Genomic DNA, 288,358 nt, shown 5'->3' with positions numbered 1-288,358 from the left:
CTCAGTTAATATTTGGATGGGAGCTTCGTTCTGCAGTTGGCTTCCTCTGGAATTAGATATGTCTCTGGAGTCAAGTTCCATCCAAGGTCAGTTTATCAGGGCTGTGGGAGAAAAAGGAGATAACATCATCAGCAACCGCACCTCCTCATGGTATTGCTTATCTTGGATGAACCTGGAAGGTGAACCTCAGATGCACATGTGGGACAAGTGGATGTAGCTTTAGCGGATTTAGCTCCATCCTCTTTATTGAGGTATAGAATGTCAAGGTGCTGCATAAAACATTCCTGAATAATCACTTTCTCTGTAAAATCTTTACAAAAGATGTCCCTGTTTAAGACATCAAAATACAAACCTTTAGCTTTCAAATAGTCAGTTCTACCTTTTTTTTTGGTAATTCCTTTTTTTTTACTACATTCAGCAAGAATGCGCTCATCATTGCAAATTACAAAATTAGTTTTCTAAATGCACAAACATTTGTCATTGTCTTTTCTACTATTGTGTCTTGAACCTGTTTTTGAGTAGTAATGCTTGTGGCAAAGCTGCTGCCATAGAAGAGATTTTCCTTTTTTATCTCTTCTTTTTTTCTCTGCAGTTTGGTCTCCTTGCAATTTATATAAACAGAACTTAATCTCTAAAAACACAGGTCTGCAAATGTTGGTATTCTGTTTTCAGTTTCTTCAATATCAGGCTATTTTTCTCCATATTATTTGTATTACATAGCGTAGCTTTGATGTAACATTTGATATATTTGTACTACAAACTATCTCCCTTTTTATACCTGGGTACTAATAGGATGCATACAGTTATCAAGGAAAAGCATGAAGGTCCTTAGCTCTTCATTTTTGTCAGATTCAATTTGTAGACAAGTCAGGGCTTTGGTCATGTATGTGTTAGCAAGCTGAACTTTGTTTCCATAAAATGTATAAAATTTCTTCCTTGCTTCTTGAACAGCAGTGCTGAAGATAAGCGTCTACAGGCATTGACAGTCTTGTGGTATGCCTCTTCTGAATTGCCTTTATGCCCTTAGGCCTTTCTGTCTAATAGTTTATGTTTCTTTCTAGCTGTCCAACTATAACCTGAGAGTATTCCATTGTCTGAATACCGAAACACAGCAGAGTATTGAGGTCATTCCATTAACTTTTTAGTTTATAGGGGTGATTAATAAAGTATCTATCTATCTATCTATCTATCTATCTATCTATCTATCTATCTATCTATCTATCTATCTAAAACAGAATCTTCTGTTATCTATGAGAATCCTGCATTCTAATCAAATTAAGTATAAATTTACTGTTAACATTAATTGAAAAGGTTTGACTCTTATAAAATGCTACCTTTGTCACAGGTCAATATGTGACATTCTGCTCTGCTAGAAATATAGGTTGGGGGGCTCCCCCTTGGTGATCAGAGCATGCAGTTAGGCCTATGAATCATCAAGGTGCAACCAGGGGGATTGGCAAGTTTTTCCTCTTAGTATTCAGAATACACAGTTAAGGTATTTCACCCCTTAACTTACCTAAAGAGTGCCCTACTCTACCGCCTATGACATATAATAGCTTCACCGAAGCCTGGTCTTCTTGTCTAATATCAGTACCTGACCTCATAAATGCAAATTCCTACATATACACTCCAACATTTTGTTGAAATCCTTCCCAGTAGAGTGGAGGCTGTTATAGCCGCAAAGGAGAAGCCAATTCTACTTGAATGCCCATAGTTTTGGAAAGGGATGTCTGTCATGCTTACATAGGTGTGATGGTCAGGTGTCTATAAATGTTTGGTCATATGGTGTATACTGAGTCCTTCATTATGCCATGCTACAGTATTAGTGTCCCAGAAGTTATTTCATTGCTATACATTTTAACTAACACTGTAGTTCTGAAAAATGTAAAAACTTTTAAACCTTGTTTCTATTAAAGCAAACATAAGATTTTGTACACTGACATATTTTATTGATACCTGCATATTTCTGTGACATCATAAGTGCAGTTCTACATGTACTCAGGACAAATTTACACCTATTTTGCTGCATTCATTTGTGGAAGGCATTTGACATTTAATAATAAGACTGAGAGCTGAAATATTTTACACACATACTGTACATTTTATTTAATCCTTTTTGTGATTGATATTCAAAGCACTATGTACCTCTTCAGCATGCTTAATATTGCAAATCTTTACATATGAAAGATATTCTGCTGTTGCATATATTTTTCCTACCACTTAATTTTGTTTTTTATTTTTGTTTTGGATTATGTTTATTTCAGGGCACCATGTTTTCAATATGACCAAATACCCTCGATAGCAAGGTAGCATACGCAAAAGAAGTGGTTAAATATGCATGAAAGCCAGTATGAAATATAATTAGATTTACATGAAATTAATACTCTCTACTGGCTCTAGAGGGCTATAAATCAGATTCGCCATTAAATGTTTAAAGGGCTTGATCATGGTGACTTTAAGGAAATTATATGGACACCACCACACATGTTTAATAAGACAAAAACATGTTCATAATATTTACAACCAGTTGACCGAGTCTCACACAGGACAACACCTTTCTATTCATGAGGTTGGATAGTAAGTTAGAAAAGCCCAAGCTGGTTGTGGGGACACTGACCACAATGGATGCCAGTAGGCCCTTAAACCTATTAGAAAGCATCTGGACCAGGGAAATCACATTATTGGGAAATGGTAAAAGTGTGGTAGCTTGTCATAGTACATATGTCTGTTGTGGAAAAGAAAATGATGGCAAAATTGGATACCATCCCTCCAGGAGGTGCTCTTTTAGGGCTCTATTCAATAAGGGCGCACACAAAAAGGCGAGCTTCAAAAGGGCGACCTCAATTGGGCGCGGCGAATAAAGGCGTTCTTAGATAATTTAGTTCAAATGGCTCTGGAATATGTGAAGAGCAACAATAATAATACATTTTCTGTAATAATTTTGTTGCGTTTGCTTTTATTCACTGCGCCCAATTGAGGTCGCCCTTTTGAAGCTCTCTTTTATTTACGCACCCTTCTCTTTTAGAGCACTTTCAACCACAGGCTCATACCAACATGGTGCTAAGAAGTGCCTCTATGGGTCTTTCCTACATTTCGAAATACCATTTTGAAATGTCTGACATTTAATTTATTTATTTACGTATCAATTGATTGATTGGCTGTATAATTTGTCTTTTAATTCTATATCCTTGTTTTTATATTTCTGGTGCTCTATGCATGTAAATGTCTCTTTAGGATTAATAAAGTGTATCTAATGTAATCTAATCTGATCTAATCTAAATATTTTCATTTTCTACCAAGATATGTCCTTCTCGGACTGCTGAATAATGCCTCAGATCAGACATTAGAACATTAGAAAGATTTCGACAGTGACGTATTATTCAGCCCAACAAGCTTGCCAGTCCTATCCTCTTAATTCCTCCAAGACAACATCAAGTTGAGTTTTGAAGATCCCTAAAGTCCTACTGTCTACCACACTACTGGATAACTTATTCCATATGTCTACGGTTCTCTGTGTTGAAGAAAACCTTTCTAATGTTTGTGTGAAATTTTCCCTTAACCAGCTTCCAACTGTGTCCCTGTGGTCTTATTGAAGTCATCTTAAAGTAAAAGTCTTGATCCACTGCACTAATTCCTTTAATACTTTTGGACACTTCAGTTGTGTCACCTATTAATTTAATTTTGCTTAAACTATAAAGGCTCAGTTGTTTTAATCTTTCCTCATAGTTCTTCCCCTGCAGTCCTGGAATCAGCCTAGTCACACTTCTCTGGGCTTATTTTCTAACACGGCTATGTCTTTTTTGTAGCCTTGAGAACAAAACTGTACACAGTACTCCAGGTGAGGTCTGACCAGTATGTTATAAAGCTTCAGCATAACCTCTTTGAACTTGCAATCTACACATTGTGCATTATAACTTCACATTCTTTTAGCCTTCTTAATGGCTTCTGAGCACTGTCAATTGATAGTGGCAAGTCCACCACGACCCCTAAATCCCTTTCATAAGGTGTACTTTAAATTTGCAGGCCTCCTATTATGCATTTAAATCTAACATTTTTACTTCCTACGTGTAATACTTTATATTTACTTACTTAAATTTTATCTTCCACAAATCTGCCAAAGCCTCTAGTCTGTCCAAGTTCTTCTGTAATGATTCTAGATCATCTGCCAAAACTCCTAGCTTGGTATCATCTGCAAACTTAACCAACTTGTTATTTATATTCAAATCATTTATACATATCAAAAAGAGTAGCGGCCGTAGCATTGATCCTTGAGGGACACCATTCTTAACATCACCCAATTGTGACAAGGTTCTTCACACCATCACACTCTACTTCTTGTGTTTTAGCCAATTCCTAAACCCTGATCTCCCACCTCTTTTAGTTTGACGCTCAGTCTCTCAACCTCTCTTTCTGAAATATAAAAAACATCATATGCACTGCTCTGTATTCTCTTGTTGCTTTCTCAGAGAATTTCAGCATGTTAGTAAAACATGGCCTTCCTGGTCTGAACCCATGCTGGCTGTTCAGTAAAATTCATGTTCTTGCCATATGTTGCTTAATCTTATCCTTAATAATTCCTTCCATTAATTTAGTTGTGATGCATGCTAAGCTTACCAGCCTATTATCACTTGGATCTGCCCTGTCACCATTTTAATGTAATGGGATAATATTTGCCATTTTCCATTACTTCTGAATTTCCCCAGTGCAAAGTGACTTCCTAAAAATATGCATCAATGGTTCATATATGTACTCACCAACTTCCAAATATTATCTTGTCTTGGTGATGTGTTTGGTTTCATCCTATTTAATCTGAGCAGTGCATCTTCCTCTACAATTTCCAAATCACTGAGTACCTCTTAGTAGTCGCTTGTGTCACTGGGAATTTATCTACTTTCTCACATGTACAATACAATACAATACAATACAATACAACTTATTTTTGTATAGCCCAAAATCACACAAGGAGTGCCACCCAGCCTTGTCTCTCTAAGAAGACAAGGAACAACTCCCAAAAAAACCCCAGTAGGGAAAAAATGGAAGAAGCCCTCAATGCAAGTTTACAGCATCTGCTACTTCACTGTATTTTTAATTCCCCTTTACTATTCCTGATGCCCCTTACTTCCTCTCTGACTACACTTTTTCTGCTAAGATATTGAAAGAATCTTTTTGGGTCATCTTATCTGCAGTATTCCTCTCTAACTGCATTTTAGCTTAACTAATATCCTAATATTATCTTCCCTAATATGCCTTCTTATATGTGCTACAATTCACATTAGAATTATTAAGCTTATATAGCTTATACAGTGTTTTTCTCCATTGCAGCATCTTTTTCAACTCTTTATTAACCCGGTGCAGAGTTCTCTTTTAATTTCCTATTAATTCCAAAATTTGGGATGTACCTGTCCCGCATTACATGTAAAACATTGTAAAACCTGTTCTATTGCTCCTCGACTGTCTCCACACTTAAAGGTTTGTCCCAGTTTATCTCTTTTTGACTTTGCTGAATCTCTTCCAAATGTGCCCTACCCAAGTTAATCTTAACAGTTTTAGTCTTTGTATCTGCACTCTTCCAAAACACTGGGAATTGTATTACATTATGGTCACTTGACCCTAGTGATTCAACAACCTCTACACTCTCGATTCTATCCTGATTATTACAAAATACTAAATGTAGACAGGCTTCTCTTGTATTTGTGCTTTAACATACTGTGTTTGTTATATATCAGTATAAGTGTGCATTTGTTATATATCAGTATAAGTGTGCATTTCAGTTCAGCTATTGATGTCTGATTGTGGGTTGACACCTAGTGATATGATTGGTAATGCCTTGCACATTTTGTTAGCTGTTGTTCAATAAAGACAAGAAAGAAAAAGGCATGCGCTGTCTGCTCGGCCGTTCTTATCAAAGTAAAAAAGGGCAACGATAGTGTACTACAGTACATTACTAATACATGACAGTGTTAAATAACAGTCACTGATTTCATCTATAAACTCCTGCTTTTGTACCCCACCCTTTTAAAAGTTAGCCCAGTTAACATTCGGGTATTAAAGTTCCCCATAACTATAATATCCCATTGTAAACTTGCCTTTTATATTATAAACAATGTGTATTTGAAATTACAGTCGGCAGTGGGGCTATATAGCACATTCCTAAAATAAGGCCACTTTCCTTAGTGCTTTCTTCAATCCAGGTGTCCTCACTAGGATGCATCTTATTTTTCAACTGAAGACTTCCACTCTGCTTTACATGAACAACAAACCCCCACTCCTTTTCTGTTCTGTCTGTACTTCCCAAAAAATGTGTACCCATCTATATTATACTCATCATCATCTTTGTTATTTAGCTACGTTATGTTATTGATATAATGTCGTAATTACTCTCAGCTACATAGAATTACTACTCACTGGTTTTATTTTTGACACTTCTAGTATTAAGGCATGGTGTTTTACTGTAATGTGTCACTTATTTTACTTTTGCATTTATAATTTGGGTTAGAATTTGCATTACTTTGCAGATCTGTTTTCACACCACTGATCATCTCCTCATGTACAGTTCTAAACCTGGATTGTCCTAAACTCCCTGCCACCACATTTCCTAGTTTAAAAAATTCTTGAATAACACCAAAACAGATGTAACCCGCTGCAGCACAACAAGACTAATCTGTTCCAAAAGGAGTCCCAATGCTCCATGAACCAGCGTTTCTCAACCTTTAAGTATTTGTTTTCATAACAGTTTTAATCGTGACCTCCCTAACATTTTTTTAAAATGTAGATGCATATTTTATTATACCTACTTAACTTTTATCGACATTTATCTTACTCTATATTTATTGTTCTAGTATCAGAATGTAGTTTAAGTTAATTTGTTCTGGTTTCAACAGATGTTTTTATCAAATTTTTGATTCTTGTTTTCTTTTTTTCACATTTTTGCATCCCCCTTTTTGTTACTTCACGCCCCCCTAGGGGGGCCCGCCCCACAGGTTGAGAATCACTGCCATAAACTTATACTCTTCTACCCGGCACCAAGATTAGAGCCGCACGTTAAGCCTTCTAATATCCTCAATCTTACCTGGACCTGTACACAGCACAGGGAGAACTTCAGAGAAGACTACCTTGTCAGTTCTGCTCCTCAGTCTGGCACTTAACTCTTTGATTTTGAATCTCAGAACTGACTGATTACCCTTATGTACAGTATGTCATTTCTTCCAACAAGAGGAAGCACTCTGTGCAAGACTCTGTCTCTGGAGCAAACCTGTGCTTCAATCCCCCCCAACTATCACTACCTCTGTATTTCTGGGAACTGGTTTTGAGGTGGCCCGTTTTGGACTCCTCATCCCTGTCTACCACCTCATAATCATCAGAGATAACATCCAGCTCTGCAAGGACCTGAAAACACTTTGACAATTCTGGGTTTGATGCCCACGGACAATGTGCACCCTTTGCCTTGTGTCTTGTGACTTTGACCGGCCTATCAATACCAGTCTTCTCCCACACAACCTTAAGTGCGCACACTATTTTTCTAAAGGATACCTGGGCCAAGTCCACCAATTCTCTACTACAATGCAGGCCAGCCAACTCATCTTCCAGTTCAGCAACCCTGAGCTCAAGGTCTCGGATCAGCTAGCATCTCCTGCAGATGTAGCCCTCAATGAAGACTAACTCCCCAAGCTATCTTCCAAAAAGTTCAACATCCAACAGAACTGGACATCTTTAAACTTTGGCTTTGGATTACTAAATTGCTCAACTCTTTTTAATAAATTTAAATGATTTAACTTAAATTGTTAAAATTAACAAAGTAATAGAATAAAGACCTAGTACTGTTATTTACACCTTATGGCCTCTTAAGCTCCTGTAATACTCTCTCCCTCGACTGCCTGCTGTATGTCTTTCTTTGAAGTTATTTAACTTTGTATCCAACTTATTATTTCCTTACTTTGACACTCTCTACTTACACTGTTTGTATTACTTCATATTAATGAACCCTGACACCACTAACCTTTTCATTTTGCTAGCTTTCCTTACCACTAAGAACCATTCTATCAAATTACATTTTTCACACCCTACATCCTTCTTACTGAGAAAACCCACTTACTGATATCAACCACTAGTTATTTCTTTATCCATTTGTCTGTTTCTGTTGTCATTTGTACCTGATCAACAGTCTCTCGCTATATACCTGTTAATGTACTGCAGAGCCCCTGTGTTAACTGCTTTGACGTCAGAAATCTACTTGTAGTAAAAATGTGTTCTTCCTTTGGAATGACCATGTGTGTCTTTGCTTTCCACTAGTGTGATACTTTTCAAGCACTAAATGGTACTCTGTCCAATTATTCTTTATGTCTAAACTTCTTCCCACCAAGGAATCACTGTTACTCTAAACCATTCTTCACTATGAAACAGGTTATTTACTAACAGACTTGATGGTTTCAGCTACTGCTTTCTGCCCTGACTCACCTTGAAAACACACATTTTGAATTCAAGTAACATTTCCACAAGCACTCAGCTACGTTTGCTCCTGTGCAGGTAAAGAAAAAGCAAAAAACCCCTTCTAAAGGGAAAAAAGCTTTAAAAATACCCGTATGGCTCCTTAGCAACCACCAAAAAACAATGTTTTTCGGAGCAAAATTTGCATTTTAATTAAATCTCACACAGCAGTAGCACAACACATTCCACAGTTTTTCCAGCTCATCTCATAGGGATGATGTCAGCAGGTCAGCGCACCCATCACACCATGAGCAGAAAGCTGACAGAGGGGGATTCTATTCATTCCAACTGCTGTTTGCCATCACTGAGTACTGAGTGGTGTAAGGTTCAAGCAGCCTGAAATATAATGGACTGATATTGAACCATATTCAGCAATGAATTCCTCTTCTGCTTTGGTTCTGATGATCAACTGATTTGCATATGAGGGCAGCTCACTCAATGGTGCAGTCCAGGCAACATTCTGAAAAGCTATACCATCTGAACATCATGAGTCATGGTGTGGGCCATCACCTTTATAGTATCCAATAGCTTTTGCTGCTTGTTAGGGGCTGTTGACCATGCAGAGACACATTAATATTTCTAACATTTAATTTAGAATAACTGATATGAACCTTGCAAACAGGAAGATGTCCAGTGGATTAGCAAAGGAGAAAGAAAGAATGATCAGGCAATAAGAGAGGCAGACAAAATTATAGTCTAAAGACAGACAAGGAGAAAAATTAAAAAAGAGGCAGAAAGGTCTGATCGTCAAAACAAAAAACTCTAAACCATAATCAAAGTCAATATATACTCAAAAAAGTTCCTAATAGTAACATATTTGCCCCTAACTAACACTGTAAAGATTTCTGTTTTTGTTGTTGTGAGAGTAGTGCAGTATCATCTTACATAGGCAGGCAAGATTATATAATCTGTCATGCTTGCCCCTTCATGGCACCCTTTAGTGAAGCCAAAGAGTACAAAATATCAAAATAGTGGTGTGTTTATTTTTGGATCAATTTCCAGAGTAATAGGATAAACACAATGAGAATTAATGACATTTTAAAAACCATAAACAAATAAATTCATTGTTACTCTTTGTCCTAGTTATTCCTGGGTTGAACCCTTTCTTTCCGACAGGCAGCAGGGTTAATTTCCCATCTTCCAAGTACTATAAAACACATTCTCTATTTTGACCTTGTTTCTCATTTCCACAAATATGGCCTCTCTCCTTCCCACAAGAAAGGCATTGCCCTCTTTTAGCATCTCAAGACTAATTGTACTGTAGCTGTTAGTTGATTTAACTTTTAACTTTTTCAAAATTACAATCAAGGTGAGCCTCTGAATCATTTTTAAGCTAAGGTGTAGCACACTTCGACTACAGGCACACTAGTTTACTCTTTCCAGGCAGCCCATGTCATATCTGTACCCCTACGCCCTGCATAGCTGAGTGTCCAAACCAACTCCCTAGATGACTACTTTAGAACACAAACTCAGTACCACTTCTCCTGATCTTGACATGTGTGCCACCTTTAGAATATGAGGAGAAATATACTAGACCTCTTTCAGTCCTTTGAGATGTTGCCACTAAATGGAAACATGGTTTCAGTTTTCTCCTAAGAACTGACCCAGTTTCAGTGGTTAAGAACTGAGTGCTGTCCCATAGTGGCCTGTCAGTCTCCTTTCCTCAAGCCCTTTCCATAATCTCTCTATCTCTTTCTTTCATACTAAATAAAGGGTCAGGCATACTTGTCATACCTTGGATTATCTGAATGCTAGGATCTCAAGGAAATTTCTCTTGAGTACTTCCACAGCTCTTTTCGTTTTAGTTCTCACATCCTTGGAGGTTTCAGTTTTAGGTTTCCAGATATGTCAGGAACTAAAGGATGGTTAATTTCTATCAGCGACAGGCACATGAGCTCTCTTTTTGCCAGTACAGGTTTTGTCCTTTGGAATTGTTGTCTCAGACCACAATCTGCCTTGTGCCACGCTAGTGGCACCAGAAGCCTGGCAAAGTCTTTTCAGCTAAGCAACTTTGCTTTACAAATCTGTCAGTAGATGTCTCAGATGTCAGCATTACAAAATTGCTTATGTACTTAAAGATAGCTGGAGAGTCAAATATTCTGGAAAATTTCATAATGTCCGTATAACACACCTTATTAATCAAATTCTGTTTGCTAAGAAATGAATTAATGACCAAGTTATTAAGCAAAAACATGTTCATCATTCCTCAATATCCTTTAAACTGTTCAACATATACTGTATATCTGGTCCATTGACAGAGATCAGTTTACTTTTATATGCAACCAATACACAGTCAATGAAATTTTAATAACTACAACATTACTACTACTTTTCTACAGAAAAGATTAACCTCTACAAATTAACTGAGCTTACAGACATCCCCACATTACAAGCTGAGCCCCAAGGAACCGGGTCATTTTTAAAATTGGTTTAATCTTCCCTCTTAACAACTTGCTCAATGCAGCTGTGCAAGCTTGTTTTGCAGTTAATTTATTCATCTTATTATAAACGTTCTTATTTCTTCATGCAGAAAATGGTCTCAGTGAGCTAAATTCCTCAAAATTTTATTAATAGGCATTTTAAAGATAGAGTGTACTTTGACATGCCTGTCACGGTTTTAGAATTTTTAGAAATTTAATTCAGATGCCATTATTCATTTTTAATTTAGAATTTGTTATTAGAGGTCTTACCTGTAAAAGTCAAATAATTCAGTCCTACCAAAATGCAAAAAAATATAGCGTTTTCTTTTGACATTTAAGTAATATTAGCATTTCTTATAGCTATTTCAGTTGGAATCTGATTACTAGTGCTTATAATCTCTGCAATTTTAATTGAGTTTCTACATTTTTTAATAATATGACATAGTAAAAATGTTTTTTAAGCCTGCAAATTGCAAAATGGAAGGCATTGGTTTAAAATCTGTGTGCTCGGTACAACTTCAAACGTGAATGCCACCACTTGCCTGAATTGAAGATTTAAATTAATGAATAGCATGAGAACAGAAAATGCTGTCCCATGTTTCATGTAGGAGACCTTTGTTAATTATCCATATTGTGCAACAGCATTCAGCTATTGTTATGACAAGTGACCAATAACAGGGTTAATCAGATCATCACCTGCCAAATCGGGAAGATTCAATTGTAATTTGTCAACTTGGCCCAAGGAAACTCAGTTCTTAATCATAGGCCACTGAACGACTTAGCTTGAATCCCCTATAAAATTAGACAACATCACTTGTTTCCCTTTTATGCACTTTGATCCATATGCCAATGATGATCTCAAAAGGGAGTGATTTGCTTTCATATGACATATTTTAAATTGATTTCATAGTACTGTCAAGTTCATCCCAATCATGTAACTTCTAACCTTTATACAGAAAATCAATTAAAGCAGAACTCAGGGAATAAAGGTGTCACAACTGAGTTAAGGTTACCACCAGCAGGCTGTGCCCATATCTGACCCGAACTATGCCTTCTTCTTAACCTTTTGGACATTCTCTTTAATGCAGTAATTGAACTGACGCTATTGCAATCCCTTTTTAAAGACTCCCATTGTAACAGTAACTGCCATTCAAGACCCAGAAACTCTACTAAGCACAGCAGAGGTCACCTCCTCACACACATGACAAAATAACCATAACAAGTTATTGATTTCATAGCCATCACATTCAATCTCATATAACTGTCAGGACAAGTTATTCCTTTACTGCTCATTCTATCCAATGAAAGTAGCATTTCTTCACCCTTGTGCAAGTCCATTAATAAGCTTTAGTTGTAGATGCAATAAACATTTGTCATTTTTGTAAAGAACTTCCTTTTATGTCCTCAAGGTGCTCCAGTTTTCCTGCCACTTGCCGCAGATGTTACTTCAATTGGTGATTCCGCTGTGTGTCACAACCAGCTGGCATGTAAACATAAAAATACAAGTGAACCTGCTTAATGTCACTTTTAAAGGTCTATTCAAACTGTGGAACATTAAATGGAGTTGACATTAGCAGGAGTTGCATTATGTGACTCTCGAAGAGGTAGCATGTGATTTTTATACGGTTCAATACACTATAAGTGCATCCACAGTAAACATAAAAATAACATTGAAATCCAAGCATCTGTAGTATAGATGTATATGAACAATTTTACAGAGTCAAACATAATGCCATGTATCTCCATTCACTACAAATGCATGTTGTAGACATATGCAGCAAAAGTCAAATAGCTGCTAGCAGGGAAGCCATTACACTTCCATCGAACAGACATATTTACTTAGCTGGCTTTCAGAACCTCTGCAGGCATCTATCTTCTTACAGGATTTTGTGCAATGAGGGTTCGTTTAATCCATTTTGACAACGCACATTTTTGCTAGTTCATGTGCCCTTGCAACCTCGGGTAACCTTGCAATTTGCTGCTGCCACTGACAACTGAAATTCCCTTTTTATTCTAGTATGCCTACTAAAAAATGTTTTGACACATTTGAAACGTCCTTATGGAAGGAATCTTCAAATCTTCCATTTTTATGTTTAAATCCAGAAATTTATGCTTACAGTTATTCATAATTTTAACATACCCTGCCTTCCCACCTAGCCAAGCTGTTCAGCAGCTGCTATCTGAATGGCAAATAACAAGCTGCGAGTGACACTATAACCTGACATCACAGACAGTTCTGTGTAAGGCAAACTATATGCAAAGTAATTGATGTTATCTCTGATAATGATATGATGTTATCAAAGATGACTCTGCATTTATTAGGTATATTTATAAGAGGGGTGAGACAGTATAGGAGTCAAGTGGAGAACTTTATTTCTTGGTGCAAAGAGAATCATCTTCATCTTAACATCAGTTTTATTCTTTATCCTCAAAAATGCTGAATCTTTTTGTGTTATGATTAATAAATTAATCCACTAATAACAATAACTTGTACTGTATTAATAAACATACACAGACTGTTTTGGGCTTCTTAATTTTGTTATGATGCTTTATAAAACACAGGCAGTGTAATAGTACAGCAGTAAACTCTTTGCCAGAGCCTAAGGAGGTCACTGGAATGTTATTCTCCATGACTTTGCTAAAGTCCACCCACAGAGGCCTTGGACTTGATACTGCTGTAGCTGACCTTTTGGTCAAATGATGCCATTAAGTCAGGTCTGGTTACCAAACTGCCAACATTGCACATGCTTTATTCAACTTAAAAAGTTTCTTCATCATTAGTATTCATTAATGTGTTCTAGGATCTAGGACATTAAAGAGAAACCAGTAAATAGTCTAAACAATCCTGACAGACCCTAATAATAGCTCTAGAGAATCAGCTAAAGTAAAGGCCTATTCTAAAGGTGGCAAATAGTTCCCTTAAGTAGTCCTAGGTGAGCTCCTGCCTACTTGGACTATCATCTAAAGAGCACAAAAATATATAACAGTACGGGATAAAAAATATATGGTTGAAAGGGCTAAAACAGTTTGCAAAATCAATTGAAAAAGAAGTTGTTATTAAATAGTTAAAAAGCAAACGTCACATTGGTAGAACTTTGCTTTTCAAAATACTGGATAAATTGACTTTTTAATTGCGCTTCTCGATCTCCCATTAGGGAAGAAAATATACAGTAGGCCTTAATATCATGCTAAATCACATGGACACACACATCATGTTGCACTGACATGTTCCTTGTGACATGACTGAAAGGTCACAGATACCAAAAAGATAACAACTACCAACTGCATAAAATTAAAGTCGAAAGAGCATTGGTTCTCATACTCAGTACTGGGGACCACCTGTGGCTGCAGCTGTTTGTTCCAACCAACTTCTGTTTTTAAAAGGGTTCCTAAGTGAACTGTTATTTCCCAGTTTCTGTGTTTGGGGGTAAATGTACAGTGGGTACGGAAAGTATTCAGACCCCCTTCAATTTTTCACTCTTTGTTATATTGCAGCCATTTGCTAAAATCATTTAAATTAACTTTTTTCCCTCATTAATGTACACACAGCACCCCATATTGACAGACAAAAAAAAAGAATTTTTGAAATTGATGCAGATTTATTGAAAAAGAAAAACTGAAATATCACATGGTCCTAAGTATTCAGACCCTTTGCTCAGTATTTAGTAGAAGCACCCTTTTGAGCTAATACAGCCATGAGTCTTCTTGGGAAAGATGCAACAAGTTTTTCACACTTGGATTTGGGGATCCTCTGCTATTCCGTCTTGCAGATCCTCTCCAGTTCTGTCAGGTTGGATGGTAAACGTTGGTGGACAGCCATTTTTAGGTCTCTCCAGAGATGCTCAATTGGGTTTAAGTCAGGGCTCTGGCTGGGCCATTCAAGAACAGTCACAGAGTTGTTGTGAAGCCACTCCTTTGTTATTTTAGCTGTGTGCTTAAGGTCGTTGTCTTGTTGGAAGGTAAACCATCGGCCCAGTCTGAGGTCCTTAGCACTCTGGAGAAGGTTTTTGTCCAGGATATCCCTGTACTTGGCCGCATTCATCTTTCCCTCAATTACAACCTGTCGTCCTGAAAAACACCCCAACAGCATGATGCTGCCACCGCCATGCTTCACTGTGGGGACTGTATTGGACAAGTGATGAGCAGTGCCTGGTTGTCTCCACACATACCGCTCTGAATTAAGGCCAAAAAGTTCTACCTTGGTCTCATCAGACCAGATAATCTTATTTCTCACAATCTCAGAGTCCTTCAGGTGTCTTTTAGCAAACTCCAAGATCATGCTGTGGGGGTGTTTTTCAGCTGCAGGGACAGGATGACTGGTTGCAATCGAGGGAAAGATGAATGCGGCCAAGTACAGGGATATCCTGGACAAAAACCTTCTCCAGAGTGCTAAGGACCTTAGACTGGGCCGAAGGTTTACCTTCCAACAAGACAATGACCCTAAGCACACAGCTAAAATAATGAAGGAGTGGCTTCACAACAACTCTGTGACTGTTCTTGAATGGCCCAGCCAGAGCCCTGACTTAAACCCAATTGAGCATCTCTGGAGAGACCTAAAAATGGCTGTCCACCAATGTTTACCATCCAACCTGACAGAACTGGAGAGGATCTGCAAGAAGGAATGGCAGAGGATCCCCAAATTCAAGTGTGAAAAACTTGTTGCATCTTTCCCAAGAAGACTCATGGCTGTATTAGCTTAAAAGGCTGCTTCTACTAAATACTGAGCAAAGGGTCTGAATACTTAGGACCATGTGATATTTCAGTTTTTCTTTTTTAATAAATCTGCAACAGTTTCAAAAATTCTTTTTTTTTGTCTGTCAATATAGGGTGCTGTGTGTACATTAATGAGGTAAAAAAGTTAATTTAAATGATTTTAGCAAATGGCTGCAATATAACAAAGAGTGAAAAATTGAAGGGGGTCTGAATACTTTCCGTACCGATATGACAAAACTAAGCAGTCATATGAGGATAATTTTTCTTATTTTTTTTTTTTTCTTTTTAACACTAGAATCCCTGAAGCCTATGAAAATATGTGTAATGCCGGGCCACCTTAAATTCCCTTGTACCTTGTCATCAGCGTCTTTCTGCAAATGTGTCAAGCAGCAGGCAGCCTGCTAAAGTCAAGCCAAATGCAAAATTATCAGAGCTTAAGTATCTTTATATGGGAGTAAGGTAGGATATCTGGAATTGTATTGTGTAAATAATATATTGTTATTTGTAATAAATACATTTCATGTGTGTTCCCTGTCTACAACGATCTGTGTAAATGTAGGATGACAGGAAATGCAAGGCAAGAAATGTTGAATACATTAACTAAAACAGAAACTTTTTTCATGTTATAATGTTATAATAATGACAAAATGCTGACATGAAGTATATAATGTGTGAAGACTGAAGTCTACATTTTGTCATTTATTACTAAAACATGAAAAACATTTTTGTTTTAACAATGCGTTTATATAGATTGTTGTAGAAATGGAATATATGTGTTACAAATAACGATATATTACTTCCCTATACAACTCTAAGTAGCTCACTCCCAGATAATTAAGGCTTGAGCTGGGGGAACTTTTTTGCCCTATTTGCGTTGGTGGGGGAATGGGATAGTAGGCTGTTTGCTGCTTGTGTTGATCGACACATTTACAAGACAAAAGACGGAGAGGTGTGAAGGGATTTAAGGTGGACCGGAATTACGTTTTTTTGTAGGCTTTGGTAATTCTAGTGTTAATCTGGTCTGTTGTATATGGTCCTCTTATGTCCTAAAATATTTGACAATGTCATCGAGATAGGTGGCACTATAGGTCAGGAAGAGACGAAGCACTCTATCCATCAAATGTTGGAATGTTACAGGTGCCCCATGTAAACCAAATCGGTGGACCCAATACTGCCAGTGACCATCCGGGGTACTGAATGTGGTTTTCTCCTTTGCAGATTCCATAAAAGGAATTTACCAATACCTTTCATCATGTCAAGATTGGTCAAATACTGTGTCTTTCCAAGTTGCTCGAGGAGTTGCTCCCACTTGTACCATCGGATATCAGCATATCAACTATAAATATAGGGTCACAGCCATACAAATAATCTCACAAAATGGCAGGAACAAAGAGAAAAGAAAATGGCATCACCAGAATAAAGAAAAAAAAAGAATAACAAAAACAAAATAATGCTGCAAAATCTCACATGAAAATCAGGAGCAATCAATAATATTTACAGGTGAGTTGAGCTCATCCTCAATGTTGTGATTTAAATTACACTTTCCTTGAAACTAGATCTCATCTTCATGTAGTTTTCAGGGTTTTAATATACAGTACTGCATTAAGATTTATCTCAAAATTTATGTTTCCCAGTTGAAGCCGACTGGTTATTGTCCATATTATTCTAAGAAGACTCCTCCTTCCCCAGTTTCAGTGGATGGTTCTGAAGAATACAAAATTCAGTCCATTTTGAATTCTCAGTGCATGGGTAGAAGGGTTGAGTATCTGGTACACTGGAAAGGATATGGCCCAGAGGATCGCTGTTGGGTCCATTCCAGCAAGATTCATGGGGCTCATTTACTTTTGATATTTCATAAACTGTTCCCAGACAAGCCTGATGGATGTATTTGGAGATCTGTTCTTTTTAAATTCTTCTTGTGCTTCTCTGAAGCTGGAAAACTTAACGTGGTGTCTGTGGGGTTTTTAACACTCAAGGAATCCAATTCTACTATTAGAATTTTGTTTAGAGCTTCAATTTAGAAGTTTAATATATATTTTTTTTTTTTACATATTTTCCAATGTCATTTTGTTTAAGCAATGGTGCTGCTATTTTGGGGGTTTTGTGTCATCCATTTCCATGGAGATTCTCCCATGATGCACCAGGGTTGTGCTGTGTGTGACATCATTGGCATAAACATAACCCTAAAACAGTAATGAGTATCCTAGATTGGACCAAACTTAGCATACTATTTTAGGTTTATAAATTTGGTTCTGGCACTTGTCTCTTTTTGACTGCCTTTTGACTCCTGATTCTCACTCTTTAATTTTTTTGGATTGATTGTCCTTTTTACAGTCAGACATTGAACTAATGCACCTACTACCTACTACTATTTTTCTCACTTTACTCAAGTGCCCAGAACATATGGCTTCAAGTCAAATGTAACAGCTACAAAGCTGTGAACTGACTTTGTCGGCTAAATTCTCTAGTACCGGATAGAGTTATTTGAAACCTTTCTGCTATGTTTTTTATGGGCAATTCACCGCTTGCCAGACATCTAGTGATACATTCTCATCTTTGATTCAAATCTTACAAATTATTAATGCCAACATGACTCTGCAGGTATTGCTGTCATTTTCTGCCAGAGAGTTTAAGTCTCTGATTAGAGCTTTAATTAGATTACCAATACCACTCACTGTTCAGAAGTAGTTGTTAGGAGCATACATGTACATTACTTTTTACTTTACCTGACATTCTGCCTCCTCTTTCAGTCGTCCCCTCTGTCCAGATCCTCAGTATAATTTGTGTATGTGTTATATCACAAATTATGTTATTTGCTAGGCTTTCTTTTAGTAATGAATTTTGTATTTTACTCTGGTTTATTGTATTCGGTCATCGCTGCTGTTGTGAAAAGAATGGACGTAAGCGGCATCAACTCAGGAAGAGAGAGGCAAGTTCGTTGTACCACATGAACGTGACTGACAGAATAAAACTGAATTAAAAAAAATGCTAACTTTTACAAGTAGCAAAAATTAACCATGAGAGTTACAGACTCAAATCAAATGTATGTTTTTATTATATTATAGTAATAATAAAGCAGCTCACTACTCAAAACAGGGAAAGTCCAGGCTCAAACCCATAACCTTTTGGTTATGAAGCAGCCAGGTCTTACCTCTACACCAGCCGGGTAGACATGTTGGCTTCCTGTCAATTGATATTTGAGCTTGGGTTTTTATCTCATTGACAACAACATGTAAATTGATTGCTTTTTCTTTGCTTGTATTCTTGAATAAAAACACACATATAATTTTTTGTGAAAGTATTTACTTAATATTTGGACTTCAGTCTTCACACATTATACACTTCACATCAGCATTTTGGCATTATTACTATAACATGAAAAACGTTTCTTTTTTAGTTAAGTATTCAACATTTCTTGCCTCGCATTTCGTGTCATCCTACATTTACCCAGATCGTTGTAGACACAGAACACAGATGAAATGTACATATTCCAATTAACGATATATTATTTACCCCATACAATTGCAGGCACCCCACAACCAGATAAACAGACTTGAGCTGGGAGAACGTCAGCTGTGTTGGTGGGAGATGTGATAGCAGGCTGCTTGTGTTGATCAACACATTTGCAAAACAAAAATGCTGATGAAAAAGTGCGAAGGAATTTAAAGTGGCCTAGCAATACAACTTTTTTCGTAGGCTTCAGTGATTCTAGTGTTAAATCCATCCATCCATCCATTATCCAACCCACTATATCCTAACTACAGGGTCACAGGGGTCTGCTGGAGCCAATCCCAGCCAACACAGGGCGCAAGGCAGGAAACAAACCCCTGGCAGGGCACCAGCCCACCACAGGGCAGTGTTAAATCTTTTGTCCAAATAAAGGACCCAAAGTAAAAACTCATACACAGATCTGAGAGGACAGTTTGCTTTAAAAATGTATTAATCTGAAGAAGATTGATTGAAGAAATACAAAGTCTGTCAACATTTTTAAACATAAATGCATTTCTCTCAGGCTTACAATTAGTGAATTTAAATTTCAGCAAGATAATTTCCTCACTTGTGTATGACATGCTGATAATTAATTTGTTGTGAATGTAGCCATATTTAACTATAGACGTGTGAAGTGCTTTTCTTTATTTTGTTCAGTTAAATGGGCATTTAATAAATTCATTCTCAACCAAATTCCGTTTTCATTTATTTGAGAATAACATATCATTTCTTTATCAAATTCTGGTTTAACCTCTATGGGAATGTTCCTGTATAATACATTCCCTAATGTTACTGAAAAATGTCTTGATCTCTTTTTGTTCTAACTGACTAATCTCTTTATGCCAGTTACTGTTCATCACCATCATCAGATACGTTTATGAAAGCTTAGCCTGACACACTTTGCTTTTCTTGATGTCTCAGCATGTGCTAGCATTGTTTGAGGACCTGCTTGATGGCTCAACACTAAAGAAAAAGAATTGAGATTTCAATTACAAATAAAAAAAATGATATAATAAATGATTCAAGACTTCATTTTTATGGATAGGCACAGTGGATTAGTGGATAAAAAATTGGGCTCCAACTTATAAATATGGGGGATAAATCTCATTAAATTAGTTTTTGTTTCAAATGTAAAACTTTGCATTTTTATGAAAATCCTGATATATAAAATGCTAATGTCTAACTGTGTGTCATGTGATTACCCTCAAACTAATAGGGCTGAAACCTTGATTTTGATCTTAATAAAAAGCTTATTACTTGATATGATCTAGGAATTAAAAAAATGTAGGCAACCTAGGCAATGTAGGGGCAACCTGGTGGACACTTTACTCATTTGCAGAAACATTTATTGTAACAGTAGTAATAATTATAATAATACATTTTTTCATGATCAAGGTGTGTCATAGAGTCTGTATGTGTAACATTGGATATAAATACTTTCCACATAGAAAACTAAAACAGGTAAATACAGAATATAAAAAGCATTAAATTAAAAAAAGACAATAAACCAGAGTAAAGTACTAAATTCAATACTAGAAGACAAGCCAGAACAAGTAACATAATGTGTGTGGTCCCAGTAAGCCCACCTATTGACAACCCCCAGGACAAACTACATACATGTTCAGATTTCATAAGCAAGTGTAAATTTCACTGTCTTTAGACAACTAGTAGAGAGTTTGTTGTTGTTTATATCCAACCTTCAGCAGAGTTTCATTATAAAGCTGTAATGGGACGCCTTGCAGGCTTGTGATTGCCAAGCGTAAAATAGCAAAGAACAGGGAGTATTTCATAAGAAAACACCTCTGCTGGACCATTTTGGAGCACAGGGCCCAACTGGGAGAAGTAAACACCAACAGACAATAGACAGTCAATTTATCAAAGCATGAAGGAGAAACATTGGATCCCAGGAAGGAAAACGAGAAGACTCCTCGTTGGATCCTATTGTTCAACCATAACAGCAGTTGTCACGATAACTCACTCTTCTACTCTGTGAGGAGGCCCAACTAGGAGGATTGTTAAGATGCCACAATAACTCCAGGCCAATAGAGGACAGTACAAAGTCCTGAAGTGAAGCCCTATGCTGGTGGGTCCCAAAGCTGATTTCATAACTTGGCTGAAATGACTCCAGAATGGAGCTGATAGCAGCTATGATCCAGTAGCTTACTGTGTCTAAAGCTAGAAAGAGAATGTGAGGCAAATGCAGGAGAAAGTTACCAGGATAGTGAGAGAGCGAGACATGAAAGATGGGGGTGGTGGTGCTTTACTGTGGCACTTTTGAAGTGGACAGCTGGGTGAGCTAATGTAAAGGATGGTCAGAGCAGCTTCCAATAATGGCAGGTCCAGTTATATTGGAGGATTTTGTTTGTTTGCACTCTTGTGGGAACTTCTCCTTTGTGTTTAAACACAAATAAAACACATTTTGATTAAATATTTTCGGATCATGAAGAAATTCCAGGATGACACTTTTAAGCTAACCAGTAAATGTGGGGAAAAAAAAAATCAATGTATATAGATCGTAAAGAGAAAATGTGTTTAACTTACAAAGTGTCATGCATAAATAAAATATTTAAAGATGTTTTCAACATTATATGAGTAAATTACCATACCCAAATCAACTATTAAAGGGTTTATACATATGAACTTTTTTACTGGCTTTATTATAACATATAGACCAATGTCCCATTTTCTAAAAAAAAACAGTACAATGCACAAAAGTTAAATTTGGAGAACATACAGAACTTCTTCTAAGTATATATTTCTTTATTTAAGCCATTAATACTGTAAACATAAGATTTGATTGGAATAACATTATACAGAATTTTATTTTTCAGGGTAAAATTTAATTATTGATGCTATAAACAGTTCAATTTTGTGCATAGAGAATAGCTGCACTGTTATAAGGATGAGAGTGGGTCCAATTGGCCTAACACTTGTCTCTGAGAAGCTTGTCACAATATCACATCCTGAAACAGATGCAAGTTCATGGGAGGATTACTGTAACTGGACAGCACAACTTCCTGGGGGAAAACTGCATGACCTCATTAATGACTAAATAAATACATTTGGTTAATTTGGTACCTGTAAGTCTAGACAAGCAGCTAAGGCTTTGGATTGTAAACTCATAGTGAAAGCCTGTATTAAGAAACTAAGTGACCCCATGAGCCTGTGTGGGTCTTAACAGAGAGTTGACCAAGTGGGGGATCACCCTTGGACATTTGAACATTAAGAGAAACTGTTGTTTCACTCAGAAATGGGGAAGTCCTGGGTTGGGGTCGGGGAGCGAGTAGGCCACCCTTGCTGTCATGGACCACAAACATCCAGAATATATTGATGGTAGATCTGACCTTGTCACTGTGCGACAAAAACATTTCAATAACTGCATGATAGACATACATACATTTACAAAGCACTTTAGCCAAGTGTCACATAATTAAAGGTATTATATAAAACTGAAGATGTGATTAGGGACCAAATTTAACTTGGAAGAAATAGTGCAATGAACAGGAATTTGACAACACATGACCATATATGTTCATATACTTTGCCATAAAATATCTTTAAGGCCCTATTTGTTTTTTCAGTAATTAAAGTGTGGAATTTTAAGTGCTAGTTTTGAATAGTGTTATCATGTATTTCTTTCAAGAGTTTTTAAAGTGCCATGATTTATAATTACTGACAGCTTTTATTTTTTCCCTCTTCTTTTCACCAGTTGCAGTTAGTAGGTTTTAGGCCTTTAAACTTTCTAGTTACTGTTATAAATGATAAATGGGTTCTTTCAAAAGCGAGAGTACCAGACCTGTCATCTGTCACAGTAAGGCCCCATCACTGCCTTTAGGTACTTTTATTGTTTTTTTATGGATTCTTTTCTGTTTAAAATTGATATTGTTTTCTAATAAATAATTATCTTGTATACTTAGAAGAGCAAAAAAAAAGGGTTAAATCAAAAAGTTTGTCTTAAAAGGCAATCCAACCCCAATACATTTTCAATAAACAGTAATCAAAAAACAGAAGCAAAAACCCAAACACTAGAAGAAAAACAATAAAAATGCAATACTCACAAACTCCAAAACAACTTCAATGTGATGCTGCTAAGTCTGATTCTCCTGACTACAAAAATACAAAGCCAGAAGGAGGACCCTGCAGAAGGGATGTCAGAGTGGCCCTGCTTCCTGGGGCTAAATCATAGACAAACATAGCATGAATTACTTAGAAACTTAACAATGAAACATAAAATGCAAAATAATTCAGACGTTCCATAACACTATTGTCTTAATCTTTTAAATGTTGCACCCAAGGGGGCAGGGCCCCAAAACTGTAGTTGTGGGACAACCTCAGCGCTATTTAAGTGCTTGGTCAGGTGCCATCTTTGGTGTTTGACTTTTGAAAGTGCATGTTTTCATTTTCTCGTTTAAAGTGTATGTTAAGTTTTGTTTTAATATGTTTTTAAATTCATGCTTGTATTTAGTTTTTTCTTGAAATTAATTTTTTGAAAATTATTGTTGAAATTTTTAAATAAAATTCTTGTCCTATTGTGTATATAAACACAGGGAACTCCAGTTTCTGTATTACGTCTTGCCTGAAGAAAGGGCCTGAGTTGCCTTGAAAGCTTACATATTGTAATCTTTTTAGTTTGCCAATAAAAGGTGCCATTTTGCTTGACTTTTCACTACATTCATAACGGCTAACACAGTACAACACCCTAGTATTACATTTAATAAAGTCATCAATTGTTAAGAACACTTTTTTTGTTCCTTAGAGCCAAGGGTTCTTATGGTTTTCCTCTCCCTTTTTGTAAAGATTTCTGTTGTGTATTGCGTTGCAATTATGTGCATTTTATGTTTTAATGTTGTTTTTTTTCTGTTGATTTCTTATGTGATGTTGTAATTATGTACTGTCACTTTAAATGTAGTTATGTTCCTTGTTCTTTGTGGATTTATTTCCAGGAGGTGGAGCCACTTTGACATCACTACTCCTGAACCCTCTTTCAGACTATTTATAATGAGTGAGGCAGCTCAGAAGTAGGGATCGTTTCTGCTGGTAAATGAATTGTGAGTATTATTGTTGTTTTTAAAACAACAAAACTCAAAGTAGGCATTAAAAAGAATACATATATAAAAATGCAAAATAAAGCTCGGCTGTGTTTCTCCTTCTGCAAGCTTCTCTAGTTAAGTTGCTTGTTTCAGACTGTACAGCAAACTAAAAGGCACCTGCACTTTTTAACTAAATACTGTACATGCCATGCAAACAAGAAACTTTTAACAACCACTGTGACTGATCGGCAACATTTTACAAAATTACATAATCAATATATATGCAATGCAATATACATGCCCATTGATCCATTATAAACATGCTACAGCATTTATAATAATCCAGCAACAACAACAATAATAAAAATTATAATCTTTAAAGTGGGGTAGAATAGGAGACACAGATTTAGCAAAGTAAAATCAAACAATAAATATGGCAACAGCATTGCAACTGTATACTTTGAATGCATTGTTGAAGATTGATTTAATTCAAAGAGTAAGCACCTATTAGATAGATAGATAGATAGATAGATAGATAGATAGATAGATAGATAGATAGATAGATAGATAGATAGATAGATAGATACTTTATTAATTCCAAGGGGAAATTCACAAAATGAATGCTTACTCATAATTGCTTACTCACAATTACTTTAATTCACATTAAAATTCTGTAAATGCCATTCCATGTCTTTCACCACCATCAATGACTTCCAATGTGAATCACAGAGTGTATGAGAACATGAGGGCAACCATTAAGAAGGATATTAGGAAGACTAAAAGACAGCTGGAGAGGAATTTGGGAGCTAAGGTGAAAGATGACCCAAAGAGATTCTGCCAGTATTTTAGTAGCAAAAGAACAGTCAAGGAGGAGGTGAAGTGCACCAGGAATAGTAAAGGGGAATCAAAAAATACAGACAGCGAAACAGCGGGTGTTCTAAACTCACATTTTTCTGAGGCCTTCACAAGTGAGGAAGTAGATAACCTCCTAGCGGTAAATGGGAATGCTATGGGGTTCTGATTGATTTGAAAATTGTAGAGAGAGAAGTACTGCTCAGATTAAACAGGCTGAAATCAAACAAGTCACCAGGACCAGATAATATTTACCCTCAAGTTCTTAATGAAATTAGCAAGTAAATATATAAATCTTTGACACATTTTTAGGAAGTAGCTGCACACTGGGGAAATTCCCAAGAACTGGAAATTGGCAAATATTATTCTGTTATATAAAAAAGAGTGACCGGGCAGATCCAAGCAACTATAGGCCAGTAAGCTTAATGTGCATTAAAGGAAAAATAATGGAAGGAATTATTAAGGGTAAGATTGATCAGCACATGGCAGGTACAGGAGTTTTTCTGAACCATGAGCATTGAGTCAGAAGAGGGAGGTCATGTTTACATCCTGCAACAAAAGGATATGATCAAAATGGAGCATATGATATGATTTATCTTGACTTTCAGAAAGCATTTGATAAGGTGCCACATGAAAGGTTGGGCATCAAACTAAAAGATGTGGGAGTTCAGAGGGATGTTTTTAAATGGTGCAAAATTGGCTCAGACACTGAAGCAGAGGGTGATGGTGCGAGGAACCTTATTACCTTAGTAACAAGCTGGTTAAATTTGCAGGTGATCCAAGGTAGGTGGATTAGCAGATAATATGGAATCCGTTAAATCATTACAGAAAGACTTGGACAGCATACATACATATGTAAAATTTCCCCTTGGGGATTAATAAAGTATCTATCTATCTATCTATCTATCTATCTATCTATCTATCTATCTATCTATCTATCTATCTATCTATCTATCTATCTATCTATCTATCTATCTATCTATCTATCTATCTACAGGCTTCAGCAAAATTGTGGTAGATAAAGTTTAATGCCAGCAAATGTAAAGTATTATACATCAGAAGTAAAAATGTTAGGTTTGAATACACAATGGGAGATCTGAAAATCAAGAGTTAATCTTATGAGAAGGACTTAGGAGTTGTAGTAGACTCAACACCATAAACTTCCAGACAGGGTTCAGATGCCATTAAGAAGGCTAACAGAATGTTAAGTTATATATAGTGCCCTGATGTATGGAGTACAAGTCCAAGGAGGTTATGCTCAAGCATTATAATGCACTGGTGAGGCCTCACCTTGAGTACTGTGTGCAGTTTTGGTCTGCAGACTACAAAAAGGACATGGCAGTGCTAGATAAAGTCCAGAGAATAGCGACAAGGCTGTTTCCAGGGCTACAGGGGATGAATTATGAAGAAAGAATTAAAGAGCTGAGCCTTTTTTGCTTAAGCAAAAAAAGATTAAGAGGTGACATGATTGAAGTGTTTAAAATTATGAAGGGAAATAAGTACAGTGGATTATAAATGTTATTTTAAAATGAGTTCATCAAAAACAAAGGAACACATTTGGAAATTTGTTAAGAGTACAGTAAATTTCATATAAACATTAGGAAGTTTTTTCGTTACACTGGGAACCACAGAATAATGAATAAGGTACCAAGGTAGACTGTAAGACTTTAAGGACTTTCAAAACTAGATTTGATGTCTTTTTAGAAGAATTAAGTGGATAGGACTGGTGAGCTTTGTTGGGCTAAATGGCCTTTTCTAGTCTAGACTGTTCTAATGTTCTAATGACTTGATGATTATACTGTTCACATTTAGTCCTGACATGCTAAAAAGTTCTCAATTTCTTGCTGTTATAGTTGCTGGTAGAATTATGCCATTATTGTTGGCATGGTCAATATCCCAGTTAATCACAGGGCACACTCACTCATAAGTGGGCCAATTTAGAGTGACCAGCTAGTCTCAGTTTCTGGGGAGATTCCATGGTGGATACATGCTGAATACACTTAGACAGGGACAGGGCTGGTGTGGCAGCAGCACTAACCACTGTGGCACTGAGCAGCCTTATCATTTTTAACCAAAACTATAAAGGCTTAGATGTACACCAAAAATATGATGCTGAAAAATGAAAAGTATAAAATAGAAAAAACTGTCCAAAATGCTTTGCAGAAGACTGTAGATAATAATGACTGTAATGAAGTGTGAAGAGCAATACTAGGCAGCAATCTTCTATTTCTCATTTAGTGGCTTTATCTGTAGGCCTTTGAAAATCACAGTGCTTTGTATTTTATTTTTTTAATCTGTCTTATACCATCAAGTGTCAAAGTATATTTGTCAAAGTAATATTTAAATGTCTTCCGAATAATATGGATGACTGCTGTAAGAATGCTCGACAGGCTCAGTGTCAGTGATTGATGGCAGGAAGGGTGGCACCAGTAGGGGTGCTTGGGTGCATTCACATATACATTAAAGCTTTTAGAAATCCTTTTACTAAATCAAAAATAAAATATACAGCACATAAAGGCAAGTCTGAAGTCTGTCAGCCAGAAATTAGCAGCAAAGAAAGTCACAATTTCTAAAGCCTTTGTGGATGGTCAAAAAATTGACAGAAAATTAAAATCTCATAGAAAAAGAAAAAAGCAAACTAAAAAAGAGGTCAACAGCCTACCTCATACTTTAACGACAATACAGGGTGGTCCAGATCTAATTATGCAGATCCGGATCATCTGGATGACTTTGATTTATGCGGGGACGATTCCAGTTCATGTCGTCAGTTCGCACATTTCTCGATGGTCCGGGATTTTTAGGGTAATTTTCTATGTAATAAATTTAATAAGTTATAGCATAATGAAAATTGCATAATTAGATTTGGACTGCCCTATACATAATGCAACACAGTTACAACTGAACAGGTATTTTCAGCTACTCACTTTTCTGGGGATTCATTTTTTGCATTATTAGTTTTGGTCTGACTATGGACAGGCATACTGCACGAGGCTGTTTCCTGCCTTGTGCTCAGTGCAGCCAGGAATGGCATCGTCACACCATAATCCTGAATTAAATTAAGTAGGTGAATGTTATGTTATGTTATTATATTACATTACTTTTCCTCCTGATTGTTAAAAACTTTAAACAACATCTAGAGTTACACTCAACATCTTGAAGATTCACAATGGCTTGTTTTAATATTATTTGCAGCTAATGTGTGCAAACCTTTAGAAAGGTCCATTCTTTGACGTAATCTAAGAATACTTGTTTGATATAAGCAGAAAGATGCTGAGAGTTAGTGCCATGAATACCACAGACAGGCTTAGGAGGAGCGAGGAGATCGAGTTCAGCAGCTTTCAGCTATCATATCTTGAAGTGAACCATTCAGAATTTTTCCATTTCCAAGTTTTTAAGTGAGGAACCAAAATTGTGCATGCTGTGAGCAGTCACTAGTAGAGTGGAGTCCTCTGAAAGGTTTAAGGTGTGTTGTCTTTGGGGCCAGGCACTGAAAGCCCATATCAGGATGGGTAAAGGTAAAGTCCAGTCATTTACAGTATAACTTTTTTTTTATACCATAAATGAGTGGGCATCCTAGGAGCAGTTGCAGTAAGGTATAGAACAAACATATACATTCATATACATTCATAGTGACAGAAAACTTATAATCTAAAAACATAAGAAACTTAAAAATGGTTTAGTCCATGGCTGTTGAACTTCGGGTCTGGAGGGCCACAGTGGTTGCAAGTTTTCATTCCCACCCTTTTCCTAATCAGTGACCAGTTTTAACTGCTAATTAACTCCTTTTCCCTTCATTTTTATAGCCCTGTTTTTAAGGATTCAGTCTTCTCAATTGATTCTTTTCTTCATTAAATGGCAACCAAACAGAAATGACACGTGAAAGAGCTAACAGATGCCAACTAAACTGAGGCTTCAAACCCAACCATTTCCTTAATGAGAAGCCAATTCTTGCTGTTAATTAAACCCGTTATTTAATTCCACGGCTTGCTGCTACTCTCTTTCTGCTACAGCAGACATTCCCAAAACTGTTGATTTTCTGTTTCTGATTATTGACTTGAGAGATCAATCTTACTGAGACCTTTCTTTATGTTCAGATAATGTGGTTAGCTGGTCACCTGTTTGCTCGTTTTGTGTCTCATTATTGTTTGGCTGCTAATTAAGGAAAAAGAAAGAACTAAGGGGTCCGAGTCGAGTTCATTAAAACAAAGGCAAAATAAGTTAATTAGCAGCAAAAACAAGTCACTAAATAAGAAGGTGGTTAAAATGAAACCCTGCAGCTAGTGTGGCCCTCCAGGACCGGAGTTCGACACCCCTGGTTTAGTCCATTAAGCTTGTACTTGATTAGCTATAGCTCAGTTGTCCCAGTATCTCATCCAGATACTTTTGAAGACAAATAAAACATGCTAGATCCACACTGACAATACCTTAACCTGAAAGCCAAGCAGGGTCTGCCGTATAAGTGCACAATGCTGCACAGTCCATCATTCATCAAAATGGTCAGGTACCCCTCACACAGGTTTTATCTACCCCACAATAAACAGAGAGCTTTAAACCACAGATAGCATTAGATGTAGTTTCTGAATTAATATATTACATCATTAGACAGAGTGGAGACAGGAAAGAGGATGACTGGAAATTATTGATATCTGCAATATAAGCACATTTGGAACTATCAAGGGCTGCACTTGTCACATATAAATTACAACATCTTCTTCTTAATACCACAAGTGGCCCTCAGCATCAGGATATGAGGAAATACATGTTCATATTGTACTTCTACTTTGTGCAGTATGCTGTATGTACACAAAGACAGAGAAAAAAGTGGCCATGCGGCCACCATAGTTAGCATAGCCTTTCTCTGCCCTGCACAAGAATGCTAGAAAATGGATGGATACAGAAATGGTTCCCAATCAATGCAGAGTTTACAGTATATATCTTATATGAAGTATGAGGGCTTCTCATCATGTGGCACTGCTGTAGTTGCAAACCTTCAGCACTTGTGTGTTACAGGTAATTGATTAAGGGCTTGTATCCTGATGCTTATCATTATCACTGATTTAACAGTCATTTTCCGGGTTAACACAGGTTAGCTGATTGCCCTAATATCCTTCTCCTCCACTTTTTTGGTCATGGGAAACCTTTAGGGTAAGACTCTTCATCCAGTCATCTTTTGCCTTTCATCCCACATGCTCAGACCACCTTATTCACACTAAAAGAATTCACACTAAAACATGGCATACAGTCAAAAAATTCAGATGCAGAAAACTGTGCGTAAGCCAACTTCCATGCACTTCTGCTAAATAAATCCTGGTCAACATGAAAAGTAACACTTGTGCATGCACCTGCCACACCATCCCAACTCCTCTCATTATTTCACATATTTTAATATTCAAATCAATATAAATAGCAATTTCTGTTCAGTGTTCAGTTAAAAGAAAATGAAACGTGAAAAAAAGAATTTCAGCAAATATGAAGTTAAGGCAAGGAAAAACTTACTATTTCTTGGTTTAAGCAGTGGTATAAACAACAAAAGAAAGTTGATCAAGTGACATAGAGTAGCAGAGAAACTTGAAAGTTCAAGTTCAGAATGTCGCACAATGCCGAAATAAAAAAGAAGTGGTCAGACATCAAAGCACTCCGTCTGAGTGTCATACGGAAGCGTATTAGGGTACAGAGAAAAGAAAAAAAACAGGGACACAGTGGACAAAAAGGTTGAAATCTCCACTTTAATCACATAGTTTATTTTGTCATTGAAGTAGAATGTCATAAACCTTATCTGAAAATCGTTTAATTTACTAGACTCTCAAATCCCATCGTAACTAAAGTAGCACGTTAAATGCTTTGTATTCTATGTGTTCTTCTATGTACTATATGTGTGTGAATCACTACGTTCTTCTTAAATGGGCTTTCTCTTCTGCCAACAGGACACAGAATACATTACATTCATGATATTACAGCTCTCTGAACAATTTAAATACTAATATGTATACAGTAATCCCTCGCTATATCGCGCTTCGACTTCCGCGGCTTCACTCTATCGCAGATTTTAAATGTAAGCATATCTAAATATATATCATGGATTTTTCGCTGGTTCGCGGATTTCTACGGACACTGTGTCTTTTAATTTATGGTACATGCTTCCTCAGTTTGTTTGCCCAGTTGATTTCATACAAGGGATACAATTGGCAGATGGCTTAGGAGCTACCCAATCAGAGCATGTATTACATATTAACTAAAACTCCTATATTCTTAATTATATTCTTAATTATTCTTTTGACTACTTGATTGTTTGCTTGTCTCTGCCTCTCTCTCACCCTCTGACATTCTCTGTGCCTGACGGAGGGGGTGTGAGCAGAGGTGCTGTTTGCACAGAGGCTGTTTGCTTAGAAGATACTGACGCTCCTCTGAAAAATGCTGCTTTATTGCGGTGCTTCGGCAAACTTAAAAGGACACGTATTTATTTTTTTAATGTTTGCTTTTCTTTGCGAGCGCTTGTGCTCTCTCTTAAATTCTCTTCTCCTGATGCAGACACTCCTTTGAAGAAAAGATATATTTGCATTCTTTTAATTGTGAGAAAGAACTGTCATCTCTGTCTTGTCATGGAGCACAGTTTAAACTTTTGACTAAAGGGTGTTATTTCATGTCTAGAGGGCTCTAATAATGTTAACAGTGTGGGAGAGTTTATAAGGGCTTAAAATATATTAAAATAACTAAACAAACATATGGTTTCTACTTCGCGGATTTTCATCTATTTGCGGGGGGTTCTGGAAGGAAGTAAAGCATGTATTAAACATGGGAGCAAGGTGGTGCAGTGGTAATGACGAGCTGGTGCCGGCTGGAGATTGTTCCTACCTCCTGCAAGATGCTTGCTGCACCGTACACGACCTTCGATTTAAATAATTTATTGCAGCAGTACTGTCTCTTTCATACGTACTAACCCCTAATTCCTGTGCTTCCTGTTCTTTCTCCAAGTAACCAATCGCAACACAATTAGCTCTGTAGTAGATATCAAGCCATCTGTAAGCTTAGAACGCCGATTCTTCAAAACTTTTAAGGAACACTGAAATATCTTTGTAGTACATGTTTAATTATTCTATCCATCCATCCATCTAGGGTTGCGCCAGTCCCATCAAGCATACAGCGTGAGGCCAAGAACAATCCCTGAATGGGACACCAGTTCATTGCTACCACTGCTTAATTATTAACAGTATACATTTTTTAAATGCAGTTAAAAATTTATCTGTACAATGTAATTGTGGTATAGCGGGTCCTCAGCTTAAAAAAAAAAGGGGTCAGTTTTAAATCCAAATAGCCGTGTCACTTTATGTGGGCGAGATTGCACAGCCAGGGGGAGTTAATGAGGTAGTTGGAGCGAGTCGCACCTGCAAGTGCGGGTGCGATCGTTCTCAATTGCTTCATTGGCTTCCTGCGGCATGTGATTAAGACAATGTGCCCACGGAGACGTAAGTGTATATATACGGGTCGGCACAAGGAAAGTGGGAGAAATCAAAGATGGGAAAATCAAAGAAAAGGAAAAAGGATCGAAAGTGAAGGCGGTTAAAAAACATGAAAGGCAGGCTTAGGAAGTACGATCTGGCCACCTGGAAGGAGGAGACGGCACAAGCTGGGGCCCCGTGAAGGAGCATTAGCTGTGGTGCTCTAGGGGCTAGTTTACACCACTGAAAATTCGGGTGGAGTGTGGCGAGCAAGGCAGGTGCCCTCCCTAGGCTTCCGAGGTACGACCACGTGAGTGCGAAGGAAGAAGGGAGCTCGTGGCTGCTGAGTCTCCACCGGCTATGCGAGCAATGGGTGAGCCGGGGATAAAGAAGGAGGTGGGCTGAGATCAGGAGGAGTTAGTCAGCATTTTAACCTCGGATTTTAATGGATTTATTTATTGATTTTGTTTTATCCCAACTTTTTACTGGATTTTTGTGGATTTATGTACTCTTTTTTTGAATGCTGCACTATTGACACTTGTTGATTTTATTTTTGTGTTGCCTGATTTTTAATAAAAGCACTTGAGCACTTTTTCCACCATCCTCTGGCATCATCAGTGAATTGTCCTCATTTATCATCTCATCTCGGTCATAACTGTCAACAGGGTTTGTTCCACAGACTCCCATGTTGGAAGGGGGAGTCTGTAGGGGACTGCATTTCTTCTTAAAAATGATATCAAGAAGATAGTGCCTTTAAATCTAAATCAACTTAGAAGCCAGTCGTCATCATCTATAAATAGTGTCTCAAGTTGCATTTGTGAAATGGAGCAGGTCTTGAGAGAATGCTTCAAGTAGTCTTTCCTGCGTTTTTTTTTTGGTCCACCTCGAGGTCAGGATCCTTCGCCAAGTTCACCATACAGGACCATCTAGGGAAGCCGAGACTTATCCAGGTGGAGGACACAGTTGAGCAGCATGGCCTCAATGTTAGTTAATGAGCAGCATTCCAGAATTTTAGTGTGTGAACTGTGTCCTCCCAACTGATGCCTAGGATCTTCTGCAGGCAGCGGATGTGGAATTCTTCTAGTGTGTGGATTTGTTTGCAGTAGGGAGTGTAGGACTCACATCCATGAAGAAGTGTTGATATACATAACACATGATATACCACAACCTTGGTTGCCAAGTGAAGATTTTGGTTACAGAAGACATGCTTGCCTAGGCGGCTGAATGCAGAGGAGGCTATTCAGAGATGGTTCGCAATTAACTAGATATTATGCGTCCAAGGCAGGGGAAGGATTGTGTGTTCCCCAGTATGTTCTTGCCGATTTTGATCTCCACTGGAGGATCTGTGTGCTGGAAGGCAATCTGAAGGTCAGTGTCTTGGAGGTGCTGATTTCCTGGCCCATTCTAGGACAAGCAGAGTGTAAAGACTCAACGGTCCTTTGAAGGCTTTTCGGGTGAAGAGCTATGCCAGCAACATTGTCAGCATACTGGAGCTCATAAATGATTGTCGAGGAGGTTTTCGAGTGGGCTGACAATCGAATCTGCACTCCATCAGTAACGTCCAATGCATTTCTGGAAAGAAGAATTACAGTGTCAAGGTAAATGTTGAAAAGCACCAAAGCCAGGAAACCTTGACACAAACAGTGATTTTGAAGGGAGCAGATGTTTCCCTGCCAACAAGGACCTTTGCCCTCACTCTGTCATGGAAGAGATGGAGTACAGTGAGAAATTTTGGGGGACACCCAAACTTACAGAGTATTTCCCAAAGCTTCTCATTCTATGACACTCCACACCTGATCATTCTCAGCTCTGTTCTTTTCATCTTTGCTTCATGCTCCACTTTAATTTGACCCAACTCACGCAAATAGAGGATACTCCTCCTCATGCAGCTTTTGTAAACCTTTCCCCTATAGTGCCAGTGATGCTCCTTTGAAGCCTCCCAGCTACATTTACTATCACTGATGTTCTCCCACCTCCATAACACATTTACAGAATGTGTTTACTGTAGTTGTTTAGTGAGGCTTAAAGAACGGTGTGTATAGTGCATCTGCTAAATGAAAAACGTCCACTTTTGAATGAAGAATTGATGTTAGATTTTACCAGCTTCTCAGTAAATCAAGAACTGAAACACTGCAGATGTTGCACTTGCATTGTTTCTATTGTATTATTACCAGCTACTGTATTCTAAGGAGACATACAAGTAAGAATTTCATTGTACTGTGTACACATTATATGGCATCATTTAATTTGGATTGGAATAAATTTAAAATTTTACATGAACATCACTGAGACCAAGGCAGGAACCAGTGCTGGATGCATTTCTTATGACTTATTATATTATTATTTTTTTAATTGAATTTGTTATGCACCTGTGTCAAAGCAACCCAAGGTTATATCTCTTTAAGATGTAAACCAGACTGTATATTGAATAGCAAGTTGTGCTGAGGATGTGTGGGCAGTCAATATATAGAGCAAGCTTAAATTCTGATTAAAATTTTGTTTACAGAGCAGTGTGGTGTTCAGTACTTTTGAGCAACATGTTCTGAATGTGAATATCGATAATTCATTCAAACATTTTTTTTATTTCTATACAATTTTCTTGTGAATAATAGCCAGTAAGTGAGATTTAACTTTACTCTTTCATTCCTAAAGCATATTATATTAATTAGACTCTGTCCACTCATGATAATTGTACATTTTACATAAAAGCTTAATTTTCATGTCATACCTTTAAAAATATTTTGACGATACCTCACTCTATAGAGTTTTGTAAAGCCAAATGTATCAGTAGAGAGATCCATCCATCCATCCATTATCCAACCTGCTGTATCCTAACTACAGGGTCACGAGAGCCTATCCTAGCCATCACAGGGTGCAAGGCAGGAAACAAACCCCAGGCAGGGCGCCAGCTCTCCCCAGGGACAATGTAGAATCTCCAATGCACCTAACCTGCATGTCTTTGGACTGTGGGAGGAGACCAGAGTACCCGGAGGAAACCCACGCAGAACATGCAAACTCCACTCAGGAAGAACCCGGGAAGTGAACCTGGGTCTCCTAACTGCGAGGCAGCAGCACTATCACTGCACCACTGTGCCGCCTCAGTAGAGAGATATTAAGTTTTATTATTTGATGCTCTAATAACTTTCTTGAAGTAAATGCAAAGAACATAAGAAATGGTCAATGACTTTAGAAGCCAACATATAGCAGCTTCCTCAATTCAAATATATGGAGAATTGCATGTGTAAGTCACAATCTACATGTATCTAGGAATCACATTTGAATCACATTTTATCATGATTTTGCCCAGACTATGGTTAAGAAATTTCCAATTTCATTCAATAAAGCGACTGATTTCCGTAACACTTTAGAAATGGGGCTTTAAAAGCGTGCAATTTGCTATCTATTATTCATATACTGCTTATGTAACACAAATAAAGCATTCGTTGGGGTCATGTTGAACAGCAGTGAGTGACTAATAAATGCACTACAGGCAGCCTCATTTGTAAAGGAGCAGTAGAGAGTTGTAACTTTTGTTAAGACCAAGAAAATCATTTGATAAGGTCTTCCTACATGACTAGAATATGACTAGTACAGTAGATGACCTTACTGCAGATAACTCCTATTCTAGGGTTATTATGACTGGAATTATTTATTTATTGATTGCTAAATTTTACAAATATTCCACATATGGTCAGTGTTTTTAAAAAATACAGTGCATCATTAATACTATTACTAAACTTCCCAAGAATAACTTAGATTTTGTGTCAGGAAAAGACTGCAAATACTTGTACAATAGAGCTTGGCAAATATATTTATTTTTAGATGACAGAGTTCAACCATTTCAACCATGTTACATGTAAAATATGGCAAAAATGTTAAACAAATATATATATATACTAGACATTAAGCCTGTTACAATAACGGGCGCTAGAACAGTAGTGCATAAACATTAGTAGGAACAGTCTATATTAAATGGCAAGGGACCTTGTATGTGGCTGTAATATGCGTCACTGTATTGCGTGCCTTTAATTTTCTCTCTCAGTAATACTGGTTTGTATTTCCGTAAAATGCCTGTAATTTTGTCGGACAGTAATACAGTGGAACCTTGGTGGAACCGAAATAATTTCCCCCATAGGATTGCATGTAAATACAATTAATCCATTCCAGACCGTATGAACTGTATGTAAATATATATTTTTTAAGATTTTTAAGCACAAATATAGTTAATTATACCATTGAATGCACAGTGTAATAGTAAACTAAATGTAAAAACATTGAATAACACTAAGAAAACCTTGAACAACAGAGAAAACTAACACTGCAAGAGTTCGCGCTATAGCCTTATGACCCACTTGCTAAAAACACTTTTTTAATGAGTTTTAAGCACAGGGAAAAAATGAACATTTGAAAAATCCGTAATTTAATAAACAACCAAGAAAAGTAACATTGCAACCATGCATGTGTGCGCCTATGTGTGTGTGTGTGTCTGTCTCTGGCCTGTGTGTGTGTGTGTGCGTGTCTGTCTCTGTGGCAGGCCTGCGTGCGTGTCTGTCTCGGTCACGGGCCTGCGTGCGTGTGTGTGCGTGCGTGTCTGTCCCCCATGCGGGCCTGCCTGTGTGTGTGTGTGTCTCTCGTGCGTGCGTGCCTGCCTCTTGCGCATGCGCGTGTGTGTGCGTCTGTCTCTCGTTCGTGCCTGACTGTCTCTCGTGTGGGTGTGTGTGCGTGCGTGCGTGCGCGTGCGTGCGTGTCTGTCTCTCGCGCGGGCCGGCCTGTCTGTCTGTCTGTCTGTCTGTCTGTCTGTCTGTCTGTCTGTCTCTCGGGCGGGCCTGCGTGTGTGTCTGTCTCTCACGCACGCACCTATGTGTGTGTGCCTCTCTCTCTCTCTGCACACACAGGGAATGTACAGGAAGAGACTGAACACGTGCCGTGTGTCCCCACGCATGTGCACTTCACTAGAAGACACACACACACAGACGCCTGGATGCACACAGGGGTTTTATTAAAGAGGATACTGTATACAGTATATATATATTTATATATATATATATATATATTGTCAGGGATGCCAGGGGCAACGACCCGGCTGGGACGCCGTGAGGGATCGGAAGAGGGTCAGAGCCCACCTTGGATCACGTGGGGGCCGCCTTCCTGGTTGTTCTGGGGGCCACGGGTACAGGGCATGGAAACTCCACCCTGTAGGGGCCCGTGGTCACCGCCAGGAGGCGCCCCAATGCCTGCTGTTTCCCCAGCACTTCCGCCACACCAGGAAGTGCTGGGGGGGAAGATTTAGGACACCACCCGGAGAGCTGCCGGGAGGACAGCCGAGAACACCTGGGGCTCATCCAGGGACTGTTTAAAAGGGGTCGTCTCCATTCATTCAGCGCTAGAGTCGGGTGGAAGGAGGACGAGGCAAGAGAGGAAAGTGGAGGCGGCCCGAAGAAAGGCATTTGAGTGGCCAGGACTGTGTTGGGGTTTGTGCACTTGTGGACTGTGGGTCTTAGTGACCATATACAGTATATTGTAAATATTATTGTAAATAAACTTGAGGTGGTTTGAAAACAACATGTCTGCCTGTCTGTGTCCGGGTCGGCTGCACAATATATATATATATATATATATATATATATATATATATATATATATATAAAACTATTTACATATAACTATAAATATATAGAACTATTGTAGAAGCAAAAGAGAACCACAGCTTTATGTGCAGGCCTTAGTGAAAATGTATAGATGCAACACCTTCAAGAAGGGAAAAAATACATTTTCAAAGAACCATAAGCTGCAGATCATATACAAATCAATCTACCCTCCAGGATGATTTCAACATACCAATCATTAACTACAGTGACTTCTCTTTTTCTGCCCCATCTACTAGCAGATGGCACTGTTCTAAAGAAATTGAAAACATTGTAAACTTGTCTCTCTAATCAAATGCTTTCAATTTTCCATAATATGCAATTATCAAGAAATATATTCTTTTTGGAACACAGCACATGAAATCATCTTTCTTCCAGGTGCCACTACCCTGTTTTCAGGTTAGCTTGCGCTGGCCCTTCGATGCTGCAGGATTCTCGACATACCTGTTTCATGTGTGCCCATGTGCAGCCTCTCTGCCTTGGGGCTTGAAGGTTACAACCCCCAAGCGTTCCATTGGTTGATTACTTTTGTGACACAATTAAAAGGCGCCAGAACTTGCACAATACAATTCTACATTATAATAAATCACATTGATTACTTATGTGCAATATGATTTAGCACATAACAAAAATTGGAATTTATGAATGCTCATTTGCATTTCTGATTTTGATGTTGAAATATATTTTAATGCTGTCATTTGCTGGTTGTACTGGATGACAAAATACTGTATTGATAGATCTTTAGTTTGTATGATTTTTATGGCATTGTGTGGCTGACATTTTACCATTATTGGGGTTGGCACCTTAATATGTTATGAAACTCAGCATCTGTACCTCACTCCCTCATGTAAAGTTTATTTTCTCGGCGTCTCCCCCAGTGGCGCTACCAGCACTTTGATCTTGCATTGCTCCTTCCATGCCTAACCATTGATGCTGCCATTTCTACCTCACACCACTCATTATGAGTTTCAACCCAACACCATTTGAACTCACTTTCCACAACTTCATTAGCAGATCCAAGCCAGGATCCTTTCTAATATCACTTATGGCCACATAACCAGGCCAATGGGTTTGAGCAGCGGAGGGGATCTCTGTGTGCTTTGTTGTTTCTCACTTTCTCTGTCTCTCAGTCACTCAGCTGGTGCACACACACACATGCACACACTTTCTACAAGGCCCCTTCTGACAGCATTTCTCTCCCACTTCTGTATTATCCCCCTTAATGTTTGTGACACTTTAGTGGAAATCATACACAAATAAATAAATGTGTTTATTTTATTAATGCAACAAATTAAATTCATAAGTTATGCACATAAATTGGTCTCACCCTCCCTTAAAACGTATTCTGACTTTTACTACAGCATACTTTAGTTAGAGCTGCTTCAAAGGTAGCTTGTGTTGTTTCTTAATAGTTGTAGCATTCATCTCTCCTATTTTTGTTTCCTTCAGCATTTATTGCTGGTGCCTCACAAATCCAGAGCCCTACATTCAAACCCTACTCACAGTATGGAGCCTGCCTGTTCTCCACCTCTCTGTATGATACTTCAGTTTTCCTCCCTCATTCCCAAAGCCGTTAGGTCAATTAGAGCTTCTAAATCACCCCATTGTGAGTGAGTGTAATGTGCAGAGTCATCCCATCTTTTAAATCTAGTGGTGCCAAAATCAGCAATGACCCACTGTAGCCCTGAACTGCATTAGGTGGGGCAGTGAATGTATTTATGTATTTGTTTGATACAATTATTATTAGAGTTAGTTGTCCTATCTGTGTACCGACATTAGGCATTGTGTTATATTTTATTCATACTGTACTTATAATTAGTGTAGGGTAGTGTTTCTCAACCTTTAAGTATTTGCGTCCCAAGGTTTCATAACAGTTTTAATCGCGCCCCCCTAACGTTTTTTTGAAAGGACCCCACTATACCAATTTGTTTTTTTCTAATTAATGATATATCATAGATGCATATTTTATTATACCTACTTAACTTTTATTGACATTTATCTAACTCTATATTTATTTTTCTAGTATCAGAATGTAGTTTAAGTTAATTTGATTTGGTTTCAATACATGTATTGTTCATATTTTTGATTCTTGTTTTCTTTTTTCACATCTTTGCGCCCCCCTTTTTGTTATTTCACGTCCCCCTAGGGGGGCCCGCCCCACAGTTTGAGAACCACTGGTGTAGGGTGTTCTGGGCTTATGAATGAGCAATTGAATCTAATCAAAATAAATTAGAAGTTTTGGTTTGCCTCAAACACCATAGTCCATAATGTATGCAGTTTGTGGTAACTATTTATTTGTTGCCAGTGTCATGTTCCTGAAATCTTGATTTTTTCCTACATTAATAATATGATGCTCTGACACATTGTGTTCCCTGTTTAAAGATGGTGCGAAGAATGTCTCTCTTGATGCAGCTGGGGAGAGAATAAAGACCTTTTTTATCATAAACTGTAGGAGAGAATGCTTAAAGCTGACAGTGAAGTCATAAAAAAGTAAATGTAGTATGTCAATGGCTTTCATCAATTTTAACTGCAATACTTAATTAGGTTAAAAAAAACTAAGTCTGTAAAAAAAAGATTTGAATGGACATCCAACAGAAGAATCAAAATCTCTATATTTCCTAATGCCCGTAAACCATACTTTAAATAAACCCATCTATCTTAAAAAGAAAGAGGTCCACAATGAATAAATTTGCAGGGGTATCAAGAAGCAGAGACCATCGTGTTAAACCCTCAAGAATTGTGACCCAGAGGGGAAAAAAGAAAGAGCTTGCAAAGGCCAGATCCATCCATTACAGATTAAAGTGGGTCACAAAGCTTTTTTTAATAACTAGCGATGCAGTTGGGTGAGAAACTTTGGTTGATATGTCTTAAACTCCAGGGAGATAAATGGCAAATGGTGCCTATGACATGCCACCAAAAGAATGAAAAATAAAAAATAACAGAACAAGAAAAAGCCATTTAGCCCAATGAGACTTGTCCGTTTCCTTTCTGCTTCAAGTCCCAAGGCTGTATCTATTTTAGCCTTAAATGATCCCAAAGTAGTAAATGATATCGCTTCAGCTGCTGGAGTATTTATTAACCTTGGCGTAAAAAGAGAGCATTTTGGCTTGTGTTCTATATTCAGTATCGCTCCATTTATCCTTGTACCCTTTAGTCCAGGGCTTTGTAATATATTCAGCATAGTACCCTTAGGTAATATTAACTACGCTGCTTTCAATTCTAGATGCCTATCTTAAGTTCCAACTTTTTTTTTTCTCAACATATGCTTATAGTAAAAAAAAAAAAACAGAAGGCTACACTGCATTATATTTGGGATCAAAAAGAAGAAGAATATAAAGATTTAAGTGTTCATTATTGCCGTTGTTATTTTCATTGTCTTTTATACTCATATTACAAGTTTACCATTTTAAATACAACATCAGTGACAGATTACATACACAATATTGTGGTGTATATTACTGTCACCTCACAGCACTTTGACCCAAGGCCAGACTAAGACCCCCACAGCCCCATGGGCAACTTAGCTCCTTAACAGAGAATTGATCACACATTTAAAAATACGTTCTGGGTGTGTCTCTGGTATTGCTCACTCCTACTTGATTGTTTTATCGAGCAGGGGGTACCCTTGGTCATTTTGGCACACAGAGACTCTATTTTTAAAACAAGGACACAGAGGTGCAGTGAAAAGACCCCATTGCCATCACAATCCCTGGGTGCACACCCAGAATGCCCTGATCCATCCCTGCTTGCACCAGAACAATCTGTTACTGTTATGTGCTGTGTGATAAGATGCACACCAGGTGTGGCGTAATGCCACTGTGCTATAAGAGATGGTGATGTGCTCAATGAGATATCTGAACTTTGACTAAACAAACAGAAAATTTCTGTTAGAGCAATGGTTCTTATGCTTTTTGATTTGAGCAACCGTTATGTTATAGGAACGTTCTGTCAACATTAGGATCCGTACCACATGGACCTGATTTACCGATCCCTGCTCCACTGACAGCCTTGATTTTGCAAAATCTCACTCAGAGGAGAAAGTTCTTCAGGTGACGATGAAGAATTTGTTCCTGCATGTTCAAGAAATGAGTCACAGCCATTCACTCGGGATGAAGATAATAATTTAGTACGAGATCTAGGCTTTCCCAAAGATACCGCTGAGCTCTTGAGGTTCTGATTAAAATATATAAACTTTTTGCAAGCAGGTACAACTTTCTCTTAGTACTGAAATAGAGGAGAGTTTGCTGCATATTTAAAGAATGACGTAAGTGGCCTAGTGTAGAAACTTGGCAGAAGGAGCAATTCAGAGGAATGGAGACTATTTATAGACTCATTTAAAAGAATACTGTTTTGCTTTGAAAATTTCAATCCCTTCAGCATTCTCTTCTAACCCAGATACTGCTCATCTTCCATTTGCCACTGTGAATTTCACTTTTCTGGTATGACTGATGTTGATGTGATGGTCTGGCAAGGTGATGTCAGAAGTTAAAACCGAACAGAACGAGTTATGTGCAATATCTAGAGAAGAACCCAATAATGAAAGGATGATACACTCCTCAATGACTCTTGGGAGTTATTAGCCATAAGGGGTTTGCCCAAATGTAAAGTAGTGTTAAGGACAATATTATAGGAAGTGGCATCTTTGGAGGAAGCCAAGCCAAGTAAGTATCTACGCTGGGGGTAGTACCCCACTAGAGAAGTTGTGGAAGGGTGGTGTGGAAGTGGAAGTGAAACAATTTCCCCCAAACTACTGGGTGATAACACAGGGGGGGTCCTGTGGGATTTTAGGAAAGACAAGGGTTGTGGAATGCAGGTGAACATGGGGCCACCAGGTGTAGCTGTTGGAAGACTATTGAACTCTCTAGGTGGCATTTCTGGCCCCAGAAATGGTACCAGGATTTTCCAAGGATCTCCCATTTTGAGGTATAAAAATGCCTCATAACCAGAAGGAGTTTAAGCTTGCAGTCAGAAGGCAAGTTAGTGGCAAGGGGTCAACCTGGTAGAGAGGGACTTTTGCCAGCAATAATAGGGTAGAGGAAAGATTTGGATGTGAGTGGGACGAGACTATCCTTGTACACTGTGTTTTGTTTTAAAAAAATAATGCATTTATTTTAGTTCTCCGGCTTACACTACTCCAAATCTTACCTTCCTTTAACAAATACTTTATTGTGAATATAGTTTATTGGTTTGGAGTCATTCTGTTCTGGTTAAGAATGGCATACAGACGTGACACAGTCAAAGTATATGGCCAACAATTTTCAAATAACATACTGTATCCATTAATACAATTAGTACATGAAAGAAAATGTTGTAGAAATACATTTTTTATTATACTTGGCATGTGAAGGTTTTGAAATAATGTGTTGATTCATTTGCATAAAGGTTATCCTTGATGCAGTGTTTCACTACTTAAAGGAAGAGATACAAGGCAATATAAAACACGGTGAAAAGATCACTTTAAAGAATCTATCATGCCATCCAAGATGTGCAATATGCCATTTGGCAGCCCTTCTATTCAGCATTTGTGTATATTAAATCACCAAGAGCTCCAGACAAGTGCAACAAGTAGAAGACCATGAGCATGGCTCACAAAGGAAACGCTGTAAGAAGAGGGAGAAAGGATCCCTTTACAAACATAATAGACCACAGCGTGTTTTTGGACCCTAGAGATGGAATCTTTGCACTCATACATACTTTTGAAAAGTAACTCACTCCACTCAAACCTCAACTTGTGCCCATGTCAAACTGAAACAAGAAAGTGGTCCCAAGAAATTTCCTCCGTTTGAAAGTCCTTTTCATTTTATAAAAAATCATATTGTCAGTTTAATAAAAATCACATTATATTACAACTTTGCACAAGTATATTTTGTTAAATGACTTGAGTTTAAAGGTGAACTGTTGACATTTCTGAATTCCATTTGCAGTCTGTTATATAAAATGATTATTTTTATTTTTTATACTAGGGGGCATCGCCACCTGCTCGCTTCGCTCGCCAACCCCCATTTTTGGTTTTCCGGATACACAATTTTAAGATTTTTTTTTTCTTTGAATTGTTGCTATTTCATTAGTTTCACTTTTATTTCAGATCTTCTGTAAAAACAATATTTGGAATTTTTCATGTCCCAATATGTTGAATCTTTTAATTGATGTCTGCAAGACTTGTGTTTAATGACTTTGTACCATAATTTAGGATATGTTTCTCTGTTTGGAATTTCAGCACAGACAAAACGATCCACATCATCAGCAGTTAATAATTTTTTTTGCAAAGTAACCAATAAGTGCATGTGAGTTAAACCCCATTTTTGAAATTCTCAGACTTAAACTAATTTCCATTTGTTTTGTGGTAATGCGATCTGTGCTATCTTTTTTTTTGATACTGTAGCGACTGATGTAATAAAGTGTCACAAAAGTTCTACTTTAACAATCGGCGACTGCGTAACCCCAAACACAACTTTCTAGCATCCTCTCCAACCCCTCTTCCCACGGGTCTCGCCTCCCCGTTACCGCATCAATCAGCACCCAGCTATCAGTCTTCCGTGCTGCACTCTGCCCTCCCTCGATCAGACCTAACAGTCACTTACAACAAAAAAGGCTTCAGCTTGGCTGGGATGCTACAATACTTTCGAATTTTACTGCTTTCGTATTCTGTACCTTTCTCTGCATGTGTATCGCGCCTTTTCTCCACGCTGCTCTTTCTTCTTTGCTGATAGCACAGGATCTGTGTGTGCTACGTAATTTTACATGACTGAATGTTTTACTGGCTGTCCAAGCTCTTATTTGATAAGAAGGGCGTGTCTTGCAAGAATCTTATGTTCCACATCCCCGCGAGACGGCCACGGGAAAATCTCTTGGCACCAAGTCTCATGTTTACGGTTTACGCGAGACACACCGTGCCCAGTCTTTTTTGTCTCATGGGTCTTTTAAATGTCTTCCGAGAACTTCAGAGAAGATCACGTATCGTCGCCTTGCTAATCCATTCCAGGATTTTTTTTTTATATATAGAGAGAGATGACTTCAATGGCAATTTCAGGATGCAGCTGATAGAGCTGCTGTGTCACTCTTCCAAAGTCCTGGGTTCAAAGCCAATATGAATGAATATGGGCGTATACTCTCTCATGAGCTGGCAATTAGCCTAAGCATTGATTTCTTAAATATTAACAAAAAATGCCATTTTGATCTCCATAGACACTAGTGCTTTCACATCATTTATGAAACATCTCTGTCAACGTTAAAATGACTTAAAACATATATAATATAGATGTTCACCTCCTACACTGGGCATGCACACGTCAATAGATGTTAACGGGATTTGCTGTAATCTGAAAACTGTAGCGACCAGTATATTATTTGGTTTTGCTCATGTTTACAGCGTACAAACTGATAGCATACAAAGAGATATTTACATGCATACAGGTAAGCAATACGACAAATGCCCTGGAGAGCAGCTCTTGATACTTTCTCATATACAAAATATAGGGAAAGTATTGTTCTCGTCCAAAGATTTGATGTTGAGATTTTGATGAATCTCGACGTTTTAGACCTCCCTGACTTTCTCGTATACGAAGTATGGGAAAAGCATTAGAATCCTTCAAAAATTCCATTTCAAGATTTTGATGAATCTCTATGTTTTTGACCTCACTGAGTCTGAAATTACCAATTTTGGAATTAAGTCTGTGTGTGTGTGTGTGTGTGTGTGTAAACATGATTACTTGAATACACTTTCACTTAGGTCAATCAAATTTTGCACACAATTATTAGGTACAAAACGTAGATTTCTAACAACTCTTAGGCTATTTCCATTAACCAGAAGTGGTACTTTACCTTTTATGCATGCAGATGCACAGTCAGATTTATTCAACTTTACTTTTATAATAATTGTTCAATATATTATTAATTTGATGTGATTCCTTTTTCATGGTTCTTTATTGTATATAATATAAAAATATATTCATTGTCTTGCGGTTTACTCCTCAGATATACATCCCCATATCTGAGTATACATGAAAGTCAAGAAGAGACCACTCTCAATTTTGTGAATATGATTTTCTTCTGTGAAGGGTGACCAATCAGAAAGTGAAACATTGTAATAAGCAGGATCCCGTCAGGGGAGGGCAACGTAATATGCATGAACAAATCAGAGTGCAATTAGTGTCTAAACTTTAACATTTTCACCTGTCCACATTACATCACTGAACCAGTGTTTTCAAAAGTTTCTATTTTATGAGTTAAAAACACCAGGGGAGTTTGGTTAAAAGGCAAAAAACGGAGACTAATGTGTGTGTTTTTAAATGGAAACATAGTTGTGTAATATCAGCTTTCTTTCACAACTTTAATTATTTCACAGTGACTTAAAGAGAACACAACAGCTACTGTAATTTCAAGTTGAGCTAATATTCCTCCTTGCCATTCCGACTGGAATGTTTTATTTTTTTTATTTCTTGTTTTTAATCTCATGTAATTTTCATTATAGTTGCTAATAATTTTCCTTCAAAGCATTCAATTTGATAAACATCATTAATGTGAGGTTGAAGGCTCATGTGCAAAAACCCAGGGGGAATTTGATGTGAAGAGCAACAGTTAGTCTTGTTGGTGAAAAGCCTGGCTGTTCAGCAAATACTGTACCATCATTTCTTATCGCCTTTATAATAGCTATATATTCTGGACCACATATATGTAAATATTTCCAAGCTTTTTATGTTTTTTCTTTTTTTTAAATATTCATTCATGATTTCCAGAAATAAAATTTGCAAATGAGTGAATAAGGCAACTACAGTCTTGGCGCCTCAGTACAGGTGGAACACTGTTGTATCCTTTTCATGCTCTTATATGCTGAAGTGATGTGTATTAAAATGGATAACTAATAAACTAATAAAATGCAAAACACACTGCTGCCAGTGTTTGGATGTTGTGCAGTCATTAGCTATCATTATCTGAACCTGGGTTCCACCAATTCCCACCAGGTATTTCTCAGTTTTATTCAAATATATGTAGATGGGATTTAAACTTGCATTAAGATGTTATCTTTGACTGCGGCAGCCAGCTGTTTAAGCCCATCTGTTGGATCGGAATTGGCTGACTTCTGCTGCAGATGTCTGATTGTTTATAGCCTTAATGGCAGGATCTAACGTTTTAGATTAGGAGCGAGCACAATTTTAGTAATTTGAAGCCTCAGTGTGAATGCACTTGTTTCCTAATAAGAATGCTCCAGGTGTTGCATTTTAAAATATGAAACTGGCAGACTTGCCTACTGTTAGGTTGCTACAAACCAATTACCGTATGAAGAATTATTGCTTATTACTGTGGGAGCAGGAGTCCCCTTCTTCTTTGCAGTAAGCAATTGTACCTCTCAATAATACGCTGTGATAAGAAATTTGTGCCACATGCTACTATCATATCTTATCATGTCTACAACTGACAAATCCACAATCTACTATTAAAAAAGAACATAGCATAGCTGGCCTATAATTTTATTTAATATCAGTAGTATGGTTGTCAGTGTTTTATATAAGACAACTGGAATAAAACTCAAAAGATAGCAACATTTGTCCTTTCATAAAATTACATAATGTATTTTGAAATAGTGTGAATCTAGCATTCTGAATTTGTTCTTCATAAAACTAACCCTGCATAATAATTTGTTATTTTATCTCCACAGTTTAATATTTCATTATTTAATACAATAACAGTCTCGGCTGGGTTTCTACTGTGTGGCATAACCTAAATGGCAGGTGCAATATGAATTACAGCTCCCAAGTGAGTGGCTCCAGATGAAATTTTGGTTCAGTATCGCTTTGATTGCTTAACTCACATTAGATTAGTTCTGGATAGGCTATATAAGTTTGAATATTAAATTTTTCAGTTGGTGGGGAAGTGAGTATGCATCCTGCATTTTCAAGGAAGAATACAGGTACATCATATATGCTATAAACTGTGCCTTGAAACATGTTTTTACTGCATGTGTTTTCTGCATTTGTTTTTATTATTTTGGGGGGTTTATACATTCAATGTGTGAGCATTAATAGCCTTACAGAAAAGAGTCAATAAAGAGTTACTTTTCAAGCTATGGATGGCTCAGTATGATTTGTATTGTAATAAAGGAAAGGCAGACATTAATGTGTTGGTTGTAGAGAAAACAGGAAAGGACAATTAGCAATTTTTTAAACTGTATTCTCTTTTAATGATTTATGCCAGTCCTACTCACCACATTAAAATAAAATTTGTGCCTTGGCTCACATATGGGTGCATTAACCTGCGATCTGCCCACCTCTATTTGTCTGTCGAACAAGCTATTTAAAAAGGATGGCAAGTTTCAGTCTCTTCCAAAAATCCATTATGACTTCAGCTATTGCCAAAGAAAAAATCCCTCTTCCATTTACTTTGTATGGCAAACATTAACAGTTTTTTTTATGAAATAAATATACTACTGAGAGAGGGTTTATCCAAATCAAATGCTTTCATGCTTCTGCCCATTAACAAATGATAATTGTCTGTAGCTTGGCTGTCTCTTGCTCATTAGATGTGCATTAGGGAGAAATAAATTTTTGCTTTGCCTTTAAGCACATTTAAACATTTTTAGAACTCATAAAAATATACATGAGGGACAGCTCTTAACTTGCGCTCCAGTCTGGAAGAATTATGTGCAAAAAAATGTGTGAGCCATACACTTCCAGTCTTTAGCAAGCAAGGCAATGAGCTGGAAGCCAATTATCTGTTATGAATAATTTAAGTGGAGCCTGGGATATTCTCTGGAGGGAGACTTCTGACTGCTTGCACACATCAGTCGTTTCCATAAAATCTTGGACTTTGATACTGTCATGGCCAAGACAGGTTGCAAGCACTACAGAGAAAACAAATTGTGGGCCCTGGTGTCAGCAATGCACAGTGAGAACTGAAGCCACAAGCAAGAACAGAAAAGAGTTTAATGTCAAGGAAATATGGACTCCCACCCAAGGGCAACAGCAGATGGCACTAAACCCCCATGCCCCATCAAACAACGATGATCTAGCAATTACTCACCCAAAATTTCTGGAGCAGAATTTACTAATGTGGCTTAAACTTGTGGTATAATTTTACTTTGGCACAGAACGTGGGATGCCAAGGGGGCAGCATTGCCCCCCAACTTGTACATACACTGAAACACCACATAGTCAATCAGCACTCTCAAAATCAGGAAGATGTACAAGAAATAGAACATCACACCAATTTTTCATTGAAATTGACAGCCGTGATGACACAGGAATCACAATATATAGGGCTATTCAAAATGAAAGAGCAGATTTCAAAAAATTATTTCAAACAAACTGTATAAGACAGAAACACATTCCGCACATCACTGGATGGAGGAAAGTTCAAAGTTTGGTCCTATGGTCCTTGAGGTTGAATGCACTCAACATGAGCACCATGTGTAGCAAGACAAACATCAAAATGGTAGACCATTTCTTGCTACATATGAGTCAACTGGTCCCTAGTTACTGAATTCACAGCTTCCTCAATTATATGTAGCAAATCTTGAAGATTAGCGGACATAGGTGGAACAATCTAAAAATCGCAACAAGATAAAAATCACAGGGGGTAAGGTCTGGATACCTGGGAGGACATAGATGATGAGCAAGATCTTGTTGTCCACCTCTTCCAATCCATCGTCCAGGAATAGTGTCGTTCAGGTAACGCCAGACCTCCAAGTAGAAATGAGGTGGGGCACCATCTTACATGAAAATGAAGTAATTCGAATCTTCTTGTAATTGAATTTTTCACTCTATCACTGGATAGAGGAAAGTTCAAAGTTTAAAAATTCAATTACAAGAAGATTCGAATTACTTCATTTTCATGTAAGATGGTGCCCCACCTCATTTCTACTTGGAGGTCTGGCGTTACCTGAACGACACCATTCCTGGTGCTTGACTGAAAAAGCCTAAATATGGAGAGAGAACTAAAAACAAAGAGGACACGAGTACATGTCATGGAGACAGAGAGCACTGATGTTGAATTATTTATTTTTGTTTGTGCTGATAGCTAATTGTTTAGCTAATGGAAAGTAAAATAAAAGTTTAGTTAGTTTTGTTTACTTCAGAATGCGGGTTACAGTTTAACTTTAGCTCTGCATTTGCTTCCCATCTAACTAGGAGGGTGGCACATTGGCACAGTGGTTAGTGCTGCCCAGAGGAGACTGGATTTGAATGTCAGCTGAATGTATGCTTATTCTCCACCATCTTCTCATGTCTGCATGGATCTTTGTTTAGCTCCTCTCATTTTCATTCATTCATCCTAAGAAGTTGGATCAGTGACTATAAATTGGCCAACTAACAGTGTGGTTGGTTCGGGTCTTGTGTGTGGTGCTACTGTGGCTGTCTCTGGTTTCCCTGTGATGCTGAGTTGGATTAAGAGGGTTAAAAAAGGATGCATCATTCTAACGTTGCTGTAAAACAGAACATACTGTAGACAATCCATTTCTATTCAGCCAGTGTTTCTGAGTTAGTATAAAATCTGGACTGAAAAGATTTCGTACTGTACACTTTAAAGCACATCATTAGGGAGCCATTTCAATATATTAGCACTTGCTAAAAAAAAAAAAAACGCTTTCAAATATTTAATTTTGCTAAATGTCCTGCTCATAGCTTCCAAATCCTTCTCTGTAAATCTTTACAAGGATTTTATTTTAAAGCAATATATCAGCTTCATTCACAAGGCTTGCATTTTTGTTCATTTCACGTCGTCTTTTGCTTTCTGTTTGCACCTAGAGATTTAACATCTTCAATATCATATCCCTTGACAATTCATGCTTTGCAGTTTCTCTCTGGATAGTTTTTCAATGTATAATGTAACGCACGTGATAAGACAGTATTGCAGGCATTGTTCAGAGTGTGCATAACAAAGGGAATACATAAAATAAAGTAAGGGCGTCAAAACCTCCAGAAGAAAAGAACGCCTGCAACCTCAGAAACAGAAGAGTGGCAGAGACAACATACTGGTGACATTTCTATTCACAAGATAAAGGTCAAGTCAGTCAGGCTGTCCCTGTAACTTCCACGGCAAAGCAAAAGAGCCAGGAAGCATGTATTCATTTAAATAAGATGAAATGCAATCGACACTACTTCCAAACACAACACCATGGCAAGTTTTTCTGCATAGCTGCCTCCTGGCTATTTATTTTGCGGCACTCAGTGGCCCACATATTGCTACTTTGCTAAATGGCCTGTCAATCTGAAGAGTATCATGATTTTAGTTTAATCCTCTATGATTTGTTTTTGCACATTTTTTCATAAATTATTTCTGTTCATTTAATTATCACAATGGTAATGTCACTCTGACACATTTTGGAGTGATTTGTTTCTCACAAGCGCTTTGCCCCATTTTGCACTTATTCTCCTTGATCATAGCCATATTTTTATTTTTACAATTGCACCTGCTGCTATCTACATCACATAAGACGGATTATTTAAAATGGAGGCAAGGTAAGATTGGTTTTCAAGCTTTGGGTAAACTCTTAAAACCTTTGTGACTGCTAGTTTGGTTTGGCCTATTCTTTGTTATTTCTTTATACTACTGATTCTGGACTTGACTTTATTTATTTTTGATGCTAAATCCTTCTGACGTCCATGTCCAATTACTCTGGTTGATCGTAAAAACGCTATTTCATCTCCCGGGTATTATTTTTCTAAACTCCACTGAATACTTTTCTCATTAAAGTGTTCTTAAATGGCAAGTCACTCTCCTCTTTTGAGACTGAACAGACTCATTCCTTCAGAGCTTGATCTCAGTAAATTGTAAAAAGTGCAACAAAAGGATGCTGACCTAATGCGTCATTTAGTTGTTATAGAGGAATTATGTTCTTGATAGCTTTTTCTGTCACACCCCACATATAGGTAGATAGACAAATGCTATTGTATTTGTCCAAAGGAGAAATGTACCATAGTTCTTTACAGAAACTCAAGAAATAATGAAATACTAACTGTGCTACTCATTTAAGTTGGGTTGAATTCTAAATAATGAATGTAGATCTCATGTTTTTATTTGATACATGGGTTGCCCATTTGGTCCAATATAATAATGCGCACCCCAACCCTTTTCCCTCACAGTGGCATTTTCCTATTTGGATAGAGCCACCCATCTGGCTGCTTCCTCTTGGCATCGCTCATTAGACGGACCACTCTTGTAGTCAAAGTGTTTTGCAGGGAAAATGTGGCAGTGGTTGTTACTGCATTGGCCAAGATTAGTGACTCTAGGCTAATTGTACTGGGGCCTTGGTTTCCCAACATTCATGTGACCTGAGCAGGTGCAAAAAAGTTGCTACCATGCTAAAGATGCTGGTGTATAATGCTGGTAAGACTGACTTTTTTAATTTTTAGACCCTTATTTAGTATTTTTACTGTCATTTTTATTTTTTGTACCCTTTTTTACACCCTTTCATTTTATTATAACAACAAAAACAACCTCCCAAAGACAAAAAATAATTTAAAAAAGAAGAAAAAAAACGTATTAACGATAAGATACCAGTCACAGAAATGCATTCTAAAGGTGTATTTGTGGGGGTATGAAGGAGCCCAAGTGGGGTTTCTTGACACACTTCTACTGAATAATTTGTTGGCTAAAAGTACCTAATGATTGAGAGGCAAAGGGGATAAGAAGCAGTTTAATTTTCATTCTTTACAGTAATTTGGGGAGAGTCCATCCAATAACAGAGCCTGTCTTCTTAATCAGCTTGCTGATTCGATGGAGAACAGGAATGAGATTTACCATATATACTCACGTATAAGTCGGGTCTTGAAACCTGAAAAATTGATCATAAAATCAGACCCTGACTTACACGCCCATTCAAAAATGCGACACTTAATATTTTTTTTTACATCTTCTTGCCTCCTCCAATCTCACATCAGTTTCTCGGACGAATCAAATTTTGTTGCAGCAGCACAGTTACCAATATCTTTCGCTACTTCAATGACATTTAATTTAAAACCAGCTTCATATTTTCTTCTGATCGAACGCTCCATCATAGATAAGGTGTGCTGTTACGATAAAGGTATATGAGGGCGTGAGATACAAAAAACACAAATCAGTGCAAACGTTGCTTCAGAATAGTTTGAGTATGACCGTGTGGTCATGTAGGCTCAATAGAGTGAGAGAGAGTGAGAGAGAGTGAGAGAGAGTGAGAGAGAGGGGTTAGGAGCACACGTTGATACAGCGCATTGCCACACCCACATAGTAAGAAAGGCAGTGTGCTCCGTGGTTACTCTCTTAGGTGGGTGTTAACATATCATAATCCTTTGTACCAATAGCATTAGTTTTCCGCATTCGATTTATACGACCAACATTATAAAATACCAGAAATTATACGCTAAAATCAAGTCCCGACTTTTCCGTGGGAGAACTTTCATTCTAAGATTTTCCCATCTATGTGAGGCAGACTATTGTATATCCTTTTGAATAAAACTGTTCACAAATGGGTACACAACTCTAGTAAATGAAATGCAGCTGATTGTAAATGGTGAACAGTGCCATTCAAATATTGAGGTATTCATACAAAGGGATGCATTATTAGCCATGAAAGCAGAGCCCAAGCCATTACACTTACAGTACACTACCACATCCTGCATTGTTAACACGCAGTGGGATGGATCCATTGACTCTTGGAGTATTCACCATATCCTGGTCCTTCCATTAGTAGCATTCAATAATCCAGGGTATTGTCTTTGCATTTCATAGCTCATTACACAGGCAACTTCACATTTTGTGCTAATGGGAATTTTTTGGGCTGTTGGCTGCCATATATAAAGCTGTTCTCACCTGTTAGCTGACTGCCAATCTGTTATTCTATAAAAGTTGTGTCACTCTCAATTAGCCATTTATGCACTGTGGAGTTCTTGTGGTTATAAACTGCCTGTTAATTAAAAAGCCAGTGTTAAACTACCATGCCCCGTTCAATGCAATACAATGTTGTGCCTTGTGTATTCCTCCTCTGAATTACAAACAGACACACACACAAATACGACATATCCCTGTGACGCCTGTTTACTTGTTTTAAATAGCATTGTCTGCACTACAGTGTGATTCACGTAAATGCAAAGGGCCGGTGTACCTGATAAAATGGCATTTGAGACAGCGACTACACGTGAATTGTGTAGACCAGATTGCTGTTCTGGTTTTTCACTGGCTTTGTCAGCATTTTTTATTATTTTCTTGAGATGTGTTTTTACTGACTGTAAGCATAGTTACCAGACATGCCATATTTGGGTGACCAAATTTATGTCTTAAAAACTCTCATTGGTCCCGTATTTTAAACATGACTCATTTCTAAGTTCATCGACAGATTCAAGTGAATCTAGAAAGAGCACTTTGGAAGGCACAACCTTAAATGCATTAAAAATGAGAAATCATTTCAAGTTCAAAACAGGCAATATCAGACCAGTCAGATATTCTGTATGGAGTGAAACTCTTAAACTGGGAACTGCGATATCAAGGTTCTTAGTTCTGACATAAGTTGCTTTAGCCAGGTGTTTAATACATCAATATGACAGCAATCTTTTAATGAAGAACTTTACAGAGAATTTATATTTCTGAGGAAAGATGTGCTTGAGAACGACAAGTAGATAGGCCAAACACGTGTTCAATTTCCTGTGAAAGACACAAATACTGTATACAGTATTATTCATCATATCAATACCAAAAAACATAGACACCAAAACGCGTGCTATGTAAGCCAGGACTTGAAGCATACAGAGTTTATGCAAGTGTAGGGGTTTTTTTTGCTGTACATTCAGCAGCATAAATAAAATACAATCTGAGTGGCTGTAGAGGGGTTTTGTAATTCAATGGAGTTATCGTGTATGCAAGTGGTGTGAAAGTGACTGTAGATAGCACTGTAACACAGCAATACTGCCCCAGCAAGTGCATAGTGTGTTGTTTAACACACACAGATAATGAAGTACCTGACTATATGACTGGCTTTCTATCTCTTTGGTTTTACTGTTTAGAGTTGTTGTGTGTATGAGCAGTGCAAAAGTGTTTGTGAACGGCCATGTAAAGCCGTCATACCACCAGTCCTCACTCACCAATAACCCCCACCGCTTCTCCAGAGGGGCCATCCCATATTATTTCTAGAAGGATCTGGTCACCCAATGCACCACTCAGTCGAACTGTATTAACCCCAAATGATTGCTTATGCTTAGAGAACCATAGTGAGACAAATTCCCAGCATTGCTTTTACATTTCAGACACATTAAGTCTTTGCCCATCATTTGTTTAAAAAAGAGAAAAAGGCTTGTACATCACTTCTCTACATAAGTTTAAGAAAAATATAAAGAACAGGGTGGCTATTTAATTATACCATTTACAATCTTGTATGCGTGGAGGGTCTTGTATGTTGTACAACTGTAGTTAGTGAAGGCAAAGGATAAGAATGCAAGTACATTTTTTTAACATTTAATTAATTGTAAGGGAACGTTCAAATAAATTTTTTAGCCCCATCAATTAAATTTCCAACCAATTATCAAAATTCTGCTACAAAACGCAATATTTTCCAAGCCTCACTTAACAAATCTGAAGTAAAAAGTACATATGTGTATAAACATTTCAGATGGGTACAGACAGCCTTTCCTTGTAGTTAATTTAGTTCACGTGTGCTAATAATTTGATCCTTGTACATTCATGATAAGCAGCACAGATGAAAAATGAAAACATCTGAAACGTGTTTTGGTCAGGTCTTTAGCATCGGAAAATTGCTTTACCTGGCAGACTTTCTCCATTTCCACCTGGTGTACATAAAGGTGTTTACTTGTTTGTTGGATTCTCATAGGTTTTTAATCTTGATATTTAAAGAAAATTCTAAACTTCAAAACTCACCTCTTTAACAGAGCTATTTTATGAGTGTTTATAAATGACAAGCCGAGGAAGCAGAGTTTCATTTTAATAATGTGATTAGTGGCTGGCAGTGCTAATGCAGTCTCCAAGGTCATCTGACAGCATGGGTCTGAAGCGGCCTCCACTTTTAATATGGCAAAGGAAAACATCCAAAAGTAAAGCTTTGAAACATTTAGAGGGTGAAAGACATTCTGATACAAAAACGGATTAGAGTTTAAAGAAATGCTAGTAAGAATTAAAATCGTCAGGAAGGCAGTTAAAATGTGAAGAATCATCAAATGAGTCAGTAAAATAATCTGTATTCATAGGTCTCCCAGGCTGACCAACCACATGTGTTACCTGGTAGGTAATCATCCATATAATCAGATTGCGATTCCGACCTATGAATGTAATACTCCGATCTTCACCCTGTCAACTAAGTGAACCAGCCGCTTTGGTTCAATGTCAGAGGCTTCGCCTCAGGCGCTAATGTCCGAGTTTCGATCCCTGTAAGGGGAAGCAAAGGTGTTTACACCTGATGAGCCCCAATTAAAGAGAAACTCATGTTGTGTACTCTTTGCATTATTTGTCAGGTACTCTATGGTCCCAATATCACCCTATACCCCTATGACCACATCTGCCATAGTTGCTATCTCGACCATAAGACAATAGGCTACAGCCTATTTCACATCCCGCAATTATGGACCTAGGGGTTCCCTTTGGGTTTTTTGTCCCCTCTGTGCACTACAGTTTGCACACCACTGTCACCTACAGGCTCAAAGCAAGTAAAACATCTGAACAGCCAAACAACGTACCCAGAGCTTAACATTCCTTACCCGGTCAATGCTGTGTACAGCTGTGCTTTTCAAGTGTAGTGTTGGGTCAGCTGTCCACCATAAACTAAGAGGATGAGTCAGACATGGCAGAGTTCATGGTTAGGTGCCCCCCTCCACTTCATACTGCACCACGTACCTGCCCACCACTTGGCATGGGTGATCGCTGAGCTGCAAAATCAGATGAAATGTCGGTCTTAGATATAGCCGCTCAAATTTCTAATGAAGAAGCCACAGAAATTGTGTCAAAATGATTGAATTTACTGCTCCATGCTTCTTGCTCTTCACATTAAAACATTGGTTTAACACATAGGATATCATCTCTTACTGTATGTATATCCACTTCAAGTACTGCTTTTCATATGCAGAGGCCCTCCCATCATAGGGCTAATGGGTTATACTGTACTGTGCATAAAGACATTACAGGATATGCATTTGGCAAGGCAAGGTGCATTATTTATTGTACTGTTAAATTAAATTATAATATCAAAGGCAATAATCGACAGTTATAAACTTTGTCATAATTGCACACCACTATTAAAACATTCAATTCAGTACACGCGCCAAGTAAATGTAAAGTCTGTAAAAGTTAATGCTGTATTTAATAACTTAAAGTAAACCACAATTCAGTGCTTTTGATCTAAATCTTCCAAAAGTTTGTAGCAGTACAACATTACAGATGAGACCATTACATTCAAATTGGATTGAAGCTACCACTTTAACAGGATCTACTATAGGGTAGAATTAATTTTCTACTATTCCTACTAATTTCCTCTTTCAATTTAAAACAATACAGTTTCCTGAAAAATTGCGCTTTGCAATGACAATAAACAAAAGCCAAGGTCTATCATTAGGAAAAGTAGGAACTGGTCTGCGGTAGGAATTTTTCACTCATAGTAAATTGTATCTAGCATATTCCAGTGAACTAATAATATTAGTCCCTGGTAATTAATAAATATATGCAGAAACAGGTTTATTGTCTTTGGAAATTTCCCAGGCAACACAGCTTGTGTTATTATATAGTATATAATAACATCTAGAATATTAAAAATAAACACATTCAGTTCTTTGCTTGTCAAATCTTAGTCCCCTAATTGATCTGGATACTTATTCAAACTAAGCTTTAATTCACCTACTCTTGGATTCTTATTCCCTTTTAACACAGCTGAATTAAAATCACTGTACTTTGATTGGATGTGTAAAGTCACTGTGGGGCTCATTGGTGAGAAAAAGACAAAAGGGTCAAGTGTGAAAGGAGATTCCGAAAAATCTTACTCCATCTTGTATTTTAGAATGTCTTTATCCCAGAATTTCTAAGATCCTCTAATGCTGATTTCCTTGTTGTTCATCATCAAAAGAACTGAAAAGGCTGCATTTCCCTCTTACACACAAAAATCAGTAATGATTAATGAATAGAGGTGCACTGGGCTAATAGTGTAGAAGATTTAAAAAATTTGTAAAAAACCATTTCTTTCTTTTGACCTTCGTATAATTCCTATTTTGCACTAGTTGTGATCAGTACTGTAGTATCATATACTTAAAAGCTTTGCACTAGTCACTAATCGCTAGTTATCTCTGTTTTCAATGCCTGGTTTTCTTCTCCCTGATCAAAGCAGCCACCTTAGCTTTTCTGATGAAATTTGCTACTTCATATCTGCTAGAGCACCATAACAGTAACAAGTAACTTTATCACATTTATGTCTTGATAAATGCCTACAAGCAGATGGACAGATTCTTGGCATAAACGTTCATTTTCTCTAGCATCCTGCCTGCTAGAGTTTTTGCTTTCCTCTTCTCTGAGCATAGCATTAAACTCTGATGTTTACTATTATTATAACTATCACAGACTTAAAAACTGTGCATACTGCAGTTAAGAGTAATTAAGTTATGTCTATAAGAGACTCTTGCATTCTTATTTGTTCTTTATTTATATTGTCATTAATTCACTCATTCATCAATTTTCCTTGCAATTGTAATTCTTTGTTTTTCCTTTTTTATAACACTTTAGGCTACAATTTTATTATGAAAATGTAGTATTTAAATAAATGTTGTTCCTGTTCTAATTACTTGGTTCTACTTGAAAGGTACGTGGACAAGCCATCCCAAACAATTCCAGAAAGTTGATTCTGTTCATCTGGAGATAGTTTTTTCCCGATACGTTTCATCACTCATCCAAGTGACTTCCTCAGTTTTAGTTGACTGCAGGTTTCTCCAACCTTATAAACAGTACCTTGGCCTAATGCCCGAACTAGCACCATTGACTAACAATGGGCTGTGTGATCAATGATATACAAATTGTATATTGATCAAATGCCATGAGTACCATTCACGGAAAGTTGGGGAATGGCTGCAATCACCGCATTGTAAGATGGTGAAAGATGTATCCTTAGGCCCCCTCCTTGGTTCAGAGATGGTCATCCCTGTTTCACGTAAATGGCCTCTTTAACTCCCCACTCAAACCAGTGTTCCTCCCTGTCCAGGATGTGCACATCTTCATCACTAAACGAGTGACCACTGTCCTGTAGATGTAAATGGACTGCGGAGTCCTGGCCTGATGAGGTAGCTCTTCTGTGTTGTGCCATCTGCTTCACCAGTGGTTGTTTGGTTTCCCTGATGTATGATTCACAGCAATCCTTTTGGCACTTAACTGCGTAAAATATATTACTTTGTCTGTGCCAGGGCACGCAATCCTTGGGGTGAACCAATTTATGCCGTATCGTGTTTTGAAGTTTGAAAGCCACCGAGACCTGGTGTTTTGAAAAAATGCGTCTCAGCTGTTCCGATACTTCTGACACATAAGGTATCACCAAAGGTTTTCGCTTAGGCAGCGGTTGTACTTCCTCTCTCCTGGATTGCTTAAAGCATTCTTTAGGTGTCTTCCCCGCTTTGACAAAAGTCCAGCTGGGATAACCACATTTACTCAGGGCCTTTTTGATATGATGTTCTTCTGCTTCCCTGGCCGCTGTGTCTGTGGGTATGGTGTTTGCTCTGTGTTGTAGGGTCCTGATGAAAACTATTTTGTGCCCCAGCAGATGGTGAGAGTCAAACCTTAAATACTGATCCGTATGCATTGGTTTACGGTACACATCAACTTTCAAATGTCCCCCATTGCTGATGGAAATTTCATGGCATTTGATCAATGGACAATTTGCATATCATTGATCACACGGCCCATTGTTAGTCAATGGTGCTAGTTTGGCCATTAGACCAAGGTACTGTTTATAAGGTTGGAGAAACCTGCAGTCAACTGAGACTGAGGAAGTCTCTTGGATGAGTGATGAAACGTATCGGGAAAAAACTATGTCCAGATGAACAGAATTAAGTTTCTAGAATTTCCTGATCTGGATTATTGAGCATACATCGACACATCCCAAACAATACAGCAGCTGAAAAATCTGTACTTGTAGTTTGTGCAGTTGAGGCAACTAGACTTTTTCTTTGTAGTTCATGTGCTTGTACTTTTACTATTAGACACTATTAATTTTCAGTTGAATTGTTAAACTAAGCATACATGCAACTTTTATGCTGTGGCTTTTGTTGAACAATTACAGGGTGGAGATGTGAAATTTGTATTTTTTACCTATAAAGAAATAAACTAAGTATATTTTCGGAAGCCACATGTCCTTTTTTGATTTTTCCCACATTACTCTTAATATTTCAGCTTTAACTTTAAATATGTTAAACAGAACTACCTAAAAAGTCAGCAAAGCAGCAACTCTTTCAAGTATGTGCTGTTGAGTAGCCGTATTGCCTGTGGATACAAAATGTCCTGAATCTAATTATTCCATAGACCAGAGACGTGAGAAAAGTGAGTGTGCAGGAGGGATGAGCTCTTTGTTCTAAAAATCAGTTTGTTTTCTGTGATGCCTGGGTTGCCCGCAGCCTTGGCATCTCCTTAGAACTGGGTTACCAATAGTTATGACTGGGATGAACAAGTGCAACAAGGACAAAACCCAACAAGATTGGTATATCAAAATGTGCAGTTTATTCAAACCAAAAATGTCCAATAAATAAGTGCAGTGCAAGAACTCTTCAATAAATAAAAATAAGTTCTTAGAATGGGAATTTGGCTGTTTTGTGTATAACTATTTGTAATCCTTGTGTTAAGAATTTTGTTTTTTTTCCCAAAGAGTTCTGGTTTTAGATGTCCTAGTAGCCCCCATAGAACAAAAGTAAAACATTTTAAGGAACCGTTGCCAAGTGAGGTTTTCTCAGATAATGAATTTAGTTTTACTGCTGTACAAATGGCAGACATTGGACAGTGAAAGTGATTTTATCAGGGTCAATATTAGTTTAAGAGGTTCAGAAAACGGTGTTATTTTAATGATGATACATGATATCAGTGATGTGTTCTTAGTTTTGCTGTAGTTCATGAACCTACAGGTGAGTTATTTCCGAGAAATCTTTTATTAAGATTTAAATAAAGTCCAAAGTAGTATCCCAGTTTTCCAGTAACTGACAATCATGAATGTTAATTATATTTGTTATATTATTATATATGTTATTAAATATATTTTAAGTTCAGCCTCTATAAAATCCTGACCTGAGTATGATGTTAACTTGCATTCAGCCCTGCAAGCAGGTCCTCCAACTTGCTAGGGAAAATTCAGATGTTGTTAGCAGGACTGACAATCTAGCCGCCGTAAAAAATGCCACAATGTTCCACTTCATTCGAACTAGTATGGTGCTGAGGTGTCACCCGCTGCACTTGGGTCCTAATTTGGGGTCCTGAGGTGGCTTGTCATGTGATGGCTGCAGCAACGCACTGTATCAGGGCCTACTCCTAACCTGTCTCTTTAAAATCAAACATTTTTGCATACTTGCATGAAAATGACTGTAATGAATGCTGCCAGAAAAAAAATCAAGGCTTATAACAAGTCTTAGAAGAGCCTATCTTAATTAGTGTTCCAATACTCTTAAGAATAATTATTTCACCTATAAAAAATTAAACTCTCTTAATGTTTACAAGCTGCAAATATGCATTGGGACCATATACTACACGCTAAAACTTTCCCCAAAGTAATTACAGTTGTATGCCAACACCTGAGTAATAAAATAATTAGAAAACGAATCTCTCTGCGAAAATTAATAGTGTCTCATTACTGCAATAGAAATAAAAGATCCCAAAGAAATCTTACATATATTCAGAAATTAAACAAATATGGATGTTTAACTATATCTAATGTTTCAAAAGTGCTGTTTTTATGGTACAATCGCAGTTAAGGTTTCCATGAATTTGCCACCATTTTGCTTATTGTTTATAGTGTTGACAGCAACAACACCCCATGCTATCAATATGAGCCAATGTTGATTTCCTGCATGATGTTAGCACCCTGCACAGTGACAAACAGTGGCAAAAAACAAACTCATGTCTGAACTATGGATCCTTAAGCAATGACACCTAAAAGTTAACACTTGAACAGTCAAAAAAAAAATGAATTATCATTACTGTATCTTACTTATTTTACAATTTCAAACCCTGGTCCCCATCACGAATGAGTTTCAATGGTTAACCACACCTCTAGGCAATAGGCAATCCATTTGTTGTAGAGTGAATGCAGCCCCGGACCCTTAAAGGCATCACTGACCTGTTATTACTCAATCTCACATTTCATTGGTGCACCTTAGACATCTGTGCTTGTTGTGATTGTTGCGAGGAAAACACAGGTGTCACAAAATGGGTTACACTTTCATAATAGTTCATAAGTGAATCCTTGGGAAGGGAATCTGCAGATAGTGAGCATTTACTGTATATTCAATAAAAGGAAGCCATGCATACATTATATGTTCATTCTTCCTAATTAATATAACGTTTGTTACAATATAAAATTAGATTAAGGAAACAATGTCTTCCCCATGACTTTTGTGTAGATAAAAAAAATGATATGAGAGACACAAAATGTGCCACTGGTTTGCTAGGGTTTTAGCAGGGCAAAGACAATAAACCCGCACATGCAAGATCTAAGCAGAGTCTTTAATGAAGAAGCTGCAATGAAGATCATTTTGCTCATCTGACCTCACAAAAGCTTAAGTAAGAGTCCGCCAGTTTCAACTAGCTCTTAACAAGCACAAATAACAATTATTACAAGTGAAAATTTAACTGTACTGTAATAGTAACACTACTACTACTGTTACTACTGCTATTTCATACTTCTCAGTTTTTCTTTCAGGGATGGCAAAATATTCTTGGCTCATCAGACTGAATAATTGTTAGTGTGCAGTGCTAGCTGATGGAGATGGAGGAATTGTGTGGCTATTAACTGTTAATTAGAATAGTGGCATGGGAACGTCATATACTGTAAGACTGTATTTATACACTCTATCTGCATGAAAAAGACAGCTCTAAAACTTGAATGAATATTTATGCATTGCACTCTTAAACCTAGACCTTAATTCTTGGGTATCTAGTAGCTCATATACCACCATGAAAACCAGGAGTAAGTGAGACACACAGACATTTTTAGAGAGGTAAAACAAATTACCCATTGTTCACTTTAAAAAGAAAATACGTTTTTTAAAAATACCTTTCTCCAAAAAAGACTAACCAATGAGCATGGCATAAGCAGGGCAAGAGTGCGAAATGAGAAAGCCATTAAAAGGGACGGCTCCCTGGTTATAGTGGGTATACCAACAAGCCCAGAGTCAAAGAGTTAACTACGTTTTGCTGTCATATTACTTGTTACATTTTTGGAAGCTTGCCCGTGCACAGGCCTATTTTTTCACATTTTCAGGTCATGTTGTAAACTCTTTGTGTCTTTTGTTTGAATGCCAGAATAGCTGGAGGCTGTAAGAAGTTTACCTAAGCAGGCCCATTTCAATAGTTTGGTCACAATGGCAAATTTTTGTGTTAGACTAGTGATGCATTTTCTTGCAGTTATTGTTAAGTTTGTATTATCTTAGTATTAAAAGTTAAGGCATTTTTAAATAAGTTTAAATGAATCACCAGCAAAACCAAGGAGCTGGTGGTGGATTTCAGGAGGACCAGGCCCCTCATGGACCCCATGATCATCAGAGGTGACTGTGTGCAGAGGGTGCAGACCAATAAATATCTGGGAGTGCAGCTGGATGATAAATTGGACTGGACTGCCAATACTGATACTCTGTGCAAGAGAGGACAGAGCATACTATACTTCCTTACAAGGCTGGCGTCCTTCAACAACTGAAATAATATGCTGCAGATGTTCTATCAGACGGTTGTGTTGAGCGCCCTTTCCTACGCAGTGGTGTGCTGGGGAGGCAGCATAAAGAAGAGGGATGCCTCACACCTGGTCAAACTGTTGAGGAAGGCAGACTCTATTGCAGGCACGGAGGTGGACAGTTTGACATCTGTGGCAGAGCGACGGGCGCTGAGCAGACTCCTGTCAATTATGGAGAATCCTCTGCATCCACTAAACTGTGTCATCTCCAGACAGAGGAGCAGCTTCAGTGACAGATCCCCACCCCTCCCCCACACTATGCGACTCTTCAATTCCACCCGGGGGGTTAATCGTTAACATTACACAAAATTATTGTCTGTTATACCTGCATTTTTATCACTCTTTAATTTAATATTGTTTATTATCAGTATTCTGCTGCTGGAGTATGTGAATTTCCCCTTAGGATTAATAAAGTATCTATCTATCTATCTATCTACTGTGCGGTCAGGTCATACCCTGCCACAGAGATGGAATTATAGTAGCAGGAGGAAAGGATTAAAGTAGTAGCCTTAGGACTGACTGATGTGGAGCCGTCCCACTCAGGAGGCACGCTAACAGGTGCAAGATGAGAGCTGTGATGCTGTAGGCTGTACTTCAGAGGAACAGGGTAGAGCAGGAGTGCCCACACTTTTTCGGCTTGCAAGCTACTTTTAAAATGACCAGGTCGAAATGATCTACCTACATTAAAAATTATATACTGTATGTATATATATATATATATATTGTGGTCCCTGGCCGGGACGCCCAGGAGGACGAGAGGAGGGCTTGTGCCTCCTCCAGACCGCGAGGGGGCGTCCGTCCTGGTTCTGTTGGGGGCCAAGGGTGGAGGGCTTGGAAGCCCAGCACTGTAGGGACCCGTGGTCACCACCAGGCGGCGCTCCGATGCCGGTTTATTCCATATGGTCCTCGGCTGGGGCTGGAGCCCGGCCGGGACGCCCTGGAGGATCAGAGGAGGGCGAGTGCCTCCTCCAGACAGAGTGGGGCGTCCGTCCTGGTTAGGCAGGGGGCCTCGGGTACAGAGCATGGAAGCCCAGCCCTGTAGGGACCCGTGGCCACCGCCAGGCGGCGCCCCAGTGCCTAATTATCCCGGGAGCCCGGCACTTCCGCCACACCAGGAAGTGCCGGGGGGAAGACTTTACGTGGCGCCCGCAGAGCTGCCAGGAAGACAGCCGACACTTCCGCCACGCTGGGGCGTGGCTAAAGAGGGAATGCCGAGAACACCTGGGGCTCATCCGGGAGCCTTATTTAAGGGGCCGCCTCCCTCCAGTCATTGGTGGAAGTCGGGAGGAAGCGGACTGAGCTTGAGGAAGGACTGGAGACGGCCAGGAGTAAAGAGGCACAGGACTGTGTGGCCTGGACTTGGGGAAATCGGTGCAAGAAGGCACTGGGGGTGCACGTGAGCAAACTGTAAATAGTGTATATAATAAAGAGTGTGTTGGGTGCAGAAATGTTGTCCGTCTGTCTGTGCCGGGGCCAGCGTTCACAGTGGCGTAGTCGGCAGGATGCTCCGCCTGGTGCAAGGCGGGGACCTGCATTATCAGAACAAATGTCTGTGAACGGCCCGGCGCAGAAGCGGACCCCACACACTGGCCGCAGGAGCGGCCCGTGCACAGCCCCGTGGGAGCGTTTTACCCCGGAAACCGCCGCCAGACCGCAGAGAGGCCATCCCCGGGTGCGGAGGAGGAACAGACCTCGCTGGAGCGCAGCGGGCTCCGAAAGCCGCGCTGTTGAGACGGACAGCCAGGCCGGCGTTGCTTCACTGAAGGCCACACCGAGGCAGGGGCCTCGGCACGACGGGATTCGGGAGGTGAGTGCCCTGCCCTGCGTTAATCGGCCCTTCGGGGTCGGACGTACCTTGTTCTCCACAGGGAGGGACGAACCGGATCCGCGTCCGTGGCAAGAGCACGCCGGGCCACGGGCTGTCGGCAGCGCGGCGATGGCCGCGGAGGAGGCCGCGAAATCGAAGCCGCTGTGGCTCAAAGGAGCACCGCAGCTGCGGAGCGACGAAGAGGCACGTCTCCGCACCCAGAGCAGGGGAGACAAGATGGCCGCGGGCCTGAGGTCCCGCCCGCTGACAGGCACGGGATTGGTTGGTGTGTCTGGTGTGCCCGCCGAGGATTGGATGAAGGCGGGACCTAGGAACGCCAGTCTCGTGCCAAAACGAGACCCGATTGGGCCAGAGGGAGTGGGTCAGAGGAGGCAGGCGTCGCGTGGAGCTGATGGACAGGTAAGCTCACCGACGTCTGTCTCTCTCTCCACCAGCGGCTCGGCGTGTCGGAGGAATCCCTTCGGCCCGCCAAGCCGTCCTTGGAAGAGTTGCTGAGTGTTCTCGCCGCTCAGTGTGAGCAGCTGACGGGGAAGGCAGTCGCGTCGGGAGAGACGCCGCGTGAGACGGAGGATCGGCGCGGCGCTGGAACCGGAGGCCGGCAGAACACAGCGGGAGTGGTGAGTGTTGCCGTTCCCGTAAAGCAAGTGGGGGTTAGCGAACATGGCCGTGACCGTTTACGGGACGACCGGCTCCAAGTAGGCAACTTCCCAACAGCGGACGCGGCGGTGCAGACGGCTAGCGAGGCTGGGAGATCAAACACGCAGGAGCTGGTAGGATCGGGCTGCTGAGTGCCCTGGGTCCAAGCGCCCTGCGCTTCAAGCCCGCAGCTGTCTCCTGTCGCTCTGCCTGGACGCAGACGGGCTGGATTTGAGCTTTGCTGTGCTCAGACCCAGACCGCCGGGCGCCCAGAGAAGAAGGAGGAACCGAAGGGTGAGTGCCGGTTCCTCCGATAGAGAGGACGCGACGCTGGGTGCGCGCGTACGGAGAAGGGCCGTCCTCTGTGCGGGCAGAGGAAATCCCCTGGGCGGCTGGGCGAGCTGCCTGCGAGAGCGGTGCCGCGGACAAGGAGCGGAAGGGCATGGAACCTGCGACGGAGGACTTCAGCAGGCAAGTCAGGGGCTGTCGGAAGGGGGCGGAAGCACTGCGGGTACGGAGACCGGCAGGGCGCTCGGGGTGAGTGTACTGGCAGTGCTTCTGGCCCTCTTTTTCCTTTTCCACAGGCCGAAGCCCGACGAGCGCTGAGGACGACGTCGCCAGGGACCTGCCCTCCTGAAACGGGCGCCCGCTGGAGAGCTCCACGCCGGGAGGCCAATAGTGTCCCAGCTGGAGGGGACAACGGGGGCGAGAGCGGTGCGGACCAGAGGGACACGTTTGCGTCGGTGGGGGTGCCGAAGAAAGATGTCCCAGGGTGCCGTGATGGACCCTGGGGACATAGTAGGACCCTCTCCGGGGATATGCTGCCCTTTCGGTTTGTGCCGTTCGGACCCACGTGTCCTCGCTAGCGGTGGGGCACTGTGGTCCCCGGCCGGGACGCCCAGGAGGACGAGAGGAGGGCTTGTGCCACCTCCAGACCGCGAGGGGGTGTCCGTCCTGGTTCTGTTGGGGACCACGGGTGGAGGGCTTGGAAGCCCAGCCCTGTAGGGGCCCGTGGTCACCGCCAGGCGGCGCCGATGCCGGTTTATTCTGTATGGTCCTCGGCTGGGGCTGGAGCCCGGCCGGGACGCCCTGGAGGATCAGAGGAGGGCGAGTGCCTCCTCCAGACAGAGTGGGGGCGTCCGTCCTGGTTAGTACAGGGCATGGAAGCCCAGCCCTGTAGGGACCCGTGGCCACCGCCAGGCGGCGCCCCAGTGCCTAATTATCCCGGGAGCCTGGCACTTCCGCCACACCAGGAAGTGCCGGGGGGAAGACTTTACGTGGCGCCCGCAGAGCTGCCAGGAAGACAGCCGACACTTCCGCCACGCTGGGGCGTGGCTAAAGAGGGAATGCCGAGAACACCTGGGGCTCATCCGGGAGCCTTATTTAAGGGGCCGCCTCCCTCCAGTCATTGGTGGAAGTCGGGAAGAAGCGGACTGAGCTTGAGGAAGGACTGGAGGCACAGGACTGTGTGGTCTGGACTTGGGGAAATCGGTGCAAGAAGGCACTGGGGGTGCACGTGAGCAAACTGTAAATAGTGTATATAATAAAGAGTGTGTTGGGTGCAGAAATGTTGTCCGTCTGTCTGTGCCGGGGCCAGCATTCACATATATATATATATATATATATATATATATATATATATATATATACTGTATATACTGTATGTATATATATATATATATATATATATATATACTAGCCATGTGCGCCCAACCACGCTATGCGCGTGTTAAAGTTGTCTGTGAAGGGCTCCCTGTTTAAACGCGGCTGCCAGTCATGAACTGGGCCCTTCGTCACACAGCTATATGATTTTTTATAAGGGAAACAAAATTACAAAAGAAAACCCTTGGCTATTGATTCGGTAGAAACAGCCTACTCGGAATCACTGTCTGAATAGTAATTATGTGGTGGTGTAGGAGCATTTCTGCTTCTGTCCATTCACATTCTGTCTTGTTTTCACGACGCTGTCATTTCCTCTCACGTTCTCTTCTCAACCTTTCTCCAATCTCGCAGGTTGCTTTGTGGCAATCCAAAGAGTAAGGCAAAATACACGGAGCAATGGTTATAAAAGGGGGACACATAGGTATCCAGGCTCTTTAAAGCATACATAGGGATCACTTCACTGACTTGTGAGCAACTGTGAGACGTGCAGCACTCGCCGGCTACAATGTAACAATAATAATGTCCAGAACGTGCTGTTACCAGAGGGGACTGGGTGGTCTCTTGGTCTGGAATCCCTACAGATTTTATTTTTTTCTCCAGCCTCTGGAGTTTTATTTTGTTTTTTTCTGTCCACCCTGGCCATCGGACCTTACTTATTCTATGTTAATTAATGTTGACTTATTTTTATTTTTTATTGTGTCTTCTATTTTTCTATTCTTCATTTTGTAAAGCACTTTGAGCTACATTTTTTTTGTATGAAAATGTGCTATATAAATAAATGTTGTTGTTACGTTGTCATTCATTTTACCCACTGTCTTTCTTTCATCCATATGTTACGTAGGCACGTACCTTTTATCTTTGGCAATCTCATTCTCTAACCAGGCCTCAGGAGCTAACCAGCATAACACTGTCCACCACCCCATTAGTTATTCCGGCACATTGTTGACATCCGTGAGTAACAACAACGTACTAAACTGGAAGGTGGTCTACGCATGCGTGGAATTCGCAGACAAACAAAGATCAAGATCTAAATGAAGATCTCTTTAGTTAATTTAAAGCACAACAATTTATTTAGTTTGAATGTCTGTGTTTTGAGGTGTGACTGGCGTACTACAGTCTTCAGTAGTATAAGCATGGAGGAGATTCTTAATGCAATGCCTATGTTTTAGCTGTCTCGCTACTGCCATCTAGTGCTTCTTCTTCTAATTCATTCGCGGACAAACAAAGATCAAGATCCAAATGAAGATTATATATATATATATATATATATATATATATATATATATTAAGGGTGCAACGATACATGTATCGATATTGAACCGTTCGATACAGTGCTTTCGGTTCGGTACGCATATGTATTGAACGATACAAAATTATATACAGTAATCCCTCCTCGATCGCGGGGTTTGCGTTCCAGAACCCCCCGCGATAGGTGAAAATCCGCGAAGTAGAAACCATATGTTTGTATGATTATTTTTATATATTTTAAGCCCTTAGAAACTCTCCCACACTGTTTATAAATATTCTCCGCACAGTTATACAGTAAACCCTTGTTTATCGCGGTTAATCCGCTCCAGACAGATAAATGAATTTCCACAAAGTAGGATTCTTTATTTATAAATCTAATATTTTCGCAGTTAGAGCATAGAAAACCTGTTTACGACCTTCTAAATACGTTTTTAACATTATTAGAGCCCTCTAGACATGAAATAACACCCTTTAGTCAAAAGTTTAAACTGTGCTCCATGACAAGACAGAGATGACAGTTCTTTCTCACAATTAAAAGAATGCAAACATATCTTCTCTTCAAGGGAGCGCGTAAGGAGCGGAGAATGTCAGAGAGAGAGTAAAGTAAACAATGAAAAATCAATAGGGCTGTTGCGCTTTTAAGTATGCAAGCACCGCGATAAAGCAGCGGCAATGAAGGGATCAATGCGAAGGTAGCCTTTCAGCATTTTTACAGGAGCGTCCCTATCTTCTAAGCAAACAGCCTCTGTGCAAACAGCCCCTCTGCTCACATCTCCTCCAAGCAGAGAACGTCAGAGAGAGAGAGAGAGAGAGAGAGAGCGCGAGATTAAAGCAAACAATCAAAAAATCAATAAGTGAGCTTTTGGACGCACCTCGATAAAGCGGCATTTCTTAGAGGAGCGTCCGTATCCACTAGGCAAAAAGCTTCTGTGCAAACAACACCTCAGCACACACCCTCTCCGTCAGGCGCAGAGAATGTCAGAGAGGGTGAGATAGAGGCAGAGACAAGCAAACAATCGAGCACCGTGCAGGAGGCATATCTTATAGCATTGAGGAGTTTTAGTTAATATGTAATACGTGCTCTGATTGGGTAGCTTCTAAGCCATCCGCCAATAGCGTCCCTTGTATGAAATCAACTGGGCAAACAAACTGAGGAAGCATGTACCTTTGGGTGTGTTTGTTTTATATTCTACCAAGTATAGAAAATACAGTCAGGGATCCCCAAATAATGCAGAACTGTATGTGGTTGATACCTTAATTTTAGAACATTTCAAATGTTTCAAAATATATTTAGGAAGGCATTTCTGTGCAATACATATTTTTATTTTTGTTGTATATGCAGCTAAGTGCTAGCACTCCAGAAGATGAGTGTGAGGGGAGGTCCATCAGAGAGTGGTTCATTTTATGGGGACATGATATGTTCAATATGCTCCTGAGAATATACCCCAGAAGAAGGGTATAGCATAGCTTTTATTTTGAAAGGGACCTTTCTCTGTAATAAACTCGTTTCCAAACTCTTTTATTTTTTTATTATTTTGTTTTTTCAGCAACATTTAATTTAAAAACTGTATTTTTGAGTTAAAAGAAATATATATAATTTTAATAAATTACAAATTAAAAAAGGCATGAAAATTTTTTTGTATCGAAAAAATATCGAACCGTGACACCAAAGTACCGAACCGAACCGAACCGTAAATTTTGTGTATCGTTGCACCCCTAATATATATATATATATATATATATATATATATATATATATATATATATATATATATATATATACTAGCAAAATACCAGCAGCGGAGAAGTAGTGTGTTAAAGAAGCAATGAAAAGAAAAGGAAACATTTTGAAAATAACGTAACCTGATTGTCAATGTAATTGTTTTGTCACTGTTGTGAGTGATGAGTGTTGTTGTCATATATATATATATTTACACACACATAAACATATATATATATACTGTACATATCTATACATATACACATATATACATACATATATATCTACATATATACACACATATACATACATACACACACATATATACACACAAATACATATATATATATACATACATACACACACATATATAAACATATATATACATATACATACATATCTACATATATACACACACAGCTATTTCAGATCAGTGCAATACGCTGTTTGTTAAAACGGTTGACTCCGCCTTATGTGCAATAACAAATCAAATCATTCAGTTGTCTTTGCTCATATGTCATTTTAGAGCTGGACGCCTGGCATCTTTTTTTGGCCACAAGTTCGTTTCTGTTTGGTGTGAGGTTCTGTGTTGTGGAGATTCTCAGGATGGATTGCAGGTGCTCATCAGTGAGGCGACTCCTGTGTGCTGTTTTGTTAGTCTTTATCACTGAGAAGAGCTTCTCACACAGATATGTGCTACCAAACATGCACAAGGTTCGAGCCGCATGTAGACGGACTTTTTTTGTTCTTCAAAGTCACCAAAGCGCCGTGCAAACTCAGTGCGCAATAACTCTAGTAAGCTGTAAGTGTTCAGCAAGGCAGCTGAAGCGCTGCATTATGGGATCTGTAGTTTATTGTGTTACCAGCGCTTCATATACCCGGGCTTTAATAACAATAATACAGTATATAAAATGATCTCGCGGGCTGGATATAATTACACGCTGGCCAGATGTGGCCCGGCCCTTGAGTTTGACACATATGGACTAAATAGAACTTGAAAAGATATATTTTTTCAAATGTGATCGCAATTCAGATAGAGTTGACGCACTACAGCCTGCATGCCTCAATAAGTCATCCTCCCTCGCTCTTACTTTTTTACCGTTCATCTAATGAATACACTGAGTATGGCTTTACCAAAACAATCATTGATGGCGAATAAAGTATCCATTATTCGAGTATGTAGAGCGGGATATATATATATATACATATATATATATATATACCCGCGTATCGCAGCGGAGAAGTAGTGTGTTAAAAAAGGTAGAAAAAGAAAAGGGAACATTTTAAAAATAACGTAACATGACTTTCAATATACAGTATTTTTTTGTGAGTGTTACTGAGTGTTGCTGTCATCAAGGATTTGATTATCATTATTTCTTTCAATCAGGTTCGTATTTGTAGGATGTGTTGTGTTCAAGTTACATTCCGTGTTTGTCAATCGTTGTAAAGATGACAGGTTTCATTCATCGATTCGTTTCTTACTGCATCAATAAACAGCTCGTCTTCTTCTTTATCTGAGACCTGACACACTGGATGCACGGGTTTTTTACACTGTCTTCCTTTAGCGGGACATTGACTTTTTCCACCGTGTGCTTTGTTTCCACAGTAGCTGCATTTATGAATATGCTTATCAGACGCTTCATATTTTTTGCTGCCTTTTCAATTGTGTAATTCGGTTTTTGTTCAGCGCTCTTTGGAACTGTTGCCTTTTATCTGTGCACTGCGCCAGTTCACGTGAGCCACTCGGTGTACTTGCATCGAAGGTTCCCAGCTGTGCTGGTGCCATCTCGTGCTATGTCCATAGCTTTATTTAATGTTACCTTAGTCCTGGCACTTAAAACTTTCTCTCGCGTTTCGCTGAGTTTGTGCCAAACACCACGCTGACCATCTCATCTTCCTCTCCATAAGCACAGTCCTTCACCCGTGAATATTTAGTGGGAGTTTGCTATTGGATTGCCGCTGACGGACGGCCTTATATGGGCAGGCACTAAATTACAAACGCCAGTGGCAGCCTGTCTATAAATTTAATTTAAAGTGTAGGTTTACATCGTGCTTTGTTTCCGAAGTAGCAGAACTCATCAATATGGTTGTGTATGTCACTCGCTCGCTTCTTATTGTTTCGCTGCCTTCTCAATTATATGTTTTCTTCAGCGCTTTTTTGAGGTCTTCCTGATTTTCTATGTGCTGCGTGATTACGTGGGAGGCGTGATGATGTCACACGAAACTCCCCACGGCGTTGAAGCTCATCTCCATTACAGTAAATGGAGAAAACTGCTTCCAGTTATGACCATTACGCGTAGAATTTCGATATAAAACCTGCCCAACTTTTGTAAGGAAGCTGTAAGGAATGAACCTGCCAAATTTCAGCCTTCCACCCACACGGGAAGTTGGAGAATTAGTGATGAGTCAGTGAGTGAGTGAGTGAGTGAGTGAGTGAGTGAGGGCTTTGCCTTTTATTAGTATAGATATATATATATATATACATACAGAGTATACTTTATACATAAAATATATGTTGTCGTACCTTGATAACTGAATAACCTTTATGGCACAATAAAAATTCAATACATTTATGGTCACTACAGTATTTGGATTTAATAATCTTCATGTGGGAAAAGGCTGACTCGCATAAATAAGCAGAGCCGAATAATGCAGTCAAGGAGGTAGCTCTTGGAAGGACTTCTTATGCTTAATGATCGAGTGACTCACCCAGAACGATGCTTCGGTGTGTCTGGGTTTGCTTTTGAATTCAGCCGAGTGAAAAATGACAGGTGTCCGATTGACTGCGATTTCATTTCCCTATCCTTTCTCTTTCTCATATCGTTTTTCGGAAGAAAGTCAGTTTTGTAGTTTTTATGAACAGTTCAAAAGTGCCTTTTCACATTTTCCTTCTTTGGAATAGCATTGATAGATTGACAGATCAGACAAACGCACTTCGATTGTGACATTGTGAGAAAAAAAATCCTCTTCCAATTCCACATCCAGCCCATACCCTCCCCAAACAATTTTTTTTTAAATCTCTTCTTTAGTCGATATAAATTGGAAGGCTTACAAGATCACTTAGATATCTAGAGTTTTTCAGTAGCTTGCGCGTTTCATTGTGCGTGCAGGATGACCAGTGTGTTAGAAGAAAAGAGATCTCAGACTGGTCGCCCTGTATGTCAGTCAAGTGGTAAATGCCATAGGGAGGATATGTGATAGACTAACGTTTAAAAAAAATTTTTTTGAATGCAACGCGATCTACCTGCACTAACTTTGCGATCTACCGGGGTGGAGCAACAGAAATGTACCGAAGCTGGTAAGTGGCGTAGAGATGGTGCATCAAGAAAGGGGATTATGTTTTGGGGGAAGAGCACCCACTCCTTCCACAGATGCATAATACGTTATTATATTTACTATGAACTAGTTTGTTCAGAGAATGCTCAATAAAGTTCCTGAGCAGGATTTTAACAAACAAATTTTAGAAATTGGCCTGTACACACTTAACTTTGCCAGGCTCTGATTTTAATGAGTTCTAATTCAATAATATGTTTTTGCATAGTTAGCACTAAATTGCAGATAAACAAAAACAGAGTAAAGAACTGAAAAAAAAAATGGAAGTACATTGTAGTATTTGATTTGTGGATGAGGAAATGACGCCCTGTAATTGTACCGCACAGAACAGCAGACTGCTTTAGGTGCCAGTGCTGTCGAGCACCATCTAATAGTCAAATGTTGCTTCTGAGCAGCCCGCCTGTCAATACGATATCCTTTCTTTTATATTATCTTCCTCTTCAAGTGGCTTGTTTCCATAATTGAAGCTGACATGTTAGGTTTCTTTTGTGTCCCAATGAATTGCAAATCCAACATTTAAAGCTGAAGGGAATAAAATGAGCAAACAGCAAGAAACAATTGCAAGCTTTCTCTGAAAAAGAAATTCACCCGAGTGTAATGAGACAACTGCCGTGCAAATGCATACAGGAAGAGGAGAGAATTCAAGAAAAGCAAATAAGGGAAAAGTTCCATTTCTTTTGTGGGAATATGAAGCTAGCCAGACGTGACAGAATCTGGGGTTACTGTGGCTGAGGGTAGGAAATGAGAACTGTGCAAGGAGTAAATGGGGAATTATGGAGCTAATATTATACATATAAAGGGAAACAGAGCAGGCATGATTAATTGAATGTAAGGCGGTCTGAGCGGGAAGACCCCTAGAGAGATTCTGGTGGCATTTCTTCTTTTTTTGATAATGATGAGGTGGCAGAAGACTGTGACAAGATGTGTAAGTGTAGTACAAAGCAGCAGAAGATGTTGTTTTTTTACATTGCTTCTGTCAATTACAGTTTAAAAAGGATAAAGACCCAAAGCTTTCAAGTGTAATAGCTGGTATTTAATTTTTACTATATATAGTGCTGGAAACCACAGGGTGTGCCATTCAATGCTCACCTCTGGCTCATTGTCTGGCCCTGAGCAAGTCATTTTCTGTGTGCGGGCTCCGCTTTTATTAAGATGCATCTTGAGTGCTCAAAAGTGGTTTTTGATGGTACTCACCATGACATTTGATTCTTTGTAAAGAGTAAAACAGTTTTTTCTGTGCTCCCCTGTAATCTTCCAGGTTACTGATATTATTACCGCATATCTGACACCTTTATCAAGATATGGTGCAACTGCTTAAATAATTTTTTTTTACAACTGTAGGTAGCACTGGCAGGGTTAAGTGACTTGGTCAGGGTGAATTGGAGATGGAAACTGAACTCAAAGTCTTTTGTTTAAAATGCGGTCGTGCTTCCCAACACCACGCTGCCTGCCCGGTGAGCTAAACAGCTGCCTCATCTCTCTGCTTATGCTATGGCTTCTGCTAAGGATTTAATAAAAAATAAAAAAGACTCCCCTTTACAGAAATAAAACACTACTTTGTTTAAGGACAACATAATATGTCAAACATCAGACATAAAAAAAATCTCTTTTAAGAATGAGCTCCTTAGCTGCCAGAGCCACACAGCTGTGCATTCATTGCATGTGCCTTAGAAAACCAACACAAGAAAAGAGTTAAATAAGATTAAATATCACAAGGCAGCTTTTGCAATAAGGAAAGTCTTCATTAAAGTCAGCCATTGTTTAGCCCAGTGTGAGGAGTACTAATAGTGGTGCATTTTGGTAATGGCTTAATGTAAGATTTTTCAAGACCCCTGCTCTATAATTTACCACCTGTGGTTTACGAATGCACATATTTTTGCTTTGTCAACAATAATGAGACATGAAGGAAGGACACTCGCTGAGCCTGTTGAAAGTCCATCTTCTAAGTACACATAATTATCAGAAAATAGTGAACACGACAGAGGCATCATTCACATGATCCACTGTGGGCACTAATTACTTTCCACATTTAGGAGAGCTGGGGAAACAATCATAAATTTATAATATTTTGGCATTAAAGGGCAAAGAACAGTCATAAAACATTTAAACTGCATGGTTCTTTAGGGAGTCTCCCATTCCCATACCCGGGCCATTCAATTCTTCATGGTTAATGAAGTGGATGCAATTAGAATACTATGCATAGTGCAATAAAAGCAGACCTTATTCGAAAAAAGTATTTTAATATTCCCGACTCTTTAAAGATCTCTGACTCACACTAGGGACCTCTCCTGCTGTGAATAAAAGGAACCTGAAAGCGGCACAAGCACAGATGAGGTAACCGATTTGAACCACAATTTGATCTTATCGACACAAATGTGGCTGATGTTGTCTTTATAACCAGCACACGGTCCTTGTCCACTTAGGACAGTTTTTATTACGTTTTCTTTTTATTTCATTGAAATTCACTTGGTATGAATGTGCTCTCTTTGTCTGTTATTTTGCTTTTTTAAAATGGTATGGCGTTTTCTTCTGATACACTCTTAGGCCTTCTGCAGCCAGGATGGCATCCCCTCTGTGTGACCCTTAAATCTGAGTCTACAAATTCACAAGATGATGGATTGAATGGGATCTTACCTTGGTTGTCTTTCAGCCTTGAGCCCATTGCTACCAGGCTTTTGTTCTGATAAACTGATAAATCCACTGGCAGAACTGGAAACTGCAACAACACAACTACCAAATGGCCACCAAATTAGAGCTAACTTGTGCTCTAATTTAAAATCAAATTTAATCCACAATAGAGGAATTAACTATTGTTAAAAATAAAAAAAAACAAGTTTAAAGGATAAGTTCCAAATTTTTCATACCAAGTTATTTCTTCACAATCATGCTATATATTAATTTCCCACATAAAACTGTGGTCTAAAGTGAAGCATTTCTTACAAATTAAAAAAAAATACTTTGCTCTTGCAGCTTACCACTGGGATCTATGAAACCATCTCCATACCTGATAGAAAAACCTCAAAACTTACCAAATCCATTCACTTTTGAAGACAAAAATATTACCAAGTATTGATCCACATCTTGAGATTACACAAACATTGAAAAACAGCATATCCAAGGTAATTTTAAGATGAACAAAAGCAAAAATCCAACCCAATGTTGTGAGACCGACTGTGAGAATCATGTATTCACAGACTTCTTCTTTCATCGTGCTACCTGGTAATCTCTCCTCTCTATATAACAGAAAAAAAAATCACACTTATGGTCGCATATATTCCGTCACTAGAGAGAAGATACTGCCTGCTCTGGCTGGACTGATCACTGAGAGAGAATATTGAGCTCATGTATCATGGAGCAAACTGACAAGAACTGAACAGAAATGATATGCATTGTGATGTATGGCTGGCAGTGTATCCCGGCCAATACCCCCACGCCGCTAGGTGGAGTCCTCCCTGCAACATGGAGGGCATCATTGATATTGGAGTTTTCCTTCACAGCCCTGCTGGATACCATGGGGACCGCCAGGTGATGCTGCAGGGAGGCACAAGGATTTATATTTTAACTATAACCTGGAAGGGTGGCCCAGTGGTAGCGCTACTGCCTTGCAGTAAGGAGACCTGGGTTTGCTTCCCGGGTCCTCCCTGCGTGGAGTTTGCATGTTCTCCCCGTGTCTGCGTGGGTTTCTACTGGGCGCTCCGGTTTCCTCCCACAGTCCAAAGACATGCCGGTTAGGTGGATTGACGATTCTAAATTGGCCTTTGTGTGTGTCCTGCCCTTTGTTGGCTGGGATTGGCTCCAGCAGACCTCTGTGACCCTGTGTTTGGATTCAGCAGGTTGGAAAATGGATGGACTATAACCTGGAAGTACTACATCGTCACAAGGATGGAAGGAATAAAATACTTCCAGGCTGAAGAAAGAAGAGTTTTGATCTGACCTGGAAGTGCTAGGAAGGCACATGGACTGAGGGGCAGAGGCACATCCAGGTCAAGGACTTTAAAAAGGACTGTGAGAGATCCCAGCGTTGGGCCGAGGAGGAAGGGGTGACTGAGCTGCTGGGAGGTGTGGAGGATTATTGTATTGATTATTGTGTATTGTATTGCTGAGTATAGTGGAGGTGAAGGTGCTTTGTGCACTTATTTGTATTGATAAAATAATTATTGGGACTTTTATCTGGTGTCTGGCGTCTGGTCTGCGGGTTTAAGGGGGCGACAGCACCCCCTATCTGTCATAGCATACATCCAGAGTTCGAATGGGAGAAAGCAGGTATGGTGTTTCTGTGTGTACTGCCACAATTCAGGCCCTGCAGACATCCAAACACAAACCCATCTATCGTCCTAACATGCTTATCCAAGATTGTGATCCAGCTGAAGCCTATCCCAGCAAGCATAAGACACAAGGCAGACACAATCCCTGAAAAGGGTGCCCGTCTACAGCAGAGCAAACACACAAACGCTCATTCACACACACACTATAAGGCCAGTTTAGTTTAATGAGGATGACAATCAGTACAGATGTTTTCACATAGTCATTCCTGCCTCAAAGCACCAGGATCAGAATAGTGTACATTGTGGAAGACAGAAGGCGCTATAACATCTCAAGTAAACTTTTTTCACATTGTCATTATGGGGTGTTGTGTGTAGAATTCTGAGGAAAAAAATGAATTTAATCCATTTTGGAATAAGGCTGTAACATAACAAAATATGGAAAAAGTGATGCGCTGTGAATACTTTCTGGATGCACTGTATTTAGTAGGTTTAAGGTTTTTTATAACACAACCAGTATGGTCCCTCAGAATTACATTTGTAAGATGCTAGAACAGACAAAGTACTTTGAAAACTTATAAAAAATGCTTTTTGTGGCAAATTGATACATACGTATATACAATGATTCTGAAGAAATAACTTTGACTTACCCGACCTAACCTTTAACTGATGTTTGAGTGACTCTTTAATAACACCTACCTTTTTTTCAAAACAGCAGGGCTAAAGGTAAAATAAGAAACTCACTAAAAAGAGATTTTTGGTTAAAGAACACAAAGAATATTGCTCCCTTGTGCACACTTCTGTGCTTTTCTGTGTTTTTTTCCACAGCTGTGAGGTGCAGGTGCACACCAATAAAACCAATTCTATTTTGCCTCTCATTCACATCTTTGTGGAGATGCAGAGCATTTAAAAAAAAAAGTGACATGGTTCTTATTTTTCACACAATGAATATGCAACTAAATGATCCAAAATAACATCAAGTTGAAATCCGAAGGCCCCTAAAATCTCACTGTCCCCCACACTATTTGGTAATTTTTTCCAAGTGTCTAAGGCTCTCTGTGTGAAGAAAAACTTTCTAACCCATTTTGAGAAGGGTTAGATCATTGACATATTTCAGGATGGCATTTGTGTATTTGAGAAGTCGCAAAATGAAGTGGATGGACTGTGCAATGTGTATGACACCAGGGAGAAGCTAAAATAGACCGTTGTTCAGAGATCCTGAAGTATGCCAGACAAGAAGTATTGATGCTAACACTGAATAATGCTTACAAAATGCAAAGTAACCACCATACATATATCTCTATTCTCCACTAAACATTAGCCACTAATTGAATTCAGTCCCACAACCATTGTCCTTGAGTTGTCTCTCCCTGATGTCTAAGTGCACGCTGCAGCAACTTGTTTCGTGGTAAGAAAGACTGCACAACATTGGGGTGCCAATTCATCCTTGGTGATAAGTCCCATTTTTTTGGGTACAGAGTAATTGGTGATATTTGTTTTATAGATGGCTTTTGTTTTGTCATGGTAGAGTATGAGAGTGAACTCTTTACTACTTTAATGCATAAATCTCCTTTATTGTTTTATATGCTTATTCTTACCTCCCAAGTCATTTTCATAGTTGACGACTACAGTACCTAACACTCCCCCCATTCTTTTACATCTGTAACACCAGGCAATTAGATACATAGAACCAGAACATGTAAGAAAGAAAGTTTATGTATGCTGTATATTATAGATAATATGTCCAAAATAAGAATAGAGTACAAATTATGAGTGTTGGTAAGATAATATTAATACAATCTGAATAATAGGCTACCATATGGCTCTCTGGTCCAATATGGACTGGCGTAACCCTTGCATGGAAAGGCCTTCTGTATGAATACAGCAGCTGAGAGATGTTTTGCCTCTCTGTCATCTTTGACACACCTCTTGGACTAGTGGGTGTGTAGTTCCCAGTGATTCTGCACAGGCAGACTCCGCCCCCATTCCAGTTCAGCTGCCAGCCTGTTCAAGTCATTTCATCTCAGCCAACTGTACTCCTGCAGGCTGGATGGACAGTCAGTTCCTCCTTTCGAATTTCAGCTAGGGGCTATCTGTATGCGTAAGTCCTATCTAATAAATAGATTGGCTTAAATGTTATTAAAATTTTAAATAAAGGTAAAAAGACAATTTTACAAAAAGACAATCTAAAATATGTTTATCACTATATATACTAAATATTAAGTTAATTCCTCTCCACTATGGCATGGATAAAGGATTCTTTCAGAGAAACATGCATTGTCAAGAAATTGCATGGTAGTCATGATGACTCTACAGTATATCTGCAAAGTGCTGAACCCTGTTGTCCCTTTCATTATCATCAAATTGGGGCATTCCTGTCATGTTTCAGCCAAGGTCTCAACTCCGGCTTAAATTTAATTTTGTTTATTGTTTTCTTTTTGTTGTTAGTTAAATAATCATGCATATTATTTTTTGTCCTTTTTTAATATCATTTGTTTATTAATTATTTATTCATGTAATTTCAGTGTGCCCTGAGGTGGGCTGGCGCCCTGCCTGGGGTTTGTTTCCTGCCTTGCGCCCTATGTTGGCAGGGATTGGCTCCAGCAGACCCCTGTGACCCTGTAGTTAGGATGTAGTGGGTTGGGTAATGGATGGATGGATGTATTTTCAGTTATTTTATGAATGTACTTAGTTATTTGTCCTGTTCCCTTAAGGCAGAGCTGCACAATTAATTGTATATCAGTTGTGGTTACAATTACAAATGCCTTGATATACTTACATGGAGAGTGGCAATCACTGCATTCTATTTAGTACTTCTGATCTCTTTCCCAGTTATAAACTGCTTTAAACAGCAAATGACTGATGTAATCAAGCACAGATACATCCACTAAACATGAGTGCACTGATTAAATCAGAGGCACTTGCATCATAGGACTAACTACATGAGAAATGCTAGACACATTTTTAGGAGTCCAAACCAAAACAACATTTTTTAATAAGTGTACAGTTATTTTTTTTTTTCTGTTTGCTGAAACTTCTACAAAAATTAAGAAGTAATGTTGAACCCAGTTCATCTAATGTTTATGTACCAAAATCAAGAGAATCATCCTTCCTTTTGGATATTTTACTTCCCATTTAAAATTTAAACACATTCTTCAATGTGAAGTGTGCATAAATGCTAAGCAAGCAACACCAAATTCAAGTAACATTAGGTCTGTGACACAGATCACCATAACCTGTTTCTGCTATAACGCATGTCTTTATCCAGCAGACCACTGAAAGGCAGTTTGGATAAGCGTAGTCATTGCATTTTATTTATCAAAAGACAAGGTTAAGATTAAAACTGTGCGCAATGAAAGTTTTAATATGTGATCAACCCTCTTAAAATTATTCTTCTGAAGTTATGTTGCCTTTAATTTATTCCAAATATTGGACCGAAATCAAAACCGCTCTGAAACAAGTAGCACTTATATGACTGATTTGTTGTTGAATACAATTGTGGAAGCATGATTGATTCTATTGATGAGGAATAGACTCTGAAAAGCAGATATTTGTAATGCTGCTTCTTTTAAATGAGGGCATCTTTTGTTACAATACTTTCCTGAAGAAAGGGAGCACCGCTGCTCAAAGAGTGAGTCTTGCAGCAGCATGTAACATTGTGTTACTATCTAAATATTTCTGTGGTGTAGCCTGTTAGAGGTCCATAGCGGTGCAGGTTTTGGGTGTGGGTGCAAACAGTAGCATAGCCGTGCAGCCCTGGAGTGTATTAACACTAGAATCACTGAAGCCTATGAAAAAACTCGTAATCCCAGCCCACCTAAAATTCCTTCACACTTCTGCATCAGCGTCTTTTGTTTTGTAAATGTGTCAATCAGCACAAGCAGCAAGCAGCCTGCTGTCCCATCAACCCCCTTGACAGAGCTCAACTCAGGCAAAAAGTTCTCCTAGCTCAAGCCAAGGCCTCCTTATCTCTGTGTGAGGTGCCTGGAGTTGTATAGCGTAAATAATACAGCATATCGTTATTTGGAACACATGCATTTCCTGTGTGTTTCGTGTCTACAAAGATCTGGGTAAGTGTAGGATGAAAGGAAATGCGACAGCAACATGTAAATTGAATGATTTTTTATTTTTACTTTGGTTATATTCTTGAATAAAAGTGCATGTGTTTATTTGATATTTGGAATAAAGTCTTCACACATTATAAACTTCATGTCATTATTAGTATAACATGGAAAAAGTTTAGGTATGTGTTCAGCATTTCTTGCCTCGCATTTCCTTTCATCCAACACTTACCCAGATCTTTGTAGACACTGAACACACATGAAATGCATGTGTTCCAAGTAACGATATACTGTACAATATTATTTACCCTATACAACTCCAGGCACCTCACCTCACATGCAGATAAGGAGCCTTGGCTTGAGCTGGGAGAACTTTTTGCCCGAGTCGAACTCCATCAAGGGGACAGCAGGCTGCTTCCTGCTTGTGCTGACCGACACATTTACAAAACAAAAGGTGCTAATAGAGGGGTGCGAAGGGATTTAAAGTGGGAAGGGATTACAATTTTTTCGTAGGCTTCAGGGATTCTAGTGTTAATGAGGAAATTGGCTTATCGTGAGTACATGATTATTTCAGTTTGTTTCCTCATTGCCAGTCTGCCGGTCATAATAAAGACCCTTGCACCCACAAGAGTAATAACCGAGCCTGAGCAAGTTCAGAAAAGAAACAAATGAGAATAATCAAAGATAACCGTTTTGATTGAAAAGAGAAAGAGAGAGGACAATCGGGCAAGCAAGCTGGTGTAGTGGACAGGAGGCTTGGTGGTTGGATGTTGGCCCTGAAGAGAGCAAGAGGTATGGTGCTTATGGGGAAGAGTTGCTCCTGCAGAGATCATTCTACTGATGCCAGTATGAAGGTGATGGGACGATGGACCTGGTCTTGAGCATCTCAGCGGAGACTGTTTGAGGTGGCTAGGACGTGAGCCAGTTTAAACAGTTGACCACACTTGTCAGTAACTGCTCCCTCTGAGCAGACCTGGTGGGTAAGCGAGGGCAGAATTAAATCAGCGAGGCATGGAATCTTTGAGAATAGAGAGAGAGAAGCACCCGAATGTATTTGCCTGGTTTTAGTCTTTGGGATTATTGATTATGTATTGCAGACTGATTTTAACTCTCACTGAGAAGATGCACTTGTTCTTGTTGGATTATATATTTATACATTGTAAGAAGAAATTGCACTGCACTTTATTTATCTGGACACTGTTGTGATGTTTGGAAAAAAAATCATTAAGCAGCAGCCTCTGTTGTTACGTGTTCTCACTGGTCTAGCCATCACAAGTGGCATAAATATTGATGCCTGGCTGCAAGGAGGTGATTAGGCCAACTGCGGGCAACATGGCCATTACAACACCTTCAGTTTGAAATACAGTATATTCACAATGTTACTTCTGATGCGTTGACATACATGTACAATAGATCCATCAGGCTGTGTTTACATTTGTTTCTTATTCCTATGTTACTGTTATTTAAAATGTTATTATGTTTTGATTTTGCATATATTTTCCTGCATTTTTGAATGGAGAGTGGTAGTGACGCCTAGCTTTTCAGTAGTCACTTTTTTAATTAATCTAATTATTAAGAATTTATTTAATGATTTAATAACTGCAGCAGTTGAATTGTGCTTTGTGTACTATGCTAGAGGTTTCAGCCTATATTGTCAAGCATGGGCATCTCAGATTTGCCTTCCGGAGCCATTTGAGGTAAGTACTACCACTCTGGGACAGAAGCGGGTGTAGTCACTGATGGTAACATCTCCCCCTTTTCTCCCACAGACCTGAGAAACCTCTCATAGTGGGAAACGATTCTCAAACCCTGTAGTCCCTCCGTTATAAAAGTGAGATGCTCCTGGCGTAGTGTGGCGTATCTCTCTCAGGAGAGAGTAGAGTGACGACTGAAGATCCCACCTGAAATTGACGCACCCAAGAAAACACAGAAGGAGCCTATTGTTTCATTTTTAGTCAACCTGCTTTTTCATCTCATTTATTGGACATGCCATCAAGCGGCTGTTTGTGTTTAAGGACCATGTAAATGATAAATGGGGTGATCCATGACTAGTTTATTCACTTGGTCGACAATGTATTAATCGAAACATACTGTATTTTGTTATTTTTATTTTTACTTGAAGAGGAGATAAGAAGAGAAGTTGAAATGAATGCTTAACCTGCTTAACTTCTACTAGCATCCTATTTTGGTTAACAGAATTCACGCTGCAGACATGACAACACCCAAAGACTAAATTCCTCACCACATTTAAACCAATTTGTGTTTCATGTTAGCAGCCTTTGACTTTAGGTTTTCTATCAGAAGAAATATAGAAGTACACCAAATCCACTGTCTACTTGACATTTTTTTAATGCAGCATTGATCATGCCTTAAAGTGAGCTTGTAGAAATCAAGGACTGGCTGGAGAGACACAACTGTGAAGAAATATTACATTTGTCATTAGGATATCATGTCTATGATGATGCATCAAGATGTGGACCTCAATCAAATTAAAGCTGAAATGCAATATTTGTGCAATGATTTGGGTGCTTTATATATTATTTTATATCTGCGTTATACGAGAATTAAGTTGAATATATTCCAGTTCTACTCTAACATAAATATAAACTGAAGGATAGTCAGTCATTAGTCAGGTCACAACTAGTTTCTCAACATAAGTAATAATTGGATTCTAATGTAGTGATGACAGAACTGTTAATACCATAAAAAAGGTTACAGTTACAGTAAAAGGATGCTGATTTCCCCTATAAATGAACACCTTCATTAATTTTCTTCCAACACATTGTATAGGCAGAAGACTATGGTTCACCCAGAAGATGCTCATTTTGTCTTCTTGATTTTCCAAAGCTTTACTTCATTACTCTCTGCTGAATTTCATTCACAGTAAGAGACACTTCTTCAGTTCCAGCACTAAAACCCAGGCTGCAGATCCATTTGCTCTGTTAGTTTCTGTATCTGACATTGTTTCAAATATGATTCTGCTCATGCCTGAGCCTGGCAATCGTAAGTTTACTATATAGATAAAAATTGATTAAAATAAAAGAATAACATCATGAGTTCAGTTTAGCACTTCCTAGTAAGAATGTGGCTCGATGATTTCTATAATAACACTCCATCAACCTCAAGGCAGAATATGAATTGTAATGTGTAAGATTCAGTGGGCCATACCTGTGACATTCAAGTGTTCAGCTCCACAGCCATCCATTTCAATCTTTTTTGCCAATTCAAACAATGCTGGAGCCAAAGTGCTATTTCAGTTAATGTTCTTGAATGAATGTCTCTACAAAATCAGTACAGCACCAGAGCCCTTGTCTACTTGAGCAGTGATTTCATTTTTAATGTTTTCATTCATGTATATATTTTCATTTTTGTCTTTCAGGATGAATATGCAGTTGGGTTCATAAGTATTTGGACAGTGACACAATTTTCATAATTTTGTTTCTGTACACAAACACAATTGTTTTGAAATGAAGAAATAATTACAAGATTGAAGTGAAGGCTTTCAGCTTTAATTCAAAGGGTTTAAGAGAAGTACTGTATGATAAAATTTAGGAATGACAGCCATTTTTATACATGGTTCCCCCATTTTCAGGAGCTCACAAATATTTGGACAACTGACTGACAAGCTATTCCATAGCCAGATGTGAGCAGGTTGCTGTGAACTCTCAATATGAAGTGCAAAGAGCTGTCCATGCAAGTAAAAACAGGCCATCATTAGGCAGAGAAAACAAAATCATCCAAAAGATAACAGAAATACCAGGAGTGGTCAAATCAACCATCTGGTATATTCTTAAAGAGAAGGCATGCACTGGTGAGCTCAGTAACACCAGTGGGTCTGGACAACAATGGAAGACAACAATGGACAATTGCACAATTCTTTCCTTGATGAAGAAAACCCCCTTTATGACATTTAGCCAAACCAAGAACACTCTTCAGGAGGTAGGCCTATCATTGTTGAAGTCTACAATCATGAGAAGACTTCATAAAAGTAAATACAGAGGATTAACTAAAAGGTGCAAACCATTGGTATTCCTCTAGCATAGAAAGACAGATTAGACTTTGACAGAAAATATTATTAAAAAACAGTCCAGTTTTGGAACAGTTTTCTTTTGACAAATGAAATTAAGCTCGATCTATACCACAATAATAGGATAGAGAAGAGTATTGAGAAGAGAAGCAACTGCTTATGATCTGTATGTAGCATACCACGTTATCTGTGAAACAGTGTTATGGTGTTATGGCACGGGCATGTGTGACTACCAATGGGAGTGCGTCAGTGGAGTTTTTTAATGATATGTCTACTGAAAAAAGTTGAAGGATGACATCTGAAGTATAAATGGCTATACGGTCTGCTCAGATTCATCCAAATGCTGCCAAACTGATAGGACAACACTTCACAGTATGGATGGACAAGGAGCCAAAGCATACTGTGACAGCAAACCAAGTGCTTTTCAAGGCAAAGAAGTGGAATATTCTTCAATGGCCAAGTCAATCAACTGACTTCATCCAAACTGGATATGCATTTCACTTGCTGAAGACAAAACCGATGGCAGCAACTGAAGACAACTGCAGTAAAAGCCTGGCAAAGCATCAGTAGGGAGGAAACACACACTGGGAGAAGGTCATGGGTTCCAAACTTCATGCAGTCATTGACTGCAAAGGATTGTCAACCAAGTATTGAAAATAATCTTTATATCCATGATTAAGTTAATTTATCTAAATACTTTTGAGCCCTTGAAAATGGGAGGACTGTGTATAAAAATGGCTGTCTAAATGGCTCATACAATGTTTTTGTTAATCGCATCTTGATTGCTTCATTTCAAATCCATTGTGGTGGCGCTCAAAGCCAAAATTATGAAAACAGTGTCACTGTCCAAATACTTATGGACTTAGCTGAAAGACAATTATGCAGTGTGCTTCAAAAGCTTCAGAGCTGCTAGGAACTAAACTATTATGTTAAGTCCCAAATGTACAGTACATAAAAAATAAAACCAAAAATTATTAATTGGAAATTTTCAAATATTTATTGGGGATCACATCAATGTAAACCTAGATAATAAAATAAAAGATAAAAATCAGAGGAAAAATCAGAAGCAAACAATCTGTGGTGGGAACTCTGGGCGTTTCTCCTCAAGCTGATTTCAAGTTAAGCATTTTTGGCCTGCAAAAGTGCAGTGACTGACAAGAAAGTTAATCCAGCGACTCCCTGGAATGACAACTAGACACTGGCCTGCAGTGATCTGTGTATTAGCAGGAGAAAGCTTCTTGATTGCTTACTTGCTTTTTCTTATTTGAATCCTTCACGGTCTTATCAGCAGCACTAGAAATACTGCATTATACTGCAATTGATTGTGAAGGCTCTGTGGGGCCTTTTTGTTAGCTTCTGTCATGTTACTAATTCACCATTTCCTCAAAGTGATTTCTGCAATTTCCCAGATGATAAAATGAGAAAAAAGGCTGAGGGAAGTTTGTCAAGCCTCCACTTTCTAACTTTGGTAGTCCACTATAGACACTTTGATGAGACGTGCTTTAGCTGGCCAGAAAGCCAAACTGAGCTGCATTTTTAATAAAACCAAAATGCTCTGTCAGGTTATAAAGAGCAGTTAGACATCTGTGCTCCCAGATTCCCAATGCAGGATCACAGAACACTTTAAATTAAGAATGAAACATTTGTGTTGTCTAAAGTTTTTTTTTCCAACTTTTTAATGTTAATCACTGCGGTATTGTCTGGAGGCCTCCCGTTTTTTCCTTTAAAACTAAAATATGTACAGCGTTGATTAGGGAGCAAAATAACAATTGTTTGACATGATTAAAGGAACCACAGAACTAAACGCTGCATTAAAGTATCAACATGAGTTTGAAAAAATGTTAGTAATTAAGTCTGCATATTTATGACTTAAAATAATCTGTCAGTTATCCCTCATTATAGCATCTCAAAATGAAGAGCCATAAACCCAAAATGCCTTACAGCAGCGTACTTGCTTACTTAGATATTGTCCAAATTATAGTTCATGAACTATGAAATCTTGCTCAGGGTAGACTTTAGTCCACAAAAAAAGAAAAAACTCATTCTTTATTTTCTATAGCACCTTTCACAGAGAGAGCCATCATAAAGCACTGAAGTAACAGCTACTAATACGGCTTCATTAGGAAATTAGAAAAAAGGTTGACATTTTTGAAAAATTTGAGAAGAGGCCATTCAGCCCAACAAAACCTGTCAATCCTATCCACTTAATTTCTCCAAAATAACATTATGTCGAGCTCTGAATGTCTCTAAAGTCCTACTCTACACCATACTAACTTGGTCATTTATTCCATGTGAAGAAAAACTATCTATATTGTTTCTGTGAAATTTACCATTATCAGGTTTCCAAGCTCTTCTTGAAGTCATTTTAAAGTCATAACCTGGATCCACCATAGTTATTTGCTTTATAATTTTATACACGTAGATCAAGTCACCTCTTAAGTTCTTTTTCCTTAACACTAGAATTACCAGAGTCTATTAAAAAACTCATAGATCCATCCCACCTTAAATCGCTTTGCACCTCTCCATCAATGTCTTTTGTCCTGTAAATGTGTCGATAAGCAGCAAACAGCAAGCAGCCTGTTATCACATCCCCCCACCCCGCACAGTTTTCTCAGCTCAAGTCTGCGTGTCAGTTGCTTAGAGTTGTATAGAGTGAGAAGTCAAGCAAAATGACACCTTTTATAAATACTATATCGTTATTTGGAACACATGCATTTCATGTGTGTTCCGCGTCTACAACAATCTATGTAAACAAACTGTTAAAACAGAAACATTTTTCATGTTTTAGTAATAATTGACAAAATGTAGACATGAAGTGTATAATGTGTGAAGCCTGAAGTCCAAGTATCAAATAAACACTTTCACAAAAGATACAAATATAACAGAACAAGTGCGCTTCTATTCAAGAATGTAACTGCAAAAAAAGAACCCGCGTTAGGGTGTGACATTGACACGCATTTGTTACGATCACTTCGGTAGCACAATGATATCAGCTGTAGACTGCTAATCAAAACTTTACGGGTTTGACCCCGGACGTGTCTGTTTTGAGAAGTGAGTTGCTCTTATTCTTACTATTTTAGAATAAAAACATACATTTGATTCCAGTCTGTAACAGCCGGTGTAAATTTATGATACTTGTAAAGGTTAGCTTTGTTTTGTTTTTTATCCAGTTTTATTCTCTCAGTCGTGTTCACAATCCTTGCCAACCAACCCCTCCCCCACCACTGCTGTTTTCACGTAGACGCGCTATAACAGAGGTGAAATTAGATCATGACGATGGTTCTATAACGGAGCAAGAATGCACGCTGCACTTTTGCCATCGCTGTACTTTGTATATGTACATGGGAAGCTCTGCACTCTACTTGTGACTTTACGCTGTAGGAAGTAAATAAAGTAAATAAATAAAGGTAAATAACATTCGATCTGGCTTTTACATACAAAGTACAGTGACGGCAGCTTCTACCTGCAGCTATAAACTCTTCAGTACACGAGCGGCTCTCCACGCTAGTGTTTAGATCTGGACTTGCTCTGTTATATTTGTACCTTTTGTGAAACCATTTACTTGATATTTGGACTTCAGGCTTCACACATTATACAGTACATGTATACATTTTGTCAATTATAACTAAAATGTGAAAAACTTTTCTGTTTTAACTATGTGTTTACATAGATCGTTGTAGACATGGAACACACATGAAATGCATGTGTTCCAAATAACGATATAGTATTTATAAAAGGTGTCATTTTGCAATACTCAGGTAAACAGACTTGAGCTGAGAAAACTGTGCAGGGTGGGGGATGTGATAGCAAGCTGCTTGCTGCTTATCGACACATTTACAGGACAAAAGTTGCTGGCGGAGAGGTGCGAAGCTATTTAAAGTGGGACGGATCTACAAGTTTTTTCGTAGGCTCTGGTAATTCTAGTGTTAAACTGAAAAGGTTTGACTCCGTCAGTCCTTCCTCCTAGCTTATACCTGGAGCCAGCCTAGTTTTCTCTTCTCTGGACATTTTCTAGTGCTGCTATGTCATTTTTGTAGCCTTTTGTAATAATTCCCTTCATAATTTTAAACACTTTAATCATGTCAACTCAATCTTTTTTTGCTTAAGTTGAAAAGGCTCAGCTCTTTAATTCTTTCTTCATAATTCATCCCCTGTAGTCCTGGAATGAGCCTAGTCTCCCTTCTTTGGAACTTTTCTAGCACTGCTATGTCCTTTTTGTAGACTGCAGACTAAAGCTGCACACAGTACTCCAGATGAGGCCTCATCAGTACGTTATAAAGCTTGAGCAGAACCTCCTTGGACTTGTACTCCACACACAATGCTATATAACCTAACATTCTGTTAGTCCACTTAATGGCTTCTGAACACTGTCTGGCAGTTGATAGCATTGAGAACACTAAGACTTCTCTTCAGTACTATAAACAGAATTTTGGGCTCTTTCAATTACTCCAAAAGACACAAGTGGCGTCTAGTTTTGACCCCATCAACTGCAACAAATATCTTTTCATCTGCTGGCTGCCCACACTTCACTTCTTAACCAGATGTGTTCAGTAAGCTGTGTTTATTACTTTGCATTGGGTCTTTGTTAGTTATGTGCTGGTATAGTATAATGCAATTTGATAATGGTTACTAACATATGGTGCAAAATAAAATAAAGAAGGGCTTCACTCCAATCCATTAATGATCATCACATGAGACTTTCTGATTTTGTCTTATGACAGTTATGTGTACTTAGTGTCATGTAGTAAAGATGGTCTGAACTGGCATTGGAAGCCCCAATAAGAACTGAAATGGAGATTGGCTGACCATACCATAAAGGGTTAAAGAGCAGTAGCAAAAGAGAAAAAAAAACACCACAGACAAAATGGCGGAAGTCATTTGCATTTAGTTGAAAACTGCACTACCTACACAAAGCCATCAGATGAACCCAGGTTAATCTTTATAGAAGGAAGGAGATACTGAATAAACTGATAATCTCTTTTCTTTTGAATTTGAATGTGTGGAGGTCCTGGTGGTCTTGTGTAAAGTGACATTGTGTAATGATTTTCCCTAGACCTGATGTATGGCTCAGCAAAATTCTCACACTAAATAACATTAAGGATAAGAAAAATGTTTTGGCATTTGATAGACATTTACAGAACTTTTTTTTATACTGTTAAATAATTAGTATAATTGTTATTTGTGTTTTAGTGACTTATTTTTTGAGTGTCTTGTATTGTGATACATGTGACTGGGTTGTTGTAAATAGTTAATTATGTTGTGCCTATTTTCAATACGTATAATAACAAATCTTTATTCGATTCTTATGTTTGCTTTTGTTGGGATGCTTTGTACTTGCTGTTGCGGCTAGTAGGAAAGTAGTGTAGTCACTCGCATTCCAGGTCATTCACTCATTTTGTCTTTTTGCTGTCGCTCTGGGGATCGGTAGCTCATATTATAATCGTGACATCTCAGGGCAGGATAAATGGCCTGGAGGAGCAATACAGCCTTAAGCCATGGGACAGGCTCAGTGTGTGTAAGAGCTGAGAACCAATGTGCCAACTATAGGAATAAGTTCCCTGGGTGAAGAGACTGTTTCATATCTGACGCCTTATGTTTTAAGTACCATAACAGAATTTAAAAAAGAGAAAAAGGGTGGAGAGTGAAACTGAATGTGCTATACCTGGAAGGAATTTGTACAAAACTGGTGTGGTCAGATAGTATGCTGTTTGCTGTCAGAAAAAAAGGGGATGGTTTGAAACTTGAAACTGTGCTGGAAAGTCAGAAACTTATTAAATTTGCCATACTCTGCGATTTACAGTCATGTAACTTGAAATTCTCAGGCAACGAGATCAGAAACCGCAGTCATTAAGTTCGACATCCCCTCTGACTAGAAGTTGGTGTAATCAAGGACTTCATTAGTGAAGCACATAAAATGGAAGCTGTAAAGTGTTTGAGAAGGAAACATAACTGTGAATTCCAATAATATGAGTCCTGAATATAGTCCTGAAGAGAGTCGTGAGGGTCTGCTAGTGCCTATCCCAGCTAAGATTGGGCACAAGGCAGGACAAACCTTGGACAAGCTGCCAGTCCATCACAGGGCGAACACACCCACACACATACACAGCACAACCACACAGTAGGGGCAATTTAGGAAATGCTCATTCACCTAACCTGCATGTCTTTGGACTGTGGGAAGAAACCGGAGCACTCAGAGAAAACCCAAACACCATGCAGGGAAGACCCGGGATGTGAACCCCGGTCTCCATGCCACCCTTAACACTGCTTATTAATGTTCAAATTACAGTTTCAAACCTGTCTTTACATCTATATGGATAGTCACTGGGAGCTTTATCTTTACCTCAATCGGTATAAAGAAAAAATGCATGTGGAAAGAACTTCATCACAGTGGCTTTAAAAGAAATAAAATTCAACATAAAATAACAAAATTTAGAATATATTATAAGCTGAAGGACATCGACCCTACCAGAGATGAAAGAGATTAATATTAGGATGAAGCATCTTCCACAATTTTCTACTGTCTTCTGAAATATCGGCTCCAAAAAAGCCCCGTCAAATACCAAACGGGAGAAAAAAAAGGCAGTTGAATGTAATCCAGAAGTTAACTGTTACAGAGTTTTTAATCCAGCCCAATTGAACAGGCATCCTGCTGTGTGCCGACACTATGACAGATGGTGTGAGGTACTGCAGTCATTAAACCGGCAAACTGTGGAGAATAACCTATGAAGAATTTAGAAGCTATTGATCTCCCCCACAGTAGGAACAAGCTTACGACACATCTAAGCACTGCCTTTTTGTGATGTTCCCTGAATCCGAAAAAGTACCTCAGCCAGCATTCACTGTTAAAGTTTTACTCTTGAAAATTGTAAGGGCAGAGAAATATTAGTTCAGAACTTCAGAACAAAATGTGCATTAAGTTGTGATGCTTGTTACACCTCCAGTGACAGCTCACTCTTCTGCTGAAATACTGCATATGTTTTCAAGCAAACAATGAAAGAAAGGTGCATTTTTGAAAAGGGACAGATGCAAGTTTCCTAAGTGTTTCACACAACCATCTTAGGGCAGCTTAATTAAAGTCAGGATCACCACAATATATCCTGCTCATCTGGTGCATGGCAGGGAACATTCTGGAATGGGGTGCCAGTCCTTCACAGGGCCCACTAAAACACACTCCCAGACTCACACCGGGCAACTTTATAATTGCCAATCGCACTAACACACATGCCTTTAGAATATGGGATGACAACTAGAGTAATACAGTACAAGGAAAGCTGACGGAGATAGAGGGAGAACACACACACAAATTACAGTCTCAAACGTATCTTTACAAATATATGGAAAGTCACTGGGCGTTTTATGTGTACCTCAGTCTGCAAACAGACAAGAGCTGGGTGTGGGATTTAAGGTCCATGACGTCAATCACTCAGCCGTCAAGTGATGATAACATAATACCCATGCACACAAAAGCATGTAATCCATTTAAAGTAAATGTGTGCAATGAAAAAAATCTGACACCATAGGTAATCCTAAAGCAAGCAGTTTTTAACTGCATAACACTGAATATGAAATTGTGTGCCTTTGAGCATACAGTTCTATCCTCCTGACAATATCAGATCCAGCAGACCAGGCAACAGTCCACTGCTGTCCTACTCAACAGTCCTTCAAGTGTTTTTTCAAATTTATGTCAAATTTAATTTTTTTGTAATGAACACATAAATTGCAATTTCTCATCATGTGGGGAATTTGTAACATGCATATTCCAATTCTGAGCTCAATGTTTAGGAATAAATTTACTTTAGGGTTAATTGCTATTTTTTAACATCACTTTTTTGATGTCATTGCACTGTCATTTTGTTTGATGTTTTCAACTATGGTTGTGTGGAATGGAGGGTACACGGCTAAGCAGCAAGTGTCCTTTAGCCTAATAAACAGATAATTAAGTGGCCGTCTCGATCTCTGTGGGTGTGCAGGCCCACGTGAGTGAATGGAGTTGGTGGAGTGATTGAGATGGGGGCCGAGATGGTGTGGTCTGCCTTGAGTGCTTCATTGGAGGAGTGGATGCAAGCGGTTAGGTGCCCCAAGGCGGAACAATTAATGAATGTTCTTGGGGTGGATCGATTTCCCACTGAATAGATATGGGGTAGCAGGGAACGATTGAAAGTTTCCCTAGGGTTCTAGTAGGTGCCAATTTTGGTGTGAGGAATACAGGAGAAGCCAGTTACTAGAAACATAGCAGATGTGCTGGAAGAGGCAGTCACTCTGTGTGAGGAAGGGGCCGTGGTTGCCAACGTCTTTACCAACTGTAAGACCTGTAAAGGTGGGTCAGTGAGAGAAGAAAGGAAGATGTGCTGGGCTGAAGGAGAAAAGAAGAGAGAGGATGGAGGTAAATCAGGGCGAGAGAGGTGATGGGTAGAAGGATATTTGCTGCAGCGGCATAGCAGAGAGAGTGAGAGACGCTGCATGGATATCTCACATCTGAGGATTTTAAAAGGAGCAAATCCTGAATTTGTTTTACCTTTGGGTTTTTAACTTATTTATTACATTGTTTTTAAAATCAGAAGTCAAGAAAAATTACACCTTTTATTGGATAACTAAAAATATAGTTAGCCAATAAAAGGTATAATTTCGCTTGACTCCTCATTACATCCATAATGGTTAACACGGTACAACACCATTGTTTTTAAAACAAAGTGGAACACAGGAATTTAATTGTGGATTATTTATTATTGGGAAGATGCACTGCACTGTTTGACTGTATCGTTCATTGGATTTTTTTTTAAAGCACTTATGGAATAAAAACACTCGTTATGTTCATCCTCACTTGCCAGGGCTCATTACTCAGTTATAACTATTGACGTATGTGGGTTCAAGAGGCTCCCATTAAGGATATGGGAGATTGAAGGAGCCAACCCACTTCATCATAGGTTGCAATCATTTTGTGTATTTTCAAGCAGCCACTGCCTTTGTATTGGTTACAAACTGTAAGCCATTTGTAATGTGTGGTTATCAGAAGTCGTCACTGCACCACTGCCATTTAAGGTGATAGCTTGCTAACCACACGTTCCGGGTTTCTCGATTAAAAAAAACAAAATCAAACCTTCAAAGTGTGTTTCTCTTGTGTCTTGTCCAGTCCTGTAAGTGTATTCAAGTTCTTACTAAGGTTTTTGATGAGTGATATCCCGTACGTGCGAGTAGGAGATATCTTCAAGGCTCATGTCAGGTCAGCAATACAACCCTAAGTTGAGAGGGGGCGATGTTGCTAACTCAATCGCCTTTTTCATCCGAAATTCAGAGACAACAGCTGGAAATGAGTGACATCACTTTTTCACCAGTCTAGGAAGCCCCTATAAACCAGGATGACTACTGGAAGTGAGTGTTTATTTCGGACCTTCGACTGATAGCGACTCAGCTCCTAATCAGAAACATTATTTTCTTTAAAACCTTTTGTAGACACCATCATTTCGCAGAGGGCATTATTTTGCATCATTGTTGTGACTTTGCATTTTTTTAAAAGTCTTGCAAAAGTGGCACCCCAATATATATGCTGCGTAATTCTTATTATTATTAGTGATTTTTTTTCTTATTTACTGTGCTAAGTCCCCCTGTTCATTTTCACTAAGGATTTTGGGCTTTATTTGCCTATCCTTCCCTTGTTTTGCTCAGCTCTGCCATTTTATCCTAGGCAAAACATAAATAATAGTGATACAGTGGCTCCACTGCTCCCTCCCTTGTTATTTAGACCTTATTCTATAGAAGAGGCCATAACTATCATTAAACTAAAATGAGGCATGTGAAGCTGAAGTAAGTATTGTTTTGGAATTGACAGAGACATTGATCTTAGAAGTTTTGAAACTGCAGAGAGGATGAGATGCCGAGACGGGCTTTTAATACATTTGTCATTAAGAAACTTGATGAACAGAAACAGACAGCTACAGCAGTCCTGCAAGAATGGAGTCTGAGACCACCGTAATTTAAATTGTAGAGTAAATTCCCCTAAACTGGCCACCACTGGATTGTGTTCATTTAACCAAATAAATTAAAAACACTGGTGTTTCAAAAAGATTATAAAAATGATCTGCAATCCGTCCACATCAGCTGAACCTTGATCCTTTCTCGGAAAAAAAAAAAAAAAAATATTAGAACAAAAAAAGCATGGCTACAGATGTCTGCATTATCAAAGAAAAATCAAAACTAATCCTGAATGCCATCCAGCACGGTATTTCCAAAAGAGATTACATTAAAATGATTTCCCATCAGTGGAGTGCAATGAGTATGGATGGAATTAATCATTGGAATGAACAAACATGTCTCCTTTCATATTGTCTCTATCACTTAAGAAATGGCTTTTCCAGCTACAGAATTCTGTCAGCTTTTCTGTTCACAAGAAGACAATAAAAAAAAAAAAGCTATTATAGAAATCGGCAGATTGTTTGTCCTTGTTAAGCAAATTGAGAGATTAGTTTCATACTGCCTCTTACCCATCTGGTTTTAGTGTTTCTTTATTAATACAAATTAGGCTTTATGGAATTATCTTTAGAAACATTAAATGTAACTGGGGATCAAAATTTCATAAATGAACATACAAAGTCAGTTGTAAGAACTACGAAAGTCAGACTGAAAGTTAAAAACACCAAAATAACTGTAGCCCCTTTAATGCTATGTATTAGCAGAGTTAAATCTACAATACACTTCATGGAATTCTCATGAATGCTCCTGCTAATTGGTGCAATAATTTAATGGTGAAATCATGGTGGACCAGTTGTTAGTGCTTTTGCATCTCGGCTGGTCACAGTCTATGAGGGGTATGCATGTTCTCCCCAGGTCTGGGTGGGTCTTCTTCTAGATACCCCAGTGTTCCCCCTCACATCCCAAAGATGTAGGTATGGTTAATTGGTGACGCTCAGTTACCCCTCTGTATGTTGTGGATGGGCATCCCATCCAGGGCTGGCTGGTGCCTTGAACCTGATGCTCCAAATGGACTCTGACTCTCCTTGACCCTGTAATTTCGATTAACACTAGAATTACCAGAGCCTACGAAAAAACTCGTAATTCCGTCCCACCTTAAATCACTTCTTAAAATCGTTCACAGCTCTCCACCAGCGTCTTTTGTCATCTAAATGTGCTGATAATAATCAGGCTGCAAGCAGCTGGCTATTCCATCCCCCACCGACTTAGAACGTGCACGAACTTCTCTCAGCTCATGCCTTGATTGATTATCTGGGAGTGAAGTGGAGTTTTAGAGTGGAAATAATAGATCATTATTTGGAACAAACGCATTTCATGTGTGTTCCGTTTCTACAGTAATCTGTGTAAACACATTGTTAAAACAGAAACGTTTTTTATATTCTACTAGTAGATGACAAAATGTAAGCATAAACTATATAATGTATGAAGCCTGAAGTCCAAATATCAAACACTTCCACAAAAGGTACAAATATAACAGAACAAGAACAAGTTCAGTACAAAATAGTCATTCTATAATTATTCCACCACAAAAGCAAGATCAAAATAGACAAGAGGGCCAAATGTCACTGAAGTCATATTGTTTGTTATACTACTTTTGCTCAAGTATGAAGTTGAAGCCTGTATGCTCAAGATGAAAACGTTTGTATTTATATTTAAAAAAACTACCTGTGTAACAGAGGTTGAGTGAACTTTAAGTGTTTTTGAAAATGACTTTGCTGTTCTTTATTAATAGTATCTTTATTAATTTTTAGTTGGTTTAATAAAATTCTGTTTTTTTATTCATTGATTATTCATTCTTATGACTGGTTCCATCACCTTTTGAGATCAACATAGAGGGATTGTGTTCATATATTGTTGTGTAACTTTGGAGGTTGTTTCAATCTATAGGGTGGTCCAGATCTAATTATGCAATTTTCATTACGCTACAACTTATTAAGTTTATTACATAGAAAATTACCTGAAAAATCCCGAACCATCAAGAAGCGTGCAAACTGACGACATGAAGAATCGTCCTCGTGCCGAACTGGAATCGTCCCCGCATAAATCAGTCTTCCAGATGATCTGGATCTGCGTAATTAGATCTGGACCACCCTATATTACATTGCATTATGCTCCTCATGCTAATGTGGTCTTAAACAAGCTCCTAATTGAAATTAATTTATGTATTGGGCTAATGGGCACCCCAGAATCTATTAACTAGTTAGTGCTTTTTAAATAGTGAAGATGTCCATCATTTTAAATTGTAGACACCTTGCCTGAAAATCTTGTATTTCTGGTAGATTTTTTGTGAGTACCCCTTCCTGTGTATGTATTTATACAGTGTCTTGAGATGTGAAAATTATTTATTAAATATTATTAATTATTTATTAAATTATTTTAGTTTACAGCCCCAATGAAGGGTTAGAGTCCTGAAATGCATCGGCCTCATGGACTACGCTATGAATATTCAATGTTAGAAATTCAAATCCTGGATACTATGGCTTTGCTGACTCTCTGGACTGAGTCACTTATAATTAAAGGTTGTTTACCTGCCTTTTTATATTTTTATGAATAGGTTTAACATGTTGGAAGCCTTCTGCTCAAGAATAAAGTTAGAAGCCTGTGTGCTCAAGCTATAATATTAAAAACATTTGTATTTATAGTTAACAAAACTACTTGTGTAATAGAGATTGGGTGAACTATAAATGTTTTTAGCAAAATTCAGATTTTTTTGATTATATTGTTTATTATGCCACTATCCATCCCATCCATTATCCAACCCACTATACCCTAACACAGGGTCACTGGGGTCCGATGGAGTTAATCCCAGCCAACACAGGGTGCAAGGCAGGAAACAAACCCTGGACAGGGCGCCAGCCCACCATAGGGCACACACACCCACACACCAAGCACACACTAGCGACAATTTAGGATCGCCAATGCACCTAACCTGCATGTCTTTGGACTGTGGGAGGAAAACCACGCAGACACGGGGAGAACATGCAAACTCCACACAGGGAGGACCCGGGAAGCAAACCTGGGTCTCCTAACTGCAAGGCAGCAGCGCTACCCACTGTGCCACCGTGCTGCTCTAATATGTTATTAGGTTATGACAAATGTCTTCTGAGATTTTGCTGGTGAAGAAGACAACTGTTTCAAAGTAAAGAAGTTGTACTTGCTAATCAGGGCACAGGAGTGGTGACATGTTGCGTGTTGATCAGCATATGCAAGTAAAAATTCCACTGTACATGTAACAATAATAACTTTAGAAACTTCTAATTATGCTAGTGGTAAATAACATCTGAAAATTCACAAGTGCAGTTTTAATGGAAAAAAGGTATCATAAATAAACAAAATTGGCCACAGCATGGTGACAACGTTTTAGTGCTGCTGCATCAGAGACACAGAGTCTCGGTATCAAATCCTGGCCTGGTCACTGCCCATGTGGAGGATGCATGTTCTACTAATGTCCATATTTATTTCCCCTCTACCCCAAAGACTTTAATGGTAATATAGTAGCTTGTGCTGATGCTGCACAAGGCCATCATCTTGGGTTTGAACACTGTGCAAGGTTATTGTCCATATGAACTTTGCTTGTTCTAACTTGAATCTGCAACACTTTTCTTCCCAAGTAACCAATAGTGATGAACAAAAGAATTCAGAAACATTGCAGAAATGTTCAGGAACCTCTTTAAACTCAGTAAAATGCCTTGATGTCAATAGGGAAGGAGAAAATAGACAAGGTATGAGTAAATTACAATGGTGTGAAGGTCTTTTAAGTCTCCCTGAGGGGAAGTGAAAGCCTCTACAGGACCAATTATTGTGGCCAAAAATGTGACTTGAGCTTTGAGACAGCAGTGCTAAGCAACTGTGCTATTGAGCCTCACTGAAATAAAATTAATAGAACTATCCATCCATCCATTATCCAACCCGCTATATGCTAACGGGGGTCTGCTGGAGTCAATCCCAGCCAACACAGGGCGCAAGGCAGAAAACAAACCCTGGGCAGGGCGCCAGCCCACCGCAGAATTAATAGAACTAAACATCACAAAAGTAAAACTTTTTGTAGACTAAGGATTGCCCACAACAGATCTGACAGCAGTTATTCACCACTTCCAAAACTAAAAGGGCAGTTTATTGTTTTTTTTTTGTTTTCCTTGGTGCTTTTGGTTGTTTACTGCCACTGCTACCAAATTAGCACAACACCTAAGCACATGAATGCTTCACTCCTTTGAGTTTGCATAAAATTTCTGTATTATCTATATCTATTATTTATTATTTAATTATTATATTACATATCTATTGACTATATATATGTATCTAGATTGCAAATACCATACATTACATCAATGTTCATATTGCTAACTACACGTTAATACTGCTGCTACATCTTTGTCTTGTCTTTGCACAATGTCTTGTCTTGTTTGTGTTTTAATTTTAAATTTAAATTCTATTTTAAATTTATTATTTGCACATTATGTTGTTACACTGTGGAACCTGAGCTTCGCAATTTCGCCTATCTGTATACTTGTATATGGTTGAGATGACAATAAAGTTCACTTTGACTTTGACTTTGAAACTGCACAACACTTTGGGCAATACTATTAAACACACGTGTCACATACAAGTCCATATAAAAAGGTGTTACCTTTAAGAGATAAATATAATCATACATTTCCAGTTTCCTTCTCTGTGTAAGTTTTGCATTTAAATGTATTAGCAAGTTTTCTGCTCACTTGTAAGAATACCAGTGAAGCAGTTTTTATTAAATCCATACCACAAGAAGAATTTGATCTGGTACAGAGGTTGATCCAGCATACTGCCCATTAATATGATCAGTGTTATATACTTGAGGGGCTGTCCTATCCAGTATTGGCTGCTACCAGTCTATGAAGTTGATCTGGCCTTGCAAAGCATCATGGGGCACTGGGAAAAAAATTCTTCTAAGCAGGGTACACAGGAAATTTTTCCGGAAAATATTTGGTGAACAAGACAACTGGCAAATATGGCATATTCGCTGTGAAAAAATGCTTGGGAGAATTTAGCCGATCGATACTAGTCACTGATATTGTATCCTGTATATTAGGTTAAATGGCAGCTCCAAATTTGGATGGACTAGCCTGTCCACATCCGTGTCCTCTCTAGCGCCAAGTGCTGCTGGGGCAGGCTACAGCCCATGTGACACCCATGTGGGTTTGAGAATGTTGTGTTTGGTTACACGCAAAGCCATGCTCATTAGGCTAATTTGGGACTCCACCCAATGAGTGCGTATAGGCATGCATGGGAGCGGGCTCTGCAATTGAGTGGTGTTCATGACACAGGCAAGGCCATGCACCACTGCCATGAAGGGGTATAAATGGGTTTGAACAAAGAAGGAGTACGAGATCACTGGGCTTGAAAAACATAACTGTTTAAAACTCAGTATGCATTATGTCCACAACATCTCACGATCTAAGGTCTCAACAGAACCACTTCCTGCAGCTGGTACAAGCCGTGTTGTCACTAGTCCTGCCGAACCACTTTTAAATGGGTTTTTCTAATGTGGAGTATCTTTTTAATGTTTGTATGTGCTCATATGATGGTCTCACTGATTATGGTGAAGTGTGTAAAGTTCGTGATGCAGCAGACCAAACAGCTCTAAATCCTTAGCCGTAAAACCCAATTTTGCAAGGGTGCTGCTATTAAGTTATTTGGAGATGACATCACTCAGCTCAGGCTTCCATGTCTTTTATTTGTTGATATATGAAGCACTGAATCCTGGCCACATTCTTCAGTGACTTGGTATGAATTCCAAATATCAGAAAAACCTACTTTTCTAGTTATACCATTTAATTCTTTAATATGTAATTTGTTTTATCCTGTGTTCACCAGCCAATGATTTAGCATTTACTTTATTTACTGTACAGCATCTGAAACTGAGGATGAAAAAATTGAACTGAATTAAATTGTACTGAAGTGTCCGGCCAAAAATATTGTCAGACATGAGCAGTTGGGGGGCATCTTCAGGGTTCAAACAAGGTAAGCAATACCACTTCACACCATGTGTCATGATTGATAATGCATTCAACACCACAGCCTGAAAGCTGACTGACATCTCCCCTCTCTTCCCCATCTTGGGATGTCCCACCCCTTCCAGGGTACGCAGCATATAAACCAGCCAACAAAAGTAAGTGGTCATTCATTTACAGGACCCGCAACTGAAGGAGTGGGACCTCCTAATTAGAAAGCAACTTTAGCTGATCAGGATGGCATCTCAGTGTGGCTGTGGTCTCATTGCCTTTAGTTCTTTTATATACTTTAACATGTTTTGTTATTAACTGGGGTTTCACCTGGATGGTGCCCTAACATTTCATTTTGTCCTCTTTATCTTATTTATAATACTTCACTCCAGAACTGACATCACTTTTGTGCAACTACTGATAACTTATTCACATTGTTTTATCATATTCGTCCTGTAAATGGTGGAAAGTTGTAGTTTTACATTAGCCGTAATCATTTTGTTAATCATTTGACAGATGCTAAATTAATACTGTACGGCAGTTTCTATGAAAGCTCTGCTTTAATTTTAAAGACTAAATGCACATGGAAATTCAACTCTTCATTAATGTTTTGTAGTATTTTAGCTATCTTCAGCAAACACCATCATCATTACCAGTTTAATGGCCATTCTCCTGAGTTAGCTATTGGCCCTTCAAATTGTTTCAATCCACTCTCCATGGTCCTGAAGATTTTTCATTGTTGTCCTATAAACATACCAAAATAAAGCAAATATTAAGTTGAAATATCCTTTACATTGGGTGGCATGGTGGTTCAGTGGTAAACACCACTACTGACACTGGGTTGGAGTTCATATTGTATGGTTGTGGTCCAGTTGGTTGCTTGAATAATTTGTGAGGGGGTTAAGTGGTGATCCCTCCATGTTTGGGATGGGGAGTTGTTTTGTAACAATAAAAAAAACAACTAATAAAATCAGTTTAGTTAAGAAAAGTGCTGAGAGCCTTTGTGCAAGGTCTTCTTTGACTTACGACATCAGGTCTGTTATGGACGTGTACACCCTATAAACTCCATTTCTGCAGTACCATTGATTTTTCATGCCTACAAGGATGCACTATGTGGCGCATGTTTATGCTGTGTGCCTCATTCACATAGTTACTAATGAGAAAACAGTGTGAACGTCTTATTTGTCATCTTCGTCCAGCCATTGTCTTCCGGTGTAATTTTCCCTTCCCAAACATCTGTGTGCAAATGGTGACTTTCATTTGGCCCTGTGTGAGTGTGTGTGTGTGTGTGTGTGTGTGTGTGAGAGAGAGAGAGGGAGAGATGGAGCTGCAAGTCACAATCACTCCAGTGCCTCCTACAACCCTAAAATTAACAAAGCACGTTTGTTATGCTATTAGTTACTCTAAACATGAATTGTGTTAATGTAAGCTAAATGCCAAATTTGTCCTTATTTTTCATTGAATCGCCTTGCTGTGGAGTTTACTTTTAAATATAGTATATGACTCCTGGAAAACTATTTTACATTGGACTCAAAAGGATTTAAAATTAAGGGATTACCATTTACCAGCTACTGTACATAACAATAAATACAAAAAGGAAACCATTTTTCAAAATTAGCAAGAGGGGCAAATAACATGAAGCTTGACACATCAAGAATTCTGACATAGGCAAGTTGAAACCTGATTAACCACCAAAATCACCTGATAAATATTTCAAATGTTGACAGGTTGATCCTAGAACTACGAAACAGGTAACAGAATCAAGAAGCCCACATCTACGGAATCTCTAAGAATATTTTACAAGGCTGGGCTTTGGAAATCCAGAATGATTTAATTAAACTTTTACATGAAAGGACAACAAGCCAGAATACAATAACCTCAGGTTTTTATATTTTTATGTTGTCGCCACTGATCTTTGCTATGGTAACTAACCCTAAACCTAGCAGGGCTGAAGAGACCCTCCATTCATACAGTCAAGTCAGAGTTCAGTTTGCACAACAAGAGATTTGCACAGATCACTGATACCCACGTCTTCTTCTGACAAGCACATACAGAGAGCTTCTCACCAAATTGTTCCGTTTCATTGGAGCCACAAGTGTGTGAGAGGAACTGAAAGTGGTTACCCCTTGACAAAAATATGAAAAGAGGCTTAAAAACAGGAGTCACTGAAGTTGCTGAACAGAGGCGTACGGAATATTTTTTCATGAGCATGACCATGTAGTATATACCGGGTCACTGCCATCATTGCTGATCTTCTGATTTTCAAGGCAACCGAAGACAGACAGGATTGTGTGTGACATTCACATATAAAAGACTATGACATGAAGCATTAATAGCGACATACGTAATGTGCTTTTACTATCACACAAGCCATCACTCTGGTCTCCTTCAGGTACTCAGATGAGAGACAGAAGGCAGTAAATAGCAGAAGTGTCCAAGAGCCTGTGGGTCAGGACAAGATGTTTACACTGGATCCTTTACCAGTGAAGGAAGCCAATCAAGAGCAGAATGAAAGGAAATTGTTGGAGTCATAAAACACTGTTAGCAGAGTTCTAGATGAGTGTTAGAGGTCTGTTAGTGCATTCTGGGTTCTGAGGCCTGCAGCTGTTCAGCCAAAAAAGAACAAGAGCAGGACAGCTATGTGAACATGGAGTACAAAGAAACATAAGGACTGAATCATTTAAGAGAAGTCCTGAGTAAAGGATAAAGGAGAACAACAATGTTCCTGAGGATTGCCAGTGGAGAGATGGTGATGTTATGAAGAAGGTTTGAGATACAGAAGGTAGGCACAAGATGTCAGATTTGGAGGGATTGAACTTAAGATGAGTTTCATCTCTACACTGACATAAAATGTAGTTGGAAATAAGGGATGCCAACTGCTGATTGAAAAAAAATCTGTTTAAAAGGGGTAAAGGAATCCACAATATGATGTACACGTGAACAGAAAGGAAATGAAGCAAACTCAGTACCAGTGTTTTTAAGGACTGTAAGCTGTATGTTAAGCTACACACGGACAACTGAAAAAGAAGTCCAGCATTACAGAGGGAAGAGATAAGTGCCGAGCATTTAATCCGAAGGTGATGAAGGTCACAAAAGAAAAGGTCAGGAGGGGTGGATGACAACTTGTCAAGTCCCAGTAGCATCCAATACCTAAAGCTGAGCATTCTGAGAAGAAGGACTGCTATATAATGAAGCCATAAAGCCACCTTTCTGATGTTTTTAATAAAGGACTGTCTCTTTTTAGAAAATAAGAAATTTGACAAACGAGAGGAGACCATTCAGTACATCAAGACTGTCTCTTTAGCTAATAGCTAAGCTGCCCAAATATCTCATCCAGATTCTTCTTAAAGGTTGTCAAGGTTTCTGCCTTAACTTCCTGTTTCGGTAGTTTGTTCCAGAGTCCCACAACTCTTTGAGCATAGAAGTGTTTTCTGGCTTCAGTCCTCAATGCAGTTCCCCTTAATTTCCACTGATGTCCTTGAGTACGTGATTCACCCTTACGCTGAAAGAATGTTGCTGGATCTACTTTATTAATGCCCTTGAGGATTTTAAATGCCTGGATTAAGTCCCTACGCAGCAGGTTTAATTCTCTGAGTCTGTCATATTAGGACATGTCCTTTAGACCTGGGATGCAGTTGGTTTTTCTCCTCTGCACAGCATCAAGTGCTGCTATGCCTTTCTCCACATGCAGTTTCACTAGTAAATAATATAGTCTGAGCATAATGTCCTTTGACATATGTTCAACAGCTTTTATGATATAACCTAACATTTAACTTGCCTTTTTAATTGCTTCTGTACATTTCTTAGTTGAGGATTGTCAACATATACCCCTAATGCAGGTGGCCTCCTGCCTATCTGTGTCTCTCACTCACTCCAGTTTATCCTCAGTGAGGCTACTTGATGCCCCATGGTGGGACTGTTACAAGGTATGCGAAGGATGCAGGGCATTATAGAAAAGCATATCAAAGAGCACCATATGTGGACTAAGACATTCTCATTGTGTCCAGTCAAAAGATTGTCATAAATAGACCCGTTTGTAAATAAAAGTATTCTATTAATTCTGACCAAAATGATAGAATTTTTAAAAAGCATTGACATATTTAACAAATGAGCCCAGGCTTCAAAAATGCCTCCTTTATTTACTTTCCTATTCAATCTTAACATAGAAGACTTTAATTGTCAAACTTTATTTACCTATAAGTACTGTTCTACACCTGATGTTTATTTCACAAATATAAAATTGTCATTTTCCTTCCCTGTGATGCAGTTATTGGGCTAATGGGTGCAAAGGTGACAATTTAATCATTAACACGTACTGTAAAACCTCAATTATCCATCAGGTGTTGGGACCAAGGTGGTGATGGATAAGAGAAAAGAGGGATGACAGAACAGCTACTTTAAAAATGCTATACAGTAGATTAGTGAATAGTCATATTTATTTACAAAACAAAACTATATTAATTAATTCATTCATATAATATTGCAACAACCAGAGTAATACACAAACACAATTCAGAGGCACTGGAGTTTTCTATGTTTGTGTCTTAACAAACGGTTCCCTATCTTATACTCCATTATCTGGGTTACAGAACACACCTCCAAAACAATAAAAGATAGCTTTCCCTACCAATCACTTTATCTCCTGCCCCTCAAGTTCTGCCTTTCTCTATACCGCAAACACTCCTGCTTATTGTCTCCTGACTCCCAACTCAAAACTTCCTTCCACAGTAGCTTCCCTTTTCTCCCAACTTCTCCTGCCACTCATCTCCTAAAAGACATGTCTGCCCCTTCCAGAACAGGACCTCTTCACCCAGTCCCATCACTTACACAGCATTCCACCCTTTCTGCTCCCCAACAGCACATCACAAGCTCCCTGCACATCACAATATAGTAACACAATTTACAAAGACAATGACACTACAGAAGAACATTAACATTAATACAGAATAACATTACCGTTAGTGGTTTCCATTTTTGATACATTTTAAAAATTTTGTCAGCATCATGCTTAGTATCATTCACTTGTGTGTTTACTACTCCCTAAATTGAAGCAATACTTAAAGCACTTTTGCCATTGGGAGAGTTGTTCCAATGTGCATAGCTCACAGCGGACCACACGGCAGTAGTTGTACAGTAACAGGTAGGCGCTGGCATATGCAATTTTGTTTTCCTTTGGCACTGACAGTTAACAGAGACTGACAATGAATCGAGTGACAGAAAATCAAGATTTTCCTGTACCTGTAAAACTCAAGCACAAGTGCTGCAATTTGTGCATTTATTTGTCCACATCCTGCAAAAACTCAAGATCTGTTAGAACTAGAAATATCGAAAATAAAAGTACTATGAGGTCTCTGTCACTGCAACTTACAGTTTCTAAACACTTGTTGTAATTCCAAATGCATGGCCGTTATCATTTACTCAAATGAAATAACTTGGAAAGTTCAGATGAATCTGCGGTGGGATTTGTTCCTGCCTTGCTCCCTGTGTTGGCTGGGATTGGTTCCAGCAGACCCCCGTGACTCTTGTAGTTAGGATATAGCGGGTTGGACAATGGATGGATGAAGTTTAGATTAATATTAATGGAAATAATGAAGGAAAAAGGCACTTACTGTTTTAGAGCTCTACCAAGAGTACGTATCGCCTTCTGGTCAGTGCAGCGTGTCTCAAGTATTTGTGAGGGCTTCTGTGACACTCCTGTTCATGCGCCAGCATCATTGTGGCCGACCAGGGTAGACAGAAAAAGGTGCAGAACACTGAAGAAAAAGAGAGTTGGTGTCATTAACTATTTCAGTTAACATAAAAGTGATCCTGTAACTTTATGGGAGATATTTTCTGCAAAAAATGAAAACACAGTCTCTCTTTTGTAAATTCATTTTCAAAGTCTACACACAAGAATGCTGCAAACATTAAAAATTAAATAAAACCATTTGTAATTTCATGCTCAGCCTGAACAGTAATGAAGCTACAAAATTGAAAAGTAAAATGCACGTAAGCACTGGCGCCACCTGCTGCTCATTAAATTTTCATTTTCCACTTTGCATTTCCATTTTCGAGTTCTCAACATGCAAATATATTTGAGCAGCCGATTGGCTGCTGAGACAGGTAGGCAGGACAGGGGAACAAGACTGAGAATTGCGAGACATGCATGCTAAGGAAGAGGTGTTTAGAGAACCTTTGGGAAGACAAAAGAAGGTGGGCGGCAGGTTAAGTAGGGGCAGGCACAAGGCAGAATACGCGTTTCTTCTGAAGGAGTGAGGTGCAAAGGACAGCTAGACTGATGAAGGTGCTTATGAGGCATTTCCTGTAGCCAAAAACAACAGCAAGGTTTGAGTCCTATCTGAAGGGCTGTTTTTTTCATTTGAAATTAACCCCCAGTTCAAATTTCTTCAGGATGATGTGACTGTCGTTTCTGCCATCCTATGGGTCATTACAAAATTTTAATTAGCATGGGTCAAAGGGCAAGACGTTGCATCTTGACTTCCCACAATTCTTTTTCCTTCGGAGATGTAGCCACTCCATTCGATAGAATATTTCTCACTTTGACAGTGTTTAATTCATTTGATTTTGATCATTTCACACCCGTACTTCAAACTACACAGCAAAACCATCTCACAAAATCCAAAGACCATGCATAATTGTAGTTCTGAAGTAATTAATGTGCAATTTAATTACAATATTTAACATGACAAAAATTAGCCTTTATTACATCATAATTTACATTTTGTTTACACTGAAATGAAAACGGAACACTTCGGATTTTTGTTTTTTGCAGTATTATATAATGTATCTCTCTACAGCAGTGTTTTTTTTTTCTGGGGTGGCACATTTTCTGTAACTAAAAAACATCCCCAGGCACACCACTATTTTACTAACCATAAACTCATTATATCTCATACATGTGCTGTTTGATGGGACAGGACTACCGGAGAATCTGGTAAAAAAGCAGCTCCAAGATCATCATTTACAGACACAGCACTTAGTGTGTTTTGGTGGCATCTCCCAGTTGCTTTGTCACTTTGTCCACCCCACTCTGCTTCAAAGGCAACTCATATGCCTGCTATCACCAGTCCCATAAGACTCGCTGGCGATCACACACTCAGGCAGATGGATTCTAGCAGCCAGGAGACACATCCGAGTGTTCTAAGTGCTGTCTCCACAACATGGTGATTGTGGAGCTGCTTTTATGCCGGCTTCTCCAGGTAGTCCTGTCATCCTCAGACAGGAGCGTGACCCTCTCAGGTTCAGATCCAAGTGTGCTACACTATTATTTTCATGGCACACCTGGGTGGCTCTCATGGGGCACCACTGCTCCGTGGCTTACTGGTTGAAAACACTGATCTACAGTTTTCACCTCCTCCTCCTCCTCCATTCCAACCTCCTGTAGTTGATTCAACGACTCGATTGGACTCTTTATTGTTATAACTTTTTAAAATAAGGTGATGCAGTAGTGATCATTTTATTCACTATGAAGACCTTCCATATTCTGTAATCTTCTTTTTCTATCATTTATAAGATTTTTTTTAAATCCACTTAATTAAGAAATCTATGACTAACAAATATGAACTGTATTATCAGTCAATTAATTTCATTTTTATAGATGAAAAGAATGAAATTTAAACAAACTGCAATCAATTTTCTGACCATTCTAGAAGGTACTGAAATATCACTCCAAAATATGCTTGAATAGGTGCAAAAATATTTTTGAATTGCATTATTTTTATGTTATTCTATCAGATTACCTTTATATGTGTATGTGATCAGATAATTGTTTTGATGAAATTACCTTCATTGTGATTGGATCTTTAAACTTTAAACACATCCTCCACTCTCCATTCTTGTCTAACTCTCCTAAACAATGAAGGCACCAAAACAACAAACAATTTCATCAAGAAATATGACTTTAATGATTTAATCTTTTTGACACATAAAAGAAATTAAGTGACAGTAATCATATATACAAAGTAACACTTCTAAAACAATTCTGCTATAAAAATAATTGCATATACTTTGTACAGCTCTTACTATCTTAATAATAATATGAGGATTATTAACATGGATAAGTTATAGACATTAAAGGGGATTCCAGTCACGATGAAGGTAATTTCACATGAACAATTATCTGATCACATACACATAGAAAGATAATATGAAACAATGATATAAAGATAATGAAATTCAAAGTATAATTTGGAATAAAATTTTTGGAATGATATGTTAAAACGTAATTACAATAAGCTGCTACCCACATAACAGTGTCTACCAGGTTATTAAATAATTGCTGACATTAATGTTTATTTTTTACTAATCTATAATAAATAGGGAGAATAAACAACAGGAAAATGGTTGAGGCATTCATCTCTGACCTCACTTCAGCAATAGTTTGAAGAGAGAAAGCCACCATACCAGTGTAGTGCCTCCTGAGATGACAAGCTTGCCCTCTAGTGGTGAAAAGCTTTGCGGCTTTTATATACAGGTACAGTATATGAGACTACTAATCCTAGCAAACTACTGTATATACATTATTATTTAAGTTTCTGTGACCACACTTTAAGTGAGTGTCACAGAGGAATATATATATTTTTGGGATAGTTTTCCTTTTGGGTATCGGTTTGGGTTTGTTTTTTTATATATACACACACTTTATTTTTTTGTAAATCTTCTTCATTCTTGTTAATATTCACAACTTTCTGAACTGTGTGTAAAGGAGGAAGCCTACCTTTATTCTGAGTGTGTACTTTTTCATTATAGTTTATCTTTTGAGTGCATATCCACCATTTTCGTCTTTGTCCTTTTTTCCATTATTTTTGCTTGTGTGTCAGTACAGAAAGATTGGGTAACCAAGCCCACCTGACACCAGTTTGTTTTTGCGGTACCACACCCTTGTTTTGCCCAACATCATTGACAGTGTCTCATCTCTCTTTTGTTCCTGTTTGGTCCAATAAACTACAAGATATCCAAAGAGTAGTTCGACGTCATTTTCCACTGCACTTTATTGATAGACAACATTTTATAAACCAACTTAAATTTTCTGTTTTGGACTTTGTTCAGCCACCAGAAAGGAGGGTCACCGTTCTTCTACAAAAGGAAGCTAATTGGATAATTACATGAAAAAAAAATGCACAATAAGGGCTTAATGAACAGTATGTTTTGTCTTGTTATTTATAACTTGCACATTTCAGATGTGTTAATTACTACTTGGTTATTCATTCTTCAGAGAGTAGCTTGTTGTGACAATCTTTGCGTTATTCCTTTGGACTGTTACTCTTTTGTTTACTGATTTCACATTGGAATGATGCTTGGTAATTCTATCTTTTACTAATCTGACGTATTTACGTTACTATAATTTGATGGATAGCATGTTCATACAAAACTCCATTTATATTACTTCAAATATTATTCTGTGCATTACATTGAAAGTTACTTTGAGGTATGATCATAAATGTACATCTTCCTCTCTGTATTCATTTATTAACAATCCACTATAAAATGCTAAAGGCTCACATTAACAAATGTAATATCCAAGTTCAGTCTGAGAGACATGCGCCCGTTTCTCTTCAATTATAAATAATACTGCAGGAAATCCAAGAATCTTATTTTCAACCATTGACTGTCTTTTGCACCCAGTTCAGTTTGTGAAATGGGTGTTTAAGCCAACAGGGAATAAATGTGTGGTGTTCCTTTGAGATACAGTATCTAGTATAAACAGTAGCATACCACCAATGTTGAGCACAAACCTAGCTGAACCTCAGTGTAGTGAACAAAGTCAATCAAACTCCTTTACTATAGTCTAACTATGAAAGTCTAACTGATTGTAGAATATTTACTCCACATGTACAGTTTACAATACAATACAGTTTATTTTTGTATAGCCCAAAATCACACAGGAAGTGCCGCAATGGGCTTTAACAGGCCCTGCCTTTTGACAGCCCCCCAGCCTTGACTCTTTGAGAAGACAAGGAAAAACTCCCAATAAAAACCTTGTAGGGAAAAATGGAAGAAACCTCGGGAAAGGCAGTTCATAGAGAGACCCCTTTCCAGGTAGGTTGGGCGTGCAGTGGGTGTCAAAAGTAGGGGGTCAATACAATACAATACACAGAACAGAACAATTCCTTAAGACAGCATAATAATAAAAATTTTAGAAGTACGGTTTAACAGTAGATGATATGACATAATTAGGTTTGGATATTTTTAGAGTCCTGGAGACCTCATCCATCTAGCTGCCTCCCCATTTGGCCATGCCACGGCTGAAACGTTGCTCCGATGAAAGGACCCCTCTTTCCCATGATTCCTGTGATCCTCCATCAGGGATGACTTTACCATAGGCAGGCAAACAACTTGGCAGGTGGGCCGTGGCACCAATTGCCACATTTGGGTACCGAGAAAAGAAACAGAATAGGTGAGGGTTAGTATTCAAATATAATTATCATGTTATATATGTGTCGTTGATCCAGTCCCTACAGGCCTTATAAAAGGCGTCTTTGGTTCTCTTATTAATTGTTTAATGAGCACAGGCATTTTTCCTGATTCCAAGAAAACCTGCTGTGATTAAGCCACTACTTTAAGAAAAACAATCCCAACGTTCTGTCAGCAGACTTAAATGACCAGACAAAGGTGAAGTAAATAGTGTGAATTCTTGTGTCCACTCAGTGGGACATCATAACAATGTAGGAATGGAAAGATACATTTTAACTTGCCCTCCCAGAGACAGTCATAATAAGATTTAACTCAGCTAATAAATTATTGGTCTTACATTTGGCGATGCCGGTAATTGATTAAATAATTTAGAAAGGCTCCTGCTTTATATAGCTTACCTTTCTCAATTGTAAGAGGTGGATCTCTGAGTGGTAGACTTGTATCAAATCTGAAGGTCACTTGTTTTAAAAAACATAATAAAAAAATGTATTGATAAACACAAAGATGATAGAAATATGATAACTGCATATATACTGGCTCAATGTAATTGAGCTTGGCAAACTGGATCTCAGGTCTCCGATTCACAAAGACAAGTGTCAGCTTCAGGTCCTGAAGGAAGAGTGGCTCGTAGCTTTTCAATTTCAGAGAGAAGGCTTCAGACATCATTTTGGAGAGTGAGAGCAGAGCTCCCATGGCAGTTTACTTGAGAGAGCTACCTGAGAAAGCCAGATATTGACGTAGGAGAATCTTCAGGATGGTGCAGAGAGTATTAAGGGAATTAATAACTTCGACTGATTGGATTAAACAACAACAACAACAACAACATTTATTTATATAGCACATTTTCATACAAACAGTAGCTCAAAGTGCTTTACATATTAAAGAATAGAAAAATGAAAGACATAATTATAAAAAATAAATCAACATTAACATCGAATAAGAGTAAGGTTCAATGGCCAGGGGACAGAAAAAACAAAAAACTCCAGACGGCTGGAGAAAAAATAAAATCTGTAGGGATTCCAGACCATGAGACCGCCCAGTCCCCTCTGGGCATTCTACCTAACATAAATGAAACAGTCCTCTTTGGATTTAGGGTTCTCACGGAAGGGCTTGATGATGATGATGGTCACGTAGACTTCTTCCTTTTAATCCGTCCATCATTGTTGGAGCATCATGAAGCTTTGAGTAGGTGGAGGTGGCGCAGGCCACCACCACAAAGAAACCGGAAAAAGAAACAGAAAAGAGAGTAGGGGTCAGTACCGATTTTAGAGCCACCATGAATAGTTGTTATGATGAATTGAACATACAGAGTATCAGGATTAAGTTAAATTACGATTAAAATGAAGTTATAAAAAGGCCATGTTAAAGTAATGTGTTTTCAGCAGTGTTTTAAAGTGCTCTACTGTATCAGCCTGGCGAATTCCTATTGGCAGGCTATTCCAGATTTTAGGTGCATAACAGCAGAAGGCCGCCTCACCACTTCTTTTAAGTTTTGTTCTTGGAATTCTAAGGAGACACTCATTTGAGGATCTGAGGTTACGATTTGGAATATAAGGTGTCAGACATTCCGATATATAAGATGGGGCGAGATTATTTAAGGCTTTATAAACCATAAGCAGAATTTTAAAGTCAATTCTGAATGACACAGGTAACCAGTGTAGTGACATCAAAACTGGAGTAATGTGTTCTGATTTTCTTTTCCTAGTTAGGATTCTAGCAGCTGCATTCTGCACTAGTTGCAAACGATTTATATCTTTTTGGGTAGTCCTGAGAGGAGTGCGTTACAGTAATCTAGTCGACTGAAAACAAACGCGTGAACTAATTTCTCAGCATCTTTCAGTGATATAAGAGGTCTAACTTTACTTATGTTTCTTAAGTGAAAAATGCTGTCCTAATGATCTGATTAATATGTGATTTAAAATTCAGATTACAGTCAACAATCACCCCTAAGCTTTTTACCTCCGTCTTGACTTTTAATCCTAATGTATCCAGTTTATTTCTAATAGCCTCATTGTATCCATTATTGCTGATCACTAAAATTTCAGTTTTCTCTTTATTTAACTTGAGAAAATTACTATTCATCCATTCTGAGATACTAGTCAGACATTGTGTTAGTGAATCAATAGAATCGGGTCATCAGGTGCTATTGATAAGTACAGCTGTGTGTCATCAGCATAGCTGTGGTAGCTCACGTTGTGCCCTGAGATAATCTGACCTAACGGAAGCATGTAGATTGAGAATAACAGCGGACCCAGGATAGAGCCTTGTGGAACACCATATTGGATATCATGTGTCTTGAGTTGTAATTCCCACAACTAACAAAATATTTTCTCCCTGTCAGGTAGGATTCAAACCAATTTAAGACACTGCCAGAGAGGCCCACCCATTGACTAAGGCGATTTCTAAGAATGTTGTGATCAATGGTGTCAAATGCAGCAGATCTAAGAGGATGAGAACAGATAAATGGCCTCTGTCTGCATTTACCGCAAGTCATTTACTACTTTAACGAGTGCAGTTTCTGTGCTGTGATTTGTTCTAAAACCTGACTGAAATTTATCAAGAATAGCATGTTTATTTAGGTGGTCATTTAACTGCATAATGACTGCCTTCTCTAGAACTTTACTTAAGAAGGGCAGTTAGAGATGGGTCTAAAATTTTCAAGAGCGAGGGTCAAGATTATGTTTCTTAAGTAGGGGTTTAACTACAGCAGTCTTAAGACAGTCTGGGAAGACCCCAGTATCTAGTGACGAATTTACTATGTCAAGAACATTATCAATTAGCACGCCTGATACTTCTTTGAAAAACCTTGTTGGTATCGGGTCAAGGACGAGGTGGAGGGTTTTAATTGAGATATTATTTTTGTAAATCAGGTAAATCTATCCTAGTGAAAGAGTTTAATTTGTTTATAACAGGATGTTGGGGTTTAGGGGATCCTTAGTGTTGGGGAGATATACTATGTTATTTCTAATATCATTAATTTTTGATTGAAAATACAGCGACAGCCTCACAGGTTTCACTGGAAGCACTTAGGAGGCATTCCTTTGAGCTACCTGGGTTTAGTAGGTGATCAATTGTTGAAAATAAGACTCTAGGATTACTAGCATTGTTATTTATAATATTAGAGAAATAGCAGCGTCTCTCAAGACGGACAGTGTTATTGTATTCTGTTATTTTGACTTTTAATATTTCGTGGTGGATAGTAAGTTTACTCTTCCTCCATTGACGCTCAGCTCTACGGCATGTTCTCTTTAAATCAGACACTCTTTGGGTCTTCCATGGTATACCAATGCTAGAAGATTTTTTCACTGTCTTTTCAGGTGCAACTATGTCAACAGCAGCTCTCACTTTAGAATTAAATCTTTCCACCTTACTATTTACATTGTCCTCGCTATTATAGCTGGCACTATAAACGGACTGATTGCTTAAAATGTTTGTAAGTTTTAAAGCTGCTGCGAATCAAAGAAGCGTTTTTAACAATATGCTTCTCATGAGTGTTTTTATCATTATTTCTATATTAAAAGTAGAAGAAAATGGTCTGATAGACCAATATCAATGATCTGTTTTATATCAACTTTCAGTCCTTTAGTAATCACTAAGTCTAATGTATGACCTGCTTTATGTGTAGGCTGATTTATGAGTTGTCTCAAATCAAAAGAATCCAGGAGGTTCATAAATTCTTTTACTTTTAGATCACACTGATTATCTATATGAAAATTAAAGTCGCCAACTATTAGGAGTGTGTCATAATTAGTAATTAAAATTGACATTAAGTCAGAGAATTCCTCAAAAAACGACGCGTTATATTTAGGAGGTCTATACACGGATAGTATTAGAACTTGAGAATCTCCATGAATAACAACGGCGAGATACTCAAAGGACTTGAACTTACCAAAACTGACATCTTTACATTTTAATCGCTCGAGTAAATGTTAGCCAATCCGCCCCTTTTCCCTGGCGGTTTGAATGAGTAAAACTGTAATCCGGAGGCAGATTCGATTAAAACTGCGCGCATCTGAATTCAGCCATGTTTCATTTAGTGCAATAAGATCTATTTTTATCACTAATAAGATCGTTGATAAAAACGTTTTGTTAGTTAAAGCTCTGACATTTAATAGTGCCATATTTAATGTTTCGGAGGTGCAGAGATGAGTACTATGTGCGTTATTGTTATTTGGAATAGGAACTAAATTATTATTATTAGCGCCGCTCTGTGTATATTTTTTGTTTAATCTGCGATCTGTTTTATAGTTTTAATACATTGTTCCTCTAAAATAGTGATTTTAATTAGATTATTGGAGTTTATGCCGTATTTCCTAGGTTTTCTACGTGCATTGAGATTGCTTATTACAGTATTAATGGTGTGAACTTTAACGGAAGACTCTATTAAACATTCATCATGTCCTGGCACAGCAGTATTATTTCGGAAGGGGTTAAGAGCAGAGATAGATAGTCAAGAAAAACGAATTACCTTCGATATGTTTTCGGAGAGGACCCGGGCGCCGAAACTGTTCGGATGCAGGCCATCACGCTTGAAGAGACGCGGCCTTTCCAAAAAGAGATTCCAATTGTTGATGAAGCCGACATCCTTCTTCTTGCAGAAACCCTGTAGCCAGTTGTTCAACCCTAGCAGACGACTGTAGTACTCGTTGGATCGTCTGACGAGAGGTAGTGGACCCGAAACGAAGATCTTTGCCGATGGGGTCCTCTCCTTCGTGTCTCTAATCAGAGCTGCGAAGTCAGCCTTCAGGATTTCTGATTGTCGGTGCCTTATATCGTTTACGCCGGCATGCAAGACGATTGATCCAACTGCCCTCTCCTTGTGTTTCTCGTAGACTGCTGGTGCACGTTTCATTACATCTCGGTCACTTTCAGTAATAAAATTAGTGTCTCCTCATAGGTGAGTTCTTCTGTCCATTAGATTTGTCATTCACTGATTTATAGCTCTTTGCTCTTGTTTGAATCTATTTTGTGCCTTCTGGCTTAAGAAGACTCTGCAAATTTGTCAGTACTTGGATTTACACCTTTGTTATCAGATGAAATACAGGCTGATCGTGGTATGATGAGTTCAGCTACTTACTGTGGAATGCTGTATGACTGTTCAATCTGCTGCCTTAATGGGCCTGATGTGCTACTAAAGCCTAGCAGAATGGGCAATGCCCACTTTGCCCTACACAGGGCTCTTAAGTCATGATGTCAGGGTGGCCCCATTTCTGGGGTTCCATCCAAAAAAGCACAAGGAATGTAAGTAAAATTAAACAGACAGTATGCAATAAACCAATAATAAGCAGAATCAGCAAAAATACATAAAAAAAATGAAAAACAAAACAAGAAAATACGTAAACACATGTTAATCTATGACCATAGCACTGTCTAAAAAATGTGTAGCTTGTATTAAATAATCATTCCGTGTGAAATCTTAATAAGTGCTCCCAGGAAAACCCGAGTATAAATGCAGCTGGAGAGATTTGGGGGCACTCCATATTTCTTTTAGTGTTTTCCTCACAATTATCTTCTTCACGTGCCGTAAGAGGGTGCAGCAGTCTTAAGTGATTGTAGGGTTCTAAAATGTCAGGGTGTGATAATGCTTTTTATAATGTTAAGATATTTTATTGTCAGAAGACAATCTTAGTATTTAATTTGGAGCTTCACTACATTTTGCTAGATAGCTCTGGAAACAAAGGACTTTCTGAGCATTACAGTGATCCCTCGCTATATCGCGCTTCGACTTTCGCAGCTTGACTCTATCGCGGATTTTAAATGTAAGCATATCTAAATATATATCATAGATTTTTCGCTGGTTCGCGGATTTCTGCTGACAATGGGTCTTTTAATTTATGCTACATGCTTCCTCAGTTGTTTTGCCCAGTTGATTTCATACAAGGGACACTATTGCAAGATGGCTGAGAAGCTACTCAATCAGAGCACGTATTACATATTAACTAAAACTCCTCAATGATATACGATATGCTTCCCGTGCGGTGCTTCGCATACTTGAAAGCCCAAACAACACATATTGATTTTTGATTGTTTGCTTGTCTCTGTCTTTCTGTCTCTGACATTCTCTGCTTCTGACAGAGTGGATGTGACCAGAGGGGGTGTTCGCACACTGGCCTAGAGGATACGGATGCTCCTCTAAAAAATGTTGAAAGACTACCTTCACATTGCTACCTTCCTTGTAGCTGGTTTGTCCGGCGGTGCCTCGCATACTTAAAAGCCCAAACAGCCCAATTGATTTTTGAATGTTTGCTTTTCTCGCTCTCTCTCTCTCTCTCTCTCTGACATTCTCTGTTCCTGACGCGCACTCCTTTGAAGAGGAAGATATGTTTGCATTCTGTTAATTGTGAGACGGAACTGTCATCTCTGTCTCGTCATGGAGCACAGTTTAAACATTTGACTAAAGGGTGTTATTTCATGTCTAGAGGGATCTAATAATGTTAGAAAATGTATTTAGAAGGTCGTAAACAGGTTTTCTATGCTCTAACTGCGAAAATATTCAATTTATAAATAAAGAATCCTACTTCGCGGAAATTCATTTATCGCGGCAGAGTGTGGAACGGATTAACCGCGATAAACGAGGGTTGACTGTATTTCAGCAGAGCCACATTCTTACTGATATGGGAAAAACGCATAACAAAAAGGAAAAGCAAGCAATGTAACTATTAAGGGCAAATAAAATATATATTGTATTAGTAAAAGTAATATTTCATAAGCAGGTTATGTAGATGTGTGTAAAACTTACTAAATACACAAACCACAGCGTCATAATGAATAGTGCATGAGCCTCTTTGCCCCCACTACTACTGCATTTCCCTGAAGAAAAAAAAAAATCAATATACACTGTAATTGCTACTTGTATTTATTTATTGCTAAATAACTCCACAAATCAATTTACTGACCCCAAATGAAAGGCCATGGGTCACTGCAGCATCAGGTTAAAGGCAGAAAGCATCCCTGGATAGGGATGGGGTGCAAATCCATCTGATGCCATACTCACATGTAGGGGTCAATTTAGAGTCATTAAGTTACACATCTTTAGAGTGTGTGAGGAAAAGTATGGTGGGAATGAAGAGAACATATAAACATCACCTGGGAAATACCCAGGCAGGAATCTGAACACAGTCTCCCTGGAGCCCTAGTGCAGCAGTAAACATTTCTCCACAATGTCACCCCAAAAAAACTACAACCAAAGCTAAAGTATCTTCCATCAACAGAATGGAGCTTGAATTTCAAAATACAGTTGTACCGCTACCCCCGGAGAACAACTAAGCCCAGAGCAGCCACACGATCAGAACACCACTGATGGCTAACTACTAATAGCAGTAGTTGTTAATTTAATTTGTAGAAATCTTTTGGGGTTCCATGACCAACACTTATCCTATTTTACCCATTCACCACAAATCCCAAATCAGCATACAATGAAAGGTATTAAAGAAATGAAAAAAATATATATTTACATTTAACAGACAAGACAGTTGCCTTAAGCCCCCAAACGACAAGTACATAATAGGGATAAACACAAAAATTCACAAATTAGGATGTGATATGCTATCACTAAATATAACATGTTTTCCCCCCAAATTATCACAGTTTGGTTTACTGTCCTTAAAGTTCAAGAGGACAACGAAAAGTTGAAAACACAACAGTATGCAGATGACAAATAACATAAAAACGCTCTGTCCTACCAGTCCATAGGTTGATCGTTCCAGAGCAACTACAAAAAAGTTTTTCTTTGGAGAAAAGCCTCAGTTGTTGCCTTGGACAAAAGAAACCTTCTTCCAGCAAGTGGCTCCCATAGTGGATTTTCAGTCCTAACACCCTGTTGCTCCTTGTTTCACTGCTCGATGTCTCTCTCTCTCTCTCCCTTCCTTCCTTTCCGGCCAACCATCCTGTCTGTGCTGTGTCTTCTCCTTAAAGGTGCAGTTCCCCATTTTGGGTCAAACACTCAACAACCCATTTCTAGATGTATACATTATGGAGATCCAAACTAACAAGGGCCAATACTACATGTGGCACCTGCTACAGTATGTAATGCCTCAATGTCATCTTCATGAATGTGGATCTTTAATAAGACACTTGCTGATTAATAAAATTGAGGTTGAGGTGGGGAGTATGGGCTGATATGGTGTGTTGCCATACCCCCCCACATGACGAACCATCTGGATTGGGACCAAAGTGCAGCCGTGCAACGGCTGATACCTCAGCACCACACTGGAACTGTATGAGGTTTTTTTATGGTGGCTGTAGTGCCAATCATGCCTCCAACCCCTAAGTTTTCCCTGCAAGTTGGAGGACCTGCCTGCAGGGATTGATGCAGTTTAATGTCATACCCAGGACGAATTTGCAGGTTAAGGGCCTTGCTCAAGGGCCCAACAGAGTTTATTATCTTTAGTTGCTTATTGCAGCCAAAGTGGCATATAAAACCCTTGACAGGTGGCTGTGAACAGAAAAGAAATACTCACAGCAGCCAAATTAACTTGAAAAAAAGTTCACAATATGGAATTAGGCTTCAGTTACTGCTCTGGCTATGGGTCACAAATGGAAGTTTGCCACATTTTGGTACAAACCTCAGTTTACCACATCTTTATCCAAGGTGACCTAACACTTATGACACAATTGGTTATGTTTCATTTGGTTTTTCAGTTGGAGCACAAGCAGGTGAAGTGACTTGCTAATGGTCACACAGTGTCAGTGGCAGGATTTGATCCCACCACCACCTCAGAGTTTCAAAATCCAAAGCTTTAGCCACTACACTACACTACCTTCAAAAATAACTCTCTTCTTTACACACATTTCTTGAAAGAGCTGAAGAAGATCAAATATATGAACTCCATGAACGAGACTCCATGGCAAGAAAGTGGGTCAAAAGCAAAGCACCTACAGTATAATAAAGGAGTTTAAATCAAAAGAGAGTTTTAGCAGTGCAATAGAGTTGATGGTCTTACTCATAATCAGTCTCTCTCTTCCTCTCCATTTGCCCAGTTAGTATAAATACCACCCATTATGCCTGCATTCAGGAAAATTCTAGAAGCTTTTTTCTTAGAAACTGTAGTCTACTTGTTTGAAATAATTTCAGTGTTCCTGCCTTAATGTTATTTTAAAATCACCACCCTATGTAGTGCACATAAAGGTTACCATTAAACCTCATTTTTCAAGATTGAAGCCATTTGTGTTTTTGGAAACAGACTGGCAATGTAATAGATTTTAATCATTGTGCAATTAATTTGTATCTTTATTTACAAGAACTGGGACTTCAAATATGTCAACATGAAATCGAGTACAACAGGTAAGAAAGTCAAAAAGTAGTGAAGGTGTTTGATACCTTCTAAAACACATTCTGCCTGTAATAATAATCCTACTGTATTTGTGCTCCCATTTTCTTATAAACCAGACTTGTTTTTTTATCTAGTTTAAGACAACATGAAGTGTAATTTCCTCATTGTGTTATTTACATGAAGATTTTTCCAATTGAGCAGAATTTTGGCCTGAATTTTAGAAAACCGGAATATAAAATGATCCTCCCCTTTCCAGCAATAATTTTTGAAAAAAAAACATTGCAATGTCTTAAACAGCAATCGTGCCAATAGGCATGGTATTTGAAGAGGAAATAGGACAGGCAGTCAGTCAGTATTACAGCAGTGCAAACTCTTAACGGTCCGATTACCGTTAAGAAGGGGCCCACGTTGACTCGAAAGTTTGCATATTGTAATCTTTCTAGTTAGCCAAAAAAAGGTCCTAATTAGGCTTTAAAACTATATTACACTTCAATAAATATATTAATTTGAACATATTTAAATAAAGGCCAACCTGTATTGTTTTTTTTTTTTATCTTCAAAAGGTTGCATCAGTGGGTTCCTTCTCACTGCTGCCACTCCCATCCTTCTGTTCCAAAGGCCCTCCCAACAGAACATTGTCTACACAGACATTCAGGGTATTCGCGGTGTATCATTTCTTGAATCTGTGGAAGATAATCTCCATGCAAATTGCATCCCATGCCTGTAGAATCCATTCATAGTGCACACAAACAATGTAGGTGTCAGCACGATTGCCAGACAGCAGCCACGCTGTATCTCACTGCCTTTGAATGGCTTGTTGACTACTAAATCCAGTACTTGTAGTTGAAGTGTATTTCCTCGTGATATGATAGCCAGATCAGCATTCATATTAAGCCAGTGATTTTTCACAGATTCTGTTAAGTATCCACAGAACACATCTAAAACCAACATCTTCTTTTGGAATGCCCCTAACTGTCTTACCCACATGACCTGTAGCCTGTGTGCACTATACGCTCATCCTCCATTCTACCCGTTACCTCAGTATGCACAATTATCCCAACTGGCATTGTCTTCGTAGGTGCGCTTAAAGGTTTAAAAACGACACATCTACTAAAGATGCTAACCACCCTGTATAGATGCTTTCTGTGCTACATAGATAGAGCAGCTAATGATTCGTAATTCACAAGCATCTCTCCAAGCACAGTGGTATCAAACATTACCAGTGTTTTGAAATGACAATGTGAACTTTTAAAACATCACACGGCCCTAACATCCAAGTCAGAGCTTCTAATCTGAAGGTAGTTCACGTGAAATTTCTGGCTCAGAAACTTGTATTTCCTTATCTGTCCAATAGCATGAGAATGCAATATCAGTAAGAATACAGATTTTGCAAGGGTCACTACAAATATATTCTATTAAAAACACACCCAAGTTTAAAACAGCTCTCAGACTAGTGGGCTAGATACAGCCAGATAATAAAAGTATATCATGTCTAACAAAAATACACAGGATTAAGAGGACTAAGCACCTCAGTGTTAAATAAAACAAAGCACACCAATCCAATACAAGGGTAATCCAAATACTTCCAAAGTAATTTCTTTGTCAATGAACATTCGCTTTGTTCGAATAGTGGAATACAGTACACCGGGTCTAATGCTGACACAAGTGCAAAATGAAAATCCGTCCCAGGAAAACATTTACTATAGACCGCTCCTATGAAACACAGCATAGCTGGCTATTTGTTAATCCGTTAGTTATTTTTATTTATTTATTTTTTAACTTTTAGAGATACAATTATGCCAATCAAGTTTTGTTCTGTTCTATGCCTGATCTGTGTCCTTTACATTCAAAGAACCATGTGCCAAGGTAAACAATGCTTTGATAATTAAAATGTAATTCTTCACATTATGTCTAGAGACAATCTTCTGATGATAAATGTCAATAAAGTGCTAATAATGTATTTTTGATTGACGTGAATACATTTGGAAACAGTTACTTACTCTCTGAAAATGCTTTTATATATGCAACATCAATAACCACCCAATTTAAATTTAGTTTAACAAATAATGAAATATGCCACTGCTGTAATGTTACAAATTAACTTCAAGCACTGACTGTACTTTTATAACACGAATAAATATTCACATAAACTCTGTGTGTCACAGACACTCAACTTTTTTTTTTTTTGCGATATAAAATCTTTTTAAAGAGAGAAGTGACACAAACTCCAGTTTCACAGTTCAGAAGCAGAGACAACAATGAATACCTGAAGAAAATACCAAAATAGTCATCATTTAATTTTGTCTGCATTATGGACTCTGATAACACATGCACCAACACAACGATTTGTGTTTAAACAATTACAACTTACAAAATTAGAACTTAGCTATATTTTGTTACAGAAAAACATCAGTAACTGCATGTACACCGTTCTGCAGCAGTTGGTTATACATTTAGTTAATTGAACTGATGGCCATGTAATGAGATTTTCCTGGACTTTATATTTGCAGCAATACAATCAATTGCAATTAAACGCTAACATTAACTATGTAAAATAAAAATAGGTAACAAAAGTGACAAAAGCAGTTACAAAAAAACAATAGCTTTCTTTACAATTAAGTTGGCACTGAAAATGTGTGCAATCCGGTGTAAACAAACCCATTAGCTTCAGTGGAAGCATAATAAAACAAATTCAAGTTAAAAATTTTCTCAAACCAGAAAAAAAATTCACAAGCATGAATTAATACATAAACCCGTGTCACTCAGTAAATTGCGCATTTGCTATTTGTACATGCACAGTAACAACCCTCCACATAATTTTATTAAAGTAGAAGACTGCAAAATTGACAAAGCAATCACTCTGGAATGCAGACAATGCAAATTTACAAATGTAATTTTTTTTTAAAATGGAGAATGACAAATTAACTAGCTTGTAATGAATAGTAAAATCATTTTAAGGTTTAAATCATTCTACATTGTAAAAATAATCAAATATATGCCCACTGCCTGTTCGTTTGAGATATGCTTAAAAACACAGCAGAGAAGGTAAAAATAAAGCCAAACTAGTATTTTAGATAAAAGTGCCGATTTTAGCCATTAGTGTATAAATAAACATGTAAAGTGGATGCGTGCTTTCATTTTACGTTCTTTAGTTTTCTCTAGCTTTCAATAAAAAAATGTCCCAAAACTTCCTTTTCCGTTTAATTTAAAAAGGTTGCCCTGAATTGAAATAAACAGTTCCTCAGTTACCAAGTTGTCATTGATCTCTTTAATTCCAAGCTCCATTAAGGATTTTCTTTGTAACTGTTTCTTCTTAGCAGATGTGGAAATCAGTTCATTTTTAATAATGTTATTACTTTCGATAGGATCAGGCTCCATAAACTGTTCATTGTCAGTTACACAATTACCCAGTGCAGGAAGTTCACATGGGTCCTCCATATTGCTTGTTGCTTTTGCTTCACAGTCATCCTCCACATTTTTACCTAAAACAGAGTTTTCTTTGTAAACAATCAAATATTTTATATACAAAACATATTTCTTTCACTAAACTGATTATATTACATCTCTAATATTAAAACACTATATGGTCTGAAATACGGCAAATTAAAATACAATGCATTATATTTGAAACAGTACATTAAATATAAAACTATTTCTTAGCACTGTACACAGTAACAAGTTTAACTATTTAAGTCTCGTCAATTTAGAATTCAACTTAAAGAAAAAAAAAATCTCAATACAGTCAACTGAAAAGAATCACCTATATCATACTCTACCTTCAAGATCAATATTTTTGGGTTTCTTTATCTGAATAAGACTTGCAGGCTTAACTAATACAACACCATAACCTTCGTTGTTATGAATTACATTATTTTTCATGGTAATTCTGGCCATGCTGTACAATTCATCTGTGAAGTCCTGTAACAAATATAAATGCACATATCAAGAATAGTCAAACCATTATTACATACATAACAGGACTACAATGATGATGAGATATTATAGCTCTGAATATATTATAATCACTTTGTCTCACCATGCAAGATCTGAAAGGTTTCTTAGCTATTTAAGTGTAATTGCTTCATTGATTGTAAATGTATGAGATATTACAACTTTTTACTTGTGGCAGTCAACTTTTGTAACCTGTCCTATTATACTTGCTGAACAAACACACCCTAGCCTAATGTTACTCATTTTACCTCTTTTTTAAGTCACCTTAGATAAAAGCATCTACTAAGCAAATAAATGTAAAATGTAAATGTGAATGAATGGATATTTGAATTCTGTCAAATTTCTTGAATTGTTTGCATGCAAGGTTTAAAAAAACATTGAGCACAGTAGTTAGCTGTAAAGGATTGATATAAATACTTAAAACTGGAATTACTTAATACTAATTAATATTAATTACTTTCATTAATAAAAATTAATTATTACTTACTTTGATGACTATTCCATCTTTGCAATGATGTATTCCAGTCCCAATTAAACTACAAGTACTACCAGGATAAATTTCTACACCAGCACCCTTTGGATTAGAGGAAGAGGAGGGGAAAAAAAAGCAAAAAAAAAAAAACACAACACAAGTCAATTAATATTGTGTTCCAACAGGATAAATAAATCAGAGATACAGTAAATTTTAAGAATCCTGCAAGAATATAAGTCAAAGCTTAGACACTCAACATTAAATAATGTGGCAATCCATGGTTACCATTTTCTGCTTTTTTGTGCAGTACTCTTCCTTGAGATTTTTTTTTTCTTTTGAGCCACTTTATGCCGTGCAGATCACCCCTTTCTTCCAGTTTCTTCGTTATTTGCATATATGCTGTGCTTTAAGACTAAACTTTACAAGTGACATTGAGCACTGTCAATAAGTGCTGCTCTATGCCCAATTTATGCTATATTATTACATTTTGCAAGATGTTGCCAAAGAAAATTCAAATAGTTAAAGGGAACCTTTAAAATACATTATTATGCAGACAAAGCTTTATCTACAGTTTATAAAAAATACTGTATCAGTAACTGTTATGTCACACATTTTACATATTGAGATGCATCACAGCTAACTCCAAAAACCCTTGGAAAAATGGCAATTGAAATATAACAAGAAAGGATAGACTAATACCTTGTATAACCCAGGGCAATTCATGTACAGCTAAATTTTTCTATGTTCATGTTTATGTAAAAATATATTTTTGATTGCAGCGTATAAAATACTTTTGATTTTAATTTAAACTGCACTCGTTAAAGTAGTAAAGGACTTGCGGGTAAATGCAGATAGAGGCCATTTATCTGTTGCTATCCTCTTAGATCAGAATGCTGCATTTGATACCATTGATCACAATATTCTTATAAATTGCTTTAGTCAGTGGGTGGGCCTCTCTGGCAGTGTCTTAAATTGGTTTGAATCCTACCTGGCTGGTAGAAAATTCTTTGTTAGTTGTAGTAATTATACTTCGACGACACATGATATTCTATATTGTGTTCCACAAGGCTTTATCCAGGGTTCGCTGTTCTATTCGATTTACATGGTTCCGTTAGGTCAGATTATCTCAGGGCATAACGTGAGCTATCACAGCTATGCTGATGACACCTAGCTGTATTTATCAATAGCAACTGATGACCCCAACTCTGTTCATTCATTAACACAATGTCTTACTTGTGTTTCTGAATGGATAAGTAGTAATTTTCACAAACTAAATAAAGAGAAAACTGAAATTTCAGTGATTGGCAATAATGAATATAATGAGGTTATTAGAAATAAACTTGATGCATTAGGATTAAAAGTCAAGGTGAGGGTAAAGAATTTAAGGGTATCCGTTGACTGTGACCTGAATTTTAAATCGCATATTAATCAGATCACATTCTACTGTCCAGAATGGAAAACATGCTGGGTATCTCTGGCACTGCCCTCCAGTGATTCAAGTCCTATTTGACTGATAGGCAAGAGTTTGTTAGTCTTGGCAGCAACAGATCCAGCTCAGCGCCAGTCACACAAGGAGTTCCTCAGGGCTTTGTCCTCAGCCCTCTTCTCTTCTGTATTTATATGCTTCCGCCTTGGCCACATAATCTGTAGTATTGGAATTGGTTAACATTTCTATGCAGATGATACTCAACTCTATTTCAATGTTAAAAGTGGAACTTCATCAGAGCTTTCTCAGCTCACAATCTGCCTCAGTGAAAATAATACCTGGATGGTGCAGAACTCTTTAAATTGCAACAAATCTGAACTCCTGCAAATTGGGACTAAAGTGCAACTTAATAAAATGAGCTCCTTTCCAGTCCATCTTGGTGGTGATCTTATCAGACCTGCCACCACTGCAAATAATCTTGGTGTCATTTTTGATTCCTCCCTTTCTTATTCTACTCACATAAATCACATTAAGGAACTTTCTTACATTCACCTCCTTAACATATCCCGTGTTCACTCCATCCTCTCCTTTTTTAATGCTGAGAAACCTGTCCATGCTTTTATCACATCCCGCATCGATCATTGTAATTCCCTACTGGCAGGTGCCCCTTCTAATCTTATATCACTGCTCCAGCTTATTCAAAACTCAGCTGCAAGAGTCCTTACCCAAACCAGCAGCAGCAAGCACATCACACCCATCCTGCTCCACCTTCACTGGCTCCCCATGTCTTACAGAATCGAATATAAAATTCTGCTAATAACCTACAAAGCCTTAAATGACCTTGCGCCAAACTACATCAGTGACCTTCTCCATCAATATGTGCCTGTCTGCCCACTAAGGTCCTCTGATTCTGGCAATCTTGTTGTGCCCCACACTAATCTACACTCCATGGGTAACAGGGCCTTCAGCTGTATAGCGCCCAGACTCTGGAATGACCTACCGAAATTAATTAGATCATCTGAATCCATGAATTCTTTAAAAAAACAGCTCAAAACTTATCTGCTCAGGAAGGCTTCTAGCTCTACCTGGCTTTATTATCCCTCTCTCAGTCTACCTCTATGTCACGATGTTCATGTAACCTGTGTGTGTGTGTGTGTTGTAGACCATCAATTATGTTGTCTGCTAGTAAATTCAGAGAAAAGCCTTATCTTACTATACTTTATTTTCTGGTTTAGTATAATGCTATATACTGTTTAGCTTGCCGTTCTTTCTTAAACTCTGTAAAGTGCCTTAAGCATGGGAAAACGCGCTATATAAATAAAATGTATTATTTTTATTATTAGGACAGCACTTTTTCACTTAAGAAATATAGCAAAAGTTAGATCTCTTATATCATTGAAAGATGTTGAGAAATTAGTTCACGCTTTTGTTTCCAGTCAACTAGATTACTGTAACGCACTCCTCTCAGGACTACCCAAAAAAAGACATAAATAAGTTGCAATGAGTGCAGAATGCAGCTGCTAGAATCCTAACTAGGAAAAGAAAATCCGAGCACATCTCTCCAGTTTTGATGTCACTACATTGGTTAACTGTGCCATTTAGAACTGACTTTAAAATACTTCTTATGGCTTACAAAGCCTTAAATAATCTCACTCCATCTTATATTTCGGAATGTCTTACATTCCAAATCGTAACCTTAGATCTTCAAATGAGTGTCTGCTTAGTATTCCAAGAGGTAAAGTTAAAAGAAGTGGTGAGGCGGCCTTCTGCTGTTATGCACCTAAAATCTGGAATTGCATGCCAATAGGAATTCACCAGGCTAATATAGTGGAGCTCTTTAAAAATACTACTACAAACACATTACTTTAACATGGCTTTCTTATAACTTCATTTTAGTTTAATCCAGATGCTCTGTATATTCAATTAACTATCATTACTATCCTTACACAGCGTGGCTCCAAAATCCGTACTAACTCCACATTCTCTTCTGTTCTTTTTCCGGTTTTCTGTGGTGGCGCACCACCTAATCAAAGCACCGTGATGTCCCTGCATTGATGGATTAAAGGCCAGAAGTCCACGTGACTGTCATCACCAAGTCCTTCCATGAGAACCCTGAATACAATGAGGACTGATCATTTATGTTAGGTAGAATGCCTAGAGGGGGCTGGGCGGTCTCATGGCCTGGAACCTCTGCAGATTTTATTTTTTCTCCAGCCGTCTAGAGTTTTTTTTTTTGTTTTTTCTGTCCTCCCGGGCCATCTGACCTTACTTTTATTCTATGTTAATTAGTGTTCTCTTATTTTAATTCTTACTTTGTCTTTTTTTCTCTCTTTCTTCATGATGTAAAGCACTTTGAGCTACATTATTTGTATGAAAATGTGCTATATAAATAAATGTTGTATTTTACAGGAAGTAATTAATTTTTTCTCCAAAAATGATATTTATGAGCTAAATGCAGATTAAAGTAAACACTGGATCATTGTAGGGCTATGACTGTGGTGGGTTTGTTGCATATGCCCATTTCCACTCTCACATCGCGTTGTATAAAAGCTAAACTTGCCGTAAAGCCATGCACATTTTCATGCCAGCTCAATCCCTGGCGTATGCAAGTTCTCCGTACAGTTCTGCAAGCTGTTTGGGCCCATTGTCAAAGCAGTGCTATTGTTCCGGTGTGGTTTCCATTTATTTTTTTGATTCACATCCCTGATGCGGCTTTATCAAATACAATGAAATTCACCACATATCGTTTATTAGTTTAAGGCATCTGATTGTAATCAACCCATAACCAAATAATGGTGCACAGAATGGCCAAACTATTCCAGATACTATAGCTGCTTTAGCGTTGTCACTGTCAGTGCACCACTCAGATTATTTAACCCACTGTATCCGAGTGTGAAATCACAGCTGTAAAGCAGCTGATCAGATTAATCGGGATACAGCACCAAGCGCACACAGTCTCAGCAATGTGCACAGTCTATTTGAACATCTCCCATACAGTACAGCAAACGCTTCAGAGCCTTTCCTGTAGGGACTTCACGCTGCAAATGAACTGTAAAAAAAAAAAAAACTAATGCAACAATCTATTATGATATGTACAAGGTGCAACTGAAGTCATTGATGAAATTCAGTAAATCACTGAGCCAACTGCGCTTGAACTGGCAGCACGCAAACACACAGAGGTAAACGCTGATGATTGCAGGTTCGTCTAGTGCAGCGGCTGAATCCCAGAGAGTGTTGCTGCAGTTCTGCTGGGGCTGGCAGTGGTCATGAGCTGGCTGCTCAACAAATGTATGGCACTGACTGATCAGCCCTGGCGTGCTGGCCAATTGCTCTGTGAAGCGCCTATAGGCAGTTATGGCATTCAATGAATGTACATCACTGAATATACTTGGCCCCTGCATGCTGACAAATTGCTCTGAGACACAACTACAGCTGGTTGCAGCATTCAATGAACATACATTGCCAAATATACTCGGCTCCGGCGTGCTGGAAAATTGCACTGAGAAACAACTTTAGCCAGTTGTGGAGTTCAATTAATGTATGTCACCGCATATATTCAGCTTTGGCGTGCTTCCAAATTGTACTGGAAACCAACTCTAGCCGATTCCGCCGGTTTAAGTGAATATAATTTCAGTTATGTTTGCCAATGTGTTTGGAGCTATAGTAAACGAGTGAATAAGAGTAGCTGAGCCATCCTAGTTTTTTTTTTTCTTCTTTTATCGTACAATATTTGAGTTCATATGAATAGTAAACCATCTCTAACTAACGTTAGGCAACTTGTGTTTTGGAGTATATCAGTAATTAGCTTGTTACATATTTTAGTCCACTTTTTTATTTTGGCATAATATAGTACATGATGTGATAAACTACAACACTTTTCCTTTAAACTGTGATGATTAAAACATCTTTGTCTGCAAAATCATTGTTGTGTATTCCTGCTACCTCTACTCCATCCGAGTATCTCTTCTCAGCAGCTGGGAACATTGTCTCAAAAGAAGAGAGGCAACCTCACACCATAGCATGTTGAAATGCTCACGTTCCTACACTCCAATCAGGAATATATGAACTGAATCTTTTATAAACTGTACATTATTGTTTTATTTTATTTGAACTGAAGCTTTATTTAAACTTTTGGACTTTAAGACACACCAGTGACCATTTTTGGTTAAGTTAAATGCACTTTTTTTGTTTAAAGACTATGTGCACTTTAGTCTGTATTGTTTAATGTATTTCTTTTTTATTGTGATGGTCACGCTAATATAAAATATATTATTTTTTTCAAATTCATATGTTTCACTGGTTATTTTAATTTGATTATTATTAATTTTAATTGTGTTAATGCAGAGACATCAGGGTGACATTCACAAGTGAAAGTGAACAGACATGAGCAGATGAGGTAAGACATGCACTGGAGCCCAGAACAGGATATACAACCACAGGTCACAGGCATCAAAATAGTCACACATGAAATAATCATGACTAATCGACTAATTAAAAGAAAAAAAAAAAAAATGATAGATTAGTCAACTACCAAAATAATCATTAGTTGCAGCCCTAGTTAACACACACAGAATGTCACATAAAATCATTTAAGTTGGAGATGCATTTGTTAATCGTTTTCAATGGGAGCTGTTTCGCTGGTGTCAATTTTTTGGCAGCTATCCCTTCTAATGTTGCATTTATTTAGACTGGAATACATATTAGCCAACCAATCACTAATTTATCTTTGAAAAGAGTCTTGCTTCAGAAGCATCACACACTTTTTTTTTTTCTTTTATTTCTTCTAATATAACTCACATTTATATGGCTTAGTTGTAGCAGCCAAAGACTGGAATTAGCAGTTGCTTTTCTTTTTCAAAAACAATCAGTGGTCATCTTGTAAGTGACTAATATTTTACAGATTTTGTAAGACAATGAAGTACTCTTCCCATTGGTTGAGGAAACCACCATTTGGCGATCTGACAGCAGACTTTAGTAACACAACTTATCATTTTAAACCACTAATTAACAAGCACTCTACTTTCCTTTTGCTCATATTTTTTGTGGAAGCAGTGTTAAGCTGCAAAGAACAGTGAATATGAGAAAATAAAATCTGAGAGCAGTGTAACTTCCATGTATTTTAAATGTTTGGTGACTTAGATAAACAGAGTACTTGTCTAAATTCAGTAAATTGCTCCATGAGTTTAAATGAAACAGATGGCTCACTGATAGCCTTGAGTGGTGAATGTGGGGCTTGTAGTCAACTTTCATTTAAGCAGTTTGTTATTTTCATTTGATTGTGTATAGTACATTAGTAGATCACCATCAAATGTCACATGTATCAGACATATTCCATATTGGTCTCAGACAGTTTGTAACAGATATATTTCTTTAAAAAAATTGGTGGTTTTATTTTTCTGGTTTTCACATATCATTTGTTAGTATGCCTTTTTTAAAAAAATGAGAAGTTCCTAAAGTTTAATTTTGGCTAATTGTAAAAAGTGTGGACAGAGGTGATGTTCATTTCCAGAATGCCTGTACCTATAAGCATAGTAATGCCAATTAATTAATTTTATGAACCTATTTCATTCAGCACTGGCTGACAGCAAGCTAGAAAATGTTATGGAAGCAACATGCAAACGCAGGAACAAGTCAGACTATGCCCATAGGTTGTATTTGTAAAATAAAGAAAATTTACAGCAAGGAAATGTATAGCAACCTTAACAATGAGATCAGTAATATCAAATGCTTTTGCCATATGAGCTGTACAGCAAATTAATCACTGAAGAAAGGATGCATAATATAAAAAAAAAACACACAAATGTTTCACTAAGACTTGCATACCAACATTATTAAAAAGTCACTTTGGTTCAAGACATATTCATGTATTTTTTTTGTCAAAAGCAATACTGAACACTAGATTACAGCGCCTATGACTTCTTAAAGATAGATTTTTTATTTTCTTTGAAAGCATGCTTATTGGCTATAAAAAGGCAATAATAAGCCCCGCATTACAACACACATTATATGTAATAGGTTAGTTTCATTGTTATGGAGCAACCTTTCCAAGGGAGCGTCCTAAAACCCTTGAAGAGTGAAGCATGACCGTACATTTTAAAGTTGGCATTTTCAAACAGCAGGAGAGTACAGGAAAAGGCCATGTTTTGTAATGTGTTTTGTCTGCAACAGCAGTTGCATAAGCGAGTGACAGAGAAAGAAAATGCACTTTAATCCATTTGTGTAATGGGCAAAACAATTTACTTCTTTATGCAATTTGATGATTCTAATCATTTGCAACACATGTAACACTAATAACATTTTGGCCAAACTTCATAATTGATGTTATCTTGGACTTTATTTAATTTAATAAAAAAAAGGTTGTGTGTTAGTGATGCAGATTTAAAGTTACATATGGGAGGTAAGGGTGTAGTATCTACAGGGTGGGCCATTTATATGGATACACCTTAATAAAATGGGAATGGTTGGTGATATTAACTTACTGTTTGTGGCACATTAGTATATGTGAGGGGGGAAACTTTTCAAGATGGGTGGTGACCATGGTGGCCATTTGGAAGTCGGCCATTTTGGATCCAACTTTTGTTTTTTCAATAGGAAGAGGGTCATGTGACACATCAAACTTATTGGGAATTTCACAATAAAAACAATGGTGTGCTTGGTTTTAACGTAACTTTATTCTTTCATGAGTTATTTACAAGTTTCTCTTTGTTTACAGCCATTGACATGTCGCAGAGGTTAACACGTGAGGAGCGGATAGAAATTGTGTTGATGTCTGGTGAACGCAGTAACCGGGTCATTGCAGCAGATTTCAATGCAAGACACCCTACGAGACCACCCATCTCTCATGCTACAGTTAGCAAACTGCTTGCTAAGTTTCGTGAAACTGGTTCAGTGTTGGATTTGCCAAAATGTGGACGCATGAAAACTGTCACTAATGAAGAAACATCAGTGGCTGTCCTAGCTTCATTCAGCAAGAGCCCACAGCGTAGCACTCGCCGCATGTCACTGGAGAGTGGCATTAGTCGAACATCCCTTCGGCGGATTTTAGCTACTCACAAATGGCACCCTTACAAACTCCAGCTACTGCAGCATCTCAACGAGGATGACCCAGATCGGCGCACTGAATTTGCAGAATGGGCAAAACAAAAATTGGAACAGGACCCTCAGTTTACGCAGAAGATTTTGTTCAGTGATAAGGCAAACTTTTATGTGAATGGTGAAGTTAACAAACAAAACCACTGCTATTGGTCTGACACTAACCCACATTTGTTAGATCCCTCCAAGACTGTTGGAACAAAAAAATTGATGGTATGGTGTGGTATATGGGGTACAAAGATAGTGGGGCCATTCTTCATCAATGGAAACCTCAAGGATATGCGAAATTGCTACATGATGATGTGTTTCCCTTTTTATGCACTGAAGCTGGCATGTTCCCCGAGTTTTTCCAGCAAGATGGTGCACCACCACATTATGGGTGTCAGGTCCGAGCATTCCTAGATGAACAGTTTCCTGGAAAGTGGTTTGATCATCATGGTCCAGCTGAATGGCCCCCAAGGTCTCCCGATCTGACCCCCTTAGACTTTTATCTTTGGGGTCATCTGAAGGCAATTGTCTATGCTGTGAAGATAGGAGATGTGCAGCACCTGAAACTACGGATACTGGAAGCCTGTGCTAGCATTTCTCCTGCGGTGTTGCTATCAGTGTGTGAAGAGTGGGAGAAGAGGGTTGCATTGACAATCCAACACAATGGGCAGCACACTGAACACATTTTATAAGTGGTCAGAAACCTGTAAATAACTCATGAAAGAATAAAGTTACGTGAAAACCAAGCACACCATTGTTTTTCTTGTGAAATTCCTAATAAGTTTGATGTGTCACATGACCCTCTTCCTATTGAAAAAAAACAAAAGTTGGATCCAAAATGGCCAACTTCCAAATGGCCACCATGGTCACCACCCATCTTGAAAAGTTTCCCCCCTCACATATACTAATGTGCCACAAACAGGAAGTTAATATCACCAACCATTCCCATTTTATTAAGGTATATCCATATAAATGGCCCACCCTGTACTATAGCTGTTATGAATTTTTAATTATATGGTGATATAGTTTTTTTGCCACTCCAAGCTATCCATTGGCTGCGTGGGTGTTACTTATTATTGGGCTGTATTTCCCAACACAATGCATTTGTTTTCTAGGATGAAGTTTTGGAAGAGAAAAAATACTGAAAGCTTTATGAATTGGGCATACTAGGAGCACTAGGTTTGCACAGGATTGGTTACCTTGAAAAGAAAAAGCAAGCAACAATGGTAAAAGCAAACTCTACCTATGTGTTGATATGGGAAGCTATGGGTCAACAGGAGCAGTAATTATTTAAGATGGATAGGGTGTCACAGAAATTGGACACTAAGGGTAACAGAAGAGTTAAACTGGTCAGGCAAGAAGTTAAGATAGTTTTCATCCATGCCAAAAGGTAGCAGCAGATAAGGCATTTCTGGCATAGATGCAACGCTACTCAGGACAGCATTGGTTCAACTACACATTAATTATTGATTTCATAAGTTTTAATGTGGACAAGATGACAAACCACTTAAGTAGATAGCACGGAACACATTCAGGGGTGCAGAAATCCAACGCCCGACTCGTCCGACACGGGTAAATTGACCTACGGACAAGCATGTTTTTGTGGTTTCAGTTTCCCGCGGACAAGGGCAATTTTCAGAAGAAAAAAAAAAATTATATGTGCTGTGCAGGGCACATTTTTGCCTCTACTTTCAAATTTTAAACATTTGGGTACATACTTCGTGCGGAAACAGCCTACTTAGGTATGTTCTTCATGTCTCAAATTGGTTTTCAATATTGTTTACAAAATGACGACTGATTTTTCAAAGGGGAAGCACTCTTACGGTCTTACATAAGTATTTTACCCTACTATTTACGCGCTTGGAGATGCAGTCATTTTTTTTCATGCCGACATTACGATGTAATCTGATTTTTCATTATAATCGATAACTTTTATATATTATTGATAAAATTCATTGTTTCTATATAAAAATCTGGTCATTTTACTTAGAATGCAAATGTTTTCATCAAATAACAAAGCTTGTTAGGCACTTAATCTTTCCAGAAATTTGCGATTTTGCGTAGGTTGTGATATATTGAGGAGTTAAGAAATTTATTGCGTGACAACATCAATTCTGATGAGCTGTCTATAGATCGTTTTTGATTAGAGAATTTTTCATACAAAACAAGTTGGTTTTGCGCTGTCATTTTATTAAAAATAAAGAAGAAAACATTCTAACGTTTTCCAAATGTTATGAAATATCAATAAAAATCTTCACTTAGACGTGGTTATTGTTTCTCCGACAACATCGGTAATATTTACTTCAGTCAATCAGTCCAGGAACCATGCAGTTCAGCTCAAGCAGAAATGAACAGCATTCAGCCCATGCTGTCTGAGATAGTAAAGATTCTTGGGGGAAAAGATGTTGCAAGACAAAAGCTGAAGAACATAGCAGAAAATGAATCAGGACAGTGTTCTGTTATGTAACTAATATGTGAAACAGAACTAGTATAGCTATAATGAGGGCATTGTTTATTAGTGAGTTAAAATAATAAGGGAATCTTTTATATAATAATATTCTAGAGAAAGGTGGCAAAATACTACTCCCTGAAAGAACTTTTTTCAGTTTTAAAATGGAAGGCAGTTTTGGTATCAATATAAGAGATCAGAAAAAATAAACTATTTTTCACTTTTGTTATTTGTTTATGGGCAAGTGAATTTAACTGGCGGACAAGTGGACTTTCTAAGTTTACTTGTCCATGGACAAGTAGAATTAAATTAGATTTCCACACCCCTGACATTATATATTTAAAAGGTCTCATAGGAAATTATGTAATAGGATTTCTTTTGTGTCATCTTTATTGTGATAATTTTATTCACTTTATACTTATTTCACCATATGTGTTTCATTTAATAAAATGATTACATCAATTTATTTTTGGAGCGCTTCAGTTTTGTAATATGGGTGGAATCTATTGGTGCAATCCCTACACAAAATCTATAAACAGATCAAACTGACATTTAAATATGACATGTACTGTATACACTAGTATATTAGCTCACATTATAAAACTCAAATGTCAGCACCACTTTATATGCACATCATAAGAAAAGAACATACTAATTACTTTCAGATTCGTTGGAAATGGCCAAACTTACTTTCATAGAATCTTAAATTGCAATGACTTTCATATTGGAAAAAAAATCCTTACTTTTGCTCCATACAAGTCACAAATGTTCATAAAGAGCTCTGCTGAAGATCGTACGATAACTCCTGTAGTTTCGCACTGAAGAACGCAATTTTCCATGGTAGTCTTTCCCTGACGTATACCTTAAAAAATTAGGATACAGAAATATAAAGCTAAAGAAAAAACAAGCCATCAATTATAGTACAAGAACAGGGAAATTAGGAAAACACATTTATTAATTAATTAATGGTTAACATAAATGTAAGCTTTTTATTTGGATTCTGATATTTCCAAATTTCAAAGATACGTATGGTATTTTTTAAGTTGTTTCTTTACAATCATTTTATATATTAATTTAGAACACAACTTCATGTGGAAAAGTTAAGCATTTTTTATAAATTATTTAAAAAAATGGAGATGAAAGTTCAAGAGTGCAGAATATGAAAACAAAAGCCTTTAAATATTTCAAATACGTCCATTCTGAAGCAGTAAAGGTTAAGAAATTATGCCTTTAATGTTTCTGACTGACTGACTGTTTCTGAGGTAAGCTAGTGACAACAAAAGTAAACCAGTCTAGAAGTAATACATTCTTTTCACAGATTACTGGTACTATTTCCTTGTTGGAAAGGATACATTTCATTTTACTTGACTACTCACAGTTGTGGTCATAGGTGGAATTTTGACTGTTTCTGCTGGTGCAGCACCAATCTAAACTTGACCTACACCTCACAGTAGCATTAGGGTGCATATTTTGATCTTTATTTCTGTCCAGTTCTACTAAATCAACTATTAAATGTAGCAAGTGTCTGACATACACAGTCCAAACACTTTAGTACATTTTAAATTCCAGGACTCTGATTTTTCCATGACCAACCAACATAAGAAACCAGGACTACTTTAAACTCCAGGTATATATGAATATCAACAGGAACATTACATGAACCTAATAAGAACACATATGAATTCAAACACCTGGCCTACTCCATGTGACTAATGCATTCAGCTCACACCGCATTTCCCATACACTCCAGTGTTTTCTCAACCTCTAAAAGGTCCTGCGGCGCAGTTTTAACATATCAAGCTCATTGACGACCCACTATCAGCAAATGCAAACCACACAATTGGTCAAAACAAGCACAATCAGGGGTCCCTCTTGACGAAACAAGCTCACTTAGAAACAATTGTACAGCACTGCCGATTACTTACGTGGTCCAACCCATTCACGAATCAGTAATGGCCCACCTGCAGTAAATTGGTGAAAAACGTGTGTCGCAACCCAAAGGTTAAGGAACATTGGCTTACGCTAGCAATTCCACAGATATCTGTTTTTGTTCTTAAACATATTTCTCTATGCTTCAATATTCAATATTTCCCTTTCTTTTAAGAGTGTGTTCAGTGTTATTACATTTATTAACTTATTTTGGGACACTCCCGCTTTTACAGTAACAAGAAGAGCTGGCAAATTCAAAACCTGTTCCTTATATGTGATCTTTTTTTGGTAAATTCCCTCCCTCCATCTTTCACCCCTGTCTCTGACAACTTTTTCTTTTAAGCTTTTTGGCACTATGTGTGAAAGCTGTATGGTACATATCCAATACCACCTGAAAACATTTCTACAAACTTAATTATTTAATGTACTGTATATATTTTCTAGCAACAGTGCACTCACCTGGTAACATCTTAAAAATGTTCCTAAGTTTTAGTTTCACTTTCCTATTCTAATATTTTGTTGCTTTGTATTTTTTCTTCTTATACATTCATACACACACTTTCCAAGCATGTTGATTGAGTCATTATAATCAAAATATGACATTTTCAGACCATTTCATCTTTAGTTTTCAGCTAAGCTGATTAATCATTGCAATATTCACCTGAACAATCAACTATCAATATATTCATCTATTGCAGCGCTACTCATTATAAACACAATAGGTTTTAATACCATAGCCTAATTGTTGATTTCTGCCATTATATACAGTATGTTATGAGTGCTTAAAACATAGCTCGACAGTAACAGTCTGCAATTTTCTGACAAAATGACAGATACAATCTGATAGAACCTGATGAAGAGGAGAGCTTCAACTGAGCCCCCTCCCATCAACCAGAAAAAAAGCACATGAACTCTGGTAACTCTGCTTAGGCATACTTTCTAAGGGAAAACATGGAGGATTCCAAAACATAGTAAGATTGCCAACTGCAGGAGAGCAGAATTGCAGGACATGGAGGAAAACAGTTGCGTGTTGTAGGGCATTGCTCAACTGATGTTGAGCTGGGCACCACGGGCCGTCTTCGATGGTGGGAGAGATCCTCGTGTCCGAATTGGTTAACTATCACCCACATCAAGCTGGGCAGCCCCCAGCCAGTAAGGTGTTGGCCCGCCACGGTCTGTCTGCTTTAGTGGGTGCCTGGAGCTCAGAGTTTTGCTCAACAAGCAGATTGTTAACGATGCTGCAGGAAAATATCACTGGAAAAAGCTTACGTTTTTTGCATCTCAAGTTGAAACATGCGAACAATGTGCACTGCACTAATGACTTGAAAAGAATCGAGGATGCTCAAAAGACCACAGTATTTGATCGTGAGCTGCACAGACTGCATGTTGACATAGCAGCACTGTAGGAAACAAGGCTACCAGACAGTGGATCCCTGAAGGAAGAGCATAATACCTTCTTCTGGCAGCGGAAAGGTGTTGAGGAAGCCAATGAACAAGGAATTAGTTTTGTTGTCAGGAACACCCTGCTCCACATGAATCAATCTCCAACGGATGGCACAGAAATAGATCTCATCCTACTCCTCTTCACATCAGCAGGTATTGTATAGATGCACACAAGGTTTACGTCAACCCTAAAAGCCACTTACAAAGTCAAAGAATAGTTCAATGAACACTTAGATAGTGTCATTAACAGAATCAAAATGTCAGAGCACATTTACCACTTGAGAGATTTCAGGGTGGGTCTAGATCGAGAATCCTGGCCAAGCACGTTAGGTCATCACAGCACAGGAAAAATGAATGAGAATAGCCAGAGGTTACTTCAGTTCTGACTATTGGCTTTAACTATCAGGCACTATCAGTCCATGTGTCAAATACTTATTTTTAGAACAAGGCATGTTGTAAAGCTTCCTGGAGACATCCAAGGACAAAGCACTGGCACCAGCTGGACTTCGTCATCAGCATATTCAATACCAGAGTTTACCACAGTACAGACTGTAATACTGACCATTCTCTGACTGTCTCAAAGGTAAAGCTCCAACAAAAGAAATTCCATCTTTCAAAGAAGAAATGTCAACCAAGAATTAACATCAGTAAGACCACTCTCACAGACAAAAACAATGAGTTCATAGAGAGGTTTGAAAAGTCCCTGGATAGTGACCAACAGCAGTTTGCAGAAGCAAGATGTAATTCCCTCCTAAACACCATCTACAGTGTTGCCATCATGATTTGTTGCAAGAAAAAGCGACATAATGCAGACTGGTTTGAGGCTAACATATTGGTATTTGAGCCTGTCATTGACCAAAGCAAAATAAACTCTTCGTCACTGAGCAAATGACTATTGGCTTTAACTATCAGGCAATATTCAGCTGGCATCGGACACTAGCAACATTTGGAGCATGTATGAAGACATTAAACAAGCAACCGGCAAACAAATGAAGAAGTATGAACTTCTGAAGTCTAATACAGGAGAGGTAAATCACAGAAAAAAACAAACAAATGGGTCAAACGCTATCTAGACCTGTACTCCACAGAAAACTCTATGTTAGACATCATTGAAAACCAGCCTGTCCTTGCCAACCGCATTTATCCAGAATCACTGTGGATCTTTCAGCCATAAAGCCACAAGGTTGACATGATCTTCTCTATACATCAGCTCCAAAATAATTCCCGAGAACAAGGCAAACCATTATACTGTACATTATATTTGTCGATCTGACCAAGGCTTTTGACCTCGTGAGTAGGACAGGTATATTTCAGCTGCTAAAAAAAAATAAATAAATAAATTATATATAAATAATTATATACATATACCACTACCACTGTACCTACCCTATGGTAGTAGCTTAGTATTATAACCTCCTTTCACGACGATACACAGGGTGTGGTCACCTACGATGGGGACATTTTTGACCCCTTCCCGATTAATAGAGGCATTTTCTTCTCCATACTATTAAACTTTGCAATCAATGACTCTGTTGAAGGCATCAATGTACATACCAGGAGTGACAGGAAGCTGTTTAACTTAGCTCGCATAAGGGCAAAAGACCAAGATCCACATAATCCTCATTAGAGGATTGCCATTTGCTGATGATGTGGCCCTGACTTCACATACTGAAGTGGCCCTCCATCAGCTGATCAACCATTTTGTAAACGCCTGCAGGGAGTTTGGGCAAACTACACGTAAAATTCTGTTACAACGAAATTTTCATTACAACGATTGTTTTTATGGTCCAGACAGTTTCCCCATATGACGCAAGTCTATAAAAATCTTGTTACTACGAAGTACATTCAGCAGATACTTTCATTACAACTAAGTGCCCAAAAAACCTTGAAATGCCTGAATGAATCATCCATAGAGCAGTTAGTTCTGTGGCCGCAGCTCAGTTGTGCAAAACGATTCCCCAAACAGAAATATTGCAATTTACTTTTTCTTTCTTTGAACTTTCTTTGTACTGTTTATTTTATATTTTTTGCCTTTTTTGTTTCCTGTGGTTTTCAGTGATACCTTTTGCTTATTGCTCTTCAATATTTTAAAAACATCCATTAGAAATTAACTCATTGTCATCCTTCTATAGAAACGGCAGACATGAAAAAATTATAACAGTTCATAAAAAAAAAAAAACTTTACATTTTTGCAGCTCTCGATTGTGGCAAGAAGAAAAAAAGACATTGCCAGTGAATTCGGAATTTCGCCATCAACGCTGTCAACTTTCTTGAAAGCGAGCAAAAAAAAGAAAAATCTCGGGTTGCAAACGTATGCGAACTGCTACATTTGACAATGTTGAAAAAGCTGTTTTTTTTTGTGGTTCAGTGATTCTCGTTCAAGAAACATTCCTATTAATGTGGCACTCATTCAAGAAAATGTGAGGTTTGTAAACTTTCTTATGGAGCTTTTCCACTGCATAGTATGGCACAGCACGGTTCAGTACAGCTCACCTTGGTTCGGCTCAGTTAGCGTTTCGACTGCAGTTTAGTACCGCTTTAAAGTGGGCGGGATTATTCACGTGTCGTTATAGTTGCGCCGCCTCTACTGCCGTGACATCATCGTAAACGCTCCACAAACAAACACACAACAATGGAGCATATCGACGGAATGGTGCTCTTCATTCTCGGCATGTGGATGCTTTTAACAGCAAGACGAAGGAGTTTGTTTCAAAAGAGGCTGATGGCAGCCAAAGAAAACTTTTTCATTCCGCGTCGCCCCATCCAGCTCCCGCTGGATCCGCTCCTCGGCTACCAAGGAGAGGAACGTCTGTACTTCCTCAATAGACCACGAAACAGCCATTATTGGTTAAAACAAAATGGTGCATCTGAACCTGGCTGTGCTAAAAATCTAGTGGGTCTGTTGTGTCTCGTGTCGCAAGTTCAGTGACGCAGTAATGACGATTTTCTCCGGCCAACCAGTGACCAGCAGAGTTTACACGTCACGTTTTGGTAACGGTTCGGCGCGCTTGGAACCTCGGCTGAGGTGGTACTAAAAAAAAGGACCTGGTACCAGGTACTGTTCCCAGTGGAAAGCCCCCCAAAAGTGAGCTGAACTGAACCGTGTCGTGCCGTACTATGCAGTGGAAAAGACCTCCCACAACTGGACAACACGCTGAAGAGTGACGCAAAGTGCGATCTCCACGTCTATGGAAGACTGTTTTGGGGTGCAAGACAGGGACTTATAGCGCAACCCCAATCTTTTATGATTTGCTTCTGTGTCACTTTAATGCAGCGCTATGAGCCTGTTGTTGCCCTGCCCCAGCAATACACAAACAATCTTCCACACACTCTGCAATCACACTTCAGGATGCACTTTAGCGTGTCGTTCCCGTTGGGTGGGGGTGGTTCTCAAAGGAGTTCAGAAACCTCACAATATGAAAAAGAAAAGGATGATTCGGCTCCTGATTGATAACTGTGCTGCCCACAACATGCTTCCACATTTAGATAATGTTTGCATTTAAATTCCTCCTACCCAATTGTACAGCAGTGCTTCAGCCATTGGATTTGGGCATCATTCGTACCCTGAAAGTGTATTATCGCAAAGAAATGCTGAGAAAATTTCTCGTCAGCATAACTTGTAGGCAGGAGGAGATTAAAATTAACGTGAAAGAAGCAATTGAAATGACTGCAAACACATGGGCGCAAGTTAAAGAATGTACTATAGTGACAAATACAGAATCTCATTACAACAAAATTTTTGTTACAACGAAATCTCTTTTAGTCCCCTGGGAGTTCATTGTAATGGAATTTTACCTGTATTAGCATTAAGACCACCAATGTCACGGGCCAGGACATCCCTGCTCCACCTTCGATTAGCATTGACAGCACAGTGCTTGAAGTCACAGATCACTTTACATACCTGGGTTCTTTGTTAAAATCGATAGGCGGATTGCCAGAACTGCCAGCGTAATGGCTAAACTGTGCAAGAGAGTGTGGACTAACAATCAGCTGACCCTGAACACCAAATTGAAGGTATACCAGGCATGTGCCCTCAGCAACCTGCTGTATGGCAGTTAATCCTTGACTTCTTATGCAAGGCAGGAAAATCGCCTAGAGAGCTTCCAACTTCACTGCCTACAACACATACTTAGTATTACATGGCAAGACAAAGTTACAAACACCGCTGTACTGAAGCAAGCTGACTCACAGAGCATGCATCTTCTCCTTGTTCACAGGCAAAAGAAGTGGCTGGCACCGAGTTGTTCAAGAAGGCATTAAGTGAGGCAAAGAAAGACGCAATAAGCAGCTACAGGAGAAGGCAACGCAGGAGGCAGACACAACAAACTCAGGCTACAATTTCAAAATCCAACCTCATATGCAGTATATGTTGAAGGGACTTCCATGTAAGGATCAGATTGCTGAGCCACTCCAGATGTTATACTCAACAGCACTAAGATAGACTAACCACGGGCGCAACCGTCATCTTCCAGAGATGGACAGATGCCTACTACAACTACTACTATAAAAGGTGCAAGAGTCTTTTAAGTGTACCCAAAATCTAGGAAAACGTGTAACAATGTGCACCACTGTACCTTCCTAATATAAAATAGAATACCAGAACAGTAAAAAGGTCTTGAAGACAGGAAGCATGAATTCACTAAAGCTTGTGTCCCACAGGCTTGATAAGAGGTAATTATCTCTTTCAAACTAAATTTTCCTTTCTCCCTTCAGCCCTGACCCTTTCTTGTTCACAGCCATTGCTACCAAATAAGCTCATAGATGGATTTTTCACTCCTTCCTCTTTGCATCTATGCAATTTTAAGGGGTAGGCTTACATATTAAATGCAAGTCACATACAAATCCACACAAAAAGACATTACCGTTAAGACATTAAGACATGAATACACCAAAACATTCTGCATTTCCATTTCTATGCATGTGTGTGCTTTTTTTTTTTTTAAGATACTTTGTACAGCGGCCCTGAAGCAATTTTCAGGTTAAGAGCCTTACTGAAGAACCCAGAGCAATTAGGGACTGGCACAGATATTAGAGCAGACATCACTACTCAACAACAACATTTATTTATATAGCACATTTCCATATAAATAATGTAGCTCAAAGTGCTTTACATGATGAAGAAAAGAGAAATAAAAGAAAAAGTAATTATTAAAATAAGACAACATTCATTAACATAGAATAATAGTAAGGTCCAATGGCCAAGTTCAAGTTCTGATCCAAACACTAGACCAAACCCTGCCATAACTATTGTGGGAAGCCAACACCGTTTAGTTTCAATTGGCATCCTTATGGCCAAGAAAAAAAAAAATAAATTAAGTTATATTAAACACTATGTTTGACACTGAAACACAACTGCCCTAAAAAAGCTAATGCAAAAATATCAGCAAGTTTTTTGTCACTTTGCCACATTCATTGCATTGGCAAAGGACATATGACATACAAGGCTACATTTTGTGGGGTATGTCAGAAGTCATCAAGTTCAACTGAAAGAAAGATTCACAAGGCTGTGAATATTTCAGCAAAAGGTGGTCTGCTGCCAATAAAAATCAAAAGCTCAAATGCACTCAATATTCTCTCCAGAAGAGACTACAGTGTCTCTGAAAAACAGGAAGTGACAGACTTATTTTTTCAGGAAGTCACACATTCCTCCAGGTCACAATACATTGCAGTAGTAGCAAGTTAATAAAGATTGATTCAAGAAGCTTTGTATACCTGCCAGATGCATCATGACTGAATGGGTTTTACGCTACAACTGGGCTTCAAACTAGTCCAGAAACACGATTAGACATGTTGGTTTTTCTCCTTATTGGCTACCTTTAGTTTTTCTTAAAATTATTATTATGAAATTGTTTAAGAAATCACCTAGGTCTTATTTACTGTTAGAAATAAACATATCCCCATAATTAAAAACGTTCACTGAAAAGTTATGTGATAGGTTAAAAAGTACATTAATTTTATTCAAATACAAATTAAGAGAAATAGTTCATATGCACATCACTGTTAGTGATATCACCTCTGTCCCATACACAGTGTGGTGAAATTTGTTGTCTTGTTTGTTAAAATGTTTTTAAAAAGTCAGTATTGCCTCATATTGCGACTCTTTTCTGACAAACTATAGGCTGTGCATGAATACTGTATAGACATTTTAAAGCTCAAGAGGTTGGATTTTTACATATTACTGTATATAAACATTTTCAACAAAACAGAATAATTTAAAAAACTGAGCAGAAACATTAATACAAGCATGTACATGTATTTTTAAGGTATACAGTAAGCAGTAATGCCGATTTAGTGTTAAAAAAAAAAAAATTTAACATTAGTTTTACTTACATAAGATGCCTTCAACAGCATCATGCTGAAGGAATTTCAAGTTGGATATCTTTACATTGTCACCTGTGCAATCTAGAAAGGTTTCACCTTTGCCCTTCTTTTCAATTACAACATCATCAGTTAATCCATAACCTAATAAAAACAGAATGACATTACTGTACATCTTCACACTGTAGCTCAATCTGTACTCAACAGATGGAGACATCTGATAGCAGAGTGCTTTGTTAAGATGAGTCTTATATTTTTACAAGTACTGTTGCCATAATCAATAAATGACATATTAGTGTGTTATAATCAAAATATGCTTTCCATCAAATATTTTAACAAGAATCTTAGACTATTCCTTTATGCAGAAATTTTCCAGATCATTAAAGTTCATATGTCTTCATTAATGAACTGTCCACTTCAAACCACAGGTATTCAAACAAGTTAAAAGAATAAAAGTATATAAAAATAAAATAAGCATTAAGAGGTTACTAAAAAAAAAAAAAAGACAACCTGCCCTTTAAATAAAAAGGAAAGAAAATATAGTTTGCAGTTTCGATGCCAGGCACTCAGCTGACATTGTTCCATCCTCTGTGGTTATAATGCATGCATGGTGGACAAAAGCCAATAAGTATTGCAAACATATTCATGTACACCACCCAGATGATGTAACAAGCCATTCCCAACAACTTTGTATTTTAGTTTGGGTCGGCATTCTTTATGTTGCTCACAAAGAAGGATCTTCTTCTGGTTTCCCATAAACCTGCCACTAACAGGCATGCAATCTATTACAATATCAATATGTCTTATATCATGAACTTTACATGTGTACTTTTAATAAGTGCATGTATAACAATCTATTAATTAGTGATAAGCAAAACATTGCTCAAAAGAGAATTTCACTTTTCTTTGCAAAAAATTTGAGAGACCGATTGTGTATTGCCACAAGTGAAAGTAGTGCCATTAACACATATTTTCATCTCATGTTAGTTGCCATTTTTAAATTAACTGTAAAACAGCACTCGGACAATTTAAAATTGCCTCACAGTAAAGCAGTGTGGCATTTTGGCATGACAATTCTGGTGGGGCTATACCAGACTTTTCCTTTATGTATGCAGGCTTCTCTTGTGTAAACGTTAACTAAACAAACTTAAAAACAAACAACTAAATTATAAATATTGTTACCTCTTTTTTGAACACCTAGCAAAACATGCATGTTCATAAACTTTTTCACACTGTGTGAAATAAATAAATAAATAATAAACACTATACATCATTTCTTTTTTATGTAGTGAGGGCATCTACTTTGTGTTCTTTTTCTATTTCTTCTGCGGCCCTGTACACAACACAAGCTTGCTCACTGTCCACACTCACACAATGAATGTCTGTTTTAATAAAAGGAAAAAAAAATATATTAAATGCATATGGAATGTCAGCACCTGGTCCGTTTTGACTGGCATCAGATTACAGTCATATCTTCTGACACTGTCATCAACTGACAAAATAGTAATTTAAATTATTGCTGCTTTGGGAAAAATGTCGTCTATAAACTTCCCAAAAAGAGACATTAAAAGGCCACAAGAACTTTGAAGGAATATGCAGACTAGATGCACTGCATGACTCCAGCTGCACACCCGATAGTGGCTCTAACTTCCTTGCAGCCAAGTAATCGCTGGTCCCCACGAGGCCAGCGATCAACTAATATATACAATTTTCTAACATATCTGCTTTTTCTGCAACAGAATTGTGTGCTTTTGTGAAAGAGGAGAATCACACTTCTGACTTCTTCTCAATGAAGAAGAAGTAGGCTCCTTGATGGCATTTTCAAATTTAGCATGGTCCACCACAGTGGTAGGGTTTAAATGCAAGTTACAGCTTAAAGTCAAGAAAAGAACAATGCACTCCTAATATTGATCTCTTTCCTTTTCTTTTGTTTTGTTTTGTTTGAAATTATGGTGACTGCCTTTAAAGGAGAAAATGGTACTGAGTTTTTCTAACCTTTTCGCTGGTGTATGTTGCCTGGCCTTGAGCTGGAAGTGCAAACATGCAAGTTTATATTTAATATTATATTTATTTTATATTTATATAAAAAAAAAAATCTTTCAAGACCTATCACTAAACAGAATGTTTACTTTGCACATGCACACAGACACCAAAGTGTACATAGAGCACTGCAGAAAACAGGCATGAACACAATTTCACATACTACAAACATCAATATTTAAAAAAAAAAAAAATTACTTTGAGCATAATGACAGAAAATGAGAAAAATTGCTTAAGAAAAAAAAAAAAACATACTGGTTGTTATAAATAATGGAATAATAAATGGAATTACTGAGGGAGGCTTAATACCTACTTAGCCTAACATCTGGTTGCACTGTGTCCCACTGGACCTAAATGCAAAAACACCACTGTAGAGAAGTATCAGAAAAGTAAATTCTGGGTCGTACAAATGAATAAATTAGCTTTTCAAGATCGGGTGAATTAGGAAATATTAAATTTGCAATATTTAATGAAGAGAATTTAGAAATTGATCATCTGACAACTAAATGTTTTAGTATTAACAAAGATTAAAAATACATTTTAAAGTTATATCTTAAATTTGACAAGGATTACCTTGTTATTTAAAGAATTACCACTCACTAAAATATACTCCTGGACTACACAGTAGTACTTCAGGATTAAGTGCTAAATTACTGTTTCATGTTCTCCATGACTTTTCCCTCTTACAATCCAGGGAAGTGGTTAAATGGTTACTTAATGTTAGCCTAAAATGAGCAAGGCATGGGCATTTTGAGAGTGTTTCCTGTGATGGGTTAGCACCGAGCCTGGTTGTGTATGATTTTGCCAGGATTATAATCTGACCACTGATACCCTGAAATTAATCAAATTCACTTGAAAATGGACAGAAATTCAATTGAGAAAGGTAGTGGAATTTTTGTTTTGTTCTTACATTCATAGCACAAGATATTGTATTTCCGTCCTCTTAGTTTTACATGTTAATATGAAACTGCTGAGGCCTCAGAGTGTTTATATCTTTCAGATTTATTGTGCACTTGCTCATATTAGACCCATGGAGGAGTATGGTACAGTGGATGATGAAGAGTTTTCTTTGGATTGTTATCATCTGGCATTTCATGTCACTGAATCAATCTATAATAACTTGCATCATAGTTCTCGAGCAGTACACACATACACTAAAAAACTGTGGTCATGCCAAACCATTAAGCTTTAGAAAACAAAATTTTATATAACTGAAACTATGATGGCCTTTTAGGAAGCCATCCCTATGCAAAGCTGCAAAATTTAAACAACCTGGTTGGTCTATAACCTTCAAATATGAAAGTGTACTGACTTTTTTGATATATTAAAGTTTTAAGATGTTTCATGTAAAACAGCTATTCAAATATAGAACTGATATTAATAAATATGCAGTCAAATAGCAAAAAATGTTCAATCACATAAAAAAGTACATTAATTATATGGATGACTTAACAATAACATTATGACAACATACTTAAAAAATGAATCGGACACAAAAAAGCACTGCTATGTTGTGTATTACTGACATTGTGAAAATATCCTTTTTTTTTTTTTTAAAGAAAAAAGTTTTTACTACTTTATATTGCCATTATTAACAACTTGAGATTTAATTAACTCACATATTTAAAAAAAATGTAAACACAAATTATAAAACTACATTGATCTAATCAAATTAACATATATTAATTACAAATGTTAAGTTCATGAAGTATTTGCATTACCCTCAAAACAAAAAACAGATTTAGGGTATGTAAAAATAACCTTGAGATGCTCTGGATTAACTACATTTTGGCTGTAACTGTACTATTCAGTTATGACAATGCTGTATTACAGAGTAGTAAATTATCACTAAAAGGGAATGTTATATTACTGAATCTAAACTTTAAAACAAAGCATATTATTTAAAATAAACACCAAATGTTAGACATTCTGCATCTTACCTTCCAGCTCAACAGAATCAGGAATGCTGAAGGAACCATTCACAATGTAATGACCAGGGCATATGATAACAACATCCCCTTCATAACATGCATTTACTGCTGCAAGAGGATCACTGTGAAACTAAAGAAAAAATAAACAGAATGTCATAGTAGTTACAATGTTTTCTTCCACTTGTCACAGAATTATTGGTACATAGAAGAATAAAACAAAAAATCTTATTCAATCAAAATAGCTAGATGACAGTTGATACAGTAGTGCAGTGGTTAACAATAGTGCCTCATAGATTCAGAGTCTAGGGATTCTAGCCTAGTCATCATCTTGAAGGAGTTTACACATTCTGCACTTGTTTATGTGGAGTTTCTTCACTAATTTCAAAGACACGTACATTAGGTTAACAGATGACTTTTTATTGTGCCTACTTAATCAAATTATTGTGTGTGTGGGTGTGTGCGCGTGTGTATATGGGTGCACCCAGCAATGGACTAGAGCAGGGGTCGCCAAATCCGGTCCTGGAGGACCATCGTGGCTGCAGGTTTTCATTCTAACCCTTTTCTTAATGAGTGACCTGTTTTTGCTGCTAATTAACTTCTTTTGAACTAATTGTAATTGACTTGTTCTTGAAAACTCAGACCCCATTATTTTTGCTTAATTAACAGCCAAACAATGAGATGCAAATGTGCCAAAACAACTGCTGTCCATCATACAATATCGGAAAATAAAGAAAGGTGAAGGTCTCAGGATTGTCGATCTGCTCAAGTCCACAAAACATTTCAACAGTGCTGTTAGAAAGAGAAAATCAATTTCATAAATGTTTGCTAATGCACCATGAGAGCAGCAGCAAACTGCAGAATTAAAGAACAAGTTTAAACAACAACAAGAATCGGCTCCTAATTAAGCAGCTGCTTGGAGTGAAATTGGTTGGCGTTTGAGGCCCTGACTTAGTTGGTCTTCCGTTGCCTCCCTCACTACACATTTCATTTCTGTTTTGGTGTCATTTATGGAAAGGAATGAAGCAATTCAGGAGAGCAAATCTTAACAGAGAAGACAATTAAAATGAATTCATAAGAAGTTAATTAGCAACACAAACAGGGCATTCAATAAAAAAATAACTTTAGATATGTTTTTCCAGTACAATAAATTTAATTAAAAAAAGGTGCAATATTTTATTCATTCCATACTAGTATGATAATAAATTTGAAAAATGCAAAGAGTTTAACCTAATTAGAAGTATTAGATGCCTTTTAACCATATCAAAGCATAACACAAAGAGGACTCTAATAATTTAAGCTGTCTGTCAATTTATTTTTCATTAAAAAGGATGAGAAAAATAGTAGTCACCTATGTATGTAGTAGCAAAGGATGATTCCATCCACAACTACAATATATACAGTCAACAACATAAACAAGCTTCTTCTGACAGTTCAAGCTTTATCTTTTCTTGTAAATTCACCTAATAAAAACAATGGCTAAAAGACATTTACGACAATCCATCATTCATACCTGCAACTCAAACTCTTCTCCAGAAAAATCAGGGTACAATTTCTCCCTCATCAAGCACTGAAGCTGACAGACTGTCATTGACTTGGACACAATATGCACAACTTTATCCTTAGCTGGACGTGGTCCTTTTGACACTGTAGTCTGCAGACCAGAATTTACCTGATAACCTAAAACATATCTAGAAAAGAAGTACAGTAGAAGGATGTTTACAAACATAAAAACCAAATAAGATTGACTGCAACTTACACGACACTCGTTTCTCTGCAATACATGGTACTAAACACAAAAGCCTCTTTATAAAAAAAATATACCTTAACAAGGGATTCTCAATAATCTTCAGCTTCCTTTTCAAGCCTTCCATTGTTTCATACATTTTTAGTCCCTCTACCATTGAAATATTGTCCAATTCAGACTCAGAGTCACTGGTAGGCATACTGTTCCTCAAACTCATAAATTCTTCATATTTCTCTTTACATTGAGAAAGCAAAGTGTAATACTCTGCCACCAAGCCTGAAGGAACCCGATCTTCAAGAATATCATAGTACCTTAAAACATTAAAATATAATTTCATACCTTAGTAATACAACATTTATCACTTTGAAGATTATCACCTATCTATTATACACAAAGCTTTTAAAATCTCTATTCTTATTTCTTCTAGTTATTATAAACATTTTTACTTTAAAAGGGCACATTTAAGCTAAAAAGCTAACATTTTGGTAAACTGAAGAACGCTTCAGTGTGAAATTCTATTTTAAAAAACATCAAAAAATAGATTTACAATGTCAGCATACCACATGCACTTCAGAACAGTTAAACATTTCTGGGCTGGGCCAGTACATGGATGAGAGACTAACCAGGAAAAACTTTGGTTGCTACTGTAAAGGCCAGCTGGAAGCACTTACCCTGGGGTCTGCATATGAATCCCAATGCCCCAGTGCAGTAATGGGGACACAATGCTGTAAAAATGGCACATCTTCCAGATGAGACATAAAACTGAGATACCTGCACTCTGTGGTCATAAAAAAATCCCTGGGCGCCCTTTGTAAAGAGTACGGTGTATCAAAATTGTCTGGCTAAATTGCCCATCATGGCCTGTTAATTCTGACCCCCTAATCATCCCCATCTCTAATCTGCTAACTATCTGTCCTCCTTCACCACCTAACAGCGAATGTGTGGCAAATGTGCTGGCACAAGATGTCTACTGCTGCCAATGCTGCGCATTAGTGGTAGCTGAAGCTGCTAACCCCAGGCTATATAAAGCTCTTTGAGTAATGAGAAAATTCCTATATAAATGTGAAGAAATAGTTTATTAGTAGTAGTAGTTTAGGGAAATGTTATAAGCATCAATTAAGTCTGTGTTCAATTATTTACAAATGTGTCTGGTAGTTACAGAATACATTTTCTGGTCATGAAAACCAAGCGGATCATCACCCATGCATAGACAACCAAAAAACAGCACCAGTAAAAAAAATCTGCGTAAAGTGAGTTTTAATCTGTTTAATTTATTTTTTTATTAAAGTCAGCAGACAAAGGTATATTCTGTACTGCCAGACGTGTAATGGCTTGATGATTTTCATTAGATTCTAGAATAGTTGCTATTTATTTACTTGAAATCTGGAAGGCTACAGCCATCCTTGGGGAATGGCTAAACAGATTTCCTCATATCATAAAAATGACTTTCTGTAGACATGCTGCTGTAGTTTTAAAGAGAATTCAATCAAAAATGACTAAGCAGCCTTCTCTCCTTTGGCTTATTTTCCAAGTTTGTTTCATATTATGATGAAGACTATAATAAATACATTATTTTTAATGCCAGAGAAAACCTAATTTTATAAAACATGTAAAAGTAAATTTGATGTCATAACTAAAACAGCATACTTGGCATGACTGCATGAAAGTTAACCTTGTTAGGAACAATGTGTCCTTCACAACATTGATTTCTATACCCAAAATCACAATGAAACAAAAGGTTTAAAATAAATAAATAAATAAACATATCTAGAACAGTTATAACTATGTCAAAAAGATTGCATGGTCTATGTCATTAATTCAGGTATACCAAAATATCTAAATTTAAAACAATTGCAGTCTAATGCAAAAGTGATATATGTAAAAAGGGATTACTACATAGTACAAGAAAAAGAAAAATAAGATGTTTATATAATGTTAAAAGTCTTAACATTAGTCTCTATAAGCACTATGATCTTTATGGCCTCTACATCAGCTAAACCAACTTTGCAAGAGAATCAGGTAAGTCTGCAATTAAATTTAAAAAAGCTTTGCATTTTATGGACAGCTACTAAAAAAAGAATACTAGCAATACAATGCATTAGTGCAAATGGTACAACTTAATCAATTTGTATCTAGTGACATCTAGTGGGCAAAACATCAAAAGCAAGTTGAAGAAAAGGCCTTTAAGCATCTGAAATAATGTAAACAACTTAATTTGTCATTTATCAGCTTGTGCCTCAATACAATATTCCTGAACAATTCAAAAATCTGCTATAAAGGTGGGTTTTAATATCAGGTTAATAACTAAAGGGGAATATTTTTAGAGACAAATACAAAATATATTGATATATAAACCAAGCTGTTACGATTTTAAAACATTTATGTTTAAGCACATATACATATCATTGTTAAAAGGAAGCATTGGTTAACCTAAAAAAATGAAATTGAAATGTAGCATAAGAACTAACATGCTTTCAATAAAACAAAAGTTAAGAAAAAAAAAAAAAACACAACACAGCACACACTAGTTAAATAAATCAGACACAATATGGTTTCAGTCTGCTACTGAAATAGTAAATATGATTAACGTATCAGAATAAAACTAATATCATAAAAAAAATTGTAAGAAAAATAGTTTTGTTAAAATATTCACACATATTTCAATAAGCTATCAGGTAATATACAGTACATATCAAGTATTCTATAGCATTATGTTGCTCATGCTTCTTACAACAGACTTTCATTCACAGAGGTCTTCATCTTGCACTTTTTACCTGTGGGCTGAAAATAACTTTTTATATCAATACTGAATCATACAAAATATGGCCAGAAAATCAATACCGACAATAATTAAGTTGCACATCAATTTCACAGTAACATGGTATGGTTTATTAGGTTTCAACTGATTGCACAAAAGATATGTTGTGGATATATTAGCCTTGCTACAGTTACAAAAAAGTTATTTGTGTGTTGGGTATGAGCACATTTGTATTGAAGCCTTGGAAACTGACCACTACAAAGTGTTCTCCAATTAATGGGCAAAGTGATTTACATCCATGTACAGACATAGGCAAATTTGTTGGTACTCTTATATTATAGATCATTGACAAAGTGCTCTATGTCCCTAAAAAGCAAGGCAAGTGTGAAGAGAGATAAAGTATTGCTTAATCTACAAAGATATTTGAAAAATGCACACAATGAACACAATTCTGGTTCCCTAAAAAGTTCTCTAATCCAATTATTTATTATTTTTCTAATTAGCATTTTTCTTTAATTAGTAACATACAGTATGTCTCCAATTGTGTAATCAGTCATTCAGCCTAATTAAATGGAGAAAGGTAGTCACTCTACTGTTTGGTATCATTGTGTGTCCTACACTGAACATGGACCAGAGAAAGGAGAGAGTTGTCTGAGGAGATCAGAAAGAAAATTATAGACAGGCATGTTAAAGGCAAAGGTTGTAAGACCATCTCCAAGCAGAGAGAGGTTTTTGTGACAACAGTTGCCAATATTAATAGATTTAAGGTTCCTGGAACTTAGCCAACCACCCTGAATATGGTCACAAGAGGAAAATCGACACCAGAACAGGCAGAAGGATAGTGGAAATGGTGTACAAGGACAACTTCCAAAGAGATAAACGTTGAACTCCAAGGTCGTGTCTGATCACACCATCTGTCACCTTTTGAGTAACAGTGGGCTCAATGGAAGAATACCCTGGTAGACTTCAATGTTGAAAGAAAGATATGAAAAAGCCAGGCTTGAATTGAACTAAAATACATGTTGAGAAGAAACAATGATTTTGGGAGAATGCCCTTTCGAGAGGTAGGAGACAACTGGAGCTTTTTGGCAAGTTACATCAGTTCTGTGTCCACATCCAAAAAAATAATGCCTTCAAAGAGAACACCATACCTACTGTGAAACATGGAGGAAGCCTGGTTATGTGGCACAGAATAATGAAATTTCAAGACTATCAAGACATTCTGAAGAGAAATGTACTTCCCAGTGTCAGAAAGCTTTGTCACAGATCTTGCAACAGGATAATGACCCAAAACATGCAGCTAAAAGCAACTAATAATATTTAAGAACAAAATATTGGACTATTCTGAATTTGCACTTTTTTTTTTTTTTTTTAAACTCTGAGATCTAACATCTTTGCAAAGAGATGAAGCATTAAGTCAGGAGAAGGCACCCTTCAGACCTGACACAGCTGGAACAGTTTGCTAAGGAAGATTGGGCCAAACTACCTGTTGACGGGTGCAGAAGTTTCACCGAGTGCTACAGGAATCATTTGTTTGCAGCGACTTTCTCTAAGGGCTGTGCAACAAAACATTTGGTTATGGGTCCCATCATTTCTGTCTATGCAATTTTCTTTAGTGTTGTTACATAAAATATTCTGTTGAATCAAAACTCTAAAGCAAAATCTAACTTTTGTTAAATACAGAATAAATAATGATGGGTGCCAATTACTTTAGTCAGTTTCAAGTTATTTCTGAGACAATTCATTTTTCGTGGAGGGGTGCCAACAAATTTTTCCATGTCAGTAAATCTGAATAAATCTTTATGCAGATAATATTTTGAGGATATGTTAAGTTGTGTTGAAAAAAATCTTTCTGGTCTTACTTACTTGTGTTAAATATATCCAGATTTTTTTTTTTACTCAGCTGTTTAGTATCTTAGGTGTGTGTAAGATGCTACTTAATGGTTTAATTTGGGAACACCTACTAAAGTTATTTAAATATAAACCTTTTTGCAATGAAGACTTGCTTATCCAAAACTAAAATAGTTTATAGACATAAATTCAAAACATTTCAGAACAACTGAAACATGGATAAAAAGGAACAATAAATAAAAGTCGACATATCAGAACCAAGACTTAGAAGCAAAGTTAATAAAGTGTAGAGCAAATAACAGATTAATGAAGAAAAGAGACAAAAGTTAAGTTTAAAAAAGCCCTTTACTAAATAAAATGTAAGAAACCTAACCTGTTTATTCTTACCAACAGCATGCTATTTTGACAAAGATCTCCTAGGCAGTAAGGGGAGGACTATAAAAATCTAATTTCAAGGAAATTTATGATGACTGTAACAGTAATTAGATGTATTTTAATAGATACTTACAGTCGTAGTCGTGGCTCAACACATCTAACAAAATAATCAAAATCATCATCTTCATCTTCTTCATCCCAAATCCTCCAAATATGCTTATAGAAAAACCTGAAAAGTGTACATATGTAAAGGAGCTTCCGAAAAGATAAACATAAGAGATCTTTTTATTGCTCATGTTTTACAGAAAAGCATACCACATTTTTATTGTTCAATACTTTAAAACCAATATTAAAAAGATTAAAATCCAATATAAAAAAGAAAACTACAAATCCACAGTCTATTTCAGCAGCCCTAGACAGAACACCAAACCACTGCATAGAACTTAATATCTCTAATACAAATTACACACAGAAAAGGACCAATTCTTTTTTTTTTAAGAGCTATTAAAACAAAAAACAAAAATATACAATTTTCCAATAAATATCAATAGGCAAAATTTAAATTTACATTGGCATCTTTAACATGGAATTATTCTTAAATTGCAATGATGTACCATATTAGGTCAATTAACAACATAAAACACTCCTAAGTCTAAGATTGTGTGCTCTGTTATGAACTTGTTTCTTAACCTAGGGATGGTTTCTGTACTGTGGGCGCATTATTACCCTAAACCTGAAATAAAGGGACTATGCAAATGGAGGAAACTTTAATATGCCAAGAAGTGGTCAAATTGTGGGCCGCATTTATTAAAGGATCTTTACTTTATTTGAAAGAAAAGAATACAACTCCACAAATATTTCAGATTATAATGTTACAATTTTTTGTTTCCTTTTTGCTGTCATTGGTAATCTGTCAGTATCTGTTTCTGAACTAGGTACAATTCCAGTTATAGCACACACACCCACACACGTATATGTATGTATATATATATATACACATATACACACTCCTACAGATGAATTTTCCAGAAAAAAAAATAATCAAAATCAAACTACTAGAATTAACTGGCAATAAGCCCACAATCTTTTAGTCAACTCCATAGACATATAAATATGTCAACCATTATGCTGTAATAAGGAACCTAACACAAAAAATCATATAGTACTTATCATATACAATATACACATATTTACCTCTTCATTGGGTATACCTGTTTAGGTGGCAAGTCCCTCTTTTGTTTTCAGTAATATTTAACCTACATGAATTCAGACAAGGTGATGGAAACATTCTTTACGGATTTCAGTTCCTGCATCATTTAGTTCCTACAATTTTTTTCAGACAAGCTTTCATGATGCAGACATCCCAATTTACCTCTTCCCAAAATTAATCTGTTGCACTGAGATTCCATAGGTCCTTGGCGTAAACTTAAATTACTGTCATGTTCATGGAACCAGCTTGAAGTGATGTGTGATATAAGGGCATGGCATACCTGTATTTGTTACACCAGAAAACATTTCTTCTAATCTTCAATTGTTCTTTTTTGATGATCATGTGCCCATAATATCTTCATATATTTGGCCTTACCAGACAAAATAGAAATCTTTTATGGTTTTCACCTGCAGAAGCCCATCCACTTGAAAATCCGACACATTTTACATTTTGAGTTACCCTTTAGCACACCACAGTTTGTAAACAGCTGTAATTTGAATATGCATGGCCTTTCACTTAGCATATATTAATCTGTTTCACTCTCCTAGCCTTTGCCCTTTATCATCAAGATGGCGTTTTTGCCCACTGGACTGCTGCTCACTTGCTGATTTTTGGTTGTCCACCATTTTCTGTGGACTGTAGAGATTATGCTATATGAAAATTACAACAGAGCAGTAATTTCTGAGATATTGGAAATAGCTCATCTAACATCAAATACTGGTCATGCATCTTGTAAATTCTAATTTTTGATCAAAGAATTAAACCTCGCCTATGTTTGCACTCTATACAATTTAGTTGTAGCTGCCATGATTTTACTTAATGAAGTGGCTGCTTAAATATGTACTGTACATTTTGGAAAGTAGGTGATAAGCCAACACTAAACATGAAATCTGCAGCCATATAGCTTCATACGTGAAACCTCAACCATTAGCCTAAACTTCAATAACAGCAAAAATCCTGTGAATACATTCGTTACGAAAGATCAAATGTTATAAATGATATGAATCAAACTAACTTCTAAAATCAAGCAAAAGCAGTAGATAAGTTAATAATTCTAAATACTTCTCTTATTCACTACTGTGTGCTCCAAATGCAACAACACAACCTAGATACAGTACAAACTCACTAGGTGTCACTACTAAACAATTGTTTATATAGATGTTGAAGGGAAGAAAAAAAAACACAAAAAACTAATAGATAATCCTCAAAATACAGGCATGAATAAACGGGTTAGAAATGGATACAAGGACTGACAACTTGCTGTTAAGGAACAGCACCAAGCAAATTATGGCTTAGTTTGGGGTTGTTTAGAGGATTCAAGAGCCTATCCATGTATCGCCAGGTGCAAGACAGAAAACATATTTAGATAGAGCACCAATCGATTGCAAGGCCAACAAAATCCATGCCCATATTCACACTCACACAGGTTAAACTTTGGACCTGTAGGTCTTTCGAAATGTGGGAGGAGAACCCAGAAAGGCACAGTTAAAATGTACAAACTTGCAGAGGATAATGTTAGTGTTCAGGATTCAGAATAGGTGAAAATGCTAAATCATGATTTCATAGGGACTGTACAGAAATAAATTGACTTTGTTTAAGTTCACTTATCCAGCTTAAGAATGATTATCTTTCTGAGAATATCACTTTTCAAGTGGCTAATAAAAATGTTTTACTGTTGTACTATACTGTATAGCAATAAATACTTATGAATAAACATTCATTGAGATTATGATGTAATTTACTTTCATAATACCTTGGGGTACATGATAACAACAGATAATACAACTATGTAAGATTATAGTACTATGGTAGGCATTTTACAGAACTGAGGTTATACAAAGAAATCCCAAAACTAAATAGTCTTAGTTGTGGATTAGGCCCACTTAAATAAGGCAGTATCATATGAAAATATTTAGCTATATGGTTCGTAAATGCACTAAGTTCTAAATACTAAAGAATTACTTACCTTAAATGCTCGATTGCCAAAGCAGTTTGGTCAAACTCCCCTGATTCATCAAAAACAACATAAAGTTCTTGCAAAGGAACTTTATGCTCCTTTGCCTCCAATAAGTCATTCATCGATTCTTCATTTAGTTCACAGGATTTCATTTCGCATAGAAAAGGTATCACTAGCCTTACAACTGCCTTCAGAATGGTACAGTCCATGTCTACTATCTGGAAAAAATATATATATGAAATGCTATTAATTATTGTACAAGAACTTGTACATAAACTGAGGAAACATGAAATTGGCAGAAATTAATTTACCTCAACCAATACATTAAAAATCTCAGTGCGCCATATTGCTCGCCATCCAGATGGCTCCAAAACTTTCTCAAGATACTCAGCAGTAAAATCTTTAACCTCTGAAGCTTTACAATCACCTAATTTTTAAATAAAAAATATCCACAATTACTCTCAGGCCAGGTCCACAGTATACAGTAGCTGAAGCATAATAGAAATAATACCAGTACATTTTTTAAAACTGCGAGATATTAAATCTTCCAAGAAAACACATATAAAAGCAGGCATTATTTATCATAAATGCAGTACTTACATGCTATTTAGGAACTGAAATTTGTTCTACAAATGAACAGATAGAAGGTGTGCACTTCACCAAACAAAGCCTTATAAAAGTACACAGTAGATCACATTAATATGTACATATAAAGTTACCTAACATATAATCTTGATATGCCTTAAACCTCTCATAAAACAGAAGCTGGTTAGTTTGGAAAATGTCAGGAAAGGGTATATTTCCATCAGGTACAAGTCTCTGCAATGCAGTGCCAAGCCTTTCATGACTGCCATAATCACTGCTTGCATCATCTTCATCATGTTCATTCTGAAACAAAACTAAGAAATAAAGGCCGATAAGTAATCAAAGATGAAAAAATTAAGAATTGTTTCCCTCCCTGAACATGTTGTTTGGCCTTTCTAAACCTTATTTGTGTAATTTTATTTTACATTACAAATCAAATAATTATGGAAGAAAACTTGCATAAGTTTGCATGCATGTTGTGGACTTTCCAAAGCCAATTTCTTTTGTTAGCAAATCAGAATAGTAAATACCCAAACGATGTATAATCAAACAAATTGAAAAGAATTTTAGAAAATGAAGCAGGAATTATAATTACAACAACTGTATATATATATATATATATATATATATATATATATATATATATATATATATATATATATATATATATATAAAGTATGTATGAATCAATAAATGGTTATCACAGTTGATTACTATTTTTAAATATTCTTTATTGTTAGAAACTTCTTGCTATGTTGCCATTTTCTGGTGGAATAGCTGGTCATTGGTCCAATAATTATAAAATATTGAACAACTAACAAACTATCATATTGATATCATTTGTCAATGTAAGACCTAATCAGGGTGGTGACAATTATCAGGAACAAAAAATAAATAAGACAAAAAGTACTATGAGGGAACTTTACATTTAAATAAAGCCGACAATGTGACTGCACATTAGTTAGTAAATGTAGTAAATATTACGTTTAACTCAACTGAAATAAACCCTGAGCACAAATGTACAGTATTAGTATATAACAGGATGCTCCCAAACAATGCTTTAACATTTTTAAAGTGCTATTATTTTTATTGAGTGATCTGCAAAAAGGGACTAATGTACACCAACATAAGCATAAAATACACTGAGAAATTTAAAGAAGTAAAGGAATGAAGCAAAATATTTTCACATTTTGCTAAAACCTTTAACCAAGGCAGCTTGCAAGATCAATAGGCAGATAGAGGTAGTTATTTGTCCTTGGAAGGAAATATGGCTTTTTAAAGAAGCTTGTTAAATATATAGACAGACACACACACCCAGAATGACTAATAATGAAGAAAATTGCAAAGACACAAGCAGGTGTACAGGTAGAGTGAGGCATTATACAGACATATTCCTGTTGGTATAAAGGAGCCCTAGTAGGGTTTCTTGACACACTTCTGCAGAACAATTCTTTGTCTGAAAGTACTCAGTGTTTGTGTCAGAGAGGGGTTGTGCAGCATTGTTCATAGCCGTACTCAGTTTGCTTTCATTTTCACCTTTGCTACAACCTTAAGGGGGTCCAGAACGCATACGAAAATTAAGCCTGCCCTTTCAATTAGCTGATTCGGTGGGCCTCTCATGAAGAGATGACAAGACATAAGTGTCGCTTGTCTGCATCCACGAGGTGAAGAGGTGCCTGCCTTGATTGGAACCAGAACAGTGCAGAATGTTTTTCACAGAAGCTTCACTTTCAGGAGCCTTAGGTTGTGACCGAACAAGTGACAGAGGATATAACAAAGTTGGTCAGCACAGGACTTAAGAAATCGATGACTGACTCAATCTGGTCCTGAGGCTTTTTGTGTCTGTGTGTGTAACTTCCTCAGTTGTCTCCTCACTTGGTCTTCAGTTATGGAAAGCCCAAACTAATACTTGAAGGTGGACTTGTTGATGTAATATGGATTGTGTTTTGGGTCTGGTGATTGGAAAAAGGTGGCAGTTGGAGTAAAAAAATCAATTAAAAAAAGGTTCAGGGCATTAACTTTGTCCAAATCCCCTTCTAGCACCTGAGCCCTGGATTTCTTGAAATCAGTAATTATACCCAATCCATTGCAGACAACTTTCATGTTATTCTGAGGGAATTTGTTTTTAATTTTAGCTTTTCAAGCGTCCTTTCCTTCTCTCGGATTTTTTTTTTCAGCACTTGCTATGAGTTACCAGATTTGAATGCTCAGTTCCCTGCACATAAATCATATATAATGTAGGTGATAGAAATATTGCGAAAATATACTTCTGGTCACTTCACCTGGTATAGACCAAGTCACTGTGGCAACATTCCATACCAGTTATTGCCTGTTAACATAACAGAAATTAACTGAGAGAAGTAGAAGAAAAAAATGATTCCAATGGCATGCGCTACGTGCTCCACGTCTCAGTTACGCATTAACTGGTAATGTCACACTTAAAGCAATTATTATTACTGATTAACAGAAATTCACTAGAAGCTTGAATCCACTAATGTTGGTCAAATCATGATTTTATCCAGCAAATTCTTCAAATACCCAATCTTAGCCAAACACTCTGAAACTATTTTAATTGCGGGTCTCTTGCACACGTCATTTAAATTTGTACCGTAGTCTAAGAAATTATATTAATATTTCTGCTCAAAGCGCTCTCAATGCAGGGAGAACCCGTGAAGCGAACCCACATTACATAGAGACGCACAGCTCTAAACGTCAAAATTAAACTTTCAAAACAGGACAAAAGTTTTGCACTAAATTACTGTACACACACAGAGGGCTAATTTAAGTTAGCCACTGTTAAAATTAATCGTTTGTCATTGGTTTTAGAAGTAGTTAAATCTACCTTTACGTGGGTATTGCATATAGTTCTGAAAAGCATATTTTTTAAAGAGGCAGAATTAAAAATGACATCTTAAAAACAGTCTTAATATAGGTAAAAAATACCTTGTTTTACAGTATCACATTCCTCCTCTGCCCACTCCTCTTTCAACTCAACATCAGAGTCTGCTTGAAAGTAAGGAGATGCAGTTTCCTTATCACGGACTGGGTTGACAGTGTCTTCTTCATGAGGTTTCTCCAGAGTTTCACAAAATACACCCTCAGCCATCAGACACTTCGACAAAGATATCGGTATTTCTTCAATAAAATAACAGTGTCAAAACAAGAAAGCAGGATTACTGCAATTTTCTCGATAGGCGCCCCTCCTCTTTGAGCTGACTATGATTTCAAATATTGCCCGGTTAGACGATCTCTGTCCAATGGTAAACTCGACCAAAACGTCACTTCCGCTATTCGTCGGGCACAATCCGGTCGCCATTTTGGCTCTCTGATCCTGAAGTGTTGGATTAAATTGATTAATTTGAAAATATTTATTTAATTAATCCCACTAAAATATTACTGTGTAAAATAATAACGACATACGGCGCAGTGCATGTTAAACTTTCAAAATGCATACTCAGGTATGGAAAATAAATACGGAACATGTCTTTAGATAAAATATGCATTTATATAAGCTCAGATGCTACCAGAATGTGAAAGCTTTAATATTGACGCAGTTAGTTATGCAGTATTTTAATAAACCAATAATAATGTCACAGGCAAGCAGCAGAGAATATATGCAAAGGCCCTGTAATCGAAAAAAGTAATTTATGCAATGTGCTCTTTACTCATTGTTTTAACTTTTATGTTTTAAAGACAATACTGTACGCAATCTGTTCTTTTTCTTTGTAAATGCCTATCAGTAAAAAAACACCTTAAATCACAATAATAACCGTGTTTCCTGTTTTTGAACATACACGTAGAGGTATATTCACCAGTGTTGTTATTTACACGAACCATTTAACGTTCTTGCTTTATTTTTTCTTATGACAGAGCGGTGTAGAGCATTTAGCGCGGCGCCCACTACACAGGCCCCTCCCATTGCCACGGACATCGTGCAGGCGCCGGGTATTCCAGAAAGGTCTACTGTACACCGCTGATTTCCAACGTGGGGCGCACGGACCACTGAGGGGCAATTTGATTTTTTTATGGGGGGCAATTCAAGAATTTAGGTACGTTAAACAATTAACAAAATGAAAAAAAGACACATTCACTCTTACAAATGACAGAAAAAATATTTTTATTTTTTACAGAGACATTTATATATTTATATAAACATAGAGGGGATGGTGAAGAACCCTTTAATTTATGATTTTACAACCGGCTTGGGTTTTTCTACATTGAGATCGTTTTTACCATTAAAATAATATGAACTGTAACAATGATTATAAAACTTTGCAATATAACAAAAATATAAAATGATCAAACTATTGCAGAAAAAGCTGTCATTAAGGTTATTTTATATTTATGAATATCACGTCTCATATGTTTTCAGAACTATTTGCTGTATTTTCATATTTTCATATATATTTTTTTAACAATTTCTTAGTGATTTCTTTGTCAGTACTTCAACTATCCTTTCCCTCTTTTGTTTCCATGTTCTTTGGAAGCTTCTTTAGATCAAATTAATGACATTATGGGCTTCCTCCACGTGAGCAGGAGTTCACTTTTTGAATAGGTAATAATAAGAATAAGGTATATGTTACAGTGGGGGACATCATGATTTTATAGAGGCCTAGGTGGTGCATGGACAAAAAAAGGTTGGGAACCACAGGTCTCTGTTGGGGTTATTCTTGTGCATGAAAACAACTGACGTCATTGCAGCACCCCATAATATCTACTTCACTCGTAACACTGGCACAATGACAGGCTGTGTGGCACTGAGTGCGAGCTGCAGTTCCACTCTGTTGGTGGCACTGGCAGGGTGAATTGGCACTTACGTCTCCAGCATGCCTTCATACATAGTATGTAGCTCAAAGGGCTTTACAATGACGGCAAAGAAAAATTTACAAAAAAAAAATGATAATAATAAGAAAAATTAAAGTTATAGATAAGAATAAATCAATACGCAATTACGTAACATAAATATACAAGTAACAGAAAAAGAAGAGTCCTTATATATAGTGTGATGCACAGCCGGAAGCTCAACCCAGCCAACACATTCAGGACGCTAGGTGGAGACTCCCCTGCAGTATAGTGGTGCCTCGGACCCCGCAGGACACTGTGGGGGATGGAATTCAGCTTCCCAGCCCTGCTGGGTACTGTGGGTGCTGTCAGCTGATGCTACAGGGAGACAAGGGGATTTCTACTTTCCCTATAGCCCGGAAGTGCTCCCAAGCCATGGGGATGGAGGGGCAGAGGTGCTTCCAGGCTGAAGAAAAGGCAACTCTCCTTCTCACCCGGAAGTGCTGACGAGCCACAATGGATGGAAGCACTTCCGGGTCAAGGATTATATAAAGGACTGATCGGAACCCAGCAGACAAGCCGGAGTTGGGAGGAAGTGTGACAGAGCTGAGCTGAGAGGAGAAGAAAGGAGGAAGAGAAGAGGAGGAGAATTACTGTGTGTTTTCTATTGATTTATTGTACATTTGGTAGGTGTGATGCTTTGGAGGCACTATTGCAAAGAAAGAATTAAATCTGCTTAGTGCTTTTAAACTTGTGTCTAGAGAATCTGTCTTTTGGGTTTCATGGGGCAACAGCGCCACCAAGTGTACACATCAGATTAATTTTTAAGTCTCTAAAGATAAGTATGATGGCAATGGAACATTATCTTAAAATTAATTACAGATATCTATTTCAAGGTAATGTAGCACAGATGCCACAATATCATGAATGCATTTTATTATTATGGTAAAATGAATTAACATTTAGAGACTTCTCAAAATAAATCTAAGATATCTTAAAATGCAAATTACTCGTGAAGATATCTGAAATTTGCCTCCAGATATCTTAAAATATGTTCTGTTACATTCTAAGATATCAGCAATACACATTGAGATATCTTTTCATTTGATTTTCAGATATCTCAAAATGACTGTACACATTTCAAGGTGTCTCAAATACATTTTAAAATTTTCAAATTGATCTTGCATGCACTTTAAGATACCTGAAATGCATTTCGAGATGTCTCAAAATCACTTTCTATACAATTTCCTATTACTTCTAAATGTGTTTGAGAGATCTCAATATGAGCACGAAATTATTTTGAGATATCATGAAATGTATTTGTGATATCTTAAATTGTATTGTAGATATCTGAAAATGCTATTTCTTGTCTTTTTTAAAGATATCTTAAAATGTATTTGAAATAACTTGAAATAAAATGTGAAATATTTTGAAATGCACTTTTAAGATGTCATGAAATGCATATGAGATATCTAAAAATGTATTTTAGATATCTTAATCAACAATGAATTTCACATCTTCAAATAACTTCAAGCTCATTTTAAGCTGTTTTAAATATGTTTCCAGGTGTTAAAATAACTTCCCTGCATTACAATATATCTGAAATGCATATCTAGATATCTTAAAATCAGTCCTTTTCATATACATATCTAACATACATTCCAGATATCTCAAAATAATGTCCTGTGCATATCAAGATATCTGAAATTCATTTTAAGATATCTTAAAATAGACTGCAAGTTCCATTGACATCATAATACATTTTACAGGTGGTGATTTAAGAATTTAGTTTAAGATACCTGGAAATATGTTTGAGATATACACAGAAACTTATCTCAAGATATCTTAAATTACATTTGAGATATCCTGATATGCTTTTTAGTCATCTCAAAAAAAATACAACATATTTCAATATATAAGGAAATCTGTTTTTTTCTATATCTTAAAATATATTTCAGATATATTGGAATAGATATATATTTTCTTTTAATTCTTTTTGACAAACCTTAAATGCACTTCTGGACACAGTACCTTAATTGTATTTTGCAGTACTTCTAAATGTTAATTTAGTTTGCTAAGGTGTATACACGTATACACGGAATATAAAAATCTCATATTTAAAAGTACTATAGATACAGGGCTTCAACTAGAAAAAAAACTAAATGAGGAAGACACTACAGATTCTTGCATTAAAGACTCATCCAGTTATTTTAAGAAAGTAAACCAGAATATTATTGATAATTTGAAAATCAAAAGGATGCTCCTTAGTTGTGGTTATATGATTTTCAAAACTAAATATAAAAAATTATAATTAATCGTATTAATAGTTTTCAGTACTACTGAGCATACATCTGAGGCTTAGCAAAACATGTTTATATCCATGTTACAAGAATTTTAGTTTACATTTTTGCATTAAAGATATGCAAACCCCATTGATAAAAATGAGGTTTGCATGTCTCTAATATCTAAAATGAGCTTATGTTTTACATGTATTGCTGCTTATTACAGTACTTGATCATTTGTACCTGAAATGTGTTAACACTTCCAAGTGATTAACTTCAAAGTAGTGTGACTGCTGTCACTTGATGACGAATGTTTATCTTATTGTTTTTAGAGAAAGTTTATATTTGTGTTTCAAGTTGAGCTTAATAATATATTTCAGTATCTATATCCACTTAGTTTTCCTTATAATTAGTATCTTTATATGTTACACATAATATGTTAAGACATAAAAATTTTCTAAGGAAGGGTGGCAGTATTGCTACATTTTATGTTTTGGTGTTTGAAAAATAACTGGCTTAAAGGTTATTTTTGTCTTTAATAGTTCACAGCTTTAATATAACATTAACAAAGTAATTAAACTCCCCTTATAGTCTGTGAGCATATCAAGCAGACCATGAATAAAAAATAAGGAAGCATGCCTGTATGTAGTTTTCTGCTTTGATGAAACTCAGAGATTGTATTTAGGAAATCAGTATATTGCACTTTTTTAATACATTTCATTTATATCAAAACATCAGGATATCAAAGAATACAGATTTAAATGTAACTGATTTTCTTTTATAGAAAGGCTTATTTCTGTATATATATTATATGAAAAAATGAATGCACTGGAATGATAGAACATTATTGTGGTGGTTAACAGTATACAGCCTCCCAGCTCCTGAGTCCTGGGGTTCATATACCAGGCTTGGTCACTTGCTGTTTGGCATTTGCACATTCTCCTTGTGCCTGTGTGTCTGTGTGTCTTCTCAAAGCATTCCAGTTTCCAAGACATTTTTGTCCAGTTAAATTCTTCACTCATAGGGTATTAGAAATGCACGGGTGAGTGTGCCCTGTGATGGAATGGTGCACCTTCTTTGTTTGTTTAGATCCAAATATTCTAAAGACGTATATACTGATTTACAATTCATTTAAAAGTTTTGGACAGTAGTCAAATGTTATTTGAAGAAACATCTTTTCTGAAATATTTCAGTAAGGCTTTTGCACAAGTAACAGGTAAAGAAACAGATTTGTCATCGGGAAAATTATATTCTGATACCTTCAGGAAATTCTTTTCTAGGGGTGGGTGAAGTGGCTATTTAATCAGGAACACACACTGAGTTGAAATTGACACGATTTTTGCAGAAATTGTTTCTTGTTATTTATGATACTAGGTTAAAACTTAAAATAATTGGGTAGTAAGTCAATTAAAATGAAGCAAAACTGGTAGAAGATAAAAAGACTTCTGTGAACTAAAAGGCATGGCAGCAGTAAGCACCCTTCTGAGTTTCAAAGAGAAATAAAAGTCACATTATTATTAATTTCTGAGACATCAGACGGATGTGGATCAAAAGCAAGCTCTCTGTTTAAACAAAAACTTCAAGTAACAATAGGGTTGACATTAAATTAGGAAATTGATTGGAACAAAAGACTATAGCAATTGCAGCACTCCAGGACCAGAATTGCCCACCTCTGATCTGTAGTTGTTATTTTTTACCTGAACACAACTTTTGGTACTATTGATAGCATTCTATTACAAAGGATTGAGACTTTCATTAAACTGTTGGGCAAATGACAGCACTTCCTAGTTTTTAACTGTAGTTACAGTAGATAGGTATCCCTCGTGGGGTATTGCTGGGAACAGTTCCATTTTTTTATATATTGTGACATTAGAAGATGTCATTTTGCAACATAATATATATATATATGAGTGGACCCTGCAATGGATTGACACCTCTATCAGAGTTGGTACCTGCTTTGTAGAGAGAACTGTTAAGGATAGACTCGAAGTTCTCTTACAACCCTGAACTGAACTAATGTGGTTTCAGAAAGCTGTGATATATTAGCATTTCTTGCAAATGACAGCCAACCATTGTCAACTGTTAAGTGAAACGTCTTCAAGTATGTTATTTATAATGCTTAATAAATAAGCTGAAAAAGTGTGTAATAATTATGTATCAAATTTAGGAAGAACAAATGTGTTTTAGTGGGGGATATCATTATGTTTATTAAATTCATATCCTTTTAAGAGCCCAGCATTGTATACATTAATTATAATTATAGTAGTAATAAAAGAAATGCAATATAAATATAAAACATAATCTGCAGTCATAGACACAGAAACACCATGCAGTCTGTCTGAAAATATTAATAATGTAAATATTCTCTCCTAGGATGATTGTGTGTGTGTGCGCGTGTACGCACAAGCTTGTATGCTCCTATGTGCGTATATGTATAGGGTGGGCCATAAGTTTCCATACATAGGAAAAATAAACATTTTTTTATGAAAAAGCATTTTTATTTATATAATATGCTCTACATGACTGCCATTGTTTTAAAAACACATTTCAATTCGTGTCCGCCACTGCTGATGAACACGTATTAGCACAGCTGGAGTTATGCTTGTAATGGCATTGGTGATACGTTCCCTAAGATGATTTATGTTTCTTATCTTTTCCTGATACACCATGGCCTTCAAATACCCCCAAAGATAAAAATCAAGTGTGGTGAGATCTGGGGATCATTCAAACGTATTTTTTAGGGTATCTGAAATATAAAAAATAAAATGGTAAAAACCATACAGTATGTATGGAAACTTATGGCCAACCCTGTATATTTAAATAAGTTATGTATCTCAAAAACTACTCATGCAAATTTTTTGCAAATCAGTAGGTCAGGTCCAATAACAAAACAGAGCAGATGGAGGAAGAAAATTTTATGGCACATATCATTGGACATAGTTTAAAACCTTATTTAAAGGACAAGGGCATAAGTACTGGACCAAAATGGACCAAAGCGATAGGTCTGAAGCCTGAGACATTTACATAGTTCCATTTATACAAAAGTAACATACAGCCTTATCTCTGAAATTCATTTCAAGCTTACTCATTATAATTCCATCCTACCATGTCAAGCTAACTTGACATCACTTTCGCCTGCGTGTGTTCAGCAGCAGTGTCTCAGAGTTTGGAAACTGATGGGTTCTAATCTTTACCTCTCCAGGAAACATCTATTGATTTTCCCAGAAAAGTAAAACATTCATGGGTTAGAATTTTGTGACAAAGCAAAATAGTAATAAAGACAAAAAGAGCAGAGCATACACAGAACCTTTAAGATATTGGGTAGACAGAGTCTGCCAACCCTGCTGTCCCTCAAGTACCATAAATGACATTTCACGCATTAAATATAAAGCATTACTAAAGATACAAACTTCACCCATTGATATTTCTTGAACTATACATTGTGTTCTTTTCATTTTTTGTTTGTGTAACTACCACCACATTTTAAGAATATATTAGCATTTTTATCAATTATAAAATAGTTGAACAAAATGTATATTGAAACACTTATTGCTCATCCTTCTAGACATATAGCATTCAAATGACACAAACACAAAGCTTCAGCAACACTTCATTTTGAAACTGCAAACAGAATTTTTACAATGGGCATTTAAAAAAAATCAATTTTTATATTGCATGGTAGCAGATATCCAATGACAGAGCACAAATATTATTTTTACTTTATCAACTTGAAAAAAAAACTATGGCACACAATTGAAATATATGAAATATATATTGTGTATGCACATTTGATATGGTGTCTGTTAAGGACATTATTAATAATATATAGTATATTATGTGATTAACTGTGTAAAGTTGTTTACCAGAAAGTGAATATTCAGAAATCATTTGTGTTTGTTTACATCCAAAAAAATGGAATTGTTATATGACTGTAATTGAGCTAAAGCCTCCCAGGGAAGTCATATGACTGAGTGAATCATATGCAGCTGTTCAGCACAATACCATCAATAAACTTCATCCCAATCAGGTATTCAGTGAATAGATCTATCCAGGAAGCGGCACAAATCCAGTCAACACTATATTTAGTACTGCAGTAATTAACAGTTTACATTAATTACCAGCACATAATCTGGTTAGACATAAATAAGAAAGACTTGTAATGAAGCAAAATAGAAAGTAAACAAGTAAGAAATGTGTTCATTTGAACCTGTTCATATTCTCATATGCAAACCTTGGCAGACCATGTAACATACAGTGGTGTGAAAAACTATTTGCCCCCTTCCTGATTTCTTATTCTTTTGCATGTTTGTCACACAAAATGTTTCTGATCATCAAACACATTTAACCATTAGTCAAATATAACACAAGTAAACACAAAATGCAGTTTTTAAATGATGGTTTTTATTATTTAGGGAGAAAAAATCCAAACCTACATGGCCCTGTGTGAAAAAGTAATTGCCCCCTGAACCTAATAACTGGTTGGGCCACCCTTAGCAGCAATAACTGCAATCAAGCGTTTGCGATAACTTGCAATGAGTCTTTTACAGCGCTCTGGAGGAATTTTGGCCCACTCGTCTTTGCACAATTGTTGTAATTCAGCTTGATTTGAGGGTTTTCTAGCATGAACCGCCTTTTTAAGGTCATGCCATAGCATCTCGATTGGATTCAGGTCAGGACTTTGACTAGGCCACTCCAAAGTCTTCATTTTGTTTTTCTTCAGCCATTCAGAGGTGGATTTGCTGGTGTGTTTTGGGTCATTGTCCTGTTGCAGCACCCAAGATCGCTTCAGCTTGAGTTGACGAACAGATGGCCGGACATTCTCCTTCAGGATTTTTTGGTAGACAGTAGAATTCATGGTTCCATCTATCACAGCAAGCCTTCCAGGTCCTGAAGCAGCAAACCAACCCCAGACCATCACAATACCACCACCATATTTTACTGTTGGTATGATGTTCTTTTTCTGATATGCTGTGTTCCTTTTACGCCAGATGTAACGGGACATTTGCCTTCCAAAAAGTTCAACTTTTGTCTCATCAGTCCACAAGGTATTTTCCCAAAAGTCTTGGCAATCATTGAGATGTTTCTTAGCAAAATTGAAACGAGCCCTAATGTTCTTTTGCTTAACAGTGGTTTGCGTCTTGGAAATCTGCCATGCAGGCCGTTTTGCCCAGTCTCTTTCTTATGGTGGAGTCGTGAACACTGACCTTAATTGAGGCAAGTGAGGCCTGCAGTTCTTTAGATGTTGTCCTGGGGTCTTTTGTGACCTCTCGGATGAGTCGTCTCTGCGCTCTTGGGGTAATTTTGGTCGGCCGGCCACTCCTGGGAAGGTTCACCACTGTTCCATGTTTCTGCCATTTGTGGATAATGGCTCTCACTGTGGTTCACTGGAGTCCCAAAGCTTTAGAAATGGCTTTATAACCTTTGCCAGACGGATAGATCTCAATTACTTCTGTTCTCATTTGTTCCTGAATTTCTTTGGATCTTGGCATGATGTTTAGCTTTTGAGGTGCTTTTGGTCTACTTTTCTGTGTCAGGCAGCTGCTATTTAAGTGATTTCTTGATTGAAACAGGTGTGGCAGTAATCAGGCCTGGGGGTGGCTACGGAAATTGAACTCAGGTGTGATACACCACAGTTAGGTTATTTTTTAACAAGGGGGCAATTACTTTTTCACACAGGGCCATGTAGGTTTGGATTTTTTTTTCTCCCTAAATAATAAAAAACGTGATTTAAAAACTGCATTTTGTGTTTACTTGTGTTATATTTGACTAATGGTTAAATGTGTTTGATGATCAGAAACATTTTGTGTGACAAACATGCAAAAGAATAAGAAATCAGGAAGGGGGCAAATAGTTTTTCACACCACTGTATATTGTTAATTTAATAAGAAATCTTCAGGCAATTGTAATCACAGTCTTTACTGAAACAGTAAAATTAGATATTTAACATTGCCTGTCTGACTCAATACTGGAGGCTGCAGTGATTATCTGATCTCTGTGGACATTTGATAAACCATGTCAGGTTCAGAAACAAGGCAATCTGTGATGGAAAAAAACAATGTGACAAAAATGTTTAGACAGTAAGGGCATAATGAACATCTGCTTACACTCCCAGCAGCCATATCATTCACGTTCTGTTGTTTTTATTTCTTTATTACATTTTAAAAGCTTAATATTAAGAAAAAACATCTCAGAAAGCTAAAGCCTGGTACGTTTTAAAAGTCATTATTTTGTCAAGTTTGATAATATAATAGTTTAAATGACTGAAGAAAATAAGAACTCCATTAGCCACTTTTTAGCAAATATAAACTAATGCCTTTGATTTGTGGTAAAAGTGCAAATTAAAACGTCTGCAAAACAAAGCTGTCTCAGTCTTACTTCATCATTAAAGAGGCTTCTCTAATGAAACCCCTTAACAGGGCTTTGGTTCACCATGTTCAACCAGAGCTAGGTGGATGTACTATGGCATGAAAACGTTTAGGATCTGAAATTCTCCAGATGGTTTTTGTTACTAAACTTTAATAAGAAACCCACGTAAGTGGTGCCTGTTTATGGAAAAAGAAAATGCATTATCACAGAATCATAAGTGATTAGTTGGTTTCATATAAAGTGATTTAGCAGCCCACGGTACTGTATGTGGATTATTTTGTTGTTATGCTCATCGCGAGGTAAACTGCACATGCAGGTATAACACTTAAAGACAAAGAAAAGGAATGCTGAATGCTTAAATTGATTGTGCAGAGCTTCTGGCATTGGCATTAAAATGTACGATAACGTCTGTCAGGAAAATGCATCCCCCATAATTACAGAAGCACCAGAGCTCTTCATTCACTCACTCAGGCATGTAAGCTTTTTTGTGTTTGTGATCAAATGTACAGTTGTGGAAAACATTTGGAGAAGATGTTTCATCCAACTGCACTGTGTATTATTAGTAATCAGCAGTACAGTGTCCATGCCCCTTGCACCTGCACCCTTGTAATTTCAAATACATATTGCCAGATGCACTAAGTTGTGTGTGCATCACATCCTGTCAGTAATATATTCATTTACAGTGTTATCAACTGCCTGTTCTTGATGCAACTGCTTGTTCATTCTATAGGATGGAATTTGTTGTGATTTGATTAAGAGCTGCTCTTCCTTTTACCTTGTGTATCAAATTAATACATGGACACGTTGTGCCATAATTGTGTGCTCTTTGACCAAAGATGCCATTTGCCTTCACACATATTTCCATTCTGACATAACTTTACAGTAGACTCATTTTTCATGAAATGTCAAGAAAATAAGCTATATTTGTTACTGACATGTTTCTCAAACATGTACTAACAACCAGGTGTGTTGATAGTCACAGAAGGCTCATCATTTAGTTGTGCTTGCTTTATTTATAGACACTGCAACTATGTCTATGTATCATTTATAAAGAACCCTGAACATGCTGAAAGGTTAACTGGTTAAATAACTAAGGGATTGATTACCAATTATTTAATCAAATAACCAATTTTAAAAGCACCAAGTGTAATTTCAATATGGTGCTTTTTTCCTTGAATTCTCCTGCAGGTCCCCATTTTTTGACCATTGCTTGTTTACAGCTTGTGTTTCTCCTACTGTAAGTTAACTATCTTGTACATCGTCATGAATAGCTTGACAGGAAATATCAAAAGTATACAGAATGGAGACCTAAAATTTTCTCATTGTATTGCATCCCTTAAAAATACTTTGTTTGAGTATACTAGGAAGGACATGATTACACTCCTTATTACAATCTTTGATGATGTTGGACAAAACGGGATTATCTACAGATAGCAAATGCAAACAAGGACGGAACATGCACACTCCACACAAGCAATGGTCAAGACGAGAATTACCCCCAACTCATTGGAAATGTAACAATGTAATGCTATCTCCAACAGTGTTGTGGAGCTATGGAACATGCTGTCCACAGGAAAGAAAATATGCAGTAACTAACTAGTAAATATTCTGTTTTATGTCATCAATACAGCTAAGATTAGACCTACCAAAATAGGGTTTTTTTAGGATGAACTGTTCTTTATGAGTACTAGCAAAACATACAGACCCATTGTCCTAAAATAAATTGCAAATAAAAAAAAAATTAAAGATAAGAAGCTGTTGATACTCCTTATGTTTCTTAAATAGTTACTTCTTTCAGTTACTCTAGAAATTATAATGTATTGTATTACTTCTGGTGGCTCAACTAGAGCAAGCAGAACTTTTCTATTTTGGCAACACATTCTTCTGCTTTTAAAATGAGGAAATACAGCTTGACATTGATCACAGCAACAACAACAACATGTAGCTCAAAGTGCTTTACATGATGAAGAAAGAGAAAAAAAGACAAAATAAAAAAGAATGAAAATAAAGGAACACTAATTAACATAGAATAAAATTAAGGTCCGATGGCCAGGGAGGACAAAAAAAATAAATAAATAACTCCAGACAGCTGGAGAAAAAAATAAAATCTGCAGGGGTTCCAGGCCACAAGACCACCCGGCCCCCTCTAGGCATTCTACCTAACATAAATGACCTCAATTAGTCCTCATTGTATTCAGGGTTCTTATGGAAGAATTTGATGATGATGGTCATGTGGACTTCTGGCCTTTAATCCATCAATGTAAGGATATCACAGTGCTTTGATCAGGTGGTGGTGGCGCAGATTGCCACCACAGAAAACAGGAAAAAGAACAGAAGAGAGAGTAGGGTTTAGTATGGATTTTGGAGCCACCATGAATAATAATGATAATTAATTGAATATACAGAGCATCAGGATTAAACTAAGATGAAGCTATGAAAAAGCCACGTTAAAGTAATGTGTTTTCAGCAGTGTTTTAAAGTGCTCCACTGTATTAGCCTGGCGAATTCCTATTGGCAAGCTATTCCAGATTTTAGGTGCATAACAGCAAAAGGCTGCCTCACTACTTCTTTTAAGTTTAGCTCTTGGAATTCTAAGTAGATACTCATTTGAAGATCTAAGGTTACGATTTGGAGTGTAAGGTGTAAGACATTCCGAAATATAAGATGGAGCAAGATTATTTAAGGCTTTGTAAACTATAAGCAGTATTTTAAAGTCAATTCTAAATGACACAGGTAACCAGTGTAGAGACATCCAAACTGGGGTGATGTGCTCAGATTTTCTTTTCCGAGTTAAGATTCTAGCAGCTGCATTCTGCACTCGTTGCAATTGAATGATGTCTTTTTTTGGTATTCCTGAGAGGAGTGCGTTACAGTAATCTAGCCGACTGAAAACAAAAGCGTGAACTAATTTTTCAGCATCTTGCAATGTTATGATAGGTCTAACTTTTGCTGTATTTCTTAAATGAAAAAATGTTGTCCTAGTAATCTGATTAACATGTGATTTAAAATTCAGGTCAGAGTCAATAGTTACCCCTAAATTCTTTACCTCCGTCTTGACTTTTAATCCTAATGAATTAAGTTTATTTCTAATAACCTTATTATATCCATTATTGCCAATCACTAAAATTTATGTTTTCTCTTTATTTAGTTTGAGAAAATGACTACTCATCCAATCGGAAACACAAGTGAGACATTGTGTCAGTGAATCAAGAGAGTCGGGGTCGTCAGGTGCTATCGATAAATACAGCTGTGTGTCATCGGCTTAACTGTAGTAGCTCACATTATGCCGAGATAATCTGACCTAACTGAAGCATGTAAATCGAAAAGAGCAGTGGACCCAAGATAGAGCCTTGTGGAAAACCATATAGAATATAACGTGTCTTTGAAATATAATTACCACTACTAACAAAGAATTTTCTACCTGCCAGGTAGGATTTAAACCAATTTAAGACAATGCCAGAGAGGCCCACCCTAAGGCGATTTCTAAGAATATTGTGATCAATGGTATCAAATGCGGCACTCAGATCTAACAGGATGAAAACAGATACACTGCCTCTGTCTGAATTTACCCGCAAGTCATTTACTACTTTAACAAGTGCAGTTTCTGTGCTGTGATTTGTTCTGAAACCTGTTCTGAAACTAATGGCATGTTTATTGAGGTGATCATTAAGCTGCATAATGACTGCCTTCTCTAGAATTTTACTTAAGAAGGTTAAGAAGGTTAGAAATAGATCTAAAATTTGACACTCAGCAAATGGTGCTGCTCTGGTTCTTCTTTATCTTTTTATGGTTTTGTTCATTTGCCCTCTGAAATTTGCTTGACACTCAGCAGACGTTGCTATTCTTCCTTTTTTTCCACCATGTTACTTGGTTTTGTAATAATTTTTCCTTTATAAACCCACGATGACAGGTCACTTTGTTGAATGTTTGAAATTGTAACAACGCTACTTGAAATTTTTGAATTTCCAGAATTCATCAGGCCAGAAGCTGTTGATCATATTGGATTCTATATATAATGGTTAGTCATCTAGTTATTTTACACAATATATTTAGCCTATCCTATTGTAAAATGAAGTATATAAGAATGAGAAAAAGAGTTGGGGTACAAGCTGGAAAAATATACAAAGATCTTTGAATAATGTAAGGTATGACACTTTCTCATGGAAAAAGAGCACCTTAACTCAACAGAGCTGTGTTTTCTTCAGTATTCTGTAGCAGAATGATGACTGACTCCCTGCTTGTGTCAGATTTATGTTCCATAGACAGAAAAGGGAAAGAGACTGGAAAGAACAAATGTGACACCATGGTTCTTCAGGCAGAACTTCTTGCTGGGGAACAGGAATGGACATGCTAGCGGATAGGCTATGCAGACCTTTTTCCAACCCCCAGTGTCCCATGTAAGGTACTCACTAGGCTCTTATTTTTGACACTATATACAATTTATACACATTGATATTTTTAAATTTCAATCGTAAAACATTAAAATAAAGCAAGAAAAAGAGAAATAGGGATTGCTAAATAATCTATTATATGGCTTCTGTAAAAATGTGTCAAGTGAAAAATTGTGCCCCATGTGTATTAAGCTGTGAATATCAGCTGTGCTACAATTTTAACCTTAGAATATGTTTTGGTTAAATGTCTTGAATTAAACACAAGATAATTAAATTAACACATTAGAAGCATCAAGTCTTTTTATCAAAAATTTAACAAAAGGATCAATAAGATAAGGAAAGGCATGATGATGTGGTACTTAGCACTGCTGCCTAAAGTTGCAATGACCTGGATTCAAAATCTGCCTCATTTGTTGTCTTCATGGAGCTTGCATATTCTCTCCCTATCAGCACGAGATTTCTCTACTTTCTCTAGTTTCTCCTGTAACTTTCTTCCATTTCTGAAAGATGTTCAGTTAAATTGGCCAATTTACAATGGCCATCTATCAGAGATTGCAGTTAAGTATTTATGTGTCTTGTGAGCGACTGGTGGGTTGGCTGCTGGGGTATAAGCACTTTAGCAGAATGAATGGAATTTTGCTTTTTATTTAAGTCAATGTCTCATGGTAGGAAGCTTGTTGAAAGAAGCTTGTTCAAGATCCCTACATCATTAAAGTAGTTCATATCCAGAAAAAAGGAATACAGTGCAGTATGCTAAGAATATAATACCAACAATATGTATTTATATTGCTACAAATTTTCATAAAAATGATGTAAAGCACTCAAGAATGACAGGTACACTTAAGAAACAGATGGTAAAATTGGAGTTTCAAGAGAAAAGAGATAAACTTGAAATGGTTTGACCCTAACCTGGGCAAAATATATATATATATATATATATATATATATATATATATATATATATATATATATATATATATATATATCTTTGAGTGGAAATAATCTGTTAATGTAATTTGATAAGTGCAATGAAAAATACACTGTAAGGGATAGTTTCAAACAAGATATTGTGCACTAAAAAATAAAGGCTGAATATTTAAAATACAGTATGTTAAATGTACTCTAGTAATCTAAAACACCAAGTACTACACACTAAGTACTGTTTAATTACATTTTTGAGTTTTTTCATTAAAAAAAATCATCTATATATTTAAAACAAAACATGCATGTGGGCATTTAGAGAGATTAATGTTTGGTTCTATAGAAGGGAGCTTGGTGCTTGGGTTGTAATAATGGTTAACTGCTTTCTTGTTGCTATAGAAACCACTCGGCAGATCAACCTGCACAGTAAATACTAGCATTTATACAAGAAACTTCTTTCACAGTTCAAAAACAAAGACAAATTAAGTGTAAGATGAGGGTGTGTTTTGTTGATGTGTTAAATATTCAGAGTAATCACAGAGCAACTTTTCCTTTAGACAGCTCCATATCTCACCAAATGTTAGAACAAGGGAAAAGCGAAATTGCATCTGGTTGTCAAGGGAGCCATGGATACATAAATGATATGGTTAGTCATCATTGTCGCTAAGGGCTGACAGTATGGTCACTGTGTGAGATCTTATTTTCAAATATGTATCCAGCCCACCTAAAGGGAGTATTAACACTGCTGTAATATCTTTATTTAGGCAATGTGATGAAGCATCAAACTCTAAACAACTCAGTAAATACATAATTTGTAACTACGATCTGTGACTCATTCTTTTAATTTACATAAGACTTTTTTATCTTATGGTTGTCCTTTCCTTTATAGTATAAAGTTAGACTGTACAATGTACCAAAATTATGAGGAGAGCCCACTCTTAGATTTCTCTTCATATCACTGACTTCAACTTAGTCAGAAAAATTGATGGATGAATTTAAAGCGCAGAGAACGTGGCATTAGCTTGTGGGGATGTTATTTAATATTTACATGTTATACAGGCCTGAACTGGTTTTGTTCCATCCATTTCATGCACCAGAGAATGTACTCCTACGGCACAGCAGGGTCATTTTGCAGTAAAGTGAGCCAACAGTGTGTGGAATATTAATCACAAATGACTCAGTGTCTCATCAATTAAATGAACTGAACATCCGGATAATTCTTTTTTGTTTTGACCAAGATCAAAGTGCTTACCTTGGAACATTCTCATCACAGATGCTTAATTTGAATTCATTTGGTTTGTCCTTTGAAAGACTTGCACACCATGATCTGTAAGAGATTGCATTTTTGATTTTGTTTACTGTATTTTACAATGTTGTTTCATGTGATAGAATAATGGGTTCATTTAAGGTTTGATAATATTACCTTATGTTAGCCTTTTTGGTTGAAAGTCACAACAGAATGTTATTTATATCCATATTATGTATCTGATGTGATTACATAGCATTCAGGAATCAAACCAATGATAAAATGCTGCTAGTGGTATCCGTGATGTCACTCTCTGTGTGTTATTTATAATAACAACAGGGCATCAGTGAGCTCCTGGTCAATCTTTAGCTCTACTTGGGGTGTTGGGTTCATGAATACATAACGTCCAAGAGGTTCTCAATTGGATTCAGGTCTGGGGAACGTGCAGCCAGTCAATGACATCAATGTCTTTGTCACCCAGGAACTGCCTACACACTTTGGCAACATGAGGCTGGGCATTGTCCTGCACCAGGAGGAACCCAGGGCCCACAGCACCAGTGTAAGGTATGAAAATAGCTCTGAGGATTACATCCTGGTACCTAACAGCAATCAGGGTACTAGCTTAGCACGTGGAGGTCAATGCGGTCCTCCAAGGTATGCCTCCCCAGACAACTACTGACCCACCTTCAAAACTGCCCATGCTGGATGATGTTGCAGGTTACATAACATTCACCAAGGCATCTCCAGACTCTTTCACATCTGTCATATGTGCTCATTGAGAACCTGTTCACATCTGTGAAGAGTAAAGGTCACCAAAGGCAGAGATGACAATTGTGTATTCTCTGGCAAACGTAAACTGAGCTTTACAGTGATAAGCTGTGAGCACATATTCCAATAGAGGACATCAGGCCCTCATGCCACTCTCATGGTGCCTATTTCTGACAGTTTGGTCAGAAACAAGCACACCAGTAGCCAGCTGTGTTGTGGCGAAAAATTCATCATCAGAAGGCTTTTTACCTAAAAATAAAGTCTATTAGGACTCGAGATAGACAGACAGAGTTTTAAGGCTTTATTGCAATAAATCAACAACACGGACTCAACCCAATTCAGCCGAATGTGATTGAGCGACGATCATTACAGCCATTGATGCTTTTATAACAATTTCTTATCATTTTGGCTCATTCAATTAGCTCATTCTGCACCTGGTTCAACTGTCCATTGTTCCTCTTGGTGTCTGTTTGGCTTATTCTGATTGGTCTAAGACTGGGTGGAAGACTTCCTATTTCCATCTTTGGGCTTTTCTGATGTAATTTCCTATCTTTTCTAACCTTGCTCTAATGAGCTGGTTTGCTTACCTTCGCTGATTCCCCTTTTACTCCCATTCGACCAAATCTTGAGTTTCCATGGGAACCCTTATTATCTCCTTAGACTGGTCTCCTAGTGGAATGTGTTATCTTTCTATTCTGTTCCCATTTTTTCTAACTGGCCAAGGCTTCTAATCCATATATGGGTTTTCCTCTCTTAGGCTTTCCAAACTTTTTACTATAGTGACCTGAAGCTTAAGCTTTAATTAAAAAGAAGTATAGTATGTGCTTTCATTTGATCATTGCTTGCCATGCTTGATTTGTCTTAATTTCTACACTAAAGTTAATTGCTAATATATTCTTATAATATTTTTGCTAATGCCTGCATTTGCTAAGATTTTCTCTTCATGCATTACAGTGTGACCTTGCTTGCAGCAAAGGCCTTTCGTTGTCTTTCTGCTAATTCAGCAACTCAGCTGAATACAGAGGCCTTTTCTGTAAGTTATCTCTTCCTAGCCTTGAATCACAGGTGTCCTCAAACTCTTATCCTGTCCAAAACTGGTTTCGCTGTATCAATTTAGCTGTTCTTTTCTTTACTTTGGAAAATCTGCTGTAAGCCTACAAAATAATGCAATATAACTGATTTTTTAGTTAACCATTTGCTAGACCTATCGTATTTGCTTTTATATTCTAATTTATGCTTAATCTAATGTTTTAGAAGCTTTTAATTACTTTCTATGGCTCGTATATGTTAATTTGCTATTCTCTTATGCTAATAAAAAATTTTCCTTCTACAGCTGCAGCTCATTTTTGTAAGGCTCTGGTAGTGCTTCTCCTGTTCCACCTTGCACATAGGAGCAGGTACTAGTCCTGCTTCTGAGTAATTGCTGTGTCTTGCTGTTGCCTCTCCAGTGCACCTATTGTCACTTTCATTTGCAACAAAGCTGGTGATGTTGATTCACAATCGTTTATGCTTCCTGACTGGACAGATTGATATACCTGAAGTTTAATTGACTTAGTGTTAGACTGTGATGACTAAGTGTTTCCTTCATTTTTTGAGCAGTATATACCTGTATATGCTAAGGATAAGTCTGAATTACCAAAACATCTAATTCTAAATAGAAAACCTCGAGTGAGCAGTGACTTATGAACTTGCTGGCAGGCAATTAGTTCCTTTTGAAAGGGGCAGACTAAACAATGCCCCCTCCTAACAAAACATTTCACAGCAGAATCATGATGGGCTTACAGTGGCTTCAGAAAGTTTTCAGACCCCTTCACTTTGACATTTTGCTACTGACCCAAATTGCTGCCTGTTACGACCTACCAAAAAGTCTAGGGATATATAAATAGGTCGCACTCAAGTGAGAAAGAGAGGGAGACAAAACACAAAAAAACCTAAACCAGCTAAATAAAAACAGGCTCCATTTATTGACTAAAAAAAAACTCACAAAATATGGAGAAAATTACACAAAACAAACAAGGCAGGAGGTCCACACAAACATAGCTGTCTGACTTCATAAAGTTTACAGCTAGACACATACTATCCACATTTATCACTTAGATGGCTAGCTTACACTTACATTTATTTAATAAACAACAACCACAAACCCAAAGCTAGCCCGTCCAACCCTAACTCTCCATACCTTGCTCTGTCCTTGTCCGCGTGCGTGCGTGAGTCCGTCTGTCTGTCTGTCTGTCTGTCTCTCTCTGTCTGTCTGTCTGTCTGTCTGTCTCTGTCTGTGTGTGTGTGTGTGTATGTGGGTGAGTGTGTGCGTGCGTGCGTGTGTGCGTGTGTCTGTCTGTCTGTCTGTCTGTCTGTCTGTCTGTCTGTCTGTCTGTCTCTCTCCTAAAACACAAAGCAGCTTCATTTATAAACCTACACCCTACCCACAACCCAGGTGAGTCATTAATAAGCAACTTAAGTGGGTAATTAGTGCAGGTCTCAATTAAGTTAAACACTAAATTACGATTTAAAAGAAAAGTCTAGAGTAGGTTGTAACACTGACAAAGGTGCTTAAACTAAGTGCTGAGTAAATGGTCTGAATACTTGTGTCAATGTGATATCGCAGTTTTGTATTGTTAATAAATTTTCATACATTCCTAAAATCCTGTTTTTGCTTTGTCATTCTGTGGTATTGAGTGTTGCTTGATTTGGGGAAAAAAGAATCAAAATGATTTTAGCTCAGGGCTGCAGCATAACAAAATGTGGGTAAAGGTGAAAGGGTCTGAATACTTTTTGAATCCACTGTATCTTAGTACATAGCTTCAATCAGCCACAGAGAAATATTACAAGGCCAGTTGCTATTTGATTCAATTTATTATTGATAAACAGCATCTACAAATCAGTTGCAATTATTTTTGTCATGTTTTGACTTAAAATCAAAAAGGATTCACTGTTAATTAATCTCATTTTTTATTTACCTTATATGCTCAAAATTAAGACACCCACATTGTTGTTGAAAGCAGGACTGCCCTGTCAACTTTGTTGTTATATATATACAAGATACATACTACTGCTGAGTCAGAATGATGTAAAATAAAGCATTGCACTGTGGTAAAAGTAAACTCTTTCAGTACAGTTTCATAAAATGTAATTTGTTCCAACTTTTACACAATCTTAAGGAGTTTGCTAAAAGGCTTTTAAACACTAGGTCTATTCTACTAAACTGACAATTGTAATGAACCGCAGAGGCAAAGGGATACTGCTATCAGCCAGAGGATATCACAGAAATACTGAAGCATTGAAACATAAATGGATGACTGTTCCCTAAATATCAAAGACATGAGAGTATTCTAATGGTTATAATGGACACCAGCTGAGTATTTTTTTCAGCATATTTAAAATAAACAGATAAAAATGAGATGACATGGAAAAGTAAAAAAAAATCAAATCTGATTAAACAAGAAGAAGGAAGAGATAAATCTCTCAAAGCTACAACAATGTTTTCAAATGATCTCCCTTCAAGTAATAATGAGAAGAAGGAGTTTAAAATAATGGTACTTTGTGTCTTATTAGTATTCACACTCTCTGATACCTAAAGTACAAGCACTTCTGGAAAAGAATGGGCTAATCAAAGAATGGTCTTTGAACAAAACATTACATGGGCATTAGACAGACCAAAATGTACTTATGTCTGAAGTTAAATTAATCTGTAATTCTTTAGTAGCTGAGATCTTCTGCTGCAAGATCTTGATGAGACTATTGTCAGTAAGCAGTGAACAGAGCTGTTGCATTGCACTACAGAGACAAATGCAACATATCACCTGCATTGTAAAAAGTTTAAGATTTTTACAATTGCATGACCATAATTTGAAAAATAATTTTAAAAAATGGGCTTTAACAAAAGTTTTTCCCATCTAGGACCTGAAGAAGTTAGAGTGCATGCGATTGTGTTTGTGCATAAGCCCACTATTAAATGCTGTTCAAAGACAAAAATGCAAAGTTTTTAAAAATGGTCAATTTAGCACCTTATTTAAACAACTGGAGCCTTGGCAACATTGTTATTTAATAGTTTCTAATCCACCCATCCATACATGCATCCGTCCTTTGTGTGGTAAACACACACTCACACACACACACACACACACACACACACACATACTAGGGTCAATTTAATAATGCCAGTTCCCTTAACACTAGAATTACCAAAGCCTACGAAAAAACTTTGCACCTCTCCGTCAGGGTCTTTTGTATTGTAAATGTGTCGATCAACACAAGCAGCAAGCAGCCTGCTATCCCATCCCCCCACCTACCACCGCAGTTCAATTCACAAAGAAGCTTCTCAGTGCTCAGTGTTTATCTTGGAGTGAAGTGCTTGGAGCTGTGGAAGATAAATAATATATCGTCATTTGGAATACAGTACATACATTTCATGTGTGTTCCGTGTTTACAACAATCTATGTAAGCACATTGTTAAAACTGAAACATTTTTCATGTTTTAGTAATAATTGACAAAATGTAGACATGAAATGTATAATGTGTGAAGCCTAAAGTCCAAATATCAAATAAACACTTTCACAGAAGGTACAAGTATAACAGAACAAGTGCACTTTTATTCAAGAATATACAGTAACTGCAGAAAAAGAACTCGAGTTAGGGTGTGACATTGACATGTCTTTAACACGACTGCTTTGGTGGTATAGCAGTAAGAACTACTGACACGTAATCAAGACGTTCGCAGTTCGATCCAAGATGCTTGAGTTTTGAGAGGTGCGAAGGGATAAAAGATGGGCCGGGATTATGAGTTTTTTTGTAGGCTTTGGTAATTCTAGTGCTAAACTGCATGTCTTTGGACTATGGGAGGAAACTAGATCACAGTTTAGTATTATATGTGCTTAAAGCAAAACTAAAATACAACTGACAAAAGCAGTTAGCCTCACTTTAATAATTGTTTTACAAATACATTTGTTTCTAACAACTAAATAGACATGTACTGGGTAACTTTTCTCCATTTGAAATCATCATTGATTTAGCATCAGTGACCAATGAATCATTTAATAGTTTTAATTTATACTTCCAAATGAAAAATAACCTGTTAAGAGCATTATGCTTGGTGGTGTCTCTATATTATTGGCAAGTGGGGCTTTACTCCCACCCTTCTCAGCAGATGGTGCTGATTTGCAAATATTATTAAGTCAGTAGTAAATTAATCTCAGTAATGTAGAATTTTGATAAAGTGTTTATAAGCAAACTAACGTTAGTTGTTATAATATTTTTTTCCAATTTCCATAATACACTCAATAAACTCTCCTACCTAAAAAATATTTCTTTTTGGAGTTTGAGAATTTTTCTTTGTTCCAATGCCACTAGGCTGTGTACAGTTTGCATGGACAGACTCTATGACTCCACAGTAGTTTGGTATACCTTTGTGCTTGTCCACATGTGTAACCTGATCTTTTTTTTTTCAGCTTAGGCTTGAATCAAACCTTTCTAAGCAATTATTGTCTAAATTGTCCATGACATAATTTAAAGTCTGTATGACCTGGTACATCTGACTCCACTGTTAAGAGTTGCCATCAACATTGTCATGAATCATGTTGATAATTTAAGTACAATAAATTTAGCATTTTACTTTGTAACCAAAAACTGGAAATTAAATGTTTACAACCACTTTGGCCTGAAGAATTATATTCTGACTTCTTGGACTGAAATTATGAATGTGTTTAGTGTTGACTATTATCTATCAGCTGTTCAGTGTGCCATTTACTTAATAAATATTAATTTGTATTTCTACTGTCAGTGTTGAATATTTGATGTATTTTTAAATATTCTTTAATACTGTCCTCTGGTGTTTGTACTGTATGAAAAATAACATGTTCATAGATCTTCAATTTGTGTAATGTTATGGCACTATTTTGCTGACATTTGACCATCACTTCTGTTGGTAGCCGAATACATTGTAAAATGCTGTGTCTTTCCCTCATTCCCTATGTTGAGTTTTATAGGAAGTTTCCTCCTTGATCAGCTACACTTCAAAACAGTTTTAATCTTCCATGGCTCTTTCCATGTAACTCCAGGGATTTTTTCTCTACCTTGTCCATTGTTTGCAGATTCATGTCACTGGCTCCTCCTCACATCATTCACTTTGGGTCACAGGCAACACCATCTGCAGTCACTTTCCCTAACTCTGTGAGTTGATGCAAGCCAGGCTGACTCACCAGATGCCACATGCATCCATCATGGAGTGTTAGCTCCTTGGGTGGACCATGTTCAATACACAGTGACACCACAAAGCCACCACAGTGAAAAAATAATGACAGGAATGACAAAAACCAATCACAAAAGTTTATACTTAACTTCTATTAAAGAATCTTCCAGCATAAAATTCCACAAACAGGCCCTGTTGGAATACCCAAGATAAAAACTGTCAGATGTGAATGTAGTAGTCACCTGTGGTGATGTTGGTGCTCCTGTTGTTACTTTCTCCAAATGATGTGAAAGTAAGCATACGTTTGAAAGTAGATGGTTATGGAAGGCTGCAATTCAAAAGTCCCACGATGGAGCAGAACAGCTACTGAGGTGATCCAATATTTCCAGGGTTAAGCAGTTATGGGGTCTCAACATGCCAGAGTGTGGTGATTTAGAATAATTCTGTTTTGATACAATAAACCTTTAAATGTTGTCATGTGTGTGTGGGAGGCAGATGAAGGGCTCACAAAGAGATAATTCCGTGCCAGACCAGGGGTGGCAGAATGCACTAATCCTTCCTCTTTTTCATCGCCAGACCATGCATGGAAAATTTCGCCGGACTCGAGGACGTCACTTCCAGTTCCGAGTCCGATGACATCACTTCCCCTGCCTGGCTTTAAAAATGCCATGTTTGCCTATTGTTGTCATTCTCTTGTTGGACTGAAGACGTGTCACTTGGAACCAATCTTTAATTTTGGCAGCCTGATTCAAGTATATGGTTGGCTGCTCCAAAACCTCTTTCTGTGTCTGTTCAATCATTTCACAGTGTCTAATTAGAAGTTTTCCCCCTCATTTTCTAGAAGTCTCTGTAAAACAAAAAATGTTCATTCCTTTTCTCCTGGCAGAGCACAAGTATTGCTTTTTCATGACTATATAGAGCACAAGAATGGAAACAAAGCACTGTAACATAGTAATAGTAATAATAATCATAAGAAATAAAATATATATTATGTATTGTATATGACTGCGGTGGGCTGGCGCCCTGCCCAGGGGTTGTTTCCTGCCTTGCGCCCTGTGTTGGCTTAGATTGGCTCCAGCATACCCCCGTGACCCTGTAAGGATATAGCAGGTTGGATAATGTATGGATATTGTATATGAAAGAATAATACATATATATGAGTACAAAGATTAATAAATATACATACCACAGTGGCACACTGAAAGTGTAATCTTCATGGCTGCCTACACCACATATTCAGTCCAGAAGGTCTAAGCAAAGGTGCAGATCATGTAAGAGTTGTAAGTACTGCTCTTTTAAGTGCTTAATCATATATGAAGATAGCTATGTATGCCAAAAAAGCCACTGACAATGATAATCTAATTCCAGCATTTTAAGATGTTAGAACATAATTAAAAGCATTAATTAAAGCTGTTTCTGTGTTTGGACTAAGGCAATAACCATGGTGAAATTTCTTGCAAATGTTGTGTTGTTTTTAGATACTGACTGACGAGAACTGGTAATTTTGAAATCAGTCTTAAGAACATCTGAATCTAAATCTGATTTCTTCAAGAAGCAATAAAATTGGCCATTCAGAATGACCCAGCCAATAAAGTTTCAGTAATTACATTAATTGCAGCTATTACAAATGACTCTTTTCATCAGTCTCTGAGCTTGGTGTAACAGGTTGCTCTTTTTACAGTTTGTTAAATACAATACCCTATATTTCATTTGTCTGTGTATTTTTCTTTTAGGAATATTTATATAAGCTTTTAAACGAATAAGGAAGTAGCAAGACTGTATTATAGAGCTCATAAAGGAAAGCTAGCATTCTGCTTGATTGTATTGTATTTAAACCAGTACTGCAGGCAGGTGCTGTTAGTTACTCATAGCTCATGAGAGAGAGCACATAACCAATGACTAGTAATGCGTGAACATTGCCGAGTTTGATTCACTGTGAGTTCTCCGAAATCATGGAAATGTTTGCGATATTCTCCAAACTTGGCAAACTGCATTAAAGTCAATGGGGAAGGATTAACGGAACTAATTTTGACTGGTTATAATGGTGCAGTTGTCTTTAAATTATCTCTCATGGCTGGGGAAATGTTTGGCAACTATACTACACCAATTATTGTTGCCAAAAAGGTGACCTGAGCTGTGCGGCAGCAGTGCTAACCACTGCACCACCATGCCTTCCTGATATCAAAGAAGAAAGAATGCAGTCAGAGACACACAATCATAGATTTCATCAAAACAAAGCAGAAATATTGAAATCATAGTCAAAAGTCAGAAAAAAATGTAGGTCTTTTAAAGGTAGAAAATTCAAAGTGGTGTGTCATGATTGAAGCCTCTGTCTCATTCTGTTTTTTGAAGTCACGCTGAAAGCTCTCTAAGCTGTCTGCGCTAATGCTTTGTACTTTTTCTTCAATCAAAAAGATAGAAACAAGTTGTAAACAGTAATGAATTTTTCATTATTATTATTTCATACATTGTCCTGTATTTTTTTTTTGGGGTGGAGAAGGGGGTGTCAGGCTCCTTCAAAGTTTGTTTTTTATCTGCACCTGGCTAATTATTATGCATGCATAGGATATGTGCCTCCTTCTCTCATACTGATGTGACACTCAAAGATCAACCTGCACATTAGCAAAAAACCTTGAACAAACTTTCTGGTTAATGACTCATAACAAAAAGAAAAAAAATCAGTCAGAGACACGCAATCATATATTTTATCAAAACATAGCGGAAATGCCGAAATTGTAGTCAAATGTCATAAAAAATGTGTAGACCTTTTAAAGGCAGAAAATTCAAAGTGACGTGTCATGATTGAAACGGTGAAATTCGCTGATCAACACTACCAATGACTCCTAAGATTTTTTTGTCCAGAGATAGGATACCAGGGTGAGGAAGTAGGCAAATACAATGGAAGATATGTAAATGTAAAAGGCAAATACTAAAAAGTGTTATTATTTTATCTGTGTATATGTTTAAGCTCATATAAACTAACCAGTGTGTCTATGCTTTTTACGGAAATGTGAAATAGGGACTTTGTAGTCAACATCCATCCATCCATCCATTATCCAACCTGCTATATCCTAACTACAGGGTCACATATTTCTTATAATTATCTAAAAGTAACTTAATTGACAAGCAACCAGAAAAACAGAATTTATTGGCTGTCCAATCTCATTCTATATAACTATTGCAGTATCATTCATACACACGGCATTGTAAATAAGAAAGGTTGTTTCAGAGAGAGAAGAAGCATAGTGTGTAGGAGATATGTAAAAAAGATAGTTTTGAAGATGCTATGGAACATCATTATGTTGGGAGACAAAAAAAATGAAAATCTGCTCCGATGGATAGAAGTATGTTAAAAGAAAAAAGGCTGTGCAAAGGCATGTACTTTTAAAAAGCACTTTAGTTGTATTAAGAAGAAAAGACATTGGATATTGATTTGAATCACTCAGGTTATGGCTCTTCTGTTTCGATTTTGACTTCTCTGCAGCCTCCCATTTGACTGGGGTCAGGTTTGTCTTGGGGTGAGACATTTTTTGGGCAGGCCAGTCAGGATTCTGACCTGTTTTTGTGGGTCTTTTTGTAGTGTCAGAGGCAATATTAGAATATTTAATGTTAATGTTAAAAGGCACATCATTGTTTGCTTAATTAGTTTAGAATGTAAGTTTCTCATAGCTACATAGATAGCGGACAATTCTGTTTAACCCCTAAAGTTAACTTGTAGCGGAACCTCCTTATTGCTTAGCTTTATGTGAACTGCAGTAATGCAATTTTGGCCTGTCTTCAGTTAGCTAGAAACACAACTATTTGATTTGCGTTGTTTTCAATTGGGTAATTACGGCATACAGTTTTCTGATCATTCATGATTCAAATCTGAATGTCTGACATATAAACATATGACTTTATGTTATATGGAGAACTTATAAGAGAAACTCAAAGAAACATAACAATAAATATAAGCCTTGAGCCGTTACATAAGAACTTTTCTTTTGTTTTATTAATTGTTTTCTTTATTTTTGTGCAAACTGTTTTTTGCTTTGCATTTTTCTAAAACTTTTTAAACAAGGACACTTGAACTGTAGATTTTTTTTATGCATGCATGTCAGCGAATCGTATTCATTACCTGATCGCAGAAGTGGTGGAATTTTTGGAAACCAGATAAACAGAGCTACATTTAGGCCAAGCTTTTTTTTTGCTATTTTGGTGCCAAAATCATAAAAATATCTAGAGACTTAGTGGACATTATTAGGATTATATTTTAATTAATTTTTTGAGTTGAGAATTACCTGTTTACTTATTGTTTTCCTTTATTAAAATGTGAAGTAATGAAATCCTAATAAAGTCCTTTTTAATTTAATATTCGCCATATCTGTTGGAATTTTTTAAGACATTCTAAATAATGTTATTTTTATTTATAGCAATTGCATTACATTGTTTTACTCCGTATTTCTGCTGCTAGATCTCAGTGGGTCGCAGAGCTCTTTGTTCTAATGAATTTACCATATTAGTATTCCATGTTTTTACTGAAGAGACAAAATACCATTTTGTGACTGCAGACATTTTGATTGGAAGGCCACATGGGCTACATTTTTGCTGCAAGTTTTGTTCAAACAAGTGATGATGAACTGCAATTGAACACAGGAACTTTACTCACAGATGTTTTATTTAAAGCAGCACTATGAGACTTTGTTTTCCATTTTGATACTTTTATGTATTTATCTAAGTCCATACACCTTCTTCTTTCATGTTATCTTAGTGGATAACTCACATTGTAATCCTAGGGTAGATTGACTCAACAGCCTATAATACAGACAGAAGAGGGGAGAATCTTTTCCCAAGGGAAGTGAAAACCATATAGATAACCACCCTTGACATGATAAGGCATTTTGCACATACTTTTATAATAAAAGCTTCTAGGACAAGTTGTCCATCATCATAACAGTTAGCCATCTGTGTGTAAGATGATGAGGTCTGGAACTCCACATGGTGTGTATAGTATTATTTGAGAATGAGAGAGGGAGAGACTCCATCAGGCTGGACCTGAGAGAAACTGTCAATGCAGCATCTGATTTCAGGTCGAGATGGGCCACCTGAAAGATGGCTTTTCTTAATCTCTGTTTCCTTTGGTGTTACGCTTAAGTTTTCATATCTTTATAGAAAGTATTACTGAAGTTTTTCGACTTTGAAACAAGAGAGTATTTTTATTAGAGCTTGGTTTCCAGACATTTCCATTCATTTTTTCTTTATAATTTCAGTTTCAATTACCCTCATTTACTAAATATTACTTTTTAAACTTTTACATTTTATCTGCACATCCAGAGTGAATAAAGCAATAATGTAAATACAGGGCAACTGGTGTGGATAGAAAGCCACTTTCTTTCCCACAGGGTTAGTGGCTGAGGAGGGCACATTCAATAGACAGCACCACAGTAAGGAGTAGCACACCATTAGTAAGTGGCAATAACTAAGGTGTATGAACCTCCAGTGCTCAAGGGGACACTGTGCCTAGTCTGCTCAAGACAAACTTAGTGAGTGCCTATACTGATTACTAAATAGTGATAGGCTGTGCGGGCGATGTGTGCTCATAATTGGCGATTCCATAGTGCAGAATGTTAGAATTCCAAACTATGTTAAACCAGCAATTAATGTTAAATGCCTCAGAGGGGCCAAGATTTCTGGCATAGAGGCCGCATTGGACCTTGTCGCCGACGATGAAGTATCTGCCTTATTGCTGCATGTCGGCACTAATGATATTTATTTACAGCAATCTGAGGTATTAGAAGAGGAACTTCATCTCTCTATGCACCAAAGCTAAAAGAAAATGTCGGAATTTAATTGTATCTGGTCCCTTACCAAGATTATATAGAGGGGATGTGATTTATAGCAGATTGCATTCCCTTCACTGCTGGCTAGAAACCTGGTGTGCAAATAAAAGCATAGTGTTTGTGAACAATTGGGATGATTTTTGGGAAAGGCCTGGATTTTTTAAAAGAGATGGTCTTCATCCTAACTGGAGGGGATCTTATGTATTATCCCAAAATATGGCAGCAAAACTGCCTGGTTGACTGATTAGAGCACCATCCAGGCCACAGTCATGTGATCTTAAATCACAGGCTGTTGTTTATCCCACCTGTTACCATCCTGAAGCTGTTACCCATAATCCCTGTTGTGGGGCATCCAGTAAATTTAGTCTTGATACAAACCTTAAATTAATTGATAACCAAAAAATAAGGTGTATAATTAGACCAAGGGATAAAACCAGACTCCACCAGGGGCATCTGTAATAGAAATTTACTTCAAATTAAAACAAAAAATATATCACCAGTTCAGAAAGAACCATGCAGTTTTAAATGCTGTTTATTGAACATTCGCTCTCTTGGCACTAAAGCTGTTTTGGTAAATGATATATATTAAGTACAAAATCTGATCTGTGTCTTCTCACTGAAACCTGGCTTAGTAAATGTGACACTGTTCCCCTAGCTGAGGCATCACCAGATGGATACTCGTTCCTTCATAAGTCTAGAGATTCTGGTCAAGGAGGAGGCCTTGGAATAATTCATTGTAACAAAATGCAAATCACTCCTAAAAATTTAGGCAACTTTACATCCTTTGAGGCATTCATTTTAAATATTAAAACAGATTCCAACACAATTATAGTGCTAGTCTACAGACCACCAGGGCCATATTCATTGTTCATGACTGAATTTAGCAACCTTCTATCTGATTTGGCTATAAATTATGATCACATAGTACTGATGGGGATTTTAATGTACACATTGATGTGGAAACTGACACTTTTAGCAAATGTTTTACTTATTTGTTAAATTCAGTAGGATTTTGTCAGATTGTCAAAGGTCCAACTCATAATCATAACCACACATTAGATTTAATTATAACTTATAAAGTTCAAAATTTAAATATTACTCCATTAATGAAGTTATTTCTGATCACTACTTAATTACATTTGATTTAGTTCTGCCCTTGCCAACACACTCACAGATTAAAACAAAGACAGTGCAACATCTAGATTGTAATTCTGCTTCAAAATTTGTAGATACTTTGAGTAAGTCAAGTGTAATTGTGGAAAACCATTTAGATCAGTTAACATCAAATGTAAGCGTGGAAAACAATTTAGATCAGCTAACATCACATTATAATGTGACCTTGAGAGATGCTCTGGACACAGTGGTCCCCTTAAAACAAAAGTGATCAAAGCACATAGAAACTCTCCCTGGTTTAATGAAAACACTCACACTCTTAAATTAGAGTGTCGAAAACTGGAGTGCAGATGGAGAACAACAAAACTACATGTCTTTCAAATTGCATGGACAGAGGATGTTAATAAATATAAAAAAGCCCTCTTTAAAGCTCGCTCAGAATACTATTCTACATTAATAGATAGCAATAAAAAAAATCCTTGGGTAATGTTTAGAGCAGTGGCTAAATTAACAAATGGGAATTCAGATCAACAGTGCAAAATACCAACAGATATTAGCAGTACAGACTTTATGAACTTCTTCAATGAGAAAATTAAAAATATAAGATCCCAGATCTCAGCATCACAGTACAAACCAAATACTAGCTTAGCAGACTCTGCCGCACATTACATTCAGCACTTTAGTAATTTTAATCCTGTAACTGAGCAGGAAGTCTTAACTTTAATTTCTTAAATGAAGCCTACTACTTGTTCCCTAGATCCAGTGCCAACAAAACTAGTAAAAAGTGCCATGGATGTTCTTGCAGCACCTATTTTAAACATTATCAATACTTCATTATTGCATTTGTAATGGGCTAGAATTCAGTATTCTAAAGAAAATGACACTTCGGTGTGTTGCTTAGTGTAATGGGCTATAAACCAGTGTTTTAAAGAAAAGGTAGAATTTCTGGAAAATTCTGCTACAGGTTATTGCTGATGGCTATCTACAGGACATAAATATTTATCTGTCTTGCTAAAGAGTCACCTGCTTTGAATAGTCAGACTGCTTTGATTTAGTATCTCATCTACACACAATATGGGGATACAGAACTATCTGCTTCCTTGGAAAATTGGTTTCTAATCAAGACTCAAAGTAAATGTGTTTACACTATTTGCTATGCAGAGGAAATTGGCTTGCACCATTGTTTTCACTGATTACCATGTTGATCTATGCAGAAATTGAAGTATATATATATTTCTGGGAAAAGGAGAATAAAGAAAAAAAAAAGAGAACAGAAGTATGGTCTGAACTATCGGGACTGCTGCCTGTTTCTTTTATGCTTTTCAGCATAGCGCTGTGGCTACACACTGTAGCAACAATGAATTGTACCTGGCCCAGGTTCCCCTAGACTGTGAGGCCGGTAACACATGGCACAGTACCTGAAGCACTAAAAGTGTCAGTCATTAAACCATTACTTAAAAAGTCAGACCATGACCCACACATACTTAATAATTATAGGCCTATTTCAAATTTACCCTTTCTCTCTGAAATACTAGAAAAATCAGTTGCCAATCTGCTTCAGTCACATCTTATGCATTACAATTTATTTGAGAAATTCCAGTCTGGTTTCCGCACTGGTCATAGTACAGAAACGGCACTAACACGGGTTGTAAATGACATTCTGATATCCTCTGATGAAGGAAAATCCACTGTAATTATGTTGTTAGACTTAAGTACGCCGTTTGACACCATTGACCATTCTATTTTACTGCACAGGCCAGAAAATGATGTTGGGCTTACAGGCGCCGTGCACGCTTGGTTTAGTTCTTATTTATCAAATCAATTCCAATATGTACAGAAATGTGCTGACACTACTCCATCATTATACACAGAAGTTCAATATGGTGTCCCACAGGGCTCAATACTGGGACCTTTACTGTTTTTACTTTACATGCTTCCACTGGGATCTATCATTAGGAAACATAATGTTAATTTTCACTCGTATGCAGATGACACCCAGTTATACCTTTCATTTAGATCAAATGAAGTTTCTCCGATGTTGTCTTTAATTAGTTGTGTTAGTGAATTAAAGGAGTGGATGGTTGAGAACTACTTGTCTTTAAACACAGATAAAACAGAGATGTTAATTGTTGGAGGGAATGATGTTGATCACAACAAATTCTGTCATTATTTAACTCAGTTGGAATCACCATTAATTTTACTGAATCAGCCTGAAATCTCAGAGTTCTGTTTGACTCTAGTATGTCATTTAAAGCACACATTAAAAAAGCTATCCAAATCATGTTTCTTCCATTTTAAAAATGTTAGGAAATTAAGGTGCTTTGTAAATAAACAGGATTCTGAGAAATTAATTCATGCATTTATTTCTAGTAGGATTGACTACTGCAATGCTGCGTTCACTGGATGTTCAAACTGTTCTCTATACAGCCTCCAGTTAATCCAAAATGCTGCTGCAAGAATTATCACAAGAACAAGAAAATACGAACACATAATTCCAGTTCTTAAATCCTTACACTGGCTCCCAGTTAAGTTTAGGACGGATTTCAAAATCCTCCTTTTAACATATAAAACATTAAATGGCCATGGTCCAGCTTACTTGTCTGAACTTATCATGACTTACAAACCAGAGCACACATTAAGATCTTAAGATGCCGGTCTGCTTATGATTCCAATCATTAATAAAATAACAGTGGGAGGTCGAGCTTTTAGATATAGGGCCCCTAAACTGTGGAATGGTCTGCCTGCTACTATAAGAGATGCCCCTTCGGTCTCAGCTTTTAAATCCCGGCTGAAGACTCACTACTTCAGTTTAGCATATCCTGACTAGAGCTGCTGTTTTACTGTACATATTGCATCTCCGTTGTCAGTCATTAGCACTAAAACATAAGTAACATGATAGTTATAATTTGTTACTAACCCTCACCTATTCTGTTTCTCTTCTCGGTACTCAAATGTGGCACTTGGTGCCATGGCCCACCTGCCAAGTTGTTGAGCCTGCCTATTGTAAAGTCATCCCTGATGGAGGATTGCTGGAATCGTGGGAAAAGAGGGGTCCTTTCATTGGATTGGCTGGCCCAGCACTGTTTCAGCTGTGGAATGGCCAAATGGGGGAGGCATCTATATGGATGAGGTCTTAAGGACTCTAAACAAACCCAAATCATATTATGTGATGTCATCCACTGTTAAATTCTGCTACGTACATCTAAAATTTTTATTTTTATACTGCATTGAGGATTTGATCTGTTCTGTGTATTGTATTGTATTGACCCCCTTCTTTTTGACACCCACTGAATGCCCAAAATACCTGAAAAGGGGTCTCTCTTTGAACTGCCTTTCCCAAGGTTTCTTCCATTTTTTTTTTTGGGAGTTTTTCCTTGACTTCTTAGAGAGTCAAGGCTGGGGAGCTGTCAAGAGGCAGGGCCTGTTAAAGCCCATTGCGGCACTCCTTGTGTGATTTTGGGCTATACAAAAATAAATTCTATTGTATTGTATCACACATAATCAGTGCATAAGTGGATAGGGTGTGTTTGTTTGTCTTTTTGAGTAAGTGAGTTAAGATTTGGGTGTGCAAGAGTAGGTCAATCCATAACAAACTTGGTGGGTCCCCAAAATAATGCTGTATTTGTAATGAGATATTACAAAAAATGTAAAAGGAATCCATCAATGAAACAGAACTGTGCAGGTGCTGGTAATAAATAGAAAAAAACCCCACTTCATTACATTATTAATAAAGCATTCAAATAAAATTTTCATAAAAGGTGTGGCTGTCATTCGCTTCAAATAAAAGCTAACAATAAATATCTTCAAAATCTTCATTTATCATAGTTGGCATTTGCTTGTGCTGTCTCAGTAAATGACAGTTGGGGAGTGTGGTAGTCCATAAATGCCAATGATGTTTTTTTAACATGGAACTTTTTCTCTAAATCATATGGTGTTTATTGTACATTTTTGTATTCCAACTATGAGAGGCAAAGGTATTATATTATATGTAATCCATACTGCTATAAGACTAAATTCTAGGAAACAAAATGGCTAAGCATCTTTAATGATTATACCTAGACTAGGTAAGAGGGAACTGATAAGGAACATAAGTCAAACTTTAAATGAGAGGCAGTATTAAATAGGAAGCTCTGCTAAGTTTCATCTACTCACAGTGAAGCTTGGAATGCAACATCACCATCTTTACAAGGAGCTAATTGCATACCCAAACCAAATGAAAATGTGAATGCTTTTAGAAATAGAAGAATGGGGTAGCAGTAAATGGTAGAATTAGTTTATATGGGATATTTAAGCTTCTTCACATCAACACTTACAGTACAGCAGTGGCAATAGTACTTGCCTCAGTGGTTTAATTACAGTATGTCCAATGACCTTTTATTTCAATAAAATGTAATCTTTAGGCATAACAGATACTCTGCTATTCCCAAAACAGACAACAGCTTGAACAGTTGCCATAGTAATATCACTACAGAAAGTCAGTATTATGTTCAGAATTTCTTGAAACTAAGTCTATAGCACAAGAGTGATTAAAGTAGTAGATAATAAGAAGCTGTGAATCCAGTTTTCAGAATTGCCCTCAAATCTCCTGCTTTGAACTCTGCTGAACAATAATTCTTTGATCTTAACACTGCTGATGATACACTGCTCTTCATATCTGCAAATTGTTTCTTTAAGCTCCAGAAGATGAATGCTCTATCATTTTTGTATTATCATGCATATGTGCCAGTATATAATGGCACATGCATGCAGCAAAATATTTCTGAGATTTTTCAGATAAGGAAAACAGCAGTTTCAAGGTTATGTAGTAATACTCAATGATCATGACGATAATGATTAGCACATGTAAGTAAGTATATGTGACATTAATAATGTAAGCTCTTTTTTACTGATCTTCTCATTATGTTTATTTAAGACAGAGAATTACATTGTTTTATAGAACTGCACTCACACACGCAAATGGAAGTTAATGAAGGATCATTAAGTCACCAGATATGCATTTTCTGAATATTTCTAAAATATTAAAGTGATGGCACTTGACCTAATAAAGTTTCAAATCTCAAAACTATATTTATTGTTTCTTATAATGTAAAAAGCTTTTTATCCATCCATTTTCCAACCTACTTGTACAGTTTAGGGTCAATGTTAGCCAGTGCCTATCGAGGAAACAATGGATGTGAGGTGGGAACCAACTCCAGAAGGCTGCTGGAGCATAAATAGTAGTTTTTGTTGCCTACATCATAAGCTTTGCCATGTCATCAGTTTTGGAGGAGCAGTTTTTATAAAACGTTAATTTTTAGATGCAAAAAAACAACATATATGCTAATCAAAATCCTTTCCTAATGAGCTGGCATTGAAGTTTAAGTGGCTAGAATTTATGACTCACTTTGCATTTAAAAATCTCATCAATGCTTATTGAATATAGGAGAATATGAAATACAAACCACAAACTATATGAAAAATTAACAGAAATGTTTGAAAATGACTAATGGTAAGGTTTTCAATTAGTTAATTTACATCTAATCCTAAAAATGTATTTTATATCCCATATCAGTTTAGCAATCAGACCCTTTACTGTGTCCAGATGAGTTAATGCTATCATCAAGGAACATTTATTTTGTGACAAAATCCCTGTAATTAAAAAGATGCATGCATGACAAGATAACACACTGAATGAGAGGTGATTACATGCTTCAGTATAATTCTGTTGACTAATACTGTAGAACTAAGAAATAGGCAATTAAACTCATCTGCAAAATATATTTTAAATGACAAGTGTAGCATTTTTCAATGCAACAAAGTATATGAAATATTCTTAGCTTTATTTTTCTCATGTCTCACATTGTTGTGATGGTTTTATCATATGCCACCATACACGTCAGAATAAAAACCAAGATAGGACAGTGGATATAAATCAATGATCTTATAGCATTTTTACTTATTTTTTTATAATTGGCAGTGAATAGAAGAAGGTAATATTTTGTTGCACATTATTCTGGAATGTGAACTCAATTAACTTACAAAGAAAGCACATTGTAAATGTATCTTCAACCAGCTTTTTCTCAGTTTTAACAAGAAATTAATTATGCATAGTGTCAGAAAATTGTACTTGGCTAAAGGCAAAGAATAAATACAAAAATATAGAAGCTTTGGAACAGAGCAGAGTGTAATGCTGGCAAATGCCTTGTTAGGAAAAAAAAGGTAAAGCTTTCTTAGATAAGACTTTAAACGCAGTATACAGAAGATAAAAATACAAGATGAAAGAGACTCAAAATAATAATATGTAATAATGTGCCATTGCTTTCTATGGAGTATTGTAACTAAAAGAGAAAGATTTCAAAATGAAAGCTATACTGTATAACTCCATTCAAAACGTACATGTGAAATACTGTGACATTTACACTTTGCATTAATAGTAGGTGCCATGGGAGTTAGTGACAAACTACACATTATATGAAAATACCTGCAGTGTGAATGTTTAGGGAGCACTTCCAAGAACTTGGTTGTGTCTAAAAGTATCAAGGCATTAAGGCTTCATAGTAAAACCAATACATCAGTTTCTAGCTGAATGTGTGTTAAATTCTAATTCAGGTTTCTGTATATTTGTGTTACATCCTGTTACACCTGATTTTACCAAACGTTTCTGACATACAGTGAAGGGTTCATTCCATTTTGGATATTTGTCAATAAATTTGAACTGGAAATTGAAGATGAGAAGTAAAATATTAAACATCAACTAAAGGGAAATTATTCTTGACCTATTGAAGCTAACAGTAGGTGACTTTAAACAATTATAAATAACCAAATATAGTTTATAAATTCAAAATTGCTTATCTCTTTGCTTCATTTAAAAAGAGTGCCTTCTAATTGCCTGGTGATCTGCAGAATAGCTTCAGCTTTTTTACCCAAATACAGTGCATTTAAATTGCATAGTATGAATCAAAGCAGTTATGGGGTGCTGCATTGCACAAATTGCAGACCTTAAATACCCTCTTCTGATTCACTGCAGTCAGGGATTCATCAACACCTGTGAATGGATACACATTTTATTTACACACAACTATTCTGAATTTCATACACTCATGTTGTACATTTTAAAGCAAAAACAGCAAATAATCTGATCATTTTTGACAACACTAATTGGCATTACTACACAGTACAGTATAACTGGAATTAAAAGAATAACAACAAAATGCTACCTTTTTCTCCATTGTATCCAAAGTCTCAAATTAATGGCTATGTACAATGAATATACTGTATCTGTTTACATGATCTTGATTTGTAAATGTACCTGTAGATATGAAACACAATAGCTTCATTTTTTTAATATGCACAAGAAATGAAGAAAACATTTTGCAACATATACAAATAAAAAAAAAATGTAAAACCACAATGTAAAATCACATTACAAAGAGAGTACGGGTACTGGACTGGCCTGCCTGCCTGCAGTCCTGACCTGTCCTCAATAGAGAATGTGTGGAGAATTTTGAGACAAAAAATGTAACAATGACCCAGTACTGTTGCACACCTTAAGATGTGAGACGTCAGAGAGAATTGGACAAAATAACACTTGAAATGCTTTATTGCTTGGTATCCTCAGTGCCAAAACATCTTTTAAAAGTTGTGAGAAGGAATGACAGCATTAATAAGTGGTGAATGCTTTACCTTCCAATTTTTTTTTTTTTTTTTTGGAATGTTTAACAGACCTGAAATGCAGTAATGTATGTATATTAACAGATAAAATGAAGTTGACCAGACAAAACATAAAATATCTTGAGTTCATACTGTTTGCAATGAAATAAAAGTCAAAGTAAATTAAGGAATCATTTTCCAAGCTGTCCCAACTTTTATTTTTTAAATAAGTGTTCTTGTACTTGTTATTTAAAATAGATGCATGAAGCCTGTCATCCCAGAAAGTAGAATTTGTTTTGCAAAGTAATATTAATTAATTTTCTACTTATTCCATTTCAGGATCATTGGACTTAAGGCACAGCAGCCAACCCAGGATGGGGCTTCAGTCCATTAACACACACCCACATTCAGTCACTTTGGGCCACTTTTGAGTCACCAGTCAATCTGTAGTGGGAGGACACTGGAGTACCCAGAAAATTCCCACGTAGACAAGAAGAAAATCACAAACAAGTATGGGATTTGAATACAGGACTCTGCAGATGTGTGGCAGCACTTATAAACCTAGAAAAGTTCTGGGCTGAACTAGGCATCCATAACTCATATTGTAACAGGAAGGTTTTAAGCAGGCAATACTGTGTTTCCCTGAAAATTGGACCTATTCCGAAAATAAGCCCTAGCATGATTTTTAGGGTTGCTCTGTAATATAAGCCCTACCCCAAAAATAAGCCCTAGTCAAGATCGACAGCTGAAAAGTAAGGCACCTAAGGCCAGGTTTATACTTTACGCGATGTAACGCGTGTGCTCAAAATATCTATTAAATTCTGAGGACACCTTTCCGCAATATTTCTGAAAATGAGATATAATGATTACATCCATCAATCCTGGGATGCGTCCAGTCCAGCAGCATCAGCGCAAAGCAGAAATAAAATCCCTGGACGGGGCATCAGCTCATTGCAAGGTGAACACAAGCACAAATATGCACTAACATCATTGTAGCTTCACCAAATCCCCAAACCTTCATGTCTTTGGGTGGAAAAAGGAGCACACTGTGGAAACCCACCAGGAAAAAGTGCAAACTCCAGGCAGGGATCACAAGGGACATGACTCCCTGTGAGACAGCAGCGTTACCACTCTGCCACCATGCCACCGTAACTATTAACAGTATTCATTATTTAAACAAAGTTAACGATTTATCTGTAAATGTAACATACATAGTTTAATGCACTTCATCATGAAAGTGATATCAAGTATAAATCTAAGAATTCTAGATGTGCAGAGAGCTGGAATATTATATATTTAATGTGTTCTGTGTGGCGATCTATTGCCACTTGGTGCTTTGATATGTGATTCTTAATAGCTAAGATAAGAGTAACTAGTCTTGTGTTACTCTGTTTGGTTTAGAGCACTTCACCCTGTGTAACCGTGTTCTTTAACAATTCTGCTTGCATGTATATTTTTTTCCAATGCAACTAGCATGTTCAGTCAGCCCTGACAATGATTACTGAGCACAGCATATTTCTCTGCTCTTTTTAAGATAGTTGCAGACTATGATGGTTATTTAGCTCTGCACCGTGACTGAGCTCCCCATGGGCTCACCACCTATAGGAGGGGCCAAGGAGGTTGGGTGCAGTGTGAGTTGGGTGGTGGCCGAAGGCGGGGACCTTGGCGGTCTGATCCTCGGCTACAGAAACTGGCTCTTGGGACGTGGAATGTCACCTCTGAAGGGAAGGAGCCTGAGCTAGTGCGCGAGGTTGAGAGGTTCCAGCTAGATATAGTCGGACTCACCTCGACGCACAGCTTGGACTCTGGAACCAATCTCCTTGAGAGGGGCTGGACTCTCTACCACTCTGGAGTTGCCCCCGGTGAGAGGCGCCGAGCAGGTGTGGGCATACTTATTGCCCCCCGACTCGGAGCCTGTGCATTGGGGTTTACCCCGGTGGACGAGAGGGTGGCCTCCCTCCGCCTTCGGGTGGGGTAAGGGTCCTGACTGTTGTTTGTGCGTATGCCAACAGCAGTTTGGAGTATCCACCCTTTTGGAGTCTCTGAGGGGTTGCTAGAGGGCATACCTTCTGGGATTCCCTCGCTTTGCTGGGAGACTTCAATGCTCACGTGGGCAATGACAGTGAGACCTGGAAGGGCGTGATTGGGAGGAATGGCCCCCCCGATCTGAACCCGAGCGGTGTTTTGTTATTGGACTTCTGTGCTCATCACGGATTGTCCATAACGAACACCATGTTCAAGCATAAGGGTGTTCATATGTGCACTTGGCACCAGGACACCCTAGGCCTCAGGTCGATGATCGACTTTGTGGTCGTGTCGCCGGACTTGCGGCCATATGTCTTGGACACTCGGGTGAAGAGAGGGGCGGAGCTGTCAACTGATCACCACCTGGTGGTGAGTTGGCTTCGATGGTGGGGGAAGATGCCGGTCAGACCTGGTAGGCCCAAACGTGTTGTGAGGGTCTGCTGGGAACGGCTGGCAGAGTCCCCTGTCAGAAGTAGCTTCAACTCCCACCTCCGCAGAACTTCAACCACGCCCCGAGGGAGGTGGGGACATTGAGTCCGAATGGGCCATGTTCCGTGCCTCTATTGTTGAGGCGGCTGACCGGAGCTGTGGCCGCAAGGTGGTCGGTGCCTGTCGTGGCGGCAATCCCCAACCCGCTGGTGGACACCGCGTGAGGGATGCCGTCAAGCTGAAGAAGGAGTCCTATAGGACTTTTTGTCCTGTGGGTCTCTGGAGGCAGCTGATAGGTACCGCAGGCCAAGCGAACGCGGCTTCGTTGTTGCTGAGGCAAAACTCGGGCATGGGAGGAGTTTGGAGAGGCCATGGAGAACACTTTCGGACGGCTTCGAGGAGATTCTGGTCCACCGTCCGCGCCTCAGGAGGGGAAGCAGTGCAGTGTCAACACCGTATATGGTGGGGATGGTGCGCTGCTGACCTCACTGACGCTAGGGTCGGTGGGAGGAGTACTTCAAGACCTCCTCAATCCCACTAACATGCCTTCCACGAGGAAGCAGAGCCTGGGGACTCTGAGGTGGGCTCTCCCATCTCTGGGACTGAAGTCACCGAGGTGGTCAAAAACTCCTTGGTGGCAGGGCCCCGGGTGGATGAGATACCGAGTTCCTTAAGGCTCTGGATGTTGTAGGACTGTCTTGGTTGACACGCCTCTGCAACATCGCATGGACATCGGGACAGTGCCTCTGGATTGGCAGACCGGGGTGGTGGTCCCCTCTTTAAAAGGGGACCGGAGGGTGTGTTCCAACTATAGAGGGATCACACTCCTCAGCCTCCCTGGAAAAGTCTATTCGGGGTTCTGGAGAGGAGGGTCCGCCGGATAGTGAACCTCGGATTCAGGAGGAACAGTGTGGTTTTCGCCCTGGTCGCGAACAGTGGACCAGCTCTTCACCCTTAGCAGAGTCCTGAGGGTGCATGGGAGTTTGCCCGACCGGTCTACATGTGTTTTGTGGACTTGGAAAAGGCATTCGACCGTGTCCCTCGGGAATCCTGTGGGGGTGCTCGGGAGTATGGGGTACCGGACCCCTGATAAGAGCTGTTCGGTCTCTGTACAACCGTGTCAGAGCTTGGTCCGCATTGCCGCAGTAAGTCGAGCCCGCTTCCAGTGAGAGTTGGACTCCGCCAGGGCTGCCCTTTGTCACCGATTCTGTTCATAACTTTTATGGACAGAATTTCTAGGCGCAGCCAGGGTGTTGAAGGGGTCTGGTTTGGTGGACTCAGGATTGGGTCACTGCTTTTGCAGATGATGTTGTCCTGTTTGCTTCATCAGGCCGTGATCTTCAGCTCTCTGGATCGGTTCGCAGCTGAGTGTGAGGCGGCTGGGATGAGAATCAGCACCTCCAAATCCGAGAGCATGGTCCTCAGCCGGAAAAGGGTGGAGTGCCCTCTCAGGGTTGGGGAGAGATCCTGCCCCAAGTGGAGGAGTTCAAGTATCTCGGGTCTTGTTCACGAGTGAGGGAAGAATGGAGCGTGAGATCGACAGGCGGATCGGTGCGGCATCCGCAGTGATGCGGCTCTGCATCGGTCTGTCGTGGTGAAAAGGAGCTGAGCCATAAGGCAAAGCTCTCAATTTACCAGTCGATCTACGCTCCTACCCTCACCTATGGTCATGAGCTATGGGTAGTGACCGAAAGAACGAAATCGCGAATACAAGCGGCTGAAATGAGTTTCCTCCGCAGGGTGTCTGGGCTTTCCCTTAAAGATAGGGTGAGAAGCTCAGTCATCCGGGAGGGGCTCAGAGTAGAGCCGCTGCTCCTCCGCATCGAGAGGAGTCAGATGAGGTGGCTCGGGCATCTGATCAGGATGCCTCCTGGACGCCTCCCTAGTGAGGTGTTCCGGGCACGTCCAACCGGGAGGATGCCCCGGGGAAGACCCATTACACGCTGGAGGGACTAGATAGATAGATAGATAGATAGATAGATAGATAGATAGATAGATAGATAGATACTTTATTAATCCCAAGGGGCAATTCACATAATCCAGCAGCAGTATACTGATACAAAGAAACAATATTAAATTAAATAATAATAAAAATGAAAAGAATTAAAATAAAATTAATGTTCGCATTTACTCCCGGGTGGAATTGAAGAGTCGCATAGTGTGGGGGAGGAACGATCTCCTCAGTCTGTCAGTGGAGCAGGACAGTGACAAAAGTCTGTCACTGAAGCTACTCCTCTGTCTGGAGATGACACTGTTAAGTGGATGCAGTGGATTATTCATCATTGACAGGAGTTTGCTTAGTGCCCGTTGCTCTGCCACAGATGTTAAACTGTCCAACTTTAATCCTACAATGGAGCCTGCCTTCTTAACAAGTTTGTCCAGGCGTGAGGCGTCTTTCATCTTTATGCTGCCACCCCAGCACACCACCGCGTAGAAGAGGGCACTCGCCACAACCGTCTGGTAGAACATCTGCAGCATCTTACTGCAGATATTGAAGGATGCCAACCTTCTCAGAAAGTATAGTCTGCTTTGACCTTTCTTACATAGAGCATCAGTATTGGCAGTCCAGTCCAATTTGTCATCCAGCTGCACTCCCAGATATTTAAAGGTCTGCACCCTCTGCACACAGTCACCTCTGATGATCACAGGGTCCATGAGGGGCCTAGGCCTCCTAAAATCCACCACCAGCTCCTTGGTGTTAAGGTGTAAGTGGTTTGAGTCGCACCATTTAACAAAGTCTTTGATTAACTTTCTGTACTCCTCCTCCTGCCCACTCCTGATGCAGCCCACAATAGCAGTGTCATCAGCGAACTTTTGCACGTGGCAGGACTCGAGTCATATTGGAAGTCTGATGTATATAGATTGAACAGGACCGGAGAAAGTACAGTCCCCTGAGGCGCCCCTGTATTGCTGCACACAATGTCAGACCTGCAGTTCCCTAGACACACATATTGAGGTCTGTCTGTAAGATAGTCCACAATCCATGCCACAAGGTGTGAATCTACTCCCATCTCAGTCAGCTTATCCCTAAGGAGCAGAGGTTGGATGGTGTTGAAGGCGCTAGAGAAGTCCAAAAACATAATTCTTACAGCACCACTCCCGGCTGGCCTGGGAACGCCTTGGGATTCTACCAGAAGAGCTGGAAGAAGTGGCCGGGGAGAGGGAAGTCTGGGCCTCTCTGCTTAAGCTGCTGCCCCCGCGACCCGACCTCGGATAAGCGGAAGAGGATGGATGGATAGATGGACCGTGACTGAGTAATGTGAGACTGGATGGTGTACTTTCAGGTAAATATGCTAGATGTTGTGAAAATGTCTGTAATTATACCATAACTAGCTTTGTTTCCATTACTTTGGTGAGATAATATACACTCACCTAAAGAATTATTAGGAACAACCATACTAATGCGGTGTTTGACCCCCTTTCGCCTTCAGAACTGCCTTAATTTTACGTGGCATTGATTCAACAAGGTGCTGAAAGCATTCTTTAGAAATGTTGGCCCATATTGATTGGATAGCATCTTGCAGTTGATGGAGATTTGTGGGATGCACATCCAGGGCACGAAGCTCCCGTTCCACCACATCCCAAAGATGCTCTATTGGGTTGAGATCTGGTGACTGTGGGGGCCATTTTAGTACAGTGAATGCATTGTCATGTTCAAGAAACCAATTTGAAATGATTCGAGCTTTGTGACATGGTGCATTATCCTGCTGGAAGTAGCCATCACAGGATGGGTATATGGTGGTCATGAAGGGATGGACATGGTCAGAAACAATGCTCAGGTAGCCCGTGGCATTTAAACAATGCCCAATTGGCACTAAGGGGCCTAAAGTGTGCCAATAAAACATCCCCCACACCATTATACCACCACCACCAGCCTGCACAGTGGTAACAAGGCATGATGGATCCATGTTCTCATTCTGTTTACGCCAAATTCTGACTCTACCATTTGAATGTCTCAACAGAAATCGAGACTCATCAGACCAGGCAACATTTTTCCAGTCTTCAACTGTCCAATTTTGGTGAGCTTGTGCAAGTTGTAGCCTCTTTTTCCTATTTGTAGTGGAGATGAGTGGTACCCGGTGGGGTCTTCTGCTGTTGTAGCCCATCCGCCTCAAGGTTGTGCGTGTTGCGGCTTCACAAATGCTTTGCTGCATACCTTGGTTGTAACGAGTGGTTATTTCAGTCAAAGTTGCTCTTCTATCAGCTTGAATCAGTCGGCCCATTCTCCTCTGACCTCTAGCATCAACAAGGCATTTTCGCCCACAGGACTGCCGCATACTGGATGTTTTTCCCTTTTCACACCATTCTTTGTAAACCCTAGAAATGGTTGTGGGTGAAAATCCCAGTAACTGAGCAGATTGTGAAATACTCAGACCGGCCCGTCTGGCACCAACAACCATGCCACGCTCAAGATTGCTTAAATCACCTTTCTTTCCCATTCTGACATTCAGTTTGGAGTTAAGGAGATTATCTTGACCAGGACCACACCCCTAAATGCATTGAAGCAACTGCCATGTGATTGGTTGATTAGATAATTGCATTAATGAGAAATTGAACAGGTGTTCCTAATAATCCTTTAGGTGAGTGTATAATACTACTTAATACTTAATACTACTAAATAATGTATCATTATGATATCATACCTTAAAGTCTGAGGTGCACACAGTTCTACAATTCAAAATTTAGATTTAGCTGATGATCTCCAGAGCATTTTCTCCAATGCAGGTGAAAGTGTAATCGGCCTACCTTTGGTTTTCCTTACATTAAGTGAGAGATATTAGTCCTGGCAATAGAATTCAAATCTCTTCTATGTAAGCATTCAATGCATTATTGGCAATCAGGGCTGCAACAGTGTTCTCATCTGCAAAACTAATGATGATCTGGAGTCACAAATGTGTTATTTTTTTATCCTGTGGTAGAGGTCCTTAGAGGGCTAGATCCCTAGTAAAGGATCAAAAATACAAAATAAAACTGTGAATAAATACAAGTCATAGAAAGAAACTTGGCTGCTTACTGTTGAGCTTGCTAATAATAGTAAGTACCTTGGCAACATTATCAGTGTTATTCAGTTTTGCTGTCTTTCGGTGTTCTAAATTTTGACTCTCATCCAATTGTTTTGGTATTTTTACTAGCATTTGGCTCACTTGCCCATGGCTATCCTTCTGTTTGTTTCCAGTGTTGACATCTAATTGATCATCAATAAACAGTTTATTTTAACAGCACTGACTCTAGCAACAGGTAATAGATACAGGACACATGAACAGCAGAGTCACTGAGGCAGTAGAAGATAGTAGTCCGGGATGAAGGACCATTAATCAAATGGACAGCAGTAGGTTAAGCTGTAGGGTAGCCTATAAAAATTCCAAAGCCATGTGATCACCATCTTACTGCGGCATAGTGAGCAGTCCTTCATAGGATAGCAATTTACTAAAAGAGCAATAAAATGAGGAAAAATCCAATGAGTAACCACAGGCTTTGCTGTTTTCTTTTTTTTCCCAACTTAAAGACTCTGCATGTCATACACCAATTAACTGGGTATAACACCAGTATTTCAAAACAGCTCTTTCCCATTTTAAATCCAAAAATGGCACTTTTCTCAATATACTTTGAGAAAGGATCTGGAATGATGGCGAATGTTTCAAATAATGATTTTGAGATTTCATTACACCTCAGGCCATTACATGCAGAAAACTATTGTGTTAATAGTAATGTATTTCCACAAATGTTAAATACATTAAAACTAGAATGTTCTGACAAACACAACACCTTTTAGGTGAAAGAAATAAGAAATGAATCAGCTTGCAAGATGTGTGTGCATTTTACTTGAGGCATGAAAGTTTTCACTGTATATCGTGTGTGTAGTAAAGCTCCACGTGCTGAGTAAGACTGTAACAGCCATATTACTAAAGGACTTGTTTTAGAAAAAAATCAATGGTTGTACTAATCATAACATAATCATGGACAAGGTGGAATAAAAGTAAAAGCTGCTGTTGTAATAGGTGCTCGGTCATCCTGATGACTAATAGCAGCAGAACCGAATGAATATAATTGAAGTAGCAAAAAAGAAAGGGGCATTTGCAACCTTTACAGTTACTTGAAAAGAGAACATTTAAAAAAAAGTTACAAGAGGTTCATTGATAAGCTATGACTATTGCTACTGCAATTTTAACATAACAAAATTAAGAATTATTGTGGATTCATGTGTACAACATTCTAAACAAAAAATGTTCAAATAGCTTCCGTTTCAGTTGTCACAATTTCTTTGGAAGCAGCACCTAGTAAAATCTATTTTTTGCCTGTTTTTATCAGAACAAAATTCAATGCTAACATCCACATTAGAATAGAAAAAGGGAAGAGGAAGAAATTTAAAGAAATTCTGATGAAGCAATTATAGGCAGAGCTATAATGAAAAAGCTGAATACAGAAGTAACGGAAGTCATTGTACTGATGACAAAAACACTTGCTTTTTGCATCTTGCAATACAAGGGATCACAAAAAATTCCAGCTCCCTGAAGAGATTATCAATGGATAAAAGCAGCTAACAAATGAAATTCTCCCCTTAACAAGTCGAAATGAAAATTGAAATGGACACATTTGCAGTGCATTTTAAATAAAGGAACTGTATTTACAGCAATTTAAAATGGAAAAGAGAACATTTAGATTTTATTGCAACTCCATATGCAAGTAGTGCATTATTTGAAAAGAAATGAAAATCCAGGAAGGAATGTAACCTTCCACCAAAAAAATGAAGCCAATACACTGTTAAATATACTCCAGGGAATGATTTCACTGATACAAGCAATACCAATAAGAATGACAACATAAATGCAGATCTCCACAGGGCAAACAGTTTTAGCAGGTGCAAAACAGAGAAATCTGAATTCTTCAGTTTAACTTGATACTTTTCAGTATGTTCTATATTACGGAATGTGAAGGACAACGCTAATTGTACTGTAAATGTACGTTGTAATATAAAACTAAAATATCAGTCTTCAAAAGACTTTTTTTGTGTTCTGTATGAAATTGGTGTGCCCTTGTGCTTAAAATGTATCACGGTATATAGAATTAGATAAAACATGTAATGTTAAAGGAATACTCCATTCAAAATTATATTTAACATATTCAGTTTATAGCGATGGCCAAGAAATATTTTTATCACATATTTTCATGCAAAATGGAGATAAAAAAGTGTATGATATAATATAAGTCATTGGTGACCATTGCTGTACAGTGTGAAAAATGTCCATGGGAAAAAGAAAAAAGATCTCGTGTTACTCATGTTCCATAATCTACTTGTCGGTTATCCAGTCATATGCTCAAAATGTGTAAAATGCAAAAATACTGCTGAATAGATGCTTCTAGAAAAATCAGCACACATCATAAATGGGAAACGCAAGTCCCCTTTGCATTGCCTTTTTGAATTAAAGACAAGACTCTTAACAAAGGAATGAGGGGGAGAGACCGATAAAAGCTGTACAATAACAATAGAGGATATTTGGGGAAATCCACAAGATGGTGATTTTAATAGTGTAAATGGTCTGATATCATTTAGACAAGTCATGTATGTTTAAAATGAGGGATTGTGATATGTGTAAGAGACAATTTAAGTGCAAAGCTCATTCAGCTGGGACACAACACACATACTACTGAGGAGTTTGGTTTGGCATATAAAACAGCAAAGAGGATACACAACACTGGGGGCGTGCTATAAACCTCCAACATAGATAGTAAACAACTTTATAAAAAATCTACCACATAAAAAACGTTTTACACTTGTATGTTATTTGGATTGGATACTTTAATTATCCAAATGTAAGCAGGAAAAACACCAAATCATGTAAAACATGAATATAAATTAAGTGGTGCAATTGTTTGGGTTTTTCCCTGGTATCTCCCACTATGAAGTGTTTGCCTCTGCCCTCTGCCTTGTGTTAATAACTTCCCATAACTTCATTTTAGTTTAATCCTGATGCTCTGTATATTCAATTAATTATAATTACTATTCCTGGTGGCTTCAAAATCTGTACTAACCCCTACTCTCTCTTCTGTTTTTTTTTTACCTTTTTCACAAAAAAAGTCCTAATATGGTTAGTACAGTATACTTGGCATTATAACACAATCATATACTGTACATAACATTCAGATGTGGACAGATTTGTTGATACCCTTACAGCTCATTGAAATGGTTCTGTACACCTCCTGAAAGTGGCTAAATGAGAATCAATTGTCCCATGAATACCTGCATGCCTTGATATGTCACTGAGTAAAGCAAAGCAAATGTGAAAAGAGACACAGTATTGCTTATTCTACAAAGATATTCTAAAAATGGGCCCAACTCATTTTTGTTATCCCTAAAAAAGATCATAAGTAATCAGATTAGGGTGATTTTTCAAACTAGCTGTTTTCTTTAATTAGTATCAGACATGTCTACAATTGTGCAATTTGTCATTTAATTAAATGGAGAAAATCAGTCACTCTGCTGTTTGGTATCACCACACTGAACATGGACCAGAGAAAGTGGAGAGATGCCTGAGGAGATCAGAAAACAAATTACAGACAAGCATGTTAAAGGCAAAGGCTATAAGACCATCTCTAAGAAGCTTGATGTTCCTGTGACAACATTTGCAAATATAATTAAGAAGCTGAAGGTCCATGGGACTGTAGGCATCCTTCCTGGATGTGGCTGCAAGAGGAAAATCGATCCATAATAGGCAGAAGGAATGTCTGAAAATGGCAAACAAAAAGCCAAGGAGAACTTCCAAAGAGATGCAAGTTGAACTCCAAAGTCAAGGGCCATCAGTGTCCGATCACACAATCCATCACTTTTTGAGTGGATGTAATGGCAGAAGACTAAGGAGGACACCACTGTTGAAAGAAAGACCAGAATGGAATTTGCTAAAATGCATATTGACAAGCCACAATGCTTCTGGAAGAATGTCCTTTGGACAAATGAGACAAAACATCAGCTGTATGTCCAAAGATGAAAAAATGAAGCTTTCAAAGAAAATAACACCATGCCTATTATAAAAGAAGGAGGAGGCTCAATTATGTTTTGGGGCTGTCTTGAGTCTTACAGGGAACAATGAAATCTTAAGGCTATTAAGACATTCTGGGTTGAATTGTCTTGCCCAGTGTCAGAAAGCTCTGTTTCAGTCACAGGACAGGGATCCTCCAACAGGATAATGACCCAAAACACACAGCTAAATGCACCAAAGAATGACTAAGAACAAGACATTGGTCTATTCTGAAATGGCCTTCTATGAGTCCTGATTTGAATCCTATTGAATATCTATGGAAAGATAAAGCAAGCAGTCTGTAGAAGCCTCCGTCAAACATGGCACAGCTAGAGCAATTTGCTAACGAAGTGTGGGCCAAACTACCTGTGGACAGATGCAGAAGCCTCATTAACAGCTAATTGCTTATTAGCAATGATTGCCTCTAAAGGTTGTGAAACAAAACAATAGATTAGCAATTTCATCATCTTTGTCCATGCCATTTTCATTTGTGCTGTTATTTGAAATATTTTGTTGAATCAAAACTCTAAAGGAAAATCTCATTTATGTAAATATGGCATACACAATGATGGTGCCAATTACTTTTATCAGTTTCAAGTTATTCCAGAGACAATTGGGAATTATTTTTTGTGGAGGGGTACCAACACAAAACCATTTAAAATGGTAAACATCCTATAGAGGCTGATTTAAAAATGAACAAGTAGAAGGAATGGTGTGTGATGCAGTGTCTAATGAGGTTTGTGCTTCCATTCCTAGAAGAAGGAAAGCAAGCTTGAAGACCAGTGACATCCCGTCTGTTCGGCTTTCAGCTACACCGCTACCAGCTTCTTGGAATAAAAGGAAGAACACAATAGGAAGTAAACATCAATTACTGGACCAACACACATTTTCAAGCACCTCCACTTGAAGACTACACTGGCTACGAAAAGGACAATTTCCCCCATCCTTATCATCATCATTACTATTATTTTATTATTAACTACTTTGCCATTGGCAATTAAATGAACTTTTCCTGGCTGAGATGCCAAATTATCTTACATCTATCATTCTCTATTTTGTGACAGAAAAATATTGTACTATCGTAAAGGTCAATATTTCTGAAAAGCTCTCCTTATATTTTAATAAGGAAAATGAGCATGTCTAGCTCTTAGTGTAAGAAGAATTTGTGGGCGAATGATTTGTACTTTAATGTGAGAATTTATTAACTTGAAAACTTTACAGATGATGCTTTGAATATATTACTGTTAGTCTGTGACTTTAAACATGATGATTTATAATTGTTTCTTTTCTTTTTTGTGATGTAACCAAGATTTCTTTGAAAAATGTATGGTTTTTTTTCCAATCAGGGAAACATTGAAAAAGAAAATTGAAATACTCAAAATTAGCTTTCCATCTCTTGCTAATGACATCTAGAAGCTTCCTAGAATTCTTAATTGCCTCTTCTAACAAATAAATAATGAAAGGTACAGTTATCTACTGTATCTCTTTTGATACGGAGTGAAATCTATTATTTTTTATTCTTTAATACCAAGGACATTTTATAAGTAAAGGTAAAAGCAAGCTGCGTACAACATGTTTACAAACATATTAAATACACAGAAGTAAGCTGCGATTGTGTATATATTTATCAATTTAGTGTAAGCTTTAAATTATAAGAAGTTTGATTTGTTTAAGCTTTAGTCCCCACACTGAAGCATAAAAGCATCTTGTAATTTAGAGAACACCAGGACCAGTTACAGTATCTGCAGCTCACAATCAACCACACAAACAAACCTAATATACTGTACTTCACTCTCCAAGGTTTTAAAGTGTACCAATTTCATCCTGCACTTTTTACTTGCAAAACTATCCAAAACCTGTATAGCTCTTTAGAGCTTTGTCACAAAATGAAAAAAACAAATAACACATTAAGTACAAACTGACAAAAAAATGGTGTTAACCCTTATTGTTGCATATTTCATTAATGACTTTGCAACAGTGAAAGCTTGAGGGTGGATTCTATAATTATTAGTGCAATAAGATATGATCTGTTATTTACTATATTTATTTTGCATTATGTTAAAATATTTTGTTTGAATTTTGTTTGCAGTGGTAAAAGCTTATAACCCTTTACATTCTTCACGAAATGTAAAAACTAGATGTTGGCAATGTTTTGACAGCTGGGTTGAAATGTTATAATGTGTGTTTAATGTTATAAAATACACTTTGATAAAGTTCTGTTAGTAATGGTGTTGTAAGTGGCTAATACATTGTGAGGCTGAAGTTAGTACATTAGTATAGTTCTGTCCCAGGCTCTGACATACAGTATATAAAGGTGCCCCTTACTGAAATAACAAACACATGAAAATAACAGAAAAATGAAACAGTAAAACAACAAACACCACAGGAAAAAATACCAGCTATAAACACCAATGACAGTTGTCTTGAAGTCATGCAGTATCTTGTATAACCACCTCTTGCAGCCACCACTGCTTGACATCAGCAGCAGCACGGGTAGCAGATCAGAAATGTAACTATCTGATGAACTGGTCCTGCAATTGGTTTTGTCACTCTAGGGCACCAGATCTAGTTCAGTCATTTGTTTTGTTGCTCTGCTGAAACATTGCCTGTATTTAGGTGCATGATGTTTTACTTAATCTGTAATGTCTGACAACCACAGTATATGACATTCATGTCATGCCAGTGGCCTTCTTCCTTGATTCTGGTGACATTCAAGACAAAATGGAATGCACAGAAAACCTAAGCTTTGTGACCTTTCAGACTTAACCTTTAAATTAAGGTCTTTTCAAGGTGACATTAGGCATTGTTTCAACTGGATGAGTTTGAATAAAAGTGCACCTAACAAGCTTTCATGTATTTAGTGAGTTGCAAGTAGTATCCATCCATCCATTATCCAATCTGCTATATTCTAACTACAGGAGCACGGGGGTCTGCTGTAGCCAATCCCAGCCAACACAGGGCGCAAGTCAGGAAACAAACCCTGGGCAGGGCGCCAGCCCACCGCAGTGCAAGTAGTATTGATCAACAAAATTCACCAAAGTGTTTTTCACAGCAAATATTCTGTGTTCTCCAGTGACCTTGTTTGCCAAATATTCCATCCATCCATTGTCTAAGCTGCTAAATCCGAATATAGGGTCACGGGGGTCTGCTGGAGCCAATCCCAGCCAACACAGGGCACAAGGCAGGAACCAATCCTGGGCAGGGTGCCAACCCACCGCAGGACACACACAAACGGGCCAATTTAGAATCGCCAATCCACCTAACCTGCATGTCTTTGGATTGTGGGAGGAAACCCACGCAGACACGGGGAGAACATGCAAGCTCCACGCAGGGAGGACCCGGGAAGCGAACCCGGGTCTCCTAACTGCGAGGCAGCAGCGCTACCACTGCGCCACCGTGCCACCCCTTGCCAAATATTTCCCTGGAAATTTACCTTGGGTCAACTTAGGCAAACATTATTTCCCCAGTGTCCCAGGGTGCTTTGCAAGGCCAGCATGACATCACAGAACTGTAGCAGCTGTGCGTAGAACTTTCACTCGGGTTTATTGTAAGATTGTTGCCATCACAAACTGATGAGTACTCACATCTGATTTCCATCCTGCAAAAATACTTGCATTATTTTCATTTGAGGGGTACATTAGCTCTGTGTTTCTCAACCACTTGGACAGGTTGGTGGTTGCCATAGATGATTCATGTTGGATTACAGTGGTAACCTAAGTGATCAATAGCACTGTGTAATATATTTCCCTGTTTCTAAGTAACTCAATTTAAAAAACAGGGATCCGTCCCCCCATTCTATCAATTATGCCTGTTTCACTAAGTGGGTGGTTTACATCGGCTGCTAGAAGGTCATCACTGATTTTAAAAACACAAAACTAGGTTGCAAGACCATAACAGTTGGAAAACAATGCATTAGCTGACCATAATGGAAATATTATGAGTATTGCCACTGGATATACAGTATAACGCTGGTCTCTCAGCTCTAGCAACGCAGACCACCTTGCTAATTTGCATGTATAATTAGCTATGTGCCCAGCTACAACCTCAAAACAACCCTTAAAGGGGTATGACTACATACTATCTACATTTCCTACCACAATACTCCTCCACTACTGCACCTTTACATCATCTTTTCAAAAGATGGGCATAGTCACCAGCCTGCACTGAGGCATTTCAGTTACTAAAGGCTCATCTTATTTCACTGCCTGTGCTGGCACACTTTGACCTCAAAAGCCCCACCCTAGTCACTTGTGACAGATCTGGAACTGCTCTTGGGGCTATACTGTCTCAAATTCAAGAGGGATTGAAAAACCTATTGCATTTGCTTCCACAGCTCTTAGCCCAGGTGAACAAAAATACTCAGTCAGTGAGCAAGTGGCACTGGCATGTTTCTGGGCTTGCGGTGGCACATGTATCTGTTGTAAAATAAACACAGGGACACTGTCAAAGAGTTGGGGATCCTCCCCATAAACTGTAAGACACAGAAAAAAAACAACATCTTTACAGACTGAGTTCAAACAAAAAAAGGAACCGTAGAACAAAAAATGAGGGTGGTATATATAGGTGGGCCTGAAGGAAGTGACTTGTAGGAAGATGTGTGATATCTGTAGGCTTGAAACTGGAAGTGATGTGCAGGAAGAGGCGTGATCTGTAGACTTGGAAGTGGGAGTGTTGTTACTGGGTGGTTTCTTCATTTCTGCCAGGAGAAGGAAAAGAACAGTTAGAGGGTAGCGCCAATCCCCTGTTCGTTGGGAAACTAAACCGTATTTGAGCCCGTAAACTGTCTCCCAAGCGCACGTGTGTGACATTGTCGTGCATTTACTGTAAGAAATCCCCACCAAGGTCTCACTGCATTGCTTGCTACATTCGGTTCATTCCACGGCCACTAATGGTGCACCGCTGGTCTTATTGTTTCCAGCAGTACAATTTTAAACTCCTGTATACTCCTGGGTGCCACAATGTGGTGGGTGACCTACTATCTCGGTTTCAGTTCCTTCTGCCATAACTCCCTGCCCTGATTCTGCTGAGCTTGAATTTGTTCACATATCTCTACAGACTACAGTGCCACTCCAGGAGCTACTACATGCCTCAGAGCAAGATCCTGTGCTCACTCAACTTTGTACTTTAATCAAGCAGGGGTGGCCCACTCAAGTACTGGCTGAGGTGATACCATTCCATCATGTCTGGGAGGATTCTACTTGCTGGAATAACATTTTCATTGCATGTGGTCTTTGCATTGTAGTTCCAAGGTCTCTCCAAGCATGTTTCCTGGCTATGGCACATGAGGGCCATTTAGGTATTGTCCATGTTAAGCAATGATATTGCAACCTTGTGTGGTGGCCAGGGATTGATACTGATATTGAAACTCTGGTCAAGGAATGCCCTACATGCCTTGGTAACAGTAAAATGGGTCCTCCACATACACCCAGCATGAAGCCGTTAAGTGGCCTGTTAAGCCTTGGGAACACATACAGCTAGACATCTATCGTGAGTTACAGTACATGGCTTTCCACATCATCAGTGTTTTCTTATTTTGGCATATGACTTATATTCTATGTGGCTGGAAGTTGCCCCAGTTGGATCAGTCATGACCAGAGCTGTGATTGAGTTTTTGAAGTCCATTTTCACTTGTTGGGGTTGCCAGCAGCTGTTTCAATGAACAATGATCCACAATTTATTTCCAGTGAATTTACAATAAACAAAATAAAAATAAACAAAACTTTAAAAAATGGACTTTGAGCACATTTGGCAGATGGATGCAAATTTCTTTCAGTACTTCTCCAGACACTAATTCACTCCAGAGCTATACGGCACTCAACTACAGGCAGTTTGTTCACCTGTGGCTCTTACGATTGGTCGTGAACTTCAGCTTCCACTGTATTACCTACATACTTGATCAAGCATCTCTGCCTGGTCCAGTGCCTACACACGACAATATGTCCAAAAATGAGAATAAAATGAAGCAACCCTTTAATAGGTCACACCAGGTTAAAAGGACAGACTAACTGTATCAGATTGGGTCAGAATCTTGAGGCCACATCAGGATCAAAAGTTGAAATATGTTTGGTCTCCTTTAAAAGTAATAAGCTGTGACGTTGTGGGTCTGGCTCCATTCTCCCTCTTATCATTTGGGAGCCCTCTTTAACCCGACATTGTCGATAGTCATGACCTGGAAGAGCTGTACAAATGAGGACACCACATGAAGGAAGGGGAAGGTACAAAAGTGTCCAGTGCGTTTATTAAAAACAATCCAAAAGACCATAACAGTTGGAAAACAATGCATTAGCTGACCATAATGGAAATATTATGAGTATTGCCACTGGATATACAGTATAACGCTGGTCTCTCAGCTCTAGCAACGCAGACCACCTTGCTAATTTGCATGTATAATTAGCTATGTGCCCAGCTACAACCTCAAAACATAAGCTGTGACGTTGTGGGTCTGGCTCCATTCTCCCTCTTATCATTTTGGAGCCCTCTTTAACCCGACATTGTCGATAGTCATGACCTGGAAGAGCTATACAAATGAGGACACTACATGAAGGAAGGGGAAGGTACAAAAGTGTCCAGTGCGTTTATTAAAAACAATCCAAAAATTTTCAAAAGTGCTCTCATATCCATAATAAATAAATGACCCATAAAAAGGTGTATCTGTGGAGGTTAAAATAACAATAAATAAATCCATTAAAAATGAGGTTGAAATCAACTGGCAGGAAACTGTCTTTACTAAAAAAAACAAAAAAACGGTGCTTTCTTTCTTACTAGCAGCTCTTCTGCTTATCCCATATGGGCCTTGCAGCCGAGAAGTTGGCCTAACAGCAGACGCAGCTGAACTTCCTCAGGTCTGGGTCCGTGCCATCCCATGCCTATGGAAAGGCTCCCTCTGCAGACCTCGGCTTTACAACATAAGCCACTTAGGACCTGCCACATTTTGTCTAGCTGACAGTTCCCAATGCAAGTTGCCTCCACAGAGTACCTGAGTACCTGCACCACCAGTACCCATATTGTGAGGTTTTACAGCAGGGTGGCTCTATTCAACTGCAGGATCATCTGGCACTATGCTGACTGAGAACCCCGAGGTATTGTAACCTCCAACTGAAACCATCTCCCAACCTGAATGTGTCAGAACTCAGCCAGCCAGATTCAAAGATTTTCTTACAGATTATATACAGTTAAGTAGACTTCAGAATGATATTTGATTTTGAAAGAAGCACACACAGGGCAAAAAAAAAAGACTGCTCTGTACAGTTTCAATTATTTCTATAAAAGTTCAATGCTCAAGTTATATTTTTTCTGGGAGTCAGTGTATTTGGTAGGGGAGTGGGGAAATGTTATGTTTGCAATATGTACATTTTACGACAGTGTGTGCTTGTTTGGCGTAAAGTGTGTGGGGCTAGAGGGAGAGTTTTGGCAGGAATGGGGATTCCAGAATAAATACCTCTTTGAGACAAACTGCATCTGTCCGCTCTCGTATTATATGCAACAGGTTTGCCAAATGTGTGCCCCAAGACTGGAACACAATGATCCATATACAGTATTTTTTATATATTGGTAGTTTGTGACAGTTTTTTGTATTTTGTTGGTGCTATTCATTCTCTTTTGTTGCTTGAGTCACAGTGGTATATGGGATTGCACTGCTGCCTCACAGCTCAGTCACATTTTTGGGCTCAATAATTTCTTCAGCATAATTGGCAGATGCTTCATTAGCCTTCAGGGACATTTATATGACAATTATAATCCACTCATAAACAGTTCAGCTCCTCATTCCCCATTAACTTCAATGCATTTTGCGTAGTTCAGTGAAGTTCCCAAATATTTCATTTCTATTATGACTTAACTTGCTATGTCATTGTACTCTGTTAAGCATCAATCAATTAAGTTGCTTGTTTTCCTGTTGATTTTTTGAGGTATTGTGAAATGTACAGATATCACTTTATGTGACATTTTGTTACATTAAAAAAAACTAGAATGTACAAGCTTGTTCTTGACTGTAACTAATGTGACATTAATTTATAATTATAATTATAATGTCACAATTTTGGTTGGGCCACATGGATCATATTTGCTGCATGCATTTTAAATGGAGTTATATGTTCTGTTCTTTGGATTTTTAACTTGGCAGCTGTACATAACAGTAATTGTAAAAATAGTTAAAATTGTCATTAACGCAACAAAGTTATAAATAATACATTCATTGTACACCTTGTAATCTTCTGATTTGTAGTGTATTTATAATAGATTAATTTTTTTAAAAGTCCAATTTTTATCCATTTAAAAGTGCAACCTTGTAGTTGTTATGGTGTTGGGATTCATGATTCAGAGGCTACAATGTAGGGGTATAAATACAGTGGTGTGAAAAACTATTTGCCCCCTTCCTGATTTCTTATTCTTTTGCATGTTTGTCACACAAAATGTTTCTGATCATCAAACACATTTAACCATTAGTCAAATATAACACAAGTAAACACAAAATGCAGTTTTTAAATGATGGTTTTTATTATTTAGGGAGAAAAAATCCAAACCTACATGGCCCTGTGTGAAAAAGTAATTGCCCCCTGAACCTAATAACTGGTTGGGCCACCCTTAGCAGCAATAACTGCAATCAAGCGTTTGCGATAACTTGCAATGAGTCTTTTACAGCGCTCTGGAGGAATTTTGGCCCACTCGTCTTTGCACAATTGTTGTAATTCAGCTTGATTTGAGGGTTTTCTAGCATGAACCGCCTTTTTAAGGTCATGCCATAGCATCTCGATTGGATTCAGGTCAGGACTTTGACTAGGCCACTCCAAAGTCTTCATTTTGTTTTTCTTCAGCCATTCAGAGGTGGATTTGCTGGTGTGTTTTGGGTCATTGTCCTGTTGCAGCACCCAAGATCGCTTCAGCTTGAGTTGACGAACAGATGGCCGGACATTCTCCTTCAGGATTTTTTGGTAGACAGTAGAATTCATGGTTCCATCTATCACAGCAAGCCTTCCAGGTCCTGAAGCAGCAAACCAACCCCAGACCATCACAATACCACCACCATATTTTACTGTTGGTATGATGTTCTTTTTCTGATATGCTGTGTTCCTTTTACGCCAGATGTAACGGGACATTTGCCTTCCAAAAAGTTCAACTTTTGTCTCATCAGTCCACAAGGTATTTTCCCAAAAGTCTTGGCAATCATTGAGATGTTTCTTAGCAAAATTGAAACGAGCCCTAATGTTCTTTTGCTTAACAGTGGTTTGCGTCTTGGAAATCTGCCATGCAGGCCGTTTTGCCCAGTCTCTTTCTTATGGTGGAGTCGTGAACACTGACCTTAATTGAGGCAAGTGAGGCCTGCAGTTCTTTAGATGTTGTCCTGGGGTCTTTGTGACCTCTCGGATGAGTCGTCTCTGCGCTCTTGGGGTAATTTTGGTCGGCCGGCCACTCCTGGGAAGGTTCACCACTGTTCCATGTTTCTGCCATTTGTGGATAATGGCTCTCACTGTGGTTCACTGGAGTCCCAAAGCTTTAGAAATGGCTTTATAACCTTTGCCAGACGGATAGATCTCAATTACTTCTGTTCTCATTTGTTCCTGAATTTCTTTGGATCTTGGCATGATGTTTAGCTTTTGAGGTGCTTTTGGTCTACTTTTCTGTGTCAGGCAGCTGCTATTGAAGTGATTTCTTGATTGAAACAGGTGTGGCAGTAATCAGGCCTGGGGGTGGCTACGGAAATTGAACTCAGGTGTGATACACCACAGTTAGGTTATTTTTTAACAAGGGGGCAATTACTTTTTCACACAGGGCCATGTAGGTTTGGATTTTTTTCTCCCTAAATAATAAAAACGTGATTTAAAAACTGCATTTTGTGTTTACTTGTGTTATATTTGACTAATGGTTAAATGTGTTTGATGATCAGAAACATTTTGTGTGACAAACATGCAAAAGAATAAGAAATCAGGAAGGGGGCAAATAGTTTTTCACACCACTGTAATCCTGTCCCTAAGAATCTACTAAATAAATGTAAACTTAATTTATCCATTCTTTTATTAGCCTGCTCAATCCATGTTTGATGGCAGAGACCATAGAATGGCCTTGGCAACAACCGGGCCATGAGAAGCACCTGACAGTACCTGGAGGAGGTGCCAGTCCATTTCAGAGCACACTCACACACACCAACACTGCCCAAACTTAGAGTCTCCAGTTGAGGTAATGTGCATATATATGGGATATGGAAGGAAAACCGCAGCAGCAGGGAAAAAGAAAACTTAATCCGACATGTGGAGAATGGTGAAACATTGCAGCCAGTGCCTGGCCTGGGATTTTAACCATAGACTAAGATTTATCAGGCAGCAGCACTGACTACTGTGTTGTCCTATATTATAAATACATTAAATAGAACTTCTCATAAAAATAGATCCAAAATAATACAAATTCAAGTACATGTATTTTTGTGATGAATATTTATTCCTTTTTAGCCACTCACTTTTAAAGGTTAGATCTCATCAAATGTGCTACAGCTAAAAGTCTGAGTGAAACTGCAGTAGAAATTATGTAGCTAAAATAGTTCTGAAATGATCATGGAGACAAAGAGCTGTATTTCATAAGCAGGTTATTACTGCTATTTTCTTTACATAATTCTTTCTTGGGAAGTACTAGTACACCCACAATTGAAATTTATATCAAAAGCCTGAATTTCATTATGGCCAGAGAGCTACCACATATTTTAAATATCATTACAAGAATAGAGGAGTGAGGTTTTTGTCCAGCGTATAAGTCTCATTGGATTGTACCACACATTCATTTGATGACATTTCATGATCGGATTACCCACACACTGTGGCGGATGGCCGGGGTGCATGCCCCACGTCCCTTCACTATATGTTCAGGAGGAGCAGCCATGGACTGTGCAATACCTCCCCCTGGACACTAGATGGCCTCCCCCCTGGGTTGGAGCAGTGCCTCAGTTTCCCGCAGGGCTCCATCAGAATTGGAGTTGGGTGCAGCCCTGTTGGGTCCCACAGGCACCACCAGGGGGTGCTGCAGCTGGGACTCCTGAACCCGTATGGGCAGTGTATTCGCCTCACCCAGAAGTGCAGCCAGAACTTGGCAGTCAACCACATGGAGCACTTCCGGGTGGACTATAAAAGGGGCCAACAGCCACCACTCAATGGCCAGAGTCGGGAGGAGGATGACGAAGCTTGGAGGACGAGTGGTGGTGCCAGAGAAGAGTGCTTGTGCTTGTGCTTGTCTACTTGTGGGGGTCATGGGGAAGACGTGCCTCACAGGTAAAGAAAAATAAGAAGTTTCTTTGTTTTATACATGCCTCCGGTGTGAGTCTATGTCGGGTCAGGCACCTAGACGGCGCCTTTTACAACACAAATAATTATTTAAAACTGAATGATCTTTCTATTAGTGTACAGTATGTGGCAATGAAGTTCAATGATTATTCAATATATCACTGCGGCCTGTGTTTTTAATGGGAATTCCATCCGTAAGTATAGGTTCCTTATGAATTATTCTATACAGTGGTGTTTTTGGAATGAAAATTTTAGTTGGGCCACATGGATCATATTTGCTGCATGCATTTTAAATGGAGTCATATTAAAATAATTTATTCTAGTGTTCAAGCACTATAAGAATTAAAATAAAAACAACATACACTTAAATGAAATGAAATAATGATTAAAAAAAATGTGTTCCAGTCCTACATGTAAAAGTATTACAATCACCAGTGATGACAAAATGTCAACTGAATAATAATGTCTTAAATAAATGCTACAAAATGAAGATCTATCAACAGTACAACTACCAAAACACACTTTTAAAGTAATTTTCAGCATTAATGTGAAATACTTAACTCTGAAAACAAATATGCACATTAATATTCTTAGATTTCTAATTTTTGTCCAATGTTTAATTTTCTAAATCATTTTGGACAAATGCTATTGACACAATTCATACTGATAATATCTACTTCGAAACAGCAAGATATGCAAGGTTACACACCCTACAAATTGCATCACAAAAATCAATCAATGGGTCACTTACCAGAGCTCTAACCTTTAGGTTCTGAGGAGGATCTGAACAGTTCATCCTGCACATGCACACACATGAGAAAAGGTCAAGTATTCCTACAAAGCTGCACCACTAATAGTTTAGATTTCATCCTTTAGATTGCATGGTCCACAAAATTCATCACTTGCTGCTTCAGATTTAAATTAAATTACCTTACTTTTTAGTTAATAAGAGCTGCTAAATACCTAGAGAAAATGTTGACTCTAAGACCATTTCTGGAGAAAAATGTTATCCATCCTTAAACTGGGAAAGCTGAGGAAGAAATTAATTATCATAACAGTTCAAACACCAAATGTCAGATCTTTTTCTACCTCAGCTTGGTTAGCAGGAGCAAACAATTCATAATTAATTGTTATCTTGAGCTCTGTGAACTGAATAAAGGAAGAAATATATCCTAGTAAAGTTCAGAGAAATGCTTAATCTGATAAAGTATTTGAAATAATCCCTCTGCCATTAACCTGTGCTGCCCACTCCAGATTGTTGGATTACTAACTGATGCATCATAATGTGATTTTGGGGACTTGAATCAGTTTATTGCATATACCATATAAATCATAAACTCTTGTTGTGATTTTAAAATTATCTGCAATAGAAAGAGAATTCTTTACTTTAAGTGGACATTTACTGCAAGTATAACTTGATGGGATGTAACTTTATTTTGGAGACAGACCACTAGTCATTAACCTGGATTGGATGCACAAAGCATTCAAATGCCATAACCGAATGACAGTTATTGAATTCACTTTAAAGGATTTACAGGTCTAAGACATAAAATTATACTGCAGATTTTCTTTCACAGATGCCAGGAGAGATGTCTGCAGAAGGAGAAAAATGGTATTCAGTAATCTTGGAAGCACATAGAAACAGATGCAGCACATGTAAAATGTGTAGCTGCTGGCATCAAATGCCGGATTTTATGGACTGAGATACAAATTGGCACAATTTTCTCTGATAGTTCTGCTTTGACTGAAAGTATAATTTTAATTTATGACTAAATACTTTTCTGTAGGGCAGCACGGTGGCGCACTGCAGCACTGCTGCCTTACAGTAAGGAGACCTGGATTCTCTTCCCGGGTTCTCCCTGCGTGGAGTTTGCATGTTCTCCCCTTGTCTGCGTGGGTTTCCTCCGGGTGCTCCAGTTTCCTCCCACAGTCCAAAGACATTCAGGTTAGGTGCATTGGTGATCCTAAATTGTCCCTAGTGTGTGCTGGGTGTGTGGGTGTGTGTGTCCTGTGGTGGGCTGACACCCTGCCTGGGATTTGTCCCTGCCTTGCACCCTGTGTTATCTGGGATTGGCTCCATCAAACCCTGTGACCCTGTGTTAGGATATAATGAGTTGGAAAATGACTGACTGACTGACTTTTCTGTAGCACGTGTAACTACTCTACTCACCTCTGATCTCTACTGGCAACAAGAAACAAGGTGGTGGTATTGGAGTGGGTGCTGCTGCTGTTTCACAGATCATGTGTTCTGGGTTTAAATACCACTTACATGGGTTTTTCAGCCACTTCATTTGGCGCTGTGTGTGTGGGTCTTCCAATGGACTAGCACCCTGCTCAGGGTTGTTTCCTGCATTGTGCTGGCAAGATAAGGTAAACTCTTGTCACCTGCAGCACTGAACTGACAGCATTTGAGAATGTACAGTATATACAGTTTGTCAACTATAATGTTTAGCCTTGCACATTATTGTATTATATATTTTTAAAAATACAAATTTCTACTTTTACAATAGGCTTCTAGAAATGGCTGGTTAACTGGCTCACCACAGTGACACACCCGTTTTAAAAATCTCTATTATCAAAATTTTTTTTTGGAAGGAAATGTTTAAACAATAATTCAGAGCATCCTGAATTGAAAAAAGAATGTAATCAAGCAATAGTGGTTAAAATATTACATGTTAAAACCTGCAGGGGTATAAAGGATATATCACAACACTAAACAAAAAAAAAGGCATCACCAATGTAACTTGGACCAAAGCTCTGAAAATCAGTTTAAAAAAATGGTGCTCCTCATTGGGCAGTGTGTGCTATTATTCACAGGTGAAATGGCCTGTTATTAACCTTATGTAAAACAATAAAAAGGAGTGACACAGAAGACAGTTACATATATATACTGCTCAAAAGAATTAAAGGAACACTTTAAGAGTTCAGAGTATAGCATAAAGTCAATGAAACTTATGGGATATTAATCTGGTCAATTAAGTAGCAGAGGGGGTTGTTAATCAGTTTCAGCTGCTGTGGTGTTAATGAAATTAACAACAGATGCACTAGAGGGGCAACAATGAGATGACCCCCAAAACAGGAATGGTTTAACAGGTGGAGGCCACTGACATTTTTCCCTCCTCATCTTTTCTGACTGTTTCTTCACTAGTTTTGCATTTGGCTACAGTCAGTGTCACTACTGGTAGCATGAGGCGATACCTGGACCCTACAGAGGTTGCACAGGTAGTCCAACTTCTCCAGGATGGCACATCAATACATGTCATTGCCAGAAGGTTTGCGGTGTCTCCCTGCACAGTCTCAAGGGCATGGAGGAGATTCTAGGAGACAAGCACTTACTCTAGGAGAGCTGGCGAGGGCCATAGAAGGTCCATAACCCATCGGCAGGACCAGTATCTGCTCCTTTAGGCAAGGAGGAACAGGATGAGCAATGCCAGAGCCCTACAAAGTGACCTCCAGCAGGCCACTGGTGTGAATGTCTCTGACCAAACAACCAGAAAGACTTCATGAGGGTGACCCAAGGGCCCCATGTCCTCTAATGGGCCCTGAGCTCACTGCCCAGCAGCATGCAGCTCGATTGGCATTCACCATAGAATACCAGAATTGGCAGATGCACCACTGGTGCCCTGTGCTTTTTACAGATGAGAGCAGGTTCACCCTGAGCACGTGACAGAAGTGAAAGGGTCTGGAGAAGCCATGGAGAACATTATGCTGCCTCTAACATCATTCAGCATGAGCAGTTTGGTGGTGGGTTAATGATTGTCTGGGGAGGCATATCCATGGAGGGTCACACAGACCGCTACAGGCTTGACAAAGGCACCTTGGCTGCCATTAGGCATCAGGATGAAATCCTTGGACCCATTGTCAGACCCTATGCTGGTACAGTGGCTCCTGGTGCACGACAATTCCTGGCCTCATGTGGTGAGAGTATGCAGGCAGTTCCTGAAGGATGAAGGAATTGATACCATTGACTGGCCACCACACTTTCCTGACCTAAATCCAATAGAACACCTCTGGGACATTATGTTTTGGTCCATCCAATGCCACCAGGTTGCACCTCAGACTGTCCAGGAGCTCAGTGATGCCCTGGTCCAGATCTGGGAGGAGATCCCCACAACACCATCTGTCATCTCATTAGAAGCATGCACCGATGTTGTCAGGCATGTATACAAGAACACAGGGGCCATACAAAGTGCTGCATACAATTTTGAGTTGCTGCAATTAAATTTTGGCAAAATGGACTAGCCTGCCACATCATTTTTTCACTCTGATTTTAGGGGAGTCTTTGAATTCAGGGCTCTGTAGGTTGATCATTTTCATTTCCATCAAATGATGTGGCATCCTTTCGTTCCTAACACATTACCCAGTCTATATCAGTATAGATATCCAGAAGGATTTCTTTTTCCCATTGAGATCTGATGTGTTTTCAAAGTGTTCCTTTAATTTTTTGAGCAGTTTATATATATATATATATATATATATATATATATATATATATATATATATATATATATGGAAACCAAGACATACTGTATTACTTATTTGGGTGGGCTGCTGTAACTATATTGCAGATATGGGATATGTGTCACGGTGCAGAATGGAGTCATATATAGTATCTGGTGCAGTGTAACTGCTAATCTGGATTTTCTCAAGAATGTTCTTCTTTATCCATCTTCAGATCTATCCCCTTGAGTGAGCAATTTGCCCTATAAATAGAAAAGTAATGGTGCTCAGTTATAATAATGACTACTGTGATCCCTATCTCTTCTGGCTCCTTTTCATAAGCCGTGGCATGTGTTGTTCTTGTTTCCCTTGAAGAACAAAAATATATCTGCTTTTAAAGTTAGACAATAATAGAATATTGATTTCCTCTTGATTTAAAAATGAACTCCAAACATGAATTTTCTCTATTTAAAGTTTTCAAAAACTGAATTTATCTGAGTTGCAACCTTTGATTAAATATATTCAAGAGTAATTATTAACTACTATTACAGTGCATGCAAACAAAATTGCTAAAAACAAATGTAAATGTTACAAAAAGGTAAATTTGTTTTAAAAAGAAAAAAACTAATGTATAGATAGATAGATAGCATGATGGCTTGGCATTGGTGCAACAAACACACTCTTGTCGGAGATGTAAGCTTTATAAGGCTTATTTAAAGCATTAATTATGTGAAGAGGACCTCAAATAAACAAATTTTCAGCATACAAAAGTTAGTAGTTTGCTTTCCATTGCCACAATGTGTGATCTTTGTTCTTGCTAATACACATTCTTGAAAGCCCTGAATTAGCTTGGTGGGCGTTATAGGAAGGAAAAGTTTTTAATTAAGCCTTTGCAACTGATGCTTCTTCCAGAGCACAGTGCAGATGGTGCAGCACAGCTGCTTCATATATTTTTTATTTCATTTAATTTAAAGGGAATTTTTAACTAATCTACTTAATGCATATTGCCTGTCAGTTTTACCTCTGTTTTCTCTTATACTTCTTTTAGTTACAGAATGTACATTCTGTTTATTAAGTGTGGTATTTCACAAATATATTAATAAAACTGTCTTTTATACTTGTCTTTTCTAGTGAGAACCATCACAATCTACAAAATATTTTATGAGATTATGTTCATCCCTTCATTTTTTGTAACTCACTTTTTTAATTGAAGGGTTATAAGGAGCTGGGGGTTATTTTAGCAGGTATAGGTGCTGGACCAAAAGCAGCTCTGGATAAGGTGCCATTGTAGGGTGCAACCACACACACTAGTTAAATCGACTTTATCCATTTCTGCATCATTGGAGCTTATTCTGGAAGGACTGGGCACACACCCACTCTGGATGGAACACTAATCAATTGTAGGACAAACTCACATATACTCAAAAAATCGCAACTATCTAATTTTTCATCACCAATACACCTAACATACACATTTTTAGGCATATTCACAGAAAACCTAAGAAAAAAAAAACCCATACAAAGGTGAATAGAATATGCACATGCCATACATACATAGTGATATAGAGTTTAGGACTTAACACTAGGATGCTGGCTCTGTCATAAAATGGTGCTAAACAATTCACCACTGTACCATCCAGCCAATTAATAGTTGCCAATTAATCTAACATATCGTATGTCTTTGGGATATGGAAAGAAAACAGGACAGCTGGAGTAAACCCATTTGGACACAAGGAGAATACAGTATGTAAACTCTAAGGACAGAAACAAGGCTGGAAATTGAGTCCAGGTCCCTCAAGATATGTAGCATTAGTGAAAACCTTTGTGCTTCAATGTTGTCTTGAAAGTACAGTACCATTTATACTAAGCAATGAATATAAATATCACAATGACTAACCCTGGATCAAATTGAAAAAAGGTGATGACTTTTCAGCCATAAATTATAAATCTTGAAAATCTGGAGTATTTTAAAAGTGAAGAGTTCTAAAAATCTTTTATGTGTATCTGAGTCAAATAACATATAATACAGATAAAACATTTTATAGTCACTCAGGAAGAAATTATGCCTGGAAAATGCCAAATTTAGCCATAAATGCTAAATTGATTTTCCTTGAGTCTGCTTTGTTGAATGCATTGGCTTATATAGAAGCATAATGAATTCTTATGATTGTTCTTCTTTTATATGTAATTATGAGCAATACATTAGAGGTATTTGTCTCCTTTGAGCTCAGGAACCAGCTACCTTAAAAATCACATGAGCATCACATGAGCATCTCATACTTCAGCTTAGCCTAGTGTGCAGTACGAGTTTAATGATGTATTCTTAAAATCAGCACCAGTCACTTAGCAAATGCAAACTCTGAGTCCAATTGACAATCATATGTCCAAGTGTTATTTTTGTCCCCACTAGTTCTCAAAAGACCTGGGGCCTCATGTATAAACAGTGCATACGTACAGAAATGTTGCGTAAGAACGTTTCCACGTTCAAATCGCGATGTATAAACCTTAAACTTGCCATAAAGCCACGCACATTTCTACGGTATCTCATACCCTGTCGTACACAAGTTCTCCGCTCGGTTTTGCAGAGTGGTGGCACCCAGCGTCAAAGCAATGCTACTGTTCCTGTGTGGTTTATCTTTCTTTTTCAGGTCCACATCCCTGATGCGGCTTTATAAATACACTGAAATTTACTGTATATTGTTTATTAGTTTAATGCATCTGATTGTAATTAACCTGTAACAATATAATGGTCCACAGAATGGTTAAACTATTCCAAATACCATAACTGCTTTAACGTTGTTACTCTCACTGCACCTTCTTCTTCTTCTTCCCATTAGGGATTGCCACAGAAGATCATCTTTTTCCATATTACTCTCACTGCACCACTCAGAGCAGCTGATCGGAAACAGAATTATCGGTATACATCATCAAGCACATGCAGCCAAAGCCATGCTTCCTTTTTGAACTGCTTCTCACATGGCAAACGCTTCAAACCTTTCCTGGTTGGACTTGGTGGTTCAGAAACAGTTTCATCCCAAGAGCTCTAAAAGCACTCAATCAGTCCATCATTTGCTCCTTGTAGAACTGTTTGTACTTATAAGCAGAATTACCTCACGGTAAACTTGCACTACAGTTATAATATTGCACAGCCTGAGCCACTTTATAAAGCGCATATTTACATATGACGACAATATCATTTTTAAGATGAACTGCAGTAAAATATGTTTATTATATTATACAGATAAAACTTTAACTTTATTTAAATAATTTATTTAATTAAAGGACACTGTGTTGCTACGCTAGCAAGGATCTGGCGCTCCGCTCACGATTGTTCCTGCCTCGCACTGTATGCTTCACTGGGACTGGCGTGAAGGATAGAATAATTAAACATGTACTACTAAGATATTTCAATGATCCTTAAAAGTTTTGAAGAATCAACGTTATAAACTTACAGATGGCGTAATGTCTATTACAGAGCTGATTGTGTGGCGATCGGTTACTTAGAGATAGAAAAGGAAGGACAGGAATTGCAGGTTGGTACGTTTGAAAGAGACAGTACTGCAGGGGTGGCCTTAAGCATGTGCAAACTGTGCACCTGCACAGGGCCGCCAAGCCAGTATATATTGGATATAAAACAGAAAGAGAAAATAACGACACAGCTAAAAAAGCAGCGGCAAATTTCGGCAAAAATTAAACGCTTGTGTCATGAGCACGAGACGGCTATGCAGTGTCCGCAGTGGACGTGACCATCCGCCGTGCATAAGATACCATATTGACATTGGCGGGCGAAGGGGCCACCGATTCTTCCTCTGCCCAGGGCCGCCATGAGCCTAGAGCCACCCCTGAGTACTGCTGCAATAAATTATTTCATCGAAGGTCACGCACAATCACTGCGTCACCGTGAAACCCATGTTTAATAACATGCTTTAACTCCTATCATCATGAAAATTATATCACGTATACATCTCAGTATTTTAGTTATTCAGAGAGCTGTAATATCATGAATGTAATGGATTCTGTTTAAGAAGCAAGTAGTGATTCACACAAAGAGCACATAGAAGAACACATACAAAACAAAGCATTTAATGTGCTACTTTATTTACGATGTGGTTAATTAAACGATTTTAAGATGAAGTTTATGATGTTCTGCTTTAATGACAAAATAAACTACGTGATTAAAGTGGAAATTTCGAGACTGAAGTTGACATTTCGTGCTTTTTCCCCACTGTGTGCCTTTTTTTTCTCTGTACCCTAATAAGCTTTCATATGACACTCAGACGGTGGGCTACGGCTCGCCTTTTCACGGTGACTTTGATATGTGACAACTTCTTTTTTATTTCAGGCACTGTGCGAGTTTGTGAACTTGAGCTTTCAAGTTTCTCCAACACGCTATGTCACTCGATCAACTTCCTTTTGTTGATTATACCACGGTTTAAATCAACAAATAGTATGTTTTTGCTTTGCCCCCACTTGGTATTCTCTGAAATTCTTATATTTTCCCTCTTGCTTTTCCCATTGTCTTTTCACAGAAGGCTGAGCTTAAGGGCTATTTATATTGATTTGCATATTCAAAGAGGTGTAATTCTGGGAGGAATCGGGGCTGGACAGCAGGCGCGTGCATGAGCGTTACTTTTCACGCTGACAGGGATTTATGTAACGGAACAACGTGGAAGTGGGCGAATGCACAGATTCCTGCATCTGGATTTTTCTGTGCATAAGCACATTTCGGCTTCTGTGCTTACGTCATGTTATAGTCCGAATTCTACACACGGCGTTATGCATGAGGCCCCTGGGCTGTGAGACAGCAGTGCTAACTGTTGTACCACTTTGCCCTTCCACAAATAATGTTAAAAGAATTAAATATTAGAACAGTAAAATATCTTAACAGTAGTGAATGGGAAGCGTGAATCAACCAAGGCTTGTCCCTCACAGATTTGACAGAAGGTACTCACCTCTCTTGAAAAGTATAATTATATTTTTTTCCCCTCACGCTTTTGATTGTTCACTGCCACTGCTACCAAATAAACTCAACACTAAAACACATGGATTCTTCTCTCCTTACAGCAACTGCACAGCAAGTTAGATAGATAGATAGATAGATAGATAGATAGATAGATAGATAGATAGATAGATAGATAGATAGATAGATAGATAGATAGATAGATAGATAGATAGATAGATAGATAGATAGATAGATAGATAGATAGATACTTTGGTAATACTATTAGAGGGGTATGGTTTTACACACTGGTCACCATTTAAAAAGACATCACCTTTCAGACATATTTCCAGTTTCCTTCTGTATGCACATTTTGGTTTAATGTATTGTCCAGTAACTTTTATCCCACTATTAGGGTCAGTGTTATGTACTCTTGGGGGATGGGGGAGGGGCTGTTCCATCCAACATTGCCTGTTACATCTCTGTGATGACACACTGGTCTCAAGTATCATGGGGCATTGAACAAAAACTGTTTTTATAAGCCAACAGCAGCACAGCAAATTTCTAGGGAAATATTCGATGAACAAGGTCAGAAGTAAACACAGCACATTCTCTACACAAAGTGCATTGGGGAATTTCAACAACCAATACTACAAGTCACTTACTGACACTAGAAACCATAATTCACTGTGTTTAGCCAATTTATAAAAACTCTCCTAAGAGCCTGCATGATGCTTCATACTAACATGAACTCAGATCAAGAAATGCTCTAAAATTCCTGAAGCTCCATTCTGTGCTGCCTCCGGTCATGAATTTCCTCTCTGCTTTTACTTTTCGGCCTGAACATTCATTGATAGGAATGGCTATCTTTAAAGTAGCAAGGACAGTTTTCTTTCTTTTGTGTTTTATTTGTAACCTACGCAAAATGTGCCTGAATATAGCATCTTGTCAATATCACAAAAAACAGATTATTTTTTACCTTGTGTCCTCAGGAATTCACGTTTAGAGCACAAAGTATACATATTAGAACATCCATCCATTAGTAGACTACCACTGACCATGCAAGATAGGAACAATGATGATCTCCTTTTGGCAGAACTCATATATGGCCCCTAGTTGGCTGCCTTCAGCCTGCTACCTTCTGTATACTGTTTTCCCTCTTAGAAAGTCTAAGAGTACAACAGAGTGAAACACTTTACCACTTGTGAGTCATTGCTAAAAGTTTTTTTTAATCTTATTTCTTTACATTTAAATGTGCTTTATAGCACAGCCCAGTCTGACTCAGTTATTATCGTCACTGATTATATGCTCTGCAAATCAGCCTGTAATACAGTCCTGCTGGTTCCTTCCTTGAGTATCAATAAGAACGCATTACCCACATTATTTGTTCAGATACATGGTCTCAAGAGCCTCTATGGAAGCCTGGCAAGCATGGTGACATTCAAGGGTTAATTTCTACCTCTTATTAAACTTGCCTAGTAAATCATATAAGTTAAGTCTTTCTTTCTTCTAGATCTGATTGATTGAATGCTTGCTGCTTGTGAGAGAGGATGGGCCAATTGCTGGACTTTTTATATTCCTTTCTGTTGGATGATATATACCACAAGCACTATGATTTTTAACACATACTCTGGATTAGAGCTATGGAAATGGGTGTTGTAAATTGGTGTTCACTTGTCAAGAGATGCCAAAGAAGAAGAAGAATTTGCCAAGTGTATATACTACTAGGTGGTTCCAAAGCTGAAAGCAACCAATATGTCAAATAACTCTGTATTTTTGTTTACTTGCTTATACTCTTCAGCTATGAACCAGTCACTATCAGACTAGCAATATATTTTGACCATAATCAATATCAAGAGTCCACAAGCAGGTAGTATAAGTGAATCTACAATAAAGAATTCACAAAAAATTAACAACCACATTTCATAAACATAAATGGTTAAAATATTATAAATACTTAATCAAGGAAAATCAACTAAATCTAATAAGTAAACAATCTTAAAGGAAAAATATCAAGAAACACACAAACTGAAAAGAACAATTAAAACTCTATATAAATTCTGTATTCTCAGAGCCAAAATGGTACACTAAATCTAAATTTTAAAATACTAATTAATTTAAGATCATACATTCTACCCTAGATTCAAAAAGACCAATTTAAACAATAGAAAAATCAAGATCCAGAAAAACAAACATGAAAAGCTGCAAATAACAGACTCAGCTCTAACAAAGGCCCCTCTGGTAAGGCTGATAAAACACACATTGTCTCAAGCAGATAAATAAGGTTCAAGTAAGCTGTTTCAGTAGACCTCAGGTGTTATGATTCCATCCATCCATTTTCTAACCCGCTGAATCTGAATACAGGGTCACGGGGGTCTGCTGGAGCCAATCCCAGCCAACACAGGGCACAAGGCAGGAACCAATCCAGGGCAGGGTGCCAACCCACCGCAGGACACACACAAACACACCAAGCACACAATAGGGCCAACTTAGAATCGCCAATCCACCTAACCTGCATGTCTTTGGATTGTGGAAGGAAACCGGAGCACCCGGAGGAAACCCACGCAGACACGGGGAGAACATGCAAACTCCACGCAGGGAGGACCCGGGAAGCGAACCCAGGTCTCCTAACTGCGAGGCAGCAGCGCTGCCCGGTGTTATGATTCAATTTACTTAATTTTGTGCTTTAAAATTTTTATTTAAGGTCTGATTATTTTTTATTATAGCTTTGAAATAAAAAGAACTCATATTTACTTTTGTTTTTGAAGGATACATTTTTTAACTCAGTTATTTCTTCTCAATCATGGTAGATTTATAATTTGCTACGTAAAATTGTGTTTTAAAGTGAAGTATTTTTTATAAATAAAAAAAAATTCTTTCAAATTACAATGGGGCTGAAGAGTACACACGTCCATAGATGAATGAAAAAGTTTTAAAACTTGCCAAAAACATCCACTTTGAATCAGCAAAGTTTTCTACTTAAGAAAAGATGCCTTCTGTATTTATGAGACATCCTTGTGATAACAAAAGGAATCTAAAAATAATTGTTTTAGTGCAAATTTTTGATATAAGAATATATTTCCTGATTGCTTGTCTGCTCATGGCTGCTTTCATGAGTGGAGTTATGATGAACCCTCCCACACCCCCCAGCCCCCCTTTGCCAAGCTATATTTTGCTTAATATCCTACTTTTGCTTCTGCAAATTTATTTCTTCAGTGGGTGTGTTCTGCCATGGCGTCTAACAGCAGATATATGTGCACCTAAATCATATGATTATTTTTTCCTTAATAGCAGTGACTTTTCTCCCATTACATTCTGTATTGCTATTTTACATAGCAAGGGATTCTGGTACCCTATAGCTCCAAGATATAAAATGACAGAACATTTGGTTTTGAAATGATCTTGACACCATTTTCTTTTTCTAACAGACACTGCTATTTTGTAGAGTCATTGCCATGATGTTGTGACTTGTTACTAGGGCACATGGTCCTGGAAGTCACAACCTGTGATGTCACTAGTGGAACATCCAATGTCACAGACCTCTAAGGGTCTAAGGTAATGGGTTTTTCAAAACTGTTTCTGTGAGTGTGTGTGTTAGAGAATTTAGGGCTATGATATTTGCTTTGTATTAATAAGATTTTGAATAAATGCTAGTGATAAAGTTTTGGCTAATGACTGGTTGATTTCCTGGTATTGACAAGTCAAGTCAAGTCAAGTTGGGGAGCATGCACTGGTACAGTGCGTTGCCGCATCCACCACACAATGAAACAAATCAGGATCCCAGTTGGCAGCCTCTCCCAGGCAGACACGCGGTCCAGTCCCACCCAACGGAAATGATCCTCTATCTGCCGCAGCCAGGTGTTACGTGGGCAAACCCTTGGCATGGTCCAGCCACTCGGGTCCCCAACAATGGTGATCTTACAAGCTGGATGACCCTCGGAGAAACGCACCACATGGCCATAGTGCCGTAACTGACGCTCCCTCACAATGCAGGTAATGTGCCTCATTCGGGAGTCCATGAGCAACTGCACATTCGACACAAAGTCAAACCAATGGTACTCAAGGATTTTCCAGAGAGACAGTACCAAAGCAGTCCAGTCTTCGTCTCAGGTCACTGGATAGCGTCCATATCTCGCAACCTTATAGCAAGACAGGAACCACCAGGACTCTAAAAACTTGGACCTTCGTCTTTTTGCATAGATATCAGGAGCACCACACACCCATTTCCAGCGACTCCATGACCCCCACCCCCATGCTCTTCCAATCCGTTTACTGACTTCATAGGAAGAGTTAACAGAGACATGAATGTCAAAGCCAAGGTAAGTAAACCCCTCAACAAGGTCAGCACTCTCTCCGCAAACAGACACACTGCTGATGGCTGTGCCCAAGAGGTCATTAAAGGCCTGGATCTTGGTTTTTATCCAGGACACTCGCAAGCCGAGACACTCAGACTCCTCACTCAGTCTCTCGAGCACCACGATCAGAGCCTCCATTGACTCTACGAAGATCACAGCACACAGCATCGTCAGCAAAATCAAGATCCGTGAATCTTTTTTCACTAACAGATGTCCCACAGCTGCTGGACCCCATGGCCTTGCCCAACATCCAGTCCATAAAAGCATTGAACAGAGTAGGAGCAAGAACACACCCCTGATGAACCCCGTAATCAACTGGGAAAAACACAGAAGTCCTGCCTCCACGCTGCACAGCACTCACAGTACCAGTGTACAGGCCTGCCATGATATCCAGCATAGGATCCCGTGGACCCTCAGGATGTCCCACAGGGCAGCTCGATCAACTGAGTCGAACGCTTTGCGAATATCGACAAAGGCTGCAAAGAAACTCTGCCGATATTTGTGTTTGCGCTCCATGAGAACCCTCAGTCCCAGGATGCAATCGATGGTAGACTTCTTAGGCATAAAACCAGACTGTTCCGGTCGCTGGTAGGTGAGCAAGTGATCACGGATCCTGTTGGGGATGACCCTAGCAGGGACCTTACCCAGCATCGAGAGCAGTGTTATCCCCCTGTAGTTGCTGCAATCCAGGCGAACACCCTTCCCTTTCCAGATAGGGATGACGTCCCGTTTTCCAGTCAGTTGGGATGATGCCAGTCTCCCAAATGGAAGCAAAGATTGCTCGCAATGCCAGGAGGACAGCCTTACCACCAGCCTGGAGAAGTTCACCCCAGATGCCACAGATCCCTGCAGCCTTTCCCCCCTCAGCTAGTTCACCACCTGTGCAATCTCAGTGAGATTGTGTGGTTCACAGGTAATCGGAGGATGAGCCTCCAGAACCATGGACCCAGAGATATCCAACGTCCTAACCGGAGGATCAGCTTTGAACAACTGCTCAAAGTAGCCAGCCCAGTGGGTCACAACTGCGGTGTCATCCGTAAAGACCGTTCCATCAGTTGTCCTGACTGCGACTCTCCGAGGACGTGGGTTGGTAGACCACAGATGGTGTGTCACTTGCTCACAGATTCCTTTAACAAACGCCTCTTTATCTGCCCTCAGAGCCCTTGCAGCCGTCCTTCTCAGTTCCTCGTACAGACCAGAGTTGCCATTGAGCCATGTGCTGTGACTCCTCTAGATGATATCTAGGGTGCCCTGCGAGATGAAACACCTGCTTCTGGGAACACCGGTAACACCAACATATCCCTCAGCAACCTTCAGGGTCTTGTCACGGAAGGTCTCCCACATCACATTAGGATCGGCAGTCGTATCCAAATCTGAAAGTTCCTCACACAAACTGCATGCAAACTCATTAGAAACAGCCTGGACTTGGCCAGACTCCAAGACCGGGCTGTTTCTAATGAGTTTGCAAGCAGTTTGTGTGAGGAACTTTCAGATTTAACCTACTGGACCTAAGCTGGATCCTAAGAATAGCAACAAGTCTATGGTCAGAATTCACTATACTGGGCACTTCTGTAGACCCTGCAGTTTTGCAAGAGACTCCAACATCTGCCCACAAAGATGTGATCGATCTCCTTCACTGCACCACCAGTATTGGAGTACCAAGTCCAACGATGCGGATCAGGGCGCTGGAACAAGGATCCAGCGATTCGCTGCCCCTGACCTTTTGCAAAGTCAAGGAATATGGAGCCACTTTCACCACGGTCACCAGACACATGGTGACCGAGACAAACCTCATTGCCAGCCCTGTCAGTGCCAGTGGTTGCATTGAAGTCACCCATGACCAGGGGATTGTCACCCTGTGGATACCCATCAACCACCGAGCGAAGCTGTGAATAAAATGTCTCCGTTGCCGAGACATCACTGACTGCGGTCGGAGCATACACTGAGACAACAGATAAGGCACCCAGGGAGTGCCGTAATCTGAGTCCTATAATATGCTCATTGAAAGGAATGTCAATCTGCTGCAGCAACAGCTACTCCCCAAGTATGACAGCCATCAGACCAACCAGACCAATAAAAGGTGTATCCACCTACAGAGATCTGGCCAGTCCCTGGTCTGCACACATCAGAGAGTGCTGCCACTGAAATGTGAAGTTCACGCAGCTCCTCTGACAGCAGAGGAAGATGATCATCTTGCCGGAGGGACAAGATGTTCCATGTGCCCATCTGTATGGGCCACCTCAAATTGGGACCCAAGTGCTGCTGTGCAGCGTGCGATGCCTCAGCACCACACCAGTTCCGATCCCCAACAGAAACGACCCTCTTGACAGTCCAACGGTTTCGACTCTTCTGGGAATGGGGCTCCCAAGGGCTTTCCCCCATCTCGTTCATGATGCGAGCAGCCTTCCTTTGGGCGGCTGCAGCAGAGCTACTCCCACGGAGAACAAAATGTAGTTCTTTCTGTAGTCTCAGAGCTTTGTGAAGTTTTTTTTTACAGTGGCTGGAGTGCCAATCCTGCCACCAACCCCAATGATTTCCCTTATTATGTGCCAAATTAAAACAGTTTTGGTAAATGAAGCAAATCATCAGGCAGGAAACAACCATTTTAATGCATGTATAAGAGTGATAGGATGATAAAGCTACTTGAGCTAAACTGCAATGTTATTTCACTAATCACGCATCATTTGAAGAAATACCACAAGAAAAAACACATGATGACTTATTTTCATGCCTTACCTGTTTCACTACATTACAATGCAGGCACAGTGATTACATTTCGTATACTGTAAGGTGAATGTGCATGTAAATGCTCAGGACACATTTAGAACTTTCAAACATTACAACAAACTTGATGATAACAAGCTACTGTATAATGTGAACATTACAAAACATCAGATCATATTTCTTCACCGATTCCAGTCCTGGCATCAAGACCTAATTAGTGTAAATATAGTAATTTGCTTTCAAACAGTTCTAAATGATTAGAATATTTAATTTTTAAAAAAATTACCTAGTGATTTATTTGACTGAAATAAGGAGAGTGTTGCATTATTAGAATTCACTGTAATATCACTAGGACCATTCCTGGATTTTCCTGTGCTGTGCATGAAAATCCCACCCAGAGTCCTCTTTACATATTATAATTAGCAAACATGGGTTTGACTTGCCTCCTGCGGCCCCTCTTAAATAACTAGGCAGGCAGTGATCATGACAGCAGCAGAGACAGAAGAAATATCGGTTCACTGGGTATTATAATATTTAAAAGAGAATGATACTATTGCACTATCTACATTTAATACTAGAATTACCAGAGCAAACGAAAAAACTTGTAAATCCGGCCCACCTTAAATCCCTTCACACCACTCACATCTACAGTTATTCCCAGTTTCAGATAAAAAGTATCCGCGTCAGCTCTGGGGTGGGGGATGGGTGTTGTATTGTGATCATGACTGAGAGAATAAAAGTGAAAGAAAAATGCTAATTTTTACAAGTGCTATCAATTTGCACCAGCTGTTACAGACAAAAATCAAATGTATGTTTTTATTGTATAATATTAACAATAAGAGTAGCTCACTACTCAAAACGGTAAATATGCGGGGGGAGATGGTTTCAAACTCGCGACCTCTGTATTATAAGTCGGCAGTTCTAGCCGGTGCACCTTTTGTGAAAGTGTTTATTTGATATTTGGCCATCAGCCGTCACACAATATACGGTTCATGTCTACATTTTGTCATTTATTACTAAAACATGAAAGACGCTTCTGTTTTAACAATGTGTTTCCATAGATTGTTGTAGACACAAAACACACATCAAATTATTTCCCCTTACAATTCTGGGTAGCTCACTCCTAGATAATCAATCAAGGCAGGAACTGGGAGAAATTCTTGCCCGTTCTGAGGCGATGGGGGGGATGGTATAGCAGGCTGCTTGCTGCTTGTGTTGATTTACACATTTACAAGACAAAAGAGGCTGACGGAGAGGCGCGAAGGGATTTAAGGTGGGCCAGAATTATGAGTTTTTTAATTGGCTCTGGTAATTCTAGTGTTAATCATGTAGATGATATCAAAGAAGAAAGGAGGTCTAACTTAATTGTATCACTCACAGAGCAGAACTGTCCAAAAGAACTCACACGCAGCATTTCCAAATTAAAGATTTGTCATGAAATACATTATAGTTTTACCTTTTTTATCACTGCCTTGTGATTCACATTTAACAACTTCCAAAGCTGTTAGCAGTTTTGTGTACAGTTTTATAAACAGCACATGCAGCAAAGACAAAGTATGCTGAAGCTGTGCATTCTCTCTCTGTTTTCTTTGTGTTTCTGAACAAATTTTACCAGTTCCAAGTTTTGATAAATGTTCGATTAGATGTGATCTGGCTTTCACTGAAGGTAGCCACTAGAAATCATATATAGATATGATTTTCAATTTCCAATAGCAAACAGCATGAAAAACATCCAAGAAAGGAAAAAAAAATGTCATGTTGCTCATGCCATAAAATGCACATGCCATGTTCTCACTATATGCAAAACACATGCACTTTTTGCTAAAATATTGTTAAAAAAGTTCTTCTGAAGAAATCATCACACATCATAAACTGGAAACACAAGTTACAAGGGATTGACTTTTTGAATTCAACAGAAAACACTTGGCCTATAAAGGTGAGGATCTCACATGATATTTTCTTATCTTAAAAACACATATGGTAAGTAACATATTAAAAAATGTAATATGTGGGTGGGGTATTCCTTTAAGGCATAAAGAAAGCAATACTGTAGGCCTCTGGACAAAAAGCTTGTGTTTAAATGAATTTAGCAGTTTACCACTACCAGCACAAAGTGAAACTGCCTCTGGTTAAAAATGTGCAGCCTCCCAAGTGGTAAAAATCCAAAAAGTGTAAGTATCAAATGAATTTACTGAACTTCCAATTTTCAGAGAAATTAAATTTAAAGGTTGTACAAACTTAATACAAAAGAATACAAAAGAAAACAAAAGAAATGGTAAAAATCATTTCTGTGAATGACCTCCAGAATAAAAACTATAAGCAAGCTTGAATGGAGGAGGTGAAGAAATAAAATACATTTTTAATGAATTTTAAGTAGACATTCAGTTAAAATGTTACTGAAAACAAGAGAAACCTTTTAAGCATTTTATATAATTTATACAGTGTCACACACATGTGCATTAGGGGCAGCTTAAAAGCTCAGACAATGGTAATTTCCTATAAGAACACAAGAGGCCACTCTTAACTTCCTTGTCTCTTCCTCTCTCTGCAGACCAGAAGACTGATGGCTTTAACATCCTTGACATCACTTCCAGTGTCCGCCTGCTTGGACCTGCCCCTTCCTGCCTGGTCCCTATTTCTGGAAGATATGCCATTTTCAATCAGTCTATTTTGGAGACTCGCATCAACAGCAGTGTTTTTTTTTTTCTCTCTTTTAACATGTTATAAACCCAAGTTTTCTTTATATTATATAGGTTTTTTTCATTGATTGTATGTGTTTTTCCTAACAACAGATATAATTATAATAATGTATTACATTATATAGCTGTTTTCTCACTACTCAAAGCGCTACCACGCAGGGAGTACACAGGATGCAAATCTAACATTATCTTTTGCAGTTTGGCTAACTAAATGTGAGGCAAAGATTGGTTTCCTGCATTTTAGAAGTTATGAGAATTAAAATACTTAATGCTATCAATATATAGCCCTAATCTTACAGAAGCCAATATCAGCAATTACAGTATAAACTTACTGGCTCCTGATCTTGTTTTATTAGAGTGTTGCAGTGTTACTTTAGATGCATTTGTAATTAAAAACTAACTAGACAGCAATTTAGGACAAAGATGCACTGACAAAATAACCAACTGAGTTAAAATATGCTGCATTTAAGTGTTATTTCTTCAAATGGATAGAGTATTCCTAAACCTTTATATATGAATAAATGTATGGACTAATTATTTAAATATCTATGCTGCATTAAAAGAATGAATAGGAAACTCTTTTCTAGTCCATTAGGAATTAAGAATCATATTAGAAGTAGTCAGTAGTGTTCTATATATTTATGGAAATTTAATAAAAAGTTTTAAAGTATGTGCATAAAGAATAGTAATAATAAAATGAAACACAATACAGTACTTCCGCGTTTCTATACTGAGTCAATGAGCTCATACAATGGATGGATGGATAACAAAGTGTGCCATCACCCTGTATAGTACACATCTACTGTAAGTGAAAGCTGCAACAATTTGTTTGCATACAAAACACCTTTTGCATATATTCATTCTTTCTTTTCACAATCATTTATGCTCCTGTCTGATTCAATTTCTTTTTTGACATATAAAGACAAGCTATTATTTGTGACCATTATCAAAAGCAGAATTTTAAAAGAGTACTGAAAAATGTTCAATAACCTTGGGGAATTTGTATGTAATTATGACTCATCTAGAAGTCTCAATCCAATACCATGAATAAATTATCCTTTTAACATTTTTCACAGAACAGATGACATAAATGTGTACAATTTTACGGTCAATGTCTGAGTTACCAATGTTTTACCTCTCCTGTTACTGCAATGTAACATTATTATTAGTAATGCACTGTACCACAACCATAAAATGTAAACATCATTTGATGCACATGTAATATATAATAATCTTTTAGTTCTGGGCCACAGAACTTGCAATGACCAAAGGTACGATCTCATCCTGAATGTAATGTCCCTACTTCAGATGCACACTAACCAGTGCACACCAACATTCACACTAGGGTTTTTCAAAATCACTAAATAACCTGACTTGTGCATTTTGGAAGTGAAAGAACTCCAGGGTCTATAAACTCATACAAACATAAAGAATGTGTAGATTCCATAATGAACACTTCAGTAATAAATTAATTAACATCCTACTTTTATGTGATGTGCAGTTATAATTATCCATTTACATCTTGTCAGTGAACAGAGGCAACAAGATTTAATAGATTGCATTTCAGCTTTAAGCCTTTAATTGAACTTATTTTCTGTATTGTTTGTTTACATGAGAATGGTGAATACTTCATGTATCCTAGTTTCATGTTTTCATATACATATACTGTATACAATGTTATAAATGACACATTATGTTAGTGTATCTGTGCATTTTCATGGCTAACATCTAAAAAAATGATAGTACATGTAAGGTGCATTTATTGAAGATTTTTTTCAGCAATAGCAACCAATCACTGTAAAGAAATCACCTGTTCACTCTTACCTAGCTTTCTTTGGTTACTGCTCTCAGATTCACTCCAGCTCATAACTAGAAAGGAAGCTGCATCCCATCTATGATTCCTAAAAATGGGAAGAGTGGAAAAGCTATCAGATTTAATGTTTCCTTTCATTTGTTGATCAAGATGTAAGTTTCTTAGTATTTTAGGGCTCTTAGCAACTCAATATCTTTAAGCAGAACAGTGTGTTTTAAAGAGGTAGTTAGCAGTGATGCAGAAATACAGTAGATATTCACACAATTAATGATGAGTAGCTCTTGGGTAAAGAAATTTCAGGCAGCCAAAGCTGGCATATTGTAGGGTAAGGCCAACAAGGCTCTAGGAGAGATAAACAAACAGGGAGAGAGAGAGAGAAACATGCACTGGCAGTGAGTTTATATGTTATCATCCGGCACAAGACAGACAGACAGACAGACAGACAGACAGACAGACAGACAGACAGACAGACAGACAGACAGACAGATAGATAGATAGATAGATAGATAGATAGATAGATAGATAGATAGATAGATAGATAGATAGATAGATACTTTATTAATCCCAAGGGGAAATTCACATAATCCAGCAGCAGTATACTGATACAAAGAAACAATATTAAATTAAATAGTAATACTAGTCACATAGTGTGGGGGAGGAACGATCTCCTCAGTCTGTCAGTGAAGCTACTCCTCTGCCTGGAGATGACACTGTTCAGTGGATGCAGTGGATTCTTCATGATTGACAGGAGTTTGCTTAGTGCCCGTCGCTCTGCCACAGATGTTAAACTGTCCAACTTTACTCCTACAATGGAGCCTGCCTTCTTAACAAGTTTGTCCAGGCGTGAGGCGTCTTTCATCTTTATGCTGCCACCCCAGCACACCACCACGTAGAAGAGGGCACTCGCCACAACCGTCTAGTAGAACATCTGCAGCATCTTATTGCAGATGTTGAAGGATGCCAACCTTCTCAGAAAGTATAGTCTGCTCTGACCTTTCTTACATAGAGCATCAGTATTGGCAGTCCAGTCCAATTTGTCATCCAGCTGCACTCCCAGATATTTATAGGTCTGCACCCTCTGCACACAGTCACCTCTGATGATCACAGGGTCCATGAGGGGCCTGGGCCTCCTGAAATCCACCACTAGCTCCTTGGTCTTTCTGGTGCTAAGGTGTAAGTGGTTTGAGTCGCACCATTTAACAAAGTTTTTGATTAGCTTCCTGTACTCCTCCTCCTGCCCACTCCTGATGCAGCCCACAATAGCAGTGTCATCAGCAAACTTTTGCACATGACAGGACTCCGAGTCATATTGGAAGTCTGATGTATATAGATTGAACAGGACCGGAGAAAGTATAGTCCCCTGCGGCGCCCCTGTATTGCTGAACACAATGTCAGACCTGCAGTTCCCAAGACGCACATATTGAGGTCTGTCTGTAAGATAGTCCATGCCACCAGGTATCTACTCCCATCTCAGTCAGCTTGTCTCTAAGGAGCAGAGGTTGGATGGTGTTGAAGACACTAGAGAAGTCCAAAAACATCATTCTTACAGCACCACTGCCTCTGTCCAGGTGGGAGAGGGATCGGTGTAGCATATAGATGATGGCATCCTGCGCTCCCACCTTCTCCTAGTACGCGAACTGCAGAGGGTCGGGGGCGTGGCGGACCTGTGGCCTCAGGTGGTGAAGCAGCAGCCGCTCCATGGTCTTCATCAGATGTGACGTCAGAGCAACAGGCCGGAAGTCATTCAGCTCACTAGGACGTAATACTTTTGGGACAGGGGTGATACAAGATGTTTTCCAAAGCCTTGGGACTCCCCAGTTCCAACGCACAGGCCTTCAGCAGTCGTGGCGATACTCCATCTGGACCTGCTGCTTTGCTGGCACGAAGTCTTTTCAGCTCTCTGCTCACCTGTGCTGCTGTAATTGTGGGTGGGGATGTCTCACCTATGCTGGTATCAGCAGAAGGATGGTTGGAGGATGCAGTACTCGAGGTGAGAGTGGGTTAGAGTGATCAAACCTATTAAAGAAGTTGTTCATTTGGTTTGCTCTCTCCACGTCTGTCTCGATGGCGGCACCCGCTTCGAGCTGCAGCCAGTGATAATCTTCATCCCATCCCACACTTCCTTCATGCTGTTGTTCTGCAACTTCTGCTCCAGCTTTCTCCTGTACTGCTCTTTCGCCGCCCTGAGTTGGACTCGGAGTTCCTTCTGCACGCGCTTGAGCTCATGCTGATCACCACCTTTAAAAGCCCTTTTCTTCTGGTTCAAAAGGCCCTTGATGTCACTTGTAATCCATGGCTTGTTGTTAGCATAGCAGCATACTGTTCTTACTGGAACTACAATGTCCATACAGAAGTTGATGTAATCAGTTGTGCATTCAACAGCCTCTTCAATGTTCTCACTATGTGACCCCAGCAATATATCCCAGTCTGTAGTTCCAAAGCAGTCTCTCAGAGCCTGCTCTGCCTCAGGGGACCACTTCCTGAATGAGCGTGTGGTTGTAGGTAGCGCCCTCACTCTTGGTTTGTATTGAGGCTGAAGCAGAACCAGGTTATGATCTGCTTTCCCAAGCGCAGGCAGCGGGTGGCGCTGTATGCGTCTTTAACGCTTGCATACAGTAGGTCGATAGTCCTGTTTCCCGAGTGTTACAATCCACATACTGGGAGAAGGCAGGTAATGTTTTGTCCAGCGTTACATGGTTAAAGTCTCCAGCGATTAGCACAAGTGCCTCAGGGTGCTGCGTTTGTAACTTAGCAACTGCGGAATGGATGATGTCACTCGCCATCTCCCGTTCGCTTGAGGGGGGATGTAAACAATAACAACAATCACGTGTCCAAACTCTCTGGGCAAGTAATAGGGACGCAGACTTACGGCCAACAGTTCGATGTCCCTGCAGCAAGTGGAGATTTTAACGTTTACATGTCCTGAGTTGCACCACTTTGTATTGACATAGAGAGTGAGTCCTCCTCCTTTCTTCTTCCCGCAGGTACTTGCGTCTCTGTCCACTCTGACTGTGCTAAACCCGGGTAGCTCCACGTTAGCATCTGGGATGGTAGTTGTTAGCCACGTTTCACTAAAACACAGCAAGCTGCATTCTCTGTAGGTTCTGACATTTTTCACCATCACAGCCAGTTCGTCGATCTTATTTGGTAGTGAGTTCACATTTCCCAGGATCACAGAAGGCACAGAAGGTTTATAACGCCATTTTCTCTCAAGTTGTCTTGATTTAATCTTATCTTTTATCTTTGCCGCTCGGCTGCCCGATATCGTCTTCTTACCTTGTCAGGTAAATAAGGAACCACACCAGCATAAGCATTTCTTCTCAGTGCTTTAAGCTGACTACTTGAATAGGCGATTCTCGGAGTGTAAAAATCCATGTCAAGTAGTAAAATAGTAAAAAGTGTCCAGGGAGCAATTCCACATAAAAGAAAGTGGTAGAAGTGATCAGTGAAATAGAGCAATAAGAGCTAAGAAAAGAATAAAAAGACTTCCAGGTAGATAAAGGGCAGCACACACTCACAGGCTGGGAGAATAGGGACTGAGCTGTCCATTTAAAAGGACAAGCAGCTGGACAGCTGTCTTTGAGATGTGTCCCTTTTAAGATGGGATGCAAAGACACCAGTAATCATGAAGCCCCTACAGTTGTCCCGGTAGCCAAAATAAGATTGCACCTGAACCCTGAAGTAATCCTAGGGCTTGACTAGAAGTGACGCTGAGTTTAAAGACAAATCAGGCTAAAAGACCCCTTGAGTCTAGAGCCAGAAGTTGATCTGAGTCAAGAGCTCATTGGCAGGTAGAAGAAAAGTCCAATTTGAGATAAAGGTAAAGAAAATCAAGGCTAGCACCAGGTATGCATTAAATAAATATGATAACTAAAAATGATTTTGGATGTTCAATTCTAAAGAGTTATTTGTCTCTGTCTAGAAAGAGAAAACAAAAGCCTTTGTTTTTAATGTTACTCCATGCATGTTATTTTGCTAATGGAGAATACTTTGGAGTGTTCTGCCGCCTCAAGAAAAAGCAGATATAGTTTTTGAATGAAAGATTTTTATATAAAATGTAGTCAAAAAGCAATGCTAAATTTAATACCAAAGGGTCAATAAATCATGATTTCTAACCCCAAACATCAAAACAAAATTCTTAGGAAAACACATGCAGAAAATCATTAGCCAAAAAATCAAGTTAAAAAAAAAATCTGTGTTGACAAACCTTAGTAAATGGTGCAATTTCCGATAAAAAGCTAGTAAGCGGGGCAAACCAGCCCAACTTGGTTCTAGTCCTAAGCCCAGATAAATAGAGTTAGTGTCAGAAAGGGCATCCATCTTTAAAACGATGATGAAATCAATCGAATCAGCTTCAGTAAAATGCTAGGGCATATCCCATAGGCGACATGCAGGGGTCTTGCCTGACCCCTGTGGGAAGTGAACAAGGGCTAACAGCATAAGGAGGGGCCCAGTTAAAGAAGCTAGTTCAGAAGAAGTAAAGATGAAGACAGTTGAGTGGAAAGAAAGGGTAATTTAAAGTTAAGAGCGGAGACACTGAAGCTAGGGACAATGACTGGGAAAGGATGAAAGTTGCCAGATTTGATGGTAAGGATGAATGTGAGAGTGTTGTGTGTGCAGGAAACTAGATGCAAGAGGAACAAAGCAAGAGAATTATGAGCTGGCTTTAAATTGTTGTACAGTGGAGATAAAGAGCAAAGGAGAAGAGGTGTAGGTATAGTATCCAAAGAACTAAAAGACTTCACTAACGGGCCTCAAACACATCACGAGCATATGACCAAACTTAAAGAATGAAACAAAATATATAAGCCTTCAAAGAACTTTTCTTTATTACCAATTTTTCCGTGAGCTGTTTTACCTTGAAATTTTACTAAAACATTTAAAATGAAGATTTTTAGTTTGTGGAATTATTTGAACATGTGTCACACTGGTGCATGAAGTATCCTAAGAAGCAAACTAAAGGCTGCAGAACTTTGGTAAATTTGGAAAAACACAGCTACAGTCATAAATAGGGAAATTGTGGCAGTGCAGGATAAAGTGCTGATGATAGAATGGGTGATGAGAATCAGCAGTAGAATAAAAGAATGGCTTAAGAAAATGTTTAGGGAGACAACTTTAAATGAAGTACTGTACAGTCATTTGAGAGTGTGGAGGATTGGTGGGAGAAAAATAGCAAAGTTGTATTAAGAGCAGGTGCAGTGGTGGTGGAACAGAGCGGTGTAGGATGTGGTAAAGACTAACAAGGAGGCAAAAAAAAAAATATTGTACCAATCAGGGAAGAAGGAAGTGAGAGAAATGTATAGGCAGACAAACAAGGACACAAAGAAGGCAGTAGCAAGAGCCAAGGCACAAGCTTTAAAGGAATTGTATTAAAAATTGGAGACAAAAGAGAGAGAGGGAATGATTTTCAGAATAGTGAAGGCTAGGAACAACGTTGGAAAGGATTTTAGTCAGAAAAAACAGATGAAAGATGAGCAAGGTGTGGCTTTGAATGAGTGTGATGGGATCAATAATTAAAGGAAGAGCTACTTTGAAAAGCTGCTGAATGAAGAAAATCCTGATTGGTGTACAGCCCGTAGGTGTCAAGTGAAAAAAATCAGTGTGAACAAATAATTAATCCATCCATCCATCCATTTTCTAACCCGCTGAATCCGAATACAGGGTCACGGGGGTCTGCTGGAGCCAATCCCAGCCAACACAGGGCAGGAACCAATCCTGGGCAGGGTACCAACCCACCGCAGGACACACACAAACACCAAGCACACACTGGGGCCAATTTAGAATCGCCAATCCACCTAACCTGCATGTCTTTGGATTGTGGGAGGAAACCGGAGCGCCTGGAGGAAACCCACGCAGACACGGGGAGAACATGCAAACTCCAAGCAGGGCGGACCTGGGAAGCGAACCCAGGTCTCCTAACTGCGAGGCAGCAGCACTACCACTGCGCCACCGTGCCGCCCAATAATTAATCCATTCAAACAAATTATTAACTCGTTCAAATGAAATATTAAATTGTAGATATGAATTATGTAATTTGTTCAAACTGATTATTTTTTATTTTTTCTAGGGAGCCCTGTAGGTGTCAGGCAAAAAAAAAAAAAATCTGCTTGTAATCCATTTGAACAAATTATTAACTCGTTCGAACGTATTACATAATACATTCAAACAGTTAGTTTTTAATTTTTTTCTTATTTCAGTAGCTATTTATTTTTCTTCCAGAACCGGAATAGCATAGCAGCCCATAGTTTCACTCTATTCTACACTGTTCAGTGCCATTACAGATTAGATTTTAAACTTACCTTTTCTTCTATTAACATTTCCACCATTGACTCTGGAATATCGCATTCTCTGAGAAAATTCAATAAATGTATTCTCGTAATTTCTCCTGCATTTGAAACTTGTTTCAGGACTTCCTGTTTCAATCACGGTGGTTTTCCAACTAATTCCTCTTCTGGTTCATTGATGTTAAAACACATGTTACAGTTCACTTATGGGTCACTGAACTGTACGCAGGGAGAATCATACATGGCTCCGTATTAAGAACTGGACTGCAAGAAGGAAAACTTAATAATAATATGTTTGAACAAATTAATATAGAATGGGGCAACATACTACTTAAATCAGAGTCAGGGAAAAGAATAAAAATAATCCGTTCGAGCAAGTTACGCAATGTATTTGAACAGATTTAAAAATTTTTTTGCTTCACACCTACAGAGCTCCATGGATTGGAAGAGGTGCACCAAGATGGTGGAGAAGAAGCTACAGAAGATGTAAGTGGAAGTAGAGTAGGAAATTAAAAAAAGAGTGAAGAATTGGTCTCACCGAAAAGGATGTGCAGGATCACTGACAGCAGAGGGAAAAAGATTTGGAGTAACAGGCTAACCTGGAAAGTTGACATTAAACCAGTGATTATGATGATGAGACAGCACTCCCTAAATGCTTAAAAACATCAGTTCTCGAAACTGCTCCAACTTTGTTTTCAAAATGCACACTAAGAAGCCCTGCAAAGTAATTTGACTTACTGTGCTCTGCGCAAGGTGCAATATAAGATTGATTTATATGGGCAGTTTTTTTTCTTCTTTTAAATGGACATCTAGCTCAAAAGCTTATTTTTACAAATGCTACCAAACTAAAAGACAATAAAATAAAATATTTACAATAAATGTTTAGAATAAACATAAAATAAGCAGTTGTTTAATATATTTTTGTATATTTAAAATAAATAAAGGCAAAAAAGCTACCATTATTTTATATGATTATTTATCACTTTTCAAGCATTCACAATTTGGTAATTTTTTTCATCCATCTGTATGTTTAGTGTAGGTGGCAAAAATTTGCTATGCTGCTATTATACACGGCTAATAAATCAAATATTTGTACAAAAAATAAATATCAATTCAAGCATGTATAAGATTGGTTTCAGTTATTAATCAGACGGTTTGTATCAGCATTTTTTGTTGAAGATAGAAGCCTGCATGATTACAGAATCAATATGAAATTTAAAAAGAAATATTAATGTAACAAGCATCTTGGTAATAAATAAATAAAAGCCCTGAGATTTGTTCACTGACAATCTTGGAGATGCATACAGTGCACTAAATTAAAGAGCATAAATACAATTTTTTTTCTTTTCACACATTTCTCCTAAGTAGCTATTAGCAAATAAGAGCAACAAAGAATCAGGCAATTTCTGACTAGATATTAAAATTACAGGAACATTTTAAGAAATTATATAAAAGAAAAAAGGACATATAACTAACAAGATGTGTTTGCAACATTAAGTAAGACTGATATGTTTTATTTGCAGCAAAGAGACCAAAAAATATTTTTTTTCACAATTTTAGACAATAGAAAATGAAACATGTTGTTAAATGTGGCTTTTTTTGCAGTATTTTTATTTGTAAAGAGAATCCAGCGCCCAATATCTCCAACATACATACAGTAGAGCATGCTCAAAGCAGAGTTAAACCTAATGATAATCGTACATGATACATTTATTTATATAATACACTTCATACATTAAATATAACTCCTTTTTCAAACTGGATTAATCCATTTCAAGGTCATTGGGGGGAGTCAGAATCCTGCATATTTTTATCTGAGGAGTATATCATAGGTCATTATATCTCTGGGGTAGTGGCCACTATTTTTAATTCCTGGCCTAGTCACTATTTATGTCAAGTTGGTATATCTCACCACATTTGCATGGGTTTTCTCCATAGTAGTCTAATTTCCTCTCACATTGTAATAATATTTATATTTAAACCAAGTTGTATCAAGAAAAACTGAAGTGGTGCATTTAGGTGTGTGCATTAATGTGCCCTGCAATGGTCTACAACCTGTCTAAAGGTATTTCTTGTCATTCCACCTGTTTTGCTGGTATAGGGTTTGGCTTCCTCTTACCCTGCAACAGGAAAAAGTGGATTCAGATAATTGCTGCATTGATAAGTAAATAGTTCTGAAAGATACCACTGGCTTTAATTACTACATCAGAACTGTGACTTCTGTTGAACTCTGAAAAAATTCAATCAGATGTCTCATAAGATGGCCATTTAAATAAGTCCTCTAATATTATGGATCTGCAATATTCGACAAGCACCTCTTTATAACTTCCTTTTCATGACTTAAATGAGTATCCTGACTGCATGGTTTGAATACAAATTATGTGATTGTGTGATCATGTGACTGCATGCACAAATAAGGATTCTGAAATAATCTGTTAAGTACATCGATATAAGTAATTACAGTATACCAATCTGTTTTTGTTTAGGTTTCAGTTATCTTCAGTTACATAAACAGAACTCAACGTAATGAGAAGCATTACTCATAAAAAGATATAAAATGAAACCTTATCTCAAGCAGAAGGTAAATATGTTTTTCTTTTAAAGAATAGTGAACATTTTGTTATATGGCAATCAATCAAACAAGTTGACTATTATCTTACAACATGTGACTGTCTCATGGTTCATGTAGAATTCCATATATCTATTACTGTAGATGAAAACTTAGAGTCCATTAGAGGACTGTTCAATGAGATTTAAATGAAGATTCCAATTTAATTCTCACAGTTGACATAATTATTTTTAAAGGACTTACTCTGGCTATGCTAAGACTTACAGTGTAATAACTTACTCATTTTACTTAATTAAGTAAATACACTAATTAGACAATGTGTTAAGATCCTTAATTAATATTGGGTAATGATCCAACTATTGTATTAAACTAGGTAATGCTAGTGTGAGTAGCAGTTCAATGTAAATTAGCAACAAGAATTATGGTGAATTTATATTTTTAGTCTACCTCTTTTTGTCTCCTACACATTTCTTTTCTCATCATATAATTAATTTAATTCAAATTTAATTTAAATATTAATATATGGCATTTAAATTCATTAAAGTAGACTGATTCACTTTGAACAGGTGCTATAAAATGCCAAACAAATTTAAATTTTAATTAATATAAAATTATCAAATTCACTTATACCAAAATAGGTTTATGGAGGGCACTGCCAAGTGTAAAGCAGGTACCAGCTCTGAATGGAGTGCCAGCCAATTGCAGGGCTCACTCAGACACACCCATACTCAGTCATCCTGTGCTAATTCAAAATTGCCAGCAAACCTAACCTAACAAATGTTTGGGATGTGAGAGATGGGGAGAACGTTGACTCTCCACACAGACAGCAATGTGGTGCAGGTTTTTTTTTTATTGATTTTATTTGAAGAAAACAACTTTTCATACAATCAAGTCAAACTTAGCAGTCCAGAATTCAACCCCTGCCCAAAAAAAAAGAGGCGAGCCAAAAGCATGAGCAAACCTTTAAAAAACAATAAAGACAGGATAATGTCCTTTTCCCCAATATAAATGCTTATTCTAGGATTTGATTAATTAGATCTTACCATATTTTAAAAAGTTTTCAATAGATCCTCTAAGTGAGAATTACATTTTTTCCAGTTTCAAATAGTATTTAACATCAGTTACCCACTGACTTAAAGCAGGTGGACTGGGATTCTTCCAGATAGGTCTGCATGCTAGTAGCGTGATATAAGCAATTAAAATACTCTTCTCCACTTTAAGCCCATCTGGAAATACACCAAACAAAGCTGTTAATGGGTTAGGAGTGATTGTCACACTAAGGCTGTCTGATAAGAATTCTAAGAGTTTTGTCCAGAATGATGTTAATTTGGTGTACTTCCAAAACATGTGGCCCAGTGAGTTTAGAACTTGATTGCAGCATTCACAGGTTAAATCTTGACCTGGATACATTTTGGACAATTTTAAACAAAATAAATGTGCTTGATAAAACATTTTAAGTTGAATAATTGAATGCTTTGAATTCATTTTCTAAGATACAGTATTAAGTGAAAGATCGTTTCCCTATTGTACCCTGGGATTTTTGAAAGGAAGAGAGTTTAAAACATGTTATACATTATTGAGATGCTGTCTTAGTCTTCACGACTGATCAATAGTGCCTATGCAACAGAAATGGGTGGGAGGTGAGAAAAATCGGACAGGTTCCTTTTAGTATAGTTCCCGATTTCAAAGTAGTGGAAAAATTGTCTGGATGGGAAGTTAAATTTGAAACATAATTTTTCATAAGATGCAGATATACTATCTATATACAGCTCTTTAAGTGTTTTAATCCCAAACATTTTCCAAACATTAAATACTGCGTAGGTTTGACAGGGTAGAAAAAGGTGATTATCATGTGGCAGCTTCTCTGTCTTAAAGTGCTTCCTGCATTGGTTCTGTATTCTGAGTGATTGATGGACAATTAGATTATTAGTGTATTGATGATAATTTATATTTACTGGTTCACAAAGTAGACCATATAAATAAGTACAGCAATTTTTTTATTTCTATTTCAGACCAGGCTTGTGTATATTAAATCTGAGTCAATTTCCAGGGTTTTTTGTAGCTTATATATTTGCTGCCTAGTAATAAAATTAAACGTTAGGTAGTGCCATGCCATCTTCTGCTTTCGGTCATTGAAGAGTTGCCCTTTGGATTTGTGAATGTTTCAAATTCCAAATAAAGGAGGTTATAATTGATTCCGATTTCTTAAAAAAACAATTGTTAATGCAAATGGGGATGCTCTGAAATAGAAAAAGAAGCTTGGCAAGAATGTTCATCTTGCAGTACTGATTCTTCCTGCTAATGTGAGATGGAGGGTAGACCATCGGTTTACATCTTATTTATTTTTTTACATGCAGATAGCAAAAAAAAATCCTTTTTATATATTTAACTTAATTTTCAGTCCAGATATCTTTTGAATTCTGCACTGAGGACTGCTGGTATAGAAATTTGTGGGCCTAGTATATACAGTACCATATCATCTGCATAAAGTAATACTTTCTATTAATGCGCTTCTTTGGTAATCCCCTTTATATCCGATCATTTCAAAAGTGAATGACCAATGGCTCAAAAGCAACTACAAAGAGCAATGGTGATAGAGGGCATTCTTCTTGAGAACTTCTAGTTTGAAGTAGTCTAAAATAATGTTAAAGACAAACAGAAGCTTCTGGACTGTAGTTTGATCCATGCACACATGTTTGGGCCGAACCCAAATTTGTGCAATGAGATGAATAGGTAGTCCCATTCAACCATGTCAAATGTTTTTTCTGCGTCCAAAGAAAATAGAATCCCTGGCATGTTCAGTTTTATGGGTGTGTATATTACATTAAACAAACATTGAAGATTAGAAGCTGATTGTCTGCCTTTAATAAATCTGGTTTGGTATTGTGATATTACAAAATGAAGCACTTTCTCAATCCTTCTAGCTAGAACTTTGGAGAATATCTTAATATCATTATTCAGAAGTAAAACTGGTCTTCATGATGTACATTATAATAAGTTCTTATCTTTCTTTGGGGAGATGGTAATTAATGCTTGGCAAATTAATGCTTGGCAAAAAGTTTGAAACAGAATTTTGTTGTCTCTAGCTTCTATAAACGCTGCTAATAGTAGTGGAGCTAACTTATTTCAAGCTTTTTTATTAAATGTTTTGCCACACTGGAGTGAGTTTATAATACCTAGTAATTTGGAGGAGTGTCAGATGATAATCCAGTATCTGCACTTAAAGTATCAAACTGTAGTATTTGTAATGCATCAGAAAAACTAGATTGTGTCTTATCTTCTTTAAACCAATTAGAATTTAAGTGTGGGGGTTGTATTTTTATGGTCAATGATTTTATCACCATCTACTGTATGTTGGTAATTTCTTTTATTTTGTTGCAAAATTCCTGCCTATGGATTTGTTGAACTAAGATCTTATTAGCCTTCTCTCTTTGTTCATAGTAATCAAGTTGTGATTTAAAGATGAGCTGTTCCATTTCTTTTGTTTTTAAAAGGTTAAATTCTAATTGCAAAACCTGTCTTTTCCTGTAAAGTGTCTCATATGGAGACCTGTCATATTGTTGATCTATTCTGGCAATTTCGCTGATTAACTCTGACGCCTGCTTAGTTTCTAATTTATTTCTGTGGGAAAGATAGGAGATAATCTGTCCTCTTAAAAAAAAGAGCCTTCAGAGTTTCCACTCTATTCCTGGGAAGAAGTCTGAGGATGCATTTGCTTCTAAAAATAATCATTTGTGGTGCAGGATTTTAACCCAAGACACTTCGATATTTTTTTTTCCAAGTAGTTCTGGGGTAAATTATTTCAGACTTCATGTATACGTTACCATCATATTTTGTATTTTGCTGCTTGTGCTTTTTACCAAATTTTGTGCATGGGAGACAGTTTACAGACTCAAACAGTGTTATTCATCAGCCAGCTTGACCCTCTCTCCTCTTGTTCCTTTGCAATTCAGTGGAAGAACCTGCCTCTCAATGACATCACCATTAGGCCACCCAATGTTGATGTAATTTCCAGGAAATCCTGTTAACATCATTTCTGGTATTCAGAATCCACCTTCATGCCACATAAGTTCCTATTCCAGCCGTCCTGATTCTGCCTCTTCCTTCTATCCATCATATTTATAGCGCAGAGAAGGTTTCTAAATGTTTGTATCTTTTTAGTTACTTACGATAATTAGTCTCCATGAACAGTTTCAACCAATATGTCTACACATCATGGCAAATACATTGCAATTAATAGCAATTTTTAAGGCATTTTGTTCTTTTTCTATACACTGGATTTTTTCTTTCTTCAATGTACAGCTCAGCTATTAAAAGCTCACATTTGGTTTCAGAAACTGTTTTCTTCTGTTTCCCTAGCTAATGGATGATAATGGAACCTTTCATTGAACAAACATGAGCAGTACTAAAATGAGCACAGATAATACTAATAAACAAATAAACCTACAATGAAAGAAATAGCACATTAAAGATAAAAGTGTTTTTATTTATCTAATCTAAAGAACTAGCAGAGGGTCCCAGTTTGAATCAGGGTACAATGACAGTAAATTTCTCCACCCATGCTCTTAACATTTTTCATATTAATCCACTATAAATTACCTCCACAACTTTTCTTTTTAAAGAGTAAAAGTAACTAAGTAACCAAAATAACACACAGCAGAATTAAAATACTAATCTTTTTTTTCTTTTTTTTATGTTGCAGCTTTTAATTGTGTGCTGTTATGACAAATACTTCAAGTTATAATGATCCCCAGGTAAGATTGTATAAAGCCTTCTTCTTTTCTTCTTTCACAGTTGGTCAGTTAAATGGTTTGCCTGCTCTGCACATCAGAAGGTGCCTATGATCTGTCGATCCATCCATATTCTAAACACACTTATCCAGTGTAGAGTCACAGAGAAGCTGAAGTTATTCCAACAAGCATCAGGTGCAAGGCAGTAACAATCCCTGGACAGGGCGCAAGCCCATCACAAGTAAACCCACAATTGGCATTGCCTAAAGCTCATAAATGACAGAGGTCTCCCTTGAAGTGCTAAAGCAAAGGAGTCTTGAACTCTTTCATTTGAAATGTTTTTTCAAACTCGTAAGCACTAGAGATTTGGATAGCGTGACTTATTGTTTAGAAAACATTGGCTGTTGTAAGTTCCTAAGACAGTAACTTGATCACTGCTTGACAATAAAGTACTACATTTAGAATCCTGGGGTGACACAATGCTTCATGCTGCTGCCACAAAGATCCATTATCTGTTTTTGAATGCAACACTTATTCATTGTCTGTGTGGAGTTTGAGCATTCTCCCAGTGTCTGCATTGGGTTTACTCCCACATAAAATAGTAATAATATCAAATCTAATCTAATCGAATCATTTGACTGAATAAAAATATCAATTAAACAGAAAAGTTTTTAATTTCATTTTCAAAGAAAAAAGTGAAGTGCAGTCATGCAAATACTGAGGTAGAGAGTGCCAGATGTGGGAGGCCACTGAATGATCTGTCACTCTAGGAAGTATGTTTCATCTGTGGGACCATTAGGAACCCAGCACCAGAAGATCTAAGGGCACATAGAGGACTATATCTGTGAAGGAGGAGGGCAAGATATGTATTAGCTTTGACATTTGATGTGATGTTACAGGATGCCCTAAGCATGTGCTTATTTTGCTTAATTGTTAATCCATCCCTGGATACCTCCTCTTATATACACTACTTTTACTCATTTGAAAGTGCCATAGATTTTTTAATTAAATTATAACACTGCCTCCTACTTGTAAAATAAGAAAAAGCATATAAGTAACTCTCACTTTCCTCCCTCTTAAATTTGTTGAAGTTACCATTAAATAGTCTGATAAAAAATAAGAGCAATTTACTGTTATAATCAGATTGGTCATAGAGTCTGTAAAAGTAGAAGCTGAGTTTCAAAGAGACCAGAGGTGTACATAGATTTAAGCTCTATTTTTCTATACTTAAAGTATTGATCAGTTCATGAGAAGAAATATAAAAAAATAATACTTGTCCTCACTTTCTTAATGAAGAAAAACAATACCGTAGTTTTAGGAAACACTATAAATAGATGTAAATCAAATTAGTTTCCTGTACAACAGAGAATCATATGACTATAAACAGTAATCAGCATCACCCTGATCATACATTCATGCATTATGGCTTAAAAACTGGTATGCTCGGTGTGTTAATAACTATAGTCACACTGCAGTCAGCCTAGTGAATTTGATCAATTTAGTGCTGTCCATCAGTGTAACAGTAGGCAGCAACACACAAATATGGGAAGAACAAGTTAACTCCAGACAGATAGCATCTCAGCCAGGAACCATGCATGAGCTCAACAAATATGATGCGGCATTATAACACTTGCTTGTTTAACAAATTCAGAGACTCTGTAAAAAATACTACATAGTAAGCATCTAATGTTTTTTATATCATTTGTTTTTGTGCACAACAAACACAGAGAATAATAGTCTCAAATATATATATATAGTCTCATATAGTATTATTACTGTTGAGTAAATGAATGGTACCAAAATAAACAGAAATCACAAATACAGTAAAAGGTGTAGCCATTACTGTGGTTTGGTTTTTCTCATACCATAAAGTAAAGAATGTTACAGTTACTACAGGTTTTATATAAACAAAAAAAGTAATTTTCAGCACGGTGGTGCAGCTGTTATACTGCTGGTGTCTAACAGTTCCTGGTACCTAGGTTGGATTCCAGAATTAGAGACATTATAAGAGGCATCTGAATCTCCAGATGAGATTTCTGCAGGTACTTCAGATTCCTTCATCATCCTCAAGATACACATTACTTTAATTATGTAGCATCTAGTTACAAAATCAACAGCGGATGTTTCATGTATACTGTAGAAAACAAGCTTTGTCTTGTGATCAAAATAAACACACAGTGAATATTTTCATGGTCAATGACAAGAAACTGAGCACGTATGGCAAGACTAAAAATCGAATTAAATGGACTTTTACTGGGATAATATAGCGGAAAATAAGAGTCAATAAATTAATTTGCTTCATCTTGCTTTCATCATAGTGCTGAAAGTGTTCTGAAACAAAAGGTACATTTTCTCATTCTCCTCACTTTAAATTAGCTGCTGCACAATCCCCTATCCTTTGTTCTTTGGCTTGTCCTGGTTCATTTAAACCAACTCCTAAACTGGTGCAATTTCTTTCCAACTCTTTCAGACCTTTGACACACAAGCACTTGAATTTCTTTTATTTCCACACTTTCTTGTTTTATTTCCGCACTTTCTTCGCTCAGTACCAAAATTCCATTATCCATTTCATGCCCTTCAGTCAATTTTCATTCAAACTCACCAGCCTCTCTGCCTTCTATCTGATTTCTTTTTCCTGAATCAAATTTCAATGCAGCACTGGTTAACAGTGGTGAAATGTCTATCTGTGTAGCATGTTCTTAAAATACTGGACAGACCTCAGAATCACCTGGAGATTGTGGTGCAGTGGAGAATAATGGAAGGAAATACCCTTGCTGATTTCCCTTCCTTTCATCCCTCTCCTTTCCCTCACACTCAAATTCCCACTGTTTATCTGAGCACTCATATGTCTCAGTCCGATCTGGTTACTACTTCCCTAAATTTCACCATGGGCGGTTTACATTTATTTTTTCCACTGCTTTCCACTTTAGCAGTGGGTGTTCTATATACTAAAACTTCACATTCTTCACACCAACTGTTGCATCTCTCAAAACTTTCATACCTGTACAACATTCCACAACTTCCACTTTCATCTACTTTGTTATTTTCTTTTTCATACTGATCTTCCTTATTATCAATAATGCAAGTTAGTAAACCTCTTATAACAGCAGCTGTCTTCTTTATTCCAGATCTCTGTTTTCCTGATTTTAATCCTTCCAGCCCCCTTCCATTTTGTGGCATGCTCAACTCAGCTTCTGCATTCTCTACCTGAACTACAGGTTTCCGTTTCCTAGCTTTAGCCTGCTTGCTTCTGCCACTCCACTGGAAGATGGCTGTCTTTAATATGAATTTTTTTAGGCATTTCTGACTCCACAATGCTACTCTAATACAATTTGCCAAATTCGTTATGGGTTGGCCTATTTTTGCCCCTGTAAGCAAACATACACATACATACACAAAGATCCTAAACAAATAAGTGCCGTATGAATGACGCATGCATGTCCCACCACTCTCTAGCACTCCAATTGGGGACTCACTACCACCAGCACTAACAAACATGCAGGTGTCCTCATGACACACATGAAGTTTCTACACTTTGTTGGTTATATTCCATTCAGCAACCAAACAATGTTTTACTTCCACCGTATTTGTACACTGGGTGCCCTAAAATTCACATACATAAACACACACATACATCAAAACAGTATTTGCAAACAGGGTGCAAAACATGGTTACCCAAAATCCTGCCGACTATGCCAATTGTTTTGTCTTGGTAGAGTATTATATTGCTCTACTTTCCCCTTTTGTATTATTAATATGTAACCTTTGTCAGAATGCCTCAAATCTCCCAGACTTACCAATGTTTATAAGGTATTATAGTGTATAACCTCAGGCAATTAGGTACAGTAAAAGACAAGCAGGAGATAAGTTACAATTTAAACAATGTATCATTGATAATATTCATAAATAATAACAATATTTAAAGTACATTTGAATATTGGCAACCATACAACCTGATAAATGTTGATGTGTAGTTTCAGGCGGCACACAGGCTTGTTAGTTACTTAAAATGTCCCTAGTTAAGGCATCATTTGTGGTCAGCTTTCTTCAAAACATCCTCCATGCCCGACTCAATATGGATGCCGGTAAGCAAGCAAATTTATAGGTTTTCTGTCCAACCCCTAGAGCCAATAGGACATCATGGTACTTAAAGGCTTCTGATACAAGCCAGTTCCAAACAATGAGGCGACAGAACATCTTCACACCTGCCCCCAAAACCATATGTTAAGGTAAAGCTTGGCAGTCTGGCTTTTTGTGAGGGTTGACAGAGAGACTTTAGCAGAGAAACACTTGCCAAAATGGTTTGAGGCACTTCCCCCCCAACCCTTATCGTAAAATTCAAAGAGACCCATTCCTAAAAGGGCTTGGGGGGGGGTTAAACATGAATGCTTTTCACTAATGTAACACCAATATTACATTGCTTTGCCTAAGTTACAAACAAAGACATGCAAAATATTTATCAACTTGTATGCAAAATTTCACATCACAACACCTTCTCTACTTAAACACCATACATAATCATATAGTTACTACATATAAACTTCTGAGTATAGCTCTGGAGTTTTAGGTTGGAATTGAGCCTTAGCACTGTCTGCTGGGGTTTGTATGTAAGTGTGACTTGCAATGGGATATGTTCCTGCTGGTACAGAATTTTTTCATAAGCAACCCAGTGCATGGATAAACAAAAATGAAAATTTAATGAATCAATTTTTTCTTTTCACCTTTTCAAAAGCACCCATAAGAAAAAAAAGATGTTTTTTTAGTGGAATGTTATTTTCAACATCGTTTGAAAAGCATGTGACTTCTAGAGGCCAAGGAGTGATTATTAAGTCAGCAGATTTGATAACAGCCACAGTATATAAAGTTTGTATCAGCTCACACTCCTGCTTTCTTAAATAAGTCAACAGAGCCAATACTGTCCACACTGTCCTTTCTCTTCAAATTGAATACCTCTCCAAGTGATCATAAATTGCTCCTCAACTCTTTCTGAACTTCTCCAACTCCCTATTACAAACTTCTCACTTTTTAGCACTAACCCACTCCACACTTTTTGACTGCAGCTGACAACCAGTAATTACCGCATCAACCCTTAATCGATAATAACTGCTTCAAGCGAGAATCTATAAAGGCAAGAAGTTTGAAATAGGGAGTTTAGAAGCAATAACTCATCAATGGAAACTATAAATAAATGAACATTTGATGTTATTTTCAATCCTGGATACATATATTTTAACCTTTTTATCAAAAAGACAATGTTGTGCTAAATAGCTTTAAACACATGCATGGTTTCATGTTGTTTTCATTTCCAATTTACATGAAAACTCCTGATAGAGGTTTTATCGGTAAGGTGTCGGTCTTACTTCCTGCCAAGGGAATACAGTTGCATGCTGGTGGTTGCCGTCTACCTCCTGCCTAGCGCAAATGCTAACCAGGCACTAGCAGAATTCTATGAGATCATCAGCAAACTGCAAACAACGCACCCCAAGGCATTTGTCATTATTGCTGGAGACTTCATTCATACCAACTTGAAGTCAGTTCTCCCAAAATTCTTCCAGAATGTGAACTTTGCTTCTAGAGGGGGAAGCTGTCTGGACAATGTTTACACAAGTGCTCCTGACACCTACAAGGCTCTACCTCGGCTACTCAGACCATATCAGCGTTTTTATGATTCCTGCATACAAGTCTCTGCTGAAGTGCACTAAACCAGCCCACAAGAATATCAGAGTGTGGCAAGTTGGTGCTGTTTCAGCTCTCCAAGACTGCTTTGAATTAAAGACTGGGACATTTTGAGAGAGGCTGCTATGGATGGTGACTCCATCAATCTGGAGGAGCACACAGACTCTGTGACTGTCTACATCTCCAAATGCATAGAGGATGTTATTGTTAACAAGGATGCTACCACAAGAGCCAACCAAAAGCCCTGGATGACGAGAGAAGTGCACAAGCTGCTCAAGATCAGAAATGCAGCCTTCAGATGTGGAGACAAGGCCGCCCTCCGGGAGACCAGAGCCAACCTGTCTCGTGCTATAAGGAGAGCTATGTGGGCATACGCGCAGAGGATTAACAAACAATTCAGCAGTACCAGAGACACACATCATTTACATGGCGTTCAGACAATTACAAACTACAAGCCCAACCCACACAGCAGCGATGGTGATTCCTCTCTTCCGGATGAGCTGAACAACTTTTTCGCACAGTTTGAGGCACAGAACAAAGAGCCTGCGAGAAAAGCAACACCTCCCTCCACTGACCAGGTACTCTGTCTCTCCATAACTGATGTGAAGATGACTCTATCCAGAGTCAATCCATGCAAGGCTGCAGGACCTGACAACATACCTGGTCGTGTGCTCAGGGAATATGCCATTCAACTGGCTGGTGTTCTCACAGACATCTTCAACACATCTCTGAGCTAGTCGTCAGTCCCAGCATGCTTCAAGTCGACCACCATCATACCAGTGCTGAAGAAGTCATCAGTGACATGCTTGAATGACTACCGACCAGTTGCACTCACGCCAATCATAATGAAGTGCTTCGAAAGGTTAGTCATGTCACACATAAAGACTAATCTCCCTGCCTCCCTTGACCCTCTTCAGTTTGCATACCGCTCAAACAGGTCAACTGAGGATGCCATATGCTCTGCCCTTCACCTCTCCCTGACACATCTGGATAAAAAAAGACACATATGTCAGGATGCTATTGATAGACTTTAGCTCTGCCTTCAACACAATCATCCCTCAAAAGCTGGTTGTAAAACTGAGCAGGTTGGGCCTGAACACCACCCTCTGCAATTGGATCCTGGACTTCTTGACAGAGAAGCCCCAGTCAGTTCAGATGGGCTACAACACTTCTAGCAACATCACACTGAGCACTGGAGTGCCTCAGGGCTGTGTGCTTAGTCCACTACTGTTCACCCTGCTGACTTACGACTGCACAGCCACACACAACACCAACCACATCATCAAGTTTGTGGACAATACAACGGTGCTGGGACTGATAAGCAGGGATGATGAAACAGCTTACAGAGAAGAGGTGGAATGGCTGTCTGCATGGTGTGAAGACAACAATCTAGAGAAAATCACACCCTGCCCACATCCCACTCAGCATCAATGGTTTAGATGTGGAGACTGTTAGGAGTACCAAGTTCCTCTGTGTGCACATAACTGATGAACGTACGTGGTCAATAACACTTCATCACTAATCAAGAAAGCCCAGCAGAGACTACACTTCCTGAGGCAGCTGAAGCGAGCAAGTTTTCCCCCTTGCATCTTCACCATGTTCTACAGAGGCACCATTGAGAGTGTTCTGACCAGCTGCATCACTGCCTGGTATGGCCACTGCAACACATCCGACCACAAGTGCCTACAAAGGATAGTGAAGACAGCAGAGAATATTATTGGGGTGCCACTCCCTTCACTACAAGACATATTTTCCAAATGCAGTGTCCGCAAGGCCTGCAGCATTATGTAGGACCCCTTACACCCCTCACATGGACTTTTCTCTTGCCATCAAAGAGAAGATACTGCAGCATCAAAGCCAGATCTGCGAGGCTGCAGGAGAGTTTTTACCCCCAAGCTGTCAGACTCCTTATCACCATGTTGCCCCCTGGGATCTTCCACACTGCTTCAACCACCTCTAAAACAGAACTTTTATACATGCAAGCCACTTTCCTGCAAAGACTAGTGTGCATGTTGAAAAAGAACTGAAAATCTCATACTGACCTTTAAGCATTTTGACACTCTTGACATCCTTCTGCTGTGAAACATCCTGACCTGTCATTGTTTGCACATGTCTTAAACAACTATTATCATACACAGATAATTTCTGTATTATCTATATCTATTATTTATTATTTATTTATTATATTACATATCTATTGACTATATTTATGTATCTGATTGCAAATACCATACATTACATCAATGTTCATATTGCTAACTATGTACTATATTGTAAGCCTGGACTTTAGGGGATTCCGTAGTAATAAGGAGTTATGGGTATTGGAGAGCTAGTAGAGAATAATAATAAGGCTGTGTAACGTGTACTCTGAAATGATCTTAGCAAAAGGACCTGTTAGTTACTACTTTGAACCTGTCTCCGTCTTCTTCCTTTTTATTAGCACAATATTATTACCCATAGATATAACATTGGCGACGTGAATGTTACGGACTTAAAATTGCACCTTGCTTTTTAACGTGTGCAACGTTGCAATGTGTAAAGTAAGTTTTTTTTTCTTTCCGCTGGAAAGGAAAGTGAAAAGCTTTTTTTTTCTATTTATGTGATAAAGTTCCTTTGCCATTCACTGAAGATAAGCAAAAGGGATAAAATGGCAAAGATAACGGGACATTTCGGGCCATTCAATGATTCAGTTGAGCAATGGGGCGCTTATATGGAGTTGAGTTTTTTGTGAAAGCCAACGTCATTGATGATGACCTGAAAGTGTTGACATTTCTTAACGTTATCGGGGCAAAGACAATAAGTTTACTGAGAAGTTTGGTACAGCCAGGAAAACCCGGTGACAAGTCATTTAATGATATTGTAAGGTTCCTGGAATCACATTTTTTGCCTAAGCCATTATGAATATCTGATAGATTTAGGTTTCACAAACAGAATTAGGAAGAAGGCGAGACTATTGCTCAATATGTAGCAGTGCTCAAGAAACTTACAGAACATTGTGAATTTGGTGCTAATTTGGATGACACCTTACGGGACAGGCTAGTGTGTGGATTAAGAAGTGAGGGCATTCAGAAGTATTTACTCACTGAGGCCAACCTCACACTGCAGAAAGCAATTGAGATAGCAGTGTCTATAGAGCTGGCTGCTAAAGAAGCACGGCAATTAGGGGCAGCTGCTAGAGTACACAGAGTTCAAGCAGACCCAAGCAAACAAAAAGGGGGCACCAAACAGTGTTATAGATGTGGAAGGATGGATCAACATACAGCAAATTGCTGGGCAAAAGAACTCAAATGCCATAGCTGTAAAAAAAAAGGACACGTGGAGCGTGCATGTAAAGCAAAGAGAAAGGAAAGCACAGACGGGGGGAAACTAGGAAAGATTAAAAGGCATCCTGGTCTTGTAAAAAGAAAAATTTGCACGTGGTACAGGAAGAAAATCAAACTGACAATAAGACCGAGCTACTAATTAAAATACTGAATAAAAAAAAGAGGTTCAGCAGCATATACTATTACTGCCATGCTGGAAGGGCACCCTGTGAAAATGGAGGTGGATACTGGAGCAGCTGTCTCCCTAATATCAGAGAAACTGTTTAAGGAAAAATTAAATCATCTCCCACTGAAACACCCTAAGACATACACTGGGGAGAGTGTGCCCATGTTGGGTAAAACAAAGGTTCAGGTTGATCTAAATGGGCAAAGAACAAATTTGCCTATATATATAGTAAAAGGGGATTATCCAGCTCTGATGGGCAGGTCATTCCTTAAAAAAGTACAGTTGGATTGGACAAAGGTGAATGCTGTGTCTAGGAGTCTTAGGAGTCCTAGACCCTGTTTCTCAATTTGAGTGGGCCACACCTGTGGTTCCGGTGGTCAAGTCTGATGGATCTGTACATTTATGTGGGGACTTTAAAGTAACAGTTAACACTGTACTCATAGCTCAGTAATACCCCCTTCCTGTGACTGGAGATATTTTTGCTGGATTAGCTGGGGGAAACAAATTTAGTAAAACAGACCTCAGCCAAGCATACTTGCAAATGCATGTAGATGAGGACTTACAAAAGTACCTCACCATAGCAACACATAAAGGGCTCTACCGTTATCGTCGCTTACTTTTTGGAATTACTTCAGCACCAGCGTTATTCCAGCATGCAATGGACCAGATCCTTAGTGGATTACCAGGGATACAGTGTTACTTGGATGACATCCTGGTCACAGGAAAAGATGACAAGGAGCACATGGCCAATCTGGATAAAACCTTAAGCAGACTAGAAAAGTATGGGCTACATGTAAACAAGGACAAATGTGACTTTTTCAAAATGTCCATGGAGTACCTAGGGCATGTTATTGATTCTGATGGGTTGCACACAGCTCCTTCAAAAGTGAAGGTGATTTTAGATGCCCCTGCTCCAAGTAATGTCAGCCAATTGAGATCATTCTTGGGTCTCGTGAACTATTATAGCCTTTTTATTCCACAGCTAGCAACATTGTTGAAACCACTCCTTGAGCTGCTGCGTGAGAGTAGACCCTGGAAATGGTCACAGGAGTGTGAAATGGCATTTAGCAAAGCCAAGGCTGCGCTGGCTGATAAAAGAGTGTTAACACATTTTGACCCATCCTTACCAATTCAGTTAGCTTGCGATGCATCCCCTTATGGTGTTGGAGCTGTTGTGTCACATATTATGTCAACAGGTGAGGAGCGACCAATTGCATTTGCATCAAGAACATTGAGTAAAACTGAAACAAAATATCCTCAAATTGAAAAAGAGGCTTTAAGCATAATTTTTGGAATAAAAAAATTGCACACTTACTTGTTTGGTCGAAAATGTACCCTGTTAACAGACCACCGACCTCTCACATCTATTTTTGACTCACATACTGGTGTGCCATCTATGGCAGCAAGCAGACTTCAGCGCTGGGCATTGCTCCTTGGGGTTCACAATTATGAGATCAAATACAGGCGTTTGGAGGCACATGAAAATGCAGATGGTCTGTCAAGACTTCCCTTACCTGAATAACCCAGAGAACAAGAGCATAAGATTTATTACTTTAAGATGGTGGAAAATGCACCTACAACCGCCCACCAGATTAAGCAGGAAACTAAGGGTGATTACACACTTTCAAAACTACTCGACTGCATTCTTAGAGGGCAGGATGTTAGCACCATCAATGCACTGCCTGATGTTCAGCCTTACCTTTCACAGGGGAAGGAGCTATCTGTGACATTAGGGTGCCTCATGTGGGGCATGTGAATAATTATACCACAAAGATTGCGGAAACCCATTCTGGATGAGTTACATCTTGGATACTGTGGCATAGTCTGAATGAAAGAGCTAGCCCGGAGTTACTTTTGGTGGCCTGGACTTGATCGTGATATTGAGGAAATGCAACTTCATGTTCATCATGTCAAGGCCTCAGAAAATGCCAAGTCCAGCACCATTGCATTCATGGGAATGGCCTACCATTCCTTGGCAATGCGTTCATTTAGACTTTGCAGGACCTGTAGAGGGTGTTACGCTTCTGGTCGCAGTGAATGCACATTCTAAGTGGCCTGAGGTCATTATCATGCCCGCCATTACATTAGAAAAGACGATCCAAACCTTAAGAGAGATGTTTGCATGTTTTGGACTGCTAGAGCAGATCGGACGGATGACAGATAATGGGCCTTCTTTTATGTCCCAAGAAATGGAAGTAAAAAGTAATGGTATTAAACATCTCCTATCCAGCCATTATCATCCTTCTACTAATGGCCTGGCTGAAAGAATTGTGCAAACCCTTAAACATGCTCTTAAAGCATCCAAAAGTGAAGCACCTTTCAAGCAACGTCTTCAAGCATTTCTTCTTAAATATCGTAACATACCCCATGCAACAACAGGTATGTCACCAGCTGATCTGTTTCTAAAAAGGCAGCTGATAACACGTCTTGATTTGTTGAGACGAGCTACCACTCAAATGAGAGTTTATGATAAGCAGCACGATCAAGTAAAACAACGTGCCAAGCGGTCTAAAGATCGTGAGTTTTTCAGTGGAGATACGGTCCTTGCTCATAACTATTCCACCACTGAGAAATGGGTACCAGCAACCATTCTTCAAAGACTGGACCTGTCTCTTATAAGGTATGCACACAAGACCACCAGACATGGAGACGACATGTTGAACAGTTGTTACCCGCTATACCTGATGAAGCAGCTGGTAGCACAGAAACGTCTGAGGAACCAATTTCTAGTGAGTTGACCCAAAGCCAGCCGGGGATACCACCTGACTCTCCTGTTTCAATTCCTGCTGATGCTGTTGTGCCACGGTTACCTGAGGCTGCCTTAGGGGATGAACACACATCAGCTGTATGACGTAACCCTCTCAGAAGCAGGAAGCCTCCTGACCGTCTTAACTTATAAAAACTAACTGTGTGTGTGTGTGTGTATATATATATATATATATATATATATATATATATTGTGGTCCCCCAGGAGGGCGTGAGGAGGGCTTGTGCCTCCTCCAGACCGCGAGGAGGCGTCCGTCCTGGTACTATTGGGAGCCACGGGTCGAGGGCATGGAAGCCCTACCCTGTAGGGGCCCGTGGTTACCGCCAGGCGGCGCCCCGATGCCGGTTCATCCCGTGTGGCCCTCGGCCGGGGATGGAGCCCGGCCGGGACGCCTTAGAGGACCGGAGGAGGGCGTGTGCCTCCTCCAGAACGAGTGGGGGCGTCCGTCCTGGTTAGATAGGGGGCCTCGGGTACAGGGCTTTGAAGCCCAACCCTGTAGGGACCCGTGGCCACCGCCAGGCGGCGTCCCGGTGCCTAATTATCCCGGGAGCCCGGCACTTCCGCCACACCAGGAAGTGCCGGGGAAGACTTTGTGTGGCCACCGCAGAGCTGCCAGGAAGACAGCCGACACTTCCGCCACGCTTGGCGTGGCTAAGGACGGAACACCTGGGGCTCATCCGGGAGCCTTATTTAGGCCGCCTCCCTCCAGTCATGGGTGGAAGTCGGGAGGAAGCGGACTGAGCTGGAGAGCGAGGACAGGAGGCGCCAGGAAGCAAGGCACAGAACTGTGGGCCCTGGACTTTGGGGAAATCGGTGCAGAGGCACTGGGGTTGCGTGAGTGCACTAAACTTGTACATAGTGTAAATAAAGTGTGTGGGTGCAAAATATGATGTCCGTCTGTCTGTGCCGGGACCAGCGTTCACATATATATATATATATATATATATATATATATATATATATATATATATATATATATATATATATATATATACACAGTGGTGTGAAAAACTATTTGCCCCTTCCTGATTTCTTATTCTTTTGCATGTTTGTCACACAAAATGTTTCTGATCATCAAACACATTTAACCATTAGTCAAATATAACACAAGTAAACACAAAATGCAGTTTTTAAATGATGGTTTTTATTATTTAGGGAGAAAAAAATCCAAACCTACATGGCCCCTGTGTGAAAAAGTAATTGCCCCCTTTTTAAAAAATAACCTAACTTTGGTGTATCACACCTGAGTTCAATTTCTGTAGCCACCCCCAGGCCTGATTACTGCCACACCTGTTTCAATCAAGAAATCACTTAAATAGGAGCTGCCTGACACAGAGACGTAGACCAAAAGCGCCTCAAAAGCTAGACATCATGCCAAGATCCAAAGAAATTCAGGAACAAATGAGAACAGAAGTAATTGAGATCTATCAGTCTGGTAAAGGTTATAAAGCCATTTCTAAAGCTTTGGGACTCCAGCGAACCACAGTGAGAGCCATTATCCACAAATGGCAAAAACATGGAACAGTGGTGAACCTTCCCAGGAGTGGCGGCCGACCAAAATTACCCCAAGAGCGCAGAGGCGACTCATCCGAGAGGTCACAAAGACCCCAGGACAACGTCTAAAGAACTGCAGGCCTCACTTGCCTCAATTAAGGTCAGTGTTCACGACTCCACCATAAGAAAGAGACTGGGCAAAAGCGGCCTGCATGGCAGATTTCCAAGACGCAAACCACTGTTAAGCAAAAAGAACATTAGGGCTCGTCTCAATTTTGCTAAGAAACATCTCAATGATTGCCAAGACGTTTGGGAAAATACCTTGTGGACTGATGAGACAAAAGTTGAAGTTTTTGGAAGGCAAATGTCCCGTTACATCTGGCGTAAAAGGAACACAGCATTTCAGAAAAGAACATCATACCAACAGTAAAATATGGTGGTGATAGTGTGATGGTCTGGGGTTGTTTTGCTGCTTCAGGACCTGGAAGGCTTGCTGTGATAGATGGAACCATGAATTCTACTGTCTACCAAAAAATCCTGAAGGAGAATGTCCGGCCATCTGTTCGTCAACTCAAGCTGGGTGCTGCAACAGTACAATGACCCAAAACACACCAGCAAAATGAATGGCTGAAGAAAAACAAAATGAAGACTTTGGAGTGGCCTAGTCAAAGTCCTGACCTGAATCCAATTGAGATGCTATGGCATGACCTTAAAAAGGCGGTTCATGCTAGAAAACCCTCAAATAAAGCTGAATTACAACAATTCTGTAAAGATGATTGGGCCAAAATTCCTCCAGAGCGCTGTAAAAGACTCATTGCAAGTTATCGCAAACGTTTGATTGCAGTTGTTGCTGCTAAGGGTGGCCCAACCAGTTATTAGGTTCAGGAGGCAATTACTTTTTCACACAGGGCCATGTAGGTTTGGATTTTTTTTCTCCCTAAATAATAAAACCATCATTTAAAAACTGCATTTTGTGTTTACTTGTGTTATATTTGACTAATGGTTAAATGTGTTTGATGATCAGAAACATTTTGTGTGACAAACATGCAAAAGAATAAGAAATCAGGAAGGGGGCAAATAGTTTTTCACACCACTGTATATATATATATATATATGTACAGTATATGGAGATATAAAGGTACAGAATTATACCTTACTAGCCAACCCGCGGCGTAGCATACGCCACATAATCAGGCCACTGTTTAAATGATTTTTAAGCACAGAGGAAAAAATAAACATTTGAAAAATCCGTAATTGAATAAACCACCAAGAAAAGCAACATTGTAACAATGCACGCTACGAACCAACATACAATTGTCCGTGACTGAAAACCGGAGGAGCGCCGTCGCGCCTTCTCCTTCCAAAGCGAAGGACGGGGTTGAACGGCGCTCGTTCAGTACGCACTGCCCGCTTATGTGCCCGCCCCAACTCCCTACCTGAGTCGCTGTCTGTGTACAGTCCACACGCACCTGTGAGTCACGTTGACTGTTAATTTTCCAAACACCGCCTCAGTCGGTTTCCACGTTGATTTTTCATTGTTCTTTGCGGTTCCGGCTGCTTTTTTATATATAATCCACCAAGTCACCCAACCGGGGGGGGTTTACAAAGGGTAGGGACATAATCAGTGTGAGCGTATGACCCGCACGTACTTGGAATTTCTCGTTCGTGGAGAACAATTGCAAGCCACGGTCTCCATCACGAATGGGGTTCAATGGCTTACGCACGGCTCCCCGCGCCAGGTAGACACATGTTGATCCATTCAGTGTATCGCACGTGCAGTACCGGACATTCAAGTGCATCACAGACCTGTTAATGCTCAATCTCACGTGGCTGAAAGCCACTTGGCCTTCTAAGAATTTGGACGCCAACCGCTGTTGGGTTGTGTAACTATTTGGCAGGTGGGTGTCTCGTTCGTTTTTGGAAATAAGCAGCCAAATCGCTCCACCAACTAAGAACTGCCATGCACCACCACCCACAGAATCGAGAAAGAGCTATCAATCTGTCAATCCTCTCCGTGTCCGGGCCGGGTGAGGTTTCCTGTGTTGAGTCAAATGAATCGAAAGGCTTCACACCTGGTGGTGCCCTTCCGTCAATTCCTTTAAGTTTCAGCTTTGTAACTATACTCCTCCCTGAACCCAAAGACTTTGGTTACCCGGTTGGCTGCCCTGTTGCGGGGCCTGCATTGGTGAAGCAGGTGAGACGGTAATGAAACAGAGGCACAGGGCTTATTGGTTTTTAAAGACTGTTTCCTTCATTGGGTTTTAACCAATGCACGGAACGAACCAAGACACAATCGTCCGTGTGGCGCGGAGAGTGGAACGGGAGGAGAGGAGAAGGACATCCACTCAGCTCCCTCCGTCATGCTAGTCTGCTGATTTCTCGTTCAGTATTCACTGCTTGCTCATGTGCCCACCTTCAACTCGTCACTCGAGTCGTCGTCTTTGTACAGTCCAGATGCACCTGTGACTCACATAGACTTTTCATTGCTCTGTGCGGTTCTGGCTGCCTTTCTATATATAATCCACCAAGACACCCGACCACGGTAGCAGCGAGGTGGGAGGGGGGTGTGTACAAAGTGCAGGAGCATCTAAGAAGACGCATGTTTGTCGCGGATGCGAATTGCTGTATGTAGCGTGTAAAACAGTTTGCCAGGGTGCACGCGGTCGTGCGTTGTAACCAAAAACTCGTTTTTTAAAGACTGCTTACTTTATTGTGTTTTAACCTCAGTTGAAAAGGAATGTTTTAAGGATCACATGGGATACCCCTCGCAAATAGTTTTACACGCTGCATATGGCGATTCACCTCCGCAAGAAACATGCCTCTATTAACAGTCAGAGTGGGTTGGAGCTGCATGTTGCCTCTACGACAGACGAACATAAATGACGTCATTTTTTCTGTGTTGTCGCATCTGAGTTGGTGGGCGTGGCTCTGCGAGCTGTCGTCGTATCCAATGGTCTTGGAGTTGGTGGCCGTGGCTCCTTCCTGCGTGCGCCATAGGTGTCTAACTTGTCGGAGGCTTAGTGAATCCACGCCCCTTCCGGCGTGCTTTCCATGGTCGTCTTGCCTTAGTGAATTATATATATAGATATTAGCAGGATGTACAGGTCATTTATCCTCTCTTCTTTGTTAGAATGTAATTGCATTGACAACAGTATGTGTTCTGTTTCATGTTAATATTCTTGTTTCTAATAGCAGATGTTGTTTGTTATGTTAGCCGCGTTTACAATTTTAAGGGGGTAGGAATATGTAGTGTATTGTAAGTCTGGACTTTTGGGGATTCCGTAGTAATAAGGAATTATGGGTATTGGAGAGCTATATGGAAATAGAGAATAATAATAAGGCTGTGTAACGTGTACTCTGAAACAATCTTAGTAAAATGACCTGTTGTAAAATGACTAATTTGAACCTGTCTCTGTCTTCTTCCTTTTTCTTAGTACAATATTATTGCCCATAGATATAACAAACTACACGTCAATATTGCTGCTACTTCTTTGTCTTGTCTTTGCACAATGTCTTGTCTTGTTTGTGTTTTAATTTAAAATTTAAATTTTAATTCTATTTTTAATTGGTTATTTGCACATCATGTTGTTACACTGTGGACCCTGAGTTTCGCAATTTCGTCTATCTGTATACTTGCATATGGTTGAGATGACAATAAAGTTCACTTTGACTTTGACCAAGGACAGTTGCAATGAACAGACAAGTGAACAGGAACATAATCTTTACCACAGGAAAAATAGTACCCAGAATAAAATGTATTACTTCCAATTTCCATTTTTGGTCATATCCATACCCTCAGAAGTACAGAAGATAGTTCTGAAATTGAAATCGTATCTACTCCAAAGTGGACACATTTAGTAAGTTTAAAGGCTTTTTGCTTTCATGTTTGAACCAGTTCCTCATAGACTCAATTTCAAGCTGCAAGAACAGGCATGGTATTTTTAAAATTTAAAAAGAGCACGACATCTTGGGGTGAATTAATGAATATTATGGCTCTGAAAAAATAACTTTGACTTAAAAATAGTGAACTTATTCTTTGAGTCAAATAAGGTTACCTCAGATCTTGTTCTTAACTTTGCAGTCTTTACAAACCTCTCCATATAAACTGTTATGTTAAAGATAACATGATCTTACAGTAGAATAGACACATTTTCATGTATTGCCAAAAGTCAAAAACTCTTAGCAAATGAAGACTCGTTCTGCTTCTGTCTTTCACTAGTTAATATCATGTTTGCTTTTCTCTGAATGACCAATGTTATGCTTTCAACCTCTCCTTCTGCATTCCTATTAATGTGTTGTCCTTAGCAACCTCTAGCTTGGCAGGCATTTCTTATATTATTAATCATTATGTTATTGATCTTTGACATCTCACCTCTGCGATTCAAGAATTCTGTTATGCTCAGAAGACAGTTTGTCATTCTCTAGAGATAATTTGTATTGCATGGTTTCTTTAAATTTAATATTTTAAGCGCTGCATCCTTCTTAAATTAGGTGAATTTCTTTAAGGTTTGCATTACTAACATGCAGGCTGCTGTACTCAATGTGTACTTGTACATTAATGTCTTCACTGTTCTGACGATGAGTTTCTGTACAGTGTGTCTGCAATAAGTGTGCTCATATGTATCCTTTATTTGACAATACCCACTCCCCACTCCATTCCAAGTGCATCTTTCTTACTAAACCTGCTCTGTTTGTAAATTCTGTGAAGACCTCAGTTTGATAGCAATCATCCTTTAAATCTCTTACAATAGAGAATTTCTCTTTTCCAAGTTATGTTTCAGTTGAGAATTAAGTTATTTATTTATTTCTCAAGCTTTGGTCCTAGTTTTTTTCTAAATTCCACTAGACTAATCCCAATTATCTCTGACCACAGGAGCTTAAATTCTTTCATTATAGCTCATTCTAGCAGATCAAGATCCAATACATTGCTCTAAAATAAAAAAAAATATATGTTCTTACGAAATGAATGTTTGGAGATAAATATTAGTTCTGTGAAGAATTCAGAAATCCTCTGGGAGGTCATTAAAGGCAGCATCTAAGACATTTCAAGCTTTTCTTGTTTCATCAAACCTTAATAAAAAAAAAAGATAGTTTGGTTCTTGGTTTTTTGTGTTAGAGAAGTCTTACCCCACTTTAGCAGGTAAAAATTATGTAGTTATTATATCAGCATTTACGGCTCAGGAAAATATACATCTAATTTCAGATCCATCTCACCATCTGTGTTTCTGGAGCTAAGCCAAGTAAGATTTTTGCACTCTGTCTCTACTGTAATGAGTTGCTTGGAACCATTTCTTATATTAAGACGCGAGTCTGGTGCAATAAACCAAGCTAATAAATAAACAGCTTTTCAATTACTATTCCAATTTATCTTCTGTGTTGTCCAAGTTCTCGGTTTCTTCATCTTTCCTTAATTCATTCAATTTGTCTGCTTTTCAGAGTATGTATGATACTGTTTTGATGTTGTTCTGGATGAGATGAAGGAACTTCTGGGCTACATAAGTAAAGGGAAAACCCCTGGCATTCAACCAGAATTAGTTTAAATCTTCTGGGAAAGACTTTCTTTATCTCTCTTTCAAATTCTGAATGCAATAAATAACTTAAGAGTATTTAAATCCTATACTCAAAATTAGTACTGCCATCATCACTAGTAATTAAAAAGAGGCACAGGCCCAACTCAATGGCAAAAATGTAGCACATTATTCCTAATGAACAAAAATATCAAACTTGCCAAACTCCTATCTTGTGGACTTCAATCTGTTATTCATAAACTGATTCAACATTAACTTATTTTTTTATGCCGATGACATCTTCCTGTATCTGTAATAAGGATCTCAACTTGTTTTACACCTTTTCAAATAAAAATGTATTTGCTGAAGCCATTTCTACTGCCACTTAATATCTCTGCTCATTCTGCTAATTTTCATTTACCTATCCACATTATTCATGAGGTCAAGTATTTGGGCATTGACATATTCTACTCTGTACATGAAATTTTTGTCTTTATAAATGTTATGTCCCTAATCCAGTCATGTTCAATCGTCCTGATGTCCTTTCAGTCCCAGCTGGCCACCTTAAACATAAACGTTGAGCCACGACTCAGCATTGTAAACTTGTAAACTCCATGACTGCTACATCACTAATTAGTCAGTAATTTGTTCTGTACTCTTCAATATTACAACCCACAATTCCAAGAAACTTGGGACAGTATGGGAACTGCTAACAAAAACAAAAAGGAGTGACTTGTAAAATTTCTTTGACTTGTATTCAGGCAAAAACAGTATAAAAACAAAGCATTTCATGTGTTAACTAATCAAAAGTATTATTTTTTGAAGATATACATTTATTCCAAAAATGATGCTTGCAACATGTTCCAAAAAAGTTGGTACGGGTTAGTTTAAAACTAATACCAATGTGACAACTTAAATTAGCAAGGTGATGTAAAACAGGTGATGTCATCATTTTATAGTATACTAGCTGCACCCTGTGACTCCGCCCACATAGTAGTGAAACAGAACAAACTTTAAAAATCAATTTAAAAAAAAAATGTAATTCTGGCCAAGTGGACGGTAGAGATACTCCAACGTAAAACGTTGGCACTGCATCTAATCATGTTCAGCTCTGATGGGAGAGCGTCCCCTGCGTGGGGAGAAAAGCACGTGGCCATGATAGCTCTGGCAATCAGCAGGTACCCTCTAAAACACATGAAGCTCTGATTTCGCTCTCAAAAACGTCAAACCTTAATCCTTAACAATCTGTAGATGATAATGTCTGTTGAACAAACAGGTATCTCTTGCTAAGCGGAGTCAAAGTATGTTCCAACATGTGGCAAGAGGTAGACCAACTCAAACAGAGTCTGGTGTATGAGTCTCTCTCTGATTCGTGCAAATAAATCAGTATCGCAAGCAAACTATGATACTTAGTGCGATGAGAGAAATCGCAAAATCAACCAGAATGTTCAATCAAATTATAGAAAAAAAAAACGATCTAAATCCGTTAAGTAGTTCTCTCGTGAAAAGTGGACAGACAGACAGACAGACGTTGGATTTTATATAGCGAGATAAGGAGCCAAAAAAAAAGACCTAGTCCTTCAAAAGCAAGGATGGGTCGAAGTTCACCAATTTGCCAACAGAAGTGTCAGGTGTCAGAGAATAATCCAGCACTATGAGAACAAAATTGAACAAAGATAAATTCATAGGATTTTCAGCATTTCGCCTTACACAATATACAATATACTTAAAGGAATTCGGGCAACTTTTGGTGTGTAAAGGGCAAGGCCGAAAATCACTTCTGAATGTGTATAATCTCAAAGGTCTCAGTCTTAAGAACTGTCATGCATCTGTAATAGATATCATAATATGGGTTTGGGAGTACTTTGCTTGACCTTTGTCAGTCAACACCATTTGCCAGCTGCATTCACCGATGCAAGTTAAGATTTTAGTATGTGAAGCAGAAGCCATACATCCACACTGTGCAGAAGGAATGCTTATATCTCTGGAATTGCTCTCATCTGAGATGGAAAGCGGCACAGTGTAATTGTGTTTTGTGGTCCAAAAAATCAACATTACAAAACGTTTTTGGGAAAAAAAAGCAGCCATCCTCTTTGTTATTGATGCCAAATAGGAAAGGGACCATCTAAGCTGTTTCATCATCAGGTCCAATAGGAGTGTGTCAGTGTCAATGGTATAGGCAACTTGAACATCTGTGAGGGTACCAAAAATACAGGAAGATATATACAAATTTTAGAGCAACATACACAAATATTTTCCAGCAGGACAATGCCGAACCACATTCTGCCTGGATCAAAGGTGCATGGCTGCATAAGCAGAGAGTGCGGGAGTTAGACTGGCATGTCTGTACTCCTGACCTGTCTCCAACTAAGAGTGTGTGTTGCATTATGAAGTGCAAAACACAACAACAAGGGCACTGTACAATTGCACAGCTGCAGACCTGTAAAATGGATGAATGAGAGAAAATGTTGCTTGATAAACTTAACCAATTTGTGTCTTCAGTGCTCAAAGATTTAATAAGTGCTATTAAAAGAAATGGTGTTGTTACATAGTGATAAACACTCAATTGTAACAAATGTTTGCAGTATGTTGCAGCCATCAGATTTGACATGAGTGAATACTTAAAAAAACAATCAAATTATGTGTTTACAATATAGTACAGGGTGAACTGAATTCAAATCACTTCTTTCTGTTTTTATTAGCACTTTGAATACTATCCCAACTTTTTTCTTTTTTTGGAATTGGAGTTGCATTTGTAATGTCAGGAGACTTTCACTAAAAATAATGTCTTAATCCGGGATATTTATGATGCAAGTGTTTCATTTCTGGACTAACAATTGTATCATTGGACTTATGTGTTATATAAACTTTCATAATGGATATGCCTTTCATTACTTTTAGCTTTGCTTGCCATCAAGTCTTCAATTGCATTCCCATATAAATTAAAATCAATTGTATGTAACAATTTAAATCTCAAGACTTTCAGACTCTGCTGAGTGCTATTAAAACCGTATTTATCCAAATTTGGCGTAAAAATGAAAAGCAACATATCTAAATGGCACTTGCAGTTGATCACTTTTAATAAACAATAATTAATATGTAACAATTTATTTAGACTTTCAATATACCTTTGATACATGTCTACAATATTGATTAATTATGAAACTAGAAGGTACTGGCATCAGAGGTAACTCACAAGACTGGATTTTAAGTTAGTTAGCTGCCAGTAGACATAAAGTTAACTTAATTTAAACCAACTTTTTGCATGTCAAGAAAGAAAGAAAGAAAGAAAGAGAAAATGTAGCACACATACTGTATACAGTATTCTGTTAAGTGCAGATGAGATATATATAACATTCTTAACTAGGAACAGAGTCAGAGTGCTTGCACAAATTTACATATATAATGCATTAAGTGTACTTTACTAATCCTCACAACATCTACATGCACAAACACTGGAAAATATCAGCTAGGCATAATTTACTTACACAAATAATGAGAATAACATCTCACCACAGTCATGTTCACACAAAGGGCCAAATTCTAAAATAAATAAACTGCTAAGATGCTAGGTGTAGAAAAATAGATGACAGAATTTTTAAAATAGTTTTAAAAAAATGACAAATTTGACATCACCATAACAGAATTGAAATGCTTGTTCTTTCAAAAATGAAGTTAAACAACACGAGTAGAAATTTAAATTAGCAGAGTTTAGTTTCAAGATTTATTTTTTCACAGGAAGTTTCTTAGATATCCTTTTATCCCTATACCCCTGATGGATATTCCTTTTGAATGGAGGCTATAAACATATTCCTGTCCTCATCGACAATGCCACCTGGTATCCCAAAACCATCCCATTGACACAGCTAAAAGCAAAAATATTATACAGGAACATGGGAAAGGAACTATTTAAACAAAATTTATTATTATTATTATTATTATTAAAGAAGTCCTCATGGACCAGGGAATGCCTTTAACCTCAGACATATTCAGGGAGGTCACCAAATTACTCCATATCAACACTTAATGACATCAGAATACCATTTTCAAAGCAGTGATTTAGTGGGGTGATTCAATGAGATGCATAAACAAATGCAAATACAAAAGTGAATACCTGTTAGTCAAGACAAAAGAGACTGAGATCAGTTCCTTTCCCTCATTCCCTTTGCATATTGGGAGGTACCACAAGCCTCTGCAGGTTTCTCTTCTTTTGAGTTACTAGGGGGCTCTGCCCCCTGCTAGCCCACCCCCGTGTTTGGTTTACCGGATATACAATTTAAAAAGATTGTTATTTTCATGGGAATTGTTACATATGCATTATTTTCACTTTTACTTTAAAAACTTTTGTAAAAAAAATACTTGTCCTTTATTTCTGGCCCCGGGCATGGTTTAATCTCTTTCTTGCATGACGTATAATGCTGCTCGCATTGTGAAGGGGGGGGCGGCTGAACGCACACTAAGGAGATGCCGTCGGATCATCTACTGTCTTTCTGCTGCTGGCGAGCTGCTTGTTCTGCTTGTTGCATGTCATTGTTTTAAGAGCTGGGAGCACATGATGCGTGTCTGCCAAAAGCAATCCAACAACTGCTAGGATAGATGTCCGTGGACTTGTTTTAAATGATGGCTCACTGCCTTGTATCGCGTGACGTTGCAAAAACAATACTTGTCCTTTATTTCCGGCCCCGGGCATGGTTAAATCTCTTTCTCGCAGGACGTATAACGCTGCTTGCATTGTGAAGGGGAGGCAGCTGCTGTTGCACTGCCCGTCGATCATTTTAAGCCTGTACAGCCGCTGTCCTTTTTGCCACTTCATGCCTCTGCTGCTCGCGTTGTGAAGGGGGGGGGGTGGCTGAATGCACGCAAGGAAAAGTGGTCGGATCATCTGCTGTGAGCTGCGTGTTTTGCTTGCCGCTTGTCATTGTTTTAAGAGCTGGGAGCAAGTTAAAGTGTCTCTCGCGGGTAATCAGATATACAATTTTAAAAACTTTTTTTTTCCTTGGAATTGTTTCAATTTCATTATTTGCACTTTTACTTTAAAGCTTCATTAAGAACAATATTTTGAATTACCTTTTCTTCAAGATCACATTGAATTTTAATTACGTTTTTGGAGACATATTGTGACAACGCAACGTATAACTGCCCGTGAGAGAATATTGTTTCTATTTCTCTAATAAATAATCTGACTTTTTCTAATATTTGTCCCTGTGATTTGTTAATTGTCATAGCAAAAGCTATTCTCACTGGAAACTGTAAACATTTTAATACAAATGGCATATCAAGATCTCCTTTGGTGTCTAATGTTATTTGTGTAATATATATATATTACCTTCCTTGTTGTCTGTTAAAATTTGCATCGCTTCTCCGTGATCATAAATATACACCTGACTGAATTGTGTTTTCTTTGAAATTAAACTTGTCGTTGCTTTAACTGTTGCGGGACCACAGATTCTCATAGCGTATGGTCCATTATTGTGTATATATACGTTTTGTGCACTGAAAAGACTTTGTATTCTGCTCTTTGCCTATTTCTGACCTCGCTTTGTCCTGAGATTTTTTCAATTACACCTGGTCCTGATGATTAATTTCCTTGTGTTTGTGCTAGTGCGATCTTAACGATCTTTTTTTTTTTTGATACTGTAGCGACTGATGTAATAGTGTCACAAACATTTTACTTGAACAATCGCCGACTTCATAACCCCAAACACAACTTTCTAGCACCCTCTCCAACCCCTCATCCCCCGGGTATCATCCCCCCACTTCAATACATAAAGAACACATTATACAGTTTTAAAGAGTGCAAAGCCTGTATGAGTAATTTTGGCTCACTTGTGAGAATTCAATTTGTGAGATGATGTCATTGTCATGTCAGGGTTCATGGTTTCTCTTTCTCAGATCGCTTTTCGGAAGGCTTCAAAGTTTTTATGAACAGTTCGAAAGTGCCTTTCCACATTTTCCTTCTTTGGAATAGCAATGATAGATTGACAGATCAGACAAACACACTTCGATTGTGACATTGTGAGAAAAAAAATCCTCTTCCAATTCCACATCCAGCCCATACCCTTCCCAAACAATTTTTTTTTTTAAATCTCTTCTTTAGTCGATATAAATTGGAAGGCTAACAAGATCACAGCCAGAGTTTTGCAGTAGCTCGTGCGTTTGATTGTGCGTGTGGGATGACCAGTGTGTTAAAAGAAAAGAGATCTCAAAATGGCCGCCCTGTATGTCAATCAAGTGGCAAATGCCATAGGGAGGATATATGATAGACTAACGTTTAAAAAAAATGTTTTTGAATGCAACACGATCTACCTGCACTTCCTTTGCAATCTACCAGTCTATCACAATCGACACATTGGGCACCCCGATCTAGGGGCTCACACAGTTCCTGGGGTTCACTTTGAATGCCCTAGGGAATTGGTGAGTTTGTTGTGGTTTTGTTGTGCTTTTGGTATTTTTCATTTTTTGGATTTTTTTTACCTTATTTCTCAGTCTTTTGACCACTCTTTGGATACTGTATTGGAACTTCATTTGCTTCAGGATTTTCATTTAGCAGGCATTGTATGCCTTTTGTGCTCTTTGGAGCTTCACAATATTACCGTGCATTTTTCTTGTGAAGAATACATATTTTTATATATAAAGAGTCTTTCTTTGCACTTGCTACTAGTTGGGTTTGACAGTGTGGTCACCAGGAGGTGCTATAGTTCTCCAACCAGAGAAGAGGCATTCCCAAATCCCACAGCTTCTCCTGGCAGCCCCCATGGGACCCAACAGAGCTGTTCCCGAGACTAAAATTCCTGGCATGTCTTGTGGACGCCAATGCATGGATCCAACCCTCGGTTTGCTGCAATCTAGTGTCCTGGGAGAGACAAAGCCCTGTGTAAGCGGTCTTCCCTGTCCTCGCACATTGAGGGTATCCTAGCTGAGTAATGATGCCAGCTGTCCCTCATAGTGCCCCTCACTCAGCTGATCCTTGTAGGGTGAGGCATCCCATCCCACTAGGGCTGTCCATTGGTCCATCCTGTAATACAAAAACATGAAGGTGATAGGGAGATGCTGCACCGACATTGCCTTCCGGCTTCTGTCCAGTGTGGACAGCTTCTCCAGCCATGTCCTGGCCAACGGCACCCATAGCACCACCACCCCCCACCTGGAGTCTGTGACCCATGAAAGCAGGATGGGAATCCACTCCTGCTCAGCCAAGGTCAGCTCATCCTTCTGCATCAGCAGAGTGGGGCCATCGGATGTACACGAGTACATGGGCTCATGTACCACAATGGTAGGAAGCCTGTTCCTTCTTTTGTGGATCTCCTTCTTGCTTTGGGACGTAGCGACAGTCTGGGTCTCCTTGTGAGATACAGCAAGACCCCGCATTGTCTGCACCTGTACTGCTGAATTCACCTGGGAAGGGAGTCCGTTGCCTAACTGCTCTAGGTACTCTTCTGCCCATTTCAGGGGCTTCTTGGGAATTCCCTTCAGCCTTGTGATCATATGTTTCAGACTGTCCAGTATCTGTAATAAAGCTTGTATGCGCTGGAGCACCCATTCCAACTCCTGTACATCAAAGTCACCATTAGTTACGTCGGTCGGTGGTGAGCTTGAATATTGACTCATCCCATCCACTGACCGTTAGCCATATAACAAGGACCTCTCTGGTGCATGCTCAGTCGGTTTTCCCAGAGGCTCCTGGGATGATGGAGTTCCTAGAGTATCATTTTATTGGTGGACCAGCCAGTCACCCCCAAACTTCCTTACCTTCATTGTAGGTGGCTTGTCTGCTGCTCATCTCCGTCTTCCCTTTTGCAAGCTTGCGTATATCAGGTTGGGCTCCAGGCAGCACAAATGCCATCCATTGCACCTCTAATCTCACGATCCCTAGGGGCAGGTCACTTGTCTGTTTTTAGAAAACGTCAGGGTGAGGTCCTTATCATTCAGACTGTTTCTGTGGTCATCATCTTGATTGGATTCATGGCTCGCTTCCAGACAGGCCTCCGGACATTTTCCCTCTAGCAGGTATGAATATGGGAAACACATTAAATATTCCCGGGACACATCGATCCTGGACCAGGCACATACCTCTTTCTGGAACCCATTGTCCAGAGTTCCCTTCTCCAGGCTGGTGTGAACACTCCCTGTATCAGCTCTGACACAGATGGTGTTGAGTGCCTGGCTCCACCCTGCATTCCCGATTTGACTGCTCCTTCTCCCCATTTTGGTTGGGTAAAGGCTTCCCAGCAAACTTACTCGTGCTGCAGCACTGTTGTGCTAGAGTTTTCCTCAAGAAATTTTTTGAAACAGGTCCCTGATAGAAGACAACCACAAATCCTACCGACTATGCCACTTGTGGCCACCAGGGGGCACTCCAGTTCCCCAACCACCCAACACAAGCAGACTCGGACACAAGTATAAAAGCACAATAGAGTTTATTTATAGGAAACTCTTGCAATAAGCATTTCCCACCAGAGCCACAAGTACAGTTAAACACAATAGCAAACACACGGTAATACTTTTGTCTTCTGTCTCACTCTGTCCTTTCCTTGGTCACTGCCTCCACTCCTCCTCGTAAGCTTTGTCCTCTTTCCTACTGACTCTGGCTAATCCATGAGTGGCAGGCAGCTCTTTTTACCTCATCCCGGGAGTTTTTCCGATGATATGAAGCTGTGGTCCTACCGAGCAGGGACTCCCAAATCCCACAGATTCCTCTGGCTACACCCACGGGACCCAACATGGCTGTCCCCCAGAACTAAAAAACATGGCATGGCTGGGTTTGATGCCACCTAGCGTCCTGAG

General features: G+C 38.2%; 1 protein-coding gene across 4 annotated transcripts; it reads right to left on the bottom strand.

Annotated features, from left to right (window-relative positions):
* Positions 1-124,612: 124,612 nt before the first annotated feature.
* Positions 124,613-247,140, bottom strand: shcbp1 (SHC SH2-domain binding protein 1). Of its 4 annotated transcripts, none has more exons than XM_039763142.1 (13): positions 247,070-247,140; positions 161,990-162,169; positions 161,582-161,697; positions 161,280-161,488; positions 158,237-158,332; positions 153,197-153,430; positions 152,886-153,063; positions 151,385-151,505; positions 147,417-147,548; positions 138,458-138,576; positions 126,775-126,861; positions 126,113-126,254; positions 124,613-125,818 (listed from the first exon to the last, which is right to left on the bottom strand). In XM_039763142.1, the coding sequence occupies exons 1-13, from the start codon at positions 247,110-247,112 to the stop codon at positions 125,502-125,504; spliced, it is 1,974 nt and encodes a 657-aa protein (XP_039619076.1). In that variant the 5' UTR covers positions 247,113-247,140; the 3' UTR covers positions 124,613-125,501. The 4 variants fall into 4 exon arrangements, with proteins under 4 accessions (XP_039619076.1, XP_039619079.1, XP_039619075.1 ...); XM_039763145.1 differs by having other exon boundaries at positions 161,995-162,169; positions 247,070-247,087; XM_039763141.1 differs by lacking the exon at positions 247,070-247,140 and adding an exon at positions 164,799-165,094.
* Between the last annotated feature and the right edge of the window lie 41,218 nt (positions 247,141-288,358).

Source organism: Polypterus senegalus, chromosome 9 (assembly GCF_016835505.1).
Source record: "Polypterus senegalus isolate Bchr_013 chromosome 9, ASM1683550v1, whole genome shotgun sequence".
Classification (NCBI taxonomy): domain Eukaryota; kingdom Metazoa; phylum Chordata; class Cladistia; order Polypteriformes; family Polypteridae; genus Polypterus; species Polypterus senegalus.
This window is presented reverse-complemented; position numbering and strand designations above follow the sequence as displayed.

Excerpts from the sequence above, each read along its gene's own strand:
- shcbp1 (XM_039763141.1), bottom strand. The coding sequence starts at position 164,961 with ATGGCTGAGGGTGTATTTTGTGAAACTCTGGAGAAACCTCATGAAGAA. Across the intron at positions 153,064-153,196 it reads ATTGAGAATCCCTTGTTAAG|ATATGTTTTAGGTTATCAGG; the intron begins GTATATTTTTTT and ends CTTCTTTTCTAG. Across the intron at positions 125,819-126,112 it reads CAAAAATATTGATCTTGAAG|GTAAAAATGTGGAGGATGAC; the intron begins GTAGAGTATGAT and ends ACTCTGTTTTAG.